This window comes from Podarcis bocagei (assembly GCF_964188305.1).
Source record: "Podarcis bocagei genome assembly, chromosome: 2".
NCBI classification, from domain to species: Eukaryota; Metazoa; Chordata; class Lepidosauria; order Squamata; family Lacertidae; genus Podarcis; species Podarcis bocagei.
In genome coordinates this window covers 80,709,916-80,954,371 of record NC_138126.1, presented here as the reverse complement: position 1 = coordinate 80,954,371, position 244,456 = coordinate 80,709,916, and the positions used below count along the sequence as shown (strand labels likewise).

Here is a 244,456-nt window from a genome sequence, read left to right as displayed (position 1 = left end):
AAACACAGTTATTTCCACCACAGGTATCACATTTGTGCAAGAAATCCCCATGTGATATTTGGGGTGCCTGCCCATAGCCTGCATGCATTAGGAAGCAGAAACCAATCACAGTTTCCTGGTGTGTACCTGTGGTGGAGCAAGCACATCACGTGGTCTATGTGTGGATTTTAACAGGAGTGAGCTCCCCATAGGAAGTGAGTGGGGTGGGGGTGGAGATAAATAAAAGGCCTTTGAAGCAGAAAAAGACCAACCCAGATGTGATTGTGCACCTCCTTAGTAAAGGTAAAGGGGCCCATGACCATTAGGTCCAGTCGTGACCAACTCTGGGGTTGCAGTGCTCATCTCGCTTTAGTGACCGAGGGAGCCGGCGTACAGCTTCCGGGTCATGTGGCCAGCATGACTAAGCCGCTTCTGGTGAACCAGAGCAGCGCACGGAAATGCCACTTACCTTCCCGCCGGAGCGGTACCTATTTATCTACTTGCACTTTGACGTGCTTTCAAACTGCTAGGTTGACAGGAGCAGGGACTGCGCAATGGGAGCTCACCCCGTCACAGGGATTCAAACCGCCAACCTTCTGATTGGCAAGTCCTAGGCTCTGTGGTTTAACCCACAGCACCATCCGCGTCCCGTGCGCCTCCTTACTAGGGAGTAAAACCAATTATTCCCAATTGGAACTTGAATAGGAACCAGCTGCTGTACCAAGGCACTATAAAGGTGTAAGTCTTTATTGATGGGGCAAATCGGTAACTACAATAGGTTCACACATCAAGGTGGGTGGTGGGTGGAGAGTGCTGATTGGTCGAGAAAGTTGATGCTTTATTGGTCTGTAACACATTTTGCTGACTGAGGATATTTCCCACTGATGTCAGCTACATTCCCTTACACTGGGCTGTCCTTCAGAGTGCCTTGTGTTTTGTCCTTGGTTCATTTTTTTAGTTGGCTCATTATTTTGCCATTGTTTTAACTGTACTTACTGACATACATCTTTAACAAAGCAGAATAAAATGTAATGCTTGTTCTTTAAAGTATCAGACTATAAATCTTGTTATCTCTGCAGATCAGAAGAAGGGTAGTTCTGGCTTATTTAGCATCAGCCAGCCCCTGGTTCTCTTATCTGTGCCTCCTTCTACACCCATCAATTATTCTAGAGCAAGGAAGATGAACCTGCAGCCCATATGTTGTTGGGCTAAAACTTAAATCATTCCTGATCATTGGCTGTGCTGGCCAGCTGGGGTTGATGCAAATGTGACTCTAACAACATCTGGCGGGCCATAGGCTCTTCATCCCCATTCTAGATGGAAGAGCCTGAATGTGTGGGGCTATAGCATCATCCACCAGGAGGAACCAGGACTATCAACACCTCCATATTTCCTTAAACTATTGCACCTTGGTGTTGCATTTTAACTGTTGAATATTCTCTCTGTGTGTGAGAGAATCATTTGTTTCAGAAACAGAGAAGAACAGAAAAGAAGTTTCAAGAAGCAGCAGAAGGCTGAGATTATTTTTTCTTGCTAAGATTGTTAAATTAATCTGTTAGGATCTTGAGTAGGGTTTCTAAGTACTCATATTGTAGTAGCCTGGAAGGGGCTGAAACATGTTTTTGTTATTTGTAGTTATTGTCTTTAACGGTCATTCTCAAGACCAGAAGAGCTGAAGAGCTTTGTTTATAGTGACTGGTCCAACTTGGGAGTCAGTGTCTAGAATGGTGTTTCTGTAACATTGAGAGGGGGTGTTGGATATTCTCTGTGTGTGAGAGAGAATCATTTGTTCCATAAACAGAGAAGAACAGAGAAGAGGTTTCAAGAAGCAGCAGAAGTCTGAGATAGTTTTGTCTATACAGTGGTACCTCTGGTTGCGAACGGGATCCGTTCTGGAGGCCCATTCGCAACATGAAAAGCCCGCAACCTGAAGCGCTGTATTTGCGCAGGTGCACGGCACGATTTGGTCTCGTGCGCATGTGTGAAGCACGATTTAGCACTTCTGTGCATGCGTGAGCAGTAAAACCCAGAAGTAACCCTTTCTGATACTTCCGGGTGACCGCAGGATGCAACCTGAAAAAACGTATAATGAGGCAAACGTAACATGAAGTATGACTGTACAAGGATATTTTCAGTGGGAACTGTTCTTTGGACATACACAGTGTGACAGGAAGTACTGATAACACTTCTGTGTAACTTGTTGTGAGTCTCTTGCTTGCACTTTGCAGTGAGAGAAGCAGAGAGAGCATCTTGGACTCTTGTTGGACTCTAAGCATGCCTTGACCATAGCAGTGGTGAATGTCTGTACAGTATATATTTGCTACTAATATGCTTTTATTCCTGTCAAGTAAACCTCTACACTTGACTGAATCTTTATGGCATCCATGAGTGTTTATTGCCTACTGTGTGTACCTTCAACCCCAAAGATGATTCCAAGGAAGGAGCTGTGTTGAGATGTAACTCTGCTGAGTATGGATACTGGCATACACGTGCAGCAAAAGTGATGCTGGGCTGGACCCAATCCTTCTAAATCACCCATCAGAGGTTAATGGATTGATTCAACAGGCTGAGATCCTACCTGCCCACAGACTGTCTCGCCAGATTGGTGCATGCTCAGGTTATCTCCCACTTGGACTATTGCAATGCTCTCTACATGGGGCTACCTTTGAAGGTGACTCAGAAACTACAGTGGTGCCTCCCAAGACGAAATTAATTCGTTCCGCGAGTTTTTTCGTGTAGCGAATTTTTCGTCTTGCGAAGCACGGTGTCGGAAAAGTTTTGGAAAAGCTTCAAAAATCACCAAAAACCTCAAAAAAGGCTACCACACCGCCTTCTATGAGTTGCTCCTCGAAGTCAAGTCGCAACTATATTAACGGTGTTAAGAAAAAGGAAACAAACTTGCAAGACGTTTTTGTCTTGCGAAGCAAGCCCATAGGGAAATTCGTCTTGCGAAGCAGCTCAAAAACCGCAAAACCCTTTCGTCTAGCAAGTTTTTCGTCTTGCGAGGCATTCGTCTTGCGGGGCACCACTGTACAACTAATCCAGAATGCAGCAGTTAGACTGGTGATGTGGAGTGGCTGCCAGGACCATATAACACCAATCCTGAAAGACCTAATCTTTTATCTTTCCAAGTCTGGTCTTTTCCAAGTTCATTTGTCAAATCCAAAAATTTATATTTCTGCTGGGCCTCAGCTCCTTCCGTCTCTGGCGCCCAAGATTCAGCAGAAACCTCTTCTCTCAGCTGTTCTGTCATGGCACGCTCCTGTTTTAATTCCTGGGTGGGCTCCCTATAGTTTCCCACCAGAATACAGCAGTTAGACTGGTGATGTGGAGTGGCTGCCAGGACCATATAACACCAATGCTGAAAGACCTACATTGGCTCCCAGTATGTTTCCAAGCACAATTCAAAGTGTCGGTGCTGAACTTTAAAGCCCTAAATGGCCTCAGCCCAGTGTCCTGAAGAAGCGTCTCCACCCCCATTGTTCAGCCCGGGCGCTGAGGTCCAGCTTCAAAGGCCTTCTGTCAGTTCCCTCACTGCGAGAAACGAGATTACAGGGAACCAGGCAGAAGGCCTTCTCAGTAGTGGCACCTGCCCTGTGGAACGCCCTCCTATCAGAAGTAAAGGAAATAAACAACTATCTGACTTTTAGAAGACATCTGAAGGCAACTCTGTATCAGGAAAATTTTTATGTCTAATGTTTTACCATTTTTTATGTGCTGTAAGCTGCCCAGAGTGGCTGGGGAAACCCAGCTAGATGGGTGAGGTATAAATAAATAATTTATTATTATTATTATTATTATTATTAGTAGTAGTAGTAGTAGTAGTAGTAGTAGTAGTAATTTCAGAAGCACTTGGATATTTTATTCGACTTACCCTCTTCTTAAGAAGGCTTTACAGCTGTTGTAGGCAAATTGTTAAAAAGGGGGGCTGGCCCATTAGACTCCACTGTCTTCTCTAAGATCATACAGCAGCATGGCAAAAGCCTTTTCAGCTAAACAGTGTTGCACCTTGCATGGTCTCCAGCCCCTGACAAGAAGAAATGCAGTTGCCTCCTCTGCTCTCTGTTCCTTCATATGATAATTTGAATGGGAATCAAATGTGTTTGTTGCCAAACTTATTTCCTGGCACCCTGGAGGCACCTGCTTGTTATACCTAGCAGGGTGGGGCTCATTGTGTGGGTGACCCAAACTGAACCTAACTAGAACTAGCCTGTCCTGCAATTTTCATTGCACCCTGAAATTACGTAAGACACAGTGGATAATAGTTAATGCTTGGTGTAATCCACAAAGGTGTCCAGTGTCCAGCCACACTATGTGGTTATATAATAATGATAACATGAAGATATAGGACAAAAATCACTGACGTATTAGTCTGAGAAACGGATGCATCAAAGGAAGCACCAGGGACAGGATTAAGTGCAGGGAGTAAAACATATATCAATCCCTTCTGTCAACAGAGCTCAATGAACAGTATAGGATCCTTTTTTCAACTCAGCTCCACTGTCCAAGTTGAAACAGCAAACAGAGCTGAACAGATAAAGGCTTGGAACCATACATCATTATAAGACTAAGATACTTCCCTCCCAAGGCGGAAGGAACACAGCCTGTAGCAATTTTATCTCGTAACGGTCAAACTAAACCCATCCTGATGATTTAAACTGTTTCAGCTCAGGAAGCTCTGATCCAAGGATGTGACTTATTACAAATATGGAGACTGTAAATATGGGTCCAGCAACATTTGCAAATGGTTGGCATGACTCTAAATTTAAGGCTTAAAGCCACAGAATGCTCAGAATGAAGTAGTAAAAATTTTGAACAGGGAGAGAACTAGGTTGCATACACATACATTTTATTCTAGAATCAATAGACCACATTTCCCCCCCTACATATTCCACATTTTTTGACCCTGAAAAGTGCTCCTTTAGAAAATGGTTTCATTATGAAAATAAAAGTTAATTGTCCTCACAGTGCGTACATTTGAAAACAGACATAGGTTGCCCGAGCAATGAGAGTTGTATACATATCACAATTACCACTTCCTTCTTCATTCGTCCAGGTCATAGAATTGTAGAGTTGGAAGGTCTTGAGGGTCATCTAGTCCAACTTTCTGCAGTGCAGGAATCTTTTGCCCAACGTGGAACTTGAACCCACAACCATGAGAATAAGAGTCTCGTGCTCTACCAACTGAGCTATCCCAGCATCATCTGCAGGGAGGAAAAGGTGTGAATAACCTGATCAAGTGGAAGGTTTTCAACTGTGAATCAAGTAATCACACCAATCCCTGTAGGTGGCAGGATCTAGAATCAATATAGACTGAAAGCAGCATGCTGAGGAGGAACATTAACAATTCCAGATTGAGAAAAACCTATGTTTTTGAGCTACAAATGGGTTATTGTATAAAGCAGTCTTACATGCTTTCCAAAATTTTCTGCATCCCCTTCTTTTAGAGCAGAGGTAGGGAACCAGCAGTTCCCTAGTTTTTTGTTCAGGGAAGTTTTTAACGTGTGATATTTTATTGTATTTTTGGTTTTTATGGAAGCCGCCCAGAGTGGCTGGGGAGGCCCAGCCAGATGGGCGGGGTATAAATAATAAATTATTATTATTATTATTATTATTATTATTATTTGTTGTACTCTAACTTCAGCCCCAGCATAGCCAACAGTTAAGGATGTTGGGATGTCCAGCAACATCTGAAGGGCCACAGATTCCCCACTCTTGCATTAGCAGAAGATAGCCTATGCAGACAGAAACTTTGAATACAGAAATATAAAGCCTATCTCGTATACCAGGCTTGGCCAAGGGCCTGAACCAGCCCAGAAAGCAATTTTGGCAGCCCTCGTAAAACTCGCCAAATTATAACTAGGATGTGATTTTTTTTAAAAAAAAAACCTTTAAAATCCCTTCAGTTTGGCACTGAAGAAAAGGAGCATTGCTTTCAAATGATGTGACTTTGAGACTGAAAGAGAGAGAACCCAAACACAAATATTGCATCTCTGCTGGGCTTTTGCATGTAAAGGCCCATGCTTGTCCAAGCACGTGTTGCTGTCTTGTGGAAGCTCAAACTGATATTTGATGCCAACTTTATTGCGGGGCCTGAACCTATGTGGGGATGTCAGGTTGTGTGGGAAAATATACACCTGCTCCCTGGACCACTTTCTAGAAAACACAGTAGCCCCTGCCCCCTGGCTTGGGCACCTCTATCCTATGCTGAATCTGGGTGGTAGCATAGGCATGTTTGTCAGATACAGCAAGGATGGTGCAAAGACTCCTTCATGTTTACCTTGCTCTGCTCATTCACAATAATCTGGATGGACAAGCAGAGCACCCCAGAGCCAGGATAAACAGCCACCGGCAACTTTGAATCTCCTTGTCAGAGCTGCCGTGCCATTGCCATGGGCAAGTTCCCAGTTCCCAGTTGCCCTTACCGAACCAGGAAGCCTGGGACATCTAGAAAAGCCAGTTCTTGCGCTGCCACAAAACCCTGCTGTGCCTACGCCGTTGCTATGTTTGGCGGTGACTAAGTGAGACCCACTTCTTGTTTCAAGCACTGACGTGTGCTGTGCAAATCTGGAAGTGGTTACATTAGGCCACAGCATTCCAGGGTTCCTCCTTGGGCCAATGAGCTGTGTGTGTGCCTCAATCTATTATTATATGAAGAGTTGCCTGCCTAGCAATACAACGATGAGCACAGCACTGGAAAGTACAGTAGCTTATTCAGGCTCAAAAGAGATTCTGATCTGGTGGAGTAACTAGTCTGGCTTTGTAGTTTCAGCCTCTTCTGAAACAGAGAAAGAGCCCCCAAATTTGTCCTATCTGGATCAGATCTATCTTCTTATTTTTTCTGTGTTTTCATCTAGACATGGAGTTCAGCCCAGCAGTTATTTAGGAGGAGATTGTGGAACAACAGACTGAGGATGTGGGAGCTCTACTTATTGGAAAAAGATGCACATTTCTCAGACACATATCACCATATGGGCTCAGAGCTGGCATTAGGCAATCCCAGCCATCACTATTTGTCTCTTTCCAGTTTATTCATTTCTCAACATAGGGCAGCAGTATTCAATGAAATAGCTGAGCTAGCACAACAGGATTCTCCCCTCTGGCTGTGTGTGCCGTGCACCATCCCCAAATCCTTTTCAGATGGTGGAGGAATTCCCAGAAAACATTTAAAGGGCACACAGTGGGGAGGAAGGGGAAACTCTTTCATCGCTCTAGGATTTCTACCTGGCTTTTGTCCACTTAAAATTAACCCACTAAATAGTAAAGAAAGATATCAAAGAAGTATGCAAAGCCCAATATATAACAATAACAGTATAAATCTATTAGTACCCGCAGCATTATAATATTATAGTGCAGGTCAGAAGGATGGAATATGGGGTTCAGCTTCAGCAACCCAATTCAGAGGTTAGAGAAATCTGGGCAAACAAATAAGCCTTTATTTCTACCTTCTGGTACTTAGGAACACCATGCCTCTCTGTGGCTATCTCTCTCTCTGTATGTACATGGATATGATGCATTTAGAAAAACATTATCACCCTTCAGTCCTAAAAAAGGCCCCCAACTTATTTTACAGCACTTAAAATCTCATTATAATTAAAACTGGAGAACATTAAAAAGCCACAATTAAACTAGATAAAAGGATCCACAGTTGGCAAGAGTCAAATGTGCTAAAAGACTGGAGGAATAATAAGGTCTTAACAGTCTGGAAGCGGGTTTGTTTTTTATTGTTTGTTTTGTTTTGTTCGGCTATTCACCTCAGTCACCACCACTGTGGGTGGACCTGTATGGGCTGCTTGCCTAAGATCCCTAGCCTGGGACCAAAGAGGCCGAGGTTCAAATCTCCACTCAGCCACAGAGCTCACTGACTAACCTGGGGCCAAATACGGTCTCACTAACCTCTGGTCTGTGAGCCTAATCAGACCCCGCACAGGTTCCATTTCAGCCCACAAGGCCGTTTCCTACAAACCACACCCACCTGCTCCACAACTGACACCATATGTGACATCAGATATGTAATAAAAAATATATGGGAGCTTTCCCCCCTCCTTTATCTTCCCCCACCCCCAGAGCATCTCTGAAAGGGAGCCATACAGGCTCCTTCACCCACTTCTGTTTTACCCTCATGCAAGCATTATTGGGTCTGAAGTGTGTTTTTGCCAATGTTGCTATGATACGTGGGGCAAATAATTTTCACCACACTTTCAGTTTCTTTCCAACATACATGTGTTGCATTTCTCTAAAGAATCTAGGATTTGTTTTATGAATGACAGGCTTCAGTTTGCTTACCTTTGTGCAAACGCGCTCCTGTTAGTTTTTAAGATCTTCCACAATTCAGAGTGTGGATGTGGAATGAAATGAATGGGAAGCCTCTGCCCGCTGTCTCTTTCACTGTGGCCTTGGAAATGACAGCATATATATTGTTTGTTTAAAAGATAACTGTGGTGAAGTGACTTGCCTGAAGCTATTGAGTGAGTCAGTGGCAGAGTCTGGAAAATGTAGTGGCTGATTGACTGAAGCAGGTTCACTGGGGCTTGTGTGATGAATTGATTATGCCATTGGTCTACATCAACCATGTATCCAGTTACAGATAGGTAGCCGTGTTGGTCTGCCATAGTCAAAATAAAAAAATTCCTTCCAGTAGCACCTTAAAGACCAACTAAGTTAGTTCTTGGTATGAACTTTCGTGTGCATGCACACTTCTTCAGATACGTGTATCTGAAGAAGTGTGCATGCACACGAAAGCTCATACCAAGAACTAACTTAGTTGGTCTTTAAGGTGCTACTGGAAGGAATTTTTTTATATCAACCATGTAGTCAAGTAATTCATATGGGTCAAAGGGTACAAGCTGAACTATATCCTTAATTCACAAGTCTGTGTTTTCGTTAATTCAGAGATGGAGGGTTGTAGCTCAGTGTATGCTGTGCAGGAAAAAGATCCCAGTTGTCTCAGGGTAGGGCTGGGAAACCATATGTCTGAAACTCTGAAGAGCCGCTGCCAGTCAGAGACTACAATATTGAGCTAGGTGGACCAATTATCTGATTTGGTATAAGGCAGTTTCCTAGGTTCTCATCTACCTCAGTATAGGGAGAAAGGGGAAAACATGGGGTTCTTCACTGTTCTTACTCCAGCCAAGTGCTTTGTTTGCTCATGTGCTCAGAATGGCCATTCCTGCACTGCTGGTGCCGAAGCTCCCTGGAAAAATACAACAAGTGCATGAGATCACCAGACTGCTGCAGTCGGGAGGGGTTTGTTTTTGCCATCCCATGTGAAAAGAAATATAGATCTGGAGCTCTGCTGCGGGAAGGGGCTTCAATAATAGCCCGAACTCCCTGTGGGACTCTCCTGGAGACTGGCTCAAATGATGAGAAGGGGGGCAATGTGCCAGATCTTCATTCAGTTATGAGTGGAATGTCTGCAACTCCTTTCAGGAACACTGTGTTCCTTCCTGTGATACTAACGTCACCACCTCCAAGCAAGAAGGCCAAGCAGGAAAGCTCAAGCCGCATTTCAGATTCCCACCCTCCTTTACCCTTGATCTGAGTGGGTCGTGTTTTTTTGACCTGATATAAACAATCCCTCCTTTCATAAGCAGGAGGTAAGGGAAATGAATGGAACAATGGTAGCTGGTTGGCCAGTGTAGGCCGATTATTGACTAAAGAGATTTAGTTTCCTAACCTTGCAGCATTATATAATGGTTCCCACAGATGGAAACACTGAAATCCTTACGTATGCATCCTACTGACCCTTCTGAGTCTACTGTGGTGGTGCACCCCTGGGGTAAACACCCTTCAGCTTAGTGGCAGTCATGCTTTCCTACAGATGCTTCCAGTCAGAGTCCATCTGCATGATGCAACAAAGCACCCTATGATACCTTAAAGACTAATACATCGATTATCGCATAAGCTTTCATGGGCTAGACTTTAGTCACTAGAGTCCATGAAAGCTTATGCCACAGAACAAGAGGTAAGAAACCTATGGCCCTCCAGATGTAGCTGAGGACCACCTCCCACCATCCCTCTGACCACTGACTATGCTGGCTGGGGATGAAGGAGGTGGGAATACAATAACATCTGGAGGACTACAGAGGGCAAGGTGCTACAAAACATCTTTGTTGCTTCTGCTGCAACAGATTAATCCAGCCACCCCTCCGGATGTTTCTTCCACATGAGGACGAAGTAATCCTATGTCATCATTCCTTCTCTCCACGCACACATTTCAACCCCTCCACGGGCAGCTGCTTTCCTAGCGTGGCTTGCTTCCCTGGACATGTTCCTGCCACGTGGAGAGCCCCTGCTAGCGATCTACCACTCTGGGCGAAGAGCACAGCTGCGGCTTTTTATAGAGAATGAGTGAGCCCTAGACATGAGGAAAGCAAAGGGCCCCCTGTGTCCCAGACCCTGCTTGAACTCTGCGTGAGTGGTTCACACAGTTGGAGAAGGGGACAAAAATACCACTGCTTCTACCAGGCAACAGGGCAAGCAACAGAGCGCAGCTGTAAACAAACCATGGCCTCCTCATTCCTGACAAGTGACTGTACACTTGGCAGTGGTCCTTCTTCTGAATGTGGAGCAGAGAGGCGTCCAGGTTGCTGTTTTTTGCCCAGAGATCCATGTTAGTCCTCCTTTCATTGTCTCTGAACTTAGTTCCCCCCCGCCCTTAGATTGCTGCTTTGAACAAACCATCCTCTGACCCAGCTCCACAAAAGTATTAAAAAACATCAAATTTAAAAATATACACTCCTCTATATAGATACCAGAACAATTGGAGAGGTCCCTTTGTGTGCAAATCTCTTTGGCTGGTTAGCAGAGCCATAAAAAGCGCATGGAGTGTGGGGAGAGAATGGAATGCAAGAGGTTCCACCCAGCTTGCAGTGTGTGGGTTCTATAGAACTTGTACTATAATTCTCATGGGGGGTGAATGCTAACACGACAAAGTGAGAAGTCTATTGCAGTGGGCATTTCTGGAGAGTTAAGAAAGGTTAAGTCTGATCATCCCATACAGGAGTCTCTTAGTGGGGGAGCGTTAACTGTGCATAGATGTGACTGCAAAATTTAGACTGATGCTTGGTGAAAGGTCACAGGAGGTTTTGTGTTGCTGGTAGCAGCCGGCACTTAGCAGTTCTAAGCGTGCAAAGACATATTGGGAATTTCTGTCCCAACAGAGGCAAGTAAATCACTTTTAGCAATGGCAGGTCTGCAGGACTGACAGCTCCAATAGTGGGCAAGGCTATATTTTAAGTGTTTATTGCAAAAGGAGCCTTTGGTGGGGGTGGCTTTTGGCAGTTTCTCTTAGCACTATAGCCTTAGAACATGAGAATGTGCACCTATAAAAACTCTCAACTCTGTCCTGCATTTAAAGGTGCAAGAGCCATAATTTTGTGTTGAATTTACATTTGTAGACCCAAGAAAAGCATGGAGGTAATGGAGGGCCAAGAGTAGATGCGAAAGCTGTGGACTTTGATGTATTAGTAGTTCTAAGCGGAGGATACTCTATATATACAGGTGTACCATGTATACCAGCCTATATACATGTTATAATATTGGGTAGAAATGACACTTTGAGTTCACAAATCTCCAAGTAGCTTTGTAAGCAACACCTTAAAAAGAAATTGCACCTATTTGGACACCGTTTCTGCCCTTACAGAGACAATGGAACTGCAGTGTCAGTGCAGCCCAGATGATACAACTACGACCATCTGCTGATCAATATTGTCAGGGATGCTTTTTGCAAAGGAACAATCAAGAGCTCCTTTTAAGCTTCCAATTCTATACCTATTCCATTCCTGATGCCACATATGATGTCAGATGTGGAGGAGGTGGGTGTGGTTTGTGTGAAACTGCCTTGTAGGTTAAAATGGGACCTGTGCTATGCCTAATTAATCCCACAGGCCTGCTATAATGAGTACTTTAAATCTTAACAAAGGTTACATTTGATGACCCTCAGGGCTCCTTCTAACTCTACAATTCTATGATTCTATATAACAATTAAAAAAACTCAACAGCACAAGACCATAATGCTACATGGTGCCAGATTAATCCTTCTTCTAAACCTCCTCATCCATTAATTTCTTAGGTGATTAGGATTAGGTTGGAAAATAAGTATTTTGTATCCAGCAAGAGCTAACTAATGCCCGTCATTACTAAATGAACCCCTGATAATTCCTTCAATGGAAAAATTCTCGCAGTTTCACAAGACCTAATTCTTTCCCAAACACATGTAAGAATGCGACGTAAATCGTCTATCAATCATTCTTTAGAAATATCAAATATTTCCACTGCACAGATACTTCCTCGTTTTCGTTTTTTAAAAGGTATTTCAGGGATACGTTGAATTTAAAACAAGGGTGCCATCCCCCCAAATATTTTAAATTATAAATCAGTCTTTGAAGTGCCCTACCAATTTGAATTGTGCTGCATTGTTTCCCTTCATTAATTGTTTAATAGTGGGATCCTGTTCTTGAGTTATGAGGACAGGATTGCTACTAAATCCTCTTGCACCAGTGGAATACAACAGCACCCTGGTGCGGTGGCAGCTCTGGCCCTACTATTAGGCAAAGCGAGGCAGCAGCCTCAGGCAGCAGGTGCTGGGAGTGGCAGCAGCTCCCTATTTCTCCCAATTCCCCTAAGCTGGCCAGCTTCTGCTGCCTAAGGGCCAAGCCTATTGCCCTCAAGGGGTGGTGGACAGTGTCCCATTGCCAGGAAGATTCAACTGCTAGCCTGGTGGGGTTCTGTGTGTGGAATTTTGGAGGCGGCATCTTGCCATTTGTCCTACATGTATTGGGCAGCTCCGCATGGCCATTTCGCACTGGTGTAGCAATACTGCTGCGCGGGCATTATAATTACGTGCCACCACAATACCCACATGGCGCTTATGGTGCAAGAGGCAAAAATGAATGTGGTGGGCTGCAAGCAGGTATTGATTGCAATCCTGTGCTTGCTCAGAAGTCAGTCTTTCACCACCACCTCCCATGTCAGTATAATGTTAGAGCTGGTGATCCCAAGAGTGCCTGTTCCTGCCACCCCTTCTCCTTGCCACCACTGCCTGTTCACCTGCCCTGTCTGAGGGAGAAGCCAGACACTCACATGAAGCTGCATACTTAGGTTTATTTTTTCTTAACTACAGGCATTACGTTCTTTATCAGGAAGGCAGCACTTGGGAAGGGGAGGCTTATCTCTCCCTCCCCAGCATGATCAGAATGAACACACATCCCCTGTGCCTACAGCAGCCAGTGTTTGTGTGTGTGCGATTCTGATCACACTGGGGAGGAAAGAGATAAGTCTCCACTTCCCATGAGCTGCCTTCCCAATAAGGATTTTGTGCCTGTAATTAAGTAGGGGGGAGAAATTGATATGTTTCTGCATGCTGCATATCTAGCAAACATCTGGTTAGGTCCTAGGGGAACGAAGAGACAGGAGTGAGGAGGGGAAAGTAGCAGCCTCTGCTTCTCTCACCCCCATCCCTCTGGGCAGCCCTGTGGATTGAGCCCAGAAGAAAAGGGGGAAGTGGATGGGTAGTGGTGACACTGCCAGGGAGCAGGGAGGCCCTACTGAGAACTTGCCCAAAGCCCCCCTAAAAGCACAGACTATCTTGTCTCCCCTAGCAGCAAGTGAATCTATGAACATGGATTTCAGGAGTTCCACTCATGCAGGATTAATGGGATCTAGGCCAGGCATAGGCAAACTTGGCCCTCCAGATGTTTTTGGGACTACAACTCCCAAGATCCCTAGCTAACAGGACCAGTGGTCAGGGATGATGGGAATTGTAGTCCCAAAACATCTGAAGGGCCGAGTTTGCCCAGGCCTGATCTAGGCTATGTGGAGGCCTGTGGAATGGAAAATCACCCACACAGCAGCACTCTTTTTCAAGTATTTACACAAGAAAAAATTATAGTCTGCTTTGCATATAAAAAATGCTATATTATCACTAAACTGCAGTCATAAGCACTATTAAAATAATAACTTCCAGTGAAATTTCCTCTCAGGAGCTTGTTGTTCATCTGACTCATGCTCACTTTCCAACCTACTGTACGTTGGGTGCATACAGATAGATACCATCATCCCTTCTCGGCTAAGCTCAAGGGAAAATAGTTCTGTTTCTTTGCAGCAGACCATGGCTATGCACTGTGATGGTGGGATGGAACCAGTGATGTCAGGCCATATTTTCTTCCCCAGTGTGGTTTTTCAGCTACTTTAAAAATGCTTTTTTTTTAGTTAAAACATGTGTATTTAATGCATTAAATGTACTTTCAGCACTTTACTTTTTTAAAAAAAGTAGACTCTATGCTCAAAGCATGGCAAGAGGGACAAGGTTCAGTCCAATGAACCTGCATTTGAATCTAACTAGCATGGTTTTCGCATTCATAATGCAACAGAAGCAGGCTCTTTCTGCTGGGGAAAATTACTCTGCAACCCCATATTTTCAGTATGCCTGGTCTGGATGTACCCTTAGATTCTGTGGTAGTAAGTGACCTCAAAAATAATGCTGAAGCTTTTGTCCAGCCTGGTAATTTACAAGTTTTTAACAGGAGGTCTTTTTAGTCAAACGACTCTCCATGTTAAAAATGGGAGGGTAAAATCCCTGATGATGCGTGCAGCTGTACCATCTCAGATATCAGTAAATGTATGGCTCAGGAGGCTCCGCAGGGTACAAACTGGTAAAGTGGTATCTTTGATTAGACTAGCTTCTATTTTTAGAGGAACATCTGAATACAAACGCTAACACAACATTTCCTCACTTGTAAGCATTCTCCTAACTCAGGAGTGGGGAACCTGTGACCCTCCAAATGTTGTTAAACTCCATCTCCCATCATCCCTGACCATAAACCATGCTGCTTAGGGATGGTGGGAGTTAGAATCCAACACCTTCTGAAGGCCCACCGATTCCCTGGCCCTCATCTCAAGGAAGCAGAGGGCATAAACTATTTCAAGTATGAGCCAATTCCCTAAACACCCATTAGGACCCCACCCACCCCTGTTATTGTGCCTCTTCTCCAGCCTTATCTTGCTGCGGTGCTTTTCCTCTCTAGACTGCTTGAAACAAAAAAGCTTTGCCTTCTGCATGAAAACATTTCCACAGCCTCCAGGAAGATCATTTCATACCAGGAATAGAGCAAACTGTAATTGGGATACAGCCCGGACCAACTTAAAATAGCTCAGTGTGTAACCCACAGTGCCATGTATCCGCTCTGATGTCTCTAACAGATGGATGGAACAGTCCCCCAATGAGTGGGTCCATCACACACACAATGCCATAAATGACCAGAATGTTCCCTGTTGCTCCAATTGGCCAATAGTGCATGGACAAAGAGGTAGAGATCTTTTACTGTTGCCAGCTAACCACCTATTTCCCTTTCCCTTAAACGTCCCTGCCCTTCCTTATTCACGCCACCACCCTCCACACAAAAAAGGCTCACATTGCATTTTACATTCCAAGAGCTTATGGAATGCATTAGTCCCGGATGAAAGTACAACAAACTCAGATGTATAATCCTGACGTCAACCATCCCTGGAGTTTGGAAGAGAAGCTATAAACAGAGGGATGAAAGGAAGTTATAAAGACCATCTGCTTTGGCTTCCATGGACACATATTAGACACACACAGGCACAAAAGGTGATGGAAGAGACCGGATTTATTTCTTTGCTGAGGTGGCCAGTGGTCTCCGGAAAGGCGTAGAAAATGCTTGGAAGCAATGCAGAAAAGCTATTCCCACCTCCAGACTTTGCTCCTCCCTTCCTAGGGTGCTTCCAGAGGAGTGTTTGTTATGGGATTGGAGCTCCTCAAGCATACAAGGTTTTATTTTCTTTTATTGCAGTGTCCAAATGATGCAGTCGGCATCAAAATATCAGCTTGTATCCCCGCTTGCCGCCCCATTGAATCTAGATTTCTCTTTTCCAGTCAAAATCTGAGAAAGTTAAAAAAAATAAAAATGTATTCCATTACCCTTCTGTGATATCTCAATGACCTATTTGCAAATTAAGCCCTGACAGGAAGCACCTCTAGTCCCTTGCTAATTGGTAAGATGGTGCATAAACTATTGTATGAACATCGTCACTATCTGCTTCCCATCTGTTTTCTAGGGAAGAACTATGAGTCATAGATCTCAGGATTCAGAGAACTGCATTTGTATGCTGGAGATTTGCAGAAGCTTACTGCAGAGAACAATTTCAGCTTGTCTGTAATATTTCAGAGATTCTTTTCCTAGGCAGTAGCTATCTGCATCTTCACTACTGGACCTCTGCTACTGGTAGATTGGTATTTCTGGAAGTAAGGAAGCCAGTCATTCTCTCTCTCTCTCTCTCTCTCTCACACACACACACACACACACACGCTCAACAGTTGGGAAAATCATCCAAGCCCTTTGAATTCTGATTGGCTCAAAGCTCACTACCCATTATGCCCAAACTATAGGAAGGGAATTAGAGTGTAGAATGGATAGATAATATGGCACCTGCACCATTTTCATCAGTATATTGGTTGGTTACTCACAGTCACAGATCAGCAAATGCACTTTCCAATACTCTCTTCCACAGTTCATAGTTGCTTGGGTTGCTGTTTTTTAATATAAAAGGCTAATTTCTCAGGGTGCTCCCAGATGGGAGCTTAATTTGTTCTCTGATTTGGTATGACATACAATTATAGAGTGGTGGTCAACTAGGTTTTACTCAGAGTAGAACGACTGGAATTCATGAACCTAAATTAGTCATGCACATTCATTTCAGTTGATCTACCCTGACTAAAACTTAGTTGACTACCACCCATACCATCAAAGGCCAAAAGTTGGAGAACTCACACCAAGTACTTTTCTCCCTCAACCCCTTTTATCGTCACAACAACCCAGTGAGGTAGGCCAGCTGAATGGGGGTTTGATCCCTGGTCTCCCAGGCCCTAGCCTAACACTCCGGCTACTATGCAACACAGTTTGCCATGAGTTCATTAACAACTTTTCTATTTATAGTTAAAGCGACTGCCGTCTGTGCTTATGTACATGCATCATCACATCAATAGCTTCTGTACATGCATCACATCCAGTGCTTTTTTCTGGGGGTACTCAGGGGTACGCAGTATCAGCACCCCCCCAAAAAAAAAAAAAAAGTTTAAACTGTGGCACTTGCTGTAACAACTTCATGTGATTACCGGCAGCTTTTCTTCTAAAAAGGAAAAATAAAAAGCACTGATCACATCAAATCTGTTAAATTGTCATCAGTTGCTAGAAGAACCAAGGGTCTGCTTCAGTATAATGCATTACTAAATCCAGGTCCCAGCTTTCTGGGCTCATAGGCACATTTGGCATTTTGAATAAGTTTAATGGGAACCACCACAAAATGGCTGCCACTAGGGCAGGGGCTATCACAAAATGGCTGCTGTGGCCTGTTCTGCTTCCATGGAGGGGCCCACTGGGCACAGCAGGCTGATTGTCAGAGCCCCATGGGATGCTTCTAGTGAGCAACTTGTTCCAACATGGTTTGGTAGTAAATTGAGGCATTTTGAACAACTGCCCCAGGCTCTGTCTCCTTCTGAAGAACTAAAGAGCCAAACCTCTAGCGTGAATATTGACACCTCTCTCTCAGCCCAGCTTACCAGGAAGCAGCAGCAGCATTTTCTTTTCTTTTTCTTTTTTGCTGAGTGGCTGGGCACAAAGTGAAGGGAAGTGCCAGTCAAGACTTCAGCTGCCCACCACCTACATTTCCCCCAAACACTCCTGGGCCTCAAGTTGGCCCAAAGGTACTGTGGGCAAATGAAAATGACAGGTGGCTGGAGTCTTGGCTGATACTTGAGAGTGCCATGAGCCCAGCCATCTGGTGAAAAATATTATTGAAAAAGTCTCAGAATGGGCAGGGAATGGAGAGCCTCTCAGGCAACAGAGGAGGCCTCTGTGGGTACTGCAGTACCCATGGATGCCACACTAAAGATTGCCTGATCTAATCAACAGAGGCTTAAATTAGCCTTAAAAGTGTGTGCACTCTGTTGGGATATGGTTAGTACCCATGATTACAAGTTCTAGCAGCCTTTCAAGAGGGGAAGCCCAGCACTTTAGTTCCCTCTTTGCCAGGAAATAGACACAAGCCTAAAGGCTTGAGACGTCATCAGGGAAGTCCCATTAGGAAGTCAGTTGGCTATTCATTTAATTTCTTATGGGAATTCCTATCAACGCCATTCTTCAAACAAATTTCCAGGGTGCTTAGTCTTTGTATGGACATGTAAAGCTGCCTTATATCGCATCTGGGTGCTTTCTAACAGGGAATTAATATTGCAAACAGGTCAGTTAGATATCTCATATGAGATCTTGGCAACAGGGTTGTTTTTCTTTTTTTAATAAAACAGCTGAAGTAATGAGATTGAGAACTCAGAAGGGGAAAGGCAAACAGGGCCAGATCCAGAAGCATTTCCACCAGATGAGCCTGCGGGGGCCAGTTCTCCTCAGGTGACACTGTGGTGACACTGCCATCCTTGCACTCAAAGGACTCCACTGCAGAAGCCCCAGTGAGACCAGAGGCTCTCCCATTCCCTTGCTGCAGGCGTCTCTGACTGAAAAAGTGACATTCAGTACAGGCAGAGCTAACATTTGGGATGCTGCTGCTACCCCTTAGGGCTTCGTCTCAGTTTGTTTCCTGCCAAAGCAGCACCAGAGCTCTGCCTTCCCTGTAGTGCAGCCTGAACCACGCTGCACCACAAAGCAAGACAGATGCCAGTGACAGCGTGAGGATGGTGCAAACAAATACTTGCAAACATGAGCCGCACTGACCTCACCATAAATGCTCTTCTGGAAGCATACTCAGCCCACTGATCCACTTAACCCTGTCTACGCTTACCGACGCTGGTTCTCTAGGCCTGGCAGAGGGCTTTCCCATGATCTGTACTTGATCCTTTTAACTGTGGAGATGCCGGGGCCTGAAACTGCATTTTCCTTTACCAATGAACTCTGGCCCCTTAGGCTAAGGAGTGATGTGTGAACAAAATGCACAAGTGCTGGCATAGGTCACATTTTAGCAGTGAGTGTGCTTAAAATTGGCTCTGGCCTCTTGCAAACTTAGTACTGATCATTTGCCCACTGGTATCACATCCGACAAAGAGACGATGGAGTCCGTTTCATTCCAGAATGACTGGCTTAGCTTGAGCTGTGCTTAATGACTCCCAGACTCAGGTGAACACTGATGAGGCTTGCTTGTCCCCTTGCCCTGTGGCCCTGTGGCCAAAGCAATAACAGCTACTAACTAAATGAGCCCATCTTGCCAACAATTCAACTGTGGGTGCAATGTTGTTTTCCGGCAATTACCTGCAGTGTAAGGTAACCTTAGCCACTTTACTGGGTGGATTCCAAGGGATGATTTGTACGTTGCAGCTCCTGACGTAACATGCACACGCAGAGTTCTCTTAAAAAATGCAGTGTGCTAAATAAAAGCATTGCCTCACTTATTTACACAGTTGGGAGTCCTGTATGAATCCTGTGTGTGCTATATATTGGTGTCTATTTGTGTCCTGTAACTCCTGCGTAATAATAATAATGTGTTCTTTATCATGTGTTTGTGTGTATTTGTGGGTGCTTCAACCGTTGCTTGCTAATTTACGCTGGAATTGCACTTTTCTAGCTCCTCCTCCTATCTATGACACCAGCACTTATTGCTAAGTGAGCATATATTTGTAGCCTTCCACGGCAACCAGCTAATCCTGAAGCAAGTTCCTGCCAAAGCTAAAGGAGCCTCTTTTTTCTTTTTCTTTTACCATTTCATGACAAACTGTTCTATCAGCTACAGGAAGTGATGTTACTGCCTTCCTCACAAAAGGGAAACTCCTAGCGGTTACCATGGAGATATAGGCAACTCTGCAATTACAGAATTATATAATCTTAAAGTTACAACACGCACCCATATACACAGGCTTTTGTGTTTCATTCACTAAGAACACTCACTCTGGGAGGTTGTTGAGCCCCCTGATCAAAAAGAGTGTTAAAGAGCAGGCTGGATAGCAATGCAGTGAAGTAAAACAGGGTGTTCTAATACCGAAGTAATAGCAAGCGTGTGTGTGTGTGTGTGTGTGTACACACACACATGTACATATATACAAACTGGTATCCATTTGCCTGGATGTATGCACTGTATACCGTTTCTAAGAGATACATAATCTAGAGCCAGGATGGGGTGAGGGGAAGAACTTTGCTCAAAATAACCTTGGCTTCTTCCTCTATAATAAATCACAAATGACTGTGAACTTTGTAAAAATTACAGCGTGGCCTTCTGCCTTCAGAGCACAAGCTGCAACTAGCTGGGATGGGTTTGTTCGAGAACATTAAACTGCTTGCCCCTGTTCAGGTGCCTGCTTAGATTGTAAAGTTGACTGGCTGCCAGGTAATGAGTTCTTATTTGTCTGTAAAGTACATAAAACAAATGCTTGCTGCTCATAGGGAAACGAAATTCCATTGGAAATTCAAATAAACAGGTGGAATTTCTCCCCCTTCCTTTTTCTTTTCTTTTCTTTTTCTTTTTAAGAATCAGACTGATGGGATCACTTGCCAAAGGCTGTATTTTTCCACTAAGTGAGTTCGGTTTAAAGCTGAAATCTCATTGCACTGCCCGCACCACAGGCCGAAAGAGTGGTTACATAAGAAACATGGAAGGAGGGGCAAGGGTGGAGCAGCGAAAGGAACAATACCGTAAAGCCTAACATGGACGTCTCTTTTTCCTTATTTATACAACAATTTTCAAAACAAGTTTTTCAAAGGGGTTTCTATTAAAAGACACGTATGATAAAACACAATTTTTAAAAATCACATAAAGGCTGCAGTTCCAACCCCTCTTACCTGGGAGTGAGCCCCATTGAAATCAGCAGGATTTGCCTTCTCAGCAGCTGTGGTTAGAGAATTGAGCTTTAAAAAGTGTGACAATGTAACAACTTCATGGCGAGTACCGGCACCTAATTTATAGAAAAAAGCACTGCACAGCACATTAAAAACCAGAAGAATACAATAGAAACGGTCTAGTCAGCCATAAAAATGTGTTCCAAGATAACATTGTTTTCAAGTGCTGTTCAAAAATGGGAAGGGAGCTTGTCAGGCTTTCATAAAGCAAGAATTCCAGAACTGTGGCACCACCAGTGAGAAGGCCCTGCGGCAACTGTCCACCAATCAGAACAAGCCAGAGAACAGGGCCTTCGATGCAAATCTTAAATCTGAGGGTTTAGAAAAGGTAAGTTGTAAATTTTATATTAAAATCTTTATGCACGTGTTGAATGCTAAGGGTCTCTGTTTATTCTGCTGCTCCTTGGCTGTTCTGTAGCAGAGGATAATCAATAATGAAGCAAATCAGAATACTGCATATGGAAAGCTTTACATACAAAGCTTCCTAATGTGCAACATAATCTTCCAAGAAATGAAATTTATTCAGATAACTATTAGCAACACATCACAATGAGATGTCTGGGTGATATGCATGGTGAGCAGGCTGACAGTAGCTAAGTAAAGATTTAGCCAGTGGTCATACACCACCTTGATTTAGTGATTACGAGCTGTCAGATGAAGTCATTGGAACATAAACTCCTCCTGGCTGCACCTGTGCAAGCATGTCTCCAAATGACCTGCAAGGCAGAGGAAAGCAGAATTTGAGCCATAGGGCTAAAATGGGTGCCCATGCTTCTTTCTGTCTTTTATAGCACAGCACTAAAGAGGGAGGAAAAGGTGGGTCTCACATGACAGACCTTGTCAGAGGCCTAGGAGGGATAGCATGCAAGAGATAATTTCATCCAGAGACTACGGGGCTAGCCTTGAATTTAAAAGTGGATGGGAACAAATCCCAGATTGGCTATATGTCTCAAGAAAACTAGTTTTACTCCCATTTTACAGACGGATAACTGAAGTTAAGCAATCAAGACTATAAAATACTCAGCATAAGAGGATTCTTTGGGTGCATGGTGAAGAATTATTCCAGAAAAGGACATGTTGGCTACAATCCTGCACACTGTTCTACATACCAAGTTCCTAAGGAAAGTGTTTTCTGTTGTCTGCCCACTGGCATTAGGAAGATCCCAGCAGGGCCAGCTCAAGAAATTTTGCTGCCTGAGGTGGAGGACAAGATGGTGCTCTTCCCCCGGGTGCATGCAGAAGCCAATTGGATTGGTAGTTGAAGCTTACTCCAATAGTGGTGAAAGGTACTTGAGGGCAGCAGACCACATGGCACTCACAGCTCTGTCTCCACCCCACCCCTCAGCATCTGCTGCCTGAGGCAGCTGCCTTCCTCTTTCTCATCATAGAGCTGGCCCTGGATCCCAGTATGAGTCCACATTGTATTATCCTGTATGCACTGGTCACTCAATAACATTGCTTTGCATTGAAAGGGTAGGCATGCGGATCGTTAAATCTCAGCTATAGAGCTTCTTTGGTGCCCTTAAGATAATTCACAGTCACTTATAATCTCACCTGTGAAATGGGAGCAACAATGCTAACTTACCTTATAAACATTTCACATGGAGATGGGAGATTTTGGAGAGGAAAGAACAGACCAGATAGACCAGGTACTGGGAACGTCTGGTGCTCCAGGTGTTGTTGAACTGGCCGTGCGTGCTGGGGATGATGGGAGGCGTAGTTCCACAACATCTGGAGGGCCAAAGGTTCCCCAAACCTGAGACAATGCCTTCCACTCATGCCCCTATTGCTCCTTCCCCACACATTCCTCCCTGCCCCACCATGTAAGCAGACTCTACACTCCCGGAAGAGAAGCAAGATGCTAATGGTATTGCTAAGGGTACTGTTAACTGCAACTGTTTGCAGTTAGCAGTGCCCTTAGGGGCAAATATCTGTGGGGATGCCAATTTAAACAGAGTATCAGCACGGATCCCTGATCCTGGCCAAATACAGTGGTGCCCCGCAAGACGAAATTAATTCGTTCCGCAAGTTTTGTCGTCTAGCGAATTTTTCGTCTTGCGAATCACGAAATCCCATAGGAATGCATTGAAAATCAATTAATGCGTTCCTATGGTCAAAAAAAGTCCAAACAAAGCCAAATTTGGTACAACAGTTTATTAACTGCTCTTTAAAGTCACACATACTGTAAAGAGCAGTTCAAAAATTGAAGGGAAAATAAATTAACTTTATAAACAAAACATGTCTTTGTTTTTAGACAAAGGAAACAAAGCCACGAGACGTTTTCGTCTTGCGAAGCAAGCCCATAGGGAAATTTCGTCTTGCGAGGCAAATCGAAAACGGAAAAACCTTTCGTCTAGCGAGTTTTTTGTCTTGCGAGGCATTCGTCTTGCGAGGTACCACTGTAAAAGAAACCGGTTTAAGCATTTATTTATTTATTTTTAAAAGTATGTTTAATTAGGAGTAGTTTGGCCCACGTTTCCATGGCCCAGCATGCATGTTGGCTTCCCCTTTTCTTTCCTTAGAACTAGTTTGAGAGAAAATGAAGCTCAATGCAAAACCCTCTAACACAGCCTTAGGCAATGCAACCCAACTTTAAGCATCACTCACAATGGAAACTGCATAGATCTTTGGGACTTACTGCTTAAACTTGATCACTGGCAAGTTTAGTCACCCTTAATGACCAAGAAAGTAGCTAATGACAAACCTATCCTAACACACTCAAGATAAAGCCGGGGGTGGGAGGGAGATGGGGGGGGATGGGACAAAACAGCTTTGGACCCCTTTCCCTATACATGGCATTGCTATTTGCTCAGAGTTCACGAACATTTATGATGCCCTCATAGATGTGCCTGGATGCCTTCTTACTGTGCTGTAGGCTCGAACCCAAAGTTGTCCCGAGGCAGCAGCAACACCCAAGGCTACCCAATCTCTGCCCCCTTCCCAACTTTCATCATTTTTAGATTAGTTAGTAACATAGATCATGTCTAATGGTGGTGGGTTTTATATTTTTGATCATCAATATTGGGATGCGGGTGGTGCTGTGTGTTAAACCACAGAGCCTAGGGCTTGCTGATCAGAAGGTCGGTGGTTTGAATCCCCGCGGCGGGGTGAGCTCCTGTTGTTCAGTCCCTGCTCCTGCCAACCTAGCAGTTCGAAAGCACGTCAAAGTGCAAGTAGATAAATAGGTACCGCTCCGGCGGGAAGGTAAACGGTGTTTCTGTGCACTGCTCTGGTTCGCCAGAAGTGGCTTAGTCATGTTGGCCACATGACCCAGAAGCTGTGCGCTGGCTCCCTCGGCCAGTAAAGCGAGATGAGCGCCACAACCCCAGAGTCATCCGCGAGTGGACCTAATGGTCAGGGGTCCCTTTACCTTTACCTATCATCAGTATACCCACTTTCCTCCTCTGCCAATTAATAGCTGATCCAGATAGTAAAGAATGCTAATAATCTGTTTCGGGGTTCACATTTCCCCCCCTGCTCTAATAGCTTGTGTGTGTATGTTTCTCTTGACTGCAATAGCCATTTGTACAGCACAAGAGGGTAGATCCTACATGTGGTGCTTACTGGAGTTTGGCAAATGACTTTGTATTGGGGCTTGGATTCTTCTACAGCACCATTAGGGACCCTGCAATAAGTCCTATGGAACACAGAGCTAGTACAAAGGAGATGTCTGCTTTCTGGACTTCACATACTTACCATTGCAATTTTTCAGCATATTATGAAAAGGGAGTGGGGGAAGGATCTATAAAAGAATTAATATTTTCTTCAATAGAAATGTCATAATTTATTTGGTTTGTATAAAAAGGCACAATCATAACAAAACCCATGTTCTTCTTTTGATAAGAAGAAATATATTATTTCACATCATAAATAAATCAGCAAAACATGTAACTGTTGGCAACCCAAAAACACAAACACTCCTTTGTGCTTTCAATGTCAGTGCTTCGGAATACAGTTCTTAAGATCTATTTACAGGATTACAGTACCCAAAAAATACTGAGGTATTTTGTTTGTTTCTTTCAAAAAGAAAATGAAACTTCAGACTTGAAAGGCAGAACGCACACAAAGCAATTACACTGTAAAAAATAAATAAATATCTGGACATCCTTGTACAAGGGGACAGTTCGACTGCAGCCTAGCACACCCAGGAATGAGAACACTTTCAGATTTGCTACTGAAACAGACTGACAAACAGAAAAACTGTAAAAGAGGAATTATTTCAGGAGTAGAAAGCAAATGTCCTGCATGCTTTTTCTCCTTTGTAGGCAGCATCCAAACATTGGTCAAAAATGCATCTCAGCAAGATCTAGCAGAAAGAACCTGGCTTTCTGGAGTCAAGAGATGCTGCTCTGAGCTGGTGGATCTTGTATTGCTCTGTAACTGCAATGAGAGGAGTCCGGTGCAAGCTAACAGACCTGCCCTCAAAGTTATTGCACTTTTCAGGTAACAGCAAAGGGCATCAAGTCTTTGTGTACAGGGCCCACCTGCACCTGCTTTTCAGCAGCTCGGAGAGGTTGTGATAGGGCTCTGAAGGTAGCTTAGTGCGCTGGAAGCAGAGTGGACAGGGATGGAGACGGGGAAGTTAAAGACCGTTGTAGTGGATGTTCCTCTGTCCAGTGCAGACATTGCCGGGCTCCCAGCCTCTGCCGAGCAATTTGGAGCAAGGACCTGGGACTCAAATTGCAGCAGTTGCCCCATGAAGCTGAAGTTGGGGGAGATGATGCTTCTCCTCTGCTTCACAAACTCAAAAGCTTCATCCAGTTTGACTCGGTTGGTCCTCATAAGGTAAGCAAGGCAGATGGTCGCTGAGCGGGAGATGCCAGCCTGACAGTGAACAAATACTCGCCCACCATGGTTTTTAACAGAGTCTGAAGGAGCAAGCAAAACATCAACATTAGCAAGAGTTTTCCTGTAAAGCTTCAAAGCTGCTTTTCATTCTCTGTGCTTGAGGGGCCATCTTGCCTAACCAGCTACAGCAATACGCTACACAGCTGGGAATGGAGCTGGATGCACAAATGAAGGTGTGCAAATAAACCAATATGGATGTTGTTTCAACTTGATTATAATCACCTACTCCAACTGTGGCCACTAAATCTTGCTAGAAAATTCCATCAGCATGAGACTGGTTCAGATTACCAGCTGATCCCTCCAACACCCATGCTAGTGGATCCAATGACTCTTTATAAAGTCTAGTATGCTTTTTGGGATTTCACAATGCTATCTTCTAAAAGAAGCCCAAGCACCATCGTAGCTACAGATTTATTTCAGCTGGTGCTATTTTGATCCCTAAGGAAATACCCTGCATCTCAAATTTAAATGATGCTGGAAGTGTCTGCTAAGGTGCTGGCACCCAAGGGATACTATAAACTCAATATGTAGGGAGTGGGGGGGGGGAGAGAGAGAGGACTCGTTTACCTATGAAGTCAATTGCTTCGTTAAACCAGCAGCTGATGTCAGCTTTGTGGTTGTCCTCCACAGGGATGCTTTTGTACTGATAGTGTCCCTCAAAATGGTTTGGGCAATTGGCAGAAACGTTGATCAAGGCTGTGATCCCCAAAGCATCCAACATATCTTTCCTGGAAGCATGATAGGCGCTGCCTAGATACAGGAAAGGTAGGATCTCCACTGGACCACCCTAAAATAAAGGAGACAAAGAAACACAGTCTGTTAATCCTCTGCACTTTGATATGGTTGTTGTGTTATAATGAAACATTTGTTTTGCCTTGAATGCCTTGTGTTTCCAAAAGGAATATTTTTATACACACATTGGTGTCTTTCCATTCCAGGCATTTTTTTTAAAAAAAGGCCAACTGGTAATTCAAATAAAATAAAATAATTTTAAAAGCAAGTATAATTTTGATTCATGGATGCTTCCCAACTGACCTGATCATAGAGAGGAGTCCCACAGGAGCTGCAGTTTGAATCGGCGCTGCCAGGCACATTGTTTGCGCTGAGCGGCAGAGTCAGCCCCTTGGGAGCAGATGGTTTGGTGCACAACTCAGGGCAGGCAGACGAGAAGGCATCGTATCCTCCTAGAAGAAAATAAAGAAGAAAAGAGGTTAATATTGTCCGAAGAACAAACTCTAAGCAGCAGGGTGTGGGGTAGGAAGGGGAGGTAAAACTCCATTGACAGTCCAGTGGCCACTCCTATAAGCCCCTCTGTTAAAACAATGCAACTGCCCTAGGCTATTTGTCAATATCCGTTATTCTTACTACGTATTGCTCTTAATTCCGTTTACCCGGTGGGCCTTTGGAGCCCAGGGGAGGTGGATTGGCAGGGCAGAGGGCGCCTTGGGGAAGGCGACCTTCCTCTCCCTCTCTCTGCAGCCTTTGAACTCACCCCTGAGGAAGCAGACGCGGGTGTCCCTGGCTTCCCGGCAGAGGGTGTTGAGGGCGAGCAGGAGGGTGCTGTCCCTCTTGGGCGCCTCCAGGTCGGCGCTGCGCTCGTCGAGGAGCACGACGGCGTGGTAGAGCCCCTTCTGCAGCCGGGCGCGCGCCTCCTCGTTGGGCAGGATGTGCTCGAGGCCCATGGCCCCCTTGGCTCTCCGCCGGACGATGGTGCTCAGGCGGACGTTGCAGGAGCCGCCGATGTGCGAGGAGTTGAAGGAGAAGAAGGAGCGGCAGTCCAGCACCAGGCACTGCACGCAGCGGTCCTGGAGGAGCTCGCGGAGCGTCTCGCAGTCCAGGGCGCACACTTGCATGTTGACCATCGCTCGGGGCAGGGCAGGCAGCGCGGTGGGCGAAAGGGCGCTGGGCAGCCGCTTTTGTCTCCGTTCCCCGGGCGCCTCTTTGTTTAGTCCCGCCGAGCTCGTCTCGAACCGAAGCAGCGCTTCTTGCCAAACAGAAGCTGCCTCTCTTGTTCCTTGTTGGCGGGGGTCCGTAACTCCCACCCCGGTTCCAAAAAGTAAAAACGCCTGGATCGGCGAACGTGGAGATGGCAAAGACGACAGAGCCGCTAGCTTGGGCTTTGCTCTTTCTCTTGTGTTGGCAGCCTCCGTTGCGGGGCAGCTGCTGCTCGTTGCTTGTCTGTTGCAGTTTCCTTGCTGGACCAGCGGCGCAGCCTCGCCTTATATAGCGCCAGCCGCGGTTTGCTGCTTCGGCTTTTTTTTGTGAATGGGCCCCGGTCACATGACCCGCGGTGCCTGGGAAGACGTCACTTCGGCGGGGAGCCAGACAGACACTCCCATCCCGCGAGCGCTCGCGTCATCGAGCAGCCCGAACGGCAAAGTCACTTTGAATGTCCGCATGCCCAGAGCCCTCCCCGCTCCTGCAGGAAGCCGACTGATGCAACGCCGCGCGCGCTGCCGCCTCGCTCCTCCCGGGCTCCTGCCAGCCGGAGCCTGGTCTTCAGCAGCGGTGAGGAAAGGGCACACGATGTGCTAAAAGAAAAGCAAACGGCTTACAAACCCAGAAGCGCGCTCAGTACACATTCCAGATTCATTCATATTCTTCGCTGCTATCTAGACTTGGAATATGGGGAAAGTGTGGGGTGTCGATAGACCTCTCTGGGCCCCGCCATTGCCCTCTGCTGGCAGGAATTAAATCTCTCTTAGTTGCCAGAGAGGGCACAGCCGCTAGCAGAGCTACTCTGTTATGGCCAGCGGAGGTTCCCACGTCGCTTCCAGACGAGCAATCGACCTCGTTTGAGCGGAGGTTATACGACGCCACCGTCAAGTCGTTGCTGGTTTCTTGCCATTCAAAACTGGCTTCGTGGTGCCATTTAGATACCACAGTGCCCTTGGTGAGCAGCACGCATCCATCCTACATTAAACATCCCTCTAGAACAATAAAAAAGCAGCACAAGCTTTGGGATTTGTTAGAGGGCAATTTAGCTAGTGCTCTTTACGGCAATGTACCTGTATTTGTGTGGTGGGTTATAAAGGTGCACCCTTCTTGGGCACAGGATGAGAGTCAAACAAAAGTGTGGCAGTCTGGCAGTGTCCTTCATGAGGGAAAGGGAAGACTGCAAGCTTGGTGTTTGATCTATTATGGAAAACGACAGGAGACTGCATTCTCTGATTATGAAAGACCTGATGCAGACATGTCAACGTTTTACCTACATCAACACAATCAAGCACTTCCATTAGGTACCATAAGCATTTCACCCCTTTTAAATCAACTGCAAAGATGCATATTTTAAAATCACATTTAGCTGAGTTTGGTCTAGCAGTTGCTTTGGGGAGGGTGTTTCTGTCTGTGAAGCAAAACAGCACAGATGGCTAAGTGACACCATTTGGAATGCTTATGTTTTGAAGACAACATAAACACTATTTTGCTTGGTGCTTGATAAAAGGATTGTTTTCTGTTTCAACAGGGCTGACCCATCTTTGGGAGAACACAAACATATGTATTACATAATGTGTACACGTAACAAGTAATTTAGTGCTTTTGAAAAAGGCCAAAGGGAGCAATCTGGAAAAAGGAAGTGCAGGATCACGCCCAGCATCCCAATCTGCATATCTAAGAGTTGAGGAGTTCATTCATTACACCCTTCTGGGATTTATTCTTAACAACTTCTGTAGATAGAGTATGAAGCCAAAACAATGCTTCTCAAAGTTACTGTCTAATTTTGTGATTGTTCTCAGGGGTTCTGATCCAGAGAAAGCCATGCTGATGAGCCATTGCAATATATGGGTCAAGTCAATTGTGACTAACTGGTGACCCATGAATTTAAATGAAACCTAGGCCCAACTAACTATGCAATCCTATATATGTCTGGTCAAAAGTCAGTCCCATTGAGTTCAATGAGGCTAACTCCCAGGCACAGGATTGCAGTCTAAATTTGTCTGGAATGTTTCCTTGGTTCTTCCTCATGGAGTCACACCCCTTCTAAAAAGGCTGCACACTTATAACGAGATTGCTTATATACTACAGTAGAAATCTTGATGAAAGCTCTGCATTTTTTAAAGCACTATGTAACATGTTGGATACGAACACTGAAACAAAGCGCTGAAATATAGTTAGACTGGAATAGCTGTGCTCCTATTCCCAATTCTACTATTGCGTGCACACAACAAACACAAGCACACGGTCCTTCAGCAACCACTGAGTGATGCTGCCTACTGGCTAGTTACCATGCTCTTTATCAGGCTTATTCTGCAAGCCATTGGCCTTTACAAATTTCAGGTAAAATGTCTATGTAAAAATTTCCAGCACACAAATGACAATGAAGTAAAAAATGTATTAATCCAATCCAATAAAACCCCAAATTGAAGAGATATGTTATTTCCTTTTTGGGAGTCCTCTAGTCTATACTACATGCCCCAAACCTTTCTGTTTCTTTTGCTCCAAGATTCCACGCATTACAGCACAGCGTGCAGCTTCATAAATCACAAAAAGATGAAAATCTAATAGAAAACAGATGGTTTCTTGTAACATAACAGGATGTTAATCTAGGCAAAATGTGTCCCCTCACCCATGAAAGAGTGGAGAAAACATGAATTCCAAGCAAGATGGATAGGTCACTTCTTAAACAAATTAGGATGAAAGTTCAATAAGCAAGTCATCTAGAAGCATCCTCAGTTCAATGAGCTCTAGAGTTTGATCCTACCCATGTTTACTCGGAAGTATACTCTGTTGTGTTCAGTGGGGCTTACTTCCTTAGGAGGATTACAACCATTTCATCCATACCCAATGTAATAATTTAGGAGAAATCTTGGATTGCCCCAATGTACCACACTCTGTGTGGACCTGAATATTTTCAAAAGCTCTCTAATGAGAAGGAGCTTCATGCATCTGGTGTTTTGTTTTTTTAAATGACCAATTGCGTCAAAACTGGTATAAAAATGACAGAACTTTATAAGCTTTTTGGTGGCTTTTGACAAGAACAGATTTTTGATATTTTACAGAAGAACAATTATAATTTTGAGCTATATCTGCACCAACACTGACTTAATAATACTGTGGTTAACAGTTTACCTTATATGTATATACCCACCAGATTATTCATACGATTTAGACTCAGTTCAGGGCTTTCAAATGAGGAACCATATCTAGTGAGGAATGCTTATTCACTAATTAGTGTTTCCCAGAATGTAATGGGAAGTAACAATAGCCCTGCTTTTTTCACAAACCCACAAGCCTTGAATGCTAAGTAACTGGCAATGGAGTAGTTCAAATCCCCCTTTGTGCCCTTTCAACAGAGCACCTTGTCCTAACCAATTGGACTATGTCTTCACTCAAGAATTTCTGAAGATTCTGTTTATATTGCATCACAAGCAAATTTCAATAAAAGGAATTCTCACGGCTCTCTCAGTCTTGCTCTCTTTTTGCATTTCCTCTGCTTCCTCACTTTTTGTTTTCTTTCTCAATATAATTATCAACTTTTACAACTTTCAGTTTGTTTTCTTTCTTTTAATCTCTAGAGGTATTGCTTTCTGTTCCAATGTCTTTCCCCCAAATTTGTGAGAATGCTCAAAAAATTGCTTTGGATTCTTGTGTCATTGCCACACTTTTCTAGAATGTTCCAGAACTTTTATCAACTTCTGAATGCTCCTTCAGATAGAGGAATCTTCCCCCACGCACCTATGCTGTCCACAAAAAATAGACTGCTCTCTTTTGACTGAAAACATTTTCATCACGCCATTACTGATATAAGCAGGCAGCAATATGTCTGCTTTCCAATCTCTATACACTTCCAGAATCTTCTATGCAGTTGATAATTTTCCGTTTTAGTTTTCCTTTTGACTTTTGGGCTTTTATCCACACTTTGGTCACAAATATGTGTGTTGAGAATGTGAGGGCTAAAAATACACTTTCTGATTTCAACAGTGCAGATAGTTTTATGAGTTTATTTGTAAGACTTCAGATGGTTTGGAATAGATCAAGCAAACTTACTCCTCTGGTAAAAGCATGCAAATTGGCAGGCTGCTAGAACTGATTGTGTAATTGTCTTCATTCAGCAGTTTCAGTGCCAAAACTCTAGACTCAATGCCAATCCAGATTTTGTTTTCTCAGAAATAAACATGGGCAGGCTAACACTTTTTCATTTCTATTTATATATTAATTATTGTTGTTCTTATAACAACACCAGGAATCAAGGGATTCGGGACAAAGACTGAAAACATACCTGCAGGATTATCCTAATTGATCAGTAACCCTGTCACTTTTACTTGCATAGATATTTTGTGTGTTTAAATTTGGTGTTAGGAACCTTTTTTCCAGTCTGAGGGCCACATTCGCTTCTGGACAATCTTCCAGAGGCCGCATGGTAGTGGTAGGTGGTTCTAGAGGCAAACACAGGTGAGAAAATGAATGTAAATTTTACTTTTGCACAGTAGGCTAGTTTCAACACACACCTCTTGTGTCTTCCATCCAGACAAGCAAGAGGCATTACCAAAGTTTAAGGACATATTCTAGCCAGGCAAAAATACTCAAGGAAGATGTGAAGCCAGGCCAGTGAGGGGTGTGGTTTGGGGAGGAGGGGTGTGGCCTATGAAGAGTCCCAGGAGCCAGATAGAGAAGTTTGGAGGCCTGCGTTTGGACCTAAGGTTCCCCACCCCTGATTTAAACCAATCTAATGATACTGGGAGTTTGACCAACACTTTAGGGAAGACATTTCCATTTTCAGAGGGCAATTCATGCTCATTAACCATGATCCTTGCAAAACTGCTCATTATGAACTCAAGCGGGTGACACACTCTGACTTTCCCACGTATCACAAATGGCTTTTTAATCAAGAAGGCTGTTGGAAGCATGGGCTTCTGCAGTTCCTCCATATTAATTCTGCCTACACAGAGCTCTTTGAGAAAACTATTCACAATCCCAAGGATTATTAACCTTCAGCTAATGAAGGATTTACTCCAAAACCAATTTGAAACTGTGGGCATAAATCCTGAGGTTGCTACACATAGCTGATTGTCTTCACTGTGGAAAACCTCCCACTTGCCATCTCTCAAAGGAGGCCAGTTTATATAACCCTTAGGAACATTGCCAGCTTATTTTCGATTCAGAGCGACAGCCCAGACTGAAGCATGGCCAGGGCAAAGCAGATCCCCGAGTGATCTGTCATAAGCACAAACTGAAACTCACCCTTCAGCCCACCTAAATGGCCTACATAAACAAGGGCTGAGGTAGCAAAACTGGTCTTGGACCTTACCACATCAGATTGCAGGTGACAGTGGGAAATGTTGGAGCATTCTGTTATGGGGGGCAGCCCTTCCCAACGAAAATACCAGCATGTGAGAGGGTCAAGGTCAGGAGATGCAACTTCTCCATGGTATCTGTTGTTTTTTAATGTATATCTTATGTAGTGTTTGGTTTGGAGGAACACTGAAGTATGTGATATCCCCACCTGCGTTCTGAAGTGCCTCTGTCCAGGAAAGAGCAGAAAGACAACATCCTTCTGTTGTGACCAGAGAAATGAGAGCTTAAACAGAGCTTGGGCCAAAGGGTAGTTATCATCCCTGAAAACATGGTGTTGTTCTCCAGTTGTCTGTCCTTCACAGGGATGGGCAAATCTGTTAATTTTGGTTTCACTCAGCTTCTCATTTTTCCAGTGTTAATGTTTATGGGTTACTTTGAATAGATCTACAGTATAATAAAACAATTATATGCAGTTTTGCCTAATATATACATTTTGGAGAAGCAATTTCCCCTAAAATAATGCATTTTTGATGAGTTATGGATACTGGGGAAGTTTTCACACATGCTACTATAAGCGGTGGGGTTACTGTAGCACCACTCCTTGTTTCTGTGTTATTGAACACATGAGCTAATAACACAAAAAATTGGGAGTTCATGCTTCTTTAGAAATTACTGGCTCTACTAAACTAATACGGTAAAAAGAGAGTTTTTGTTCTAATCTCTCACACCATCATGGGGTTAGGGAGAAGTATGTGAGGAAGGTTGAGCCAGTCTCATAATATTTATTCACTTTGGGAGTTACCCATATGTTGGCTCATGTTGCCAACAGGTTGCTCAGATCTGATTTTTCAGTGTGTGCAACCCATGAGCATCCACACATTCTGTTTTTAGTCTTAGTTTCTTCTTTGGTATTCTGTGGTTTCCCATCCACACCAGTGGACAGTCCTTGACACAATATTTCCATGCAGTGGGCAGGATTCAGCTAAGTTGTTGAATACATGAAATATTCACTTGTGTAATGGAATACTTTCCCCCTTCGTCATGTACCCCCACCCTCTAAACTGGCTCTGAAGGGTTGGGGGGGACACACCAAGAATTGGTTTGAGGGCATGCAGGGGGTGCAGGGAGAGGAGAAAGGGAGAAGTCCTGTTGTGCAAATGGCTCTTGTTCCTGATTTACATTGCATACCCCATTTAGCTAAACGTTGAATTTCACCCAGTTTTCTGGCCCCTGCTCCCCCCCCCACTACCTTTTCCTGTTCTAGAGATGTACATAGGTATTTCTTGACCTATACACACCTTTTAAACAAATTCAGAAATGGACAAGAACAATTGTTTCCAGCCCTTCATTATCATGGTTCAAAATGGGTAAAAAAGGAGGGTTGTGCTTTTTCGGGGTGGGGAGGGAAACAGCAGTTGTCTCCAAGGGTGTTTGTTTTTTTAACATGCAAGACTGATACGTCTCCATTCCAAAATTATGATAATTAGGTATTGTGCAAAACCCCTGTATTAATAAAAAAAATAAAAATCTCTGACATATGCTGAGCTATTGAGAGAAGAGCTCATCCAAACTGGAATTTCTAATGTGCCTTTAGCATGTGGCAATCAGGGGAAATAGACACACTCATATCTTTAGGACCACTCCTGGAAAGAAAACGGCCAGGTTGTGCTCAGGTGAGGAGCAGACAGAAGAGGGAGTACATGACAAACTGATAACCATGCTCAGGATGAACTCTCCATCCCCCAAAAGTGCTAATAAGCATGTACACATTGCAAAATAGAGGCATTTTGATGACAATGATATCATGTAGATAGAGTGGAAAAACTTGCATAGTGTGAAAAACTTGCAATGCCACAATAAACCTCTGTCTGGAAGTACCCTTTACATATTGTAAAGATCTTTTTTTTAAAAAAAAAGCTGAAAGAAGGCAAGGTATGAAAAAGCTGTGGGTTGCAAGGTTAAAGTCACATTTAAATAACTCCAGTGAACTTAAACTTGGTTTGGACTTCCTTCCTGGCTTTACAAAAGCCAGGAAATCCAAAGTTAACTTGTTGTAATTCAAAGAATTCGTCTTTTTTTTATAACACACACACACGTGTAGTGGAATAAAGTGGGAGGCACAGTAGTGGCTACGTTTTTAGAGCATAAGTACAGGCATATATAAAAATTAAGAATCACTGTGTGTGTGTGTTTTTTTCATTTTGAATCTTGCTTCCCCCACCTTTGTTACACATTTGACAGGCATATTGGCCAGTAAATAATATGATAATTCAGTATGTGTATGTACGTGTGTGTGTTTTCCAGTTAGTGGAACCCGGTGTAAACATACAAAAAACCTGTTTCCCCCTGAACCTGATATAGGAGGAAATATTGTAAAGTCTAAACATAACACAAAGAGTGTGTGTATTTCCTCAATGTGTTCACAGCTCAAATTATGTTCATATGTACACGCACTCTTACAGTCTTTGGAGTTTCATATTGACGGAAAGCCATGGCTTCATGATTCTTGTCGCAGTGTATTTTTAACAAGTTCATGGTGACATGAGAACCACACGGGGGTAATTCCTCATCAGGAGGGAGACTCATTTCCCAACTACCTCATAATGATTTCATAGCTGCATTTACTGTGCCTCTCTTACATGTCTGGCCTTTTTTTAAATGTGCAGATTGGAAGTGGAGGAGGAAAGGTTCTACTATTTTTTTTAATAATTATTTCAAGAGGAGGAAGAGGTTTCAAAGGCTATCGTGTCATTTATAGGCATGTATAATCATTAACTGATAAAGAACAGTGGCCAACAACAATAGTTATTTGCTTAGCAAACCAGTGACGTTTACCGATAACCTCTGGCCTGACTTCTCCTTACTTATGTGGACTTTACACCTTCCCTAGGGGAATGTTTATCTGAAGTAACCGCTTGTAACCTCTGTCCCCATGCATCCTAAGTCTGTAATGGAAAGGAAAGCATAGAAAGCTGGAAGAAAATTTAGGTTAATTTATGGGGGGGAGGGATAGCAGTTTTAAAAAAACATATTACAGTGGGTGGTGCTAGGGGTTAAACCACCACGAAGCCTAGGACTTGCCGATCAGAAGGTTGGCGGTTCAAATCCCTGCAACGGGGTGAGCTCCCGTTGCTCGGTCCCTGCTCCTGCCAACAGTTCGAAAGCACGTCAAAGTGCAAGTGGATAAATAGGTACCACTCCAGCGTGAAGGTAAACGGTGTTTCAGTGTGCTGCTCTAGTTCGGCAGAAGCGGCTTAGTCATGCTGGCCACATGATCCAGAAGCTGTCTGCGGACAAACGCTGGCTCCCTCGGCCTATAGAGCGAGATGAGCGCGCAACCCCAGAGTCGGTCACAACTGGACCTAATGGTCAGGGGTCCCTTTTCCTTTTTACCTCAGGTTACAGATGCTTCAGGTTACAAACGCTTCAGGTTACAGACTCCGCTAACCCAGAAATAGTACCTTGGGTTAAGAACTTTGCTTCAGGATGAGAACAGAAATCGCGCAGCGGCAGCGGGAGGCCCCATTAGCTAAAGCGGTACCTCAGGTTAAGAACAGTTTCAGGTTAAGAATGGACCTCCAGAATGAATTAAGTTCTTAACCCGAGGTACCACTGTACATGCCCAGAATCTATTTTTGTTCAGAGCCTTGACATTAAACATTAGTTACAGAAATGGGGCTTGCATCAAATATTGCAACGTGGCCTGATGTCCTAATAGGAGAGTGCCAGTCAGGCATTCCCTCCTCCAGCAGAACATCACATACAAGCACTCCTTTTTCCCAGTGGTGTAATGAGCATGCTCAGTCCTTATTAGGTTGGTTTCAACTTGCTTGTTTTGGAATATTTCTGCAATCCTTGGGGAGGCCACAAGTACCTGAGAGCATACAGGGTGAGAAAGGGCAACGATGAACCAACAAACAAATGGATATTGTACTGTATATTGCAGACCCCTTTGGAGCATTTATAGCCCAGTTAAGATTCCTTTAAATTCCTTTCCAAAAATCAGAGTTGCCAACTTATGAACATCCAAATTCAGGGGGAAAAAATATTTTGGAATGAATACTGGACAAATATTTTGGAATGCATACCCAATATATAGACATTGTCTAAGGATAGCTGAGTACAGTGTGATGTGGAAAACAACTGAGGTATCAGTGCTATGAAAGCCACTTTTGTTTTAGGCAATTTATAGCCCGCCTTTTAGTGGTGCAGGGCAGGGGAATAGTGTTAAATGACAGGAATATTTTCAGGATCAAGCACTCCTCTCTCTCTCTCTCTCTCTCTCTCTCTCTCTCTCTATATATATATATATATATATAATTGTTGTTTTGTCAGGGCTATTGCCCTCCTTAACAGGATAATTCCATTACTTTGGAATTGATATCAGGGTCAGCTGCTGGGTTCCTGTGCTATCCTAGCAGCAAAATCAAAAGCGGGGAGGGGGGGAGCAACAACTCTCTGGTAGCATAGCAACAATTGTGGCCAATCCTATAACTCAGTGGCCAACAATCAGTCGTAATGTTGCTTCAGACAATGCCCCATGTCAGCCATGAATTGAACGCAGCAGTCAACAGCACATGCTGCCATCATGATGTCACCTAATTCATTCGACATCCCCCTCCCCCAGTCCCAACTCCCAATACAATGCACAAGGAGTCCGCCATGAAAAGCCTACAGCATGACCTCATAATAGCTAACGTTAAGTGTTCTGGAGGAACCGTAGGATTCAGGGCTTCAGGTTTGCAGATCTGGAGCAGCCCAAATACCAAAGGAACCACCTATTTCCAAGGGAAGTAGCCAGGGATCACAGACACGGAAAGAACAGTGTCCACTCCAATCACAGATGTCAGCTAGTAGCATAGTCCTGTAGCTCAGAGGAAGCCCGTTTACATAACCCACAATTGACAGGTTGCCTGGAGAAAGATTTGGGCCCCATACACTGAAGGGTCAAGGATCTTCCCCATGTGCTTTAGATTGAGCACCAAATGTCTCTGTATGGGGAACAAGTGTTTTGAAAGGGAGGGGGAAGAGAGCCACTGGACATTGAATAGAAGTTACAACAACAAACTCAGTTTTGTAGTAGCTCAGTGGCAGGGATGGCCCATCCATGAGGTGGACTGAAACAGCCAGGATTGCATAGCCGGAAGTCACAGCTGCAGCCATGCGACCCTGGTAAACAAGGTAGTGGTGGGAGGCAGCAGTGGGGCCATGGAGGTGGCACCTTCCCATTTCACCTCAGGCAGTGAAACGGGATGAGCCACATGTTCTCAGAGGAAAACACAGCAGGAACACAGACACAAGAGGAAACGTAAGAAAAACCGATGATGGGGCCGTCATCGTTTGCCAGGAGACTAGCTGATGGCAAACCTCTCTTCTTGCCTCTATAAGAGGCTGTGTACACTCTTCACCTTTAAAGCACATTCTTTCCCTCAAAGAATTTTGGGCACTATAGTTTACCCCTCAGAGTTACCAGTCCCCAGCAGCCCTTAACAGACTACAGTGGCCAGAATTCCTTGAGAGGGGGTGGGAATGTGCTTCTAGTGTGATTTAAAGGTGGAGTGTGAACACAGCCAGAGATAGCAGATGTGGTGGTCTCCAGAGGTTTCGGACTCCAACATTTACAATTCAGTCCCAAAGTATAGCTGCAACTCACCAGGCTTTGCCGGCAAAAGGTTCCAAGTTCAATCCCATCCTTGGGCTTCTGGGGGAAAGCATTGACAGAGGAAGTTTACTGCAATAGCCAATCACAGTGAATATTGGCAGGACCAATGTCCTCAAATAGCCACCTACTTCCCCTGGCCTGTGCGATGGTTTTCATTTTCCCCAGTCCCAGATTAGATAGATGAGATTCCTGGGATCCTGCTGTATTCTGAAAACAATAGGGTTAAAAAACAAACAGGTTGAAAAAGGAGCCCTACTAGGTAGCCTTCATTAGAGCAGAAGCAGAGTTGAAACAGTCAAAATGACTTTATTTAACAGCATCATTTGTGGAATACGGACATCATCACAGGGTCTTCGGCCCAGGTAGCCAAGTATGATATTTTTGTGCTTGAGAAAGCAACATAGTGGCACTGATCCACGCAGCTTACAGCTGAACATGTTACTTTACTGTATCTTTGGAAATGCAGAGGGGCCACATTGGAACAAAAAGGTGGTTGTCTCACAACAGAATAGATGACTTCACACAGCTCACTGACTGCTGCTATTATAAGGCTTGCTTGTGATCTGTACTGGGGGTGGGGAACATCCTTCCTTCTGTGCATAGTGAGTGACTCTGGGGAGACTAGAGAAACATGAGGGTGGTAATAATGAGTCATAAACAGGAGCTGTAAGCAGTGGATCGTTCCAATGAGAAGGTGCTCTTCAGGGGCAGGGAATGGGCTTTTCAGAAACGGTGCCACCATATAGGTGCTCTTGTTCCATGCTGGATGCCTTACCCTAGATCCCCACTATCTCATTTCCTTCTTTCTTTATGTAGGTTGATTTAGGCTACATCCTAGGATCCTTTGGTGGGGCATAATAAAATAAATAAAGCAACAAAGTCTTAGTTTAAACACATATTCCAGGGGGAAATACAATAAAACCACATATCAACAACATCAGATAACTGCAATGTGAGTGCCACAAGACCTGAACAGTCAGGTTTTTACTTGGTGTCTGGATTCTTGTAGTGTAGGTGCCAATGAAATGTTTCAGGGAGGGGGACATTCCAGAGCCAGGGTGCCACCACAGAAAAGGCCCACCCACATGTTTCTGCTTAGATCTCAGTTCCTGGGCAGAAACACGCAGAGAGAGATGCTCCCTCAAGTATTTAAATCCCAAGTCATTCAGGGCTTTATATGTTATTTGTACAATCTTGTATTCAGAATTGAAATGCACCGGCTGCCATTTCCAAGTGAACATAGATTTTTGGGCTCTCCCTGTCAAGCTCCTCCCATTTTGGTGCCTTATGCGTGCAGTGCCATCATGAAGTCTTTAGAATCTATTCATTTTCACCATCTTGCCTAAAATCTGGGGTATTTCCTTGTGCCAAAAGATCTGCTTTTATATGGTTACGGGGTTTTTTTAGGCATTTGCTCACAAAGCTTTAATAATAATAATAATAATAATAATAATAATAATAATAATAATACTGCACAGCCCTTAAGCTATTATACAAGCCTGTTGTGTCTCCATTCAAAGGCAGGTGTCAGATTCTGTGCTGAGATTTCACTGTGCAGCAAAAACTGTCAATAGACCTGGTGTTTACAGTTTACTTTTCCTCAGGCCAGAATCTTTCATTATTTCTCCATTATTTACTGAAGCCTGCACGTATGCATTGTCTCTAGCCAAATACCATAATGCATTCCTGCGTAGCAGTTACTTGACACCACTATCCCAAGCCGTGTGGTAAGGTTGGGTGTTTGCCGATGGGAAAGAAATTTGAATAGAAAATGAATAAGGTTCTTTGAAACCAGGCAGCGTGAGAGTTGTGTCTACATCATGCAGAAATATGAGACGAAGTCCATGGTGCAGGAGTCATCTGAACAACGCCCCATGGGTGCAGCTCTTATGTAAAGTGGGGGAATTTTTTTTGCTGTGAAAGCTACCTTAATGATATGAAAGGATGAAGATGTGGGAGAGAGGCTTTTAGAACAGTCTCCTTTTTATAACTATCATTTTATTTTGACACTTGTAGCAACGGCTGTCCAGAGTAGTCCAAAATGTTGGATGTGAGTTTGACTTTGATGGAAGCAGAGAGGACATTACTTCCTTTCTTAATAAAATAAAATATGTAGCGTATTTACCGCTGTATTGCATGACATGTTTCCCAAAGTAATGTTCCAGATGAGCATGAAATTTAGACATGTGTTTAATTCTAATGCCACCTGTACAAAATCGAACCCTTGTATTCTGCATTAATTAGTTTGGGAGCATCAATGCTCCATATTATGTCACTGCAGTTAATCAGCTCAGATTATGTATATATAGTCTTGTTCACACACAATACACCGAACGCAGGTACAATCTGTCTTTACATGTGCACAAGTGTTTCTGTGAAAGACCATATACATTTTTATTTGTACAGCTTAATTGCTCTGTGTACACTTGTTTATGAACTGCACAGTTGCTGAACGTTACCTCATGTGCTCTGTTAATGTGGTACCTTGTGTTACAAACACTTTGGGTTACAGACTTCGTTAACCTGGAAGCAGTACTTCGGGTTAAGAACTTTGCTTCAGGATAAGAACAGAAATCGGGCTCCGGCGGCGTGGTGGCAGCAGGAGGCCCCATTAGCTAAAGTGGTATCTCAGGTTAAAAACGGTTTCAGGTTAAGAACGGACCTCCGGAACGAATTAAGTTCATATGTCCGTTCTTAGCCTGAAACCGTTCTTAACCTGAGGTACCACTTTAGCTAATGGGGCCTCCTGCTGCCACCATGCCATTGCCATGCGATTTCTGTTCTCATCCTGAGGTAAAGTTCTTAACCCAAAGTACTACTTCTGGGTTAGCATTAGTGTTTGTAACCTGGGGTGTTTGTAACCCGAGGTACCTCTCTCTCTCTCTCTCTCTCTCTCTCTCTCTCTCTCTCTCTCTCTCTCGGTGTGTGTGTGTATGTATACACACCCTGCTTCTTCACTTGGGGGAAGGGAGGAATTGGGGCAAGCAGAACAGACCAGGGAACCACAATATCAGAATGCCCTTTGTATTGTTGTTCTCTGCAAGAGCATGTGGCAAAAAGGAAATGTCACTTTTATTTAAATTGAGGTGGAAGCTTGGTTTTCCAAGGGTCAAGGTAAATCTGATGTGAAACATCTGTGCACAGTTTTCCTAATCTCTTTTTCTCTGTATGTGTTTAAAACCAGCAGCAAAGGTGATCTGGATCAGCACCACAATGCTGGAGGATGGAGAATAAGCTTTTCCCCAACTTCAGTCACTGCTCCTTTCCCAAGGTGAGGAAAAAAAGAAAACTATCCAAAGTTTACTCATTTTTGATCCTGAAGCTGAGGCTCCAATACTTTGGCCACCTCATGAGAAGAGAAGACTCCCTGGAAAAGACCCTGATGTTGGGAAAGATGGAGGGCACAAGGAGAAGGGGACGACAGAGGATGAGATGGTTGGACAGTGTTCTCGAAGCTACGAACATGAGTTTGACCAAACTGTGGGAGGCAGTGGAAGACAGGAGTGCCTGGCGTGCTCTGGTCCATGGGGTCACGAAGAGTCGGACACAACTAAACAACAATTGGCAGCTAATCGCAGCTTTGGAACATGATTTAAATTAGGGAAAGGGTTAAACTTCCTTGTTGAGTGTTGTGGCTCTCATCCAAATCAATCTCCCCCCACCCCAGTGGTTACTTTTAACTAAAGAAAAATACATAGGGAGATCTGATAATGGATCTCTTATCATTTAGTTTAGCCTTGAGACTAGACTCCTTATCAACTCCTGCCCATCTTGCACAAAACTTTAGGTCAACCTGAGTAAACCCTGAAATACAGCAAGGTTTTTTCTTTTCTTTTTTGAATGCAATTCTTTGTTATATATTGTATTTCATTGTCCCCTTTATGAATATGAATATATTGTTGCATGCCAGCCAAATCTCCAAGTGATGCGAGATTCCAGGGGTTCCAGGTGTTTACCTCACAATGTGTGAGGGGAGGAAAGCGGAGATTATTCCTTTGCTCAGGCAGAAATTATCGCACTGACAGAATGATTTCCTTAGTGCTATGTTGAATTCCACCCATTGTTTTTATTTTATTTTTTAGTGATCTAAGCACATCTGACAGAGAAAATGATCTTTTAAATATTAGTCTTAAAAAGCACATTTGAGCCTGTCTCTGGCATTGTGTGTCATGTCTCAAAGCTGTTTACAGGAGAGAAAATTTGGGGGGGAAAATACAGTATCTTCTAGCCTATGTACATAGATTTGACATTTCATCTGATTTAAACTTGTTTATGGAAATGCCCTAAGAAACTATGAACAACACTCGTGTACTGAAATGTAATCTACTTTTCCATAGATTCTGGAACCCACATTTCTATGGAAATACCTTCTCATTGTCTATTTGCAAAGATACCCCAGTATCACCAAACATAAATGTGCTTATTCATTTTAAGTAAAGTACGTTAACATGTTTGCAAGACTACATGACTCCTTCGTATGACTATGTGAGGTCATGTTTGCGTTTCGTAATGAGAGGCAAGCAAAAATGTAGCATTAGTCATAAAAAGGGAAGAATACTTGACTGTTTTAAATCTGAAAGTCCTCAGGCTGCGGAAAATCAAACCTTGTCCCACTGTGTCAGTTCCAGAAGTACATCACAGCGTATATGGACGGACTGACTCATTCAGTGGGGTGCATTCTGTATTGGAACAATGCAGTGCCTTCCCATAAAGTATGTGTTTTGAAATTGCTCTTTGCTCATGTGATATACCAGCAATATTTTCTTCTCTGTCCCTGTGTATTTTTAATGCTACCAGTCAGATCATTTTGGTGCTGTTTACACAGTACATTTGAACAGTAGAAAACTTAAACTATCTGTACCAGATTACCTACTTACCGGAGTGCCTTCATCCCTGCTGTCCTACACAATCATTACATTCATATGGATAAGCCCTTCTCACACTACCATATTAAACAGCCATGAAGAAAGAAAGACATTTTCTGTTGTGGTGCCCCTCATGTGGAACCATTTCCCCACCGAATTGAGGCAGGCACTCTCAATGTTTTGGCACCTCAAAATATCTCTATGTCCCCACTTAGGCCTTTGCTGGTTCCTTCCTTCCTTCCTTCCTTCCTTCCTTCCTTCCTTCCTTCCTTCCTTCCTTCCTTCTTTCTGAAACTCTTTTAGTATGTTGTGTTTGTATTGTTTTACTGAACTTTAAAATGTATTTTGTATTTTATTACTGTAAATCACTGTGGGATACCTTGGGATGTGTGAAACAATATAGAAAGAGAATAAACTAAACTAGTTCCCATATATGATCTGTTTAATTCCTGCCCATTTTCAGTTGTACTTATTTTTATTAATTCCATATGGTGATGATACTGTATTTTTAAATTAATGTATTATATATTTCCAGTAGTGATGTATGGAAGTGAGAGCTGGACCATAAAGAAGGCTGATAGCCGAAGAATTGATGCTTTTGAATTATGGTGCTGGAGGAGACTCTTGAGAGTCCCGTGGACAGCAAGAAGATCAAATGTATCCATTCTTAAGGAAATCAACCCTGAGTGCTCACTGGAAGGACAGATAGTGAAGCTGAGGCTCCAATACTTTGGCCACCTCAAGAGAAGAGAAGACTCCCTGGAAAAGACCCTGATGCTGGGAAAGATGGAGGGCACAAGGAGAAGGGGACGACAGAGGATGAGATGGTTGGACAGTGTTCTCGAAGCTACAAACATGAGTCTGACCAAGCTGCGGGAGGCAGTGGAAGACAGGAGTGCCTGGCCCATGGGGTCATGAAGAGTCGGACATGACTAAACGACTAAACATACATACATTATATATTTGTATAGCACCTTGACCCTGTATTGGTCAGCAGGATAAAAACCTGTTAGTAAGTAAGTAAGTAAGTAAGTAAGTAAGTAAGTAAGTAAATTGGCCTAAAGACAAACAGGTTCATTGTGACAGATGCCCTCATGGACTAAAGTTCATCAGACACATGAAGTGTTCTCCTTAGTTGAGTTATAGCAGGAAGTACAAAAAGTACATTCTGTGACCATTCAGCTGACATTCAAGTGTATGCAAAACAAGCACAGTGACCAGTCACATCAACAGTATTTGGTGATAACATAGCCAACTTGATTACCCCCAAACACTGCTGATTTGAATGGTCACTGCGTTTATTTTGCATGCATTTAAATTTCAATTCATTGGTCACATGCTGTGCTTTTTGCATTTCATGACATTTTACGTCAGAATTTTCTTCATCCTACCTATCCCTGACACGCATATGCATGAAGACAATGTCTGATGCATCTAACGAACTGGACTCTGGGCCATGAAAACTTATTGCACAATAAATCCATTAGTTTTAAAGCATCTCCAGGTAGGGCTGAGAAAGACCCCTTTTGAAACCCTGGAGGACCACTGCCAATAAGTGTAGACAATATTGAGCTAGATAGGCCAATGGCCTGACTCGGTGTAAAGCAGCTTCCTATTACATCCCTGGCATCTCTCTTCCAAAAGAAATCTGTGAATAAGCCCTCCCTTGATTTTATAAAAGCCCGACAAGACATATTGGAATCAGGCTTTCCCCTGCTACCTGGCCTCTGTCTAAACTGGACTTGGCATGTCCTATAATGAAGGAGATGAAACAATGTTTGGAGCTTATTCCAGGATCCATGTACATTTTGGAATATGTATCTGGCCAAGCCCTTCTAGAAAAGAGCAGTCTTTGATCACATTATTTTCAGCCAGATCTTTCTTGTGATTTCATCACTTACTCATTCCCAGTGGGAAATGGTTTGTCAAAGCGCAAGAGAAAAACAGAGGAGATGAACATTTGGAAAATGAACTTGTGGCAAAAAGGTTCCAAAGAAGGCTGATTTCTTTACGGTAGATTGAAATCCTAATTTCTTAAGAGAAGCTGTCAAAGCAATTTATCCAGGCACAGACAAGAGGATGTAAAAAGCCAGAGAGCAAAATTGAAGCCTGGGATTCCAAGATCGAAGCCCAAGAGGACTCTCTTCAGATTTCAGTGACAACGTGGGCCAGATTCTGATGTTTATGGATATTGGGCATGTCCAAGATGCCAAGAATCTGTTCAAGATACGGCTATATATCTCAGAACGAAGAATAGAATAGGAGTTTGTTTTCCAGCAGCACATTGATCTTACTCTCTCAAAAATCTTGAGCTATTCATGCAAACTGTATAGAGAAGAAGGAACCTCTAACTGGGCTTGAACTATACAGGATCTCACAACTGTCCAGAGTTATGAGCATGACTTAGGCTTATTAAAAGTAAAATACATAAAGAGCTTGATACCACACCTGACATTGTAGTATTATTATTATTATTATTATTATTATTATTATTATTATTAAGAAGAAGAAGAAGAAGAGTTTGGATTTGATATCCCGCCTTTCACTCCCTTTAAGGAGTCTCAAAGCGGCTAACAATCTCCTTTCCCTTCCTCCCCCACAACAAACACTCTGAGAGGTGAGTGGGGCTGAGAGACTTCAGAGAAGTGAGACTGGCCCAAGGTCACCCAGCAGCTGCATGTGGAGGAGCGGAGACGCGAACCTGGTTCCCCAGATTACGAGACTACTGCTCTTAACCACTACACCACACTCCATCATCATTAGTAGTATTAGAACGAACTTTTTACCCCAGTATTTTACCTTAAGGAAAAAGACCTCAGGGCATAGCCCATTGAGGACTAGAATCCTATAGGCAAACTGTCATATTGATCCACGTGTAAAATGGTTCATTAAAATAAATGATATTTGAATTATCAGAGTGTTTTCAGGATGTAGCTGGCATCTGTTTAATGCAATAACACAAAATGAGGTTGACTTTGTACCTGGCAATGTAAACAGTGGGCAACTCAGACAGGTATGTATGAGTTATGGTACAACAACATTTGAAGGGTATCACATTGGCTGTTCTTGTCCTAGAGCAAAAGTCTTACTGTTCAAGCTGGTTATCTTGAACAGCAACTTATTAATTGCGCATGCATCCTGTGAGGGTTTGATTAGCTGCTTGTGCGTGAAAACGTGCTCCCTCAGAGTTTGTGCGCCCCCACAAACCTCCGTGTGTGACGGAGCTCCTCAGACATGTCTGCTCTAGTCACTAGTAGAGTCCGACAGTGGCTGTCTGCGGAAGCGTTTCCAGCAAAGAAGTTCCTTAACGGAAACGCGTCTCCTGGACTCACGGCGTGACAGTTTCCTGCGAGGTATGGGTCTCCCTATGGGAGACTCCGATACTTCCCCACTGTTCTCGCTGGAAGCCTCCCTGAGCCCTCCCTCCTGCTCGCATTCCCTCAGAGACCCACTCCTCCCCCTGCTGGTCCCTGCTTCAGCAGTTGAGTCTCTTTCATCCTGCCTGAGTCCCTCCACCACCTGATGCTCTGATGGCAGTTCCCTGACATCCACCTCCCCTCCAGGGCCCCCCTCACCCCCTCCCAATTCCTCCCCCCTGGGAGGTGAAGGGCTAAAACCCCGAAACGAATCTTCCTCATCTTCTGACGTCTCGAACAATTCTCTCCATCGATCGTCGTCCTGGCCAGCTGAATCCTCCTCCTCTTCAGAATCTGGGAACCCCTCCAACTCCTCTTCCTCGTCGGTGGTGGCAAAGTATTCCCTTCGGAACCTCGCTACAGGCTGAGGTTTACGTGGGAACCTCTGATGAAAAGTCTCTATTAAAACCTCGTCATTGACATCCTCTGCCCTAACCCAGGTGTTTTCCGACTCCGGTTCCCCTTCCCACATTACCAAATACTCTACTTGATCTCCCTTCCACCTGGAATCGAGGATCTCCGCTACATGGTAGCTGTGTTCCTTCTCCTCCATTGCTGGTCCCCTAGTGACCCTCCCCTCACTGTCTCCTCTATACGGTGACAGCAACGACCTGTGAAAAACTGGGTGCAGCTTCATGTGGTTCGGTAACCGGAGCCTGAAAGCCACTGGATTGACCTGCTGTATGACTTCAAACGGACCCAGCCTTTTGGGTCTTAATTTCTTACAACCTCCTTTGAATGGCAACCCTTGGGTTGACAGCCACACCTGGTCCCCCACCCTGATGCTTTCACCTTCCCTTCTGTTTTTGTCTGCTTGCCTCTTATATTCCTCCTTAGCCCTGTTTAAGTTGAGTTGGAGCTGGCGATGGATCGCTTCCATTTCTTCCACGAACTGTTCTGCAGCTGGAACGCTCCAGTTCTCCCCCTCCCCCCCTGGGAAGGCTCTGGGATGGCACCCGTGATTAGCCAAAAAGGGGCTCATCCCCGTGGACACGTTCTCTGCATTGTTGTAGGCAAATTCTGCCAACGCCAGCTTCTCCACCCAATCATTCTCTCTGTCATTAACATAACACCTCAAATATTTTTGGAGAACCCCATTTGCTCTTTCCGCCTGCCCGTTGGTTTCAGGATGACGGGCCGTCGAGAAATTAACCTCTACATGCAGTAAGCTCATGAGCTTCCTCCAGAACCTGGAAGTAAATTGTTTCCCTCGGTCTGAAACCACCCTCAAGGGGGCGCCATGCAACCTAAACACATTCTCTACAAACAATTTGGCGGTTTCTTCTGCTGTAACCGCATGTGAGCAGGCTATGAAGTGGGCCATTTTAGTTAACAGGTCTACTACAACCATGATGGCTGTTTTCCCTCTAGACCTTGGCAGATCAGTCATGAAATCTATTGCCACTGCTTCCCACGGTCTCTCAGGTGTGGGCAGTGGTTCTAATAAACCAGCCGGCGCCTGCCTCTCCCCCTTGGCTCTTTGGCATTGTTCACACCCTCTCACATACTCCCGCACATCTTCCCTGACCTTGGGCCACCAAAATTCCCTGGTAACCAGCCACATGGTTTTGTGTTGCCCAAAGTGCCCTGCTGTGGGGCTATCGTGCAGCTGCTTGAGTACTTTCTCCCTCAATTCCCCTTCAGGTATATATAACGCTCCCTTATAATACAATGCCCCATTTCTCTCCTCAAAACCACCGGGTTTGTCTTCCTCCCCTCTGAGATCCCTGAGTTTCCCCTGGGCGTATGCATCCTGCACCGTACCCTCTACCAATTCCCTTTGCCCCACCAAAGTCGCCCCACACACCCAGCGGTCCTCTGGAATGATATGGGTTTCTTCGGGTGCTCCCTCCCCCTCCAAATATTCAGGTTTGCGTGAGAGAGCGTCCGCCCTAACATTCTCTGGGCCTGGCACATAACAAATCTCAAAGTTAAATTTGGAGAACTCTTGGGCCCATCTCAACTGCCTTTGGTTGAGCACTCGCGCCGTTCTCCAGTACTCTAGATTTTTATGGTCCGTGCACACTTGCACTTTATGTTGTGCACCAACTAGCAGATGCCTCCATCTCCGGAACGCCTCATGAATAGCAAGCAGTTCTCGGTCGTACACCGTGTAGTTCCTCTCGGATTTGTTCAGCTTCCGCGAGAAGAAGGCACACGGACGCCACTCCGACTCCTCCTTCCCCGGCTGCAGAAGAAGCACCGCCCCTATGGCTCTGTCAGATGCGTCTGTTTCAACCCTTAGCTTCTTTCGTAAATCCACATGCAGAAGTTGTTCTTCAGAGGCGAAGGCCCTTTTCAGTTCCTCAAACGCTCGCTCCGCCTCCGCCGTCCATACAAACTTCTTCTTACTGCTGAGACAGTCAGTGATGGGCGCCGTCAGATGGGCGAAGTTGCGGATGAACTTACGATAAAAGTTTCCAAACCCTAGGAACCTCTGCACATCCTTCTTGGTTTTGGGTGTTTTCCATTCCAGCACTGCCTGTACCTTGCCGGGATCCATGGCCAATCCCTTGTCTGACAGGCGGTACCCCAGGAATTCCACCTCCTTGGTATGGAACCGACACTTCTCCAGTTTGACCCACAGCCTGTTGGCTTGCAGTCTGCTCAACACTTCTCTGACGTCTCTCACATGTTGCTCCTCATTCTCAGAATACACCAACACATCATCTAGAAAGGCAACGCAATTCTTGTAGAGCAAAGGGCCCAGCACGTGGTTCATAAAAGATTGAAAACACGCGGAGCCTGCTTGTAATCCAAATGGCATAACGAGGTATTCAAACGCCCCCAAAGGGGTAAACATGGTGGTTTTCCATTCATCCCCTTTCCTTATGCGTATCAGGTTGTACGCCCCCCTTAGATCCAGCTTTGTGAAAATCTTTCCCTTCCTCACCATGGTCAAAATATCATCAATTCTGGGCATAGGGAACGCCACCGGTTCAGTCACTGCATTCAGCCGCCTAAAATCACATACAAGTCTCGGCTTGTCCGCATTTTTTTTGTCCACAAAGAACACTGGGCTCCCCCCTGCTGCTTTGGACTCTCTGATGAAGCCTCTCTTCAGGTTCTTGTCAATGAACCCTCGCAACTCCTGCATTTCCCTGTCTGACATGGCATACAACTTGCCCACGGGAAGCTGTGCTCCAGGGAGTAAATTGATCTGACAATCAAAGGGTCTATGAGGTGGTAGTTGGTCAGCTTCCTTCTCGCTGAACACGTCGCTGAGATCTGCATACTGTGGTGGTACCTTCACCTTCCCCATTACTTCAGTCCCTGCTAGGGTGGCTTGGGCCCCTACTGAACCCTTCTCCTCTTTGCAGTGTTCTAGGCAATGTGCTGAACCAAAGGACACCACTCTTTGATGCCAGCCAACCAGCGGATCATGTAGAGCTAGCCAGCTCATTCCCAAAATAATGGGAGCGCCTCCCAGGGTGGCCACATTAAACGCTATCAGTTCTGTGTGCCTTGCCACCCTCATTATCATTGGGACAGTCTGCAAGCGGACTCCTCCTCCCAACAACTCCCTGCCATCAATCGTGGTCACCTGCAGGGGGTTGCTTAAAGGGATGGTCTGTATCTGGTGTTCAGCAGCAAACTCCTTGCTCATAAAATTGCAGGAGCTGCCTGAGTCCAATAGCGCCTTTATTTTTAGGGGGTGCCCATTCTGCAGCTCTAGCGACACTTCAATCACTAGAGCAGGTCGAGGAGCTTCTGGCACGGGCACTTTCACTGCTCTTTGGCCTGGCTGCAGTGCCCCAATTGTGGCAACCAGGCGTTGGCTTTTACCTGCTCCGCTCCCCCTTCTTCTCCCCCCTCAACAGCTCCCACCATCCCTTGCCATTCCTTCCTCTGGGGGCAGACTCTGGCAAAGTGGCCTGGCTGTTGGCAGAGATAGCATTTCCGGGGGCCCTTTCCCTCCTTCTTAGCTCCCTCGCTGGTTTTTGAAAATGCGCGCGCGCGCGCTGTTCCGATTTCCATCGGCTCTGCCGGCGGGAAAGCTGGCTCAGGAATGTCTGGAATGCGGAACTCCTTCCAACGTTCCCCTCTCCCTTCCCGCCTCTCCAAGGCTCTTGCCTCCTGCCGCGCTCCTATGGTCAGCGCAGATTTGGTCAGCTGATCCATAGACTCCGCCCTGGGGCTCCGTGCCAGCTCGTCTTTCACCCCCGAAGAAAGACCTTCTTCAAATAGCATTTGAACGGGTGCCGCCGATAAATCCCAACTCAGTCTGTGAATCAGCATGGTAAACTCAGTCCAATATTCACGGACAGATCGACTCCCCTGCTTACAAGCCATTAGCTGTCTGCGCACCACCCCTTCCTCAATATCGCTGGAAAACATGATATCCATTGCACGAAAGAACTTCATTGTGTCCTTTAGTATGTCATTGTGCGTTGCCATTAGGGGTCGAACCCAGTCTCTAGCCCCTTTCTCAAGATGCCCAATTACAAAAGCAACTCGCGATTCCTCATCAGGGAACTCATCGAACTGCACATTAAGGGCATATTGCATCTCTGTCCTAAAAGCATGGTAGTCCTTGGGGTCCCCCCCAAATTTCTGCACCAATCCTGGTACCTTTCTGGGGAATTGAGTGGCTCTCCCCTTCTTGTCTGCATCCTGAGCCCTTCTCTCCTCCAGCCTCGCCGTCTGCAGGGCCAGTTGAACCTCCAACGCTCGGTATCTATCTTCCAAGCTTGGACCAGCTCCAGCCCCTGCTCCTCCGGTTCCGGTTGGTTCGCTCATGATGCCTTCTCTTGCACAGGCAGCGTACAAAGACTGTCGGACTGCTGTGAGGGTTTGATTAGCTGCTTGTGCGTGAAAACGTGCTCCCTCAGAGTTTGTGCGCCCCCACAAACCTCCGTGTGTGACGGAGCTCCTCAGACATGTCTGCTCTAGTCACTAGTAGCGTCCGACAGTGGCTGTCTGCGGAAGCGTTTCCAGCAAAGAAGTTCCTTAACGGAAACGCGTCTCCTGGACTCACGGCGTGACAGTTTCCTGCGAGGTATGGGTCTCCCTATGGGAGACTCCGATACTTCCCCACTGTTCTCGCTGGAAGCCTCCCTGAGCCCTCCCTCCTGCTCGCATTCCCTCAGAGACCCACTCCTCCCCCTGCTGGTCCCTGCTTCAGCAGTTGAGTCTCTTTCATCCTGCCTGAGTCCCTCCACCACCTGATGCTCTGATGGCAGTTCCCTGACACATCCCATGTAGCTATACAAAAGGATAATGATTGTAAAAATCTATACTCTTAATCTGAAAAATGTGCATTGTCTCCCAGAAATATGAAGGAATACTGCTCAGAAAAGACTGATTTTTGAATTATTATTTTTTATCTCAACAGCCATGTAGGCCTTTACTCCTTACTATTTTAAATAGATTTCTCATATCGGATCAACTTTTTCACACAATGCTTATCAAAAAACCCTGGATGCTAATATCTGGGCATTTTCATACACAAGGCATTTTTTGGCTTCTTGAATCAATTTGTGTATAGTCAGAATGCTCATTTTCCCTCCAAAATACCTCTCTTTTGCATTCTCTCCCACATGAACAACAATCAGATCTTCATATAAAGAACACGAGAGGTATCTTAAGCCTCACGTGCATAAAAGTTCTCAGAAGTGCTCCAAAGAATTCTCCCTTGATTTTGAGTGGCTCATTCTACTTTTGTCTTGTTGCTATTATCATCTTATCTCAGGCCTTGTGACAATTCTTTTCCACTGGGTTGATATTTTAAAACACACACATACACACATATAAAGAGGAAGAAGTGAACATTTACGAAAGGGCCGAGTAGATTCTGAAACTGTAAATAAACGAGGTGCATGAGTCATCCTTGTCTAGAAATGACGAGTAAGGGCAAAAAAGATAGCAGTTTACGAGACAAAAGCTTTGTTCTATCCAATGGCATGAGCTCTCTGAACTTAGTATGAATCATCAGAGTATCACAATCACATTACCAGCATCAAACACCAAAAAGTCCCATGCTAAGAAACCCTGCTTGTTATGAAATGAACCTAGTGGAAGGTGTGACCACGTTCTAAAACATTATGTACAAACTGATTAGCACATGTACCAGATGGAAACAAATGATTGTGTAGTAATATAATATGGTGTGTGGAAAATGAACATAATTTTAGTCTTACAGTTTATAGTATAAAGATATTTCTACATCTCTATATTTAAATTGTTATTTATCAGAACATACTTGGGACAAAAGCATGTCAAAGTGCAAGTAGATAAATAGGTACCGCTCTGGCGGGAAGGTAAACGGTGTTTCCATGCGCTGCTCTGGTTTGCCAGAAGCAGCTTAGTCATGCTGGCCACATGACCCAGAAGCTGTCTGCAGACAAATGCCGGCTCCCTCAGCCAGTAAAACGAGATGAGCGCTGCAACCCCGGAGTCGTCCGCGACTGGACTTAATGGTCAGGGGTCTCTTTACTTTTACCTTTACCTTTACTGGGGACGTGGGTGAAGCTGTGGTCTAAAGCACTGAGCCTCTTGGGCTTGCCGATCAGGTCAGCAGTTCAAATTCCCATGACGGGGTGAGCGCCTGTTGCTCTGTCCCAGCTCCTGCCAACCTAGCAGTTCCTAAGCACACTAGTGCAAGTAGATAAATAGGTACTTCTGTGGCAGGAAGGTAAATGGTGTTTCAGTACGGTCTGGCTTCCGTCATGGTGTTCCTTTGCGCCAGAAGCGGTTTAGTCATGCTGGCTACATGACCCGGAAAGCTGTCTGTGGACAAATGCCGGCTCCCTTAGACTGAAAAGTGAGATGAGCGCCACACCCCACTGTCACCTTTACCTTTACCTTTTTACTGTGACCATCCTAAAGTATGAAGGCATACTTTATGTTGTTACCTTTCTGTGTTTGTGCATTTCTAATAAATCTAAATCCAATAAATAATAAGAAATATATTGAAAATATATAATATTCATTTTCATTGGAAAAATTCATCTTTAAAAATAAGTAATGCATAATTGACTGTATTATGATTAATACCACAGGTTAAGCAGCTTAAAAAACCAGTTTTTCCTTTGTTCAGTAACTGCTTTGAAAATAGAGAAAAGAGGCTCTGAAAATCAGAGAATATCTCTACTGGATAATATTCCTAGCATAATATTGGCCTCTGAAATTACAGCCCAGAATCTTGATTGGGTCAGCCAGATCTAGGCGTATTCCTTGGTCTCAAACCAGAGAAAAGTTTGTTCATCCCATTGAAATTAAAAGGCGTTTAGGTTAGCTGTTACTAACACGTCATAGCATGATTACATTTCTCCGGATCAGGACCCTTCTATCCCATGATTGCAGAGAAAGGGGTAAAAGAAAGGAGAAGTCTGACTAAAGAATGAGTCAGGGAGGGTCATAAATGGGTGGAAGTTTTCTTGCTCTTCCCAGCTAGCAAGAGGAACAGCAGCTGTGTCCAAGCAGTTTATGCTGCATTTCCAGCCTACCAGTTATTAACTCTGCTTGGAGGGACCAAGTGGTTGAGTCATGTTTGCTGCTTGTATCCTCCTGCTGATATTTGTTGACTTAAAAAAACAACAACCCATTGCTCCCCCACATCCATTCTTTCCTCCAACATTGTGAGTTTGGTTGGAAAGAAAATTCATTATTTCCAATTGTTTATACCTACGCTTGAAACACAGCTACCAGCCAGGCGTAGTTTGATAGTTTGTGTGCTATATCGACATTACACAATCGTTAGATTTCCTAGCTAGCTCCTGGCTACTCTTCACTTCCATGGCAGCCTATCTAGCTAGAGCAGGGTGGCCCAACTTTTCATACAATAGTACTTTGACATGGAACCTGCCTTATTGCATGGGGGTGGGGAATGAAGCCAAAATTTGACACACACACACCCCAGCCCTTGCATTGCCATCCCAAAGCTGGGAAAGTAAGATGCTGGCAAGAAGGTGCAAGGTCTGGCAGGGTCCTATAGTAAGGTTACCAGATTTTTTTCAAAGAATCCGGGGACACTTTTTTTTTTTGAAAAGAGAAAACAAAAGTTATTTTAAAACGTTTTTTAAAAAATAAAATAAAATAAGAACTAATATCTTCTCTTCTGTTGTCTCCTTTGTCGCAAGGCCTTCCTCTGGGTCCTGGCCTGCTCTCTTGGAGTAGGCTCGGGTCAGGCCTGGGCTCGGCCACGTGTCCTTGCCCTCCCAGTGTCCTTTCTCTCCTACATTTCCTCCTCAGCGGTGGCAGCAGCTCTGCAAGGTTGGGGCTCCCCTCTTTTTTTCTCCTTCCTCTTTCTCTCTCTTCCTTTTCCTCTCTTCCTTCTCCCTGCATCAGCTCCGGGGTTTTCCTGGCCCCAGAGCATCACTAGGCAGTCGGCTGGGTGGCTGGGCGCTCTCGCTCCTGGCTCGATTTAGGTCACTGGGTGTGTGTGTCAGCGGTTCCCCCAGTTGACGAGCCGGGTGTCCCCGGTTCCCCCTTGGCAGTGGTGGTGGTGGCGGCAGTCTCAGCAGCCTGGAGCCAGCCTGGTAGAGCAGTTGGCTCTGGCTGGCTTCAGGAGCTGCTTGCTGCCATGGCGCCCACCATTATGCCTCACCGGAAATCCCCATATGATGTATCTTGTGCTGTTGAACCAATCACAAAACATTCATTCCCTACTAATAAATCTACAATACTTAAAATATAAATCCGGGGACATTAAATGAAACCCGGGGACATTCCAGGGACAGATTTTGTCTGGGGACAGATTTGTAAATCCAGGGACTGTCCCCGGGAAATGGGGACATCTGGTAACCATATCCTACAGCCCTCCCACCTCCAATCCAAAGCTGGGAAAGTGCAAACTAGGCTTTGGGAAAGAGGTGAGAGGACTGTAGGACCCTTGGGCTCTCTGTAAGGATCTTTTTTCCTTCTTTTAATAATTTCAATGTGTGATGGGTGGGTGACAAGAAATTTTTCGCACCGGGTACCACCTGACCTTGCTACACCACTGTGTGTTGGACCACTCTAAGCTAAAGAGTGGAAGTGGCTTGATGCTGCGCTTGTTGGATGACCCCCAATCAGCACCATAGCCTGCTCACCACAGGCAATTTGCTCAGCACCTTCCCCCCCCCCAAACCCTGGAGCTAGACCTGCCAGTAACAATCACGATAGCTGTCAATATCACATTACACTTACAAAAATACCCTATAATATAGCAGACCCTGTGCATCAGTAAAGGTGAGCATGTTTCTGACTGATGAGGTAATTTTTTAGTTGCTAAACCAGCAACTAATAAAAAACAGGCAAAAGCAAGGAGAACGTAGAGAGAAAGGTGGAATACAAATGTTTAGGATTGAGATGCCATGTGCATTTCACTGGAATTAGTGGGCCCAATTCTCTTCAGGAAACTTGGCCGGCTTAATTTGACAGCTGTGGAATGTAGAGCTTCCATATTAAGTTAATCAAAAACATTTGCAGTCTTTCATTATGGGAAATGAAAGAATAGAAATATTTCTGACAAAAAGATATTACTGATGCAGATGTGGGTAAGAAAGGCTGAGAAGGGGGAAAGAGACACACTTCTCAAGAAAAAACTGCTGGAACACACTGCAGTAATGTCATTTACCAAGAATGTCCGCCCTTCCCAAAATGCATAAGGTTCCTATTTGTGGTCTGAAGACCACCAAAGCTAAAAATATTTCAGCTGTATTTTTAAAAAGAACTGGACAAGTTTTCTGTTTTGCTTCTTCTTTTTTTAAAAAAAGATCTGCTTAACAGCATTTTCTAACTTCTAAATGCCATTTGTTTAGCATGTCTAGAAAATTGTCTGGATTCCAGCCTACACATCATCACGACCACAACATGGTGGGAAGAGCCCTTCTCTTCCTCTTATTCCAAGATGCTTTTGCAATTGATAGCATAGGGTACTGTTCTATTGAATAAGTATCTATGAATTTCATAGCTATACAAGAATAACTGAAACGAAACTTTCATTCCATGTCTGTATGATTGTATTGGATCATGAGCTATGACCTCAAAAACTGGCCAAAAAGACTGCAAGTAAGTGCCCCAGAGACACCTACAAAATCAGGAAGACATCCATTGCATGGCTGCCTTAAACAGGAGGCTTATTTCATGCCAGAAGATTATTTAAAATAAAGCTGGAAGTAAACATTAATCCTCAAATGGGAAGTAGCTCTGTAGACAGGTCTGTGTGTTCTTAAAAATTTGCAGGATGGCAGGCAACTCTAGAAAACTTCAGCTCTAGGGTGAGTTCTGGCACCTTTAACATTGTGTTTAAACTGTTGTAAAGCACCCTGGGATCTTAGGGTGAAGATCAGGATAATAGTGGTGGTGGTGATGATGATGATGATGATGATGATGATGGTACTTTTATTTATCATTCAAGTAAAAATTTCCAAGGAAAACCTCTCCCCATTCCCCAATAGGCTAATATATCCTAGTATCAAAAAAGAGAATGCCAATCACAATAGCGCCCTAAGAATTACCTGGTCAAGGTGTAGCGGGAAGGTGCACCTCACTCTCCACCTTTAAAGCACCTCTGTTCTTGCCAGCCTGCATGGGCTCCCTTTCCGCACCCTCACCCTGGTACTAGGAATGGGCCTCTCCTTCTATGTCTAATGATAGCCACTTACGAAGCAGTTGCCTAGCCCGAGATGTTTGTTGTGTGTACAGTTTATATTCAGCATTCTGCTAAGTAAGGAGAATGATAGCTCAGCTAACGCACTTTTCTGTTTTAGCCTCTCAGCCCTCAGAGATTATTCATAAGAGTATTTGCAGGCTGACCTTTGATTTATTTTTACAGGGGCATAGGAGTATGTAACCAAATTAATGTTGGCATTCATTCTTTTCATCCCTAATGGGACTGAACACTTTAAAGGTGTTAAAAATTATCTAATAGGTCACCCTTCCATGACGAAAGGAAACAACGTTGGTTAGTTTTATTTTCTTCCACTTTCTGACCTTTCCTGCAAGGGGAGTTCCAACAGCAGGCCGCAACAGGCCTACGCAGAAGGATATGAGGCTTCCAGATTGAGGGATGGAGCTGAAATCCATGGTTACAGCTCCAACCCCTGACCTTGAAGCTTCTCACCCATCCGCTACAGCCTCTGCAGTGTACATAAGTTTCAGGGAGGTTCTAATTTCTGGTAGGAAATAATTAAAACAAGTCAGCAGCCCACATGGCAATATATTTGGGGATGACATCACTGACATGAAAAGCAGAATTATTGAGGAGTGGGGAAATCTCATCCCTCTGAGAAATCTCAGTCTGGAGAAAAATATTTTCATTTCCTCCTCAGGCCTTGCATTGCTCAGGCTGCCACCCATGACCATCAATTGAGGCTCTGTTCCATGTTTAGGGCAAAATTATAAGCAGGAATCTTGATGCCTGAAGTGAAGGAAAGTGCAGAGCAGAGCTACTTTGGCTGAGACCTGTAAACACCCAAAAGCCCTTTCTGTGTTCAAGGTGAGGAAAGCACAACCTAGGGTGCCTATATGTCTGATTTTGCAAAACACAGTCCTCTGTTTTCAAGGGCCGTCACAGGACAGTGGCCTGTACTTGAAGGATGTTCAGTCCAAGTCTGGTTTAAGGATAAGGAACCATAAAAGGGGCCTTGTAGCTACCCATGAGCAGTTAGCAGCATCTGGTCAGCAGACTGAGCGGGCGCATGAGTCATAACTTGGTGTTTTCTCCACTTTGGTGAGATGCATTTTATTTCTTTTTATATTATAGTATTTTTTTCTAAATTTGTGTCTATACATAAAAAATGTTTACATCTAAATTATGCAAAATTTTATGTCTACCCACTTTTATCTTCTTTTTTGGCAATGTAAAATTGACCACAAGCCAGGTAAGCAGGGCCAAAACCTACTACATGTGGCAAAGTGTTCAGTGACAATCCTTCACTTTCATGGTTCAAATTGTCACTTCGTCCCATCATATCCTTTCAATGCTCTAACAGAGTTGCCAGGTTTTCAGTTATGCTCTGTAGCTATGCCTTTCACACTGCAAACATTACCAGGTGAATGGAATCAAAGGTCACCTCTTCATTTTCACACCTTGTGTTGCTATTAAACACAGAAGAGCATGGGATTTTCCCCGTGTTATTTCATATTATAGAGCTGGTCTATTTAATGTTGTGCTAACATAAATAAAGATTTCATTTTAAAGTCTGTTTTTTTCTGAACACAAGCAATTTGGAAGAAATAAGGGGTGATGATGATAATAAATGACAGCTTTCCCTTGTGGATATTTGGCTCCATTTATTATTTTCAGGATATCTTTGGGGACATTTGTGAAATGTCATGAGTTGAAGTGGGAAAATATCCCATTTCAAGCCAGTTAAGTTTTAAGCCCAGTTATTATTTTTACTTTATGTTTTTTACTCAAAATATTGTTGCACACCACCCTAATCTCAGAGTGGCAAGCGATTCCAGGGATTTCAGGCACTTACCCAAGGGTTCAGTTTCCTTGGAATAAGGGGCAGTAGAGATTGTGCTGTCTTTACAATATATGGTTTATTTACACATATATACAACCTGAGCCTACGATGGAGGGGCTCACAGCATTAATGTCCCAGAAGATCTTGCTTCTATAGTCACAACCTTGGATTCCAGCAGAAATCAAGCATGGCTCTGTCTCTCTGGCTTCTTCCTGTTTCTAGCCCACCTCAAACACACCACCCAGGCCATTGTCCTTCCTACTACCAACCAGGTGAGGGAGGGGAGCCCACCCATTTGCCCTCTGGCACAAAGCCACTGTATTTGTTATACTAACAACCATGCTTGGGCCCATTAAATCACCAGGAAGTTGGCCTGGCTACTTCAACAATTGAATCCCCCAAACTCACAACACTATCGTCACAATCTAGATCAACATCAAAATCTATACAGTATACCAATTTCCTTCTGTTTCCCAAATAGTGACTGCATTTAAGATCCAGTAGCAATAAATGGCAAGTGCTAGCATTGTGTGTATTCTGGATCTCCTATTTTTGCACTGGAGACAGTGTATGTCAGTTTCTCTACAGACATACCTGTTCATTGAGCATTCATTCTATTTGCACAAAGTTTAAACTATGGTATGTCTGATCCTTTTCAAGCATTCATTGGGGTTTGCTTGCAGTGATGTTAGACAACAGTGAACATTTATTCCAATTTGCTTACACGGGTTTTATTATTTATTTAGTTCATGCAATTATACACCACTTGAGTGTTTAAAAAAAGTTCTCAAAGTGCTTTACAATGATTTATATGTCTTCACATTAATTATCCATTCACCCTACACTTTTCAATAACTTTCCCCATCACTTTCCTAGCTGGAAAAGTCATTTTTAAAAAAGAAGTGGATTTGTTGTAACAGAGCACTTTCATTCACTCCAGGGACGCAGGTGGCGCTGTGGTCTAAACCACCGAGCCTCTTGGGCTTGCTGATCAAAAGGTTGGCGGTTCAAATCCCCATGATGGTGTGAGCTCCCATTGCTCTGTCCCAGCTCCTGCCAACCTAGCAGTTTGAAAGCACACCAGTGCATGAAGATAAATAGGTACTGCTGTGGCAGGAAGGTAAACGGTGTTTCCGTGCGATCTGGTTTCTGTCATGGTGTTCCATTGCGCCAGAAGCGGTTTAGTCATGCTGACCACATGATCTGGAAAGTTGTCTGTGGACAAACACCAGCTCCCTCGGCCTGAAAGCAAGATGCCACCCCAAACAGTAGTCGCCTTTGACTGGACTTAACATCCAGGGGCCCTTTACCTTTACCATCCACTCCAGTAGTGCTAACCTAAATTTCAGGTGTGTGTGTGAATCCCTCCTGCAAAATACAGCATCTACTCAGATAGATGCTGTGTGTGCTTCTCCAATGAGCAGTAAATCAGAAGAAAACCCCCACCCACCCAAAGATGCTTTCCTCTGTGAAACCACATAAATCACCTCCCCTTCAATATGCCTAGATGTACATAGTTCTTTTAACAGACAACCTTTCCTGGTGGGTGCAAGTACAAGAACCAAATGTACAATCCCTTGTGAAAGAGTTGGAGAAACATGCAAATTGCGTCCTATAACCTTCTCTTAGTCATTGTGCTGAGGGAAGTTGCTCTTGCAATGCAACTACTTCAGTACACAAAGTACATTTGCTTCTCTGCATTCCTTACTGTCTTTCAAGAGCCTCAGGAATGTGAGATACTTTCTCCTTAAAAAATGATTGTGACTTGCAACAGCTGCCTGGGAGGAAGTATTTTCTCTCCCTTCCTTTCCACATAGCATATTGCAGTATTCTCCATGAGCTCACCTTAGGGCTTGCATAATAGCTGAGATAGCAAAGCGGAGGAATTTACAAAGGACATTCCACCAGCCCTGCTCTACTAATTAGGCCTATGGGACATCAAGGCAAGGAATTGAGCAGCATTGCTTGTACAGTGGTACCTCAGGTTAAGTACTTAATTCGTTCCAGAGGTCCGTTCTTAACCTGAAACTGTTCTTAACCTGAAGCACCACTTTAGCTAATGGGGCCTCTGCTGCTACCGCGCCGCCGGAGCACGATTTCTGTTCTCATCCTGAAGCAAAGTTCTTAACCTGAGGTACTATTTCTGGGTTAGCGGAGTCTGTAACCTGAAGCATATGTAACCTGAAGGGTCTGTAATCCAAGGTACCACTGTATAGTAGAGTTGCAAGACTTGAGCAGGAGATAGATTGCCATGTGAATGCCCAAATGCCTGCATTACGGTATCTTGCAGAGAGAACTTTGCAGCACAGTTTTGTGATGGGAAGGAATGTGAATTCACCTGTTGCTTGCCTGTATTTCCCTCTCTAGGCTCAATCCTTGTTTCCCTTGAATAATCATCATTAAAATACATATACTCAGAGACTACAAAAGCTGTATTTGTTAAACAAAAATAACACCAGTTTATTTTATATTTAATAATGCACTTTATTAATTCCATCACTGCAACTCATGACAGCTGTAGTTTGGATATATTCTACAAGCATGCAATAAATAATAATTAAAAAATAATCCTACAGTATTTCTTTTCTTTTTGTAAGTGGGGAATAAGCTGCAATACAAACAGCATCTCAGATGTGATACAATAGTTGCGGATTCTACTTTCTGGAAACAACTGGAGATGTTTTTGTTTTGATAAGATTTTCCAACTAGATGGAGTCTGAGGTTTTCGTATGTCTCTGCCCTGGGTGTTTATTTGTATTTGTTTTCACTCCTAGCTTAATTTTTGTGTATGTGTGTTTTGTATTGCTTTTAAACCTATTTTAGTTCTTTTTATTGTATGGTTTCTTCCAAAGAAAAGACGTCATATTTGATCTGCCAAAATAAATTGGGGTGGGGAGGGAGGATAATATATATCAGAAAACAGCAGATGGTAAGAAACACACAGGATGATTTAGGGATTACCCTTCCCCTTTCCCTCTTTTCAAATGTGCCTGTCATTTGAGTTCTAAATGCATTAAGTGCAAATACATATGCTCCACTGAAAGCAAGGGAGTTGCCATTAAAGTTCATAGAATCATAGAATCATAGAGTTGGAAGAGCCACAAGGGCCATCGAGTCCAACCCCCTGCCAAGCAGGAAACACCATCAGAGCACTCCTGACATATGGTTGTCAAGCCTCTGCTTAAAGACCTCCAAAGGAGGAGACTCCACCACACTCCTTGGCAGCAAATTCCACTGTTGAACAGCTCTTACTGTCAGGAAGTTCTTCCTAATGTTTAGGTGGAATCTTCTTTCTTGTAGTTTGGATCCATTGCTCCGTGTCCGCTTCTCTGGAGCAGCAGAAAACAACCTTTCTCCCTCCTCTATGTGACATCCTTTTATATATTTGAACATGGCTATCATATCATTCAGTGTTCAGGACTGTGGTATAAGTCACAACATAGTGAGCTATGGCCTTTTTGCAGTTGGGCCAAATAGATATTTTGTGGAGGAGGGGGATTTTCAGGGCTCTCTGGCTGTGTCTTGTAAAATAAAAAAGTCACTGGGAGTCCAAATCATCATCTACCCACTTCACCTCCTCCTCCTCCTCTTCCACTTCTGCTTCCTCCTCTCCAGCACATGCTGCACCTGCCGCTTTCTGCTCTCCCCACCCACTGTCCCCACCACAGCATCCTTCCTTAGAAGAAAGAGTGTGAGGCAATGTGATAAGCCAAGGCAGCCTCAGATCTTCAGCGGTGCCCACACCACTTCTGCTTTGCTATTGCAGGAAAACCTATTAAATAAGCTGTTAAGTATAGTTTTTACCATTCTGGCAGGGTGATGGCAGTGCCAGCCTGAGAAAGTACCCTACGTTGTGACATAGCAGCCTTTCTTCCAGGGCAGAGGGTTTTGGAAAGGTGTTTGCCAGGTGCTGCCAGCTGCTTTGCTGCACTGGCAAATACTGTTTAAAGTTTAACAGCATACTGTTGGACTTTAGACGGTTCTTGTTACCACAGCAAAGCAGCAGCATGGGCACTGCTGTAGGCTTTCTGTGGCCATCTTACCCCACAATCCTTTGTTCTGAGGAAGGAGCCTGTGTGGGATGCAGCTTCCTTCATCTGAGTGAGGCATTGGCATAACTGGGTGAGAAGACTTGACAGAGCTCCACAGGAGCAGCTGCTTTTCTGTGGCAGCAAATGCTCTTTAAAGTTTGGCAACATGCTATTAAAACTGCAAACAGCTTTTCTGTGGTCGTGGCGAAATGGCGTTAGGCTAGGGGCTACTCCTCTGCCGTGCCCAGGAAGCACACCCAGCTTTCTACTTCGCAGGGGGTGGGAGGCCAAGGAATGGGTAGGTGGGTGACAGGAGGCAGGTGGCAGCAGTGATGGGCGCGCAGGCTCTTTGCCATCCCTCCCATTCTTCCACCTGAGACAAATGTCTCAGTTCGCCTCATGGAGGGGCCGGCCCACAGAACTCTCCCATCATGCCTAGCGTGCCTCATTGGTGCCTCATGCCAGCGTTTTGCTGTGTACACATTTGTTACCCAACCACAGCTTGATCAAAAGGTTCCTTCTCTTTTGTGCTAGTCATTTGAAATAAGACGATCTCAGGTGACTGGACAATGGAGTTGAATTTGAAACTGGTAGTATGAGTAGACTTTGGATCACACAGAACAAATACCAGCTTCTGTTTGTTCTACTCAGAACAAAGAGAGCCAGGCAGCTCTTATCTAAACGAAACAATTTGCATTTAACTTTGAACTTTTCTTCCCTTCGCCACTCATGCATTACGTGACACAAAGTCACTCGTCAGCAAGCTGAGGCCCATAGAGTCTATAATAATAGCTTATCTGTGCTTTTAATCACCTAGAAGTGAACTAAGGCTGTGTACACACAATACATTGAAAGCACACACACCCCGCAAGTAATTTTGGGAAATGTAATTTACCCCTCACAGAGGTATAGTTCCCTTACCAAACTACAGTTCCCAGGATTCTTTGGTGGTGTTGGTGGGGAAATGGGCTTGAAATGGGTTTTAAATGTGTGGTGTGTATGCAAATGAGACACTTGTCTTGTAGCAGAAGAAGGCACCTATTTCAGTCTCACAAACTTTGACCCTCAAAGCTATTTGTTGGTACCTTATACAGGGTAAAAGGCTGTTTATGGGAAACAATTCAGTACATTTGCCCTTTGTCTTCACACTACAATAACCACAAATGTGAAGCTGCCTAGTAAAAGTCCTGCTCCTCCTTCTCCTTCTTGTTGCTAACCGACCCCAATGGCCTCCCCACAGCCAGAGCTTTTCTTCTAGAAAGAGGTGCCAGTACTCACTGTGAAATTGTTACAGTAAATGCCACATTTTTAACCAGTGCTTTTCTTCTGGGGGAAAAAGATGCCAGTACTGTGTACCCTTGAGTACCCCCAGAAAAAAAAGCAATGCCCCCAGCCTACGTCATTCCAAGTTGAAACCCTAAACCTGGCCTTTGCCTCTGTCCACCAGCACCCAGCAAAAAAGGTACCCCACTCCCCCCCTTGCCTGGCAGTCCTGCCCTCTGATGATGGTGATGATGATTACTATTAATTCAATGTATATACCGCTCTATACCCACAGGTCTCAGGGTGGTTCATTGATTTCATTGATGGGCCATCACAGGCTTTTGTCCCCTGCTAATGGCCCACCCAGCTGACTTTCTGGAGCTGGCTTGGCTCCTTGGTATAACTAAATCCTGGGGGTTTCTGTGGTTGGCAAAGTTTAATCAAACCTGGATTCATTCTAACTTTTGCTAAATCCAGGAATTATGGGGAGGGTGTGGCACCCAGCAATTTAGGGGAATCTGGCCCCCCACAAACCCATAACCATACTGTGCCAGACCAATTTAGTTTCAGACAGTTTTTTTTTTTTTTATAAAATTTTTATTGGGTTTTCCGCTTTTATAAAGACAATACAGACACAAAAATAACACAAAACACAAACATGTATAAATTCAGCAGATCCTCTTCTCATAACCTTGTTCCCTGACTTCCCCCCACCCCCCCCCTCGTGCATCCCAATTCCCAGGATTATATCAGCAAGTTGGTATTTCTCCTCTTAACCATCTTATTCATTTTGTTACCTCTTTTCTAATAAAAAAAAAAATTTGATTTTCCTAAGTTGGACTTAAGTTCTCTTCCATCGATTTTTCATTTTGTCTTGATTAAAAGTCATATTAACCAAACCTGAAAGTCTTAAGAGTTTTTAAAAATCTCCTCTTCCCTCCCTCCCATCCCCGGTTTTTGTCCCTTCCCAATAAAAATCCAAAGTCAAGATTCTCAGCCTGGGTTCCTCACGTCCGAGGCTTTCAAGTCCCTTTCAGTCCCTCTCCGCCGGTCTTGTTGGTAGTCCTTTATGTCAGTCATCGAGTCTGGAAAAAGATCTTTCACCATCAAAACATATTCTCTTCCCACAAGGAGATTTGAAAGCAACTGCTGGAGTATTTCCACAAAGCCTGTATCCTCAAAGTCCAAGTCCAAACGGAGGCCCCAATCATATTTCTTTATTTTAAGTTCCTGTATTCCATATTGTCCCAGAACCTCCTCCTTCTTCTTCTGCATCTTTCGCAGACTTGTGGTAGATGTGTTCCCAGAGTCTCCTTGCTTGTGTTCCACAGATGTCAGCTTTTGATTGTTGCTTCCCAAGGTTACTTTCTCTTTTTCTTGTTTAGTCTCTTCCACCTCTATAGACATTGTTTCCCATTCAGCTGTGGATTCTTTCTCATTCAGGTCCTTAATACAAACAGCATAGTTGCCTTTTCCCAAGGTCATAATGTTAAGTTGTTTATTCATGGCTAAGCTCTGCTCTTGTAAGATTCCCACCAATTGAAACATCCTTTCGATTTCCACTAGTAACTTTCCATCCACAGCCATTGTATCCATTGTAGTTTCACAGAATTCCCCCTAGGGGGAATCTGGTTACTTATTAGTCTTTTCTCCAACAGTCCTTCAGCTTGTTATTGTTACTTTGTTTCCAACAATTTTAGCTCAATTATAACTCGTCTTAATCCAGAGGGATCTCAAATAGTGATTTTTCCGCTTTAAACTGCCCGTTTGACAGCTTTGACAGCTGTCAAAACTCCGCAGCTCTTACACAGGCACAAAGGCAGGACGTTCCCGAGCCCGGGAGGGGGGGTTGTTCAAAACATAAAGAGGGTCTCCAAAACTCCACTCTCCAGCACAAAATTTCCTTTAACTAAATCTTGAAAGTTAGTGTCCTTTTTGACTCACCCCACCAAGGGTAGGCTCTCCAGCTTAGCTCTTATGTCGTTGCTTAGATCGTCTGCAGGGGGGGGGGTGCGGACTTCCTTTTAGCACACCCCCCGGTCGTCTCCAATTCAGGGTAAAATTTTTAAAGTCCCAATCCGTCTTACTCACGGGTAATTCTTTCAGTCCAAATTTTCAAGGAAGAAAGTCAGCGCTCTCTGGTCATGGCTCGCGGCTTCGCTCCACCGAGGTAGCGGTCGACTCTCAGTGCCACGCCACCCCCGTATCCTCTCCGCAGCCTTTAAAAAGGCTCTTCGTGGATCAGGGGGGGCGCTTAAGGCACCCGCCGAGTCTTCAGTCCGCAGGCTTCCGCGCCTGCGGTTTTTAAGGGTCCCCGCGTCGCCGGCGCGGCAAAGACCCGTCCTCAGTAGAGCCGATTCCCTCCGCAGCTCGGAGGGAATCCGCCATTTCCAGATCGCGTCAACCCGGAAGTCCTAGTTTCAGACAGTTTTTATTGGGTTATGATTCTGGTACACTTACATACTTGTGTGTGTGATTGCACATGTGAAACTCAACAGCAATATGTTGACATTCAACTCTGATTTACAGCAAGAGATATTTCGGAAGTTTCTCTGAAGTATTCAGGAAGTAGTGCAGAGGGTACAAGGTCATCAGCAGGCACTGAGAACAAAATTGCACTGAGAATCATGGTTTGCACACTCCATCTGCTTTATGTAATGACATAGAAAATATGTCATATCACTGCACCTCTGTAGTATGATGCAATTTTATATCATACTGATGTAAGATTATCACACAATTGACCTCCCTTTGGGAGTCTGGTGCAGCCAAGATTGATTTTGTGGGGTTTGGGTGGGATGAGAATATTATATGTATAATAATAATAATAATAATAATAATAATAATAATAATAATTATACCCCTCCCATCTGGCTGGGTTTCTCCAGCCACTCTAGGCGGCTTACAACCTATCTAAAAACATAATAAGAACATCAATCCTTAAAAACTTCCCTAAACAGGGCTGCCTTCAGATGTCTTATAAAAGTCAGATACTTGTTTATTTCCTTGACATCTGAAGGGAGGGTGTTCCACAGGGAGGGCGCCACTACTGAGAAGGCCCTCTGCCTTATGATGTCATGATCACATGTGGCGATTCATTTGCGCATTTATTTTGCTGCATTGCATATGTGGCATTCATAGTATTCAGGGACTGAAACCTGTGGCCAATCATGACTTCCTAACGTTTGCAAATACAGTGGTACCTCGGGTTAAGTACTTAATTCGTTCTGGAGGTCTGTTCTTAACCTGAAACTGTTCTTAACCTGAAGCACCACTTTAGCTAATGGGGCCTCCTGCTGCTGCCACGCCGCCAGAGCATGATTTCTGTTCTCATCCTGAAGCAAAGTTCTTAACCTGAAGCACTATTTCTGGGTTAGCGGAGTCTGTAACCTGAAGCTTATGTAACCTGAAGCGTATGTAACCTGAGGTACCACTGTACACAATACTATACATGCCTACATACATACTCACGATCATACTCATTATCTATACATTATTTGGTGCTCTTCTATCCCACTGCACAAAAACACTTTCTTTCCTAACTGATAGTGTACCTCAATAGCCACACTATTCCCAATAGGTTTACAGCTGAAAGACATTAAATAATTCAGGTAAGACATCAGAGTTTGTAAGGAGCCTGAGTCTACTTTGGAAGCATTTTTAAATTGAATGGGCATATTAGCAGCATGGTGAGCTTATCTTTGCCCCAAGTGCAAAGACACTCAACAGCCTAGGTCCAAATAAACTTAAGAACTGCCTGAGCCCTCCTATACATTCAAAATCAGTTGGAGAGCCCCTGGTACAGACCTCTTACTTGAAAATGGGGTCCTCAGGTGAGGTCAGGTACAGGTTTTTATTAGCTGTTGCCCCAATTTCTATAGCATTCCCTCTCCCTGCTGTTAGGAAACTGGATCAGATTTATTATCGTATCCTGAAGCCAAACTGTATTTTTAAATGTTTTATGGTATTGTGCATTGAGTTTCAAGACATAAAATAAAATAAAACAAACACGATCCAACAATCTGACTTCTAAGTGAAGGGGGTTTGGAGTGGAAAGGCACCAGACTTTGCACTGATAAAGAAGCTTCCACAGAATTGCATTTTTGACATACCACTTCCCTAATTCTGCAATTTATTCCAAATATGTCCCAGTTTTCCAAGAATTTATCGTACCATTTAGTTCTATAAAGTTCAGTCAGCCACAAGAGTTTTAGCTGCTCCCCTGTATCTGCTGGCGAGATGCATGGAACATGAGTCACTGGGATGATGCATATAAGAAACAAGGACAGCTAGAAGGGTCAAAGTCTTGGAGCGTGATTTGTCTCTTTCACGCCATGCTAGTGTAACTCCAGAGACCTAATGAGTGATCAGTTTCGCCTGTACTGGGATAAAGTAAGATTTGGGGCTTCTGCCTAGAATCGTATCATTTGACGATGACACATGGTGAATTCCTCCCAGGATTTGGCTGCATTCATTTCTCATCAGCATCACTGCTGCCCCGGGTTCTCTGCTTGTGCTGGGGTCATTACAAGGTGGCACGTAATGCAGGGCCATTCTTCAGCTGAACTTTTTTATAACAGTTCAAGCGGCTGGAAGACTTTGGCAAGCCTTTTAAATGACCCCAGAGCAATTGGTTCCCGGTATACAACCTGCGCTGGCCACAATCCACAACTTCTCCTTTTCATAACCCCAGTTAAACGTCTTTGCTCAAGTGCATGCGTCGTAATGAATTTTGCAATCTAACCGCACGCAAGACAATCCAGCAAGCGTCAGCTAACAGATTAGTGTAATTCATTCAGGGTGCCACAAGGGATACATTGTCAGAGGCCCGTGCCAGTCCACTGTGTGTCTGCACAGTCCCTTGTGTATAGCTGTGATGCTAACAACCAAGAGTTGTTACCATTTTGGATAAGAAAGCAGAATAGTGCAACACAGTGCAACTGAGCCGAGATCCAGGCAAGGAGAGAAAATGGGAAGTGACAGCATTTTTTTACTCATCTTCTGCCCTGTCCTTTCATTTTATGTACATTTAGCTTGCTGCCAGGGAAAGCTGCCATGTGGCAGGTACATCATGTGCTACAGGTGCTTTCATGACATCCACATGACCCCAGTTGGTGGCTGGATTAGGGAAATTAACAAGCACTCTGAAGAATAAATTTCCCTAGGATGGAAAGAAGAAGAAATAGCCTGTTTGACTGTTGTAGTCATCATGACCATTACTGTACAGTTTCATTTCCAAAGACGCTTAAAGCTAAGTTTATTTTAAGGGAACAGGGTGGTGTCAGCATGGGGAGTAACCATCTTGCTGGCCCAGCCCCACAGCCCCACCCACACAATTAACTTTCTTCAAATGTTATGAGAAGTGGCACGTGAGCAGACAGTTCTTTATCCACTGCTGGGAACCACAGTTTTATATCACTGCTGTGACCCCAGCTGCTAAAGAACAAAGCAGTATGTCTCTTACCAGGAGGACCACACTATCCTGGTTCTGCATTGGCTAAATCAGGAGTGGACAGACTGGAAGCTTGTGGGATCTACTTAATTCAGTTACCGTACATGAATCCTGAAGCCCATCAACTAGAGACAGGTGAATGTGGTCAGTGGCGTACCTAGGCTCCCTTGCACCCTTGCCAAGGAGCTTTATCAGTGCCCCCCACCCCTGGCCCTTGCACCCTTGGCAAGAAGATGTATCAGTGTGACCAGAAACTAAAAAGACAGAGAGCTTTTTGTCACCTTTCACATTCTACCAATGAACACTTCTAATAGTGCACAGGCAGGCAGGCAGGCTTATAGCCACTCTGAGGCAGAGTGCAGAGGTGCAATTTTTGCACTCCCCTGGGCCTGCACCCTGGGCAGGGGAAACTTAGCCAACCCCTAGGTATGCTCCTGAAAATGGTGATTCAGGAGGGTGGCCATAAGCTAAGAACTAAGGGTGCTAAAGGGCATATACATATCCTTTGGGGGAGCTTTATACTTGTTGTTATTAGATATTGGAGAGTCAGAAAGTCTTGCCAATCTACTGCAAATCACCTAGAGATCTACCTTCTACTGATCCACAGCTATAGTCTTTTGCAGGCACAAGTAAAAAAAACTGATTGGCACTATGTTCTGTTGTCCCTCCTTGCTCCTACAGGAACTGTTTCATTTCTTCCTGTTTCACTAGGGCTCTGAAATGCAGGTACTAAGCACAGGAGTAGCAGGGCCTGAGAAAAGGCACATTATGGAACGCTCCTAATTCCCTAATAGTAGATAGATGGCTTCAACCTCTTATGGATAGCTCATGATTTTGCTGTCAAAGAGGTCAACCTTATCAAGAGGTCTGAACTATTGCATCATGTGTCAAATAGCTGTCCCAGGAAACTCAACTTTGACCTTTTGTAAACTAGCTCAAACCAGTTTAGTACATCCCCAATAAAATGACAAGGTGTATTTGGGGAAGGTGTAATCAGCTAAGGCCTTTGACTTTAAGATCCTCTTGTGCTGCCTGTTGTGGTTCTGACATAAATTAGAATGAACATTCTAGTGTACCCAAGGACCATAAATTAGGGTTGCCATTATTTCAAAAATCTGTACCTATTCTTACCCGAAAGTTGTTGAGCTTTTTTTTAGACAAATCCCAAAGTTTGTCTGGATCTCACTTGACAAAGAAGATCCAGGACAAACCACTGCCTTCTGGAATTCCCCCTGGTCGTCACTTCTGCCTTTGAAATCCCAGTAATGTCTGGGAGATCTCAGATGTATGGCAGCCCTGCCAGACATGTCTACTCAAGCATCCCTTTTCAGAACAGACCACTTTGGGAAGTCATCCAAACTGCTGCCCATTCTTATGAAAATTCCAGTTTACCTCAGAATCATAAATTTGATTACAAATAACCCCCAAGGCAGTTCCTGAAGTTGCTTGTAGCTACACATGTTGCTGTCATTTCCTTCTTCCTTGCATGTTGCTGCCTACACACCTCCCACACAGCTCTTCTAAATGTTTCTAAATGTTGTCCTCATTTGTGCCGGTTGCTGGTCTCTATGATTTCAGCATTCTGTTGTACTTGGATATTTCATTCTTTCATTATTCTCTTGTTTCAAGCCTAGAGACATGGTCACTTCCAACATTTACTGCTAAATCTCAAGAGCTACTGACCTTGGGTGATACCAGTTCTTTCTATATACTGAAAAATGTTGGTCTTTTCTACCAAGAGTGGTTGGTTGATGTCCAAAGTAAGCCTGGTAGATACCACCTGTTCTCTGAGTAAGAAGTAAATTTTAACTTTTTCCAAGTGCTTCCAATGAATGGCTCAACTTCTTCCTAGTTTCCAATATTTCCTTGAAAATGTTTCTGTTTGTCAATATAAAATGATAAAGGAATTCAAGTGCAATCCTGAGTAAACATCCCAAAGATCCATGTGTTAGAAGTATTGGTAAATGACAATTTTTGTAGTTTTGAACTTTGATGAAAATGCTTTTTGACATTAATGGCAGTCATGGCTAAATTGATCATTTTTCTAAGACATTGAGAGGGAAGAGACTGTATAACTTTTTTGTAAGATGGCAGAAATTTATTGATTAGTAGTAAGACTTATTGGTTTACAATGTATTAATATTTATGAAGAAGTAGTATGGTAAATGATACAGATATGGCAAGTGCCTTTTTATCGTGAGAAATATTAGTGAAACCATGCTTTTGATAGGTTTATGATTTGGGATGAACATAGGTAGGAATGATTAAACATATCCTTCAGTTAGGCTGTAATTATAATTTCTGATCATGGATGAGGTGATTATAGTTTTGCTGCTTGCTCTTGTTATGATCAGTAATTTCAGTTTATTTTTATTTGAGACAGAAATAGGTATGATATAGGTATGACAGAAATAGGTAATTTTTATGAATGGGGTAATAAGTCTGGTCTTGTTTTACACATTCTACATTTATTGTTTTGGCCTTTACATTCAAAAATTGTTTTCACCATGTACCTTTCAGAGCTTTGGAGAAATAAAGAAAAAAAGTTTTTTGATTGGCTCACATCTTGGCAGTAAGTTGGGCTGGATTGTGAAACAATCATACAAAGAAAGGAAATGTCAACATTCTGATATACTTTCCCCTGGGAGTCCTGATGCTACTATGCCCTGGCCTGCACTGTTACCGATGTCATATAGAGAATTTGGTATATTTCCTAGGCTACTTGGGTGATGATTACAGTGGTTCCAACTGTCATGATGGGAAGAGTTCTCCTTGGGTTTTTTAAAATTTAAACATGCGTTCACGTATCTTGTTGCAGTCTTATATTTTGAGCAGGCTTGATATGGCAGAATATGTAATACTGGACAGTACAGTATTTTTTCATAACACTGAATCTAGTGTATTCATTCCTTCTTACTACCACCAGTAGCGACTTTATGCTGCCTGAGAATTGCCAGCAAGAACTTGATGAGAGGTAGGAGGGTTGTTCTTACCTATAAAAGGAGGCAGCGCACTCAGAGAAAGGGTTCATTTCTCATCTGGAAAGTATCGCAGGCTTCACCGCAGTTGCCTTGGAAAGTTCTGTGGTGCAGGTATTGCATCTGAAGGAATGGGAGTAACCAGGAAGTGAGGATGCTGTGGGAGTCTGCTTCACACCCTAGAGCTGAGTCAGAATACCTTCATTTGGTGGCGGAAGTGAACCATCCGGCCAATAGAATAGATCCAAAACTCTTGGAAAGCAGCACAAATATCAACGGCCTTCACAGAAACAGGCAAGGGATGGATCCCAATGGTTTCAGTGAGGCTGGTTTCATAAATGATGTTGCATTTTAGTCTGAAATGTGTCATTTATGAATGCTGTTAATTGCCGTACAGAAAGTGTAAATGCACTCTTTTAAAACCTAGTGTATGTTTTTGTCATGGTAGCTAATTCATTTGCTTTGCAGAAGCAGAAAATGCAAGAAATTATTTATATATTACTTGTGAAAGTGGTGTCATTCATTATTTTTATATTGTACACTATATAGTGTCAGTGTACATGTTTTCTGAGTGAGAGTGATAATATATCTGAATATACCACTGACTTCATTTGATTCAATCTTAGCTTTATCTACTTGAACAAAGGATACATCCTTTGACTTTGGTGCTGAAATAACATAAACGTTATAAAGCAAATAATTAAAAGTCTTCCTTCTTGCTTCAGTGTCTTGAGATAATTGCTCGATAATTCTATCAGGGAACTGCAGCGGCCCAAATCAAATTGGTCCAGGCTGGCACCTAATATATGTCCTGAGGTACATATTTGGTTTTTTCAAGCAGTTCATTCAGTTCTTCTTGGGGCTGTGGCAGATACGGGTTATTTCTGGGATAGCTAGAAAAAGAGAAGCCTACCATCAGTGGCATGGTCAAAAGTGGAGGTTCATGTACCTCAGATAATGCATTGCCTTTCTGCTAGCTGAGAAAATCAAGAGCATTCTCTTCCTCTCAGGGTTTATTTTGCACATTCAGGCCTCAAGATTTATCTGAAAGTTGTCTACAAATGGGTCTTCTAGCCACCAATTCTTTCTGACTATTTTGGATCAGCCAAACATCACTGTGGTATTGTACACCTGCCCACCTAGCAGTTCGAAAGCACATCGAAGTGCAAGTAGATAAATAGGTGCCGCTCCAGTGGGAAGGTAAATGGCATTTCCATGCGCTGCTCTGGTTCACGAGAAGCGGCTTAGTCATGCTGGCCACATGACCCGGAAGCTGTCTGCGGACAAACTCCAGCTCCCTTGGCCTATAGAGCAAGATGAGCGCGCAACCGCAGAGTTGTCCGCAACTGGACCTAACGGTCAGGGGTACCTTTACCTTTACACTACAGTAAGTGCAAGTACCAAGTGAGGTACTTCTGGAATGCTTCCTTCATTTCTGGGGTAACATTTGATGTGAGAGAAATCCACAGCAGAGGTGTTTTGCAGCTCACCCAATGGGAAATATTCTTTATTCCAAGCTTTTCATGTTACCCTTGAAGCATGACTTTACTCATGCACCCTGTTTTGATCCTCCACATAAGGTGCAAAGCTTCCTTGTTTGTGCCAAGGAACCATGAGTTCTATCTACCACCGAGGGCAACTCAGCTGTTGTTTACACCATCACTGATAGAAGAAAGATATGAAAGGGCCATTGACCTTGTGTTAATTGTTGAATTTTGCCAGATCACTGCAACTTTTGAGTCAGTTCTTGAATATATATAAACTAATCAGCAGCTTGAAGAAGGTTCAAAGGTTCTTATAATAGTATAAAGAATAATATACACAGGCCTGTGTGAGCCTTCTATGCTGGATTTTGTCCAAGGTTGTTACCATGCAATCATGAGAGAACCCTAGTTTTATAAATAAAGCTGACCATAAATTATTTGGAAAACAACTCTGAATTAACATTGCTCTATGGAAAAACACACAAACACAAAGATTTTTAATTGTGCAAAGAAGCCTTTTAAGATCATTAGGGATAAGATGACTACATCTGTGTTCTAGTAACCCCATTTTCACCGGAGGGAGAATATTTGAAAGGGAATTCAGTCCCTTAAGGATTACTGACTCACAGAATTCATCAGTTTGCAAGCTTAGATATGTCTGACTCTTTCATCACAGCCCCCCCTTCCCAAATGTAATTTGCCAAATGCAATGTTCAGTCACACTCTCTATAGAATATCATGTAATATGCATACAAACACACCCTGCAAGGCAGTATGGTCACTTGAAATACACAATATTTCCTGATGTGTACTGAGTCTCAAGTCAAAAGGGAAACGTAGATCAAGTGGTGCTTATCTGGTAGATGATTCAATGTGTGCTTAAGTTCATCTGAAGTAGGAGGAGCACAATGTCAAATAAGCATACACCCACTCTTATAGCAGGTGGCGCTTCTCACTCAGGCACTAGCACCTATGCAACTTCTGAACAAAATCTGATGTACGTTGTAGGCTTGCCTTTCTTTTCTGGCGCTGCTTCGGCAAGACACACAGAACTTAAGCAGGCGAAAGCTTTCCTAACATGGAGAGCAATTACTGGGGCAAGCTTCACTGGGAAGAGCTGGCCAATATGCTCAACAGCTCCTGTTTTCTGGGAACAGTCCCTGTTTTCTTCTACCTGTTCAGAAAAAAGAGGGTTGTTACCCCTATTTTTACAAGTTGAGGAAATGTTGGGGATGCCTTTAAAAATCTTGTAGAACAAAGATCTGACTCCTAGAGATGCATCTTGACCCTAGAACCCCTTTGATGTAATTGTACGCCTGTGGATATGAAAAGAAAGAGGACAGCTGGCTTCCCCTACTCCACCTGATCATTTTTTCAGATAGTAAATATTGTTGGATGTGTTTATATCACAGCTGTTTTGCAGCATGGACAACCAGCACCACTATTACTACCTTTTAAAAAGATGTTAAATTTTCAGAGTCGCTTTACTAACACACCCTCCATTAGAAACTACAACAAGAGAGGCTATTGCAAGGTAAATTAATGAAGCATATGGTGGGCTGAAAAGGGCCTTGTAGCAGTGGGGAATGGCAGTGATGGAGGTTCTCTGAAGGTATGGACTCCTCTCTCAAGGCCTCCTAATCTGGCTCAGGCCTGGTTATGATCCAGGGGCCTGGGATAGTCTCTAGCATCTCTGCTACTGTGATGGATCAGGATGGTTGCTCCTTGTTTTAATCATTTACTGGCTTCCTGTAATCACGTCATTTTTATATACTGTAAAATAATATATTTAGTACTTTACCCCCTAGTGACCAATCTTTTGTTAGTCATGTCAGGTTTTATGATTTATGTGTGTACAATTTTGTAAGGAGAACATTAAAAAACATTTAAAAACCAAATAAAAAACCCTGCACACTAAAGACAGAGCACCACTAAACCTTTCATTCTAATGTAGGGAAACCTTGACATGAGTGATCATTTCATGAGTGAGAAAACACACACTCAAACACCCCTCAGCTGACACCCCCTGCTATGTATATAATGCTAAATTATATACCGTTATGTATATGAAACTAATTATTTTTTGTAACCTGCCTTGTGACAGTTTTGTCCTGAAAGGTGGCATAAAGAATTCAATAAACAAACAAACATTTTAAAATGCAGCAGCAACCAAGACCCCACAAACACAGCAACCAAGACCCCACAAACACAAAACACAAAATCTAAAGCAATACAGTCATAATAATTCAGTCATGGTTCTTGTAGATTGGCTCTAAAATTTGGAATGCTTGATTGAGCAAGAGGAAGGTAACTTTACACAGGCCATAAATCAAAGCAAATTCCTTGAAAACGCTCTGACTTCAGATTAAAGTACCTAGTCATTGGGTCTTAGTCATACATACTGGCCTTCAGCGTTTCTGAGCCTCTCAAACATGAGACATAGGTTCAGAATTCAGATACAGTCACATATAATCTATCTAAATTTAGAAAGTGATCAGGAAACTGAAATGTGTTGCTTTTCATTGCAGGGGGAATGAACAAAGTGCAGGAAAACAAGTTCTACATTACTAATTGTAATTCTCAGATTCAGCCCCTTTGGTTGCTTGACTCACTGCCTCAGATTCTTCATCTGTAAAATGGCATCTTCTGAGTAATAGTATGTGGATCATTTGGTAACATATGTTGAATGGTTTCTACAGTTATTAACATTACCGCTTACCGTATTTTCTTAATTGCAAGTAAAATATAATGTTTATGTCAGCTGAGATCATCAACGACAACTAGCTTCCTATGTACTGATCATGTTATCCTCACCTCATTTAAACTCTTGCTTTGCAAGCCCATTTTGGCACGCTCTGGAATGATCTAAGGAACTGCGCCCAGCTGGAACGCAGTCAAATTCCTGTTTCTTATCTCATACTTTCTAGAAGATTCATGTTATTAAACAATGTGATGACGGGGTCTTATCTCAGGGCAATAATGTCTTAATGCTTAGACAGGATAAAACACGGAGCATTGTCAATGTTCTGGCAGTCTTTTGGGGGGTGGGTGGGTTGTTGTTTTTAAAAGAATGTGACCTTTTGAAATATAGTCCCCCCCCATACATTGTGAAATGTCTGCCAGAAAACTCACCATGGGCCTCCCAAACGTGACTTTATTAATATGTGTAGATGAGTAACATTAATCTTACAAGTAAACCAGGTTTATGTAACTCATTTAGAAGAGTGCCCAGCCAAGGTTAAGAACCACTGAGGCTGAATATGCACTATACATTTAAAGCAGCCCTCCCAAATGATGGAATTTTAGTTTGTTAAGGGAGCTGGGAATTATATCTCTGTGACGGCTCCAATGCCCAGCATTCTTTGGGGAGAGGAGAAATGTGCTTTAAGTGTAGACAGCCTTAGCAGAGCAAGTCTAGAGTCCGAAGGTGAAGTACCTATTAGGATTCTAGGCAGAAAAAAATATTAGTTGGGAAGGGCTGTAGCTCAGTGGCAGAACACCTGCTTTGCATGCAGAAAGTCTAATTCCCAACATCTCCTGGTGGGACTGGGAAAGATCTCTGCCTGAAATCCTGAAAAGCCATTGCCAGTCAGCATAGACAATGGTTTCCTGATAGGATGGGAATCTCTATGTTTGAAAGCTGTACCCAACAGAGGCTGGAGAAAGTGGCATCCTGACTCCAACTAAGGAGCAGGGGCAGATGTGATGCATGTGTGGAGGGCAGCAGTTTTCAGTTTGAGGTAGAGAGGCTGAAAGTGTGTGCTGAGAGCTACGGTAGTTTTTCTCTGCAATCTGTGTTAGTGAATAGATCTGCCTCATTGTAGGAATGCCTGCTTCTTCCTTCCACTTACGTTCTGCTGCTTTTATTTGTAAATAAGGCAAATATGACAAAGATACCATCTCATGCCTCGTAAACCTGGATAGTGCTTTCCCTGGAAATTTTTGCCACTTGAGGAAGTGGGGAAGTGCAAAAAAAGAGAGCATGCTTTCCCTCTTTTTCCTTTGCTATTACATGCGGTAGCTTAGGGTTGCCATGTGTCCAGAATTTCCCAGACATATCTGTAATACTGCTGTCTCTAGCAGTGTCCAGGTGGAAATCAGTAAAAATGTCTGTGAAAATCCGTCGTTTTTGCCAATTTTCCATTAAAAAAATAGCTCAAAAACGGCTTTTCTGTCTGGAATTTCACTGTTTAAATATGGCAGCCCTAGTGTAGCTAGATCAGTGGCCCTTGAGGAGGGGAGGCATTGGCATGGGTAGGACCCACAAGATCAGACCTGCCCATGTGATACAAACATCCCTACATTACTGGAGCAGCATTACAGGGAGCAAGCTTCAGGATAGTGACAACTTTAAAATACTGTATATGTATCAGCATTTCAATCGGCCTGCACTGTTGAAAAGGCTTCTTTTACCTTTATGGCTTTAAAATAAATTTAACTGTCTTTGAGGGTTAATTGGTATTATAATTAATGACTCCTTTTTATACTCATCTCTTCTTGATGTGAAGAAGAAGAAGAAGAGTTTGGATTTGATATCCCGCCTTTCACTCCCTTTAAGGAGTCTCAAAGAGGCTAACGTTCTCCTTTCCCTTCCTCCCCCACAACAAACACTCTGTGAGGTGAGTGGGGCTGAGAGACTTCAGAGAAGTGTGACTGGCCCAAGGTCACCCAGCAGCTGCATGTGGAGGAGCGGAGACGCGAACCCGGTTACCCAGATTACGAGTCTGCCGCTCTTAACCACTACACCACACTGGCTCTCTAATGTGCTTGTGCAATATTATTTATGATGACTGAAGGTCAGAACAAATAAATAATTATCTGTCTAACCTTATTACAAGGTGAAATGTGGACAAACATTGTATTTCTTCCAGCCATTAGGGGTTAATTAGGGCCCCTAATGGGTGACATAATATTTTGATCCAGTGTGGTATAATGGCTAGTGTGTTGGGTTGGGTTTTGAAGTGGGAACACATAGGTTCTGAGCACATAAATAGCATAGACGAAAGCAACGGATTTGAAAATTTACATTACATTGTGTTCTTTGCACTGATTACTTCCCAGGATCTGTTATCATTTCCCCTCTGTGCAGGATTGTGGTATAGTATGATTAAATTGATGTGATTCTTCCTGCACTTAAACCTGAAGAGTATCTGAAACAGGCAGAAAATGTGGACGGTTCAGGATTCATTGGCTGAACTTTTGTAAACTGTTCTGAAGGTGTTTCATTTTCGAAGAATTGTTCACAAGTCAGTTACATTAAGAAATGTAGTGTAATAGCTAAAGTTGGATCTTATGAAAAGTTATTTGAGATTAAGTCCCTCTTTGTTCCAGTGGAGGCTTCCATGAAGGGGCGCTGGAAGGCAATTTTCTATTATTCCCCCTTCCTTCTGCAGCCCTTCCCCCCCCCCCGCCCCTAAAGTACCATGTAGGTCTCTGTACCCATTAACACCACAAAGAAAACCTCCATAGCAATGAAATACGTATCAACATTCTGCTATAGAATTTATGCATATCTTTTCAGAAGTTGGACCCACTGATTTAAATTGGATTAACTCCCAGGTAAGCATGTCTTGGGTCACAACCTGAGTAATAAATAAGAGGTTTAAAGATTGTCTCAAGGCAAATCTAAAAAAATGTAGTATAAACACTGACAACTGGGAAACACTGGCCTGCGAGCACTCCAGTTGGAGAACAGCCTTTATCAAAGGTGTCATGGGCTTTGAAAACACTCAAACTCAGGACGCAAGGGAAAAACGTGCTAAGAGGAAGGCACGCTTGGTAAATCCACACTGTGATCAACTCCTGCCCGGAAACCAATATCCCCATTGTGGAAGGACATGTGGATCCAGAATTGGCCTTCACAGTCACTTACGGACTCATAGTTAAAACCGTGTTTATTGGAAGACAATCTTACTGGGCTACAGGAAGATGTCCACTCTTTCACTGCATGTATTTCAATATGTGTGAAAGTGCTGTGACACTCATCCTAGGTTAACTGAAAATTTCAGTAAGACTGGGGTCACATAACCCACCGCTTTCATTTTATGCATGCATCTAGCGCCTATTATTCATTCATTTACTGCCAGTACAGTACAGTACTTGTATGCCACCTCTCCCAAGGCGCCCGACAGCTTATTTAAAACATAAAATCATTATTATACCAACGCGTGTTTACGCAGAATGTGTTCAACGACACTTATTCCTAAGGCACGTACGTAGTAGGATCGTGGCCTTACTGTACAATCTTATAGGTCTACTCAGTTCGATAAGAGTTCAGTTATAGACTCACTGACAGGTAAGCGAGCATATTAGGAGCGCATTCTTAAATCACGTGCAAATTGCCCTCCGCTCTTTGCAGGCACGTCCGCCTGCGCCCTTTAACCCGTTAAGTTCCCAGCCCTTAAAAGTTTGACGCGTGCATGCAGACGGAGGGTTCCCACCGGCTCGTGCCTAGATTTTAGGATCGCCGTCCCCGCCTCCCCCGCCTTTCGCTTCGCTCTGCCCCCAGCGCCCACCTGCCCGCCCCCTTTCCCTCCGCGGCGGAAGCGGCGCGTCGGCCGCTCTGCGGCGCCCAATGAGTTCTTGCTGCGCGTCCTTTGGCCTGGCCGGGCTGGGCCCGTCACTTCCTGCCCCCTGTAGCCGGCACGACCGAGCCTGAAATCCCAGGGAAGAGGAGGTGGAGGTGGCGGCCGTGGAGGCGGAGGAGGAGGAGGAAGAGGAGGAGGAGGGGGGCGGGGAGCAGGGAGGCTGAGCTGCGTTCGCCACCAACATGCCCTTTGATTTCAGGAGGTGAGTGCGGGCGGCGTCCCCAGAAAAGGGGTGTGTGAGAGAATGAATGGATGCATGCATGTGCAGGGAGAGCCTTTGCAGCAAGCGATGGGGGGGTGGGGGACCCATCCCACCCCGCACCCCCCAATAATAAGCTGGTGCAGCTGTCATCTTTCCCATCAGGATGTGGGGAGCGGGGCACGCGCCACGGTCCCTCGGGTGCGGAGTGCCCCTCTGCGGTGCGCGGTGGACGGGGAAAGGAAAGCGGGTGGGGGGCATCCAATTTATGGGCCCATTTGGGCAGTTGTTTTACTATAAAAATCCATGAAAAAGGCTTAGCCTCGGGTTGTAGAACAAAGCCCACATCTCACTTCTTTTAAAATTATTCTGATCTTTAATCTAAGGGTAATAAAGATCCTTCTCTTCATGAGTGCCAGGCAGAGCAGGCCCCCGCCTCAGCCATAACCCTCTGATCCCTAGATTTCCTTTAAAAAAAGGGGGGGGGGAGCTGAGTTTCTAGCACTTGTGAGACCTGAGATACGAGGCAAAATGTATAGCTCTCAGATATGAGGCCAAATGTACTGTTCTTCTCTTTTTGTGTGTAATAGTCTGCCCCCCCCATTCAGTGTTTCGCTTTGTCCCTCCCCCACTCCTGAAAACTTCTGTCAAATGCCCATGTTTCCCTCAAGTCCCTTCTGCCCTATGAATAGTGATTTCTGTACTTGGAGCAGGAATGTGAGGTAGCAGTCACTGGGGCAGATATGGCTTGGAGAAGGGTACGAAGTGGATTCACTTTGCCAACCCTGAGGCAAAAGAAGGTGATGGTGGGAGGCAGTGGTAAAAACTGAGTTTGATGAGCAGGATGCTGTAGGCCGATAGAGTTGGCCCACTTATTCCTTCCCCCTTCTTAAAAGTGGCTCTCGAGCAAAACTGGGTGCTTCTTAGGGTCATAAAGGGTGCGCTGAGATGAGTGACTGACAGCACAATCCTATGCATGTCTACTCAGAGTATGTAGAAGTCAGAGTGAATTGAAAGGAATAGAAGTGGAAATGCCCAGTAGCTGGTTTGAGATGAGCTCTTTTAGTCCCCAAGATAAAAGCATGGTGACTCAAAGGAGAATAGTAATAAGGTGTGTGTCCTGGACACAGCTGGATGGAACAATAAGAGTTAAGGAGAGTAGGTACACAGGAAAGCTGAGATTTATTTCAATCACACACTCGCAAATAGCATGCTGATTTCCCTTTCAACTGTCTGCCAAAGTAGTCTTGGCTGTTATATCAGATGCATTGGTTCCGTCATCAAACTGCTTATGATGCCAGCGAGGTGCCACACATTCCTTGGCATAAGTCTTTTGTTCCCATCCCCAACAAATGCCGTTCTGTCATTTGGCCCTTCTTTATATCAGCTTTTCTGCCTGTTTCCATAGTGAGACTTGTGAACCCTTTTTTTTAAAACAAGAGTTTGCTTCCATACCTTCTATTCCTTCTGCCCCTGTTCATTCCAGCTAATGTAACATTTCTATTATGCATTGTAGTCTGAAAAAGACTATATTATTGCAAAACGGCATTTCCCTTAATCCTTACTATTTTCAGCCATTATCCCATTGTATTAGAAGATCCTCAAATGGATCGGTTGAAATTTGTTCTGTGCAAGCTGTGTTACTATGCAGCAGTGGGAGGGAACCTGTGGTCCCCTATAGATTTTACTGGACTACCACTCCCTTCACCTCTTGACCAGCGGCATGCTGGTTGTGGCTGATGGAAGTTGGAGTCTGATAACATCTGGAGGGCTACAGGTCCTCCTCACCCCACACCCCATTTTACAGGATTGCAGGCTTTTAAATTGCACTTTAAAAGTGCTTCTTCCCTGAAACAGTTCTTCCTTTATTTTGGGGGGGTAGATAGTTTGTAGTGCCCTTAAAAAGTTCTTTTTCTGCAACCGAGTGAGACAAGTGAATCTTGTTCTCTGGCTCTTCTGTTGGTAGGCATGCCTGAGAGAGCAGTTTCTGTTTGCTTGTCTCAAGGTGCTTGAGGCCAAAGATTCCACAGCCAAGCTTGAAAACCTCATTTGCCCTCATAACATGGGGCAGTTCCCTGTGTACTTCCTTCCACCTGCATCTTGAGAGGGTACCACCTCTGCATACATTTACTAGGTGTGCTTACATCTTTCCCTGAGGGGTGGGGAAACACAGGTGAGGATGTTGTCCTTATAAATGGAAACATGCTATTATTATATAACACTTCAGATGCACCTAGTATTTTGTGAGGTCCCTGCCCCAAGGCCTTATGACATAAGTTAACACACAAGCAGCAGGCATAAAGGGAGGGTGTGGTGGCCTGACGACTGGACATAGGGTGGTTGCATGCAAGGTGTAGTTTTGGAGGAACATGTAGGTGTGTAGAAGGTTAAGGATTTTCCAAACATATTATTATTATTATATAACATGTTACTCTTTCTCCATCAGATACTTCAAGGCACCTGGGTGTGTTGGGGAAGGAAATCTCAGGGTACAGTTGAATAATTCATGCCTCCTTAAACTGGCAATGGAAAAACACTTGTTCTCCACAACACAAACAATGACCAGGAAACATGGGACAATGGCATATATTGTGCTTTTCTTGTCAGTAGAGGTGCCTAATCTCTGCACTTGTTTGACTAACATATATTAAAATTTATTTGGGAAGCTGTCCAGGTACTAATGCTGCTTGTCATGCTCAGCAGGAATTATTATGCAAAGTATTTTGAATAAGAAGCATTATATTAAGAGTGTTTGTCTTTGAGTGATCCGGAATTTGTTCTGCTCCTGTTGACAAACATGAATACTTGAATGATAAGGAACATTGTTTTATGTTCCCTTTATGCACTTTAAATGTGCTGGATTAGTTTGAACGGATGCTTGGCTAAGGTTTCAGATACTCTTAGTGCTTTTCTTTAACTTGTGACTTAATTTCCCAATCTCAAATTCTTTAAAAAATAAACAATTCTTTCAGTTGCATTTGTATTTTACCCTTTTATCTCAGGAGCCTAGAGCAGCAAGCAAGGAAGGATTCAATTTCCCCCAAATTCTCCACTATAACTCCTACATAGAACTCTTCTGAATTGGAACCAGAAGTGAATAGGTAATCCGTATGGTACAGAAAGCTCCCTTAAACTGAATCAAACTATTGTTCTCTCTTGCTCAGTCTTGGCTACTGCACACTGACTGGCAGCAGTTTCCCAGAATAGACAGGAATCTCTACCTGTAAATCCTGGGGATGGAACCTGAGGCTTTCTGCCTGTAGCTCATGCGTGCTTCCACAGAGCTACAGCACATAAATATCTCATGTCACCCAACTCCTGCCAGTAGACAGGATGAAATTTCTGAACAGCCTTCAGGGGCTACCATTGGAGTGCATTGTATTAGGCCTACCTGGCTGATCACAGAGGCAACTAAGCCCCTTTTAGTCATAACCTCTTGCACTGCACCAAAGGGCAGTCATTATTGCATGATTCTTCCTCCTCCTCCTGGTTCCAGACTTGTCCCTCCTGCCACCAATTTTCTTTTAATCTGTTAGATAGAGCTTCCTATTTAGTGCTTAGCTGCACAAACCTGTGCACGGAAGTAAGCTCTGCTGTATTCAGTGGGGTTTATTGTTGTGAAATTGTGTGCAACATTGCTACTTTAGTTTACCTTTAGAGATAGCAAATATCTTTTTTTCTCCATGCTTGGTTACTTGGAAGTCAGGTGTTTTAAGCTGCTGCAAGAACCTTATTGCTACCTCATTTCTTTCATAAGTTGCCCAGAACGATATGTGGCCCGGAATGTAATATCTGTGTGCCTAAATAGTCCAGTTCTGTTCCCAGCAGCTAGACAAACAGTGAACATGCAGTAGAAATACTCCCCCACACTCCATAAATATCCCTCATTAAAGGAATAACCCGTCTGCAAATGCGCCAAGTAAAGAACCAGAGCTGCAAGCCTTAAGAGTGGAGTCTCTACACAGGCAACACTAAGATGTGAATTTTAAATTACGTATTGATGTACTGGGGTGTGCAGTTTGCTTCTTCCTCCAATGTAGTCATCTCCAACCTGCTACCTGCCAGATGTTTGGGCTATAGTTGTCAACTGCCTGAGACAGTGCTGGACTGGGGTGATTGATGAGAGTTTTAAGTCCAGAATTTCTGGAAGGCACCAGGTTAGAGAAGGTGGCATACATAAGATAGATAAGATTCCTGCCAATTACTATTACTTTCTGATAGCAGATTCCATGATGGCCTGCCTTTGAAATATTGGTTTGCTGCTCTGTGTTAGTTATCTGGTGGCTGACTCAGTGCTTCTTCCATTGCTTCTTTCTTGATTTTTTTTCTCTGAGTCCTCCCGCCCCCCCAAAAAAGACCTTGACACTTAATCATTTGCTAGTGTATATAGATCTCATATAATTGGCTATTGGGGAAAATAAGTATTTGACAGTGCAATCCTATACATGTCTATTCAGAATCAATCCTCATTTGTGTCCAGTGGGACCTATATTCATGGAAGTATGTTAAGTATTGAAATGTATAAGAAATGGCTTTTCTGGAGAACTGGATTCGTCTACTGATTTGATAACTTGTACTGCTTGTTCTTCCCATAAGCCTTACATGGGCCGTGATAAAGCAGGGCAGTTTATGAGCAAAATTATGTACTAAATTGGTTCTGTAAAGATGTTTGTATAGTCTTTCCATGTGGAACATAATGTTAGTCCTGAGGCTATGCGGCAGTAGGTGTATTTTTTAATAATAAACAAGAGATAGGAGATACAGCCTGTGTAAACTCCTTGTTTAGCAGACCAACTGATATTAATGCTCTGGCATTTTCTAGCACCTAGTGACAATGGTAAGTACCTGGTGGTCACTTATAAATGTAACTTCAGTCAGAGCAATTTCTGACCATTTACATCATGCAACAGGGATGGGAGAAACCTTTTCTAGCCCAAGGGCTGCATGCTAGTGATGGATGGGTTTAGAGGCAAAAGTGGGTGTGACCACAGATGTGACCCTTTAACCTTTTCCAGTAGACTTCATTCCAATAAGTTTCTCCATCCTCTGTTTGGGCAAGCAAGGCGCACAAGGACACATTCCAGCTAGGTAAAAAGCACCTGAGGGCATGGAGGAGGGCTGGTGGGGGAGTGTGGCGTGGAGAGAGTCCCGAGCGCCAGATAGAGGGGCTTCATTAGGCTTCTAGGCCTCAAGTTCCTTACCTTTGCAAGGGCTTATGATGCTACAGCAGCTTTTTGTATGGGTACCCAAAGTCAAAATGGATCTTATAGAGCTGGAAAGGGTGTGGAAAAGGACAGCCAAAACTATCATGGGGTTGAAGTGTCTAACCTACAAAAAAAGGCTAAAGCACCTGAGGCGTCTTAGATCTGGAAAAAGATGGCTAAAGCTCCATCTATTCCCCCCACCCCCTTAGTGGATGTCCCTATCCTGGGAGGTACATCCTACTCATCTGGTGCTAACTGACCATATTTTCTACTAAATATAGAATTGTAGAGTTGGAAGGGACCCTGAACGTCATCTAGTCCAGCTCTCTGCAATGTAGGAATATAACACAGAAAAGAGAGATGGGGATGGGGTGGGGGACTGTAAAGCTGTAATTCTCACTTTTGACATTACCACTTCTGTGATATCATTGTTCAAGGGCAACCTGCTTGTGGTAGCATCTCCTGAATGTAGTTAGGAGCGGTGGAGGCTGTGGGTGAAGGTGAGTGTGAATGATGAGCAGATTATATATAGGCATCTGTGTTTGCTCATGGAAAATAGCAAAATGTGTATTAATGATGATCTTATCCATTGAACGGCAATGTGTAAGAATAATTTTGCAATGACTGTGTTGCTAATTTTACTTTGCTTCTAAAACGGTTTTCTAAACAGTTGCTTTGATTAGTGACCAGCACTCTGAGTTTGGCGAGCAAACTGGTGACCTGAGATAGCTTGTTGGTAAAGTAACAGAAATTCATTACAAAGGCGTCAGTTTTAATGATGAAGAGAAGAACCTTTTAATTTGCTTGCTCAAGTGTACAAGAAAGTCAAAATATATGAAATACAGTATATGCTAACTTTTTGGATTAAATTTTAAAATTTAGTTTTGTAGCTAGTAATACGTGTGTACTGGAAGTAGTGGATGAGAAACCATTTTACACTATCAGTGGGTTCTATAAAGGTCTCTACATTTGCATAAACCTAATGGAATTACTGAGATTCACTGCACATAAAACCTCGTATTTTAGCTCTTAAGTGAAAAGGATTTTTGAACTTTTGATTTGTTTTCCTTACCATTGCACTTAAGGCAGTTACTCTGAAATTAAAATTTGAGAGCCGTTATAAAATATATTATATAAGCTTATGTGACCCAATTCTAATCTCAGGTTGATGTTAATTTGGCAAAAGCCTCTATATAATAAAATAGAAATCTGGACTTAGTTAGGAAGTCTATAGTAATTTTTTGTGGCTGGTTAGTAAGAACTTAACAAGAGCAACTGTCTTTCTCTCTTCTTAGCTCTGCAAAATGTGGATGACTCTGGCTGGAAAATTGGGTTATAAATATGTCTGAAAGCCAGGTGTTGTGGTTGACTTGAGGTAATGCCGTACAAACATAAAATATTGTTGTATTCCACATGTGGTATTTTAGTGCCCAGACTGCACTGTGCGCAGTATGATTTAAATAGGGTTTGTGATGTCATCTGTCCTTATTAAGGAGATACTTAGAAATATTTTTGTAGTGCTTTCTCCTCATATAGTATATCCCAGAATGTTGCTGTATAACTCAGCATCTCCTCAATATCCTATCTTTACCAGAAATAAGCAGTACTTGGGTAAGTTGCTAAGGGAATATGTGACTGCTGGGAGAAAATGTTACCTAATGGGCCTTTTCTGCAGTGGCCCTCTATTTGTGGAATGCTCTCCCCAGCGAGGTTTGTCTGGCGCCTTCATTATATATATTTTAGGCTCCAGGCAAAACATTGCTCTTCAACCAAGCATTGGGCTGATTACTGTTCTACAGCCTTTTAAATGTCTTGGTGGGAGAGGGGGTTATTGTTCTGTTGTTTCTGTTTTAACTACTTATTTGTGCTTTTAGCTTGTATTTTTATCTTGTGGAGCACCCTGAGATGAAGGGCGGTATATAAATCTAATAAATAAAAATATATATTAACATATCTTTGCAAATGACTTGCCACTTAAACCTTGAAAAGAATGATGTTTCACCACAATATTATTTACTAAACAGTTTCCTAAAATCAGATTGACTAAGAATATTATGCCATGAGCTTTCGTAGGCTCTGGTTCTGTTTCATCAGAGGAAGGAAGGAATTGACTGGGAAGGCAGCAGGTAGGTTTAATATGAAATGTTTTTGACTACCTTGTGAGAATATCAAAATTATTGAAATCTTTCTCCATTAGTTAGAAATTTGGCACAAGCACAATTCAAGAAATCTTTCTTAATTGCAAAGTGTAGATCATGAGCTTCAGGACATCTTCACATGTAGAGTGGTACCTTGGTTTAAGAACAGCTTAGTTTATGAACAACTTGGATTAAGAAAGCTGCAAACCTGTAAGTAGGTGTTTTGGTTTGTGAACTTTGTCTTGGAATAAGAACATGTTCCGCTTCCTGTTGAGTGTGTTCCATTTGTAAATTGAGTCCTGCGCTGCTATGGAAAAGCACGCCTTGCTTTAAGAACACTTTGGTTTAAGAACAGACTTCCGCAACGGATTAAGTTCGTAAACCAAGGTACCACTGTACCTGTATGAGAAGCCAGTATTCTATTACAGAGCATTCTAGACCACATGGGGCAGATTGTACTGCTGAAGGGTCCCTTTGTCCTTTTCAGGCAATACCAGGTATTTGATTGGGAAGGATTTCTAGTGGCAGTCATAAATGGCAGCTCACAGAACACAAAGTGAATTTGCTAATATAAGTATGAATTGAGGGGCAGTGGCTCACACAATATTAAAGGTATGGAAACTAGATAAACAATTGCAAATTTGGATTAAAAATTGCCTAGTTTCTAATAAAAAATACTTAATTTTTAAAAAATTGGATTTTAAATTTTTAATTAAAAAAATCTGATTTTAATGCAAACCGGTAGAAGTTTAATTTACAGTTTAATTCAAAACTGAATCAGTGGCATTCTTATCAAAACACACTGAATTAAAATCCTACTTTTCTCTTAAAAACAAACAAACATAAAACCTCATATCATGGTGGGAAATATCTGACTGGTCATATATCATAATTATGACACAAAGATAATGTGTTGACCTTGATTGTGAGTTCCCTTGCTCCTGCCAGACGGGCTCTTTCCATTAAAGGAAGGGGCCCTAATTGACAGAGATGTGCTGACAGCAGGCCTGTGGAGGCTGGGCTTTCTTGACATGACAGAGTCCGGCAGGCCCCTGGTAGCCGCCCCCCCCCCCCCGCCGTGCCAGCTTAGCCATCTGAGGCCTGGTGCAATTGTACCCCACTCCTGCACAGGCCTGGCTGGCAGAAGAGAGGGAAATGTGATTTCCTGATTCCATACCCCGCTGCCAGTCTCTGCACAGCTCCCTATTCTGTCCCAGAGGGTTCCCCAACCCTCCAAAACACATTTTACAGAAGCAAAGGGAGCTGCAAGGAGGAAGGAACTACCAATGAAAATTACCTCTTCCCATATGTAGGATCTTAGGATCCAAGTCATTGTAGAAATTGCTATGGCAAATTATGGATGTTTACAATTGTACCAACAAGGCAGCCTAGGAAATTTACTTCTATCTCTCAGAGAAATATTTTTTTGATTAGTAAACCACCAGTCCTTCCTCATGCGAAGTCTTGACCCCTATCTGGTGTAAAGGAACTTTTCCACATACAGTGGTACCTCAGGTTACATACGTTTCAGGTTACAGACTCCACTAACCCAGAAATAGTGCTTCAGGTTAAGAACTTTGCTTCAGGATGAGAACAGAAATCGTGCTCCAGCGGTGTGGCGGCAGCGGGAGGCCCCATTAGCTAAAGTGGTGCTTCAGGTGAAGAACAGTTTCAGGTTAAGTACGGACCTCCGGAATGAATTAAGTACTTAACCTGAGGTACCACTGTACCTGTGTTGCTTGCTGCCCTCACAAGCTGTGCTAGAAAGAATTTTTCTTACATCCTTCATCGTTCCTTTCTCTGCCTCCTTCCCCCCGCTCTATTATTTGTTATTAATATATATCAAAATAGTAGATCAAAATAGGTGCCTTTGTTTCTATTTCAACGTGGTGTGGACTTGAGTTGCGCAGCTACCTTCAGTTAGTATAGTGAGAATCAGGTGATGTCAAGATTGCACAGGATGTAGGTGAGCAGTGGTGCCTCTTGCTCTGCAATCTGCATTTTAAAGAGCCAATAGGGAAATATCGTGCATCGGATTCATTCATTGCTTCTCTTGCACTGACTTTTTTAGGTTTCAGTCCAAAAATGGGTTGGTCTCCTTGAATACCACTTCTATTACTTGAACATATTTCTCCTATTACTTGAATATATTTTCCTCTCTGATGATGTAACCAAGTCGCTGGCTGGCTTAAAGAGGAGGGGAATTCAACATCATGCATATATTATTTATTTGCTTTTAGACTCTTGCTGCCCAATAGAAAGGACAGACTTTTGGCATTAAGCGCAAGTTGAATCTACAAACTTAGCTTGGAAAGTCAGATTTGTCTAATGTGGTTTTTCACACATTGTCCAAGCCACTTTAACTCTGTAGTAAGCCTGGGAAATATTCTGATAAAGCCATCAGAGAGGCTTATCGGACATGCCTGCAAAAGGTTCAGAGCAAATCTTCAGTATACATGTTCAGTGCATGCACACACATACATGCATTCCCACATACTATTCTAGCCAAACCTCCAAATTAGTGAAACTGAACAAACACAGTAGATAAAGTGTAATAATAGTTGGCATGTGTTTTTCAAAACAAGAATTCCCATGACCTGTAACAGAGTGAGGATTTTTTTTTCTGTTATAAAATGATTTTGGATATAGTTCCACAAACTTATGCAAAGCACAGTCTTCAACCACGATGGATAGGTGTCTGCATTTTGTCCTGCTAAAAAAAAGCCAGCTAGTGCTTTGCAGATTGCATCTATTTAGGATGCAATCCCTTTCAAGCATTTTCTTAGAAAACGTTCCCTAGACCTTTTCAGCGCACATGTAGTCTTTTTCAAGTAGCATGGCACTTGTTTGCAGCTTACAGTGATACGGCCACCAGTTTGCATAGGAAGCCAGTAAGATCGAAGGTCTGGAGTTGCACAGGTTAGTTCACACCAAGAATGGACACCGGAAACCCCAGTAACTTTTGTGCCTTTTTTGGTGTGTGGCAGGGGACTGCTTTCCTAATTTCTGGGATCATAGGAGACTCCTCCATAGATGTGCCTCTCCTGTGATAACAATAAATGGGCTCATGATTGGCTCATAGATTGCATTTTGTTTAGCTAGGGAGATGACTCAAGGGTTTGCATTTGAATATAACCTTCTGTTTTTCAGCTAGGCAACTCAGTAACCCCAGCATTTTAGCCTCCTGTACTCTTCCTGAGTGAGTACCTCATTGGTGTTCTGTTCTGCTTAATGAGATGAATATGCCCGTCCCAAATAGTGCTACATCCTTGTTTGCTGGCTGCCTGCTCTCCTCCTCTCTTGAGAAACTTCCTCTGCTTAATTTCAATTAGCTTTTGAAACTGGAATTAAAAGGGAGGAGCAGATTGGTTCTGATTGGTGTTCCTGTTCCTCAGTTCCGAGTGTGGCCAACCAGTAAGTTAAAAGCCAGAAGAGTAAAGGACACTGGAAGAGTGTGCTTATCTTCATTTTATCTGTTTGACAGATGCTAATCCCTTAGTCACTTAATAATCAGTAGGCATTTAAAACAAACACTTTATTCATCCTGCTTAGAATAGGTGTTTGGTCAGCTTCATAAAGATTCATGTTCAAGTATTGGAGAATAACTTCCTTTGTTTTTGTTTTTTTCCCATTCTTACATGAGTCATACCTATGGAGAAAGATTGCATTATGGGACAGTAATATTTACACACCTTTCCTGCAGTGTAGCATAGTGGCTAAGAGACTGAGCTATGAACTGGGAAGGCCTTGGTTTGAATTGTGCCTCTGCTATGAACTCCCTGGTTAACCTTAGGTAGATCACTCTGGTCTCAGCCACAGTCCCCTGCCATCTGCAGTATGGGCAAGAATGATACTGGGTTACATTATAGGGGTGCCGCAAAGACTACAACTAGATAATGTGCTTTGAATGTTTGAAATTGCTATGCAGGTGTTAAGTATGTATTGTTATTGCCTCTGCAAAGGAAAAAAATTGTGTAACTTGTACTTTCCTCACACAGTTCATGATGCAGTTATGGAGGTTTAGCTGGCTTCAAAATGTATAACAAAACTATGAAGGTTCATTGGTGCTTACCAATGGGCAGGACTGGCCATTCCACTAGAAGCAATTCATCTCAGGAAGTAGATATTGGGAGTGGCAGCAGCCACAGCCCCTTTCCCTCGCCTCTTGAGCTCCTGGCGATTCCTCTCTGTCAGAGATCAGTGCCACAGGCCTGAACGAGCCTACTTCCCTCAGGCGCACTGGAGGATGCCATACCGTTGCCAGTGTTGACGTAAGATTCAACTGCCAGTCCATTCAGCTTCTGTGCATGAAATGGAGGGGTGGGGCTCAGGGCACCATCTTGTCTTCTGCCTCAGGCAGCAAAATGTCTTGGGCTGGCCCTGGTATTTGTGGTAACTGACGGGAACTTTTGGCTTGCTGTTTTGGGAGAGTATTCCTGTTGCTCTGCTGCATTGTCCACAAGTTTTCACAATTCTGTGGTGGAGTTCTGTGGCGTTGTGCTCTATGCTCCCACCCACACAAAATGAACTAAGTGAGCAAGATGCGGTAAAGAGAACAGGGAGAGTATTTGTGTCCCCTGAGGCTCTTTCCCTTCACTCTACAGCTATAAAGTAATGGAGTCCTGCTGCATAATGAAGTATTTCATTAAAGCTGCCTCATTTACTTTGTTTTTGGTTACATTTGTTATTTCAAGCGGTATTATTATAGTGTATAAATACAATTATTTGTATAAAATATAAATGATTCTGGTGTTTTTGCATAGTACTGGCAAGGTGAGGAGGAGAGGGGCCTACAACTGTGCCTGTAATTACCCGTGTGATAAGCAACATTGGAGTGTGCTTCACAATGCAGAGCACCATGAAAGAGTACTTTGGCCCTTATGTTCTGGCTTTTTGAGTTGTAGCTCTATGTGACAGTGTGGTGTAGTGGTTAGAGTGCTGGATTAGGACCTGGGAGACCAGGGTTCAAATCCCCACTCAGCCATGAAGCTCACTGGGACAATTACTCGCTCTCAGCCTAACTTAACACACAAAGAGTTTTTGTGAGCATAAAATGGGGAGAAGAGAACTATGTACGCCACACAGAGCTCCTTGGAGTACAGGTGGGATATAAATGCAATAAAGCTAGAAAATCCAAAATGTCTATCTTATTGGAAACTCTTTATACTGTCGAATCAGTGGTCCATCGTGCTCAGAGCCTTGTGCCATCCTGTCTACACAAACTGGCTGTGGCTCTCAGGACTTCAGGCATTTTTCTCAACTGTCTCTGAAGATGATGATGATAATGATGATAATTTATTTCTACCCCACCCATCTGACTGGGTTTCTCCAGCCACTCTGGCCAACAGATGAAAAACGGAATAAAACATCACACATTGAAAACTTCCCTAAGATGATGTGGGTTGAACCTGGGGTCTTCTGTGTACAAAACATACAGTTTACCACTGAACTGTGGCCCTTCTCCATCTTTTTCCTTAGGTGTATCGGATTAGATATAATTGGCCAATGGAATTGGACAGTTTCTAGAACTCCGAAAAAACTCTTCCCTTCAGTTGAAGAAAAATATGTTTTAAATGTCACTCTTTTAAAAGGAAATGAAACAGCAGTGTGAAATATGTTGGCATCTTCTGCAAATTCTGACCCATCATTGTCTACACAAAAAAAACTGGCAGAGCAGCGTTATATAAAAAAGTGTGACAGGGCAATTTGGAAAAAAATATTCTCCCCCCCCCTCCTCTCGACCTATGTGATGCCGTAAGTCCTTTTAAACCTTCAAAAAATCTTGAAATGATCTTTCTGCACCTTATTCCAGAAGTGTTAGTCTTGGGTGGCAAAAATCACAAAGTGTCTTGTGGCAGCTTAAAAGGCTAACATGCTTATTATGGCATAATCTTCCATGGACTAGACGGCACCAGGTGGCATAAATAAAATTTGTTAAGTTTTTAAAGTAGCAACGCTCCCTGTTGTTTTTGTCCTTTTTTCTTCTTCTGTACTCAGCACATGATTTTAAAAATGAACTGTGACTTTTTAACCCACTCCTCCCCTTTTCCTTCATTCCTTTGGACTAGGATGTGGAAGGGGTTGGCTGAATTATGTGGTCTGCTTCTGTTTGATTCTAAACAACAAGAAGAACAATCAATCAATCAATCAATCAATCAATCAATCAATTAATCAATCAAGCACATAAAAGCACAACTACAGACACACTAGGCAGGATTTGTTATCCAATTTTGTTGGCTTTTGTGTGAAGGTCTGAAATAGAAAAAGTGGCAGTGGATTCTGTAAAACTGCGAAATTATCTTGCTCCTTTAAACCTAGAACAGCAACTTCTTCTTTCTTAATATTGGTCATTGTGCTGTTGCACATTGTTTGTAACAATAATTAAGTGCTAAGTCGTAAGACAGAAGCTATCCAAGTAGGCTTCTGCTTGTAAATGAGTTTTTTTTTGCTGTAGCTGATGCCACAGTTTGATTTCTCCTGTATGACTCACTTTAGAAAGTCATCTTGGGGATGTGTGAAAAAATAAAGGGAATATTTTAAGATAATAAATAACTTTGTGTGTTCTGTGTAATCTGAATAACAAATGTTGCACTTTTAGTGTGTGCTGGGGGCGGGGAGTTAAAATTAAGGAGGGCTCCCCACTGCTCTATTTGGGAGGAGATGAGTAATTATCATCTGGTGGCTCCTCGGAAAACTATTTCAAACCTGCAAAAGTTTTAAATTTGGAAGCTAGAATGTCAAGGCCTTCAAGTGATTGAAGTATTGGGGAATTAGTTACACAAACTGAACATCCATATTGGAACTCTGGAGGAAGCTAGACCAGCACAACACAGGTTAGTTGGTCTTGCCTGTAACTCATCTCACTTCCTAGAGAGGATTGATGGACTTGGCTGTGCCCTGTCCCCCCGCCCATAAGAAGAGTTCAGTGATGGTGGGAAGAAAATAACCTCATTGGCCTATGACCAATATATGCTTTTAATGTCAGAATGACCTCATGAGCCAAGTGACCATTCCTGTGTCTGCAGTGAGGTCAAATGCAACCTCAGAAGCAAACGTTATAAGGTATTGGACTTTTAAGAGGCTATTCAGTAGGCTGTCTAATGGGAGCCAGAAAAAGATATCTGATGGCAGCTCAGGGAGGACCATTCAGTTCTTGCAATAATGTTGGATTATCAGTGAGTTAAGACAAAGGTGTTGCTCTTCCAAGGGTCTGCTCTCCTATCCCTGCTATATTGTGGTATTAACAAGCAGCTTTTAGTTGGTAATTGCCAATACTCATTACCATCACTTTTCATTCTGCATTCTTGGCATTTCCTGGCACTACAGGGTCACCAGGTAGACATTACCTGTGCTAAGTCCAGCCTACCAAGTTTCCTGGCTCTTCTCAACAGAGAACGCACACTAGCTTGGAAAGGGGCATAAGATCCAAGATGGATGAAAAGATTCCTTTGTAAACATAATTTAAGATACTTTGATATCCAGTGAGGGGGAAGCTCTGGCAAATGATAGGACCAAGTGACAGCACAGACTCTTGAGTGGCCGCACAGAACGATAGAGTCTTTGAACAGCAATGTGGGTAGAGTTGACAGCAGCATGTCTCCTAGAAGAAGAAGAAGAGTTTGGATTTGATATCCCGCCTTTCACTCCCTTTAAGGAGTCTCAAAGCGGCTAACATTCTCCTTTCCCTTCCTCCCCCACAACAAACACTCTGTGAGGTGAGTGGGGCTGAGAGACTTAAAAGAAGTGTGACTGGCCCAAGGTCACACAGCAGCTGCATGTGGAGGAGCGGAGACGCGAACCCGGTTACCCAGATTACGAGACTACCGCTCTTAACCACTACACCACACTGGCTCTCTCTCCTAGAGAGGTGCATAGATGTTGCACATCTAGTTTGTCTTTTCTCACCTGGGATTGGCACCTGCAGCCTCTAGAAAAAACCATGTCTCTGATCCAAGTCATCCAAAGGGATGTTCCAAGCTTGGTAGCTGCCACTTAGGATTACAGGTGCATTTACAGATCATGCATGCAGCTCCATACAGAGCTATTTGTTTGGTGCATCTAGCTACATGGCAAGGCAAATTTAAGCATGGCTATGCTACCTTGCAAATCCATCCAGTAAGAGTGCTAGCAACCACCATGGGGTAAAAGGTTGATTGATGTTACCTTCTGTAGAGTGCATAGGAGAGGAACCTTTTATGGTTTTATTTTAAGCTTGAGTAATCTAGCCATCTCTCTGAGAGAACGTGGTGCTCTTGCCAGGCCCATGGTATTGTTTCTGGCTGTTCTAACTGTTTAGGATTTGAGTGCCTGTGACCTAGCATTACTAAAGAAGCAAAGATAAATTATCCTGTGGTCATTGTTTCAGAGCAGTGACCCAAGGAAAAGTTGGAACTCACTCGTTATTAAATAATACGCTTCTCAACATGCTTGATGGGTGTGATTAAATGTTGTCCTTTCCTAAAAGGTATTGAAGGATTGGGTGGGTTTAATTTGCTTAGCCTCGGAACCTGTTTTCAGTGCTGTGGCTTAGCTCAGGGGTGAGGAACCTCCTGTTCCATTGGCCTAACTAGCTCCAATGTAAGCCCCCCCCAAAAAAAAAACCACCTCCCCTTTGCCAACTTGCCCTGCACCTGACATATGTGGTGTCAGGTGCAAGGCAGGTAAGGATATGGCTCCAAAGGAACAACTAGGAGCTTAAAATGAGTTCCAGATTGTTCCTGTGCAAGCAGGCCTTCTTTGTTGATGGTGCCTTTTGGGTGCTCCCTTACTTTGCAAGTATAGATAATGATCTTATCATTGGTGCTTGCAAAGAGTTGTGCCTTTGACCACAACAGTTTGATTTCAAACTGTGTAGCTAAAGGAAAATGAGTCACCTGGCATTGTTGTATCATTGTGTGATTGACAATCCTGTTGGCTGGATCCAGTTCTATACCCCTGTTTCATCAGAATAAAAAGGAAAACAGTGAATGCCCTTGAATATGTGCAGAATCCTATAACTGGATCATGGAGTAACAGGAGCCCTATATTTGGGATTTGGGGATGGGGGATAGATCTGCAGGTCAAATCGTGCGAATTCCCAGATCAGAATCCCTTGTTTTGTGAACTAATAGTATGGATTTATGCATGCACCATGTACTACAGTCTTGACTTCCCTGTATGGATTCTCTCCTGCTTCCCTGCATTTCCACCCCTGGATTTGTGTGCTGGGTAAAGAAAATAGCTGTGAGATTGAATTTGTAAAAGCATTGGCCTTTCCTGCGTATATTCTCAGATATATCATGAGAACTTTCATTAGTTTTCATAACTAAAGATATTGACATTGGAGGAAGGAAGTTTGCAGGTACCTCCCAATATCCTTTCCAAAAGCATTGTTACATGGTGAGCTAGTATAGATAATGAGGCTGAAAGGTCAAAAGTTTATTTATTTATTTTGGACTGTAGTAGAATAGCCTTTTAGGAACTGCTATTTAAAAAATAGCAACAAGAAGCTCTCTATATCCAGTCTTTCCTATTCCTATACCGTCATACGGCTACAGAGAATGCCCTTTTTATGCATCTTGCTATTTTAACTTCATTTTCCAGTCTCTTCAACTGGCTGGCCTTATATAGTGTGAAAAATGAATGCTTGGCTTCAGTTTTAGCTTGGTTAATAAGCTAAAAATCACTGAAGGGCATAATTTACTGTGTTTGAAAGGATCTTTTAATAGAACCAGAGGCTCAGAATTGACAATGTTCAATAGGCAGCCCCCCCAAACATATGGCACAATGCAGGGCCATTCACCCATTCACCCATATCAAACCTCCTCCATATCAACCCACACTGCATTATGTTGAGAGCAGGTGCACTGCAGAAAGGTATCCCCAGAGCCAATAACTGAGTGACTCAGTTCCTATTTTTTATTCAGGAGTTGGCAAAGTTGTATTTTCTTCTGTAACGAGGTGTGTTTTGTGTGTGTGTGTGTGTGAGAGAGAGAGAGAGAGAGACATAATTTGCTGAAGGATGAGAGAATTTAACATTAATAACAGTGCATCATAAAAGTCTTGTGACGTTTTTGTGGATTAGAGCCACTTCATCAGATATGTGGAATGTTATCAGATGGATGGGGTGGAGAATCTCTGGGGCTCCCAACTCCCATCAGCCCTAGCCAGCATGGCCCACGGTCCAGGATGACGGCAGTAATAGTCTGGAGAGTCACAGCTTTCCTGTCCCTGGTGCTGGGAAATAAATATGTTAGTTGTGAGGTCAGAGGCAAAGTGAAATGCAATAAATTCAGGTAGTTGTGATTATGTTAAAGGATAAACGTATGTATAATAACGATGTATAATAGTTGTATTGACTATTCACCAAGCAGTGTTAAACTCAAATTATTTCGTTTGTCAACACTTGTCAGATTTTTAAACCAAAAAAAAACAAAAAACAAACCAATTTTCAGAGTGACATTCAACCATGTCGGTCTGCTTGTAGAAGCTGACTTCTCCTTCTTTTCCTCCCCTTGCAGCCCCCTGCATACCCCCAAAATGTGCTGCAGAGAGTTGGGGGTCTCGTTGACTCCTGCTCATTCAATTGAATATCTTTAATTGTGTGTGGTATATTTTAATTAAGTGTCTTTAAATTAAAAATCAGTCTTCTTTCAGGCATCATGTAGTGTAATCTTCTGTGAGATGAGATTACACACACATTTAGTGTTGTCCCGGGCAGCTGTTTTTTTAACCCAGTTGTGGTTAACATAGCTCCATTTGTCATGTGGACATGGGCCTAAATTGAACCAGTTCATATGTCTTGTTGACCAAAGTATGCCCCTTGTCTGTGCATATCCTCCCCACACACCCCACCCCAGTGCTGGCAAAAAATGCATCCTTTGGCCGAAACAATCTCCTAGTGTGGCTTTACTGGGCATTCTGGAGTATGTAGTTTAAACTATGCATTGACACCCGGAATGTTGGGCACCAGTATTTTGCTTTCTAGGTACATAACTGGATTTGCAGTGTGGAAAAAATGTAGTCTTTTTGTGAGCCTTTTCAGAAAATGTAGCAGTCCTATTTCCCTACTTCTCAGCTCCCTGTGAATGAAATATCTTTAAGTAATAGAAATTTCCAGAAGGCGGGGAGCGGGGCAATCCCTCTTTTAGCCAGTACAGTGGTACCTTGGTTTATAACCATAATCCGTTCCAAAGGTCCATTTGTAAACCAAAACAAGCTTTAACCCAAGGCGCGCTTTTGCCAATGGAGCCTCCAAAAATTTTTTGTTCGTAATCTAAAAAATATGGGTTGTAATTCAAAAAAATGTTCCAAACCGGGACACGCACTTCCTGGTTTGACGTGTTTGTAAATGAAAGTGTATGCAAACCAAGATGTATGCAAACCAAGGTACCACTGTATATTTGAGGCTGGAGGCTAGGATTGAAAAATTCTTGTTGGATTGGATTGCAATGACCTTCAAATGCATAAGCATTGGTATTTCTCTTCTGGTTCCATTCAGTGGTTCCTGTAAAGAACCGGCTCAGTGTATTTGCCCCCAAATTTGAATAGATTTCCTGAACAGAATGTTTTGAATTAGTTTCAGACTTGATGTTGTTCACTTATATAAAGTTCTGCTTCGTTCTCTCATAGTGTCATGCTTGCCCATTATCATCATCATCATCATCATCATCATCATCATCATTATTATTATCATCATCAATTTTATTATTTACTTCCTAAACCACTGTCTGAAGGTTAGCTACATATAAAGTGATTAAAAACAGTTAAAAGACACATTTAAAACAAGTCTACAACCCTGACAAGTAGGCATGAGATCCATTTATCCAGCTGGCAAAGCCTGTCTGAACAAAAATACCTTCAGCCATTTCTGGAAATGACAGATAGTGGGCTTCCATCATATCTTGGCAGGAATGTTGTTTCACAGAACAGGGGCAGCCGCACTCCTCATCTGTTGCATGTGAGAACTAGCCCTAAGTGGGCATGTTGTAAATGGGTGTCAGCTAATTTACACCTGAAATTTTTATCCTTAGCTTGGACAGTTGTGGAAGAGGAAATATGCCTTGCTCTGACTGTATATTCCATCTCTTACATACTGTAAGGCCCAAACTAGATGAGGTGCCATTCATTGTTTAGATAGCTTTAAAAAGTACATAGCAGACTTGGGAGGCTCATGAACCATATCAGGACTCTGGGGAGTAGGGGGGTGTTAACCATTTGCTTCTTGCTGTGATTCTGATCTGGATCTGGGTCTCTACACCTGCTATCTGCACTGGAAGAAAGGCTTCTTTGTTACAAATGGGGGCTTTCTTCCAATGCCCATCCACTCCATGCAAAAAGAATAACAAAAGAACAAATCCAAACATCCAGTTCTTATCCCTGGTTGTTTAAAAAATAATAGCTGTGGATTCAACTTGTTCTTTGTTCACTTTTTTCATCTGTTTGGTTTCTGTGTTTAGCAATATTTTGCTTATACCTGAAGTGCCTCTCAGTTCTAGAGTGCTTTGTGCAATATAACGCAGTGTGATTGTGGTTGTGGGTAGAAACCTGTGGTTCAAACTAATAGACTGAATATACCGCAGTGAAAACTTCCCCTCTCCTGTAGTTCAGCGAACAACTGCACATTTTTGTAAATTTATCTGTTAAAAATTTTTTCCATCTCCATCCCTGTCCACCCCCCTGAACACACACCTCAGCTTTGTTTGAGAACTTGTGGAGTGTAGGTGGCTAAGGAATTTCATTTCTCTTCAGTGACTCACCACCAGAATGATTCACTTGTGTATGGAGAGAAAAACGACCCTGAGAGGCAATTAAGTGGCAGGCTGTGCTCAGAATGCTTCGCCTGTGTGGCATACGCACAAACCTGCGCCCCTTTTGTTTCTGAAAGCTGCTACCCTTGCCTCTGTTGCTCTCCTACCTCTGTGGTGGAGGTATGCCCTAGTGAGCGGGTTGTGCATCACTTTCCTTAAGAGGTGGAGGCCATGTACATCTTTGAGAGGCGTGTTGCTGATCGCATTGCAGCATTCTACCAGATTTAGCAAGCTGAGGTGTTTGCTAGCAGCCCAAGCATAGACCTGACCCCAAGGTTTGCAGAAGTACAAAAAACTATAGATTGGGGGGTGGACGGCCCCATAAAGGATAAAAACAGTGGACACAGTAGGATGACTGTTGGGAGGGGTACAGGAACTGAAAACTGGTCAAAGCAGAAGGGAATGGCATATCCTGGAAAAAGGGCATATCTGGCTGGTTGGAACCATGAATAGAAGCTTTCAACAATGCCACCTTTTGTTGCACTTGCCAAGGGTAGATTTTAAGATCAAGATATACTTGATTTCAGAGGAATCAATTGCCTTTGTTTCTGCCTGAGCCACTGTCCTGGGCATTTTTTTTCTGATTGGAAGGTGGCAGAGCCAGAGCAGTAACGCATGCAGCATTGCATAAAGCAGCCTTCATTGGGGAGTTCTGTCATGATCTGATGTGATTAGGCTGATAGTGGGACTTAGAGTTGCCTGGTCTCTGTGGAGGCTAATTAGATGGAGGCAAGGCCAGAGCAATAAGTCATGCAGACTCCCAGCAGGCACTGTCCGCTGTGAATGGCTGCTTTGAGTTCATAGCATCCAGCAAAATTATTTCACGAATTTATTTCTTTGTGGCAGGTGGGTATTCCTTGGTGCAAAGTTTGAGAGTTGCACTAGGTTAGAATAGTGATGAGGGTATTAGTCTTAGAAAAGTTTGATTCTCAGCTCTGACCATGAGTGTCACAGATTTGCCCCTCCGCAAGGTGTCAGTTCTTTCTCAATATCAATGCTGGTTTTCCTCCCAAGTGGTGAGCTTCCAGCACAAACAACATGGCTGACTAGCAGGACTATGGGATTTGGAGTTCAACAGCACCTGGAGGGCCAGAGGTTAGACACTCCTGCTCTAATGGGTTTTAGGTGCTCCCTGGGGTCATATGCAGAGGAAATTGAAGAGCACTTTCCCCAGGACAAATAATGTCAAATGGTAACACTGCTGTTTATAATGCAGCTGTACTGAAAAGGGTGAAAGAAAAGGAGAAATATATTGCTATATAGCTGGCAGGTGTTTCTAGCTTGCCACATTTGCCATGTAGGCCCCAAATAGTACAGTAGCGTCTTGACTGGCAAGCATCTTGTGGAGATAAGTAGATAGACCACTGGTCAACTTAATTACTTTTTTTAAAAAAAATCCTTTATAAATATATGAATTCTCTTAATACATGTAACATAATGTCTTTACCCCCTTAAATCTGTTTTCCCCTCCACTGCCCTGCCAGCGACATTCTACAGATGACAATTTAAGACAATTTAAATAAAAAGTTCTGAGAAGAAACTTCCTTATTTCCAGAGAAGACATCATCCTTCTCATTAAACCACCCCAACCCCGAAATGTTGACAACACATTTTAAAATCTTGCAGTGGGCTGTCTCTCCCTCCAAGAACACACTTCCTTTTATAGTATCCACATAGTGTTATTTTTACAGCCTTCAGCCTGGAGCTATTTCCTGTTTCCAATTATTTAGTTACACGCCAAAGCCCCTCTCTTTCTCCTCCTGGCTTCCTTGCCAAGTTTGCCAAGGCATTATTGTCATTTCAGTGAGACGACGCCAGTGCTGAGGTTTTAATGGGCTGTGAGCAGGAAGTTTAGCTATTTCCTCTGCCTGTGAGGCCATGATGTCATGAGCTGCTATGGGGCTCTTTATCATATGCTGCTGTTGCTGTGGTCTGTGTGGAAAGAATGTAAACAGTGCTTTCCAGATGTTCCCAGGGAAGCTGCGGGTCCATAAATGGGCCATTTTGTTCAGGAATATTATAAATGAGGGGAAAGATGAATCAGGCTGTAAAATATGTATAGCTCTGAAAATGTCAGATGCTACAGGCTTTGTTGAGGTGGTAAAGTCCTCGTGTCTCTCTGGTGTGTGTGTGATCTGTTTGTAAGGAACCACACACGCATACAATTGTGTCGTGCTAGAAGGCTGAAAGTGATTCTTTTTTCCAGTCTGATTAAACTCTTCACACCGAAGTGCTTTCAGATGCAGGGCTCTCTTCTGATACCTAAAAATGGGATCTTGTGTTTGGAACCAACATGAATTGAGTAAGCTATCTGCAGCTGTCCATTCTACTGCCATACTGTTACAATGTTTATAGATCAATTTCTGTGGCTTTCAATGGATAAAATACTGCTAAAAACAGCAGAACAAGAAAATATACAAGACCCATTTAAAACAGTAGAGGCTAATAGCTTCCACTGATTACCATTTCAGCTTGAAATTCTTCCTGGAAGCAACCAAAGAGCTACACTTACATTTCATAGGGGTTGCCTGGGTGGGTGGTGGTAGATTATTACGCAGTCTATAGACCAGAGCTGTCTTGGAAAAGGGATTGATTGTCAGATCTCTCTCCTCCGGTTAGTCAGGGTTGAGAGTGAGACACAGTTAAAAGAATAGGAATTCTCCTTCTCCCTCCCTCAGTTTCCTTCCCGTCAAACTTTAGCTAGTAGTAATCGCAAACTAGTTCACTTACATAACTGAGTGAAAAGATGTTTTTTGCACTCTGGCGTAAAATGAGAAATGATGTTGTTGGAAAACTTAATGGAAAAATTCTAAGCATCATTCAGCTCTGTTGACTGTGTATAGTGAAATGTTCCACCTGTTTTATAGCATTTTTGTATGTGTGTTTTTCCAGGCTTGACATCTACAGGAAGGTGCCAAAAGACCTTACGCAGCCAACTTTTACAGGAGCAATTAGTAAGTATCCGTGTGTGCATTTGCCTTTGCAAATCTCTGCTCGGTTCCTTTTTGCTCCTTGATTTAAACAGTATGATTTCCCCTCTAGAGGTCATTACCATAATTCAGCAGGTTTGTAACACAAAAGCTTGCTGTGATTTTGTACTGAATGGCCAATAAGATAACTGGAAGAGCCAGCATGGACGCCCAGGCAGTATATTGGTCTCAGACCTGGGAGACCCTTCTGAATTGTGCCATGTTGGGTGGCTTTTGGAAAGTATTTTGGATGCTGGGGTGAAAGCAACTAAGTTCCTCCCAGGAAATTAAACTCAAGGTAGAAGGCTGTGTAACAAAAGCCATATTGCTGTTTATAGATAGAAAGTGACAGTCAGAGTCCTCCCCCCCCCCCGCCTTTGTCAGCAGATTGCATGGTTTGGGACTGACACCCTCTTCTCTTGGGACCTTGTCTCCTTCCTTCTTTGCAAGGTTAAATATTATTGGCTGAGTAATGCAATTTCACACCACCATTGCTAGTGAGCATGTTGCATGTATCAGTATACACATTGAGTTGATCCTGCCAAGCCTGTAATTAGATGCCTATTATTGCTTTCCTGTTACACATCTGTTTCCTTTAACTGTGTAGGTGAACCCCAAGTTTACTTACTCCCCTAGTTGGGTTCATTAGCCCTGTATATCCTTGCTGATGCAGACAGAATCACATCCCTAGAACTTAGTAATGCTGAATCATTAAGGAAGCAATATGAAATAGCATAGAAGAGTCACTTGACAGAAGATGAGATGTTCTACCAAATATTTAGTGGTGACAGGCCATTTTACGTTAGAATGTCACTGTCTGCTCCCTTTCCTCCTCTAAAATTTAGATTGCTGCTTTCACCACACTGCAACTGTTCATATGTATCATATGGGTTAGAAGAAGAACATTACTTGAGTTACTGCTTCACATAACGTGTCTACTCTGTGGTTAGGAAGACAAATTCCAGAACTGTTATACGTGATAAGTGCTAGTTGTGGTGAGACCCTTCAAACTGATTAAGGTGACAGGAAGGGAGCATACAGATCCCTATTTTACTTCTGCACCCAGCCCCCACAACAAACCAAACCAACCCCAAAAAGGGACTTCTGCAGTGTTGGCAGCAGTGGTGCTGTGAAGGAACTGTATAACTGTCCATTAAGAAGGTGGCATAAATCAGCATTGCTGGAGAGCCCTAAATATACTTGAAGTTTCACAACTGATATCGAGTAGTTTAGGTACTACTTAATGGGGTTTCGGGGGGGGGGGAGCCTATTCCTAAAAGATTTTTTCAAAGCAGGGAATCATTTGCACCAACAGCCCATTTCTGTTGTAGAGTAACTTGCATGTGTCAGCTGCTGAATGCCTTCAAGATCAATGCAGTGTGTAACTGCCAAGGTGCCCATGTTTGGAAATGAAGCATACAGTGACATGGGCCCTGGCATGTGACAGTTAGTATCCCACTGGCATGAGCGATATGACATATTGACAGAAGCAAGCAGTTCAGAAAGTGGCTCTGTCAATATCACAGTTTAATACCAGAGATTAATCATTATAGCGCACTGGTTTGAGCATCATAATTAACTATACACACAGGTCCCACTTTATGAACACAATGCAATCCCTGGAAATCATTCACTAGGTGACCGTTTGCACGATGAGTCAACAATTTTCGTTCGCATAATGAATTGACGATTTCCATTGGTCTCTATGGGGAAATTTCTAATGCGTTCCTACTCATGAAATCTCCAGTGCATATAGCAAGGATTGGGTATTAATTTGTTGCATTCAGGTAAGTGAATTTTGGCACAGTGAGCGTTCATAAAGCATGGCCTTTATGTAGTTAAAACAAATTATAATTTAATGCGAGCAAGCAGTGTAGTGGTTCACACAGCTCAGAAATTCCCCTCACACTTTTCCCTGGTCCAGTTGCATCGTATGTAAACTGCCCTGTTTTGTCTCTTGCTTTTTTGTGTGTCAGAGACTAAAAGGCTCTCTGGGAAGTAAGAATGACTGCTTAAAAAATAGCAGTGCTTCTTAATCCACAATAGTGAACATTTACTCGTATAGAATCTCTCTGGATTCATGTTCTAGGCCACCACTCCTTGCAGACTTGGTTGCCCAAACAAACGGCCTACTCACAGCCCTTAAGTTTTCCCACTTTTTCTGGGATGAGCATGTATCTCTCAGTGAAAACGTTCCCCTTTATGCGGAGTCCAGCAGTAGCTCAGAATTCCTTCTTGATTCTTCTGAATTGTATGTAGGAAGAATAACTGCCTTTGTCCTTTGGGCCTAGAGGCACTTGAAGTTTAGTGGTTTTAAAGCCACTTTTCCACGTTACAAAACCATTTCTTGTGTACGAAAAGCTGCTAAACAAGCATTAATGCCTTTAGGATCACCAGTGATGATGATGTGTACTAATCTCTGGGGTGTGATACATTGTAATAAAGTGTTGTGTAGGCAGATTTCAGTTCAGCCAGCCTGAATTGGTCCTTGCAATCCTTGTAGGAGTACAGCAGCATGCCTGTTCCTGCAGTAGAATGAAGTGTTGCAATGAAGTGGTTATCTGCATATAATCTGCCTCTAGCTTTTTAAGCCCCGGTGCCTGAGCATGGTGCAGTTGCATAGCTGGGGGAACTGCACGTTCAGTCACAAAGAAGTAGATAACGCTTGTATCTGCAAAACAGCCAACTAAAGGGAGCTGTGCAGTCGTTCTCTCATTTTGTATGTGTTTTATTTGCCTGCTGCATCTGAACTCATGTCCCATTCCTAGAGCTATTGTTCTGTACTAGAAGGAACAAATGTTCATGTATATGAGGAATCCCCCCCCCCCTTTTGGAGGATTTGTCTTCACAAAGTGCAGGTATGCTGCCTCTTAAGTGGTCTGTGTTCTTAAAAAGAGGAAATGCCCTCAACTATCAATTACCCAAATAAATTTGCAATAATTATGGCCCTTTAAGAACATGGGATTTTCCTCCTCTGTCCCTTTTGGACTTGTGGCAGCTAATAAAGCTGATTTATTGTAGAACTGACATTCAGCAATATCTATCTATCATCTGTCTCCAAGTTAGGTTTAATGCAACTAAGTCATTTAAAAAGTTTTTTAAGTCAATATAATTTTACTCTGGTATTAGTGATGGAATACGTTATTTATTTTATTTAGAATTTTATCCATATGTCTGCCCCATGTAAAGTGTGGGAGGTGAATTTATTCTTTACATCAGCCTTCATCAACCTGATTCCCTCTAGACGTTTTAGACTACAGTTCCCATCAGCCCAAGCCATCAAGGCCAGTGGTCAGGGATGATTAGAGTTGTATGGTCCAACATGAAGTATGGTCTTTGCATGAAGAAGGGCACACTGGGAAGGGGAAGCAAAACCCTGTTTCCTCCCTCCCCTTCACTTTGCTGTGCTCCGTTGTTTTAAAGAGATTTTTGCCCTGCATCCCTTTTCCCCATGTGTTCATTTTACTGTACAGATGACGCCCCACCACACTGTGAATGGGGCATGTGAATGGGTCAAGCACATTGATACATTTAGTTCCTTAAAGGGAAACATGACTTCTAGCCAAAAGAAAAATTATAAAAGTTTCTCCCCACCCACCTCCACCGAATAGGAGATAGTGTGAAGATGAAGGTGGAAAAAGCCGTAAGATGGCTTTGGGAAGTGAAAATTGGGCGGGGCAAGCACTGTGATACACATTGGTATTAGACTGTGAGAAAAAAGAGACTTAGATGGAATTGAATATAGAAGAGGAATAACAGATAGATGTGCAAGAAGGGCATTCATTGAGTGGGGAGAATAGTATGGCTTTCAACAGATTCTGTCCTTTGGTGCTAGCTTAGCTTTTATTTGAGAGACTGTGTCATTTATATCATGTCATGCTTTGCTGTGCCTGAGGGCTTGCTGCATCCCTATCAGAGATCTGAACTTTCTGGTCTTTGGCAGTTAGAAGGAGCCTGATGAACCAGTTTGGGCTGCTTTGAACACAGCTTTTTCCGCTTTTAACCAGCCTAAAACAAACCCCTTTATTCAGTTCAGTATACAGTTGAAGTCTTAGGGAGAATGTCACCCTATGCCTTTTTGTTCCTGCTTTGTGTGTCTTTACTGTGGGTTGGCCACTATAAAACTGGCTTTTTTCTTCCTCTTAAATCACTCTATTTTGAGGGCCCCTTAATTTGTATCTCCTACTCTCATTGTGTCCTCCTTTCTCTTTCTACCTACTACTACAAGTTCTAAAGTTATGGACATGGCCTTTTTTTGTGTAAAGGCATGGACCTCACAAATTTAATAAACTTGTTGTTGTTGACATGGCCTTTCTCCAGCTGTAATAACTATTGTACATTGATCACACATCAGTAGGCTCCTTTTAAAGGCCCTTGATAGTAAATTCTTTCCCTTGCAATAATTTGAGGAGCAATGAGAGATTTCCCCCTCAGACACTCAATTCCTGAGGCTACGCATTTGCCTTCTGTGTAATTACAGATTCTGGGGAAGGCGACTCTAAATGTATTTGCTATGTGACTTGAAAGAATTATTGACAACATCCTTTCTTGTTTCTTTGGAGTTTTGTGGTGTGTTTTGGCATAACAAAAAGTAAGAGACGAGGGTAATGATCAAAAAGGTTACATTACAGGAATGGGGAAAGGGGCAAAATCTGATAGAGGGGCGTTGTTTGGCCATTGCATGAAAACTTGCCCTAGAGCTCTAGGCAGTGAACAGAGGATTGACAGGTCAGAGAAAGCAGAAAGTAAGAGCTGCCAGAACTCTGGATTCTGTTCATGGAAGCAAGCATCCTCCCAGGCAGTCTTCTTCAACCTGGGGTCCTCCAGATTTGGGCTACAACTTCCATGAGCCCCGCACAGCATGGACATTGGCTTGAGATGGTGGCTGCTTCCCCCACCACCTCCGCCCCAGCTGGATGTGCATTCACATGTACGTCTACAGATCAAGCCTCAGAAAGAAATCAAGTGAAAGTAATGCAATAAACTAAAAGCAGATGAACAATGTCAGGAGTAATGTAAAAAGACTGTTGCTTTTAGATTATTTTTGTCTGTTTTTGCCCTTTTGTTTTGAAGCATTTTATTTGCTTTCATCTTTTGCTGATTTTTTATTTATTTAAAAAGTAATTATATATTATGACTGAATTAGTCTTTATTTATACTTTTGTACACTGCCCTGGAATCTTTTAATGAAATACTTTAAATTATTATTTTAAAACACTATTAGAGCGCATCAACCATAAACTACGGACGTAATCCAGATTCAATGACTTTACCTCCAAAGAGCAGGCAAAAGGCATGATAGAATGCAGAAAATGAAAGGGAATGGTCAATGCAGGGCATTTACCCCTTTTTCTTGTCTGAGACCAGCTGTGTTGATCAGCCTTACAGGGAGTTGTGTATGACTGTAAACTCTGGGATGAATTGGAGTTGAGGGAAAGGAACCTTCCTGGGCAGGATCCCCCCCCCCCCCGCCTCCATCCCCAGCTACTTTTCCTATCCCTCACAGACATGCCCTTTTGGTATATCTAAGAAGGGGAGATTTGGATCATGCCCCAAATCCTTGATATGTATGGTTAAGAAACAGCAACAAAACAGGTGCCAAGCAACACAATTTCATGGCCTGTCGTACTTTGTGGCCTTTTTCTTTCCCCCAGGATTTTTGTTCTTAAATATTTTTAGTGCTCTTTGGATCTGTTGTGTAAAGATCATTCTCTGTTGCTAGTTTTATTGTATGTTGGATTATTTTTCCTTATTGCAGAACCTTTGTTATTGGGCAGTTTGTAAACACTGAAGATTTAAAAAGAAAAAAGAAAAGAAATTTGACTTCCAATCCATATTTATTTGAAACTGCCAGAAGTAACTCTGGTTTTTAGGCTTGTATAGTCATGGAAGTCATCCCAAAATAGGAATTGCCAGCCTTTTTGAGTCTCTGGTCACATTTGGAGAAACCTTCCTGGGGGCTGCATGTACCACAACAAGCACATACCTCAACCTCTTCTATTGACTACAACAGAATACTTACTTCAAACCTAATTTCAGTGGGGGAAGGAATGAGAGAGGAGACACCGCAGGCATCCAGGAAGGCCTATTGAATTCATAGGGAGTTGGTTTATTCAGCATGGCTACTAACTGTGACAGATTGGAGCTTCCATTTTTCTATCTCTGAATGCTAGGTGCTGGGAATAAACAACAGAAGAAGCCTCTACCTTCATGTCCTTATAAATTTTCCAGAGCCATCGGGTTGGTTGCTGACGCAAAGCAGATTACATGGCTAGATGGCTCTTTGATGACCATGTTCTTCTAACCTGAAACCAACCCTGGAGGAAAGACTGGATGGGGGAGTGGATTGATTTAGACGGTGTTTCCCCCTCTAAGCCACCTTCCTCCACTGACACATGACTCACCCAGGGGTTGTGCTGGTATGCTTTCTCTTTCTCTGACTGCAGGCCAAGCAGAATGAACATGAACTGAGGGACAACACAAAGGGTGGAGGGGAGAACAGTTAGCCAAAGTGCTTACTTTTTCTGCAACCATCTCTCCCTCTCTGTCCTCCTTCAGTCTTCCAAGCAGAGGTGACCAGCATGAGCCCTGCTGTGAGAAAGTCAAATGGCAGCAGGACAGGGTTGGACATAGTGCTTAGAGACACTGCTTTAAGCATTCAGCTCCCTTCGTGGGTCTTGAGAGCCCAAGATCAGAATTTGCTTTAGACGCAGATCTTTAATTCCTGAACTGCGCACAGGTGACAAACGGACAGGAGGTGACTTTAATCACCTGTATCTTTAGAGGTGCTTTAATCCCCTTCTCTTGGTTGGTATCATTGTGTATGTGGTTTCAATACATATTTAAATATTTGCCATATATACATCTAATAAAGATGTTTTTAAATATTTTTAACTTAAGTGTAAATTACAAAATCACATATATGTCATCTGCACAATTTTAAAAGTCTACAAATAGGACCTAATTATAAGACATTACCCATTTACTGTGGTTTCTATAACATCATTTATAAATAATCCAAATTCAGTTAAAACTGTCAATAACTTAAGATAAATATAGAAATTGAAATATGTATCATAGTAAACATCTATATATTGCAGGAGAAAGTTTCTTTATTGTCCCGTAGCTCTGTAAGAGAGATTTCTTCTTGGCAGGCATCATTAGAAGTAAACCTGGCATAGTTCATTTGGACAAATGGCTGTGTCCATTATTTTTTCCAGATTTGTCCTGTCATTGCTAAGCTAACAGCACTGTGATGATACACAGAGCAAAGTTTAGAGAAAGAGGCCCTGCCTATGGGGATTGGCTGAATGGTGGAATGCCCTGTCATCGTGACTGAAGAACAAACAAATAGGGTCACCCTCTCCTTAAGCCCTCCTCCCAATACTATTAGTCTATCGTTTTGTGGCATTTCTTGCCTGCTTTTTCCGTGGTGATTCAGCATGGAGTCAGAATGTAGAGAATGTTTGCTTTAATTCATCAGTAAATACCAACCCTGCCCCTTTTAGTTACACCCTTAACACTTGCGGCTTCCCTCCCTCAGGGCAGGTTATTGCTTTTTAGAGACTGCTTTTGAAGAATGTGAAGTACTTTCTGGCAGGGATATCCAATAATATTTCAAAACCTGTCCGAAAACCAGAGAATTGTGGTCTCTCAGCAAACAATAATTAAACAGTTTACACTTAACAGTTACAATAAAGAATTACCAAATTATAATCAATAAAAATATTGGCAAGTCACAATCCATAAAATACTCCAAAACCATGTAAAAGGATCAAATTGAGAAACATGGGATTGCAAGCCATCCTGAAATTGTTTTGATGAAGGCGTGATGTACAGATTCTCAACTAAAAAAATATGAAGAGATAAATTAGCCTAATGGAACAGCAGTTGCTGGCAGAGACAATGGGTGAAATAAAGCTTCTTGGTTGAGGAGGGCTGCTTGACCCATCTTTTCCCCAGCCAGGGACAAGGCAACTAGTTATTTTCATTGTCCTTTTCTTCCCTGGGCATTCCTTCACTGCTAGAGCAGCCACAACCTTCCTCTCTTTGGGTGCCTGGCAGCTCAACAGCCAGCCAGTATACTATTGTTAATCAGGGAGGGTGCCTGGCAGACTGACTATGTGGACAGTAGGCGTGTCTTGAGTTGTGAGGGAGAAAGTGGAAAGGACTCCTTTCCTCTTTAAAATCACATTGCCCCTTCCCTGTGTGGGGCTGCAGGCGGGGGGGGGGGGGGGAGATAAACTGTTTCTCTCTCATTTAGTGCCATTTTCAGTGTTTCTCTGCTGCTCTTCTAAAGACTCCAGCAGGTAGTAACAGCAGGTGGTTCTAGACAGCAGCAGCAACAAAAAGCATTAAAAACATTTTTTTAAAAAAAATATATATGATACCATAAACTAGGGTAGCAGAGCTCCAACAACGACGAAAAGTTTTTGTTTAGTTCTTATCGATAGGAAGACCTAATGAGAACAATAATGCATGTAGACTTGCCTTCCCTGAAGAGAACATGTAGGCAAAATCTGTGGTTTATCCTATGTTAATGCAGAAACACCACCAGTAAGAATTCGGTAAGTTGCCCCTTTTTTCTGAGTTGAAGCGTTAGAGAGAGAGATGAAGGCAAAAGAAATAATAATGAAGCCAGCGGATGATATCCAGTGTTAGCCATCCTCACAGCAGACCTGTTGAAATCAGTGGCCTGAGTATGACTTAATTGGATATCACACAGTGAGTATAGTGGATGATCTGTAAGGCAGGATATCCTGTTCAGCCATAATTCTCACCATGACGTTTTGGTCTAAATTGCTATCTTTCAGCCTAGCCTAACTCACAGGGTTGTTGTGATAATTTAAAATGGGGAAGAAAGGAACCCATGTATACCACCTCATGTTTTGGGGGAAAGGTGTGATATAAATTAGATAGACAGATAGATAGGTAGGTAGGTAGGTCATTTTGGAGTTCAGGTGTGCATACACGTATGTGTAGAAATACTGTCAAATACTGTCTGGGGTGTTTAAATTAAATTAGCCTTCCAGAGTGGCTGGGTCAACCCAGTCAGATGGGCAGGGTACAACTAATACAGTGGTACCTCGGGTTACATACGCTTCAGGTTACAGACTCCGCTAACCCAGAAATAGTACCTCGGGTAAAGAACTTTGCTTCAGGATGAGAACAGAAATCATGCTCCGGCGGGTGCTGCTTCAGGTTAAGAATAGTTTCAGGTTGAGAACGGACCTCCGGAACGAATTAAGTGCTTAACCCGTGGTACCACTGTATAATATAGTATAGTATAGTATAGTATAGTATAGTATAGTATAGTACAATACAATACAATTAACTAACTTGTCTCCATATGTGTCTTTTCTAGTTTCTGTCTGCTGCTGTTTCTTCATATTGTTTCTCTTCCTGTCTGAGCTTACTGGATTCATAGCCACTGAAATGTAAGTACAAACTATGGCTGTTGGCAATTTCCCTCATGTTAAAAAGTGATCGGTTAAATAATAATTCAGCTTGCAGATATGTTATATCTAAAACTGTGTTAAGGTAGGGCTGCCATACATCCAAGAATCGGGCTGCAAAAATGATGTCCAGGTAGATTTTTGCTGACGGGGGACAAGCAGTCCTGACCTGACATGGTAAGCCTGAGGTTATCCAGGGAATGGAGAAGCTCCGATGGTGGTATCAGTTGCTGGAAACCACAGAGGAGGAGAGTGCTCTTGTTCTTGAATCCCAGTTGCTGGTTTCCCACAGGCATCTGTTCAGTAGTAGATAGGTAGCCGTGTTGGTCTGCCATAGTCAAAATAAAAAAAAATCCTTCCAGTAGCATCAGGCTCTTCCTTCCAGTCGTCAACAGGCTCTCTCAGCTATCTGCCAATCTCCCATTCCCACCACCCTTCTGAGTAATACCCCTCCCCACCTTCTCACTATATAGAAGGATCTGGCAACTTCTGTTTCAGTGTATCTGAAGAAGTGTGCATGCACACGAAAGCTCATACCAAGAACTAACTTAGTTGGTCTTTAAGGTGCTACTGGAAGGAATTTTTTTTATTTAGGCATCTGTTCAGTCACTGTGAGAGCAGGATGCTGGACTAGACGGGCCATTGACCTTATCTAGCAGGCTTTTCTAATGTACAGTGGTACCTTGGTTTACGAACTTAATCCGTTCCAGAAGTCCGTTCTTAAACCAAAGCATTCTTAAACCAAGACCTGCTTTCCTATAGCAACGGGGGACTCAATTTACAAATGGAACACACTCAACAGGAAGCGGAACATGTTCTACTTCCAAGGCAAAGTTCACAAACCAAAACACCTACTTCCGGTTTTGCATCGTTCTTAATCAAAGTTGTTCATAAGCTAAGCTGTTCTTAAACCAAGGTACCACTGTGCTCCCTAATTTTGTCTCATGCCATGCCCCCATGGCAGCCATTTTGTGACTGCTGCCCACAGTACTTTCTCAAAATTCAACGGGTGCCTACTGGTTCAAAACGGTTGCTAACTCCTGGATTAGGCAAACCCATTGTCTGATAAAGATGTGTGTTGCTGACACAAACTTGTTGTCTATCTGGAGGGGTGTGTGATATTTTCTGAAATTCAGAAGGAGGGAGGAAAACATCAGACTTGAAGTTGAATCAGAAGTGCTGGAGTTTGGTATTCTGAAGCAGGGTTTGACAGTTAATTCAATGTAGATTATTTTACTTAACAGATGACCTTAGTCTTGTTGGATATATTTTGAGGGTCAACATATCTGGGGACAGGCTTATTGAAACTGAATTATCAATCAATCATGTTGAAAACCCGAGAGAAACACTGGAGTACAAAATAATATATTCTGGTTGACAAGGATAGATAGGCTGAAAGCAGAAGAACACTTTTGTCCTATTAGGTCCTTCTTCAATATTTCTGGGGGCTGGGAATTGGGCATATAGTTTTGATGTTGATCATGGGTTATAGAATACTGCCAAATGTGGCTGTTCTGCAGTAACATACATATTGTAATAAATTATTTGAAATATGTATTTTTTTTAACCCAAACAAAAACTAAACCCCAAATCATGTTAGTTCTTTAGATTTTAATTTGTTGACTTCCACCTTCAAGTTCTCTTCCTACAAAACCAAAATTAGGTTCCACAGTGACATTTAACATAAATGAATCCATCATGGGTAACATGTTACTCACTGGCATCCAGTCCTTATCATGATGAGTTCACTTTGTTTCCCGTGACACATAATTCTTTGGCTATTAGGCATTGATGAATTTTCCTAGAAAAGAGCACTTGAAGGGATAAACTGTGATGTCAAGCCTCTGAGAGATCCTACTCATTTGGGGCTTGATTATGGCTGAAATAAATACAGGAAGAAGGTGCTGTACTGTATGTTTTTCTGATTTCCAAATAAATACTGCATTTTATTTTTATTTTGTATTTGTATAATAGTGTGTTTCAGAGGTGATACTCCTTTTTGGTTTTTAAGTAAAGGTAAAGGGACCCCTGACCATTAGGTCCAGTCGTGGCCGACTCTGGGGTTGCAGCGCTCATCTCGCTTTATTGGCCGAGGGAGCCGGCATACAGCTTCTGGGTCACGTGGCCAGCATGACTAAGCCGCTTCTGGCGAACCAGAGCAGCGCACGGAAACGCCGTTTACTTTCCTGCCGGAGCGGTACCTATTTATCTACTTGCACTTTGACATGCTTTCTTTTTTTTTTTATAAAATTTTTATTAGGGTTTTCCAAACACAACACACAACACACACAAAACAAATATAGTTTTAAAATCTTACTTTCTTAACCACTTTCCCGGACTTCCCCCACCTCCCCTTCTTGCATCCCTATTCCAGTAATTAACTCAACAAGTTCTTATCCCCAAATTATCCCTTATTAACATTTTACTTAAATTATCTTAATTTATCAAATTTAAACTTCTAAACCTCATTTTAATACATAACATTTACACCTTTTTCTAAGGTCGTCCCAAGTTCCCTTTCACGAGTTTCCCAATTTTTATAATTGTTACCCAACAATTTGTCCAATAAAAACATATAATTATACCCCTTTGGATTCCCAAACTCTCCCCCCCTTCCCCGGTTTTGCTCCCCAAAAATTGTCTTTCAGTCTATCAGTTCTTAGCCTGGGTCTATCACGTCCGAGGCCCTTAAGTCTCTTTCAGTCCCTTTCAGCCGGTTTTGTTGACAATCCTTCATGTTGAACATCAAGTCTCGGAGCAGCTTTGACCCACTAGGGTCTGTATTTTTTCCAACCAGGCCTCCATATTCAGAGAAAAGGTCCAGATCTTGTTTCTTGATCTTTTCAGATACCAATGTCCCAAATGTCCCAAATGCTTCAATCTTCACCTTTATCGAATTTGTAATCCAAAAGTCTTTCGGACTCCCCATAGGAGAGAGTCCCCAATCTTCATTCTCCATTTCATACCAAGTTTTCATCATCCGAACCTTGCTTTCCTTAACTTCCATCCTGACAGGCCCCTGGTTGTCCTTCTCCACTTGCTGCATTTCAGCTCCTCCATTCGACTCCTCAAAAACAACACAAATTTCTTCTTCTCCAGCTGCAGATTCTTCTTGAATCAAATCCTCACCGATTTCAGCAGAGTTGTTTACTTTAGAATTCAAGGTTGTAAGATTTGTAGTCATAACATCACTCAACTCTTGCAATATTCCCAGGAAATGAAACACTCTATCCAACTCTGCCTGTACTTTTCCATCTGCAGCCATTGTAGTATCTCAGAACCCCCTCTAGAGGGATTCTGGTTACAGTATCCAACAATCAGGTTATTTTGTTCTTATTTCTTATTTCCAAAAGCTTAAAGTCCAATGTAACAAAAATAACCGGTAGATATAGCACAAAGCCAAATTTCCTGACTTTGACAGCTCATTTGACAGCTGTCAAACTCTATTTAAATCCTCCACAGGCTCACTCTCGGGTCGCTCCCGGATCCGGGGGGGTTAAACTTCAACTCACACAGTCAATTCTGGTCCTCCAGCACAAAACTTATATAGCCAAATCGTGGAATTAAAGATTTTTATCCCAACGAGAGAGAAACAGTCTCACAACCTTAGTTATCCGATTCTTGCTTTAAAAATGCCTGCAAGGGCGGGGGAGGCGGACTTCCTTTTAGCACCTCCCCCGGTCGTACCAAATTCAATTAAAAGAGATTTTTAAGTCCAATTTCCGTATTACTCACGGGTTGTTACTTTTAGAGCCCAAATGTTCAAAGAAGTCAGCGCTCTCCGGCCATGGCTCGCGGCTTCACTCCGTAGAAGAAGCGATCCACTGACAGCACCACGCCACTCTCCGTCACCGGCTCTGAAGCCTTTAAAAAGGCTTCTTCGCTGGTTGGGGAGGGTGCAAATGGTGCCTGCCAGGTTACCAGGTCCACAGGCTTCCGCGCCTGTGGTTTCTGAGGGTCCCCGTGTTGCCGCCGCGGCAGGACCCGTCTTCTACAAAGCCGATTCCCTCCGGAGCTCGGAGGGAATCCGCCATTTGCCGATCGCGCTAACCCGGAAGTCCGCACTTTGACGTGCTTTCGAACTGCTAGGTTGGCAGGAGCAGGGACCGAGCAACTGGAGCTCACCCCGTCACGGGGATTCGAACCACCGACTTTCTGATTGGCACGTCCTAGGCTCTGTGGTTTAACCCACAGCGCCACCTGCGTCCCACCCTATTCTTAGTCCCAGTTTAATGAAGTTCCAGCATATAATGTAACAAACTGCATTGGATATGTTTTGAAGGCAGTTGAAAGTAAGTGTGAGGCTGAGCTTGGCATCTGGTAATTCGGCTCCGAGACAAAAAGGCAGCATCTAGGAATTTGGCAAATCTATTGTAGTTGTCGCTGGGCACATTTTACTGCATGTCCCTCTAGGAAACCTTGGCATTTTATTGGTACATATGATCTTTTTGCAACTGGAATGAAAATTGGAAAGACTAATGAGTATATTGTAGTTTGGAATATCAGCCTTGGGAGCAACACATACCAATCCCCCAACTCATTCCGTGTCTCACATCTGTAGGAAGAAAGGAGTAAGCACAATGACCGATATCACGAGAGTATTGTGAGGCTTGGCTAATATAAGGCACTTGTAGAAAACAGTAAGGATAGATTGTTACTTGGCCTAGTATTATTACCCTGCAGGCTTTCTGCTCTGCCTTTCGCAACTGTGTAATCTTCCCCAGGCAAATTTTTCTTTCATATCGCTAATCAAAAAGTTAGGCTTGTTCATAGTTCAAATTATTATGCAGTTGTGCACTGAGGAAACTCAACCTGCTTTCCCGGTACTGGCTATTATATTGCGACTCCTTTGGTGTGTTTGTTATTGTGCAATCAAAGAAGACATTCCCCCAAAGCAACACTGTTGTGAAGTGTGGTAATGTGGGAATAGCTACGCTATTGCGAGATCCAGAGGTTTAAGCCAGAGGCATGTATAGGCCACTGATGGTTGAATGCTAGTCATTTGTAAACTCCACACATGGAATTCTGTTTTCCTGGCCCCAAGCAATGGATTTCCTTGGAAATTATATTGGCTGAATCTCAATTTTACCTGGTGTGATGCCTGCCGTTCCCCAATAATTTAATGTTATCTGGTGCTCAGATATTCTTGTGAATGTGGATTGGCCCACAAGGGTTAAAACACAATGTACAAATGCAGCAGGCTTTGTGCAGAAAGGTCAAAAGTATTGTGGAGATGTACAAGGCTTCTTAGTGTAAGTAGAACAAGCATGAAAAGTGTTTCAGCCCCAGGTAAATGTGCAGCAGGGATGCCAAAAGTCTCGAAGAAGGATGCTAGGATACCACTTCTCAAAACAAAGCTTCTTTGTTAACAGCACTGAGAGCCTTTGAGCTGAAAAATGGGATAAGAAATGTTCTAAATATAACTAAATAAAACCTGGCAGATTTTGGTATGGCCCACAGAATTTTTGGAGTAGGATTGAGATCTGCTAGAACCCATGCTATTTGACCTGGAGTCTGCTTTTGCTCACTTCACTGGTACTGATCTTAACAACCACATATTCTCTGCATCCACTGTAGGAAGCATGGGGCATAACTCTACCAACAATACTGAGATAGTATGCTTTTGAGCCTGAGCCCCTGCAGAATTATTATGTTTGCCCCATTTTCTTATTGCAGTAAAAATTAAAGTTTACTTATGGCATGATTTCCCTTCTCTCCATTGTGCATGTCCTTGAATGGGTTTCAACTCCATTAGTAACTTTTAAGATAACATTATTTCTATAAGCACCTAGTAGTTTGTATCTGAAAGGATATGGTAGAGAGATGCACTAGGGCTCCAGTTGTTTAACCCCTGGCTCTGCTGCAATACTATTCTGGTTGACTAGCATTTATCTAGCTTTCAGAATGGGGATTAAGTGTCCAGTATGTGAACTCCTTTAAAAGAGTAGAGCTGTTAAAAGTAGGCTATTTGCTGGTAGGTATTGGTTGAGCTCCCCTTTCTGTGTCCTACTCACCCAAAGCCTACAAATTTATATGGGACAGGAGAAAGTAAGTGATGGTGACCATCACTTGACCTCTACCTCTTCAGTGAACCCCCTGACCTTTGGTGCCTCCACCTTCTTCTACCCAGATAAATTTTGGTGCTTGCGGGTGAAGGAAGCTGAGTAGCAACAGCAGGCACTTCACATATCCATTTGATGTGTGATTGCGTGGAGTGTGTTTAAAGGATCAGTCCTCTCTGGAGTGAACATACATTGGGGGACATTAATGCATCCTTACCAGAAGTGGTATCCACTGATGAATCTCTGAAATGGTAACCCTGTATGCCTTACTAAGGGGAGGTAGAAATTGACATCTATTTCAATAGGGCTTTGTTAAAAGAATTTATTCTTTTGTTGTTACACTTAAATCTAACTTTTCTTCCAGGAAACGCAGAGTGGTGTGCATAGGGTTCCCAAGTAATCTCTTATCCAGACATTGACCAAACCTAAATCCTGGTTCTCTGAGGGTAGAAAGTAGGATGACCGAATCAGTCAGAGTTCAGTATGCCTTGCTTTTGTGTGTCTGTTCTGTCCCATTTCCATATTAATTTGTTTTTCCTTTTCTAAATCTGCACACAATCCTACTATCAAACTACCTGCAATTTTACAAAGTGCTCTAAGGGCTGTTTTTTTAAAAACAAAAACTATTCATTTGTTTTATTTAAAAATAACAACAACAGCAACAGATAATAACTCCATATAGTTAGAAATGCAACTGCTGGGGTCTCAGGGATCCCATGAGGGTCAGCTATCCTTTTTTTTCCTTACAAGTTTCGACTAGTGAACCCACTTCGGAATACCGCCTCCCCTCCATCCCTAGTAGAAAGAAAACTCTCCTATTAAATATTCCTGTTTTTTCTAATTGCCCCGGAGCTGAGATTAAATACCCAAATTTTGAAAGGATCAAAGTGAAAGATTTTGATTGAAGGTTTCTAAAAACGTATTTGTGAGCATGTTCCAAAGGAAACTTTTTCCTTCAGAGCTATTATTTTCCATTGACATGTAAAAAAAACCCTCACAAGGATGATGATGAGCGCTCTGACTCCAAGGACGGATAAAGGAAATGAGGTCAATGTTCCACATTTGGATTTTTGCGAAGTTGACAGTCACAAACAGGTACCCTGTCCCACTAAGTGAGTGACTCACGTGGTTAGGGAAATACAGCTGCAAGTGTTAAATGCCTTTGGCATTTCCTGGGCAGGATTGGTGGCAGGTTGAGAGCCATCAGTAGGCACTCCTTGTAATTTTTAACGGCCTACCCTGCGTCATCTTGCTGATGCACCATAAATCAAATAACCTATTTCATAGTTAACCCAGTTCTGTAGCCTAACTGCTGGCTGTTGTTATTGTAATAGTATAACTGGTGAGAAAATAGCCACGTACTTTTTGACCTAATTAATACTCTGCAGAAGTGACTTAAAGAGTCTTTCCATACATTCGTCAATTAAGGAGGAATGAAGTAATTAGCCGAGTGTATGCCGCAACTAATTGATAGCTACACAGTGGGGTTGTAGCAAAATTTGCAGAGTTGTTGTGAGAATGGCATAAGATGAGATAGCGCCACAGCTCTTTTTGGTATTAGGAGCACCTTGTTGCTGCTAGTTACATAATTGTGAGTGACCTAGCAGCCACTGTATTTTTAAAAAGAGAAAGCCAATGGTCCATTGCAAAGTAGTTTAGTTGGTGCAGATTGTGTGCAAATCTGCGGCTGCAAGTAAAGAACTTGAGAATTGTCATAGCAAAGAGGATAAAGAGCACAACAGGTCCTTGCATATCTGTTTAAAAATCTAGTGTTTATTCCATGCACATCTTTTAAATAATTAGTTCCTTTGGTGTGCTTGTCATTAGGTTACAGTTGAGGATGCATGGCGATAGTAGGTTCCTCTGCAGCAACTTCGTTTTTGTGTGAGATGCAATAAATGAACATCTAGGTCTGCAAACTTACACAGTTAAGATTTTTGAGGTTGGCCGGGTTGGCCCTTGCCAAGGAGCCAGGCCCAGGGGGTTACAAAAATTGCACCTCTCCACTCTGGCTAGGAATGGCTTGGAGCCTGCCTGGCCAACCCCACACTCCCTGGGCCTCTCCTCTTCTGCTCTGGGCAGCTGTGTGAGGTGCACAGACTCCTCTGGCAAGGGCACAAGGGATGGGGTGGGCGGGCACCAATACAGCTCCTTGCAAAGGGTGCAGTGAGCCTTGGTATGCCTCTGCTGTGCATATTTTTAAAAATGCAGCAATTTGTGCAAAGGGGTGGGGTGGGGTGGGGAGAATGTGTGCAGAAAATATAGGATAAGATTAGGAAGCAACTGTTGCACGTGATCATGAAGTAGCTAGGTTTGGCTTTTGCAGAAAGAAGTTATCAGGCAAGATAACTGTACCGATGCATTGCTACAAAATCACTGTTATGTGTTACAAATAAAAGTGTTGGGGAAGAGATTGCAGGTATGGTGCAGTGTTCATGAAGGAGGCCAGTGCCAGACTTCTTCCTAGACTATCTCCTCCAATGAGCTTGTGCTTTTGAACAATAAACACAGGGCATGAAGCAGAATGATTTTAGATCATAGGATGTGGGCTGCCTTTTCTTCTTGCATGAATCTCTGTTTTGGTTCCTGTGAATGCAGCCTGGTATGTTGTGGTAGTAGTTTGCAAAGTTTCTATGATGGCTCTCTTGGAGGATGTCTCTCTTGGAGGATTCTAGGGCACATTGCTCCCTGGTGTCACCTGTGTAAATGGAGAGTATGCCCTAGAACATACACTACTGTCTCATGCTGCTGCGCATTGCAGGGGGTGGGAATCAGTAATAGTAGGCAAGCTAACTTTTAGAGTGGCTTATCCAGCAGCACTGATTTCTGGGGTGAAGACGCTTCTGCAACACTAAAGAATTCCTTCAACACAGTTTGAAAATTGCTGGTTTAAAGTGTCAATTGTTCTAGTTGAGGGAGTGTGATTTAATGGCTTGAAAGAAATGATGGCATTAGTCTCCTGTATTGCTTTCCTAATGGTATGACTGGCTGACCTTGGGCAAATAACTTGGCTTTTGCTTCTTCTTATGCCAAACTTTTAAAGTAAGAATAACCGTATTGGTCTGGCTGCTTCATCAGCTTAATTAATGCTCACTTAACACTTTTGAGATACTATAATGAAAGGTGTTGCAAGATTGTGAAGTGGTTGGGTTATGCCATTCATCCTCTTCTGTGTGTGTTTGTGTGGGTTAACAGGAAGTGGAAGTCTGTGTGCTATGGTGCCAATTATGATGACTGACTCAGATGAATGTTGACATCTGACCTCCATTTTCTTTTGTCTGAGAACTATACTTCCTTTCTTAGTTGTCCAGTCTGTTTTTTACATTCTTGATTTGAGCAATGAGCAATGACTTTTTAAAATGAGGAAGTAGCAAATATGTTTGAGACAGCATGCATTTTTAAGTAGCAAAGCAACACTGCTGTTAAAAAAAGAACTTGCCTCTTGTTCCAAACCTAGGCCTGGAAACTAAGGCCTCTGTGTCAGGCATACCCCTCTCTTAGTGAATGAGGAATGGAGATGCAGGAAACTACAACTGCAAGAATTATGAAGGGTGGGAAGGAACAATAGAAAATGTATTTGAGACACTTGGGTAGCCTGAGATTAAGTGGTGTTGGATGGCAATTTTTTCTCAGATTTAATGGTGGGTTTGGAAGGTGGGGGTCAGTGAAGAAGCTTTAGAGAACATTCTTACTAAAGGTGTTATTCTTAACATCAATAAGGGAAAGGATTAGGAGGAATTTGATAGGTAGTCATTAGAAAATAGAAGAACTAGACTGTGCTGCAAATCTGTTTGAAAACATTAAAACAAGGCGTTAGTCTGACTTTCTTTTTCCCCCTCTGCTTTTGAAAGATGATGAGATTTAGATGTGTTGAAATCCTTTAATGTGACTGAAGAAGAAAAATATGTGCAAATTCTCTTGAGTTGACTGCTATCCCAAAATATCTCTCACAGAGGCCTCACTTCAGGAACCAGCCTCTCCTTCTTGGGGCAAACTCCTCTCTCACCTAAACCCCTCTCTGCAGCTGCTGCTTATGTAATTTGTAGGTCTGGCCAGACTGTCCCTGAAAGCTCCTTGTACAGTGCAAGTTCGCTGAGCATCAAGCCCCAGCCTTGTTTGAGTTGGCCCCAACAAATGTTAAGTTTTTAACGCTTCTGCCACATGGGGGAAATGCTTTTTTCCATTTATCTGAAGTACTGGCTGCAAGTCCTGGAGAAAAGTGATGCTTGCCTCCCCCTGGTGCCTACAACTTTTTTCTTCCTTTGCAGTTCCTGTGGTGGTTCAGCATAGACAAGCTGACAGAAAGTGACCCCTCCAAAACAGTGTTGCACATTTCAGCTTTCTTGGTTGCTTTGAAAGGGTAACATCAAAGGTGTTTTTTTAAAAAAAATTCTGAATTTCTGTACAGTGCTGGAGAATTCCAAATCTCTTCTCATACAATCTGGGCACCCAAAGAGAGCTTCTGGGGCACTAACTAGGGTACATGGGATTTAGGGCAAATAGGGACCCAGCACTGAGATTTAAGAGGAATTTGAGGTCCCAAGGGACACCCTTCCAGGTGAAAAGAAGATCTTGTAGGAGAGGGAGGATACGTGTTACCAGCTGAGGAACTGTCAAAAAATTTAAAAAAGGAAAGAGTTAATAATCTCTGCAGCAAAGCACTAAACTGCACTAGAGCTGTATTGTTACCTCACTTGAAGTTTTCTAGATGTTTGTGGGAAAGAAAGAAAGAAAGACCAAATCACAAAACAGGTTCCTGAAGAACACTACAGATTGACACAAGCTTCCCACTTAAGGTTGACTTGGCTACCTGTATTCACTAGTAATATAAATGTCAAACCTGCAATGCTGGACTGCCTTGGAGTGAGTTTTGAGAGGCTGTTTTTTGTTTTGTTTTTTAATAAACAGAATGTAACTGACAGGATGGGTGTGGCTTTGATTTCATAGATCTAGGAAGAGATGAGAAGGAAGCAGCAAGGCTTTGTTATGAAACAGGCTGTCTGGCAAACGGGCATCCCACAGGAAGCACTACTTGAGTGCAGATAGGTACATTGCTAATGAGGATTAATGCTTGTCCTGGTTGACATCACTCCTGGGATCTGGAAGGACAGTGTTACTTAATCCGGAGGACTACATAATCAGCCGATGAGAAATTATTTTGAAGGCTTAATTCTTTGTATCAGAACATAGAGCTGTAGTGAGGGAACAGCAAACTAGGTCATCCGTGAGCAGACATATTCCCCACCCCCACCCCGTGTCATGCTTATTAATCACTCAAAAAATAAGTTGAGCAATGCTTACCAATAGCTCTTTGGGCTAAATTTAAGAGGGATTGGTTATATGTTTGCTTCTGTGAAGGTGAGGCAGCCAACTGAAGTTACGTAGCACTTCTGAACTTGTTCACCTGACACTAATGATCTTCCTCACAAAACTTGTAGTGTGACCTGTTACTCAATCAGAAATTCTGACCCTCTCTCTAAAGTAAGAGGAATGTGCCCTCCATGAACAGGGAAAACACTTTAGCCGAACACCCCCAGCTTCTGTCAACTATTCCACTGCAAACTTTCTTCCATTATTCATTAAGAATTGTGGTCCATTTTCTGCACTTCGTTCAACTTCCAGAAGTTGCTATTAGCGGCTTAGCGGCTATTAACGCCTTAGTGGCTTTGAGAAAAAGGAAACAAACTCGCAAGAACTCGCAAGACGTTTCGTCTTGCGAAGCAAGCCCATAGGGAAATTCGTCATGCGGAACGACTCAAAAAACGGAAAACTCTTTCGTCTTGCGCGTTTTTCGTCTTGCGAGGCATTTGTCTTCCGAGGTACCACTGTACCTGCTCTAGTCAGAGTAAGTGCTGGAAAAGAATGTGACCATTCTCTGTTTTGTTTTGTTTTTACAAAGCTTTTGTTTCCCCTTATTTCATTTCCCTTAGCTGCTACCTTTCACATGGGTGTGTGGAGAAATAGAATTAATTTTAAGACATGATACATTTCATTGGTGTTGGTTACACATAAGAAGGCATGGGTATTTATTTCCTCAACTTACAAAGGGTTCTCTGTGACAAGATTTGGAAACCTCTGTTCAAAGCAGAAGCTGTCGTCAGGAATGAATGTGAAAGATGCAGCGAGGAAAAGGTCAAAGTCAGATAAATTGAAAAAGACATAATTGCCATGAGTGAATGAAGGGAGTGGTAGCAACAGGCAGAAGTGAAATGGAGAAAGACCTGCTGGAAAGAAGGTGTGACCCAGGATGACTGTGATGGGAATAGGTGCATCACTCAGATCTTCACTCCTATGCTAATTGGTTATCATTTCTCGTTTTCTGGGTACTTCATGCTATACCAATCGAATCCTTTATATATTGTAATTGTAGCTCTCTATGTTAATGCATCATGTATTTGTTATTGTTAGTTTGTTAGGTGTTTATAGGTTTAATTCATTCATGTTACTGTTATAGTTCCTATGCATATTTTCATTTTAAAATTAAATATAGATATTTACCAGTAGGAGTTATGGCCTGTCATACTTAAAGTCTATTTTTTGTCTTAAGAGGAAATATTTGCACAGAATTAAGCATTGGAATTCCATGAATGTACATCAAGCCTCTTCATTTCTGAGAATATGGAGGTCTTGTTGGGCTGAGCAGGATTGTGTCTCCTGATTGCATCCCCTCTACGAGTTGGATCTGTTCCAGCTTATTTATTTATTAATTATTTTTACATCTATATCCTACCTTTGCTCCAGAGACCTTAAGGCAGGCATCCCCAAACTGCAGCCCTCCAGATGTTTTGGCCTACAGCTCCCATGATCCCTAGCTAACAGGACCAGTGGTCAGGGATGATGGGAATTGTAGTCCAAAACATCTGTAGGGCCAAAGGTTCGGGATGCCTGCCTTAAGGCGATGCAAGCACTTCTTCTCTTCTGCACTTTTATCCTCACAACAACCCTGTGGGGTAGGTTAGACTGAGAGAGAGTGACTGGCTCAAGTTCACCGAGAGAGCTTCATGACAGAATGGGGATTTGAACCCTGTTCTCCCAGGTCCTTGCTCAGCGCTCTAACCACTATACCACACTGGCTCTTCTGATTCTTGGGTGGGTGGGTCTATGGATGCAGTCCCTCTTCCTTCCTGTTTAGATATGTCAAGTGTGTATGGCTACTTTGGGGGGGACAAAGTGTACACTCTGCACCTTTTTAGTTTGAGGACCATATATAAGATTGTCCCTTTTCCGTTTATATGCTGGCAGGCCAGAAATGTTCCACAAGGATCTCTTAGCTCAATTAATAATTCCAAAATTGAAATGGAAGAGGTCATTCAAGGCTGGACTTGCAATTAGGTAATGTGAAAACAGTAATTTCAGGTACAGTTTTTCACAGAGAGCCAAGGGAAGAGTGTCACTCTGACCTTCTAGTTCAGTGGCTAAAATGTCATCATCTTGGGCCTCACTTCTGTTACTGTATGTTCTGACTTTTGATTGAGGCAATATGACACCTGACATTATTATTTCATTTATAAAGCATTTAATTTTACTTGGGCTGGTAAGGAGGGCTTTGTGGTAACATTTTTTATGTTTAACACCATTGTATATTCAAACCCATACCCCTCTCCCTGACTTAAATGAGAGCAAGATACCTTTAAATTACTTTTGGATCTGCAGTTCTTCATTGTACAGTAGTACCTCGAGTTAAGAACTTAATTCATTCTGGAGGTCTGTTCTTAACCTGAAACTGTTCTTAACCTGAAGCACCACTTTAGCTAATGGGGCCTCCGCTGCCACCGGAGCACGATTTCTGTTCTCATCCTGAAGCAAAGTTCTTAACCCGAGGTACTATTTCTGGGTTAGCGGAGTCTGTAACCTGAAGCGTGTGTAACCTGAAGCATATATAACCTGAGGTACCACTGTATATCTCTTTTTGGAGGATTTGTTTGTTTGTTGTTGTTTTTTTAAAGAATGATATGGCTTTGAAGCTTGTATGACCAATGTTACAGCAAAGCCCTCTTTGTTCTCTTTCTGTGGAGATTTCCTCTTCCTGTCTCTCGCAAATAATGGTTTTTGTACTATTCTGTCTAAAATGAAACCACCTATCTTCCTCTCCCCTGCAGTGTTAACGAGCTCTACGTGGATGATCCAGACAAAACGAGTGGTGGTAAAATAGAAGTAAATTTGAACATCAGTTTGCCGAATCTGCACTGTGAATGTGAGTACATCTTTTTTTTGCGGCTGTGTTTGCCAGTAGTGGTTGAGTAACCACTATGTTGGCTTCATAATTCAAAATACGTTCAGATTGCTATGAATCACTTCCATTCTTTTTCTAGGAAAAAAGAAGAAAATGTCCTCTTTAGAGTGCATTCTTGCTTTTATGAATGGCTGCTTTCCGCTATTACTAAACACTTATTTGGGCAATGGCGTATAAGGCACTGTATTAAAGTGACATAGTCCCTAAGGTAAAAGAAAAGCATTTTGGGAACATTCTTCCCCAGGGGGACTCACCTAGGACCTGTCTTCCGGCACCAGGCAGAAATCCTTCATTAAACTTTCTTTCCCCAGCCCTTACAAAACATTAGCTGAACTGTTTTAACCTGTCCCTATTATGCTTCTGTTGCTGCTGTTTTGTTTTTGCTGTTTGTTATTATTGATTAAATTTGTACACCACCCTTCATCCAAACATCACAGGGAGGTTCACAACAAAAAACCATAAAATGAGAACGCAAAATACATTAACACAAATAAGAACAAAAGTAAAAACAAACCAATAACAAACACACACACACCCCAAAATGTAAAAGGACATAGGATGTTAATCAGCCAAGGGCCTGGTGGAGGAGAAGCACTTTAGCCTGGCAGCTAAAGATATGTAATGAAGGCACCAGGTGAGGCGTCCTGGGGAGAACACTCCACAAATGAGGAGCCACCACAGAAAAGGCCTGTACCTTGCTATGAGAGGCAGCAGGAGAGAAGGATTGATACCTATATCCTAGGAACAAATCACTAAATACTTAATAATGCAATTCACCTAGAGTACTTATTGAGTTCAGACGAGGAGATCTGCAAATCATCGGATAACAGAGCCCATATATGACTAAAGGAGTACTTGGGAGATAAGAGAAACTTGCTGGTGATTATGCTTTCTGATTAGCTTAACTGCTGACTTAATTAAATAATTTTATTTGTATTCTAATTTTTAAAATATCAGAAAGGTATCTAAAGAATGATTCATGTATCCTTCTTTGTAGTATGTTATTTTTAACACTCCCATTCTTTTCCCACTTTCTCCCTGATTCCTAAACACATAGTGATTGGTCTGGATATCCAAGATGAAATGGGAAGACATGAAGTTGGCCACATTGACAAATCGATGAAAATTCCTCTGAATAATGGGGATGGGTGCAGATTCGAGGGCCATTTTAGCATTAACAAGGCAAGTTGGAATAACCCATGCTGGGGAAATGTTGGCAAATTTGACAATAAATTGTTGTGAAGTCTCTGGGTGCTGCACTGCTGGGAGTGCTGGGAGGGTTACATAGCCAGGTCTAAAGGTACGGATGCCCCCACCCCCCCAAGAATACACTGCAGGACATTATGGAAACAACTGAGGCAGCCTGCACTGTTCCAGGATAAATGAGGGTTCTATATTTATGTTTTGTTTCAAGGAACCAGAATGTTAATGCAGTCATGGTAAGGGGAATTGTGTGTGTCAGTAGATCTTCCAGATTACTATTTCTGGCAGCAAATTAGAATGTTTTTCTGGAAGTAAATCTAATTATGAATAAACACAGCAGCCCAGTCTTGAAATGGAGAACAAGAGCACCTATTGGCAAAAAATGCACCATTCTGCTATTTGGAAATGACTGGCTGGTGTGTCTACCTGCTAGCAAATGCCATTGTTCTTGTGCTAATCTTTGTGTACGTAAATCGTGGGATGTAGTTCAAAAAGCAGTAACAAAGAACTACTGCTACCAAAGTAAAGAAATTTTAGTTGAATAAGAGTTGAGTTTTATTTGATTGATTTTTAAATCTGCATGAATTACCATATGCATAAACAATTACACTGAAGAGAAAAATGTGTGTATTTGGTTAGCTGAACCTATGCCAACCTGATGCCCGCCAGATGTTCTGGACTACAACCCTCTTCAGCCCCAGCCAGCATGGCTGTAGTTCAGAATATCTGGAGGGCACTAGCTTGGCAAAGGCTAGTGTATGTATGTGTGAAAAGAACATACCGTACTTTCTCTCCATAAGATGCTCCTGACGATAAGGCGCACCTAGTTTTTAGCGGGGGAAAGCAAGAAAAACAAATTTCTGTGCCGAGCATGTAAGCGGTTCTCGCTTTTCTTGCTTTAAAGCAAGCAAAGCGAGAGTCGCTTACATGGCTTCTGTCCCGCTTTGCGCAGCTCTCACTTTGCTTGCCCATCCCTCCTCCTGCCTTCCTGTAAAAGAGGAGGAGGAGGAGACACCGGAACAGGTGCTTTGCTTGCTTTACAGCGAGGCGGGAGGAGAGATGGGCAAGCAAAGTGAGAGCTGCACAAAGCGGGACAAAAGCCATGTAAGCGGCTCTCGCTTTGCTTGCTTCCTTCTGTCCCTCCTCCCACTTTGCTATGAAGCCAGAAGAGCAAGAGGCACTGCGCGGCTCTCATTTTTTCTCTGCTGTCAGCAGAGCAGCGCAGCACGTCTGGCTTCTCTTCTGGCTTCCCAGCAAAGCGGGAGGAGGGACCGAAGGGAGCCCTTACACGGAGCCCCTTCCATCCCTCATCCCACTTCGCTGAGAAGCCAGCAGAGCGAGAGCGACAGACGGGAGCCATGGCTCCGGCTGCAGAGGCATCCCTCAGCTCGCGACTGCAGCGGTAGCCGAGGGATCCCTCTGCTGTCCAGTGCATATGCTCCATAAGACGCATAGACATTTCCCCGTACTTTTTAGGAGGAAAAAAGTGTGTCTTATGGAGCGAAAAATACGGTAAAAAGATTGTTGCAGGATCATACCAAGGGCCCCATTCTAACAGCGGCCAATTACAGCAGGCACTACGATAGAAGTGTACCCGCTTTTGTGTGAAATAGTCTTTTCTGAGATGCCATCTGCTACTATAGTTTTCATAAATATTTACATTTTTGTTTTTTTAAAAATGACACATCTTAGAAAATGTGTTGCCTGATTTAGTCAAGGGTACATTTTAGATCAGTTAATCTAGCTATTTAGCTGGCTAAGCCAGCAGCCCTAGTTAGAACGGAAAGCAGCAAAGAGAGGTGCGTATTTGTGGGGGCAAAAACCACACTAGAAAGAGGAAGTCATGCTGCACTGACATGTTGCCATGGGGTGGAGCATGGGTAAACATGGGAGCTGAAAACACTTCTGAGTTCTTTGTGGTTTGTTGATGAGCTCAGAGTGTCAGCGTGTTTTCTTTTCTCCTCCCAAAGCATTGTACAGCCAGCATGTGAGTCACTGCAGTGCAAAGGGCTGTGGCCCAACTCTGCACAAACTCCCTTCTGTTCCAAGAGGTGCTCAGCCGTTGAGGAATGCCAGAGAGAGAGAGAGAGAGAGAGAGAGAGAGAGAGAGAGAGAAATGGATGGTGTGGGAGATGTGTTTCTTCTCTCATCTCAGTGGAGACCAAGTTTCTCTTCCAGCAGCAAGGGGTGTGCGCATTTTGTTGGGCGGGTGTGTCTAGCATTGGGTAATCTGACCATGTAAGGCAGTCCATGACTTCACTTGGGTGGGGGAGAGGGAGTGTGTGACTGCTAGCATAATAAGGATGTAACCCTAATTCACACCTCATTTTTATACCACAGGCTACAAAATCCTGCTGCTTCCTCTTCCTCCTAATTCATGTTGGAGCACACCTAAAAATAACAAGCAGGCCCTACCCTTGCTTATGCTGCAGTACAAAAATATATGTGAATGTTTTTATTTGATTGCTTTCCCCCCTGTCAGCTGTTTTTTTGTGTCAGTCATCAGCCACAGTAGCAAACTGCAAAACAACTTGCGAGTCTATGTAGATTGTGCAGTTTTTAATCTTTATACTTAAAATAATAACAAAATACACAAAGAGCTTCTGAGTTGGATTGCATATTTGCTGTCTAAGGCTTTCTTTATACTTCTAAGAAAAAGTGTCCTTAGTACTGTTTATCCCTCACCCCCTCCAGCTGTGTATTATTTTGGGTGGTTCATGTGTGGAATTTTGTTAGGAGAAGTACCTTAGATTTCAGCTGCTTTGGTTTAATGACAATACAGTTAGATGTGTTCTTTCCCATTATGTTTATGAGTAATTCCCTGGTGTTAAGGAGCTATTTGCTTGCTTACCCCACATCGCAGGTACAAAATAAACAGATTCAGAATATGGTGAGGAGGTAAGAATGTATCCCGCCGATTTTTGTATCAGTTGTGCTGGTTGCCCTTGTATTTGGGGGACAGATTCAAAGTGCTGTTTACACACACACACACACACACGCCTGTAACTTTTTATTCAGGTCATACTAATAAAAAACAGAAATAAAATGGCATTCAGTATGAAATGCATGCATGGTGAATTGCAGTGAGTTAGTAAAAAGAAAAAAAAGAGACCACATCACCTTTGAATACAAACAACATCGTACAACACATCACAGCTTTATAAACTCATTTCTGGAGTACCTGTTTCCACCACCCACTTCTGCCCCCCAAATGGAGACCATATTGAATGGTGACCTCCAGGACAATATTAGTAGTTTTAGTCCCCTGTTAAGCATCCAGGAAACCTAAGAACAAAAACCACATTGATCATTAAGAACTACTTGGAAATGACTCTTCTCCCCCCCCCCCCCGAGGTCCAGCATTTCTTCTACATACATCGAGGAGAACCAGTTAAGAGTAGAAAATGTTCTCTAGAAGCAGAGCTCTGACTTCCGTAGGGCAAGTCTGTACAATAATGTAGTGGTAACGTTTGGGGGTGGGTGGGGGGAAATACTGATGGGACGAGCACGTTGGGAAGTCATGGGACTATCCTTTTAAATCCCTGAATGATTTGGGACAACAGTTCTTAAAGGAGCTCCTCTGTCTACCCTAGATCTGTGTCAGTCAGCCTGCTTTAGTGTTTGCTGGTGAAAGTGCTCAGGCTGGTGGGCACTTGCAATGTGGCATGCTCCTCAGTGCTTTCAGAATTAGGCATCCTTTGCGTCTTAAGCAGGCCTTAGAGAACTTCTATTTCTCCAGAGCTTTCAGTGAAAGATCACATAGCAGAGGTGGCTAACCTGTGGGCTGCATACAGCTCTCTCAAAAGCTTTTTGTAGCCTTCAGGCTCCCTCCCCCCATTAGTGATTCTAAGAAAAAACTTATAAATTATATATATATATATATATATATATATATATATATATATATATATATATATATAGCTTTCGTAGATTTTCACGGGTACAGGAATGTAGGTTTTGGTGTCTTCGGGTGTCTTCCCGTGTAAGAGTTGGGGTGTCTAGGCGACGTTTCGACGAGGTCTCACTCGTCATCTTCAGGCTGGTGCTTTCGGCTTCTTGTTACTAGAACAGAGCAGGATCTCAGTGTTTGAGTTCCTATAAATACTGTTGAGGGGGTGTGGTGTATTGCCCAGAACGTTGGAGGCAATACACCACACCCCCTCAACAGTATTTATAGGAACTCAAACACTGAGATCCTGCTCTGTTCTAGTAACAAGAAGCCGAAAGCACCAGCCTGAAGATGACGAGTGAGACCTCGTCGAAACGTCGCCTAGACACCCCAACTCTTACACGGGAAGACACCCGAAGACACCAAAACCTACATATATATATATATATATATATATATATCCTGACAGCTCTCATAGGCAACCCACTGTGATGCCAAAATATATTTTTTACCACTCTCATGGTCCCCTGGTGTGATTCTGTGATGCCACAAGGTTTTGGCAACCATCCAGAAGACCTCGAAACTGTGTTCTAGAAAAAAAAAAGCAGAAACCCACTTTTACACTTTGGCCATGCCCACTTTGAAATGTGGCCCCTGGAGCATTGACAATGCGTCAGTGAGGCCCTTGGCCCCCCAAACGTTAGCCACTCCTGTCATAAAGAGTAGCTTCTTATTTCAGTGTGTACGTGTGTGATTTTATGATGACATTGTTGCTGGATCTGACTTTGTTGTTATTAATGATGTATTAATGTTTTGGATTTGGAAACTTTAAATGATGTAAGCCCCTTTGTGGGTAATTTGACTGCACAGTGAGCTGGCATTCCCAGTGATTGAATGGACAGGCTTTGGGTGACATGTGGACCCTAGTGAGCTGGTTGATGCGAATACTATAGTGGAGTGTTTATGTGTATATGGTCACAGGTAGGCATCCCTCTTTCTCTTTCAAGTGTCAAGCTGTTTGGAGTTCTCCACAGCTTTATTCAAATGCAAAAAAAGGTATGTGATGTACCTGACAAAATATACCTAACAGAGGTGTGGTATACCTGCCAAACTGTCCCTGGCTATTATTGGTCAGAAAGAGCCTGAGGTCTTCCCTCAAGGGTAGGGGAGAGAGCCTTTAAAAGCAGATCTTCCATTGCAGCTTGGACCCTTCTACAATCAGAGTCCAGAGAGGAAGCTGACTCTCTTTGCTACCTCCTCATAAGCAGACAGATCACTGTGCTATTAGTAAGTAGGACAGAAGTAGTCAGCTTTTGGAGTCATTGGGCTCTTTCTGTTTTTAATAATTCTGTGGGACCATGTTGCCCTCTTCCTTACTTAATCTTAATGAAGTTTCACAATTGGACGAGTGAAAGCAGAGTGTGATTGCCACCCTTGGGATTCAGAAATCTCAATGTGCCTAGACCACTTTGGGTTTCATTCTAATGGAAGTCATAAGACCAGAGTGCGTAAAGCCAGGAATTTGCCCAGTTCTCTCTGGGAGAAGCAGAGAGCTGGCTTTATACTCCTGTGTAAATTGCAAGGGATTGGCTGGAGGCATGAAGCATGTGGGTCCAGGAACCAGGGCTTTAACACTTAATTGAGTATCCCGTTTCCCCCTTTGTTTCTGGGGCTGTAGGTGACCGAGAAGGATGGTGGTGGAAGCAACTGTCAGATAGTAAGACCTAGTTGCTAGGGCTGTGGGGCTGTTGGGCAGCTGCTGTGCAAGGATGGGGTGTGAGACACTCTACTAAGCATCTCCCCTTCTCCACAAGGTTCACTTATGTTCCTTGACCAGATGTAGCTAAGGAGGACGAGTCCTATGCAGAGCAACTTGCTCTTATCACCCAATGAGTCTTTGGGCTCAGCAGCAGCAATGAATGAATGAATGAATATTTCTTCTCTTCTACTAAGAGAACACAGGGCAGTGTACCATAAAACGATATCATATAATCTATAAAAGTTCAACTAACTATATGAAATCAGATTTATTTCGAAGCTTAATTGGTGAATACTCACTGTGACCATCTCCAATGTAGTTTTTGCTCCACCCTTTGCAGGACAGTGAACTAGCAGTTTCCATGATGTAGAGAAGCCAAAAACGATGAACCACGCCCCCCTCCAACACACACAGTCCCCCCTTCTACTTGCTTCCTTATTGTAGTAGTGCTTGAACGGGATTCTGTTTAAAATGCTTTGTGATGCAGTTCCATTTGTAACAAACCCTGAAAGGCTGCTGATCCCAGAGTGATCTAATCACAATTAACAATTGTCATGGTAACCAGAGTTCTTAGCTGAAATCTGTGCATTCAGGAACTATGTGTACTAAAATTTTGTAAAGAAAAAGCACTGGGGCCACTGTAAAAGCTGGAGCCTGATTGTCATTTTAAAAAAAGAATTCATTTAAAATCTACTTCAGCTGAAGAGCCCTCTTGGCACTTGCCAGGGCGTCCGGTGATAATGGCCATTACAGATCTCTCTGTCCCTGACCTAACTATTTTGTCTTCAAATCCAGCCTATGGCAGCTGGAGCAAAAGGAGAGGTTGTGTGAAGTCCCAGCTGCTTCAGCGCGTGCCAGGCTGGTTGTTTGGATTCAAGCTGTGGCTGTACTTGCATGTTTTGGCACACGGTCTTGGAGGCGGTGGGCCAGAAGACTTTCCCTACAGCTGTCATAGACATGAAGCTGTCATGAAGATCAGGGACAAAACATCTTGAAATGAGGGATGTAACGAAGAACATAAATCGTAGTTTAAGGAGGGCCAAAGGTCTTTGTGCTAGACGAGAGTCTTAGGAATTCAAAATGTCTAAGAACTGCAGCACAAAGAACTGGGTGGTGGCAGTATTTCACCCTCTTGTTAACAAAGGTGCTTGTTTGAAGATGAAATGTGGGTGCAGCTTCATGGCAGTTCTCTTGGTGATGGGATGTGTAGATGGGAATGATTCACAGGGCCAATGCAAGAAGTGCAGCCTGCTCTATATCAGAAGTAGTGTTAGCGCAGGATATATTTCCCACAGCCATTTCCTATCTTGTGGGGGGTGGCGGTGGAGCTTACCATCCTTCTAGCTTAGCACTAGAGTGCAGAACCAGGAGCTCAGGCCTATGTGGTGGGTGATAATCTTGAATCAGTATTACTCCTGTAGTGCAGCAGCTGATGCAAAATTGCAGCCATCGTGGATCCTCAGGTGGAGCGTGACAAATATTTCATTTGATTGAGGGGAGGAGGCAAGAGTTCTCCAGATCTCTGAGCCTTTGATGAGTGGTCAATTATAGCAGTCTTCTAGACCAGTGTTTCCCAACCACTGTTCCGCGGCACACTAGTGTGCCGCGAGATGTTGCCTGGAGGGAGGTGGGCGAGTCGGGCGGCGAGAGGCGGGGCGGCGGCGGCGAGGAGAGGCCGCCCAGCGCGGGGCTCTCGCCGTCTGCCTGCCTGGCTGCCTGCGAGCTCGGCGGGCAGCGCCTCCGTCCGCAGCGCCCGCCTCGCGGCTCTCATTCCCTGCCCCTGCCAAAGCTCACCCAGCCAAGCCGCGCTCTCCTTCCTGCCTCGCTTTGCTGCCTCCTCCCCCCCCACCCCCAAAGCTTGGAGGTTCCCCGGCAAGGGGGAGGGGAAAAAATTGAAACTTACACTTTCGTGCGTCCCTCCCGGCGTGACGCTGTGCGCTGACGTCACGGGGCTGTAATGGTGGTGTGCCTCGAGATTTTTTTTCATCAAACAAGTGTGCCTTTGCCCAAAAAAGGTTGGGAAACACTGTTCTAGACTGAGAGTAGATTATTGTAACGATTATTGAATCTGGCCTGTGACTAACCCCTTTCCTTGATGAAAGCATTGTAAGGTTTTAAAACCTTATTGCTCTGTAATAGATGTTGGAGGCCAAATGATGTAAGTTGCCAGCCTTAGCCTTGTGTTCCCCATCACTCAGCTTAGTCTGTGTTGAGAACTTCAAAGCTTAACAAATGCTGAACTCTTGCCTGCTTTTAGGTTCCAGGTAATTTTCACGTATCGACACACAGTGCCACTGCACAGCCTCAGAATCCTGACATGACACATGTCATCCACAAACTAACCTTCGGTGACAGGTTACAGGTGAGTCTTGAGTTAAGATATCTCTTAAGAGGATGCAATAGAAGCTGCACTTGCTAACTGTTAAACTTTTATGTATGTTGTTGAATAGTCATATGTGGCATAAAAGGTTCCAGAGGGTGAAGAAATTACATTTTTAGTCTGACATAATCTACTGTGAGACATAAAAGTATTTGGAAAAGGGCTGCTTCCCCCACCCACCCCGGAAAATAAAGAAGTATACCTGATTGGTGCTTATAAGCACATACATATTATACAATGAAAATCCACTTTCATGATACAATATACATTTGAACCTTGGATCCCGAACGCCTTGGAAGTTGAACGTTTTGGCTCCCAAACGCCGCAAACTGGGAAGTGAGTGTTCCGGTTTGCAAATGTTCTTTGGAACCCGAACGGCTGACGCAGCTGATGCGACTTGGTTTTAGAAGTCGAACGGACTTCCAGAACGGATTCCGTTTGACTTATGAGGTACAACTACATTAATAGGCTCCAGTTGTAGCAACAGCCTTTTTATGTTGGATTGCATACCATCCATTCCCTCCTTTTCTTGACAGTTATATTCTGTGTTTCTTGTTTTTTTATTCTTTGCTAGGCTCTGTACTTTTATTTTTTGAGAACCCAATAAAAATTACAAGTAAAACAAGCCAGTTGGCTGCATTTTTTGGTGGGGGGAGCATGCTGCAATGCTTCAAATCATTTGCTAGTGTAAAGGGTTCAGGCTGTAGCTTCCTTATTCTATAAATTGTTCAGTGGGCTCTCTGCTCATTCACATTTGCCAGGGGATGCTCGCTGCCTGGTTTATTTTCTGTTCTGCATTTATTCCTATATCTTAGGAATAGTAGGTGACATTCACACTACTACATATGTGTGGTTGTGCCTTGGTGACACGTATGGGAGTGATATCCTTGGGAATATGTTACAGATAGGTAGCCGTGTTGGTCTGCCATAGTCAAAATAAAAAAATTCCTTCCTGTAGCACCGTAAAGACCAACTAAGTTAGTTCTTGGTATAAGCTTTCGTGTGCATGCACACTTCTTCAGATACCAAAAATCTGAAAAAGTGTGCATGCACACGAAAGCTTATACCAAGAACTAACTTAGTTGGTCTTTAAGGTGCTACAGGAAGGAATTTTTTTATTTTGACTTGGGAATATGGACTGTCGGAGAAACCACCAGACACTGCTTTGTCTCTGCCGAAGAGAAGTATTTCAGTCAAAAGTAGGAGTCGTCAGCACAGACAGTCTCCTTCCATGCCCTTTCCCAAATCTAGATGTTTTCAATAGTGAAGGTTTGGCAGTAGCGGAGAAAGTGGGGGCAGGGTGCACCAGCCATCACGGAGAGCAGCAGGTGGGCTGCAGGGCGTCACAGGGGTAGCTAGGCGGCATGAGTGCAGCCACTGCCTGTCCTTCAAGAAGCCTGCTAAGTTTAGGCAATGTTCCCCAAGGCAACATTTCCCCAAAAAGCTGAACAACTTTGGGCGATCTCTTAAAAAGTACTCCACCCCAGGTGCCGGCGGAGATTGCTATACTGCTGAGGTTTGGATTTAACTGTTGTGAACGTTACCATGTCACTCATTAGTGCTCCTTCGCCAGACTTAAGTCCCCATATGTTGATGCCTACAACCCCTATCATCCCAATGGTTACATGGCCAGTGTCCTGGGAGGATTGGAGTTGTAGTCTAGCAAAATGGGGACTTCAGTTTGAGGATGGCTGCTACAATCCTTCCTCTATTCCTATGCTCTTACAGAGAACAGAGGCTGGAAAGAGAGATTTCTTTTACCATCTCTCTCTTTTTAATCGGCTTTGGTTGTGGAAAAGCACATACTTGCCCCGTGGCCGGTATCCTCTGTAATGTTGTTACATAACTCTCAGTTTCACAATGGGGATGTCTCACTGTACACCACCCTCTTCACCTACATTTCAAAGACTTCACTTCGCAAGAGTTGCAGTAGTATTTGCCATCACCACCTACTCACCACACGTACCAGCCATTCTTTTAAAACTATACTCTCATGGCAATTTTGGCTAATCAACATAGGCATTTCATTACACTTGCTTCGCACACACCTATTCCTCAAAAACCTTTCTAACACTCGTCTGGTTCTTGCCCTTAGCTTCCATGAGAACCATTAAAATATCAGCTTATTTGGCCCATCTGTGGGCACTCAAGGCAGCTTGCCTTACAACATCCCCATTAAAAACAATATCAGTAAGCTAAAAATGTGGAAGCATCCTCAAAACGCCATCACAGAACCAGCAGCGTTATTCAGCAGCTTTTAAGATCCAATGGGATTTTGCCTTCACATTCCTTAAAGCACCTTGGGAGTGACTCCATTATGTAATGCTCAGGCACACCTCTGCAATGGGTATTTACCTGAACCCATCCCTTCTAAATTGGTTTCAGAAAATACCCGCTGCCTATGTGTACATTTTGTTCCTGAATCAAGCTGGTGTTTCCATGTGCGTGGCCACCCTCCCACACCTGCCCTTCACCGTGCCGGTTGCCTTGCTCGTTTCACCTGTAGAATATTATGGCATGGGGTAAAAACAGTTACTGCCATGCTGAAGTTTTTTACTTCAGTGAACACAGAAACCTGCCTTACAAAAGGTCAGACTGTTTGTCCATCTAGCCTACTCTTACTTATTCTGACTGTGCATCGTGAGCATTAGGTGAAAGCTCATTAGCTGACTTTTCTGAAGGGGAGGGGAATGGATCATTTGAATTTTGTAAGGGCGTAATTGACAATAGGTAGGTGCCTTCGCTCTACCTACTGAAAACTTTTCTGTTCCAGTGGGTCTAGTCAGATACAGTATATTATTTGGTCACATATGTTCTTAATTTTTTTAAAAAATGTTTTACGTTGTCTGTTGTTGTTTAAATGTTTTAGATGCTTTTAATTGTGCTTCTTTTCAAAAATAAAAATGTAATTGTATCTGCCCTGGGCTTCTTTGGGAGGAAGGGCAGGATATAAATGTACCGTATTTTTCGCTCTATAAGACGTACCAGACCACAAGACGCACCTAGTTTTTGGAGGAGGAAAACAAGGAAAAAAATATTCTGAATCTCAGAAGCCAGAACAGCAAGAGGGATCACTGCGCAGTGAAAGCAGCAATTGCTCTTGGTGTTCTGGCTTCTGGGATAGCTGTGCAGCCTGCATTTGCTCCATAAGATGCACACACATTTCCCCTTACTTTTTAGGAGGGAAAAAGTGAGTCTTATAGAGCAAAAAATACAGTATTTAATAAGTAAGAAAGTAAGTATTAGAGAAAGAAAGCTACCTTAAAGTTGTACCAAAAGAACCCTTTTTGGTTTTCTGTCCTCAAGACTTGAAGTCATGAGACCTGAATCAAATAATGGCCTTGAATTAATACTAGCACGCTATCTTTGATGAGTGCTACATATTTCAGACAAGATCGTGCATATAATTCTGCCCTCCTGGGGGAAGATGAACTCCCCTGACCCGTAGAGCTGAGATCAGCTCTTTTCAGAAATGCTGCTTCTTATTAAGCTGTTCTGATAGCACATCTGTGAATGAGGTCCTGTGAGAAAGAGTTGCAGTCATCTTTCTGTATAATCCTTCAGTTGTCACTGTGTCGCTTGGTACAGGGTAAAGCCTCTCGATGCTAATATTTTGAGTAGCATCACAGAAGACCCAGATGTGCCATCCAGTTACATTTGTTACCCTTGTGTCACTTGCCCCTTTTGTTGTAATTGCATGAGGCTTGTGTGTAATTACAAGGAAGCTGAACTGGGGGTGATGTGAGTACGAATAACGGAGGAGGTGTTTTGTGGGTTTCCATTAATTTTATATTGTTTATATGTTTTGATTTTTATTGACCACCCATTAAACATAAGGTAGTCACACAAAGTTTAAAACAATAAAATATTCTAATTTATTAAATTTGTCATATTAGATTAATAAGAATGCCTATGTAAAAGCACACACAACATAAAATCATTCTAAAACAGCATTTAAGCTCCCTGCTAAAAATAATTTGCTCCAAAGACAAGAATACGCTAAAGCATTGTCATTATTGTTTATTTATTTATTTACTTGTACGCCACCTTTTTTCCTGACAGGACTCAAAGCAGCTTAAAGATAAAAACAACAACCTCTAAAGACATAAATTGATTGTGGAAATACAATTAAACATATAGAATTAAAACTATACACATATATAAAGTCTGTTTAAAACATATCTTTTTTTTTAAAAAATTAATTTTATTAGCCAACCAATCAAATCAAATCAAATCACATCACATAAATTCTGAATTACAAAGCCGAATTTTAAATTTTTGTTGAGGGGACCCATATTTCAAGTTCCGAAGGGGGATTCCGATCATTTTCTTGCTACTGCGTTAATATCCAAATCAGTCCAAATAATGTTCATAATTCTATCCAGTCTTATCTTGCTGTTTCCACATCACATCTTGTTCGTATATTTTTTTTTCTTTATGATCTCTTCTGATAATCTCCTTAAGCAGATAAACACCAATTATAATCCTGTGTGAATTTTTCCGTTCGTCCAATCCTCATATCAAGATGGTTTCCATATATCATCGCTTTCATAAATAACATCGCTCTTTCCATCATTAATCTCGCAGGTCTGTCGCTCTTAAGTCCCTCTGAGGAGTCTCACCCACAATATAAAAACAGCTCTGTTCCTCCTCCCAGACTTAAGTCTTCTGACAGAACTTGCCAACATGGCGACGGTATTTTTAACTGCGTCATTCCAAAGCTCTTATACTTTTCCACGATCTTCTTGAAACATGCTTTGGTTAGAAAATTATCTCCACACAGACATAAATCCACAGCTTAAGTCATTAAAGCGGCATTTCTGACTTGGGGGGGGGGAGATTCTTGGTTTGTTTAAAACATATCAATAATTACAATAAAAACAGCACAGCACAAGCCCTTTCATTAAAAGCAGTTAGTTCCTGAAAGCCTGTTGGGGAAAAAAGTCTTCACCTGCTGGTGGAAGGAGAACAAGGAGAGAGACAGTCTAGCTTCTCTAGTGGGGAAGTTCCAAAGTTTGGGAACAGTCACTGTGAAGGTCCTCTCTTGCATCCCACCAAGCATGCCTATGAGGGTGGTGGGACCAAGCGAAAGGCGTCCCCCAAAGATCTCAAAACCTGGGCAGGGTTGTATGAGGGAATAAAGCATGGGTTTTTTTTAAAAAAATCTTCATTTGGCATTTCAATCTTCATTGAAAACATCTTGGGTCCTGTATATGTTACTGCTTTAAAACAACAATGAGGTTATTTTTTTAAGCTACATTTCAAATTTCATTTGTCTGTCATTGTACACATCAGAATTGTTGATTGTGTTTCTAATTTGCCCACTGTCTGTCCACATCAGTGAGTGGAGAGGGGTGTAGATCTATTCATTTGGCTTACATTTTCAGATTGGATTGAAGCTGGTTTGGGGGAAAGCACTTCCAAGTGCAGCATTTGTCAAGAGACAACAGGATAGATGTATATTGTGGCTAATGCTGTGTACAGACCGGCAATCAGAGTGCACTGGATACATAATAAGCGGGAGAGTTACCATTTACTCAGGCTTCAGTGCACTCCTACTTCTGGTGTTTGAGGCCAAGCGCACATGAAGTTAGCTGCAATCCGAATGTATCTTGCAGTTTCTAGAGAAATCCCGTTGTTTGATGTATTTCCCCTCAAATCAGCTTCCACCTGATTTGAATTTGTCGGCTGCAGATAAGCTGTGGTGAGTACATTTGAGACAGCTGTTGTGCATGCGCAGATGTCAGCACATGTGTGGACAACAACTTCATTGAATAGAAGTTTGCCGGGGAGAGGGGGGAAGGTTGCTGGTATGGGAAAACAAAAAAGGATGAAGACATTCCAACCCCGCTATCTCTGTGTGTGTAGAGAGTAACATAAAAATATGACTTAGAACATGGGGGGTGGACCTTGCTGCATTTTAAGCTGATAATGTGTACATAGCTTTAGTGTATGTACTAGGTGAGCCTCATTGGGGAGGGCATTTCCTAACTAGGGCACTACTATTGAAAGGCCCTTTCCCTAGTGGCCACTTGCCTCATCTATTTAGGTGGAGAAAGGCTTCTGTCTTCAGGTCCCATTGTTGGTCTGTGAGGTTCTTTCTTATATTGGGTGGTTTATAGGCTTAGGGCTATTGGAAAAGAGTGAGAAAGAGCTCTGCTATTTGCAAAGTTCTTTACTTGTGTTGATAGGCTGCACTGTAGTATATTTCACATGCAAGGTCAGTGCAAATGTGAAAAACCTATTGCCCAGAGAGGATGAGAGATAACATCAAATTAAATTGCACAAAATGACTTTAAGCTCCTTGCCTCTCCTTCTACCTGCAGTGTTGAAGCTTCCACTGTTACAAGCTAGGTTGTCTCTGGAAGTATAAAAGAACAAACGTAATACAAAAGTTAATTCTATGCTCTTTCCCTTTCCAGGTCCAGAACATTCATGGAGCATTCAATGCGTTGGAGGGAGCAGACAAGCTCAGCTCAAACCGTACGTACACTGTGTTTTGCAGGGTCTTATCTGGGGTTAGTAAAGATGCCTTGATTGGCAAGACTGGTAGGAGCTAGCCAAATTTTATTTAATTCCAGGGACATGAAAACTGTGTACACATCATATATTTAAAAGGTATGACTTTCCCCAAAGAATCCTGGGAACTGTAGTTTGTCAAGGGTGCCATGTGAGTAGTAAACTATAGTTCCCAAGCCTCTGCCGGGGGGGGGGGGGAGTCATGTGCTTTAAATGTGTGGTGTATATACACAGCCAAAGAGTGTACGGCTCTTTAGAGACTAACAAATTTTATAAACTTTTTGTGAACTAGAGGCTGTAATGAAAGGCATACATGGTGATAAGTGGGAGGGGGTGGGGAGTGAATAGTAGGCAGTGAGGTCATAGAGAAGTGAAATGCAAAAAAGGGCAGACAGTGACAATCCAGTTAGAGCTAGAATATATGTATGCAAGATAAGCACAGTGACCCTTTTACAGCGGTAGTCATAGGCGATAAAACAATCAGCTTGGTAATGATGAGGTAATTGACATCTGTAGTGGGAAAGGAAACCATTGTCTCTGTTCAGACCCACCCTTTGTGTGCGTGTTTGGGGTGCGTGTGTGTATAGATAGACCGATATAGTCTGCAACTGAGGATTACGCTGCATACATCTGACAAAGTGGACTCTAGTCCACAAAAACATGCGTCAAATCTTGTTAGTCTTTTTACCGTGTCATCAGACACCTTTATCTTTTTACCATGTCACAGCAGACTAGCACTGCCACCCCTCTGAAAATTCTTACAGTCTTTATTTATGTTCTTTATATAGCTGGGTTGTTATCAAATAATATTACAGTAGCTATAGGGATAAATTAATTTGATTTCCCCCTTTTCCCTGGCTATAGAACAGAGAGGCCCAGATTAAAAAAACCCATAGTTTGCCTGCTTATAACAAAAGTTACAGGGAACAGTTGGTCTTCTAAAGTGTTGGTGTGCTCCTCCGCCATGGATATAGGATTCCTAAACATCCTAGAGACTTTGGGCACTGAGTGGTCTATGTGAACCTGACTGATCTTTTAAGTTCAGCTTCAGAGGCCCTGCTGTGGCTGTTCCTTACCCTCCATATTTTTTAATGTATTCTTTCTTAGCAGTTTAATTTTGGCTGTATATAACCATTCTGGTGACTTTTAGTGGAAAAGTAACTTGAAAATATTTGATATAAATACGTAGATACAGAAAGGAGGCAGGGCAAAGAGAGACAGACTTACAAGGTTTTTAAGAGCATCTGTGTCATAGCCAGGAAATGAGCCTGATCCTAACCAACATCTTAATTTTTGGTATTTCCTTCCTTGGTGTTTACTTATCGGCTGTCATGAGTTAGTCTAAATTGGGCATGTAGAACACTTCTGCAGTCTGAATGTGCTGCTCTACATCTTAGCACCGCTTGCAGTGTATTTCCTACTCCATGAAACACACAGCAGAGGGAAACTCTGGCCCCCTATTTCCCCCTCTGCCCCATGAAGTTGTATTAAAAGGCTTTATCCCAGGACATTCTTTCTCTGTGCTGTCAGGTGCTGTTGAGACCGAGTGGTTGCTTTCCTACTTTTGGCTTGATTATCCATGAAAGCAACCATTGCCAAGGATACAATATATGAAATGAAAATAGTGCTTGAATGTTTTAATCCCAATGGGAAGGACTGAGTGTAGGGAAATAAACTATATAGTGTGCCAGTCCTCTCTCCAACCTGGAGTATTGTGCTCATCCTATCAGCCAGCCCTCGGAAATTTTCTAGATCCATTTCAGTTGGGGCTTAGGTCCAGTTTTGGCACAGAAACTGCTTTGGTCGCCCTGTAGGATGCCCTCTGTTGGGAGAGAGATAGGGGGAAATGTCCCCCTGTTAATTCTCCTTGATCTCTCAGTGGCTTTTGATACCATTGACCATAGTATCTTTCTGATTGATTGATTGATTGATTGATTGACTGATCGATTGAATATTTAATTTCTATACCGCTTAATATATTAAAAATATCTCTAAGCAGCATACAAAAAAACTGAAGCAGCAATAGACAACTTAAAACAAAATGTTACAAAAATACACAGTTACATATGAAAATGTTAATACAAAGTTATTAATATATATCAATCAATATAATTCATTTTCCTTCTGACGCACCCTCCCTGTCAGCCTTTGGGTTCTCACCCATTGTCTAAACAAACTCTCAGCTCACCCACAAAAATCTCACAACTATCATACAATCATAGAATCATAGAATCTTAGAGTTGGAAGGGGTCCAAGGGTCATCTAGCCCAACCCCCTGCAATGCAGGGATACCAGAAGAGTTCCTGGTAACAGCAGACATCGCCCTAGTCTCTCACTGTAGATTTGCTTTTTCTGGGCAGGTCCAAGGTGGGTGGTACTTCTCAGACTGCCCACAACTGTGCCCCATTCATTCTGGAGTGACTGTCCAAGTTGGGGGTGGGTGCCACTGCTTCTGGTAAACTATAGTAGGGTTGTAAGCGCCAACTCAGAATAGTCCTTGCCAATGGTTGCCCATACCAGCTTTTTACAGTACATCAAAAAGGTCCAGTGAGTGTCTTGAAACATCTGCTAATTAAAAAAAAAAAAAAAAGGTTGTGGCACATTCCCAAAGTCTTGTTTGTGTACCTTCATATCTGTGGACTGAGTATGTTCTTCTGTGTGTTGGTCAGGTACGACTTCTGTGCTGAGGAAAATGCAGACGGACAAAAGTGTATTGTTCTCTGCAAATAATGAATTGACTGGGTTAAGCCAATTTCGATTTAAAAAAGAAAAGGCTGTACTTTTAAAGCTGTCCATTTCAGGGATTGCGTTTCTGATCATAGTCTTGTGCTGTGACTTTTGGGGGGTTTCAGCTTTCTCTCTTGTTCACGCAGCCCTTGCATCCTATGATTATATATTGAAAATTGTTCCCACGGTGTATGAAGACATGAGTGGCAAGCAACGGTACTCATACCAGTATACTGTAGCCAGTAAGGTAAGCATGCAGTAGTATATCCTTTGCTAGAAAGTGCTTGATGCAGCACACCCTGCTGGACGAGCCTTCTGTTGCAGGTCCCATTTCCACTGTCGCTCTTACTTCGGTTGTGCTTCCTTGTGCTTGAAGTGAGTGCAATAGCAGCCCCTGCTGGAAAAGCGAAGAACTGATAATGAAACGGAGGTGCCATTGCATACTAAGGATGTTTGAGGAATTTGATCTGATCTGATGCACAACTCCTAGGTTGAAACTTTGTAATCCACCAGATGCAGTTCTCTCCTCAAAAAGCTTACCAAGATACATACGCTGTATCTAAATAGATTTCCTGTTTTGAAATAAAATATTTTAGAAGTGCATGTTTGGAGAGAAAGTTGGTTTCGAAATTACACTTTGAAATGTGTTCAGATGTGCATTTTCATGTAGCTATTACATAGCTGATTAACGCAGAATGGGACAGAATGGACTGACAGGTGGATACCTGTGAAAGAGACACAGACTGGAAACAGACTGATTCACCTATTTCCTACTTCTTGGTTTGCTATTGGTAATCCTATATAACCAGTGTTGGGAACCTTGGGCTCTCCAGATGTTGCTGAACTACAACTCCCGCCATTCCTGGTCATGCCAGGGTTGCCAGGGCTGATGGAAATTGTAGTTCAGCTGTCTGCGGAGGCAGAGGTTCCCCACCCCTGCCTAAAGCATTACTTACCCCTCAGCTCCTAACTTTTCAAGCAGTAAGGCAATATAAGGTTGAGGGTCTGGAGCAAAATGGCTTGTTTTCCAGTGGAGGAGGTTAACACTTTTTTAGTGTGCTTACTCTTTTCATTCCAGCCTGAATAACTTGGGATGGATACCCACACATGGTGTTTCTTTTGATGTGATGTGTTTTCAGAATATTGAGCTGCTCATAATTTTTCATCCTGTTTTTTTTTAATACATCAAGGTCTCCAAATGTGGGCTGGGTGTGCATGAATATCCAAGTGGGGTGGCTGCTAAATATAAGCTCAGGAAGGGGCAGAAAGGTTGCTTGAATCTATCCCAATTGGATGGGATTCAGGGGAAAAAATGAAACTGTTTCTTCCCAGTCTCGAGGTAGTCTCATGTTTGCCAGAGGGTTCTTTTTGAGGGGCAGGCATGATTCTCTCTACTTCTAGTATAAGATAGTAACCTTATTATGTTGTCCTTTACCTTTTATTAATGGCCATTTTGAGCAGACATTTTAGAATGTCCAATGAGCTGGTCATTTGTCCCACCACTAATCCATTATGAGCTAGTGTAACATAGTGGCTAAGAGACTGATCTGTACAGTGGTACCCCGCAAGACGAATGCCTCGCAAGACGGAAAACCCGCAAGACGAAAGGGTTTTCTGTTTTGGAGGCGCTTCGCAAGACGAATTTCCCTATGGGCTTGCATCGCAAGACGAAAGCCCATAGGGAAATGCTGGCGGTCGGGAGCAAAGACTTTCGCCCACAGCCGGCCTTCAGAAGAGGACCTCTTCTGAAGGCCAGCAGGGGGCAAAAGTCTTTGCTCCCCCCGCCTGCCTTCCCCCCCCCCGCCTGCCCCGGGCGGTCTTAAAATGCTGGCGGGCGGGAGCGAAGCGTTCGCTGCCGACCCCCAGCATTTTAAAATCTCCAAGGGACAGCAGAGAAGTCTCTGTCCCGGGGAGATTTTAAAATGCTGGGGGTCGGGAGCGAAGCGCTAGCTGCCGACCCCCAGCATTTTAAAATCTCCCCCTGTCCCGGGAAGGTTTTAAAATGCTGGGGGTCGGGAGCGAAGCGCTGCCGACCCCCAGCATTTTAAAATCTCCCCGTGTCCTCCGCTGCCGCCCGCCAGCATTTTAAGATCGCCCCGGACAGCGGAGAAGTCCTCCGCTGTCCCAGGGTTTTTTAAAATGCTGGGGGTGGGAAGAAAAGCCCTTGTCCCCCCCCCCCAGCCTTCAGAAGAGGTCCGGGGACAGACTGTCCCCGGACCTGGTCTGAAGGCGGTTTCCCTAGGAACGCATTAATTGATTTTCAATGCATTCCTATGGGAAACCGTGCATCGCAAGACGAAAAAACCGCAAGACGAAGAGACTTGCGGAACGAATTAATTTCGTCTTGCGAGGCACCACTGTAAACTACAAAGTCCCTTGTTCAAATTTCATTTCTGCTATGAGCTCCTTAGGTCAGGGGTGGACAACCTGCGGCTTGAGGGCCACATATGACTCTTTGACTAATTTCACGTGAGTGGCAATGAGGGAAAATCCGAGAGGGAAAAGGGGTGACAGATAAAAAATGAGATGCCCCAGCCTCTTTTTACTCTGGCCAACACCAGATTCTGCTCTGCCCTCAAGAAATTATCCCAAAAGGAATACAACCCTCAACAGAAAAAAGGTTCCACATCCCTGCCTTAGGTAATCTTAAGCGAGCCACTGGTTCTCAGCTGGCACCACCAAACCCTCTCCAAATGGAGATTATAACTCAGTTCTACCTTATATGAATCTTTTTCAGGAGTACGTAGCATACAGCCATACAGGCCGCATCATCCCAGCCATCTGGTTTCGCTATGACCTGAGTCCTATCACAGTGAAATACACAGAAAGGCGACAGCCCTTGTACAGGTTCATCACAACAGTAAGTTCCCATTACATCATGTTCTCTATTTCTCTGTAGCTGACACGTCTTATATATGTGTGCATGCAAGTGAAGCTCATGTGACAAGGTCAGAAAAGAACCATAATACCGAACTCGACGACCAAAGTTCTTTATCCAGGTGAAGAGCTCTTGTCTCTTGCACAGTCTGGGCTCTGGTATGAAGTGCCTTGTTTTAATGGTACCAGCCCTTTTCTATTGCTACTAGAAATTGCCCATCAGGATATATTCATGCCTTGTATTCACAAGCTTCGCACTTCCACCATTTTGAGATGCCAGCCATCTTTTCAAGAATGGACACTGGAGTGGGGCAGGCGGGGCTGTTATATATTAAGATGTAGTTATCCAGCCCAGCTCAATGGCTCTCTGGGCCGCCGTCACTCCTGCCGTCCCAGTCTTTGCTAACGCTGCCCGCTTGCCCTTCTGCATCATGGTTGCCTTGGAGACTGGCTAGCCGTCATTGCTGTGGAGAGGCTGCAGCCTTCTGGCCCAGCCAGAGATTATCCACTTGTGGCAGCTGGAGTTATTGTCAAGAGGGGCAGGCCTCAGAAGCACCCTGAATCTTGTTAAGCAGCAGATGCTTAGTTAAAAGCTACAAAGGAGGCCCATGGAAGGAGCACCTGCTGTTTCTTTTGTTGGGTAGCTTGTTTACCAGGCTGCACCCATACAACTGTCACAGAAACACTGAAGTGTTTTTAAATGTGTTCTCATGACCATAGGTGGGAAAAGACCCTACCAGGCCGTGAGAGAATTTATCCAGGTTTGGAAATGTAAAACTTCCTATTGTTACCTCAAAAGGGAATGGATCTTTTTAGTGTCTCTCTCTCTGTGGGAACTTTAAGCAGGGCTGTCGGGAGGAATAGTGTTGATGTTCATGTATGCCTGGTCATCTGGGTGCGGCTCTGTGGCATTTTGTGTGTATTTGTTTATAGTAGGAGTGACATAAATGTGTGGGCTGGCTGTTTTGGATACAATTTCCATTATTGTTCTTAAGGCACACAAAGGGTTTGTCTTGGCGCACACAAAAGCTGTTAGTAAAATAGTTGGGGAAGGAACAGCGCCACTAAACAAAAGTGTTGTTGTACCCACATATTTGCTGGCTATATCTAAGAGGAATGAGAGAGCACCTATCCGCTGTCTACTACTTCTGGATTTATTTTATTTTTATTTATTAAAACATTTATAGACCACGCTTTTATAAAAACACAGCAAGGTGATATACAGCATACAAAATTACAATTGGATAAATAAAAACGTCAGTAAATACATCAATAAACACTGGTTGGTAAAAATAAATTCACATTGCAAAGGCCTGCCTGAATAACACAAGTTTTTTAAGGAGACGTCTAAAAGATGGCAGGGATGAGTCTTGCCAACACTTTACTGGCAGGAAATTCCACCAAAATATGTGTAGCCAAGTACAAAATGGGTAAGATGAGACCATCTGTTGTCCTTTTGAGTAGTGAGCGCTCAGCACCAAGCACTAAAAGATGCATCACTTGCATGCCTTATTTTCTGGAACCAACAAGGCACAGCTGTCTAGACCAAGGGGTGCATCCACAAAACCTCATTCCTAGCCTCTTTGATGAGAGTTTTTATTTCTCTTAAAGAAGGAGGAGGAGGAAGATTCTGCCTTCCCCTCTCTCAATTGCTGAATGCATCCACCTTTGATTTTTTTTCAAGTGCATGCAGGGAAGGCAGAGACTAAGCAGATGCCAGGTATGTGTGAGTCATAAGTAATCAGTGGTGCAGAGCCGCACAGATGAATATTTTTTTCTCTGTGTGTGTTTTTCTTCTGGTATTTGCTGCTCTGAAGTCATATTTTCCTGCCCTCAATGCAAAAAGTACATTCCCTCCTCCCTACTTGCGGTATAAAACGTCTTGTGTCAGCTGATCCGCATGGATTGAAATTACCCAACTCATTCTGGTGTCATTCTCCCTGAAAAGTAACTTTGCATCACTGTAAGAGGAGAACAGGGTGGGGGCAAGGGAAATAGCAGAAACAGAGGAGTGATGGTGGAAGCCATACCCATTTCTTTTTTTAAATAGAAATTCAGTTGTACAGGGGTTTATTTCCTCTGCCTTTTTTGTGGTTTTCAGTTCTGAGAATGTCAGCTGTGCTGCGGAAAATAAATTTACCTAGACTTTTTGTAACTGAAACATCTTCCCATTTTGCTGGGCTCATTGGACACACATGCCTAAGTTAAAAATACACATAGAAAGGAGCAATTCCTCCCTTGCTGCTGCTGCTTGCTATTAAAGTCCTGTTTACTCATGCTTCCTAATTTCATTTCAAACTTGGCCACTGTTCTCTTTGGCTGCTGTCCCCTGTGTCACATGCTAATAGATCTATGTGGTGACAAGGGGGCTTGGCTTCCCCTCTGTGAAAGGTTTACAGCTCATTTTATTGATCTGCTTTACAGCCCAGTCCTATAATATCTCCTCCTATTAAGTTCATTGGGACTTATTTTCAGGTAATGTGCACAGGATTGCAGTCTCAAAGGAGTAATTCCTTCCTGAATGTCTTGTTTCCCATCTGTCCAAAGTCTATTCTTCTTGAGTTTTACTGTGCCTAGAACATGATCCTTGACCTCCTGTTTCTTTATTTTGAGAATTTATTGAGCTTTTTTCTCACCTGGATTAACTCTGCTTATATTTTGCTACTTATCCATTTTAAATCTCACTTGTCCGGGGCGGGGAACTGTGGGTATCCCCCATCGGCCATAGCCAGCGTGGCCAAGGGATGGTAAGAGTTGCTGAGGTCCACAGGGAGATTCACCTTCGCCCTCTATTAAATGTAGCGGCTGAAGTGTTGGATTTGCCTTGAAACATAATCATTTCCCCATTTGGGAAATCTGAAAAAATTCCCAACATCAATCTGCTATGAAGGTGCTTGAGATAAGGACTGTATGGTGCTTTGCACACTAGAAACAGATAACTGATAAGGAAGTTAAGAAGATATGAGGGTTCAGTGTGCAGAAGAAGCCACAGAGTGGTGATTAAGCTCACAAGCTGGAGGAGGAGAGGGCAGAGGGTGAAGAAAGAGCAGTGAGTGGGGGTGGGGTGCACTTTCCCCATCCCCTGGGAAACTCAACAAACTTGCTGTACCTAGAACTGCGTGTGGAGAGTGCAGCTGAATGGGACACAGCTGTGGGTGGCCTGAGGAAGCACCATCCACCTTGGGCCTGCCCATAGAAAGCAAGTCTTGAAAGAGAGAGACTAGGGTGATGTCCGCTGTTTCCATGAACTCTTCTCATTGTGAGACGTTTGTGAGAGTTTGTTGGACCCTGGGCGAGAACCAGGAAAGAAATTCATCATAGGATCAGCACACCCGTCGCAAACACATCCAGTATACTAATAGTGAATTCATTCTCCAAATGCTGTTCCTAGGGCAGCTTCTAGGAGCCAAAAGTGCCCCAGGAGGAGCACAAAGTGCCCCCCACCAGAGGTACTACCCCTCCCCTAACGCCCCATAGTGGACTAGGTGGGCCATTTTACCTGATCCAGCAGGCTCACCTTACGTTCTTATGACAAAAGTTAAAGGGTAGAAAACGGAGGGTTGAGCCAAGAGTAGTGAGGATTTCTTTAGGGGTGTGATAACTAATAACAAGGTCACGTTTTTTTGGTCATGGTATTTATGCATAGGCTGTGGATCTGAATATGGGAAATGGGGTTCTTCTTCTTGTTCAGCTCTCTGAATGATCTTACACTTAGCTTTAGGTCTCTTCCTAGTTCAGTCAGTAGAGCATGAGACTGTTAATCTCAGGGTTGTGGGTTTGAGACCCACGTTGGGCAAAAGGCTCCTGCATTTCAGGCAGTTGGACTAGATGACCCTCGTGGTGCCTTCCAACTCTACAGTTCTACGATTCTATAGGCTGCCTGAAAATAGCTAAATGGAAACCAAGGAGGACCTCTGTACGCTTGAGGACCAACTTGATCTTCCCTACACCAACCCGTTTTTTTGTTTCTTTCAACATGTCAGATTTGTGCCATCGTTGGAGGAACCTTCACAGTGGCTGGGATTCTTGATTCCTGTATTTTCACTGCCTCTGAAGCCTGGAAGAAGATCCAGCTAGGGAAGATGCAGTAACAAAGCAACTCTCCTCCAGGTCCTGTGAGAAGAAGCAAAGAATAAAAACGTCACTGCTATCCATTTTCCTCCTTTGTATCGTTTTCCATTGGTACATGCCACTTTAATTAGTTAATTGAAGACTTTGTAAAAGAGCAAACAAATCTAGTAGAGCAATCCTAACAAGGGGCTGGGGAGGTATGGAACAGAGGACCCACCTGGTGTTACATCCAAAGATCTACCAGCCCTGAAACACACCTTTGGGGCTTTCTATGCCCTACTGCAATCGAAAGTACCATCAGTGGGAGATGACCATCTGCCTGGCATAGCTTGGAACTCAGCTATGGCAGAGCCCTGCCCCCAGCAACACTCCTCTCTGCTGTCAAAAGCCACTAGAGAGGAATCTATGCAGCATTCTAGCCCTCTCCCACTACTCTGCCAGCCATCAAAATGTAAGGTTCAGATTGCACTCTGTGTGTCTTGAAAGATGGCAGCATTGACAAGTGGGTGGGGCTTCCTACACTACATCCTCTGAAAATGATTTTTGTTGTAAAACCAAATCCTATGGATCTGACTAGTATAATTATTTTTAAATTCTCACAGGTGCTGGTCAAGGCGAAAACTAATTATGCAAAGTAGATTTTTCTTTTCAATCAAAATGGACAATCATGTTGTCTTTGACAAAAATTGTGCATGAAAAACCCTAGCCTGGATATTGAGATCATTCAGAACAACAGTAAAATAGAACAATCTATTTCTATTAATCTTCTGGGATGTTAAAATGGTTTCTCTTCTTTTCAGAAACTGAACAGTGTTAGCATTTATAGATGGCATAAGGCAGCAGGACAAAAGCAGAATGAATGAATTGAGAACTGCAATATGCAGCAGAAGATGATGATCACTATCTATTGCTGCATTTTTTTGTTACTTCCTTCTGCCTTTTGAAGCATTTACTACCCCTCCTGCCCAGGTTAGAATGTCTGGATTGAAAGAGGAGAGAATGAGGCACTCCAGTAACCTGGATGGATGAGCATAATTTTGAAAGACACAAATGCCAAGAACATAGGACTTGGCCCTCAGTATGTGGAATCCAAATCCTTGTACATATTTTTCAATTGTTTGCTTATCTTTAAAATTATTTTAGATTGCCAACATTTGCCAAGGAGGATAGGTACAGCCCTGTAAAAAACGAGACAAGGTTGCAGCACAGATGTTTTCTACAGGTGCATTTCAATCTTAAGTATAAAACAATTGTTTGTGTGTGCCTGCAATGATTGGGGGAAAGGCAGAAATACTGCTAGTAGTAGTTTTTAATATGCTGTTGACATTGAGAACTACAGCAAGATCTATAATTTCAATAGACCTCAAATAGTCCTTTGATATATGAATCAAGTGATAATTAGTTGCATGCTTTGTAAATTTTATATCACCTAGATATGAATGCACATTGGCTGTGTGTTCTCTAGGTTTTGCTGCACTTCTTAAAATAAACACTAAGAATTTCCATGTTACAGTTTGGGGGAGGGTATTTTGTTGCTGGAATAATGTGTGATCTTTTAAGGGTGACCTTTGAAAAATGTGGAAGTGTCATATCAAGACACTGTGACTAAATGACACAAATCTGCACATATTTACTTGGAAGTAAGTCTAATTGAATTCTATGGAGTTTACTTTTAGGTAAAAGGATACAGAATTACAGCAGGGATGGTGAATCTTTGACCCTCCAGGTGTTATTTGGCTACAACTCACATCATCCCCCACTAGCCATCTCTTTGGTGGTGGTGGTGGGGAGGGAGCCTGACCCAGGCCATGCCATTTGGTAGGGGATTTCATCTGATATTGGCAGCCGTGGCTAGCAGTACCTGGCCAGCCCTCCTGTCAACCTGCCAAGGCTCTTCACATCCTCCCTTTCTAGAGGGGATGCAAGGAGCTGGAAGAGCCTCACCGCTGCTGCTGCTTTCAGTGTGGTGGCACCACCACCACAACAAAAACTAAGCCAGGAGAGGGGCTGCCATGGCCACCATCACCAGGAAGAGGAAAAGGGGCAAGGTGAGGGGCCCCACATCGTGATTTGTCAGAGGTCCCACACCCCCCTATAGTGGGTTCACCTGGCTGGAGCTGACAAAAGTCCATCTGGAGGGCCACAGGTTACATCCCCCCAACCCGGGAATTACAGCCTTCATCTGCCCAGTATGTCTGTGTGAAAATTTCACTCTGCTATGGTGTTGGAAAGATAGCAAATTTTCTCTGATGGCAATTCTCACTGATTCCCCCCCTCCTCAACAGCCCTTTCTTCACTGATTTTGAATCCTTCATGCTTTTACAATGTTGATAAAACATCTTTAGAATTCCCCCTACCTTTCTTACGAAATGATTTGTTATATTGGTGTAAAACTGGATCTTGTAACCTCCTGTATCTTGTTTAATATTTGGATGGATTTTATACATTTTTTTTCCATTTGCAAAAATCAAATTGAAAATAATACATGAGTGTTCATTTCTGTCTCCCTGTGCCTTTCTTACATGGATATGAGGTTGGGTTTTTTCTGAGGACGAAAGTGTACTGTACCACTTTTCATCCAAATGCCACTTTTAACCCTCCCCCCCCCCCAATTCCACCAGCCCCTTCAAGTCTCTTCTGCTCTCACCAGAGGCCTAAAAGAACCTTCTCCCCCCCCCCCCGCCCACCCCATGTCATTTATTACAGATATGAGCCCCCTCCTTCCTGCCCCATTGTCCTTCGCTGTCCCTGCCTGTTGAACCAGCCAATGTTTACAGTGCAATGATCAGGACATAAGAAGAGCCTGCTGGATCAGGCCAATGACACACCTAGTCCAGCATCCTGTCCTCTCAGTGACCATGCCAGTGGGGAAACGACTGGGCCAAACATGCGCACAAGAGCACTTTCCCCTCCTGAGGTTCCAGCAACTGGTATTTGGAGGATTGCTGCCTCCAACTGTGGAGGATGATGGACTAGTGTAAATACAGTTATGGAGAAACTGTATAAAACCACAGCAATCCTTTTTTAATCGTGGCTACGGATCTCAAGGCCAGAAGTGCCCTGGACCTCTGTGAGGGCCTGCTGGAACCAAATTCACAAATTCATCACAGGCTGCCCAGATGCAGAAAGAGGGCAAGGGCTCCTGCCTGCCCTTCCAATAGTTGTGCAGAGGAGACAATACCTGTACTACTGGTAGGTGTAGTTTCTCATTGCAAGCTGCGGAGGCTGAAATCTCCCCTTCCCCGCAGACTTATTTAAATGGAAAGGAGCTTTGGTTCTCTTTTTGCATCTGGCCATCTCGCAGCTGCGAGGACAGCTACCACGGGCGAGGTGTGGGGCTCCTTTAGAAGTGTATGGGACGGCGGCTGCTTCAAGTGTGCAAAGATGGCAGGAGAACAAAATGTTTAGAAATCAAAGCGAGCGCAGAGCGCATACGAATACGCCACGCTGCTGGCGGGACATTTATCCGCTGGTCTCACAAGTTTTGTGTCCCCTGGCGGAAAGTGGGCTCAGCCCAGGAGCGGGACAGCCCTCGCATTCCCTGCAGCAGCGGACTTCAGGGTCTCCCTCCGCGCGCCTCGCTTCTCCGGACTGCAAAGTCCGCTCGCTCGAGGCACGGCAGTCAAAGCAAGCAGCGCCCAGCTGTCTGCACCGGCTCCTGCTGCAGTTTCCTCCGAAGGACGCGCGGGGGCGCCGGCCGTTTCTCCTGCGCTTCCGTTCCGTCGACGTTTCTCGGAAGCGTGTGGCGTTCTCGCGAGAGCTGAGGTCTCACCAGCACCGGCGGAAGTAGAATCAACCTCTCTTTCCGGGCGGCCATAGCCGAGGCAGCAGCGGGTAAGAATGAAAGGAGGATTGTAATCTGTTATCATCGGCCCACTGACGGCCGAGAGCCCGTTGCAGTTTACCGGGGAGCATGCGGGGTGGAGGGGGCGTCGCGGTGGTTCTTATATTTGAGGCGGGAGGAACCATTTTCTCCGTCGGATCTGCTCACCTCTTTCCGTGGCCGGTTTGGGGCCTGGGAATGCCTGGCAGTGGTGCGCTTCGCCCCATAATGCTCTCCGGTGGAAGTGCTGTCTGAGGAGGAGATGGGAGGGAGAAAGTGGATAGAAGGCCTGACGTTAGAACGTATTCCCAGGTTATAGGGACATAGACGGCTGGAGTGCTTTCTTTTCATCTGTTGCGCGGCTTCCTATATCCAGTAATGTGTCTGGATGCTTTTCCTTCCGCGTAATGCGGAGCCACATCTCCCAGCGTCAGGCTGATGGGAGTTGGAATCCAACGTCTGTAGGATCACAATTTACCTAAATGCTGATCTAACCTGATAAAGCTGTTCCGTGTGTGTCTTTGAGCCTGACTTTCCATACTACTGCTTATGTTCTCTCAGCGTTTTACTGGGGTATTGAGATGTTTAATTTTACTCCATCCCCGTCTCTTGGGAGTCTGCTGCTTGTCCCAATTATTTTAGTGCTGTAGATGCCACTGTTAAAAATCCTATACACACTTTTTTGGGCATAATGCACACTGAACATATCAAGAATTATTTCTCCTGATAACACATTGCTGCTGGTTTTCAGTTCAGCTGAGCAACTTGAACTTTTATTGTATGAGCGTGAATATAAGAGTAGAGCAGACATTGATTTATCGTGGCCAGAATATAGTCAATAATGACTAAGCCAGAATGCTCCTATACCAAATAAATTATTATATGGGCCTTAAGAAATATTGCGCTGAAAGCTTATAACTCCAGTGCTGTGAAAGAAACATTTTACAGGACATTAATAGAGTCCAAGTTATAACTGAGCTTTATATATGTCTTGTAAGCTTGGCATTCCAGTGTCGGGCTCACAACCCTGCACCCCCACAGCTCCAAATGTCTCAGACTTGTTTGTCTTAACTTTGTCAGGATATATCCAAAGTGCAAAAGTATCTTTGAGACCTTGGCTGCTAACATGTTTTTGAGTTTGGGGGTGCTCCTTTCCAATTATTATATTTTTTTGATAAATACTGTTTTATTGAGGAATGATTGGTAGTCATTTTTCCTCGCTAGACTTCAGTGTGAATAATTAGGTGTGCATGTTTTTTTCCTCCTCTAGTCAAAATGAAGTTCAATCCGTTTGTGACCTCAGACCGCAGCAAGAACCGCAAACGGCACTTCAATGCGCCATCTCACATTCGCAGGAAGATCATGTCTTCTCCCCTTTCCAAGGAGTTGAGGCAGAAATACAATGTCCGTTCTATGCCCATCCGAAAGGATGACGAAGTCCAAGTATGTGTTTTGAGTTATTGATTTCTTCTGCGAAGAATAATGGTTTTGTTTTCAACTAATAAAGGCAATAGACGTCAGCGAGGTAAATGGTTAGTTTTGAAAACAATTTCTAAGCAACATTTTGTGGGTTTCCTTATGCATCAAATACCACATTCTAAACTGCATGGAGATCAGGCCCCATTCACTCAGCAGCAATTTTAGGTGGTCACCTTTAATGCAATGTGTGGGTGCTGTCCCACATAAGAAGCTGTTTTATGCCAGTGTGTGGAAGCAAAAACAGCCAGTGTGTCTGCAGCATTTCAGATCAAGTGTGGTTTGGCTGATTGCCATACTATCAAAGCCCTTTAATTTCAATCAATTAAAATTGTGTAAGAGTCATGTCATGCAAACAAATGTCCAAATAGGTCAAACAGTGCTTAGTGAAAACCAGAATTGGAAACTGGTATGCAAACAAACTTCAAACTAGAATTTGTTAGCATTCATTGTTTGTGCCAGCCATAGTTTGCCAGATTTGGATGTCATGGTGGACCTATTACTTGCAACCAGGAAGAGGGAAATTAGCCAACATCAGGAAGAGGAAGGTGGCTGCGTTCCCATGGTACAATTCCAATGTCTGGTTTTTACAATCTGGGACTGTGGTCTGAAGTGAACCCTCAGGAGAAGAAAACTAACATAGTAGCATTGTGCTATGGAAAAAGAGCATAGTATGAAAGGCATCTTAATCGTCCGAGCTGTCTCCTTGTCTTTGGGATGAAGGTCAGTTATGACAACTTTATCCTCATAGGAATGGGAGGAATCGCTGGAACACTGGGAGTAATGCACAAGCAAGTCAATGAAGGTTTTAAGATTGCCTTTCAGCATATGGCTGGAAATGGTGCTTTTTTGGTGTGCAGGTTTATTTCTGTTCGAGTGAAAAAACAAATTCAGTTTTCAGATTAGCAATGTACTGTGGGTGTTTGCAATAAAAACTTTTTAATATAGTAAATATTTAATATTGTATCAGTCTTATTGTCCCTGAATCTAGTTTCCTGCCTGGCCTGTGTAAGAGAAAGTCTTTCCTGTGGCATTTTATTTAAGTCAATGCTTAGTGCATGAAATTCTCTGCTGTAGAAAGATGATTACGATACTGTGTATAACAATGACACCTGAGAATGTTAAATATCTTTTGTCTTTGTAGGTCGTCCGGGGTCATTACAAAGGGCAGCAGATCGGCAAGGTAGTCCAGGTATACAGAAAGAAGTATGTCATCTACATTGAACGTGTACAGCGTGAGAAAGCAAACGGCACAACTGTACACGTCGGCATTCACCCTAGCAAGGTAATCTTGGCTGAAATGGTATGCAAGGGAAATGCTCATGTTTCTTGAATTCTTCTGTTAAATAGAGTGCAATCCTGGTAGCTGTAGATAATTGGCATTAATTAGTTCTGCAATCAGAACTCTCTGGTTTCCCCAACAGCAGTTGTTAAACATGCATGATCATCAAGAAAAAGAGGCACTTCGGGAGACCAAAACTTGGAACAATCCAAGGATCTTTTTCAAAAGACAAAAACTTTCATATGTGGTGGTTAAAGAATGTAATCCATAGAAAAGTAGCTGTTACTTTATATTAACACTTTACAAGTAGTTAATATATACAGTCGTACCTTGGAAGTTGAACAGCTTAGTTCCTGAATGTTTTGGCTTCTGAATGTCGCAAATCCTGAAGTGACTGTTCTGGTTTGCAAACTATTTTTGGAAGCTGAATGTCTGTCAGGGCTTCTGCGGCTTCTGATTGGCGGCAGGAGCTTCCTGCAGTCAATCAGAAGCTGTGCTTCGGTTTTAGAACGTTTTGGAAGTCGAATGGACTTCTGGAACAGATTCTGTTCAACTTCCAAGGTACAACGGTACTTCATTTAGTGATTATAATGTTGAAGTCTATAGCGTTATAAAAAAATAGAGCATCATAATTGAGAGAACAAGGCATCTGACCTAGCCTAAGTTACGAACTTTACAAAGTTCCTGGGATATTAGAATTTTGATAACTAATTATAGAAAGTATAAATTTCAGTCAAAGATTAATGAAGCCTATTAGAGCATATCCAGAGGCATGATATAAAGCAGGCATATATCAAGGATTGTCTAGTATATGCTAAACCAGGAAAGACACTAGTGTAGGATGAAAATCAGCTTCAGCAGACTGGTTTTGAACTTCTAGCAGTACTGATTGGGGGTTGTGTGGAAGTTTTGGAACTTAAGACTTTCTGGCTCTTCAAGTTTGCTCTTGTTAATATGTTGAACATGTTTAGAACAAATAAAAGCATGTTAACTGTTCCTCTAGAAACACAGGGTAATTGCTGTGCTTTCTCAATATTTACTGATTGGGATTGTTGATTGCTCCAAAGAGTAGTGCTGATGATGAGGAGGTGCATCTGGGGCAGAAGCAGAACTTCCATAGCAGTAACACAATCCAGTCTAGTCTGCTCTGTCTCTGCATGACAGAATACCTCCTGATTCTTGTGTGGACAGGGACTGCATGAACTCACTCCAGATACGCTATTCCTGGAATATTTTAGCTGATTGATTCCATTTTCCCTAAGATTTGGGAAAGTGCAAATTGTGCCATCATTGTGCCGATGCTTGTTCTTCCATAGCAATTGCATCAAAGAAGTTCACTTTTTTCATCTCATTCAAATTCCAAGATGAGAGACTGGATGCTGTTGGGTCTGTTTGTTATAGCATTGAATTCAGACAAGATTTGAGAGAGTGATTGTTGGAAGGCCATATTGCCTGGAAGAGCACTGATGGCCTTGGCCATGGTGCTTTGATAAAATAAGTAGCTATCATCTACACATTTATATCAGTGGTGCAGGGATTTTGCTGGTTTCTGTTGCCATAATTTGAAGTGCTGGTTTTGACATCTAAAACACTTTGTTACATGGCCAGTGTGTACCTTGGAAATCTGCCTTTCTTCCTTTGCTTGATGGAGAGTTAATGAAGAGCTGCTTTCGTTTCCCCAAATACATGGGAAAAATACAAACAGTGAGGACATTGTCATGCTTATTGTCTGCATTCCACTTTTGGAATGTGAAATCAGTTTTGTTGTCAGAAATATGGTGGTGATCGAGGGTTGTGGGATGTATCATTATGCCTGTCAGACATGAAATTAATTTTCTTCCAAGAAAAAGCTGGCATGTTTATCACGCCTTGGTGAAATAGTTTGGGGGGAAATTAATAAGGAAAAAAGTGAGACATATCTGCATTGTTCCTTTGGCAATAAGACACTTTGCATCACGTTGAATGAAGTTTTAAGGCTTTGCTACAATTTAGATAAAAGTTGTTGTGGTATAGTGAGCCAGTGGGCTAGGGACTGGGAAAGAGGATCCCACTTAACCCTGAAGCTCAATTGGGTGACATTGGGCCTAACTTAGGTGGGTTACAAATGTGTTATGTTATCCTTTGCAGGCCTTACTCAAAGCAGCCACCATATATTGTATCTTGGCTGAAGCTTCTTCTTGCTCAGAAACAAGATTAGCTCTATGTATGTTATGCCAGTAAGAGTAGGATTTATTTTGAGAAAATTTAAACTGAGACTAGCACATAGCAAAAAGCTGACATTAGTGCCCTGTGTGCTGGTATTCTTTCATGCTGTAAAGTGAAGTAGGTAAGTCTTCCAGGTGTTTTCTCACATGAATATTGCCTTCTACCCAGTAATAGAGAAGCACTTAAATGAGCTCTCCTAGTTCTGAAATTTGACCTCTGCTCATAAAGCTCAGGGCATCCCTCCCATTTTCCAGTTTCCCTCCACTTCCCTCTTTCCACATCTGCAAATTTACCAAGTTGCAAGGTTAGACAGTGTGGGGGGGAGAAGGAAAAAACCCGTTGAGATTAAAGCCCAAAACTGTTTCCTCTGTGATTCATCTGGTAGAAGGAATAAAAATGAATAATTGTTAGGGTTCCTATAATTTTTAGGAACTAGAGAGTTCAAACATACTCAGAAGCAAATCCTCTTGGCTGCCATTTTCCCACTTCTCTTCCGTCTCCCTTCACCATGCTGCTTGATGAGCCTAGCCAATGGTACTGGCATACAAGAGAGCTGGAAGTGGTGGAGGAACTACCACCAAGTTGGAGAATTATTGGAAGAAGCCTGTATTTTTTCTGAGAATTCCTCAAAAATACTATTAAAATTGCCATACCAAGTAAGGATAAGCAGTGCTTGCATACTTCCAATTTATAGATACTTGAGGATGAACTATAAGAACTTTTATATTGAGTCATTAGACCAGAAACAATGTTTTTACTGCTTAGGTATCAGTACTGCAGTGTTATTACTCTAATGAAATTAGATGGAAAAATATCATCTGCATCTGAGTGGTGGGATGAAGCTAATCCCAAGCACCAATTAGGGTATTCGTGCATAATAACCAAATGTTACCTGAGGCCATTATGTTACTGTTGCTTTGATAAATTCTGGCTTCTGCAGCTTGAGAATGGGACGCTTGATGGATTTGCTCTCAGACAGAATGTGGTTCATTTTTCAGGGATTGTTTGGGCCACTGCTAAATTAACCCTTATTAATCCCTGACAGTTTTGCTGATTGTACATTGTTACGCTGGTTGTCTGGTCACATCTACTGACTGCCTTTTTGGTCAGATATTCCTGGGAGCCTAATGCTGATATCACCGGATAATTGGCTTGCTCCCTATTTAGTACAATTGCCTTTAAAAACCAACATTTCTTCTTAATGTTGTTGCTTTGCTTCAGTGCTCAGGAGATTTCATTTTTAAGCCATGTTCCTTGTTTTACAATAACCATAGTGCATAATTCTGCTCACCATACTTGCCATAGCAGTAGTGATGAGCCCTAGCTTTGTTCTTGACATTGGAAATGGGGAATGGGTAGGGTGGGGTATTACCCTGAGTTTTGTTGTGGTTCTTTAGATGTTTCAAGCATAACATGACAAACAAAAGCCCCAGTCCTTTGCTTGAGTTTGGAGCTGGAGTGACTGTTCCAAATTGTAACTTTAGAAGTGCTTATGGGTTCCCCCAGTCCACTCCCAAGTGACATTAATTGAGTTTCAGATGCGCAATGTGACTGTCATAACTTTGCATGAGTTATCATAATACTGAAATTATTCAACCCTTTTCTCCTTTCCATCAAATTCAGGAGTGACATTGAACATTTTGCCCAAGTGTCTGGTGTCAGTAATGGTCTGGATAAGGACTAATAAATTGAGGGTCAATCCAGACAATTGGTCGTATAGGGTGGTTCCATGAACAAGAGAAGTGGTGTTTGGCCTCTTTGGAATAGATTGCATTTCTTTCCTTTAAGGATCACACTTGTCACTTGGGAGTGGAATTAATGTATGGCAGCAATTTTCAGTTAACAGTCCCTGTTTTCTAGTTAGTTACAAATCAAAGCACTCAGAAGAGAGCCTTTGCTGTGCTGGTGTCCTGTTTGTGAAATTCCCTCTCTGAAGACACTGGCTGGTTATTTATTTTTGTTCTTGAGTTGTTCTACTGTAGACTTGATACTGTAGACTTGGGGGGAAAGTTTTATTTTTCATACTTTGTTTTTGTTCTCTGAGTTGCATTGACAAGTTTTTTGAGCAGAAAGATGGAATATAAATATTTTAATAAACTGTTTATTTTGACTCCCTAGGTGGTGATTACAAAACTAAAGCTGGACAAGGATCGTAAGAAAATATTGGAACGTAAAGCAAAGTCTCGCCAAGTTGGCAAAGAGAAAGGAAAGTACAAGGAGGAAACAATAGAGAAGATGCAAGAGTAAAATGGACTCTTTTGTGAAATCCATTAAAGTTTCAATAAAATCTAACCTGCAAGTGTTCTCATTTTGTATCTTAACATAAGACAGAGACAGCAACAGCATTAGGTAAGAATTGGCCTTCCTCTGCCAGCAGGAATTACAGAGCAAGATATCTAGCAGATTTTCCTTGGCAGGGAATTCAAATTTTACTCAGCATCTGTTTTGATCTTGCCTCTAAAAATAGATATATTCACTGCAGAAAATGTTGAAAGGATAGTCATGCCTGAATCATATTTCTCATTAAGAACATCTGAAACATTCAAATAGCTGTGGTCACATGCAAGCTCTAAGTCCAATTAAATGCAAAAATGGATTATTTTAAAAAGAATACAGCTTGCCACTACAATAAAAAAGCAGGGACACTCATGTGGAGTCCAATGGTTCAGTTTAGGGAGAAGCTAATAAATTACAGGCTTTTTGGCCTAGCAGCAATTCTGAATTAAATGGTGTCTATTAGAGTTATTAAGCATATAGAAAAACTGGTCTTATTGAGGAAGGGATTTGCATGCTTGAAACAGATTATAATAGGTATTCAGTTATATTGTTACCTTTAAAAATCATTTGTCAGTAGGCCTGGCCCTGGAGGGTGTAAAGAAGGCTTATAACAAAGGTTCTCAAGTAAAAACAACGGTTGCATGGAACCTCTTGGTTAAACAGCAGGAAACAATGGGGAGGAATAAATTGATAGTTTTCATAACAATGAGAAGCAGTGTGATCCCCCACTTTATAAATTATTCATATATGATTGGAGTTGGTGTTGAGCTGTAAGTTTTGGGAGAATACCAAGTGATTCAGGATACCAAACAACTTTCCAGCCAGAGTGAATGGGCAGCAAAATGGCAGATGAAATTCAGTATAAGCAAGCATAAACTGACACATACAGTGGTACCTCGCAAGACGAATGCCTCGCAAGACGAAAAACGCACAAGACGAAAAAGTTTTCCGGTTTTTGAGTCGTTCCGCAAGACGAATTTCCCTATGGGCTTGCTTCGCAAGACAAAACGTCTTGCGAGTTTGTTTCCTTTTTCTTAAAGCCGCTAAGCCGTTAATAGCCACATAGCCGTTAATAGCCGTGCTTCGCAAGACGAAAAAACCGCAAGACGAAGAGACTCGCGGAACGGATTAATTTCGTCTTGCGAGGCACCACTATACTAGAACAACAACAGCAAAACCACAACCCCTTCACTTACATGTTGAAGGCTTTACTGGCTGCAGTTAGCTAGAGAATTATCTTGGTCGTGGTGGATAGCTCAGTGAAAACCTTTTGCAACACACATGATAGAAGGTTAAGCGGGTGTCACAGAAGAATTCCACGCATGCAATCCAACTGGTGCCTTGTTGTTCACAGAAGGGCATTTGAGCCAGCAAATACCTCTGGTAACCAGACATTGGGGATTCTATTACCATTATTTGCACCGCCTAAATATATTCTAAAACTGGGAAAAGTGAAACCAAAATGATGCACCTGGACAAGAAAGCGAAATACTTGGGTTTTTAATTTGAGGGGTGAGGATTGCATCATTTTGTAAATTGGACATAGGGCAAAAATTGATAAACTGTCCTAAAAACTAAAATCCACAGTGGCCCAATGAAATAAATTGCAAATTAAGACAAACCCTAAGAATGAAAATCAACTTCTTGGGAGTTATGTTTAGCCTGGAGAAGAGATTTAGAGATGCTATGATGATAGCCATATTCAAATATCTATAGGGCTGTCAAAAGTTTGAAAGGAGATTCTAAGTGTTAAGCGTTAGGATGAGCTATTTGACCGTGGAACGCACTCGAAAGGTGGTGGATTCCTCTTTTTAAACAGGTTGGATGGCCATCTGTCAGGGATTCTTTGGTTGTGATTCCTGCACTGCAGGGGATTTGGGTAGATTAATTTTGGGATCCCTTTCGACTCAACAATTCTGAGATTCCTTTAAAAGTAGTAGGTCTTCCGAGCAAATTTGTTTGGATTGGTAGTGTTAAACTTGAGCGACCTTGTAACGAACGAAGTGGCGCTAGGCATGGGTGATAACAAGGCGCAGCACTGGGGCGGGAGGGAGAGAAAGCGGTTTGCTGAAGCTGTGCATGCGGGAGGCGACACAGAATAAGGACATGGGCGGCCGCAGTTCCGAAGGGAACGTGGTTCGTACAGAGAGCGCGTAGGGCGCGGGGAGCTTCCACGGGCACAGCAGGCCGCCGAGAGAGCGCATGCGCAACCCTCGCTCGCATCCGGATTCGCTCGCTGCCCAAAGTGGGCGGGGAAAAGGAGGGAGAGCCTCCTCACGTGCGCCGTCCCCTCACGCTGCGGGAGCCCCTGATTGGTTGGTGCTCCCCGGAGAGGGCGTGACTTGCGAGGTGGCGTAGAAATCGGCCATAGTGGAGGCGGCGGCGGAGGTCGGAGCTCCGTAGTCGGCGGAGGGAGGGAGCGAGCAAGAGTTCGGCCATGGCGTACGGCGGCCTCGCGGTGCCCATCACCGTCATGAGCGTGTTCTGGGCGGTGGTCGGCGGCGTCGTGCCGTGGTTTGTGCCCAAGGGGCCTAACCGGGGGTAAGTGCCCGGAGGCTTCGTGAGGGGATGGGACGTTCTCGGCAAGGGAGACCGGTGGCGGGCGGCCCTTTTCGAGGAGGCCTGGCTGCCCCAACCAGCCGCCCGTGGGAGCTTGAAGTGCTCTGGCTACACCTCCGCCTCCGTCTGCCTAATAGCCGTTTTCCTGGCCTGGGAGGGGAGCAAACGCGTTTTTTTCACAGTTCGCAGTTTTACACGGCCTGTTGTTCAACGTTCTCGGAGGATGCGGCGCAGTGAGCAACTGCCGTCGCGCAACCCCAGCTGCGGCCTTCCTCTCTTTCTCCTTGTGCCTCCTCTTCCTGTTCCTTTTTGTTTTCTCTCCCACCTCCACCCCGCTTCCCGTAGCAGCGCCGGCCCTGCCAGCCTTTCTGGGAGCTGCTGTGCGGCACTGGCACTTCGTGAGTGGCAGGTGTCAATTCAGAAGTAGCTACACCTGCGAAGCGGCTGGAGTTCCCTTGGGATTTCCCAGCGTCGATCCCCTTTTGTTTTAGTACCCATCCCGTGTTAAGTTACCCTGTTTCAAATGAAGCAGCCCCCGAGTCAAATGCACTGTTTTGCGTTATCTCTTGAAACGGAATATTGTTTGAGATATTCTGGGAATAGCTGCTTTGTAAAAGAGGGGTCAGATGTCACAGTCATTTTCACAACCATGTCGCAGTCTTGTGACAATTTATCTTTTCCGTCTGCTGTGTGTAACTCTTTCCCCTAATTCGAGGACTATGAGGTGGATGAGCTAGTTCCGTTTGTATTTAATCCATTAACCAAACTGCTGAATTCCTAACTGCATTCTGGTTGTTCATCCTGGAGGTTTTCTTTGTGATTTGAAATAAGATTTTCCTATTGAACCACATTTTCCTCTCTGATAATTTCTTCTTCCAGTGCCATTGAGGATTTTCTTTCTTTCTACATTTCCATTACTGGTGCTGAATGTCCAGCTAGGATTACCAGCAACAGTACTAGTTTATTTCTTTGAAATGTATAAATAGTGTTTCAGCAAAAACTTACAAAACAGTGAATGATAACGTATGGGGCAGGGAGGCAGTTAGACCTAAGAGAGAGCAGCACAATAACACCCAATTAGCAGTAGGTGTCTTGACATCTAAGTTGCATTATGAGTCGGGTTTAAGAAGTGGGCCTGAACAGTGTGTTTCTGGCATAAGCCATAATTGATGCTAAGATTGAAATTAGCTTCCATAGCTAGAGATTGTCAACGTTTTCCTTTCTAAACAGGAAAAATCAATTGTGTGGCCTGCATTTCTGAAAACACTTTCCCACTCAATGTTCCTGGCTTTACAACATTTATTGAGGCAGGGGGGATTTCCTCCCCACATACTTAACAAGCTTGAAATGATTTTTTCACTGCATTCTCTTTGTCTTGAATTAGTGATTCAACCATATAATGAAATGTGAGCAGAACTAAGTGCAGCTCAGCTCAGTGCTGCATTTTATGCTTTTAAGGTGTTGGTTAGATACACCAGAGTAAAAAGTGTTCCCTTTTAATACATATCCCATGTTCGCTACATAGGCAAGAGGCCTAGGCAGTAGTATCCAAGCACCCAACTTGTGATATCTATTTTGAATTTATATTTATTCATGCAAAGGTTTCATCTCCTGTCCTGATTTGAAGACCTACTTCTCTTAGTGGCCTATATTGTTTTTAGCATTGGTACTAACAGCCTCTTACTTTGTAAACAGGGTGCTCTAAATCCTTGGTGGGTCAGAATCTAGCACTGGTGGGTTAAGGACAGGACAACAGACTTGGGTGCAAATATTTTGACAGATGGTGCTTTAGGATCATATTTATTAAAATATTTATGGCCTGCCTTATATGCATTGATCTCAGGGCAGGATACACAATGCATTTAAAACAATCATTCAGTTATATAGGTTCAAAATACGTTGCTTAAAATAGGAGAGAGGAAAAAATTAAACCCGAGTTTCTTATGGTGCTCATTAATCTTACATGATACTGAATTTCACAACTGGGATCACGGAGTAAGCAGAACCTTGAGAATTGATTCTAAACAATTATATGTGTTATCTGAAACTACAGGTGTGGGGTAGCTTTAATTTACTGCGAGTACTGTAATGACCAAGAGACTTGAGTTGTGAACCTAGAAATCACTAGTTCAGGTATTACCTTGAACTTACTAGATGGCACCTAGCAATCTACCGTCTCTCAGTCCCCCCACTCCCCCATCTTCAATGTAGGGAGAGTCCTGACCTACCTGACATGGTGGTTGTGAGGATTCCTGATATGAAAATAATCTTGGTATGTATGAAGCACCTTAGAATGTTCAAGTATTATTGTTATTGCAATAGATTTACATTGAATCATCCTCTGTCTGCATGTGTAAAAAACTGAGAAACTATTCAGCTGTGTTTCTTTTCTTTTGTCCAAAGAAAGTCTGTAAATATTGCTTCCATTTTGTCAACCATTTCTTTCTTCCCCCTCTTTCTACAGTGTTATTAACACAATGTTGGTGACATGTGCTATCTGCTGCTACCTCTTGTAAGTATCCATTTTTCTCCTTTCAGTCCAGATGTAGCCAAATCTTTGATAGCACAAAACTACAATGCCTTTTTTATTTTAGTAACCTGGCTGGGTGTCTGATGTGATTGGCTGATTTGCAAAAATATGAACATACTATGTAGGATAAAGAACTTTATATAGTTCTCTGATGTAAATCAATTGTTAGTTCTTAACCAGGGTATCATAAATGATGGGAACATTAAGTTTTCTATAATAGAGTTGACTGTACATGAGTCTTTTGGGATGCAGAAATTGAAGTCTTATCACCCTTCTGATTTCTGTGCTGTTTAATACTTAATAGTTGTGCTTCCTCCTTTTCTAGGAAATGTGTTTAAACCATTTCTGGTTCCTGTATTTCTGCTTTAAAATGACTTTTCGGAGTATTGCTAAGACAGTAAACCATAACAAAATTTTCAGCCTAGTTTTACCAGCTAACAGGCTCCTGGTTCAGCAATGCAGCTTATCCACATGGGAGTAAACTGATCTTCTGTACTAACAGGAAGCTAGTCAGCTAGAATACCATTGTGTAGTGCTAGTTTAATCTGAAGAATTTGCCTCTGCTTTTGCTTACACAAAGTCTAGATTGATCATCTTGCAGTGTTTACAGTCAGCATGCTTCCATCAAGAACTGCCTTGCTTTAGCTAGACTACCCTGGGTTATAGGCCTGTTTGTGTTTGGTTTGGTTTAGTGCTAGGGCAAGCAAGTTTTGTGCAAGTACATCCTGCTTGTTTATGGTTCAACAAACCCAAAGACTCATGGATGTGAAGCTGTGACCTGGCTAACTTAAAAATGCATCACACCAGGGTGTCTTTGTTTTTCCTTTGTTTTATTCAAAGCACAAATATAGATGCATGTAGGCAGTAAAAAGTTCTGACAACTTAAGGTTAGTCACTTACAGGCATGGACGTTTTCTCTTTTTTGCTAAGCAGGTAGATCAAAAAGCTATTTTATCCCAAAATTCCTTGTTATGATTAAACATCCTGTCAAATACATGACTTTGACAATACTTTCTGCATGGACATCCAGCCATAAAGAGTTCTAGAAAGCAGTTGTCGTGGTGGTATGTTGTCTGGGAAAGAAGGAAGAAGGGGTTGTTACTAAACCAGGAAAAAGGTGGGTAAACACATAGACCTGGTGTCAGCACCCAATATAGTGAAGCGTTTGCTGGGGCCTAAGCCATCACAGCAAAGCTGTTGCTTTGCCCTCCCCCTCCTCAGCTCCTCCTACCACCTGGGCCTCAGGCAGTAGTGATTCCACAGTGGAGAACCTCTCCTTCTGCTTGTTAACTTGTTGTGAGCTGGTGGCTTTGGCAGCAGCCATGACACTATAGTAGACTACAGTAGAGCTTGTAGAACTGTAGTAGAGCTTGCCTCCTGGCCTATTACAGAGCTATTGGCATGGGAGTGAATAGTATTGCTCATGGAGAGGAGCTGGTGGCTGCCCCTTAACCATGTGCTCTCAAGGAAACTTGCCTGGCAGTGCCAGGTGAGTGTAAGCTGGCAGCTGCAGCACTTCTGCCACCTGGGGTCCCAAGTGACAGCACATAAGCCTCCCTAAGACCCCCCCCCCACCAGCCCAAAAAAGTGGAGCTAGGATTCAGTACATAGCAAATACAGCAGTCAGAACTAGCTACGAGGTACAACTGTGTAAGTGATACTAAAATTTCAGAATACCTGACTCAGATAGTATCATGAGACTTCCAACATCTTAACCCACATGAGAGCTTCCTGTGTTGTTGGGATCAAGGGCTGAGTGCTGACCTTGCAGTACAGAAGCTATACAGTTCCTAGATCCCTGGGAAGAGGGAAGAATAATAGTTATTTATTTATTTATTTATTTATACATACATACATACATACATACATACATACATACCCCACCCATCTGGCTGGGTTTCCCCAGCCACTCTGGTTGGCTTCCAACAGAATATTAAAAACATGATAAAACATCAAACATTAAAAACTTCCCTAAACGGGACTGCCTTCAGATGTCTTCTAAAAGTCAGATAGTTGTTTATTTCCTTGACATCTGATGGGAGGGCATTCCACAGGGCGGGTGCCACTGCCGAGAAGGTAGTGTTGTACCACTCTGAGGAATGTAACTCTGAGGTGATTAGAGGTCTCCCTGCGCCCTTAAATTAGTTTCCAATACAGTGGTACCTCGGTTTACAGCCAGTCCAGTTTACAAATTTTTCAGTTTACGAACTCCGCAAACCCGGAAAGAGTGTCCTGGTTTGCGAACTTTACCTCCGTCTATGACCGGAATCCGAATGATGGAAGGGCACCGGAGGCGGGAGGCCTCATTGGGGAAAGGGCAATTCAGTTTACGACCGGTTTCAGTTTACAACTGAACGGATTAAGGTCGTAAACCAAGGTACCACTGTACAATACTTTAGAAGTGTAGGCGGGGCCTAAGTGTCATGGTGCGCAGGGCTTTTTGCAATATTCCCTTTGTGTAAATAGGGTCATCTTTACAAAAAAAGAGAAAGAATCCAGGTCTACAAAGCTACAATATAGTACCTGTAGCTCTGTGGAACTAGTTTTTTCTTTTCTTTTTAAAAACTGTTTATAGGATTAAGGTGAAAAGTAAGAGGTTTGAGGAAAAAACGAGATGGGATGGAGATAAGGAGTCAAGGGAGGAACACTGAGATCCTTTTGAGCGAACTCCTTTTTAAAATCTTTTTCTTCCCCACCCATCCATGTGTTTTCTTTATGAATCTGATACCAGCTAAATCAATACCACTATGTATGTGGTGGGAACAGCTTGGTGCTCATATATAGCTTCAGGGTAATTTTCCACAGTTGTAAAAACATACGAGGGCTGCCCATTGCACTTCCATGGCTTCGTACAAATTTATCATAGGCTTTGATAAACAGTGTCCGCATTCACAACACCAAGTGAGAAAATAGCATCTTACAATGTGGGACATGATTACAACTGGACTTCCATGGGAGTGGCTTTGGGCTTAGTTTGCATCTTCACAGAGCCCCACTTAGGAGTAAGCACTGCTGCTTGCTGAGAGGTGACCATGTTGCATACACTTTCAAGGAATAAAAATCAAAACCACTAGAATGCCTATATTGCGCAAATCTAATTGAAAAAACACATAAACGTAATAGGCTGTATAATAACAATTGTAAAGTTATTTAACTACTTCTCAAAATTAGATACAGCTTATCATAATGTCAAAATCAACATCGTGACATAACATACTAAAATGTAGCTTATTCAGTTGACCACCGAGTCCACAGAGGTTTTTTTACACTTTCAAGGAAACAATGGCTAGCTCTATCTTCCTCCTCCTTGGAACCTAAGCTAGATTAAATGCTATTATAACTGCCTTCAATAGCCACCATGGGCTACATATGTGAATGGCAGTACAACAAATGGATCTTGTCATCTGACATTCCAAACATAACTTCTTCTTGTTTTTAAAATAGTACTGCACTGCTCAAACAAACCCTGTATCAGTCATTATATGTTTTGATTCAATAAGGAGTGTAGGGCGAGGACATAAATGGGCCCTGGTCAACCGTTTTAATTATCTTCTGTAAATCTAAAAATTACAGCATGCAATGATGCAGAAAGGTGTCTTCTCAATAGAGTAGAAGGAAGGGAAGCTCCATATATAAAGCTTCTGTTGATATCTAGGCTTCCTTTTGACTTGGGCCTCCCTTGTCCTTGTGAACAATCAGAATTGGTGAAGGTGACATCAGTATGGTGCAGAATTCCTAAGTTGTAGAGCCAGATAAGCTGGCCCTGCCTAACAGTAGAAGTTCAGCGGTTCTTCCTCTGCTTCCCAAGCAAGAGCAGTACATCTTCTCCTTCACCTCTTTAGCTATGTATTTCAGCTCAGTTTCTGCACATCTATTCTGTAGGTTAACACCAAATGCTAATCCTTATTTTCAAGGGAGATTTAGAATGCAATTATGTTAACTGATTTTCTCCCCCAAATAATTATGTGTGGCTACTATTTCATAATAAAATCTCCATATTTCTGCTATTTTGGAACAGGTGGGAAGCGTGACATCCAAAATCAATGGTAATTGTGAATGGCAGTGCTTTTGGCAACACTGAGATGTTACTAATGTAGCATATGCATTTTGCATATGTCTTCGTTGCTACTGTTGTAATAGTTTTTTTCATTACATATCCTTCATATGTATTGATGGGCAAAATGTTTTATGGCAGTCTTGGCAAAGAGCACAACTTTGTGGTTCTCTCATTCGTCAGTTCTTGGGACCTCCTCCCATCAAAGATAAAACAAAATCTGAATCTGGGTGCTGATCATTAAGGCTGCCTTGTAATTTCTGTCTTGAGTAATTTTCTGGCAAGGTTGCTTTTGAAAATGAAACGGCATTCAGTTTGTACCTGGTAGCACAGCTCTGGGTAGGTGAATTCTGTATTCAGAGTGCACTTGTAACTTGTTTGCTTTCATCATGTATACAGTGGTACCTCGGGTTACATACGCTTCAGGTTACAGACGCTTCAGGTTACAGACTCCGCTAACCCAGAAATAGTACCTCGGGTTAAGAACTTTGCTTCAGGATGAGAACAGAAATCGTGCTCTGGCAGCACAGCAGCAGCGGGAGGCCCCATTAGCTAAAGTGGTCTTCAGGTTAAGAACAGCTTCAGGTTAAGAACGGACCTCTGGAACAAATTAAGTACTTAACCTGAGGTACCACTGTACTAGAAATGGGATGCAAAATCTGTATCCCCTTTGGATGTGGTTGGACTACAACTCCCATTGTCCCTGACAGCTTGTTGGGGCTGATGAGAACTGGAGTCCAGCAACATCTGGAGAGCCATATGTTAACTACTCTGTACTAGATAACGGTGAGGATACCATTGGAAAATATTGTAATGGGCTTACCTGAAATCTGCAGGAATCAGTACTACTGTGGCCCGAAACTGCCCTATGCTTGCTGCACAAAACATCCATTTTTGGTTTAGGCATGACTAACTTGCATGCTGGGGAGTGTCTTAACCTCCACCAGGAAAGAAGCTGTGGCTAAGGTTTGTGGGAGCTCCATTATTAATCTGGAAACAGGATAGATTGCCTCTTGGTAACATGATAGAATACATATAGTTGCTGTACAGATTGCCCTGTTATGTGTTTGTTTTCTGCTGTTATAGTACCTTATTTTTTGATTTTCAAATTTTGGGGCAATTTGGGTTGTGTCGAACTAAGTCGTACTCAGAGTGGACTCATTCAAATTAATGAACCTAAGTTAGTCATGCCTATTAACTTCAGTTGGTCCACTCTGCGTAAGACTAGCATTGGATACAACCCTTTGTAATAACTTATCAAAAATAAATCTGATTATCATTTGAAAAGGCCAAATATCAGGCACCACAAGGAGAGTTTATTTCAACCTATGGCATCCTGATAAACCTATAGGAGCGTATGTGTTCTTTCTGTTTTCAAAATGTCTACTTTCAGGGAACCCTTTTCACATTGACATGCCTGTCACAGAACCTTGTGTGTAACTGAGAATACGTTCCACACTCCATTGGAGCAGGAAACTAACTGGCTGTGCTTTTTGGTCTTTGCTGTTACCCCTTGAGAACTGAGCATGTGCCATAGAATGCCTTCATAACTGTTTGTGGCTGTACACTGTGGAGGAAGATTGGTAACAGCAGAGAAGCTGCCTTTCAGAAAATCTTCTGCCCTTTGTTGATTGCTTCTGAAGAACCCTATGGGTTCTCTGGGACACAGTGTGAAAAGTGCTGACCTATAGCACGCTCTAAGCAGAGCAAACAGTAAGCAAACAAGCAAAGATGTATGCTGGTTATATCAAGAGAAAGAGACAGTGTATAATATACACACTGCAACGTAACTATTTGATATGGGTTAAGCTTCCTTCTGGTCACAAATATGTCAGTTGGGACTCTAAACATGAGTAATCATATCTGTAGAATAATGGGCGGATAGCTCAGTTGGTTGGAGTGTGGTGCTCATAATGCCAAGGTTGCAGGTTCAAACCCTGTATAGGACAGCTGCAGTATTCCTGCATTGCAGAGGGTTAGACTAGATGGTCCTCAGGATCCCTTCCAACTCTACAATTCTGTGATTACATGATTTCAAGGGAAACTACTGGGATCAAAGAGGATGTCATCCTATATCTGTAGCAATCCATGATGAAAATGCTAGATTTTGCCAGGAGTCCTGTTAGTAATCAGTGTTGAAAGTGTGCATTCATTTTGCTGTGGCTGTTTAATCTGTAAAATTAAGAGCAGTACTGAAATTTGACCAATGAACTCTGAATAGGATTAATCCTGTATTGCTTGTCTCTGTCTACTATGGCTTTTCCTTCCCTCTCCCAGCTGACCTGCGTTTCATTCTCTGGTCGAAGCATCCAGGTTTGTGTGGAATTTTCCATGACTGCCTAAGCACTCTGCATCTGTAGCAGCTCACATTACAAAGCCGCTTTGCTCTTCCTCCTCCTTCTATAGCATTCTAGAATTAGCAGTTAGATGTGCCTGTGTGTTCACAAAATGTTTTGTGCACCGAATATTTAGCTACACAGTAACGTTGTACAAATTAAAGAGATTCTTAAGCCCTTTCTTATTTGCCGTTGTTAACATACCAAATATGTAACCCAGAAATAAATGTGTTGCAGTTTTCTAAGTGTTTTCCGTGCTACAAGATGTATTGTGTCCTACTGGGGCATCGAGTCCTCCTGCTTCGCAAATATTGTCACTGCTCTGAGAAGTATGCATTTTGTTCTATAGCCATTGCTAGTAGCTTCACAAACTCTTAAAAGACATTCTGTGTTAGGTTGTCATAAAAGATACATGGGTAGAAGACTTAAGCTTTTATAAGTATAACATTGATGCAAAAATCCCCTGACGCTTGTCTCCTGCACCTAATGTATGTCCACTAGCAATGTCAATGTCTAAACAAGACACACCAACCCTGTGAAACTACAATTAGAGCAAGAGAAATGATGGGTCTGACAAATAGGGCTGCCGAGTGACTGTATTTTTAGGTTGCCCTTTAATATTGGAAGAAACCAGTCAGACCTGCAACAAAATGTTACCCTTTGGAGTGTTCATGTTCAGTCAGTCGTGCCCTTCTCCATACTTAATTCCATTACTCCTCACATCCAGTTTTCCAATTGCCTCTTGTCATTCAGCATTCTGTGTTCAGCATGCTCTGTTCTTATTAGGTTGTTTTACCGGGTTGCAAACCTTCTGGTTTATCCAGGCCTGCTCATATGCCCCTTTTATGTGTGGAAGGTGCCTTTGGCTACATAAACAGCACTCGCCTCTGAACATGAGAACTAGAGGGAACCAGTAGGTCCCGGCATCAAAATGTGGAGTGCTTGTTTAAGGTTCAAGTCTTTCCACTCCATCCCGTCCCTCCCCCTGGCTTTCTGTCTTGTCTCCCCCAACAGTCAGTCAGCATTCTTTGCCCACAAAGCTGTCCTCATTGGACTGGTTTTTCTTCCTCGAGGTGTAGTGAACACTCTGGTGCACAGCCCCAGCTACATAGAAATCTTGGATGTCTCCTTTGATTTCTATGAGTAGTTTTCTGTTCCATCACTGGGAAAATTTAAAAAAATAACTTCTCAGAGTGATCCTGGAAATTGCCTATCTAGACACTAGATTTAATTAACTGTTGCCATTCTATCTCTTCCTTGGGTATCCTGATAAATTTTAGTCATTCTGTTAATAGTCTGCTCTTGTCTTGCAGCTGGCTGATTGCAATCCTGGCTCAGCTGAACCCTCTCTTTGGACCACAGTTAAAAAGTGAAGTAATTACATATCTAAGGTACCACTGGCCTTAACCGATGTGCTCTTCTACTGCAGTTTGTGGACTGGGTAAATATTGCCACTTTTAAAATTATTTATTACATTTACATCCCACTTTTCCTCCAAGGAGTTCAAGTTGGTGGACATGGTTCACCTCCTCCCATTTTATCTTCACAGCAACCCTGTAAGGGTTACAGTGAGTATTTTCTTTTAAACCCATCCAGATGGGCAGGGTACAAATAATAAATTATTTTTATTTTTATTATTTTATTTTATCGCACAACATGCAGAAAAAGCCATGGCATTTTATTGAGTTGAGGATAGTTATCTCCCAAGAAGAAACCAACTTGCTTTGTTGCAGAGATTGCAGCAATAGAACTTGTTGATCTTGTCATAATTTCATGTGTGATTGTTATAAATGCTAGTGCCCCTTTGACCCCTATCTCAATGATTGCAGTGTACTGGATTATTTAGTACAAATGTTTACATAACCAGTGGAATTGGTACTTCAACTCCCAGCACAATTTCCATTTTTTCCTCTATTGCCATTTTCTCTTTAATGAAAACTTGGACTCCCATGGTTTTGGCTCATGCTGCAAGTTTTTTCTCCATGCCATATTCCGTGTCTGTTGCAGAGCTACAAAAATGCAAATTCCAGTTTCTGTTTATGGGTTTCTAGAAAGAGAGCTGTGTTAGTCTCTTGCAGCAAAAGAAGGGAGAGGCTTATAGCATTTCATTATGGCATAAAGTTTGGTGGACTTCTGCATCTGATGAAGTGGACTGTGGTCCATAAGAGCTTATGCCTCAACAAATATGATGGTCTTTAAGGTGGAGTAGCCAATGTGGTGCCCTTCAGTTTTTGTTCAAAAATAAAAGAATTGTCTGCTTGCATGGGAGTGAGAAGCAATTGTTCCTATGCAAGCAAACAAATGGCGCTGGCTCCCTTTTCTTCCTGCCTATTGCTTTCCTATTCCTGGAGTCAAAAAGAGCTTTTGCTCTAAGGGGCACTAATCAATTATCCAGTGTTTATTCTGTCTACTTATTTAATATTGAACAAAATAGCTGTGCCCCCAAACTTCCTGTATGAGGAATGTGTTGTATAAGGGGGGGTATACCATTCTCTCTGCTTTAGTTCAGTGGTTGAACATTGCTGTTGCAATGTTGGCTAAGGCCTGACAGGGCTGTGGGTTGTTTTAGTAAGTCTTTGTCTCTCAATGCACCAAGAAGTTTGCCATGCGAACAATTACAGCAGGAAGCAACTTCAGGAATGTGGATTCTGTAATGGTGAAACTCAATAGTTCAAAAGGGTTCTACCTGCTGTTTTATCTTGCAGCTCTGATTCATCTTAATAACTATAATTTCCTCTGTTTGAAAAAGCTGAATAGCAGAGGACAACTGGTGGCTGATGTTATGGTTTAATTGTCTGCAGTTAAGCTTCCTTGAAACAAAGCTCTAGTGTTTTCAGATCAGGGTTGTAATGAATTGGGATAGTGACAGGCCGCAGTGAGCATAGGGAGCCTGGTTTCCCTTTTTTTAGCAACTCATACAAGTTGGCAGTAGTCTTGTATTTTACAAAGAAAGGCCTCGTGCAACACAGCAGTGAACCTGGCTGTATTTGCTTGTAATAGTGCAGTGCATCCTGCCAAGTAACAACTTGACTTGAAAATTAAATTGGTGGTATATCAGTAACTAAGGAATTGGAATTAACTTGGAGGTGGGGGCAAAATTTAGCCTTGTTGCTCAAAGATGATATTCTGGCACTAGGTACTTGGTTTCTGCTCTTATTTTTTTCTGATACTGCTAATACCAGTGGACTCTAGCTGACAGTTTGTATTGACTTATTACTGCATTTTGCACAATTGGTTCACGTTTTAGTGAGTAGAGTCTGGAAAGTAAGCCTTTCAAGATCCAAATGGATCTTCAACTATTAGTGTAAAATTTTCTTTGCAGCAACAGTGATGCTTAGTATATTAACACCTCCCTGCAAGAATTTAACTAATAGCTGAATTAAAAATGCCACTGAAAGAAACTAAACTGCTTTTTTGCTTTGCAGGATATGAAGAGATTTTCTTTATGTAAAGCTGTTGATCCAGATGCCTTCTAACGTACTTTGAATCCGACCACGTCTGCTCAATGCCTTACTGTCTGTTCTATTACAATAAATGTTTGCCTAATCTTGTTGTTTTTTCACCTATGCAAGTGCCTAATAGATACCTATATTTCTACTCAGTACAATGTTGTGCTTGAATTTCAAGTATTATACATAATATTCCATCCCTCTTCTCTGCACTGACAGTGGCTAGATGGAATTGATAATTGCCTCTGAGCATTTATTTGCCTTACCAATTTTTATACTAGACTGTCTACTGATCCAGTTTACAAGCACAGTCTGAATGCTGTGTCTGATAACTTTAAGAAATATGATTGTGTTCCTCAAATCTGAAATAAAATTCTTTTCTTCTTAATGTGGTCTTTTGGCTTTCTTTAGAACACGTTGTTCTTGCATAAGCATATTCAGCACTTTTATAACATCTGAAAAGTTAAGGACAATGATTGGTTGCATGCCTGTGTGGAAAAGTTCAGTTGCTTCACTGAAGTTTTGCCCCACCCTTCATGAAGTGTGTATGCTGTGAGAAATACCCACTATGGGAACTTGGATACTTTCATAGTGTTTGAATGGAACTGCAGTACAAATAGTGTAATTGTTCCTTAAGCCATATTGAGTTCAGGATAGAATTTACAAATGTTTATGAAATAATGAAGTGACTGGGTAACCCGCATATAATTTGCTTATCAGCTGGTTTGCTTAGTAGCATATATTAGGAATGAATATGGTTACAAAACACCTTTTGTGACGTTTTGTGCATGGCAGACTTCTAAAGTGATCATGCAAATGTTGTATTGTGGGAATAATACTTGGGAGTGGCTGTGCTTTTGCATGTGCTTGTGAACGGAATTCTGAACACATGCATGCTCATGGCTGGCAGTTGAATGTTTAAAGAGACACATTGCAAAACGTTGCTTGAGCTGACAAAGATGTGAAAGTCCTAGCTGGGGGGTGTTTGGAATTAGGAAGGCTTGTTTGTGCACAAGTCAGCAAGTAATCCATATGTAAACAAGTCATTAGACTGCTGTAAGGTCCTCTTCAAAAATAGCACTGTAGGAAAGTTATACGGATGACTGAATGTGAGATTACTAAGAGGTGAGGTATGGTTTGGTAACAAGCTCAAATCCTTGCAGTGGACATAGCCACAGTTAGCTCTAGAAAACAGGGGAAGGGAACTAATAAACCTTTGCCGCTAAGAGTGACATCCAGTTGTGGCATCCTGCTTGTGCAACAGACTTCCATGTGCACAAAGGGGCATTTCTCTTTCCCTAAAGGTAAAGGGCCCCCTGATGGTTAGGTCCAGTCATGGACGACTCTGGGGTTGCGGCACTCATCTCGCTTTATTGGCCAAGGGAGCCAGCGTACCTGGTCATGTGGCCAGCATGACTAAGCTGCTTTCTGGCGAACCAGAGCAGCGCACGGAAACACGATTTACCTTCCCACCAGAGCGGTACCTATTTATCTACTTGACGTGCTTTCAAACTGCTAGGTTGGCAGGAGCAGGGACCGAGCAATGGGAGCTCACCCCATAGTGGGGATTCGAACCGCCAACCTTCTGATCAGCAAGCCCTAGGCTCTGTGGTTTAACCCACAGTGCCACCCGCGTCCCTTCCCTACAGCCCCCATCTGTTTTGGAGGGTATAGGGAACTGCACAGGCCAGGAGGCAGTGGAGGAAGGGAAAGTCCTGTTGCATCCACTGGCACAATGTTGCAACTCACCTTAGAGTCGTGTTTGCAAAAGAGCAAGCAATGAGAAAGAAGCACCAAACCCAAAGCCTGGTGGCGATTTCCACAGAAGCACAGCTCTTAATGCCTTCCTGTGAGGAACATCATCATGACACTAGAAGCACTTGCAAAATTAAGCAATTGCGAAGAATGCTCATTTTTGCTCTGCAGTATCTTCAGTTGTGTACCTTTAGAACAAAAAAAAACCCCATGAATCTATTTCCTATAAATTATCGCTGTATAGTGTGGCCTGCAGACAATGGATTCCACCAGTCCCAGTCAGCCAGTGATGATGGGAACTGTAGTCCATAAATACCTGGAGGACCACAGGTAACCTATCCCTGCCATAGCAAATGCTTGGCCGAATGCAGAGAAACGAGTTTGATCCCACTTCTTCCTTTCTCCCGCGAGCTCGCCGTGCGGCTCGAAACTAGCAGCTGCCGCCGCCGTGCCTCTCTCGGGCTCGCCGCCGTCACTCCGAGCTGAGAACAGAACGTTCCCTTCCTTCTATCCTCCCCCGCCCTTCTCACTTGAAGCGGTCACGTGAGAAGGGAAAACAGTTTCTGCGGCCGCTGATTGGCTCTCGGCTCCTCGCTCTCTGATTGGTGGCCTTGGCTTCCTCACTTTCTGCCTTCTCCTGGCTTTGCTTTTCTCTTTCCCCTCCCCCGGTTTTTTTTTTAAATAAAAAGCCCACGTGATGGGGGCGAGTCACGCGATTTCCGGGAACCCGTCAGGAAGGGACATAAACAAAACAAACCCCAGAGCGGCATGGAGGGGCCGGGCCAGGGCTGGAGCCTCAGCAGAAGTGGGGGCCCCCACTGAGACACCCCCCATTACCCCGCTGGGACGGGGCGCCAGGTAAGGGACCGAAGGGTGAGGCGGAAAAGGCTGGAACCCCCGAGGCGGAGGGTGGGGGGCAGGAGCTTGAAGGGGGTGAAGCGGTGGCCGTAATGCCCCAGCGCGGAAGGAGGACAGAGAAGCAGAGCTGAAAGTAACAGCAGCTCTCCGAAAAGGCCCGGGCTGGTGGGAGGCAGGAGGAGAGGCGGGGTTGCCGTGCACCCCCTTTTTTGGGGGGTGCGGGGAGTTTGTATTGCTGTTGCCCCCGGGAGGCGAGAGTCCTCTGCTGGGGAGGCTGCGTGGGGAAAGAGCGATCGTGTCGGGAGGAGAGATCTAAAGTTGCTGTTTGTTCTGCCGCAGCTTTTGCTTCGGAAAGGGGGCGTGGAGGCAGCTGCGGGAGCAACTGCTGGCTGGAGGATTAGGCTTGGTGTGTGGTCTTTACTCAAGGAAGGAGGGCAAGGGGCTGCGCGCCCCCGGAGCGTCCCCTTAATCCTAGCAGCGATTGTGCAGGATTCCTGCAGCGAAAGCAGTTCTGGTTTCTTTTGGCCTCTCGCCCCTACATGGGAAAGGATATGGAAGAAAGGGGCGTGTACTTTCTTGGTTGTCTCGCTGGGAGGCTTTGCCTTCTCCTAGGACTGCAGAGGAGCATGGGAGGGAGAAGTGTGGGGAAAGGGGAGTTTGGGGAAGCTTTTGATTTTGTAAGTTTCCTTTTCCTTGTAAGATGTAGGAGGTAGCTGGTGGTAGGTGTGGTGATACTGTGGACTTCTGTAATGATAGTTAGAATAATCCAGTGCTTACCTTCTGCCCTATTTCCATCTTGAGAGACGTAGTTCAACCTGGTTGTTTCAAAAGGTGGCTTGATATGTTTATGACAAGGTGGAGGATGATAAGAAGCTGTTTGCCTCGTTTTCGCAGTCGTCCACACGTTTCCTCTCAGCCTGGGGTAGGTATCTAAAACGAAAGGAGCTAAGATCTTGAGTTGTGCAGTTCTGTCGGTTCAGATCTTTCGTCTCCCAGAAAAGCAGAATCCTTTAAGGATGAATGTTTTGCCAGAAGTCGTTGCAAAAGGAACGAAGGAAAAATCGTTAATGATGAATTATTACTAAATAGCCGTCAAGATTAGGAGACAAAAACTTCCAGAATCCTTCTGCTTCAAATCGTGTTACACCTAAAGGCTACACGTGTTCCCATTTTATTGCCTGCTTAGACTGCATGAGGGGTGGGGAAGTGAAACCTCTCGGGACATTGCCTGAGTCCTCTTGTCTTTGCCACGGTCCAGCCAAGAGAGTAGAACGTGGAAACCAAGTAAACGGTGCGGAGTCCAAGAAAGAAATGTTGTATTTGTCGTCTTATGCAAAAGAGGCGTTGGCAGAAAAGGATGAAAATCGGTCAGTTCAGTCTCGTGATACTCTGCGTCCCTGTGAGGTGCGAGAGAAATCCTCAGTTTCGTTGCAATGATAGGACTTTGGGAAAGAGACAACTGAGTTTGGCCCCACAAGGGGAGGGGGCGGAGGCTTGCCGGCACCCCTTTCATTCAGGGGGACATGCAGTCTGTTCGGATCCCCCTCTCGTTCCTGCTCTCCACTACTCCTCTTTCCCACCCCACCCCCAAAGGCAGGTCACAGCTGCCTTCTCTTCCACCCACTCCTTATGACTTTCGTAAGTGATCTTGTGGCTAAAGAATGTCGCTGCCCTCGCGGGTCAGGTGCCTGGGGGGGCTTCCTTCCCCTCCTCCCCCCGGATCCCTTCCCCGCCCTTGGCTTGGGGAGGACGGAGGGCGTGGGCCGGCGGAGTCCCGCTTGCTTCGGAACATCCAGAAAGTGAATTGTTTACATGTCGCCTCATGCTAGCTTGGGGGAGGCCACTGGGCAGAGAGACTGACGGGGACCCAGCCCAATGGCAGCGGGGTTTGGAATTAGGCGGGCCAATGCGACCAGGGAGGGGGTGGGGCCAAGTGACAACTCGATCGGCTGTGTTTCGGTGCGTTTGGTGGGGCGGCCATGTTGGATGGGAGGTGTGTTAGTGGGTCAGCCTAGCCGAGTGGGGCTGTGGCATCGGGAGATAAAATAAAAAGGGGCAGGAGTTTAAGAGGTTACTGAAGGCCCCCTCCCCACCCCGTAGAGCAGGCGAGCCCTGGGTAGAGCAAGTTTCTGTAGGCTGAAGGGACAACTTGGATTTAATGCTCCTTTTCCTGCAGTGAAAAAAAGCCATGCCAACTCTGTTTTGCCGCCGCCAAAGTATGTTGGGGCAGGCATGTGGGCATGCAGCAAAAAGCAGGCGCGAGTCAGGTCACAGTTGCCATGAGTTTTTAGAGAAGCACATTTCCATTATTGGGGCGGTTTCCTATCTACCCGTCACCTTTCTCTCTGGAAAAGGGGGCAGTTCCTTTTCACGTGAACGGTTTTAGTATTCACACGAGTTGCAATAATCATGCTCCATGTAATTTTTTCTATTATTATTTAATATTTGGAACTCGTGTGAATACTAAAACCGTTCACGGTATATTTATGTCCTTGCAGAAGCAAAGGAATGTCTATACCTGCAGCAAGCCCTTATAAAGCTAAATACAATTTCGTTGCTTTAAAAAGAAACACCATGCAGGAAAAATGTGCACCATTATAAATCATTATTGAGACACATAACCAAGTCCAGGGATGGAAGAAAATGAATACAGTTAAAGAGACAAGGTATATATGTCTTGCTATAGTTCAGTGATTTTATTTATTTAAGTGGCTTCTATATTGCTGTTCAGGATCAATGCCTTCAAAGCAGGAGTTCCTAAACTGGTCTGTGGCCCACCAGTGGTCGGTGAGCTTCATTCAGGTGGTTCGTAGTATGTCTGCATTAAATATTTGCATTGATTTTTAATTGTATTTTTATTATATTGTATTTTATTTTATTGCAATTTGAACTCAGAATGTAATACAATAAGGTGCAATATAAGAAAAGAATATAATAAACAAAACCCCCCAATAAAAATGCAATTAAAATTATACAGCATCTAGCACAGTGTATTGCAGCTGGTACCACAGGCAGAAAAATCATAAAGTGGTCTGCCAAGACCCTCAAGAATTTTTAAGTGATGAGAAGGGGTATGGGAACCACTGTCTTAAGATATAAACCAGAGAGGTTAATGTGTTTTTATTTTAAATGCCTGTATTTTGTGATGATGTAGAAGGGCTACCTTCTCTTCTGCAACCAGTACTGGACAGACGGCATTATCTCTGCAGAGGTCACTGAAGCAACCTCAATTTTTTGTGCAAGCTTCTTGTAAGATTCCTTTTTGTCCCATTTATCTCTCAGACTTCCTATCCTGCATATGGTGCAATACTTCCAAATGAAGTCTGTCCAGCCAGTATCTTGTGTGGAATTTACTATGGCTGAGTCCAAGGAGTTGCTGCTTGAGTTTAAAGCTGCTGCTTTGGCTCTGGTACCTTACTCTTTGCCACATATACAGTCATTGTTGCATGTGATGCAGCGGTTCCTAAACAAACAAGAGTTTGACAAAGAGCTGTAGCTTGGTGGTAGAGCATCTCCACAGTCTTCAGTCTTCAGCATCTTTATGTAGGGCTTCAGTCTTCAGCATCTTTATGTAGGGCTGGGAAACACTTCTGCCTGAAGCCCTGGAGACCTACAGCCATTGTAAGATGGACCAGTGGTCTTCCTATGTTCCTATGTCTATTTTATGAAACCCTGGAGAACAGCTGCTGGTTGGTATTGACAATGCAAGCTAGATAGACCAGTTGTTTGATTCCATATAAGGCAGGTTCTGCTGTTCTGTGTTGCAGATTTGCTTCGTACTGTGGATTCCCTCAATTCTAGGTTCCTTTCTTTACTTGTTTTTAAACTTAACATTTGTAATTGAGTATTGGTAGAGCGCAGTAGTATGCCATGTGCTCTTTATTTTTGTTTGGTTTTCTTTCTGTAAAATTAGAATGCTAACCTGTATTGCAGGCTTGCTCACTTGCAAAAGCAATACAAGTACAGTGGTACCTTGGTTTATGAACTTAATCTGTTCCGGAAGTCCATTCTTAAACTGAAACCATTCTTAAATGGAGGCACGCTTTCCCTAATGAGGCCTGCCACTGCCGGTGCCCTTCCACCGTTCGGATTCCATTCTTAGACCGAGGTAAAGTTTGCAAACCAATACACTACTTCCAGTTTTGCGGAGTTCGTAAACCGAATCGTTCGTAAACAGGACTGTTCTTGAACTGAGGTACCACTGTAATGTCAAGTTAAAACTTTTTAAGGGCTCGATCAGAGAATATTAAGTACTGTATTATGGAAGAATCAAAAGACTCCCAAACCTTTTGCTTCTTTGTCTAATTACAGGGTGCAGGATTTAGTCTGTACACCTCCTGGTACATTGTCCTAGTTGCATGGAAGTGAGGTGCTTTCATTACGTGTAACACTGGGAGCAGGAGGTACTCTTTAAATACCGTAATCATATGCCAACACTGAAAAGAAGCTGGGTGACGCTGTAAGTGCAGGCAATTTTGCTTACCTGTTACAGTACTTGTTAGCAGTGCATAGTGGGGTTGTAGTGAGGAGGGATTTCTCTATATGAATTGCAGTTCTGCATTATTTCAATTTACAAAATAATCCTTTTCTTTCTTTGGCAGCTTTTATGCCTGCCATAGCAAGGTATCATATTCCTTGCTTGGGAATAGAATCTCAGTCATGTTTGAGGCAACTGGAGACAACCAGTGCACTGGAAAACCAACTTATACCATTGTTCTTTAGCACTTTTTAGTGGTTTGATGAGAACTTTAAGTGCATCATTCAAGAAGAAAACATCTTCTGTTCCTTAAAGAGATTTTTTCCTAATACTGTAAAGAATTTAGTATTTTTGTTTTTCAGGAGCATCCTCATGATTGCCACTTATCATGAAGAGGCGCTCATTACCTCTTGGGCCCTGAGCAGTGAGGGGCAATGGAGGAACAATTATTTACTTATTTAAGATAGTTATACCCCACAATTTAGCCAAAAAGGCTCTCGGAGCAGCTTGCAAAAATCAGTAGTGAATTGGCTCCTGCCCTCAGAGTCACAATTTAAAAAGAGATGACACATGAGAAAAAAAGAATAAGTGGGAGGATGGGAAAGCAAGCACAAATTTTAAAGTCACAGTTCTTATAGCACAGTTATATCGTTGTGTCTAAGCAGATTCTGGCTGTCTAGAAAAGCAGCAGCTGGCTGACTGGTTGACATGCCTTCTGGAAGTACTCTTCCTCCAAATTCCGTTTCTGTGATAAATTTTAATTGTTTTTATTCTTTGTAAGGCCTTTAAAACATTTTATGTGCACCACATAGAAATTCTGAATATTAAATGGCATAGCAGTCAGTATCTTTAAAAAAATCTCATCCAGGAGCAGTGGCCAGGAGGACAGGGCAACTCCTGTCACATATGGCAAGCCACTCTTTACTCAGCACCTGGGCACATATGATGACTGAACTGTGTTAACAGAGACATAAGTCACAGTGATTACAAGTAATTTTATCGTTTAAAAGGTGGCTAACCTGAGGCCCTCCAGATGTTGTTGAACTACAGCATGTCCTCCTTGACCACTGGCTGTGCTGGCTGTGGCTGATGTGATTTGTAGTCCAACAACATCTGGAGGAGCGCAGATTATACACCCATGCTTTAAGTGCTTATTAAGCATGTCATAGGTGGCTTTTGATGGTTCCTTAATGTCTTCCTGGTGGCCAGATTGCAGTGGATCCTAAATTAGTCAGGAAAGTTCTATTGAATGGCACTGGACAGGTGCAATAACGGCTGAAGCATTGTTTCTTCACTACCATCTCTCACAGAGTAGGCTTGATTGTGTGTTTTAGCCATATGTCATCAAACTCTTTGAGTTTTCCACCATCTATGTCCCTATCCTTTTCTCGGTTTCATCATCCTTTCGTTTCATTACTTCCAGCTCACTGAAAAATCATTGAGCTGTGACTAGTAGAAGAGGATGTTTAGGAGCAACCATGTCCAGTCCCAGACTCATCTCTGTGTGGAACCAGCTTTGCCAATGAAAACCTCCTCAGGAGGTTTCTTGAGTGATCTTCAGGGTCAGGCTGTTCACATTGGTACACCACCCTTCAGAGAGGGATGGCTGTTATCAGCCTGAACCTCAACAGGAAGTAGTGGCTTTGACTAGGAAATCAAATTAAACCACCCTCCTAGACCAAATGAGAAAACCCAAGTAAAATATTTGATCTGTACAGCCCCCATGATTGTCATAGCAGCCTCAGCATGTTGAGGTCCATGTGCAGGGGAGTTCTGAGCACCAATCTAAGACCACCTAAGTTTAGACAAGGAGACTGTTAGACCGAGTTGTTGGAGCACTATTAGAATTATGAACACCAGGTACAAATGCTCAGAACTGGAATCCATTCAGAAACGTGCAGAGACAGATGGGATCTTTATAGCCCATGGCAATGCCCAATCTGTGGTAGTTCTGCACAGACTGCTCAGATGTACACAACTGAGAGGGATCTGCTCTCAGCTTATCGATCCATGTCTTGGTGATACAACTCAGGATAGCTTCATCATCCATAATCAAATCAAATTTTCTTAATTATTAAGCAGCAATACCTTGTGAGTCCAAGAACAAGTTAGCAAGGCATCTTGAGCCATGGCTGGGAAAAGGACTTAGAAGAAGGCCTAGGCAAATGTTTAGCTGACCTTTTCACTGGCACCAGCAATTCCTGTCACTCCTGTAATTCCAGTATTCTCCCCTTACCTGCATTAACTGGAATGGAGGCATCCTCCACCTTCCCTCCTCAAATTGCTGGATGCTAAATTTCCTAGTTACCTCATGATCAAGCCAGAATAGAGGCAGTACCAACAGCAGACAGCTAAAAACGCAAGATTAAAAAATCACCCTACTGATTGTTAGCTTCAGAATTAGAGCACAAATTGAAAATAATTTGATCATTGAAGATTTCCCAATCCTTGCCTCTAAACTATTCCCCTACTAAAAGTTTGTACTAGATTGACCTCCAGGGGTTTTTGTTTGTTTGTTTGTTTTTTGGAACATGTATCAGTTGCATAATTTCTTAGCTATTTCACTTTCTGTTCTGTTTGGATTTCAAGTTTTTAGGAGAAAGAGAAAGTGTTTTCATTCATAGCCATGATAAAATGAAAATCAAATTCACCTGTTTCCATAGTTCATTTCTAATGTACATTTAACGTTCAAAGTACTATATAGTGGTGTTTTTTTACTGCACCTGAGCAAATTTGGTGTGTTCAGGAAATGACGTTTCTGAGGGAAGTATTTCTTTTTAACTCTTGTAAATACTGGTGGGGAGTTAATGGCTCATTACTGAAAGTAGTTTTAATACATCATCCCTTACCACCACCCCCTGCCTGGACATGTATAAATAAAATATGTAGGCCCTAAGAGGGGTCCTCAACCTTCTGGGGCCCATGAGCATTTCTGAAATTTTAAGGTTGCACCATGGGCACTACCACAAAATGACTCTGCTTGGCATATGGCCATCCTCAAAATGGACAGCATTGAATTCATAGTTTAGGGTTCAGTGCAATATGGCATGTCTTCTATAGAATTATAACTCCATAATCAATTTACCTTTGAGAGTTTGTTCACAGTACTGAGGGGAAGAAAACTTTGTAATGAACGCAGAAGACCTCCCTTCACAGTGGCCACAAATATGAAATTTTGACTGTTGGCTACAGGATGGGGGATAGGTAACTCTGTCTTAAAATAGACTGACAAGCTAGCTGGCAGTGATATGGACTAGTATTTGCCAACACGCTTATGTAATGTGCGGAAGCAAAGTATCACTGCGTAACCAGTTAGCTACTGGACATGAATTCTTTCATAAGGACACATTCATAGCATGAAACAGTTTTCGTAATCTGGCACCACGGTCTTGAATGCTAAAGTTGTTTTTGAAAGCTATTAATAGAGCAGATGATTCTTTTGTGCATTTCAAGTCTTGACTCTAAAGTGTTCTGTACACCAGGCAGCAGACAGAAAAAAAGATCTTTCTATAAATACCACTCTCTGCTTGAAAGGCCACCTTCTGTAAGACAGTAAAAAAAAATGGTAGGAGCAAGAACTCACAGATACAAACGAGAGAGAAGGGAACTTGCTTCCAGAAAGTTTGTAATTTTGAGGAAAATAATCCTCATGGTCCCCTACATCATCAAGAAGAATAAAAAGCAAGTTTTCTAAGAGTAAAACATCTGGATACAATTTGTCATTGTTTGGGACTTCTTTGAGGGTTAAACTAGACATAGTGTTAATTGTGTGAATGCAATTAATGTGCACATTTTTTATCTCCAAGTTGAAGCTTCTCTAGAAATGTGAACAATAGCATCAGATATGTGATTTTTGTCAGACCTGGCAGGGGGAAAGTGTGAAACTCTCCCCTCCCCCATGACGCCTTTGGCTACTCAGGCTTTGCTATGACTGCTATTTACATAACCCAAAGTGTGCAAGTTAATTGCTTTCAAACATTTAACATATCTAATTTAGCCCTGATGGTATCTTATGAGAAGGAAAATATGGGCATGTATACCTCGTGTTGTTAACTAGCATTTTGGTCCTCCAAAATCTCTAAAACCAGGTGCTGAAAATAATGCTAAAACTTTTTTGAAAAAAACTAGTTTCATGTTTTGCACAAATTTCTTTGACAGAATTGTCCACGTTAAAGTGTTTTGGGCAGGAAAAAGTTTAGAACTCATTGACAAGTCAGAAGAGTAATAAGGACAGAATCTGTATTCTAGGTACAACTGCTAGATGTGATAAGCCAATAAGTCTCTTCCCTTTTGTAACTGAAATGCTTATGGCTTCCAAAGGTGGCCTCATACTTTGCATGAAGGTTGAGAATACCATGGCTTGACTGAGTTGCACCTGGGTGTTTTCAGAATACACACTTGTCGCTTCCATTGCACATGTTTGCTACAGGTAAGTTAGATGGCAGGGATGGGGAATTGTTTTCAACCCAAGAGCTGTATTCCCTTCTAGGCAACCTTCCAGAGGCCATGTGCCAGTGGTAGGCAGGGCCAGAGACAAACACAGTGAGAGCGTTAGATGCAAATTTTACTTTCATACCATAGGTTAGCATCTACATAAACTCACATACCTCTCTGTATCCACTCAGAGAAGCAAGAGACATTATAAGAATTCAAGGACACAATCCAGCCAGGCAAAAGCTTCAAGGAAGGTATGAAGTAGAGCTAATGAGGAGTGTGGCCTGGAGAGAATGACCAGACAGTGAGGGGTGGAGGGGCACATTTGGCCTTTCAACCTGATGGTCCTAACCCCTGATCCACGGGTTCAAAACCAGTGCTGACTATTTGGTTGTTGTTTAGTCGTGTCCGACTCTTCGTGACCCCATGGACCAGAGCATGCCAGGCACTCCTGTCTTCCACTGCCTCCCGCAGTTTGATCAAACTCATGCTGGTAGCTTCGAGAACACTGTCCAACCATCTCGTCCTCTGTCGTCCCCTTCTCCTTGTGCCCTCAATCTTTCCCAGCATCAGGGTCTTTTCCAGGGAGTCTTCTCTTCTCGTGAGGTGGCCAAAGTATTGGAGCCTCAGCTTCACGATCTGTCCTTCCAGTGAGCACTCAGGGCTGATTTCCTTAAGAATGGATAGGTTTGATCTTCTTGCAGTCCATGGGACTCTCAAGAGTCTCCTCCAACACCATAATTCAAAAGCATCAATTCTTTGGTGATCAACCTTCTTTATGGTCCAGCTCTCACTTCCATACATCACTACTGGGAAAACCATAGCTTTAACTATACAGACCTTTGTCGGCAAGGTGATGTCACTGCTTTTTAAGATGCTGTCTAGGTTTGTCATCGCGTTTCTCCCAAGAAGCAGGCGTCTTTTAATTTTGTGACTGCTGTCACCATCTGCAGTGATCATGGAGCCCAAGAAAGTAAAATCTCTCACTGCCTCCATTTCTTCCCCTTCTATTTGCCAGGAGGTGATGAGCCCAGTGGCCGGGTAGCAAATTTGATTGTTGCATAAAGTGTGGAGCTTTGTCGTTAGCAGAAGCTTAAATTGAAGAAGATTCTCTAAAATATCAGTAAAACAGTTCTGCTCTTGTGGTTCTAGATTATAAATCACCAGGTATCACATTAGAAGTCATTCCTTTAATCCTGTTCCTTATGTTTCAAAGTATTGCATAGAGTGCTCAGTGCTCTCAAGTTGTGATCCTTAGGCAGTATTTAAATTGTACAGTGGAAGTTAATCCAGAGAAGCTTTTGAAATGACTGCAGGTTTGTAAAATGAAAGCTGTGTGTGAGGAGATAGCTTCAAGTTTTAGAGCTCTTGTTTGTTTTATAGTCTTGTGGTCTATGATCATACTGGTGGCACATGGATTAAAATGCTTCAGGGGAGTTTTCTTTCACATAAATTGGGTGTAAGAGATACATGACTTTTATTTTCTTAACCAGTAAATGCAGATAAAGCATTCTTCTAATGTTCTCCACTTTGCAACTAAAGGAACTAGTTTAAGTGGTGGTCAGAACCAGGCCTGTCTTGTGCAACTCTGTTTGCCTGCCTGCTGCTGTGTGACTCATGGTCCAGTTTGAACCCAAACTTAATTCTTGTACAGTGGTACCTCGGGTTACAGACACTTCGGGTTACAGACTTCGCTAATCCAGAAATAGTACCTCGGGTTAAGAACTTTGCTTCAGGTTGAGAACAGAAATTGCACAGCGGCAGCGGGTGGCCCCATTAGCTAAAGTGGTACCTCAGGTTAAGAACGGACCTCCAGAACGAATTAAGTTCTTAACCCGAGGTACCACTGTGCTGTATTCACGAGCTTTCAAGCTGATCTGCAGCATCTTTTATACTGTACTAAATTTAGCTTTTTCAGGAAAAGAGGCATAATGAGGCATGTAGAATGGAGGCAGGATATTGGAATGATAGGTATCCCAATTTTAATTTATGAACATACAATCCTTAAACAAGCAGAAGAAGATTTTTGTTGTTTTATGGCAGTCATTTGCTTTACCTCCAGCTTTCTGGATATAAAAAGAAGAAACTTCGAGGACTTTTTTCAGTGAATTGATTTTAATTGGGGACTTTTGCTTCTGAACTAACAAGCAAATTCATTACAGCAACCCATTGTGAAGCGCCATGGTGCTGAGTGGGTTATTCCATAGATGTTCCTTTGCATAATCTTGCTGTTTGTGGTATGCTGTAGGGTTGCACAGTTGGTGCCTTGAGGCGATCTGCCAAAAAGCTTAAACATCAGGTTTCAGGGGTGGCAAGGAAGCTGGAGTAGCTAGAAATTCTAGGACAAGTATTATTATTCAACTTTAAATGGGTAATCCATTGCATAGTTGTCAAAAAAGTAGATTTATTGGAAGCAAGACATCATTGGGACTCTGCCTTGTTCAGGCATGATTATGGTGCATTGTGGCTTTTTGAGTGTTTTACTGAGCTCATATTAATGACAATTATTCCTGCTGCAGCACAAAGCTGGTCAGTTATCTTCCATATGCATCTTAAGACACCACTTACTATACCTGAGTCATGTCTCCTTTCCTTTTAATTGAATTTTGAGGCATGCTTCACCCTCATACAAAAAGCTTTTGGCTTTAAAAGGTGTTAGAATAAAAACTATCCATTCTTACCTCATGGTTCTGTATGAGTTACTGTTCTAGGTGTTCCACCTCTGAAGGCAGTCTGCTGCCTTTCTGTATCAGGAGTTATGAGATAATTTGGTCACACCTGATACAGAGTAGGGCAAAATACATAGTCGCCAGCAGAGGCTGCTTGGAAGAAGAGAAATCCTGAGTAGTCGATCAGGCAGAGCCACCCTGATCAGTGTCTCCTGTGAGTGGACACTTTGGGATTTATATGAACATTTTAATATCCTTCTTCTGGCACACTAGCAATTAATAAAAAATAGAATTTAACTACCACTGAATATTAAAAAGTAGTTTACATGCAGTAGAAAATATACCTTAACCATTCCAATAATACGAGAGGTTAAAACAAGTTAACCTACAATTTTTCCAGCTATAACAGCAGTCTTATAAACACACATTATAAAATAATATTACATATTAAAATCTTGTGTGGGGGAGCACAAACAGATGCTATGCTAGAATATGCCTTGTAATATTAAAATAAGGCTTGTAGCTCTCTGAAAAGCCTAGTCTCAGTTAACCATGTCCCGGTAACATCCTGTTTGGATTACTGCAATGCGTTCTACATAGAGCTGCTTTTCAATACTGTTTGGAAACTGCAGTTGGTTCAGAATACATCAACTAGATTACAGAACGTGACTAAGCGAATAGAACCTTTCTGGCCGGTCTTAAAACAGCAGCACTGCCACCTGATTTGTTTCCAAACACAATTCTCAGTGCTAGTACCGACCTTTAAAGTTCCGAAAAGCTTGAAACAGGGATACTTAATGGAACACCAGCTATTAAGATCATTCTCAGGAACCCCCTCACCACTGCCTCATATGTCCACATATTCAGCCCATTGTCAAATCATGTCATTCTCCATTTCAACATTTCATAAATATAGTCATTGCACTGTGTCTCTTCAACAAGTACTCCTGATTTTCATGCCCTCTCCTCTCTGGTGGTCCCCTCAGCTCTAGCCCTTGCTCTGCTGCCAAAATCATTCACTTCTCTCATTGCTCTGAATACATCTTCCTTTTCTGTTTTATCTACTTTCTCCCCTGTGATGAAATTATGAAGTCCAAGAGAGCAGGTCCCTCCCCAAGCTCCTCAAGGCAGGAACTTGTCCTCTTGGACTTCATAAAATCATGGACTCAGATCATGCTATGTAAAAAAATCTCACAAACAGTGTTCAAACTGAAATTGGTGTACTTGCTCAGTTCTGACATTAGGATTCATGGGTATTAGGTTGTGGAAACTTTCTTTGTTCAGAAATTACCGAGCAATCTTCATTTCAATGCAAACTGAATATTTGGTTTTGGTTTTATTTCATGCAGAAAGTCCCCAGAGAAAAGTTCCATGTAGTCGACACTAAGCTTTTTCTAGGAAAATAAATCTGTGAATCTCCATTGCATGAGTTATATGTTGCCTATTGACCCTGAAGAAAAGCTGGAACGGAATTTGCAAGCAAAGAAAACAACAAGTTTGGACTTAGGCTTAGGGGATCTGGGCCTGGAAATGCCTCAGGTAATACCCAGTATTATATTTGCTTACCTGATATAAGAAGTCAATAAATTTTTCTTAGGTTTTGACTTTATGTGTTTTGAGGTGGCAGTAGAGCTTATCTCAGCAGAATAGGGAAGGAAACAAATTTCTATTTCAGAGAGTTGATTGGGGGGGGGGGAGGAGAACAGCAAGAGGAAAGAGAATTGCTGGAAATTCCTGCCTCGTTGTTCTGCTGATGGAGCCTTGCCACCACTGGATACAGCCAATGTTGAGTGCTTTAGGAACTTCTTGCTTGTGCTTTTCCATGACATGTGAATCTAGCATGTAGCAATTATCTGATTCAGGATGCCAAAGACAATATAATGGGAACAGAGGTATGGGAAACATAGGCATTGGCCTTCCTTTGTGCATATACATTTCCAGATAATTGCTTAATATACAGTCATACCTCGTGTTATGTTTGCTTCATGTTACATTTTTTCAGGTTGCGTCCCGCTGCGACCCGGTAGTACCGGAAAGGGTTACTTCCGGGTTTCACTGCTTGCGCATACAAAGTAGCGCTAAATCGCGCTTCGCGCATGTGCACAACATGCGCAGATACAGCACTTCAGGTTGCGGGCTTTTCAGGTTGTGAACGGACCTCCAGAACGGATCCCGTTCGCAACCAGAGGTACCACTGTAAAGGCAGTGAGAAAAGGGATAGTTCACCAGCCAGTTTTCTTTTGTTTAGCTTAGCAAATATGCAGAACATGTTTTAAAACTGGCTAAACCCAAGCTGTGGCTCCTGAGTGACTGTTGTAATAAGGTGCTACCATTTAAAGAAGAGATGGAATATGTACCACATTAAAGGAAAATGCTAGCAATCGCCCAGTAGGATTTAATGTTTCTTTGTTACAAACTGGTTGTTTGTGTTACAAATTATTAACATTCTGTTGCAGCCTAGTGTGAGTGGAATGGACCCTCCTTTTGGGGATGCCTTTCGAAACCACATGTTTTCAGAACAGACTCTGATGAGCACAGATCTGTTGGCTAACAGTTCTGATCCAGATTTCATGTATGAAGTGGTAAGTTGCTTGTATTTTTCTCTGAACTGCATAAAGCACAGCTTAGCCTCTCTCAAACGAGAAGGGGTGTGCCTTGCAGCAACCTGTGCACTGAAGGCCAGCTTGCTGTGCTTTGCTTCTCTATTAAATTTAATCACTAATTGAGGAATCCTCAGTTCCTGAGCCCAGCAACAGTGGCTTCTTGCCAATGAAAGGCTGACAAAGCTGGCCAAGAAAGAAGTAAAAAAAGAACTGTGCTTGAGCGGACTTCAAGGCATTGCTGACATCGCTACATCCAAGAGGAGTCAGAAGTGGTTGGATGTTAGAAAAGACGTTTTAAAAGTGAGGGAAATAGAGAAAGTGCTGGAAGACAACCAGCACTTTGTCCTGCCCCATGTAGAATCTCTTGTTGGGCCTGGTGAGGACTCAGTGTTCCCATCTCCTATAGTTATAATCTGTGGGTTGCCATCTGATTTTATTCTGCTCCAAAATTGATTTTAAGCTGTATTTGTATCGATTGTTTGATTTATGTTTTTAATGTATCATACTTTGATGTTAGCCTCCCTGAGCCCGGTCCTGGCTGGGGAGGGCGGGGTATAAATAATTTCTTCTTCTTCTTCTTCTTCCTGAAAAAATCCCCCAAGTGAGAAAATGCCACAAGCTCCCTTGGCAACTTGTTGCCAGTCTGGTTTTTTCCCATTCGGGCTGCTTTTCTTTGCCTTTAACCAAAGTCCACACTCAGTAGTTAAAACTATTGTCATTTGAGCTTTATTAGTACTATTTACACTTACGTAAGGCCAAACACATGGTTGCAGGATAGTATTATCAGTAAAAACAAGAATTTAAAACATTCAAAAAATTAAAATCGGCAATGAACTAAAAGCAGATTAAAACACACATCAGTGTGCTAGGTATCTGGGTAAACTTGCCTAAACAGGATACAGTGAAGGTGCCTGCCTGTTATCAATAGGCAGGGAGTCCATAGTGTAAGTGCACTTACAAGTATCTGGAAACTGCCTCTGCTCAAATCTTTTCCTTAAGCTAATTGTGCTTGATTCCTTCAATATTTCTGAACAGAACTTGTCAAAGACTATTAGTTAAATACAAATGAAGGTGGTTAGAAAGCAAATAAGATATTTTGTATTTTATTCATGCACTTAAGTTAAATTCTTCAGACTAGATGATACAGCTTTGTGCTTTAGAAATGTGAGATCAGTGATCCCTTTCTCTCTTGTCCTAATTTTAGCAGTGTCACTGACAACTAACTCCGCTCTTAAACTAGATGAGTCACTTATTTCTAGGCAATTATAATTGATGGGCTTTTCATTGAACTGGGCATGGGAACTGCTGACCTCTTAAAACCCTTTGATTCAAAGCTGACAGACAGACAGACAGCACAATCCTATGCATGTTTTCTTGAAATTCCCACTGTGTTCAGTGAGGCTTACTTCCTGGTAAGTATGTTTTAGGATAGCAACTATTGTCCCTTGAGGTATGAATAGCTTTTGTAGGTATGTATGGTGCATGTGACCAGCAAACTAGTGCTTTTTGTGGTGTGGCTTGAGGGTGAATCCAGAGAGAAAAGTAATTTACCATTATTTACTGACATTTTTACATCTGCCACTGTAGGACAGAGAAATGGATTACCAGCAGAGTTCCAGGGATAACCTCCTTTCTGTAGAGGACTGTAAAGATCTTGAGAACCTGGAGTCCTTTACAGACATTCTGGATACGGAAACCTCTTTCCCCGCAAATTGGGAGCAGTGGGACACGTACTGTGAAGATTTGACAAAGTACACCAAACTAACCAGCTGTGACATCTGGGGAACAAAAGAGGTGGACTATTTGGGCCTTGATGACTTTTCAAGCCCGTACCAGGATGAAGAGGTGATAAGTAAAACTCCAACTCTGGCTCAGCTCAACAGTGAGGACTCTCAGCCTGTCTCAGATTCACTGTGCTACCCAGAATTGCTGTTCAGTGTAAAGCAAACCCAGTTAACCTCTTTGCCAACGAAGAAGATTGCAACCAGAGCAGCAGCCCCCGTTTGTTCATCCAAGACGGGCCAGGCTGAGGCACCTTTATCAGAATCTGCCCTGAAAGGAGGCAAACCCAATTCAAGCACACAAATCATGGTGAAGACCAACATGTACAATAATGAGAAAGTGAACATGCATGTTGAATGCAAAGATTATGTTAAAAAGGCAAAAGTAAAGATAAATCCAGTACCGCAGAGCAGGTCTTCCATGAGCCAGGCGAACGCTGATGCTGCAAAAGAAAACACCTGCTACTGTGGAGCTGTAGCAAAGAAACAAGAGCGGAAAGGGAATGATTCCCTTCAGAGTCACAGTCCAGTGTTGCCTTTTAAAGAGACTCAGGCTCTGCTCCTCACTCCACCTCAAGAAACTCCAGGAATAGTTGCTGAGGAGAACAGCCTCTCTGCCAGCACCTCTGTTTCAGATCCTTCACAGAAGAAGGAAGAACACAACTATTCCCTCTTTGTCACGGACAGTTTGGGTGAGCAGGCCGGTGCAGGCAAAGCTGATCCAGAGGAGGAGGAGGAGGAAGAAGAAGAAGAAGAGGTGGAGGATGAAGATCACGATGAAGGTTTCGGAAGTGAGCATGAACTCTCTGAAAACGAGGATGAGGAGGAAGATTACGAGGATGACAAAGATGATGACATCAGTGATACTTTCTCTGAACCAGGTAATTTTAAGCTTGTAATCTAGAGCTAGGTCTGCTGCAGGTATTGGGGGGGGGGGGAATTTTGAATGGGTATGTTGGCAAGGCTGATGACCCACATAACACTTTTGTTAGTGGAAGAGTTGTGAATTATTTTTCATTCATAACTCTAGAGGCAGTTCCCATGTCCATGTAGAGAATCTGTTTTTCGGCTGAGTATGCCTTTGACTAATGTGGCAGAAGGATGCAGAGTTTAGAATGCTGCACGGTTGTCTTCCTAGTCCTCTTTTCAAGCTTCAGAATCTTGTTTAGAAATAACTAGGATGGTCTCATTGGGTGAGTTTAAATGGAATGCTTTAGAGCCATTTAATGCAGGCTTGGGCAACCTTTTTTCTGCCCCTATTGCTGTGGTGAAGGGGGAGACTGCTGAACTGCAACTTTTTATGCCTTTCTTAGGGTATGAGAATGATTCTGTGGAAGACTTGAAAGAAATGACCGCAATATCTTGTCGAAAAAGAGGGAAGCGAAGATACTTCTGGGAATATAGTGAGCAACTAACACCATCACAACAGGAGAGAATGTTAAGGCCTTCAGAATGGAATCGAGATACACTACCAAGTAACATGTATCAGAAGAATGGATTACATCATGGTAAGAGCAGTTCCTTAACAAATGTTGTTGCTTTCAGGTGCATATGCAGCTTTCAAGAAGCTTGTCATAATTTTTTTTTTTTTGCCTTCCAGTTGTATAATTGATTATATATTGTACTGGGTAATAATCATAACAGTGCCATGGGAGGTTGTAGGATAAAAACTATTTCTAAAATTTGAATGTAATTCACAGTATTCTAGCAACCCATCAGATAACCTGCTTTTGTATATATTTGCATAGGGAAATATGCTGTTAAGAAGTCACGGAGGACAGATGTAGAAGATCTGACACCTAACCCTAAAAAACTGCTACAGATTGGGAATGAATTGAGAAAGCTAAATAAAGTGATCAGTGATTTGACTCCAGTCAGCGAACTTCCTTTAACAGCTAGACCAAGGTCAAGGAAAGAAAAAAACAAGCTAGCTTCCAGGTAAGGCGGCATAATAATAATAATAATAATAATAATAATAATAATAATAATAATAATTAATAATAATAATATCACTAGCAGTTAAGATTATTACATGCCAAGGTGAGTGGATTCTTCTGTTTTGACAAGCATTTGCAGGCTAGTATTGTACTGCAAAAAGTAGGTTGTGCTGAAGCACGTGGTTGTTTTTCTCTCCCCATTCCTGCTTTTGTTGTATGTTTGAGGCATATTTGATTATGATGGTGTAATATGTCCAGCCTACACAAATGGCTTCACACTAAGCTATGCTATTTAAGCCTAAAAGTTGTCATACTTTGCAATAAACATCTGCATAAGACTATGGTAGTGTTATCAGTCAAGGCTTAATGAGTGTTGGGAATTATCGTTCAGTATCTTGACTATTAGATTATACAGTGGTACCTCGCAAGACGAATGCCTCGCAAGACTAAAAACGCGCAAGACGAAAGAGTTTTCCGTTTTTTGAGTCGTTCCGCAAGACGAATTTCCCTATGGGCTTGCTTCGCTAGACGAAACGTCTTGCGAGTTCTTGCGAGTTTGTTTCCTTTTTCTTAAAGCCGTTAATAGCCGCTAAGCCGCTAATAGCCGTGGTTCGCAAGACGAAAAAACCGCAAGACGAAGAGACTCGCGGAACGGATTAATTTCGTCTTGCGAGGCACCACTGTAAGATCTAAGCTATTATTTGTGTCCTTCCCCCCCCCCAACGGCTTATGCTTCATGCCCCCATGCGCATAAGGGAAATTGCGTAAAGTGGGGAGTACCCCACTTTAATAGGGAGAGCATGTGGGAAATGGAAATAGGTGGAGGCTGCTGACCGGCTTGCCCCAAGCCAGCCTGCCTGCCTGTTTTCCTGAGGAGAGCCAGTGCATGTGGTTGCAGCGACTGGCCACGGAGGGCGATGGCCAATAAAGGTGCCCAGGAGAACTGGTGTCAGGATGGGGGCAGGGAGAAGGCGTCTCCTGCCCTGTGCTGCTGGTCCATCAGAGGCCGCCTTCTCTCGTTCAGGCAGCAGCCCCAGGTGACTTCTGGGCAGCAAGCCTGAGTGAGAGAATGGCTATTTATTTATTTAGCGGTAACCCATGTGAATGGGGTGCACGTAGGTGGGGTGGGGATAGGGGCACCTGTATAGCATTGATGACTGCCAGTACAGTAACATCAGGTATGCTCTAAGACAACTAGATGGATATTCTAAGCTTCTTTTTTGCCTTCCGTTATCACAGAGCTTGCCGACTTAAAAAGAAAGCCCAGTATGAAGCCAACAAGGTGAAACTGTGGGGTCTCAACACTGAATATGGTAAGCCTTTAAAACAGAAAAAGACTTAATTAGCAAACTTGAAATAACTTCCTTTGTTGCTTTGTGTGAGCATGCTGTCTGGAGATAGGAGGCCATAAGGGTCTACTTGCAGCCTCAGCTCATGAGGCTTGAAATCTGATGGTCCAAATATATAACGGACAGGTCATTGTCTCCACAGAAAATAGTATCATCTGTTTTTTATTATTAGTAAATTGATTAGCTACTTTTTTGTCATGGCAACTCAAGGCCTTTTTAGCCATAGCACCTTGCTTGTGTAATTTTCCCAGGGAGGTTTAGCTGTGGCTTACATTAATACCTTTTAAGTGCATTTTTTATTTTCTCAGGCTTCCCCCTCTGTTCTATGTTAAGCGTCACTTTTTATTGTTGTGTTTGTATTAGTTATTTCAAATGGACTTGAAAATTAAATGGGCATTATAGCAGATGTTAAATGAATAAATAGGGAGGTGTATTCTTCCTTCCCCAAAGGGTGCATTCCAGTAGACTTACATTGTTGCCTGGTCTCTTCTTGCAGATAACTTGCTGTTTGTGATCAACTCTATCAAACAAGAAATTGTGAACAGAGTGCAGAGTCCCAAAGATGACAGAGTAGCCAATATGGGTCAGAAGCTTGATGTACTTATTAAAGATACTCTTGGTAAGTAAATATCTAGTGTGATGGTACCAAAAATCATTAGTTTTTCTAAATGTTGGAAACAATGCTTGCACAAATACCATGACTTTAGACTATGTTCACCTACTACACTACCATTGACTTGACTTTTAAAATCACTGAGATCTTGCTTTTAACTAATGCAACCTAACATCACAACAGCAGAGGCCATATTCAGATGTTTCAGGCAGGGAATATACTGTTCCAAACAACTTTATAGGTTTTAGGTTTGTGCATTTGACTCTTTTTCTTCATTATTGGCCCTTCTTCCTAATTTTTGACTTCCAAACCTGTTACCAATTCTGACAAAGATCCTTTCCAGGGAAGCAGAACCTGTCTTGGCTGCACACACCAGATATGTATCAGGATCTGCCTCACAGGCCAAATGCGACAAGTCGGTGAGGCCCCCCACCTGTCAATCACCTGATGTTACAAACGACATCAGGAGATTTGGTGCTCTGAAGTTGTGAAACTGGAACTTCAAAGCATCTAGGCAGCAAAGTGCTGCTAAAAGCAAGTTTATTTCCTTTGTTTCAGTGAAACAGCTGTTGTACTTGGGAAGTTGCACAAGGGGGCTTTGTCCAAGCTCTGCCATTATCTGATGTCATACAAATGTAGGGCAGATGGGCGTGGCCTGCCCAAAACAGCCTCATGGGCCTGGTGGACCAAGAAAGACCTAAGGGGTTGAGGTTCCCCACCCTTATTTTATATCTGTAGGCACTAGCAAATCTTGAATTAACAATGAGCAGAAGGCAGAAAACACGCATCTGAATATATGTCTTCATTCATTTTTCCAGGGCCACCTGTATCTGGGCAGACATCAGAATTTGTGAACCAAGTTTTAGAAAAAACAGCAGAAGGAGATCCTACAGGAGGCCTTGTAGGGCTACGAATACCAACATCAAAAGTTTAGTAGACATCACTTGATCCATTCACATTGGTCAGAGCTCTGCCTGTGTCATGTACTACATTGTAAAATTATTTCTGGTCTGCATGTGAATTTAGCGTTCTATAAAACACAGTTTTCAGTTCCATCATTTTTTTCCTTTTTATAACAATGTAGTAAGATAAGTGAAAGCATGGTATAAAATGCTTACTGGCATTTTGGAGCATAAATCTTGTAGTTTTAAATCTGCTTCTGTCATAAATGTGGTGACTACATATTCATTTTTAAATTAAGTTTACCTAGGACCAGATAATATAACATGCAGGAGCAAAACATGTTTTTTGCAAGTAAAAATCTTGCGAAATGCCAAACGTTATGGCAGGTTTATGCTCCAAGAAAAATAAAAACTTAGAATTCAGATTAAGAAGGTTTTTTTCAAGAATAATTGCTCTTTCGTTCTAAACTAAACAATAAGTTTTCTTTGCAACCATAACTTGTACATAGCACACCTGGCAATAATGCTAGTGTGCCATATAAAAAAATATAGTTTTCTGAGCTTGATACGGTATTTAAATGTCTGTGCAAGTAAGAAAATGTATACTCTTTGTGCCTTGTATTGAGGGGGAGGGTGGGTGGGGAGAAGTGTAACTATAAAATGGTAAGAAACCCTTGTGGGAGAGAAGATGTATAGATGGTCTCATGGGTTTTAATGTATTTGTTCCAGCTCTTACAAATTTTTGAATGTATATAGGAATATGTTGAAAATGTAGATATGCCACAGAGTCTATGTATTGTATAAAAGATGGCTCTAGAAAACTCATTTTCGGTACTTGGCCGGAAGAAAACAAATACTTGCACATTAATGCGATTGTTTATTTTTGTACCAAAGACAAATGCAACTGATATGGCAGATTGCCAGTTTAAGTAAAGTTTTGCACAGCTTACATGATACTGTACTGAATGTATAAAAAGAAAAAACTTAAAAGGTCAGGGTTAGGGATCTTACTGAACTGTGAATTTTTTTCTCTTTGGGTCCAATTGTCTACGGAAGGAGCATTCATACATAACTATTATTTTGCTGTTCTTCTAGTTCGCTTCATAGTAGATAAGTTGGCCATCTAGAAGTCTGTAAATCCTTTTTTTTCTGCACATGGTAGAAATTTTAATATATTTGGATTTTAGTAAGCTATTGGTAAAGTAGATTTTGACTTTGGAAATTAAAAATTTAGCTTGTAGGATACTTCCACCAAACAACCAAAATAAAATTATTTTTATTGTAATGTGTATATATGTAAAGAAAAGAGCTAAAATATCTAATTCCTTAGTTGCCACTTTTCCAGTTGTTGTATTATTGTGCATGTGATGTTTCCAAGGATCAACACAGGCTTAAAAAAAAGAAAAGAATTTATAGATTTTATATTTTTGTACAGATATTTCAACTAGCTTCTTCAAACTTCTGTGTGACTTATTGTTAACTTGTAGTTTCTATGATTGGGGGGAATACAAATGCGTGTGCAGTTTGGCTCACGAGAGTCTGCTTTTAGTCAGTGTTAAAGTACCAATGAAAAGCTTTATCTCTTGATGAGAAAGTTGTTTATGTCAGGACAGGATCATTATCTGGTTTCATGAATGCCTTTCCTCCCAGTTGTTTGATAGACAGGTGACTACATAACACTATTTATGAAGGATACCAAATAATTCAGATGCAGCTCCAAGTAAATACAAAAATCTCTCTAATTCTTACATGCACCTTACAGTGCGATTCCTTACATCTAAATGGACATTGGGAATTGCTACATTCCTGTAATAGGCAAGCAATGCATTCTTTTTAAAAAAAGAAAGATTGAGGAAGATGTAGCTCCCACTGTAGAGTTGAACTACCCCAAAGCCTTTTTTTTTTTTGCTCTTTCTGTCTGCACTGCTGCTTATTGCTATCTACCTTTTCAAAAATTGATCTAAAGTATTTGCATAATTTCAGCACAAATTTGCATGTCATGATGGAGCTGCTTCTTTTTTTTTTTTTAAGCGTCAAGCCTGCAATAGTGCTGGCATATCAGAAATGTATCTCATTTAACGCTGGTTATAGAGCTGTGTCCAAGTATTTTACATCAGCCTATTCTGATATACTGAGATAGTGTTGAGCTTCGTTGAAGAATGGTGTTTAAATATGATTCATGCTAAGATTCTAACACTGGATCAGAAGAGCGTGAATAGGATAGTTACAGTGGGATACATCTGTTTTGCAATCAGGACTTGTGCAGCAAGACAAACTGACAGTAAGATACAATACCCCTTTGTAGTAATTCAGGCTTCTCTGAGCTAATACTGCATTTGCAGCCTTTTTTGTGCATGTCTGAAAACCAGAATATGATTTTGGTCTAGCATTGAAAAGAGACTTTGAATCTTTTTAGTGGATTCCACACCCTTGCATTTCAGTGTTTTCTATGTATTAAGTTATAGTCTAAAAGCTTTGAAATAGTTGAGCTTTTTAATGGTGACACTTTATTTTGTATCTATTTATATATGTATGTATATCTTAGAAAAGCACTTTGTTTAAAAAAGAAAAAAAAAGATATTGCATTTTATATGATTCCTGCCATTTGCTGCTAACTCTGGGCTGGTCAGAATGCTGCAGCGATACTTGATCTAAATAAAACCTGGCAGTAAAATGTAGAGTAAAGTTAAGACCTTTGCTGGTTTAACCTTTATTGTAAAGATGACATAGGCAAGCTGTGCAGCTTTACATTTTAACCAGGGGACTCTGTGGCATTTAAAACAGTCTAGAAAATGGTTGTACTTTTAATGCCAGTAACAATCTGCTTCCTCTAGTGTCATTTAATATACGTTTAGTGTATAATTATCACAAAGATTTTTAAAAAACCAAATGTTCATGTTTTGTTTTGGGAAATTGTGGCATGCATTTTTGGATGATTATCTTTAGAGGAGCTCTCTAAAGGTTTTCAGTGTTCATACACAGTATGTGGATCTTATTGAAGTCTTTGGTCACTTTACAAGTGTAGGCATTGCGAATATTCTCATGTCACCCAAAAGCAATTATACACTTTATTTTTTAAAAGGAGTTCCGAACTCTCTTTCATACACTGGATACGTTAGAGTTTGTTTCCATATTAAAACATGCTCTTGCTAAAAAACTGTCCGTCTGAAACTGAGTGCCACACTTCTATTTTTGAATGGATATGAACTACTTACTCTGTACCATGTATGGTTCTTGTCCTTTACCCATTTTCTCCATTGACAGATTATGATGTGGCTTTATATTGTGCCTTACTTGTATATTAGAACCAAGTTTATTTTTCATTCCCCAGGACTCCTTAAACCCTTGAACCCTTTTGGAAGCAAACTACAATAAAAGCATCATGAAGGAACTTCAAACAGATTTGCTTAGTTGTATTGATTAGTTTGTACTGGCATAGGGTGACCAATTTTTCAGTGGTCTTGGAAGATAGGATTTTTTATAGTAATTCCACTACATCTCTTTGCAAAAGCTTCTCTGCCTTTTCTTGAATTTATCAAGCACACCTTGATATTTAACTTTCTGGGGCTCATAAGTACTAGTCTCCTGGCTAGTCAAGGACTGGCTCTTTCCACTCAGCTCTGGCATCAATGCAAACAGTGACACTGTTGTAGGAATTGGGCACAGAGATATACTAAGTCCACTAGTTTGGTCAGTAATTTATTTTTAAATGTAGACTGAAGTGCAGTGGAAAAGAGCAAAAATGATTTCTAACACAGATTAAAGGTCTCTTGAATAATCTTAAAGCAACAGACATTTCTCAAATACCGTACTGTCAGTGTGGGTTTCACATAAGTCTATACCATTTTTCTGATGTTTGCCTTCATTAATAAATCTGCTTGTTTATTCACAAATGTCAATAATGATGTATTGTTTCTCTTATGTAAGTCTTTTTAATACAGCTAGTTTTGAAATGGTAATCGCCTCCATTCTGTGTTTGATGGGTTTACTTACAAGTTGCCTTCAGCAGAAATAGCATAGCCAGTCTGTTCCTTGACTTATTTAGCAGTCTTCCTGGAATTCTGTTGAGGCACAGTCAAAATACATAACATTGAAATTCAGCCTTCCGACCTGAATTTCATACATCTAATCATGCTTTCTTATTTTTCTTTTTTCTTTTTTAGGGTAAGGTTTAGCTGTCAAATTGTCTAGTTTAGTCTGCTATCAGATGGGAGCCTATATTTTTGCTAGCTGAAATGCTGCACAAAAGTGCAGTTTCTTATTTTGTTTTACCTGAGGGATTATACAAAGTACATTTCAATCAGTTCCTAATCCAAAAGCTGATCCTTTCCTTTGAAAAAAAAATGTTTAAGGGCATTACCACATTGAGAGTACAACGCTTAGTGATACTTTCCAGTGTAAATGGAATGCTTTGTCAACATTGCAGAAATGGCACTTTAGCATATACTTCCTTCACAGCATTCTAAGCTTGATTGGGTCTTATGGATGCGTATTTTCAGTCTATTTAATTTCCCCCAGTTGGTTTAGTGCAGTAGAAAGGTGTTTGCAATGTGATGCTCAGCCTTTTAAGATGTTAATGAACTTCCACAAGAGCATATTGGTCATGCATTTTTTTCTCCATAAACCGAAACACACTTTATTGGAAGTAAGCCCTATTTGTTCTGGTGAAACTTCAGTTTAGGATTGCAGACTTAATCTTTCTGGAAAGCAAGTTTAAGCCAAAGCTAGGCCTAGCTAAGAAATGAGGAGAAGAAAATAATTGTCTTGTGAGACCAGGCCAAAGCTTCTTCTAACCTATCATTATCTTCAGAGGCTAACAAGATGCCTCATTTCCCAACAGCTTTCCATGAACTAGGGACTAATGAAACAATTCACTTTTACAGAAGTATAATGCATGAATAGTTTTCCCTCTCTCTTCTCCTGCCTTAAACATTCTCAACACCTTTTGGCCCATATATATGCTTAAGAATGAACAAAGTCTGCAATTCTAACCTAACTTAACAGCTAGCAGGGCCAACTCTCATTGCAATCAATGGGACTTGCTTCCAAATGAATGGGTTTAGGATTGGGGCACAAGGCTGACAGCATATGCAAACACAGCAAAGCTTTCTGAAAACCAAAAAAAAAGCATATTAACAACCTTGGTGATCTTATGCTTGGGATCATGTTTGTAATGCTGTTTATAATGTTCTGTAGTCCATTTCCAACTGGAGCTCAGACAAATGTATTGAAGGTCTTGTCTCTGTTCAGAAAATTTTATCCTGTTAAAAGCATGATCTGTTTGCAATTTTTATAATGTTTAATGTTGTGTAATTTTTCTTTTTTTAAAAAAAGAGGCACAATTAAAACATTGATTTTGTTTACTCCTGTCACCCTGGGGCCCGAGCACTTCTATTCAGATACAAACTCATCAATGTATGCAACATCCTTTGTAACTGAAAATAAATTGTGAAGAGAAGTTCTGACAGTATGCTGGCTTTGTGTGTTTTCTGTCTGATGCACTTCACTCATAGACCGCTAAGTAACGTTAACTACAGTTCCCACATAAGCTTTCTTACTCGTTTGAAATAACAGAAATATCTATACTAGTAATGAAAATGTTTTATTATTTCAGTCAGCAACTGTAGGTTCCAACAGAACCCCCTCAGTTAGGAGTTCTAATCACTACATCAAGAAAAGGCCCTTTGGAATTATGACTTAACAAGAAGATAAAATTAAATATAGTCTAGCCTATTTGCCATTATCTGCTCAAGAACTGCTGCTTCATACTTCCCAGCCTCAAAGCTTTAGATCCATATAGGTGCTTAAGAACAAACTAAGGACACAATCAAAACCTCATTTATCTGGGTGAATACTTCAGAGCTTCACAATATTCTAAAACATTAGTTGCTGAGCCTTGATATTTCTGCAGTCTGCCCCTGGTGTGCCCCCAAATTTGTTCTAGAGAGTTGGGGGACTCATGAGATTTGGGGGGGAGGGTTCAGGAGGGAGAAGTCCCATTCTGTTCATGCAATGTTGGATAGCTCCCAAAGTACTACCTAATGAGTGACAGGCTACATAATGAGCGAGCATGCAAAGTGTTACACACAGGAAAATGGTTACTGGTCAACCCTGGTCTCTCTGTTTAGAAGTGTGTAAATAGATTAGACCAGTAATTCCCAAACTGTAGACTGGGGTCAAGTAGTGTTCCATTACAGGTGGCTAAAAAGACTCCTTGGGCTCTTCATCACAGGAGATGCCTTCTGTGTTCCATATACATTGCTCTGACCATGGTTCCTTCCACTTGGCCTTTTCTCTTCCTTCATTGGGAGTGGTAGGGTTCTTTAGTCATGCTTAATGTAGAAATGCTACAGAACCACCCTGCCACAGAAGTAAGTATTGTGTGTTTTATAGCGTTTAAGTTGAACGTATCTCAAAGCTTGCCTTCACGCAATGAGTGGAACTTTAGAGCAGGACCTGAGTGTAACAGCACACACTCTCCTTGCAATTCCCAGGAATTAGTATTCAGAGGCATATTGCCTCTGATAGTGGAAGGAGTGCAGAGCCATAATAGCCTGTAGCCATTGATAGCCTTAGCCTCCATTAATTTGTTCAAACCCTTTAAAAAGTCATCCAAAGTCAAAGAATGTCCTTGGTAGTTTACCTTGTTTAAATGTTTTCTTTTTTGTTCATCTGTCCATTTCTGGCATCACCACACCATTACACTCTCCCATTAGTATTATTTTCTGATCAACAGTTTCGACCAATCTTTCTTCCAACCTCTTACAGAATATTTGTGTTTGGAGCGTAGATCCCCACCACGTTCAATTTCTCCCCCTGATAAGTAATTTGTACCACAATTACTCTCCCTTCTTCATATTTCAAAATTAATTTAGGCTCCCATTTCTCTTTAATATACAATACCACACCTTTTTTATTAACATCTGAATTAATAAACTCAGTACCCAACCTTTTATTTTTCAAGATGTGTTTGTTTTTTGGTGACATGGGTTTCTTGCAAACAGATTACATCTAGATTTTTTTCCTTCAAAACATTTTCCACTTTATTTCTCTTAGATGTCTCATTTAACCCGTTAACATTCCACGTTAACAGTTTCAGAGTCATTTTTTACTTAATTAAATTCCAACTGTAAATTAAGTTCTGTAAATTAAATTCGGATGACTTTAAAAAAAGTCATCCAAGGTGGCGGCTGAAAATGAAAAGATCATAAACTTTTACACCTCGGCACCTTCCGCAACTGCCTGTGTGGGTAGGCCAGTCATGCTGGAGGTTATAAAGTAGGCTGCCACTTATACCCATATGCTCCCTTTAATCCCCAATGGGTATGTTTTGCAGCAAACAGAGGCAAATTCAAAGGGAAGCAAAGATAGCTCCCAGAGTCCAAAGTAGCCTGCTTTTCTCTACCAAACCCCACTCACACATATAACATGAACCAAGTGACTAGGCATGGAGAAAGGTTGAAATAGCCCTGAGAGTTTTGGCACAAATTCACCCAACGCCCCAGCTGCCAAATTCGATGGTGTTTATTACAGAATAGAAAATGAAGCAAGAGGACAAACGGAAGAGAGAGAATGTTGCTTCAAGAAAATAACAGCTAACCTTTTCATTCAAGTCTACCCCAATACAGCTACAGTGGTACCTCAGGTTAAGTACTTCGTTCCGGAGGTCCGTTCTTAACCTGCAACTGTTCTTAACCTGAAGCACCACTTTAGCTAATGGGGCCTCCTGCTGCTGCCACACCACCGGAGCACGATTTCTGTTCTCATCCTGAAGCAAAGTTATTAACCTGAAGCACTATTTCTGGGTTAGCAGAGACTGTAACCTGAAGCGTATGTAACCTGAAGCGTATGTAACCTGAGGTACCACTGTACTTAGAAACAAGTTTCTGAGCTCATGTGTCAGCATATGGATAGTCAGGTGAGGGACAAAGGACTCTTCAGCAACAGTCACCTTTTAAAGAGTTTCTAGCTCACATAGGTTGTTAACCAGTGACTGGGACCAGCCGTTCACGTCTGACTGGCTGACGGAGGACACCTTTTGGAAGCCGGAGACAGGCGAGGTGTTGATTACTGCTAGACATCTCCATCTCCCTTTAATGTGTAGAATGGGAGATGTGACCTTCCCGTTAATGCTGAAGACAAGAGATTCACAAAATAACCTCACTTTCCTCTCCTCCCCCCACAATGACTCCCAAATCTGCCCTGAAGGACTGCAGGAGGGGAGAGACGGAAGGTGCAGTTTTCTTTCCCGAGACTGAAGTCTGTGCTACTCACACACATGGACTCTGTTGGATACTATCATTGGCCTCGGTTCATGGCTTGCATCAAAATAAACCACAATCCCTGGACTGAACATAACTCTAAGGCAAGGATCATGGTTTAGGGGTGAGGAGGGAAGCTGCAGTTATCTGGGCATTCATGGTTAACTATGCCTTTTAAACGAAGGTATGTGAACACACCCAAAGCAGGTTACATACAATTTAGGGTGGTGCTGTGGGTTAAACCACAGAGCCTAGGGCTTGCCGATCAGAAGGTCGGTGGTTCAAATCCCGACGACGGGGTGAGCTCCTGTTGCTCGGTCCTTGCTCCCGCCAACCTAGCAGTTCGAAAGCACGTCAAAGTGCAAGTAGATAAATAGGTACCGCTCCGGAGGGAAGGTAAACGGCGTTTCCGTGCGCTGCTCTGGTTCTCCAGAAGCGGCTTAGTCATGCTGGCCACATGACCCAGAAGCTGTACGCCGGCTCCCTTGGCCAATAAAGCGAGATGAGCGCCACAACCCCCGAGTCGGCCTTGACTGGACCTAATGGTCAGGGGTCCCTTTACGTTTAAAGTACAATAAAAATGATCGGGGGCGGAGGAGAAAGTGAACACACATAAAAGCCCGTACTAAGTAAAATGGTTTCCAGCTACAAGTCCCGCCAAAAAGCCACCAGATTCTGTGCCAAATTAAGGCTCCTTGGGGAGACCATTCCAAGGGGCTGTGCCATAATAATATAGGGTTGAATCCAGAGTTAGTCGTGCACTGAGCAGATCCTTTGAAACCCATGTGAGTTAATTAAATTGTGGCTAATTCAAAAGCCCATTTGTTTTTCCACAGCCAGTCTGCTCTAAGAATGGCTCTGCCGGGGAGATGTACGGCTCTCCCCGTGTGGCAGCAAATGCAACCAGGCAGCAAAGAGCAAGGCGAGTTTTGCAGCGCCTAAAAGACCAACGGATGCAGACTGGGGGTGGCCGCACGGAGTGAGGGGTAGGCTCTCCTCAAAGGGAGGAGCCTCCTCGGCCGCTTTCCTCCTGCCGCCGGTTTCTTTTCTTCTGCTTGTTGGCACCGCCTACCAGGGCGGGGCGGAGAGGCCGCGTTTCGAAATTCTGCTCTTGTCCCCTTTGCGCTCGCCGTAGTTCCTCCCAAGATGGCGGCCGCCGGTGACGTGCCGGTTCGAGTTTGCAACCAAGAGATCGTGAAATTCGACCTCGAGATTAAGGCGGCGGTGCAGGTACAGCAGCCCCCGGCCTCGGTCAATACATCGCGGGCGACGTGCAGCTACGCGCTTATGCCGGGGTGGGTGGGGCTTCGTGGCCACGCCCCCTCTGGGCAACCAGGTTCCCTTAGCGCCGCCCCCCTCGCCTGCGTCCTAGCGGAGTCACGTGGCACCTGAAGGCCAACGCAGTTGCAACGATGCCCGCTGTGGGGCGCTGGCGTGCACTTCTCAGGATGCACACAAATGCCAGTTCAGGGTGACATTCCACGCAATTGATGATCCACACAAATTTCCACGTGCCACAATAGATGCAGTTAAGTCTTTAAGGTGCCGCGTGATTGTGGTGTTGGTGCGATGGCAGTTCTTCCTCACAGCTTTTTGACTGCAGAGGTGTCAGGCTCAGACTCTGGAGAGGTGCCTCCTCAGCCTTTGAAAGTTTCCACGATAGGGGAAGTTCCTGCAACTTCTCCCAGCTTTGGCTCTGTGTTGGAAAAAATCTGCTCACAATGTGATATTCTCTCTTCTGTGCCATGATTGGAGGCGGCACTGGGAGCTGGGGTGCCCGATGGTGGGAGGGCCTCGTGCAATGTTGCTATGTGAGGAACCTTTGGTAGGGATAAGAACCTTTGAGAATTTCATCACACTGTAGATAACTAATTCTTCTTTGCCTCCTGCTCTTTCCCACGATTGGCAGGCAACAACGCAATGAGGTTGCCGTAGCTTTCCAGGGCAACCAGCTTCTTAATGATCTGAAAAACATAGTTAGTACCCATCGGGGGTACCCACTGGCATGGTTACAACTTCATGCGGGCAACTTCGGCATCAGTTTTGCATGCTGAAACTTTTAATCTGTTTGATTAGGTTCTCTATACAGTAATGTGATGAAACAAGCATGCCCTCTGCTCCTTCCTTCCCTTCCCCTTGAGTTCAGTTCTCACAATGCCAGGCTTCCCTAGCTTCCAAAATTAGGCTCAGAGGGGGCCACTTTATATGCTAGTAAATTTATAAAGAGAAGGCACTTCCAAGTAGGAATTAGAGCTGTAAATGTTAACCGTTGCATGCATTTACTATTGTGTGCTCACACATGGCGAAGCCATGGATAGGTGTACCTGCACAGTGAGTGTGCATCCTTGTAAATAATTGATTTATATGTAGGATTGTCATGTTTGCATGAAGCACATCAGCTACTATGTAACTTTTTATAGCAGTCAGGGCAGCCTTTAGGACTAAATTCACATTGCTTGTAGATAATATGGATGATATTTCTGTGTCAATTTGCAACCTATTGGTGGTTGCAATTTCAACATTTAAAATAAACATTTTGATTTCTTTAAAAGGTTACATTTTATATTTAAAACAATCAAGCTGGCAATTGAACATACAGCCCAAGAGAACATCAATGTAAAAATGTGTTTATTCTATACACTGCTTGTTATTTCCTTTAGGACATCCGGGATTGTATGGGACCTGTAAGTACACTTACAGAACTGAATGCCAAAGTAAAGGAAAAGTTTCAGCATTTACGGCTTAGAATACAGGTGAGGGCTAAATAGATTTGGGGTTGGGGTTGGGGAGTTGCTAAATCCTAGAATCATAGAGTTGGAAGGGACTACGAAGGTCATCCAGCCCAACCCCCTGCAATGTAGGAATCTCTTGCCTAATGTGGGGCTCGGACCCATGACCTAGAAATTAAGAGTCTCATGTTCTGCCGACTGAGCCACAAATAAGCTCCCTTTTCTGTTACAGCAAGACTGATTCTTGAAAATAGCATGTCACTAAGCATAACAGAAAAGGGACGCAGGTGGTACTGTGGTCTAAACCATAGAGCCTAGGGCTTGCCGATCAGAAGGTTGGCGGTTCGAATCCCCGCAACAGGGTAAGCTCCCGTTGCTCGGTCCCTGCTCCTGCTAACCTAGCAGTTCAAAAGCATGTCAAAGTGCAAGTAGATAAATAGGTACCGCTCCTACCGCGGGAAGGTAAACGGCGTTTCCGTGCGCTGCTGTGGTTTGCCAGAAGCGACTTAGTCATGCTGGCCACAGATGAGCGCCGCAACCCCAAAGTTGGTCACGACTGGACCTAATGGTCAGGGGTCTCTTTACCTTTACCTTTAAGCATAACAGCTTTTTAGAAACCTGGCTCCCATTTCTGTCACTCATAAGCAAAATGTGACCTTAGCAGCCCCAAAGACCCAGCTTTTTGCTGAAAAGGATGTGCTAAAAGAATAATTGTGTATATTTTGATTAGGAAAGAAATACCCAAGAGAACAGCTAGACTTTATTACCAAATAGGAACAACATTTTAATGAATTTTGTTGTTGCTTGTATTAAAATTGAATAAAAATAATATTAAAAATGATAATATGCACCTGCTGTTCACGGATTTGCTTTAGGAGCTTGAGCAAATGGCGAAGGAGCAAGATAGAGAATCAGAAAAGCAAGCATTGCTCCAAGAGGTAGAGAACCATAAGAAGCAAATGCTCAGGTCAGTAAAACCCTAAATATTGTTTGCCGCTGGGCTGTATCCATTGCTGTGTCCATGTGCAAGCAAAATGGACTTTCACTTGCACAACAAGATCACCTTCCTTTCCTCTTTCCTGCAGCCCTCATAATCTACTCCTGAGAGTTGGGGGACCTCTGGAGCAGATTTTGGAGGCCTGCAGGGGAGGAGACAAGGAGGGTAAAGTCCTGTTGTGCGAGCAGGAATCTGTTTGTGCAACATAGAGTTCTTCCCAATAAGTGCTTAGGCTGAGATCTTGTATCCCCTTCCTCCCAACCCTCAGTTGGTGTCAGCACCAACAAACCTAGAGCTCTGACACGTGTTTGGCATAGATAACATTTGTGTGCAACAGTGACAGCATGGAGGTGTCTACGTTAGACTCACAGCACTGTACTGGCTATACGTCTACTCAGAAGTAAGTCCCATTGAGTTCAATGATAGCTGCATCATTCAGGGCATCCATCCAATACTGTGAGTGTCCTTAGCAACCTTCCAGAGAATAGGGTGGACTGTTATTAATTTCTTCGGACATCCAGACCTTTTCATTGTTGAACAGACAGTAGAGCCAGGAACAGCGTTCTCATAGTGTTCAGATAAAGAGTGGAACATAAAAAGGTGAGGAAAATGCAAGATGCAGCTGTTAATAGTGTTGATATAGCATGTCTGCTAATGACCATTGTTACTTATGTCAAATAATAATGAAGTGCTACATTTTTAATGTATGCAGTTATCTTTGTTGCTTTGCTCTTGATACAGACAGGGGTGTTTGTATCACCATTGTGCTAAATCTCACTATATTAATAATTTCAGCAATCAGACAGCCTGGAGGAAGGCAAATCTAGCTTGCAAAATTGCCATTGACAATGCAGAGAAAGATGAACTGCTTCGAGGTGGAGATCCTTTACGACAAAGGTACACAGTCTTTTTATAACTGTAGAATTCAGCTGACAGGTGTTATGTGGTGGGACTTCCTCAGCCTTTTGTGTCAAGCTCTACTTTAGGAGGTCACTGTTTGCAGTATTGTGCCCACCTACCTACGAGTAGAATCATAGACTTGTAGAGTTGGAAGGAACCACAAGGATCATCTAGTTCAACCCCCTGCAAAGGCAGGAATTTTCCACCCAACACAGGGCTTGAATCTGTGACCCTGAGTCATGCTCTGCTGACTGACTAGGCCCCGTTTAACTTACTGGCTTCTGAATAGGATTGCACAGTAAGGAGCAAACAGGATATTAGATCATTAAAATGGTTGCTTGCCATTGTGCCAAGTTAGATGTATTGATCTTTGATTACATTTTAATTTTACCCCTGTACTTCAGCCAGATGGCTATTTTGGACGAAATGTTTAAAGATTAACCTAAACCTTTTATGAATAATTTGCCCTGATTTCTAATTTAAGACTTATTTCGAAACAGAACGTTAAAGGCGTATGCTTGCATTTGTATGTGTATATGAATGCTTGGCTGATATCTTCCAGCTCTATGGTTCCCATCACTTTTGAAGCATTTTGAGTAATCGGGAATATAATTTTGTTTTTATATTAAGTTTGATTCCCACCCCCTTCTTTTCTTTTAGAAAAACTACAAAGGAAAGTTTGGCAGAGGGGGCCAGTAACATCACAGAGAACCTGATGGGTATTAGCAGGATGATGTCTCAGCAGGTACGGCAGAGTGAGGAGACGATGCAGACCTTAGGTAAGTAAATGACCACAGTGTGCAGTTTTGGTCGTTGTTGTTAATAATAATAATAATAATAATAATAATAATAATAATAATAATAATAATAATGGTTGGTTGACTCATCAAAGCAACTTACAACACAGTATAAACACTTACATTTACAGCAAGCCAACCAATAAAAATTTAAAAACCTTCCACAAACAGGAAGATATTACTGAAAAGGCCTGTTCTCATGTTCCACCCTCCAGATCTGCTGTGGAGTTATTAAACTCCCTTTAGTTATTAAATTTCTATACTGCCCTTCATCCAAAGATCACAGGATGGTTTACAATATAAAAACACAAAAGTGCATACCTTCTCTCTCTCTCTCTCTCTCTCTCTCTCTCTCTCTCTCTCTCTCTCTCTCTCCCTCTCCCTCTCCCTCTCCCTCTCCCTCTCCCTCTCTCTCCCCCCCCCCTCTCTCTCTCTCCCTCTCCCTCTCCCTCTCTCTCTCTCCCCCCTCTCTCTCCCTCTCTCTCTATCCCTCTCTCTCTCTCTCTCTCTCTCTCTCTCCCACTCTCCCACTTCATTTTCTCTCGCTTGCTGCCTCCTACAGCTAAATATTTAATCCTATGCCGGGAAGCACAGAATTGCAGTGAACTGGCAAAGGAGGAACAACATGATTGATTCCCTCCTCCAGTAGCTCTCTTGGCTACTTCACCAGCTATGGAAAAAGAAACGCTCCTTTCTCCCTAACCAGCATGTTGATATTATGGTATAATATGTCAAGTCATGTCATATCATGTCGTATCATCATATCATATCACACATCAGGATACCATGTATGAAATCCAGACCTCTACAGCGTGGACTCTGAAGAACATGCATGTGTTTCAAATGGGGCTTTTCTTTTTCTCCCACCCACATTAACTTATTTCACTCAATACAAGCAATGTCTTAAAGCATTTCTGAAAGAGTTTTGGGCTTTGCGTTAGAAAGCCAGAGTTTGGCCTGACAGTTTTGAGCCCTCAAAACTGTATATCAAATCTGCTGTTAAAATTTGTGGGTCATTTGGAAAGTGGACCAGCTGGACCTTCTGCCTTTTCTTTGCTGGGAGAAACAGAAAGGATGGATTCAATAAACACAGTGTCCGCCTCTTCTCTTCCTTCTCCCTCCAGGGCTGATGGTTGTCTGCAGCTCCTCAGTGTATGCTTCCTCTCTCACTAAGTGACAGTCTTGGCAGTGAGACTGTCCTCTGTTAAAGAGTCCATCCTGTTTGGTTGAGGTATAGCTAGCAAAGGTCACTCGTCTTGAAAAAGCCAGCTGTACTTAATCTACCATTAAAATGTTGCCACGATGGAAAAATGAAGAAGTCCTTACAGCAGCAAGCAATAAATAATCTGTGGAGTCAGGAAGCCCACAGTTGTCGCTTCCCATGATAAACAACCTCAATCTTTCATGTACCATGAGAATGACAAAACTTTTCTCTTTGGTTGTAAAATAAAATGGCAAAGAAACGTATTTGGTTCTGATAAAATTTCATTCTCAAGCAAAATGTATTTGCAAACTGAAATGCCCTTCTGGGGGCCACCTATGTAGGAATATACTGGTTCCTTAGCTGCTTGCTTCTAAACATTTTGCCATTAGTGTGTGTTTTAATTTACCTCCCATAATGGAAACTGAAGCCCTGCACAGTGGTTCATTTTAGGGCCACTTCTTGCAATATATTTTGTACTTGGTTGCAAAGCTGTGTAATTTATTATGATCAGCACACATGTTTTTAGTTTACTTGACATTTCTGCAAGCGAGAAAGACTAAAAAATGACCTTTTACTCACTTCAGAGAAAAGGTGCTGGACATCAGAGCAACTTGTGTGTATTAGGAAGTCCGTAGGTCATATTCAACTAAGTGGTCCTGCTAGTGGAAGCCTGTGCAAGGACTTCTGCCAGTGCAACAGGGCTTCCCCTAACCCCAGTGTTCCTCCCGTGCCTTCCTTGAGGATTGGGAGAACCCATGAACAGCCCAAAGGGGAGTGAGGAGGAGATAGTTCCATCAGGCAAGCAAAAATGTTTGCACAGATAAAGTGATCTCCTTAGTGCTGTATTAAATTTCTCCCCAAGGTATTATCATGATTGATTTTAAACAGCTCCTGATCCACATTCTAACCTTGTTTGGAAATGTATCAAAACAGTATCATCTTAACTCTTTTCTTTTCAGTTTCAAAATTTTCCACTCTATTCTAAATTAGCAGCTGGTGAAAACGGACATTCTGGCTTTTAAACTGCCACATTGGAAATCCCACAAAGCCTGTTATCAAGTAACATCAACATTGCAGTATCTGTCATTTTTTTGCAGCGGATAGCATGCCATTGACACCAAATCTACATTTACTCCCATTGCCAATTATGTCTTTTCTACTTAGCCAGTTGATATCATTCCATCTGGCTTCATTATGAAATTTTGGACTGAGATTAGATTTTTCTAATTGCAACAGGGAGACTTGCTAATCACAGTCAATTTCACTTATGGATATGGGCCGGCTCTTTGTCTTCTAAGAATGGGGCTCCACAGAAAAATGCAAGGCCATTTGGTCTGTGGTGGTTCTTGGATGAAGGCAAATGTTGGGCTGTATTCAGCTAACCCATTTTGCTAATGGAAGCTAGACTTCTTCTGACACAACAGGATTTCTCCCCTCCTGCTGCATGTCTTTCACCGCACCTTCCCCAAATATGCTCTGGTGGGTTGGGGAAGGAGAGGGGACATCATTTCATCAGGCAAGCAGATAGGCTTGCACTAATGGAACAATCTCCTTTGTGCTGCGTTGTCTTCACCAGACTTGTCCTCAGCTTTTCTCAAATGGAAAAGTTCTGCAGCCTGCTTCCATGGGGCTTTGAGCCAATGTACCTATTGCATTGTGTGTTTTATTCTGTGCTACAGGACCCAAAGTGGACTTGCATAGTATGTGTGCTTTTGATAGTGCCTTTGAAACGCTGGGCTGAAATGTTGCATTTTCTCTTTTCAGTCAGTTCTTCACGAACCATTCTGGATGCCAATGAGGAATTCAAATCCATGTCCGGGACAATACAGCTGGGACGGAAGCTCATTACCAAGTACAACCGCAGGGAGCTGACAGATAAACTGCTCATCTTTCTCGCCCTTGCCTTGTTTTTGGCCACCGTGCTTTACATCCTGAAGAAGAGACTGTTCCCCTTTTTGTAAAATTCTCAGATGAGGAGAAGAAGCGTGACTGAGGAAGGATGAATGAAGGCTTTCTCACAAAGACCTGACACTCTTCTAATCAAGAGAACATTCACAAATGTTCATAAACAGAACATATTAGCAGTCTGTGAAGATTTAGACTTGCTTATGTAAGCTAATTGAGCTGCAGGTTAGGGCAAGGAACGATAAGAATATGACCTGTTTCTCTGAGAATGGCAGGTGTCAGTTCTGAACTGGATGGTGGAAGACATATTGAGCCTCTCTCTTGTCTTTGGCTTGGAATGTGTATTCCACTTCCTTCCTCCAGAGATCTGTTCCTGAGAGGAGGGGGACAGTATTACTGAAAATACATTTAGATACATTCCTTTAATAAAGTGTATTTGAATACAGATAGAGCAGGGAGTCCTGATTTTTTAAATAAAAAATGCCTTATGAACTGAAGGAGGAAACGTCGCCCTTTAAGTTACAAAAATGACTTTTACTTCAGTTGTTTCTGCAGATGAAAGAAGCAACGAGGCAATTTCTAAAATCTCTCCATAACTGGCATTATTGTAAATGTACTGTATCTTCCTTTGTCCATCTATTTATCTTAAGGGTGCAGCTCAGGTCAGTCCATTTGCTTCATTCCAAGATTTGCTTTGGAGGCCTAATGGCGACCTTTGGATAGAGATGTAAATTGCTTGGCATATCAGCTCCTAAAACTTCCCTGTCCTTTTCCTGTTCTCTCGTCAGTTTAAAAGGCATTGGGATATCTTGCAGGATTATAAGTCAGTGGCATCATCCAGCCCTTCACATGGCCACAGCTGCACCACTGCAGGCCTGTGAGTATGGAAGGAAATCCCTGTAAGACACTATAGTGCCCCTCTCCTTCCCTGTCGGCTCTCAACAGGGTGCACAATGTCCTAAGCATGCGGGGTTGTATTCAGTGTCGGGCCAGCAGCATTCCACTGATGTGACAGGACTTCCATGTTCTCTTCTCCCCCTGCGCTGCCTCTAAATTTGTTCTGGATGGTCCCCCAACCCTCCAGACTTGGTCTTGTGGTGAGCGGCTGGAGGGAAAAAGAGAGGAAGACGTTTGCTCCATGGAAGTCTGCTGTGCCAGTGGAACTGCAGCGTCAGATACTGTCCACAACCATGACACATGCCATTAGCTGAGCCCAAAGCTATGGGTGCAGGCTATGTTAGCACGGCATGAGTTGCTTGCTTCCTGGGATCTGGTCTAAGCTGGGCCACTGGCTGCTATGAGCAGCGTCTTTCAGGTAATGACTGAACATGTTGCCATGCACCCCAAACAATGTGCATCCAGCTAAGTTGCTGAGTAGAGAAGGATCTCAGCTGTTAACTGTTCTGCATATACGCACAGCTCTGCACCCATGATAGATTTATTTGTTTCTTATTATATTATTATTAACCTGCCCTTCCTCTCAAAGGAGACCGGGGCAGCAAGCACCAAAAAGTTAATACTAAGTACAAATAAAATTAAATTTAAAATGTTTAAAACGTTTTTAAAAGACTCTGCATTGCACTGCATAATTTAGGTTGGCAACGTGGAAGCAACCTAGAAAAAAGTTTTCAACCGTTAATAGTTTTTGTCCAAAAGTGTTTGACACTGCTGATGCAATTCCAACATTGTGTTGTTGCTCAGCAAACAATGTGGATAATTTTTCTTTATGAATGCATTCTTTGGGGGGTTTTCGAATATGGATTTGATCAAAAGATGAAAGCAGACATGCATATCTTCATTATCAGCACTACTGCATGGTAGTGTAATGTATTTATTAAAATCACAAATTCTAAAAACAAACCCCCTCTCCTTTTCTCTTTTTCCTAGTATCTTAAAGGTAAAGGGTAAAGACTGGACCATTAGGTCCAGTCGTGGACGACTCTGGGGTTGCTGCGCTCATCTCGCTTTACTGGCCGAGGGAGCTGGCGTACAGCTTCCGGGTCATGTGGTCAGCATGACTAGCCACTTCTGGTGAACCAGAGCAGCGCACAGAAACGCCATTTACCTTCCCACTGGAGCGGTACCTATTTATCTACTTGCACTTTGATGTGTTTTCAAACTGCTAGGTTGGCAGGAGCAGGGACCAAGCAACGGGAGCTCACCCCATCGCAGGGATTTGAACCGTTGACCTGATCGGCAAGTCCTAGACTCTGTGGTTTAGACTTGAGTGTGTTTTCAAATGTTTTTATTTCTTTATCTATTTGTAGCTGAATAACTTCCTTCCTTCCTTTTATAAAACTTCCAGCGCTATTTCATCTTGCACCCGTGTAAATGCCTCTGATGAAGAGATGCCCAACACTTAATCAAATCAATGGGTTGAAATGCCTGCCCAGCCTGTTTCAGCGTCTTCGCTGTGTGGTCCATCTGAGAACCTTTTCTCTTCATTCTCATGCAAAGGACTTTTGGTACCCAAAATCCTGTAAGTTCTGACCTTTGCACAAGTATTCTCTGTCCACCATAGTATCTGATGCTTAACCTCAGATGGAACCCATATTGTGGATGTCCAAAAAGGGTAGCTATTGTTTAAGGCTGAAAGGCTCATTGCAGTATATGCTGCTTGTAGTATGCATGAGAATACAGCAAAATTGGGAGGCTGTGGAAACTTAACCCTGTTTGAAGGGGGTCATTTGTGTTTGGCATCCAGCCCATGTTGAAAAGTTAACAAGGTAGGCTAGGGAGTAGGAAAATACAAGAAGGAGACTTCAGGAAGGCATGGTTCCTATTTGTCATATTATGTTAACTTGCAATTTGGCTGCTGATTTGTATGCTGTCTTCATATAATACAATGCAACTGTTGTCATTAGAAGCATCGTGGACCCCTGCAGTCTGTAATAAGTTTCAATGTAATTTTGTTGTGCTAAACTGTCAATGGAAGTAAAAGCAAAACAAAAAATCTCTGCACAATTTTGCAAAAAAAAAAAAAAAGTATATGATTCATTTATTTTTTAGCAACTTAGTTAAACAATCACTTAAAACAATTTGTCTAACAATTAGCTGTTATACCAAACCTACCGAGGCTGGCATGTAGCCACTGTTGTGGAGGTCTGATCACCATACAACTATCATGCAGGAAATACAGGCTTGCCCAGAGGCAGTTGCTTATACCGAACCAAGGCTGGCAACCGCTTGCCATAAATGGCCGTGGCGAAAGCTGTTGCTTAGATCACCTACCTCCTTTTTCGGTTGCAAAGTACATATGTTTGCACCACTTAACATGTTGCACATGGGAGTGAGGGGCAGTCACCCTGCACCCAAAGCAGTATCCGCCTCAAATTAGACTGTCCTAAAGACAATAGAATGACTTGTGTGTAGAGAACATAAATAACATTTCAATGAATTGATGTGGGATGGGGAATGTGCTTATTGGAGAGAGATGCTTTCCGCATTAAGACGCTTCCTCCAAACGGGAGGGTGAGTTCATCGCTGTGGTGTTTCTAAAAATGCCACCGTCAGATGCATGTGGTGGCTGTCGCCTGCCAAGTGGCTCAGGCGCGCATGCCAGCTGGGAGAGGGCTGGGAATGGCTGGCTGGCTGCAATCCAGCGAGGCTGAGAATAGACAAGCTGCAGATGCAAGCCTGCCTGTAGGTATGCACAGCTCCTCTCGAAAACAGAGGGAGGAAGCCAGGTGGGCCACACCCTGTTGCTGCTGCTATTTTCGTTAGCTCTCGTCACCACCACATCCAAAGGCTTAAGTACATAGAGAGGAAGGTCCCCTGGAGACTTTCCAAAACCGAGCATCTTTCGGAGATCCAGCGCTGAGGGCCTTCGGGCAGTTCCCCCAATGCGAGAAGTGAGGTTACAGGGAACCAGGCAGAGGGCCTTCTCTGTAGTCATGCCTGCCCTATGGAGTGCCCTCCTGTCAGATGTCAGGGAAATAAACAACTATTTGACAAAATAGAAGACATTTGAAGGCAGTCCTGTATAGGGAAGATTTTAATGTCTGATGTTTTATTGAGTTTTTATTATTTTATTGGGAGCCACCCAAAGTGGCTGGGCCAACCCAGTCAGATGGGTTGCTTATTATTATTATTATTATTATTATTATTATTATTATTATTATTCCAGTGGAGGGCCGGACCAGATGCAAAAGGGGGCCAGCAACAAATGTAAATTTTACCTTAATGCAGTAGGCTACTGTTACAGAAGCTCACACATGCCTGTCTATCTACCATCCCATCAAGCAAGAGGCATTTATCAGAGTTCAAGGGCATGGCCAGTCAGGCAAAAGCACTCAAGGGAAGTGCAAATTTGTGTGGCTGAGGGGTGTGGTCTGGGGAGAGGCCATGGTTGAGGAGGAGGTGGCACCTGAGGGCAGATAGAGAGGGCTGGAAGGCTGAATTTGGCCCCAGGCCTGAAGGGTCATATATGGAGAGCAATCCACAGATGGAAAACAGCTTTGCATGTGAACTGCATTCTCAATGGACTGGTATAAATGTGTCTGCTCACTCTGCTCCAGATTTTTTCGACAAAACAACTGGCATTTCAAAATGATCACAAAGTAGCTCACTGAGAGCTCAGTAAAAACTCAGTGAGAAAACCCTCCGTAGTAGTAACTATATTTAAAAGTTTAGGCAGCCCAGCTGAGTAGAAACAGATTCTGGCTGTCCTGGACAGCTAGATTTAACATTCAATTTGCAGGTTAAAAGGTATTGTTCTGCCATGAGTGAAAAGCTCTCTTGCCTTGTCTTACGTCATTCAGCCTTTCGATAATTCAGTTGACCTACTCCTGTAAGGCAAATTTAAATTTGGCAATCTGCTGTAAAGTATTATCGGAAGTGGAAACTTTGTATTCATTGTGAAACACATCCAGTTTTTAAGAATGAAAAACAAGCTTTAGCTCTCATTTGACTCCAAGGCTCAGGTTACATTTAAATATTTTTATTGCTTCAAAACTGTCTGCTGTGTTTGTTCAACAACTGATGGACAAATTTACTGGAAATGTTATTATTTGCTGGCTTTACACCATCCTTTCCTTACCTTCTGTCAATACTTACGGAATTAGTGTAAGGCCAATGTTAAAACATCCACACACACTTGTGTGAACTGGGGTGGAGACCTAATTCAGATCTGCCTTTTTCATTCAAATTTTCCATAAACATTTCAGTGCTTAAGCTGTCTTTAATATTTGTGGAAACTGAATGTTCAAGTAGTTGTTGAAAGCAATTTTAGTTTGAGTTCCTGGTCGTTTATTTTAGATGACCCATTTAATTAAAGATAAAATAAAGGCGAGTGCTGTCTGGCTTTGACATGTGCTGCACTCAAAATTTTCATGGCTATTTCGTGAGAGTTGTGTGTGGGAAAAAGAAACACACTAGCACAGTACAAAGGCATTAGTCCAAATGATTAGGAAAGCCAAAGAAGTCATATGACTGAATGAGATCAGATATGGCAGTGTCTTATATGGTCAAGTTATGGAGCATTCCAGGGTAAAATTGTTCTGTGAATAGGAAAGAATTAGCATCAGGAACTTCTGCAGTAACAAAATATAATGCTCACCCCATGCGAAAGCAGCTTCAAAATTTAGCAGTCGGATATTGTACAAAATACTCAATGATCTGACTCTTGGACAATGCTCAGCAACCAAACTATTATGGGTACCAAAATTGAAGAGGCTGATTGGAACATCTTAAGGGCAAAAAAAACCTTTTAACATCAGTGTAAGAGTGTAAGAGATAATTCTGTTAAGTTATAGGTGGCATTTAACACCTTTAAGATACATAGACAAAACATTTTCACCACTGTGTTGGAGAGGATGTAAGGCAGTTGGGATGATATTCCACACGTGTTCATGTGCATTCTGGGAAAGTGTATATGTGGAAATAAGCAATATTGCAAATCATTGTGTACAATGTAATCCAAGAAACAAATGTTTAAAGAAAAGCAGCTCAATTTGCTTTATAAGGAACTCACCACTTTTCTCCTGGTGGTGGCACAACTACTCATAGCAAAGAACTGGAAAGGACTTCAACACCTACATATCACACAATAGGCAGGACTGCATACCCTCCTGCTCAACAATGACCTTGGCAAGCAGGCCACAAAAGCCCAAACTTCAGTACTGATACCACATTCCATTTGACAGCATTTTTGCTCCCAATACCTGTGATGGAACAAAGGGCCCTGTATGGGCTTGCAAGGCTGCATCTTCCAGCAACTCGCTTCAACAAAAGACATCCTCTTTTGCCTATTTTAGGAATAGCATGTTAGCAGGATATGTCATGAGAAAGGCAATGAGAGTTCCCTCAGTGAAGTGCAGTGCCTTGGTAATGCAGGTGAGACATTTCCTGGCGCTGCTTATGCCTGCCCCCCGTCCCATATTTTTATTTTTAGATACAGAAAGTGATACTGATCAAATCCGACTGTGTTGTCAGCTTTTCTAATGGCACACCAAAAGCCCAGTTATCTCCACCTTTTAAACCCTGCCGGGCCCAGATGGCAGGCCACCTTGTCGCACTGTGAGTGAGTACGTTTTGCTCTGTGTTCAGTGTCACTTTCTGCATGAAAAGAAAATGCCGTTCTGAGCCTTTCAAGGCGATAATGCTGCTTGTGTCCCTCTGTTCCTGTGATAAGTGCAGAGAGGGCAGGCAGGGAGGCGGCCTCCGGAAGGATCAGAGCACACCAGGCTCCATAGACAGGCCCACGTGGGATATATCTATAGAACAAGATGAAAGTGTTTCACTTTCTTCTTTTTAACCGTATCACATACAGGGATGCTTTATCTTGATCCTTTGCAGGGTCTGGCTTTTTGTGCTCAGCTCCACGTTCTAATCCAAACCGAGAGAAGAGAACCCTGAAAAATGGAACTGACACATATGATAACTGGGATTACTTTACAACGTTGACTTTTTAAATGGCCTCAACAACTAGAGAGCAAAGCCTGAAATGGCAACAGGTAAAAAATTACGCCCCTGTTCCTCATTTCCCTTCACAGTAAGAAGTTCCTGGGCACCCTTTTACAGGATGAGTGTTCTCCAAAGAAGGAAGTGCTGGTTAGACTTATGGCGGTAATCAACCGTTCATTTACAAGCATGAAGGTTGAGCAGGTGGAAGGCAAATACACCCATGGTCAGTCCCAGTCCCCAAGCAACTTCCTAGAAGAGGGGTGGGTTGGTACCCAATGAAATACCACTTGCTGGAACATTTGTAGTAGATAGGCAAAGTGTTTCTGATTCCCGCTTGTTCAATTGGAAATGTCAGGAAGCAACATCTGGGAGATTTGGGAGCAACTCTTTCATGTATAACAAAATTGGTTCTGAAAGACTGGAGTCAGGATTGAGGAGCAGTCAATTCTCCAAAGGTGCTAGGCTCAGGCCTAGTTTTTGTACTTGTGCCACTCTCACAAAAAAGCAATCCATCTTCAGCCTTTTTCATTCCACTTCCTGATATGCATTGCCAGAAGACATGATGACACAGGCAACTCACCTAGGCAAACTGAGGGAGAGAAAGAGGTGGCTCGTCCTCTCTTTTCCACAGACGTCCATGATTTAGAAAAGCCATCCTGATTTCTGATTTGATCCCAGAATGTCCCAGTTTTCCTTAGTATGTCCCTATTTTCATTGAAGAAACGTTGGAGGGTATGCCCTCTTTCTTTCTCAATTTGCCTAAGGGAGTTGCCTGTGTCATCTTGTGCTCCTTCTCCTCCCTCCCACATGCCAATGCTGCTGTGGAAGAGAAGATCCACTGCCAGATGCACAGCAGCAGAAGCAACCCAAAAACAGATCCTTTCTCTCCAGACTCCTTTGGTGTGCTCTTCTGCTCATGTATGAAAATTGCAGGCCGCACAAGGAACTGCTCCTAGGCCATCCAAATTACTCCTGCCGCTCTACATTCTTAGGAACCAAAGAAACTGCCTTATCTGGAGTCACACCAATGATCCATTGAATTCAGTATCATCAACACTGACTGGCAGCAGCTCTCCAGGATTTCAAAGAGAGGTCTCTCCTAGCCCTACCTGGAGATGCTGGGGGTTGAACCTGGGACCTTCAGCATGCAAAACAGATGCCCTACCACTTTGCTATGATCTTTTTTTGTATAGTTTCGAATTGGATGCAAAAGTTGTTGTGTGTTCAAGAATTCTCACGCATCTGGCGATACTGTGTTGGTGACTGGGATTGGCTGCCAAATACACTTAGGCAGGCAATCATAGTCAGATCGACCAGTTCTAGACATTGAAGCTTGATCTGTTCCCCTCTGTTAGTGCAAGTCTGCAGCTCCCTGGTGGCGACACTTTCCCCTCCTGTATATATTCATAGTGTGCTGGCTCCTTCTAGGCCAAACAGCATGGACCGCAATGCCATGCTATAAAGAGACACAGGTAATATTAGTGTTCATTGTAATGCACAACAGCAACTAAATCACCAGAAGAACACAGTGGATATGCATAAAGTAAAGGCTGGGAGGATTGCCTTTTTTGAAGTGTGTTCTACTTATAAATGTACCTTCCAGAGCCGAAGAAAAATAAACTTGGGCCTCTCCAAGAATAAACAAGATAAAAAGGAGATAGCTAAGATGACAGTGCTCACTCTCACCCTGGAGCCATTGGAAGGAAGATCAAAGCAGAAAAGCCATGTAGGCTCAGCATGTGATTTAACTTCCTTCAGTGGTGGGGTTTGGAGGGTGGGGAAAGCCCATGAAAAACAAACCGGTGCTATCATTGGCTCTCAGTTCTGTCAATCATCTCAAGCAGCAAGCAATCTCACAGCTGCTTTGGATACTTGATGGGAGGCAGAGGAGGTGACATTTCAGCCTCTTTGCCCAAGGAAGACCTGCTACTCAGAGATGGAGGCAGGGAGGAGGCTCCCTTAGCACCCCTGAGTGTCACTTGCTGTAAGGAAGCTAGCCTCCCTCTGCTGCCCTTTGTACAACACTCCCAGGTGGTAGGAGAGTTATTACATCCGATTCCCAAGAATGCAATTTCCTTATGCCTTACGTAGTGTCATTTAGATACAGGCTCATCCACAGAGTTTTTGCATGAAGCCAATGGGATAACAATGATCAAATGTTGTGTGAGATGAAAGATTTGCTATTAGAGATTCCCAAGTGCATCAAATGCAGTCTGCAAACTTTTCTCAGTTCTGCTTTAAGACTGTTAGAATATGCAGGCTAGGGCTTCCTTTGCATCCAGCAAATTCTCTTTCTCTCAACCTGCCCTTGTTTTGCAGGGGCCCCCACATTTTTGCTTCATATTCAGTCGGTATAAGAGTTCTGGTGAACCCACAGGCTGGTGATGGAGCACACCTTGCTTTGTGACTTTTGGTTGACCAGGTTTGTTTGGAGGAAGGACTGTTTCTCAGTGGCAGAGCATCTCCTTTGCATGCTGCAGATGTGCCAGGTTCAGTCCCCAGCATTTCCAGGTAGGACTGCAAATGTCTGCTCTCTGAAACCCTGGACAGCCTCTGCCAGTCAGTGCAGAAAATATTGAGCTCGGTGGAACAAGGGTATAAGGCAGCCCCCTATATTCCTGTTTTTAAAGCTCCCTGTATGCAGGTAGAAATCACATCTCCAGAAACATTAAAAAAGATAAATGGGGAGAGTGAATGCAGAAGGCTTCCCAGCCAAATAATTATTAATTTTTAGTCAACTTCTGTCACTGTTGAGGCCAGAGAAAGTGGCTTAGCTGTTTTTCTTTTCTTCTCTGCAGCCAAAAGCCAGCAGACATTAACAATCTCCTCTCCATCGGCCCACAATCCTCCATCCTGACATATTGGTTATTTTTCCAAGTGTCACCGTAACAATAACCAGACATGTTTATTGCTCAGTGAAATATTGGAACGCGGCTCCTCCTCGGAGATACCTTGTCTGGGACTCAAAAGGGGAAGAAAGTTCCTCTAAATAAACAGAGCTGCATTTCATTTGGCACGAGCCCCATGCAGTCCTCCAGCTTGCTGCATTTGGTCCCATTTGCCGGCTCGCCTGGACTCCAGATGTGGTTGGCACCAAGTGGCAGTGAGTGCCCCTTAATTTGGAGAGGCAAAGAAAATGTTATACTTAGGTGACCACCAACTCATAAACAGCCACATCTGAAGTGGAAACAGAAGATCTGCAGAGCAGAAAGATCTGAGTCTGTGTGCAGCCCAAAACCTCAAGAGTCTTACTTACTTACATCAAGATCAATGGAACTGACTCCCTAGTAGTTATCTTTAGGGGTGCAGTTGTATAGCCTCTTAATCAAAAAGATTTTCTTAATAACCAGAGTAAAACAGAGAGCTGCGGGACAGGTAGTAAGTAAATCATGTTGACAGGCTGCTAGCGACAAGCACCTGGAAAACTCTCAACTCCAATATTGCCTATACTGTAAAATTTTAACATGGACTTCATTGTGGTTTCCTCTGCAAGACAGGGATACTAGCAGCATCATGAGAAAGATTAGTTGCATGGATCACCTCAACAAAGGTGATGTTGCAATCCAATCTGATTATAGGATTGCTCTATTAGAAAAAGGCTAAAACCATAAGTCTTTACAACATATATCATTTCTTTGCTGGGTGCGTTCTTATTTTTCATTGACATTTATATGCCATCAGGGTTTATGGGGTGTTAGGGAAGGAGTAGCAGCCCTGGTACACATTGTACTCCTTGTGCAGTAGTTTGTCCACCTTTGGTCCCCATCCTGCACTCAGCTCTCAGCTAGAAGCTGTCAGCATGTGATAATGGTGGCCACACCCTGGGAATGGCTTTGAACTGCCTGGCTAAATCAGGTGAGGGTAGCCGATGGCTCGCATACCCTCAGGGGATTCGGCACTTCCCCTGCATGTGAAGACAGGCTCTGTCAGGGTAAGCAGATGAGATGAGTGGGTCCAAGGATCAAGAAGGCGGTTTCTGCATGTGCTGTAGAGGTAAGTGAGGGGCAAAAGGAGCTCATCAGCTAGGGAAGGTAGACCACCTAGGAGAAGGAAAACTGATCCTAAACCTTCACTGCCTTGCGGGATATCTTTGGGAGAAGAAAAAGCTCAGGAGTAGACTCTACGCATATCTGGAATGGAGTCTCTAAGATGGCTGGATGGCGTCTTGTACGTCTCCTTCCAGCAACCCCTGCAACCAAGCTGGTGCCAAGCATATTGCTCTGCTTTCCTTTGGATCACACCAGTGAGGCCAAGGTGGGCTGGTCTTGTCATCTGGGCAGCCCAGGGCCTCCATACACACTGCCCAGGCTTGTGCCCCGGATGGGTCACTTTGGTGCTTCACCCCTAGTAGCATACTCCATTGTCTTTCAAGACAGATGGATGCCGCCAACAACAACAACAACAAATTTGTTGAGGGGTTTGGCGTAGTGTGCATGGGATTCTGTGTGGCCTTTTTTCTGCTGCAGGTATTGCCCAACTCTAGACCTGCTTTGTTTCAGCAAGATGGCTGCATCAGGTACCTTCAGACCCTGCCCTGTTTTGTCAAGACAGTGTTTGCTTAGTTAGTGCCTACCAAATGTGCTATGTATTTTTCAGCCACTAGGTGACAGGGCACTCTAAAATTCAAACCAAGTCTCCCAACATTGAAGCACTTGTCCAGGGCAACTTTAGAAGTGTCTCAGTTCAAATCATTTGTACAAAGCCCATGTAACTTAGTTCATTGTTGACTTCTGAGGAAACATGCTTAGGAGCAGGTTGTGGCCGGACTGCAGTGGTCCAAAAAGAAAAGAAAAGAAAGGCAGAATAAATATGTACAGTACATTTAACCGCCCCTAGTGACTTCGGTTCTAGAACTCACAATTTCAGTTTGATTCCTTCCTTACCTGGTAGAGGGAGGATCACAAATAATGTCAGAGACAGCAAAAAGTATAACATCCAATTTAATTCTGTTGCTTTGTCTCCATTAATTTGAAATGACCTATGATTGTAGCTCAGTAATATATCAATAAGTCATTTAATACATGCAGTGAGGTGAGAAAATGAGACAAAGAGGAATATAGGAAAATCACTTCTCTGCCCCTCAATGTGCTATTTAATTTTTTTAAAAAAACAACACCTGGCATGTTGCCAACTGTTATGTCTGGTCTGGCCCTAAGCAGGTGTACTTTTTCCTTATGATTTAATCTTAATACTGGGGGAAACGTCCTCTGTCTGCTTTACTTGTGACTTACTGTTGTTAAAGGCAGAAAAGCACTAGTAAGAAAGGCAGCTGCTCCCATATTTACTGGGCAGCGGGGGATTTTATAGCACAGTTCTGTGGATGTTTGCTGAGGACTCAGTCACACGAAGCTCAATGGGACATACAACACACTGTTCACAAAAATATAATTTATCTTAATAATGTGCTAAGTGAGATTATTCAATTTGGAACTAAAATACAAGAGTGATGTGCAGAAATTTCATCAGCTTTTGAAAGCTTTAAGTACCAGACATAGTGAGTTCTCCCATTTCCAGAGCCAGTGACAAGTCTAGTCCTGTACAGTGGTACCTTGGGTTACATATGCTTTAGGTTACAGACGCTTCAGGTTACAGACTCCGCTAACCCAGAACTAGTACCTCGGGTTAAGAACTTCGATTCAGGATGAGAACAGAAATCGCGTGGCGGCGGCGCGGCAGCCCCATTAGCTAAAGTGGTGTCTCAAGTTAAGAACACTTTCAGGTTAAGAACGGACCTCTGGAATGAATTAAGTGCATAACCAGAGGTACCACTGTACAGGGAAGTTTTTAAAGTTTGAGGTTTTATTGTGTTTTTAATATTTTGTTGGGAGCTGCCCAACCAAAACCCAACCCAGTCAGTTGGGCAGCATATTAATTATAAAATTGTTATTAAATTTATTATTATTATCTCTTGATCCACATGTAGACAGTCTACATTTCTGGGTAGGCTTTTCTAAACAAAACTGTTTTTAGTAAGCATTTAAAAAGTAAAGTGACGGTGTCTGCCTAATGTCAATAGACAGGGAATTCCAATGTGTAGGTGCTTCCACACTAAAATATCAATTCCTTACAAATGCAGAAGAGATATTATGTGCCCTAGTAATAGGGCCAGTTCCAAAGATTGAAGCGCTCAAGTGAACATATATATAACATTTATGTAATGAACATGAAAAGAGATGTGGGAACGTATTTCTGTTGGATTCCATTGCTGGTGATAATTCCTGAGCATAATGCCACAAAATAATGGGCAACAAGACATTGAACAAAAGAGAGTGCAAGCTGGGAGTTCTGTAGCTGCTACCCAAGACTGTGATTTATAACAATCTGAACTCCTGCTGCCCAGCTGGGAGTTTTGGATTTTCCCCCCTAATGGATGAACATGTCTTTATATGCCTTTTGTCAAGGAACATTTTGTCCTAACAGAGAATATAATTCCGATTGTGCCATAATGGAAAGCTGAAATAATTATTTTCTCCTAGCATTAATTGGAGTAGGATGATTACACCCAGAATGCACTGCGGAGATTAATATGATGGAGGATCATGTTGAACACCCCATATCTAGTTCATCAGCATGGCTGCTTACCTTTTAAAAAATGGGATCATATTTAAATAGGGTTTGGAATCACATCATTTCCTTAAAGTCTGTTGTGGTCTTTTTCTTTTTTAACCTTCCTCTGCTACTGAGCTTCTCAAACGGTGGTGTTTGAACTAATGTGTGCATTAAGTAGATGCTATAGGAAGGCACACAGGCTTGTACATCTTAATGGCGCCATCCTGCCCACGCCTACTCAGAAGTAAGTCCTATTTAATTCAGTGGGTCTTACTCCCATATGAGTAGGAACTTACTCCACTGAGCCTTCTGAAGTTGCATCCTGTGTTCAGATGAATGGTTTTTATTGCTTTCCCCTGAATCGACCTTGAGTAGATTGTACAAATTATTTTCTCATCACTCCAGCAAAGGAGGATTACAACACCAAAGCAGCATTGTCGGTTCTCACTTTCTCTTACAATAAGCTCATTTTATCTGTTTAATTCTGTAACTTAGGAAGCACTGGGGTGTTTGCAGCTCCCTGAGGATCTATGCTGACCTTCAACAGGCTTCAATTGTTAGATCAATAAACTTCTGACACCTGCAGTACAACATAAACTTGACCTTTAGTCCCATCTGATCCATCACTAGGAGGGTTGCTTTGAAGGGCAAGGGAATTGGTGGCCAGTGCAAAGGTACCTAAATAGCCGAATCAGAGCGATGCAACAAAACAACCATCTGCTTTGAATAAATAGTTTTGAAGTGCATTTTTTAATTGGGGTGGCAAGTAGGCTATGATATATGTTTTTTTTTTATGGGAACGTATGTTTCCCTAGTATTTTGACACTTTAAAGAAGATCAGTAATGGTGAGCCTAGCGATGGGAACTCCTGGTATGTTAGTCTTGCTGTTAGTGACAGAATTTTTAGCATTAACCTGCTCCTGTTATCCAGATGGTGTCCTAGTATTTTTATTGATTCAACTTCAAGGGGAAATTCTCTCAGAGGAGACTTGGGTTGAAAAGATCTGCCAGCACAACGCATTCTTAAGAGGGTGAAATTCTTCAGGTGGCACACCCACTGAAGCGTGCAACATGTCTCTCATAAATGCTTTAGATGGATATGAAATGGGACACAGTGGTATAAGTAGAAACTAATTTTCTGCACGACACCTGCCCCTCAGTTTAAACTTGATTTCCTGATCTCTACCTGACAAGAGTTGGCTTTTGAATGGCTGAGCTCCAACTGAGCTCCAACAGCTTGATTCCAGCGCTGTTTGAAACTGCTGTACGTAAGGGACATAAAAGGAACAGGTCTCTGGTGTGAGGAAGTTAGTGTGAAGGGAGACATATGCTCCCACGGTCTACCTAAGCATGAATTTCCTGTCTTCTAAGATACTTATTCAAAAGGCCATATAAATAAATGTGGATGTACAAGAGAACTGGTTCCTGGAAGCTGAGAAGGCAGGTATCTCAAAGTCCAGAGCAAAGAATGCAATGGAAACAGACATTCAGTAATTAAGAAGCTTTCCGTGGGCTACAGTCATTTAGCCTTGAACAGCAGGCTTCTGGAGAACATGATAGGTTGCTTTCTCCAGAATTGGCCGCAAGGGCAAAGGGGCTATTTTGTTAAGGAATATTGCCTTTAAATAAAATTTAAAAAAGAAGCAGGACTGTCATGAAACAGAAAGTTTTCAAAAGCTCAGCTGTTCCTTGATGTGTCAACAGATGTTGCCAGGTGGTCTCCAAGGGCTGGGCACAGCACCTCGTGGAAATTTAACACTTTGCAGAGAAGCTAAAGTTTTAATAGCACAAGTAACTGAAGATGTAGTGACCCGATGGTGCAGAGTTTTTGTGAATGTTAGAGTTAGCCAAGACATGAATATGCAGCATATTTAGACGAGGATGCAAAGCTAATCAGTGTGCAAAACTGGATGAGAAAAGTGCCTTTCATTTGTCAAAAATAAGCAAGGGTTTGGCTCCATTATTACAGCATGACATAGTGAAGCTGAGATTATACACTACGGCTGATGGCCAACATTGGTCATATTCAGAGGAGACCAATTCGAATCAAGTCACCGGAGTTTAATGGGACTGCTCTAAGTAGGACTAACATTAGATGTCACCCAATGTAATGTGGATGTAATTCTATCAACATTTCAAAAGCTCTAACAATGGTCATCATGGTGTCTGAGTAACTTTGAGGTGTTATGCCTGCTTCTCTGAACTTGTAGTCCATTAACATTTAACTCCATGCAGTTTCTTGGGTGCTATAAAGTTTAGCATGTGTTTTGTGTGCATGATATGCCTAGCTCCCATCGCCCCCTGATGAAGAAAGGAACTCTCATTATCTGTCCAAATGCAAAGAATGTAGGGAAAGTCCTTATGAATCAGACCAGCACCTCACCTAGTCCAGCATCCTGCTCTCACAGCAATCAAGCAGATACCCATAGGAAGCCCTCAACTAGGACATAAACCCAACTGCTGTTCCCTTGATTGGGATTCCCATAAACTGATGGTATTCAGAGAGATACTGCCTCTGACCACAGAGTTACACTTACAGCATAGCCATTGGAGAGCTATAGAACTCTCAGGGGAAATAACAGGCAAAATAAGACATTAAAACTAACCTTAACCTCTCTGTTCCACAAGATAGCGGGCTTAGCCAATGCCTGCTCCTATAACAGATATTAGAAAAAGTGGGACCTGCAATGAAAAGTTGCAGAATAGCATGCTTCTGTTTAGTGTCTGGGTGAGTCTGCTATGCTGTCCTCCAGAATACTCCATTCCTCAATCTATCCAGTGTTCTGCTTCCTTTCCCACCCAAACAAACAGCATTTGGTGGCCAATAAGTGCAAGTAGATAAATAGGTACTGCTCTGGCGGGAAGGTAAACGGCGTTTCCGTGCACTGCTCTGGTTCGCCAGAAGTGGCTTAGTCATGCTGGCCACATGACCACAAGCGGCTTAGCTGTACGCTGGCTCCCTCAGCCAATAAAGCGAGATGAGCGCCACAACCCCAGAGTCGGCCACGACTGGACCTAATGGTCAGGGGTCCCCTTTACCCTTTTTAAGCACACTCAGTCCTCGGTGTGTTGGTTGTAGGGGGTGGGGTTCCCTCCCCCTGGGTTTCTTTATAAAGATTTTCATATTTTTGCAAATGTTGGGAGTTTCCCAATGGCTGTGTACACACCATACATTTAAAGCACACACAAACTGTAGTTTCTTATGAGTACTGGGACTTGTAGCTCTGTGAGGGGTAAGATGCAGTTCCCAGGATTCTTTGGGTGGGTGGGTCTGCTTTAAATGTATGGTGTGTATGCAGTTCAAGTCTCCTGTTATCTCTGTCCTGTGCATGCACAGCGCCTTTTTGGCAATATAAGCAAAAGCATAATACTAAAAAAACCTAGGGGTGTGTGTGTGTGTGTGTGTGTGTGTGTGTGTGTGTGGTTATTGGATTCCATACTCCATTGATTCTTAAGGCTATGATCTTCTGGCTATTAATGCTATGCTAACTGCAACAGGATTTCAATATGAGTTAATATCCTTATGACCACTTTCTGTTACTTTTTACTTTATTGCAAACATTTTTCACTACCTTCCTGCTCAGAATGCCCAAGATTGATAACGACTAACAAACGAAAACAATAAAAATGTTAAAAACACAGGAACGGTAAAGCAATAAAAAGCAGCAATTTTTTTTAAAAAAATAACCCTTTCAAATAGCAGTAGAGACAAGTAGGCATTGGTGGTCCCTGACAGGTGACCTGATGCTTGACTGGTATCACCAGTTGCAATTCATTGCATTAATGGAAAACCTGATTAAACACACTGGAGCAGGAAGGAATAATTTGCAAAGCCACATTTTATTAATGAGACTTGGAAGTGTTTTGTTTCAAATGCAAGGCTTAAGAAGCGCAACTGCCAGCTTCCTTCCACATATAGACTTCTATAGGAGAATGCCCTTGGGTGTCAATAGGAAAAGCAGAATTATCCAGCAAAATTTGTACTGAATATTCTTTATGGCCTTTAAACTTCACTGAGTTTTAAAACTCATTCTGTTGGTTTTTTGTGCTGTTTTATAACTATGTGTAATTATATTTTGTACATCACCTTGGATCATGGAAGATGACCAATGAACAACCACAACAAGAATCCAGTTGGGTATGTTTGCTTGTTTTGATTTGTAACAAAATCTGTTGTACATGTTGAATGCCAGAGAAATAAAAATGTAATAAAATAAAAATAATGAAATAGCAACAGAGAGCACCAAAACAACTTACTGATAGAACCAATAAAATGCGCATGACTGCAGATTTGGGACTTTCTAGTAAAAGGAAGCAAGACCTACCCATCTCTCAGACTTTATTCTGAGTGAATATGCCTCTGGGATGAGCTACATGCCTTAGATCATTGCTTGCCCTTCCTCAGAAGATTTTCAGATAACAGTAGCTGGCTGGCACCCTCTTTCCCAGCCATCCCCACAGTTCAGGGAACACCCGCTCCTGCCTCAGTGACCCCATTGTAATGCTGCTCTTGCACATCTTTCCATGGCCTTTTCTCCCTCTCCCAGCTGAGGGTACATCTTCCTCCTGGCCTATTGTGCAGGTTAATTCCCCCACCAACCCAGGAATGAGCCCTATGCTTCCCTGCTGGACCCAACAGCTGACTGAAAGAAGGGAATAGGTAAAGCGAGTTGAAGGGGGCAGCTGTTGGGATAGAGGCCTCTCTTGTGGCTGGAGCCAGATTAATGCCCCTGCATGCATTCCACTTGCTTCTGTCTCCCAGCACTTGCAGATGGAAGTCCCAAACAGTGCCTCACTCTTCAGACCCTTGATCCACTGCCAGGCTGAAGCTGTTCTCCAAGCCAGCTGCAATCCTGCCCTCTCTCTCCCCGTCATTTTCTGAGCAGGCTCCAGGGCCTTGACTCCTTTGCCCAATCGCTCCCTGTCTCTCCTCTTATGCATCTGTTTGTGATGGAATTCCCAGGGAGGGGGGGGGAGTGAAATATTTTTGCCTTTGTGTAGGGAGGGGAGGCAAGCAAGCAAGCAGGAACAAGCAAAGCACTTTTTCTGAAGAGTCTCTAGGAATAGACACGTGGCTTCCATTGGAGTCTTTTTAAAATAATAATAATAATAATACAATGCTAGGGGTTTTGTGCAGAATAAACCGGTCACACTATGAAAAAGTGGTCTCAATAGACCCTTACTGGTGGATTTTGATGCTTTTTAATCCTTCTGTTTTCCCTTAACGATCAATTAAATGTGATATAGAGGGCTAAGCATGTTGCAGGAATTAACACCTGTCCCTAGTGGGTGGTATTCATGGGTGTCCACAGCAATAATTTGGGGTGGGTGGGAGTGTCTATGACATGTAATTACAGTTTGCTGACTTGACTATTTGCAGTCTTTCTATAGTTGAATGCTACACACCTTTACCTGGTGCTGAAGAGATGCAACAAGAAATAATGATGGACTGTGCTAACAGTGATCAATTAAATGTGATACAGGGGGCTGAGCATGTTGCAGAAATTACTGTATTTTTTGCACCATAACACTCACTTTTCCTAAAAAGTAAGGGGAAATGTCTGTGCATGTTATGGAGGGAATGCCTACGGGTGGCATGCCTACGGATTTTCCTCCTCTAAAAACTACGTGCGTGTTATGGTCGGGTGCGTGTTATAGAGCGAAAAATACGGTAACTCCTTTCCATAGACATCTGAAGGCAGCCCTGTACTGGAAAGTTTTTAATGTCTGATGTTTCACTGTCTTCCGTTATATTCTGTTGGAAGCCACCCAGAGTAGCAGCCCAATCAATTGGATGGGGTACAAGTAATAAATTATCATTTGTTAATTTAGCAGAGTAAGCCGCTCAAAAGACATACAATTGCAGTTTGTCCATTGAACAATACTGTAGGGCCCTAAGCCAAATTTGAAAACCCTAAGGCTGAATTTCACCCCTTTTTCACAGAATCTGCCTTGGCTGTGGTGAACACCAGATAGAAAGCCTGCAACCAGTAAGACTTTTTCTGTTAATGTTTGCCGGTCCCTAAGATAAAGGAAAATGTAATGCAAAATAGATCAATCTTTAAACAAAAAGTGGAGTCTTTGGAGGTCTTGGGCAAAACACTCAATAAGCCCTTTTATAAATTTATCCTGGGGAATAGAGCAACTTTTTCCTATGGACACTCAACAAACAGAAGCCAGACAATTGATCTTTACTCATTGTTGAACACAGTCATGTCTTCGCCCTGTGTGGTCCAATAGTTCAGTAAGGTCCATGCTGAATATGTCACACCATGACCAACCTAATGAGGACAGCCTGCTCCATGAGCTGCAGGAAGGCCCAGCTGACAAAGTGTCAAGGTGAGTTAAGCAGAGGTGTGGGTTCAGCAGCAGGGCAAAGAGGCCAGGCAACACCACTCTTATGTGTCTCTGCTGAGATAAAGGACCAAGCATGGCCCCTTGCACCTCCACTGTAGTTAGATAGAACTAGAAACTCTTTACTATGAAACGTATTTTCTGCAATAAACTTAAACTTTCTAATTTTCCATACCAAAAGTCTCAGTGTGATTGCTTCCAAGCATAAATGTTTTCCTCCAAGGTCTTCCGGTGTTCAGTTCAGACTTCTGCTGATCCATATATTCTCTAGTGCTATCACAATTGGCAGGGTGTGGGGCACTGTAGCATATCCAGACTAAGTAGGTGACGTCACCGAATTGCCTCTTTTATACCCCAGTCCTATGCATGTTCAATGGAATTTCCTTTCATGGAACTGTGCATTGGATGGATTGTAGCCATGCAGTGCAATTAAATGCATTGTTACTCAGATGTCCCATGGTTTTCAGTGGGGCTTCCTCACTTGTATGCTCAAGAGCTCAGCTCTAATAGTAGTCCTATTCTTTCCACCCACCATATCTGTCAAGCCCCAAACAAAACAGCCCTTTAGAACCTGTATTTCACCATCAAGACACACGGTTCTCTTCCTTTCCCAGTTGGTGCCTTCCAGACATTTCGGACAACAGCTCCTATCATCCTATCATGAGCCAGTGTGGTGTAGTGGTTAAGAGCGGTAGTCTCGTAATCTGGGGAACCGGGTTCGCGTCTCCACTCCTCCACATGCAGCTGCTGGGTGACCTTGGGCTAGTCACACTTCTGTGAAGTCTCTCAGCCCCACTCACCTCACAGTGTGTTTGTTGTGGGGGAGGAAGGGAAAGGAGAATGTTAGCCGCTTTGAGACTCCTGAAGGGGAGTGAAAGGCGGGATATCAAATCCAAACTCTTCTTCTTCATCATCCCTGGCCATTGACCAGGCTGGCATCAGGTTGGAGAAGGCTACACTATGGCAACCGGTGGAGGTCAAGGCTAAGGTTGAAATAGCCTTAGAAATTAGAAAGCAAACTTAAAGAAGATGACAACTGGGATCTTTCCAAGCCTAGACCGTGACGTCTCTTCCTTTGTCATCTGATGAAGCATCATCCACTCCAAGTGTCTTGGGACATTGCATTCACCAGAAACAGCATAGAACTCAGCTGGGAATATTCTTAGCATCGCTTGTCTTTCCCTAAAGGGCATGCCCTTCAGCCTGACCATCCACACTTCAATAGCAAAATAGGTGAGGGTGAGCAACCACTTCATTGGGATGTATTGGGCATTGCAAGCTTTTCTTACTACCTACAGTCACATGAGTGGTTTGACAGACTGTGTGGCTAGTTTTTCATACCTGGTATACTCTGTATGCATTGAGACTACTGAGCATCAGCTGAACATGAGCTAGAATGTCCTACTCCCTCCCATTTTCAGTCAGAACCAGAATAATGGATCAGCAATGGTTGTTTTTAGATAAACTCAGTTGTACAGTTTTTATAAAATATTCTCCATATACAATGCCTGAATTGACAGATTTATAAAAAGTATGGGTCATATTCTCAGCAATACACTTGAAACAATTTATGACAAGACAATATAAACATCAAGAGATAAAAACAACTACCTTAACCTCTGGATTGAAATATGCATAATAAAATAAGATAAAAACAATATACCCTACCAGAGAGGCACACTGCAACTTGAAATACTAAGAAGGGTTCAGACTTATTCTTATTATTAATATGCTCTGCATCTTCACTAAGTTTCAATTTATTAGGATTTTCATTCCTTTGTGTTTTCTCGTTTTCTCTTCCTCTGCTGACTAGCTTTAACATAGCACAAATTCTCCACCTACAGCTGGTCCAGAGCTCACCTCGGACATTTTCTCTGCACCAGCTGAAGTGCACTTCGCTCTTCAAAGCTTCCATTTCCCACTCAGAAAATACTCTGATGGGGCTGTGGCTGAATGCATAGCCCACATCTCAGGAACAAGAATAACAGGGGTTCTATTGGACTTAATGGAAATGCGCGGATACACATTCCCACTATATTCAGTGACATAAGGCTACATTGAACCCAGCATATTCCTCTGCCCCTTCTTTCCCCACCTTTTACCAAAGGAATGTGGAGTTGTGGGGCAGAATTGTGAGACATATACCTTTGCTGGAGCAAATCCATAGGAACATAGGAAGCTGCAGTGTCAGACCCATGGGTTCATCTAGGTCAGAATGGTTGACATTCACAGGCAGAGTCTTAGTCAGGAGTCTTTCACATCCCTACCTGAAGGTACCAGGGACTGAACCAGGGAGCTGTTGTGAGCAGGCAACACATGCTTTACCACACAGCTAAAGCCCAACTATGGCCCACTGCTGGTCCACCAGGCCATTCCTCGCAAACCATGTAGGGCTGTGTACAGAATCTAGCAGAGGATATATTTGTGAGATGTTATCTTTCCTTGGGTTTGTGAGTTCAGTGGAATACATCTACCTTTGCAGCAAAAATAAGGAAGCTGTTGATCAGCCTTTCAGTTTAAGTAATCCAGGATGCTTTACTGCAGACTGGATTTCCTGGCAATTTCCACTTTCCTCCCTTAAAAATATATACTGTACATGCAAAACAGTCTTCTTAGAAGTAAAGATAAATTTACTCACTCGCATTTCACAGTAGCAGTCTTGAGGCAGGCTTAAAAGGTAGTTACAGACATATATTGTAGTTTAGATTAACACGGAGTCTGGGTTTATATCCCTAGTGACTGATGAGACACTGAAGAGAAGAGATGAGAGAGACTGGATATCAGGAAGCAGAGAGAAAGCAGGCCTGACCTGACCAGCTTATATAGGTGGCGCCCCTTTTACCTGGCTGGCAGGACACAGTGGGAGGGGCTCTCACTGGTGGGATTTCCTGTAGACCCTGTGAGATCCAACTTCCTCTGTGTGTGCCTTTCTAGCAAACAATAGTTGTTAGTTTAACTGCATGGGTGGCGATGTGGGTTAAACCACAGAGCCTAGGACTTACCGATCAGAAGGGCGTCGGTTCGAATCCCCGCGATGGGGTGAGCTCCTGTTTCTCAGTCGCAGCTCCTGCCAACCTAGCAATTCAAAAGCACATCAAAGTGCAAGTAGATAAATAGGTACCACTCCGGTGGGAAGGTAAACGGCGTTTCTGTGTGCTGCTCTGGTTTCTCCAGAAGCAATTTAGTCATGCTGGCCACATGACCTAGAAGCCGTATGCTGGCTCCCTTGGCCAATAAAGCGAGATGAGCGCCGCAACCCCAGAGTCGGCCACGACTGGACCTAATGGTCAGGGGTCCCTTTACCTTTACCTTTAAATATCCCACAAACCACTCCTACCAGCCCCTTGCTTGAAGCCTTTCATGTTATCAGGTGTGGTGTCAGGTGTTGCTCTCCTAGTTCTTATTTCACCTCTATGTGATTTTTATTTTGAGGGGGTAGCCACCTTCACAACCCTGAAAGGGGCAGTGGGGGTTGGGAAATCAGAGGCCCTGGTCGGCACCAGGAGAATTCCCCACGTGCCCCTGGCCTCGTCGCCACAACCCCGGTTCTGTGATTTAGGCACACTTTAAAGGCCACCTCGATGGCAACGCCAGTCGACGGAAACAGCTCGCGCCTTTCCCGCCGGTAAGCCATCAAGTGACGAGGCTTAAAGGTACGGGCAGACGCGCGTCAACATGCGGAACATGGGCGTAACCAGGATTTATTTTAGGGGGCAGTTATCTTCCACGCAATTGGTCAGTTAATTAAGTATTTTTATTTATTCCAAGCTGTGGAATTACAACGCTCTACCTAGTGTTTCGCGATTGCAGCTGGATCTTCACCAATCACTCTGCCAGTCACCACTCAGGCAGCCAAAATATCTCTTTTTGCGTGCGGGGCAGAAGGAAGGGAGTAGAATTAGGCACACAGATGTTGAGAATTTTATTCGTACTTGAAATCACACACAGTCCTACAACCATGGAGATAAGCTGATTCCAAGGGGGACACATTGGACTCAAGGGTTCCTGTGAGCTGCATTTTCGGTGTGTGTTTGTGTACCTTCCAGCCCCAAACTGCGCATGGGAGAGGAGGCGTGGCCCTCTCTGAGCGATGGCCCTCGGCTGCTGGCCGCCCTCTCTCCTCGCCCTGCTCCTCCCTGGCTGCTTCTTGTCTCCATCCTTGTTTACTGATGGGTCCGATAGGGGACTCCGGAGAGGTCCCCTCCTTCCCCTAATGGCATTCTCCACCGCGGCACAATGCCCCTCCGCCCCCAGCCCCCAGGATGTTTTGACTGCGCCTCATTCCCCTGTTTGTTGTTCCTCGCTCCGATTAGGGACATCCGATAAGGGGCTGAGTAGTCACAGCGCCAGGTCGCCAAACTCAGACCCACCAGCAGCACTTCTTCCTCCCAGCCCCACTCCACAGTCGCAGTCTCCCTGCTGAAGACAGTCCTCGTTGCGAAGACAGGAAATCGTCCTGGGGGCCTTTGATAAGCGCGCGCGCGTGTTTAAGGGGAAGGGGGCTGTGGTGGCCTTGATGGCGCGCACAAACTGGGTGGAAGGGGCTCTTGATCTTGAGCAGAGAGCTCCACGCGGGGTGCTGAGACCGCCTTCCAAGTTTTCTAGCGCTCTTTGGGTGAATTTGGAGTGGTAGTTGTTCCTGCCGAGGAGAAAACAGGGGGAGAAACGTTTGGAAAGGCCATTATCCTTCTGAACCAGGGATGGGGAGCCTATAGCTCGCCAGACATTACTCGTCTTAAATTCTCATTATCTCTGGCCATCGATTGGCCACGCTAGTTGCACAGATGGGAGCTGAAGCTCAACCACATCTGCAAGGCCATAGGTTAGCTCAGCTCCCTCCTAAACAGTTTGTGGCTTAAGCGCATTGAAGCAAGAGCCTCCTCAAATTCAGTGAGCGCAAATGTTGATGGGGCACTGTTGTACTCATAGAATCATGGAATTGTCGAGTTGGAAGGGATCTCGAG

General features: G+C 43.0%; 6 protein-coding genes and 1 long non-coding RNA gene across 9 annotated transcripts; 5 read left to right on the top strand and 2 right to left on the bottom strand.

Moving 5' to 3' along the window:
- Window positions 1-24,590: 24,590 nt before the first annotated feature.
- Window positions 24,591-27,887, bottom strand: DUSP1 (dual specificity phosphatase 1). Its single transcript, XM_081183807.1, has 4 exons — window positions 27,172-27,887; window positions 26,715-26,863; window positions 26,247-26,466; window positions 24,591-25,699 (listed from the first exon to the last, which is right to left on the bottom strand). The coding sequence occupies exons 1-4, from the start codon at window positions 27,539-27,541 to the stop codon at window positions 25,329-25,331; spliced, it is 1,110 nt and encodes a 369-aa protein (XP_081039933.1). The 5' UTR covers window positions 27,542-27,887; the 3' UTR covers window positions 24,591-25,328.
- Window positions 27,888-81,127: 53,240 nt separating this feature from the next.
- On the top strand, window positions 81,128-153,607 carry ERGIC1 (endoplasmic reticulum-golgi intermediate compartment 1). The gene is made up of 10 exons (XM_081178795.1): window positions 81,128-81,253; window positions 104,273-104,334; window positions 113,714-113,786; window positions 127,966-128,060; window positions 129,157-129,281; window positions 137,208-137,312; window positions 143,753-143,813; window positions 146,723-146,823; window positions 149,314-149,436; window positions 153,437-153,607. The coding sequence occupies exons 1-10, from the start codon at window positions 81,234-81,236 to the stop codon at window positions 153,542-153,544; spliced, it is 873 nt and encodes a 290-aa protein (XP_081034921.1). The 5' UTR covers window positions 81,128-81,233; the 3' UTR covers window positions 153,545-153,607.
- A 3,626-nt stretch (window positions 153,608-157,233) lies between these two features.
- Window positions 157,234-164,602, top strand: RPL26L1 (ribosomal protein L26 like 1). The gene is made up of 4 exons (XM_081179025.1): window positions 157,234-157,358; window positions 158,618-158,790; window positions 159,968-160,108; window positions 164,429-164,602. The coding sequence occupies exons 2-4, from the start codon at window positions 158,623-158,625 to the stop codon at window positions 164,555-164,557; spliced, it is 438 nt and encodes a 145-aa protein (XP_081035151.1). The 5' UTR covers window positions 157,234-157,358; window positions 158,618-158,622; the 3' UTR covers window positions 164,558-164,602.
- Window positions 164,603-166,922: 2,320 nt separating this feature from the next.
- ATP6V0E1 (ATPase H+ transporting V0 subunit e1) lies at window positions 166,923-179,903 on the top strand. The gene is made up of 4 exons (XM_081179038.1): window positions 166,923-167,128; window positions 169,611-169,658; window positions 177,380-177,507; window positions 179,492-179,903. The coding sequence occupies exons 1-3, from the start codon at window positions 167,025-167,027 to the stop codon at window positions 177,471-177,473; spliced, it is 246 nt and encodes an 81-aa protein (XP_081035164.1). The 5' UTR covers window positions 166,923-167,024; the 3' UTR covers window positions 177,474-177,507; window positions 179,492-179,903.
- Window positions 169,666-183,045, bottom strand: LOC308578591. The gene is made up of 3 exons (XR_014003997.1): window positions 182,906-183,045; window positions 171,354-171,474; window positions 169,666-170,749 (listed from the first exon to the last, which is right to left on the bottom strand). It is a non-coding gene; the product is annotated as an uncharacterized lncRNA (long non-coding RNA).
- On the top strand, window positions 181,925-203,517 carry CREBRF (CREB3 regulatory factor). Of its 3 annotated transcripts, none has more exons than XM_081178487.1 (9): window positions 181,925-182,128; window positions 195,058-195,247; window positions 196,165-196,290; window positions 197,899-198,973; window positions 199,406-199,600; window positions 199,841-200,030; window positions 201,269-201,342; window positions 201,875-201,997; window positions 202,810-203,517. In XM_081178487.1, exons 2-9 carry the CDS (start codon window positions 195,134-195,136, stop codon window positions 202,923-202,925), a joined length of 2,013 nt encoding a protein of 670 aa, XP_081034613.1. In that variant the 5' UTR covers window positions 181,925-182,128; window positions 195,058-195,133; the 3' UTR covers window positions 202,926-203,517. The 3 variants fall into 3 exon arrangements, with proteins under 3 accessions (XP_081034613.1, XP_081034614.1, XP_081034615.1); XM_081178488.1 differs by lacking the exon at window positions 181,925-182,128 and adding an exon at window positions 182,924-183,050; XM_081178489.1 differs by lacking the exon at window positions 181,925-182,128 and adding an exon at window positions 184,713-184,794.
- Window positions 203,518-212,195: 8,678 nt separating this feature from the next.
- Window positions 212,196-220,131, top strand: BNIP1 (BCL2 interacting protein 1). Its single transcript, XM_081179049.1, has 6 exons — window positions 212,196-212,384; window positions 213,815-213,907; window positions 214,759-214,850; window positions 215,676-215,777; window positions 216,441-216,559; window positions 219,546-220,131. The coding sequence occupies exons 1-6, from the start codon at window positions 212,301-212,303 to the stop codon at window positions 219,740-219,742; spliced, it is 687 nt and encodes a 228-aa protein (XP_081035175.1). The 5' UTR covers window positions 212,196-212,300; the 3' UTR covers window positions 219,743-220,131.
- Window positions 220,132-244,456: the final 24,325 nt, after the last annotated feature.

Coding starts and splice junctions, on each gene's coding strand:
- DUSP1 (XM_081183807.1), bottom strand. CDS start 27,541: ATGGTCAACATGCAAGTGTGCGCCCTGGACTGCGAGACGCTCCGCGAG. Junction 26,864..27,171: donor CCGCGTCTGCTTCCTCAGGG/GTGAGTTCAAAG, acceptor ATTTTCTTCTAG/GAGGATACGATGCCTTCTCG. Junction 25,700..26,246: donor CGAAGCAATTGACTTCATAG/GTAAACGAGTCC, acceptor TTGCTCCTTCAG/ACTCTGTTAAAAACCATGGT.
- ERGIC1 (XM_081178795.1), top strand. CDS start 81,234: ATGCCCTTTGATTTCAGGAG. Junction 104,335..113,713: donor AACTTTTACAGGAGCAATTA/GTAAGTATCCGT, acceptor TGTCTTTTCTAG/TTTCTGTCTGCTGCTGTTTC. Junction 149,437..153,436: donor TGTACAGGTTCATCACAACA/GTAAGTTCCCAT, acceptor TCAACATGTCAG/ATTTGTGCCATCGTTGGAGG.
- RPL26L1 (XM_081179025.1), top strand. CDS start 158,623: ATGAAGTTCAATCCGTTTGTGACCTCAGACCGCAGCAAGAACCGCAAA. Junction 158,791..159,967: donor GAAAGGATGACGAAGTCCAA/GTATGTGTTTTG, acceptor TTGTCTTTGTAG/GTCGTCCGGGGTCATTACAA. Junction 160,109..164,428: donor TCGGCATTCACCCTAGCAAG/GTAATCTTGGCT, acceptor TTGACTCCCTAG/GTGGTGATTACAAAACTAAA.
- ATP6V0E1 (XM_081179038.1), top strand. CDS start 167,025: ATGGCGTACGGCGGCCTCGCGGTGCCCATCACCGTCATGAGCGTGTTC. Junction 167,129..169,610: donor CCCAAGGGGCCTAACCGGGG/GTAAGTGCCCGG, acceptor CTCTTTCTACAG/TGTTATTAACACAATGTTGG. Junction 169,659..177,379: donor GCTATCTGCTGCTACCTCTT/GTAAGTATCCAT, acceptor CTTGTCTTGCAG/CTGGCTGATTGCAATCCTGG.
- CREBRF (XM_081178487.1), top strand. CDS start 195,134: ATGAGTTATATGTTGCCTATTGACCCTGAAGAAAAGCTGGAACGGAAT. Junction 195,248..196,164: donor TGGGCCTGGAAATGCCTCAG/GTAATACCCAGT, acceptor ATTCTGTTGCAG/CCTAGTGTGAGTGGAATGGA. Junction 196,291..197,898: donor CAGATTTCATGTATGAAGTG/GTAAGTTGCTTG, acceptor CTGCCACTGTAG/GACAGAGAAATGGATTACCA.
- BNIP1 (XM_081179049.1), top strand. CDS start 212,301: ATGGCGGCCGCCGGTGACGTGCCGGTTCGAGTTTGCAACCAAGAGATC. Junction 212,385..213,814: donor AGATTAAGGCGGCGGTGCAG/GTACAGCAGCCC, acceptor TATTTCCTTTAG/GACATCCGGGATTGTATGGG. Junction 214,851..215,675: donor CATAAGAAGCAAATGCTCAG/GTCAGTAAAACC, acceptor TAATAATTTCAG/CAATCAGACAGCCTGGAGGA.